Source organism: Accipiter gentilis, chromosome 17, assembly GCF_929443795.1.
Source record: "Accipiter gentilis chromosome 17, bAccGen1.1, whole genome shotgun sequence".
NCBI lineage: Eukaryota > Metazoa > Chordata > Aves > Accipitriformes > Accipitridae > Astur > Astur gentilis.
The window spans coordinates 19,683,841-19,952,810 of NC_064896.1; the positions used below are offsets into that span (position 1 = coordinate 19,683,841).

At 41.8% G+C, this 268,970-nt stretch overlaps 2 protein-coding genes across 4 annotated transcripts; both read left to right on the forward strand.

The window, feature by feature from the left end:
* Positions 1-16,477: 16,477 nt before the first annotated feature.
* On the forward strand, positions 16,478-125,805 carry TEAD1 (TEA domain transcription factor 1). Of its 3 annotated transcripts, XM_049819943.1 has the most exons (12): positions 16,478-16,726; positions 76,491-76,555; positions 79,312-79,374; positions 79,463-79,525; positions 89,221-89,355; positions 89,547-89,593; positions 90,512-90,573; positions 93,159-93,283; positions 105,531-105,704; positions 117,192-117,332; positions 118,814-118,966; positions 119,952-125,805. In XM_049819943.1, exons 1-12 carry the CDS (start codon positions 16,579-16,581, stop codon positions 120,063-120,065), a joined length of 1,290 nt encoding a protein of 429 aa, XP_049675900.1. In that variant the 5' UTR covers positions 16,478-16,578; the 3' UTR covers positions 120,066-125,805. The 3 variants fall into 3 exon arrangements, with proteins under 3 accessions (XP_049675900.1, XP_049675901.1, XP_049675902.1); XM_049819944.1 differs by lacking the exons at positions 79,312-79,374; positions 89,221-89,355; XM_049819945.1 differs by lacking the exons at positions 16,478-16,726; positions 76,491-76,555; positions 79,312-79,374; positions 79,463-79,525 and adding an exon at positions 88,005-88,027.
* Positions 125,806-171,049: 45,244 nt separating this feature from the next.
* On the forward strand, positions 171,050-172,751 carry RASSF10 (Ras association domain family member 10). The gene has a single exon (XM_049820147.1). The coding sequence runs from the start codon at positions 171,230-171,232 to the stop codon at positions 172,706-172,708; it is 1,479 nt and encodes a 492-aa protein (XP_049676104.1). The 5' UTR covers positions 171,050-171,229; the 3' UTR covers positions 172,709-172,751.
* The last annotated feature ends 96,219 nt before the right edge of the window (positions 172,752-268,970 follow it).

The window sequence follows — 268,970 nt, forward strand, 5'->3', positions numbered from 1 at the left end:
GACACCCTGCTCCAGTCATCTCAATGAGGTGAGAGCTGTGCTTGCCACCTAGGAAGCAAGGTTCAGCTGCGGTCTAGGAGATACAAGTGTCCTTGCTCACTTGGGCCCACTTCTGAAGCTAGAGCTGCAAGGGCCTCTCTGTACTGTAGGAGCCTATTCCCTAATGTTCGGGCTTTCCATGGGAGCTGGTCCCCCACATACTGTTGTTTTCTCCAGCTCAGCCCCCAGTGCTTTCCTGCCTGATGGCTGTTGAGGGGGCCCTCAGATGGCAGTGTGCAGTTCATACCCAGCTGCACAGAGCCTGGTGCCTCTTGTATGGGTCTGCAGACTGTGCCACCACAGCAAGGATGGGTGCAAAGTTTTAATGTGTGTAAAACAGATAAGGCCACAGTTTCCCGGTGAATAGCCAGTATAGTCCTTAGGTGGACAAACTTTATCAGTTACGGCTCCAAAATCCTTTTTTGTGGAGATCTGTAACAGTCACCTGTGATTTTTATGACCACCCAGGTAGATTAATTATGAAGTTGCATAGGCAGCTAATTTATGATGGACTCAGGAATGACGCCTAAAAATGTGAGGAAGTGCAAAATGCCATCAGATGCTTGTGCTGGGCTTTAAGTCCTTTTGTGAATAGACGCGGATTTAAATAGATGCTTACATGTAATTGTGAGTGTGACTTACTTGAACAAAGCTAAATTTCCCATTTGCTTCCTGCAAAATCTCCATATAGGTGGTCACCTGTAAAGCCCTGAATCTTCTGGGACCTGGTTATCTGTCTTGGAATTGGCCACGGTCACCACAGTGTGTAAGATTGACTAGGATATGCCTACAGCCTAGCCCATGGTACATGATTTAATGTGTAATTTTTTCTATCTGGTTAAGAATTGTTACCTGTGTTAAATTTCCTGATGAAAAGCAGAACAGCTCATAATGTTTACTCTCCATCTGTTGCCATTTATAATTAGACCGTAAACTCCTCAGAGCAAGAACTTGCTGTCCTTCTGTACACCTACAGTGCCAAACACACCAGGGTCTTGATATTAGTTGAGTTGCCATTAATAATAAATAGAGAGTAAAAGGAGAATGTGTAAACGCATTCAAACGTGTAGTGACGCTTTTAAGTATAATTGTTATCGCTGCAAATCTCTGCGTGGTTGGCAGCTGTGCTGCACTGGAAGTGCAGAGTCCCTGTAATTGAAATTTGCACATTTTACTGGTCTGTCAGAGCTTGCCTTTGACGGGTAGTGTCTAGAGTGTACCTATAAAGACAGACCCAGGGGCAGGGCTACTCGGAAGTATAGACAAGCCAGTCAGTTTGCCTTCAGCTCCCTTTCTGAGAGACTTAAGGATACCCAAGCTCATTACATTAGGATACGGCTCAAGGTTAAGTAACTTTTCGGTAATTAATACGTAAACACGAGGCTACAATTTCATCCTGGGCTCTGCCTTTTACAATCCCTGTGTAACACTATGGAGAGGAAGCTCCCTGCTGGATGGGGCACAGGGCTGAACAAGCCCGCAGAGTTCAAGCATGCCCTTATGCCTGCACCCAGGTGTCCTTCACATCTGTACCGCTGTGGAGAGGTCTTACAGGGGAAGGAGCCAAGAGCAGGCTCCCTCACTTTTCTCCATTATTTTACCTATTAATTTCATTTTGTCGATCCTCCGTGTTCGCTTGTTCTCTGCTTTGTTTTGATCTGGTTTTCATCATTTATTTGGATTGGTTTGTATCTTGGATCATATTTGTGCTACTAAGGTTTTCTGGTGCCAGTTTTAAGAGCAGCAATACTGATTTTGAGAGAGGGATATTTGGGGCTTGTGACTGTATTTATGTAACTCAAGCAATTACTGCTTATGGTGGTTAGTGCTGTAAATACCAGAGGTGGATAAATTCCATAGAATCTGTGGGACAGTTATTGGTGTGCTGTAGTGACTGCTGATGGTGGAATCTAAACTGAGAATTTTTTAACTTGCTAAATTTTGAACCTCTGGCCTTCAGGTTTGCGTTCCCCCTTATCCCCAGGTAAATTGTTCCCTTCAGTTCTGGGCATTGTATTCTTGCTGTGAGAGTTCTTTAATTTCACATTCCCAGAAAAATTGTGTTTTAGTTTGGATCAGCTGCAGGAAGAGGTAGAAAAGTGTGCAGTGAGAGTAAGAATCATTTAGTAGGCGCAGCTGTGAAACAGAAATAAATCAAGGTGGCAGAAAGGTGAGCTAGAGAGGGAAAGAAAATTGAAGAGTTTGTTACTCTAAACCCACATGGTTAGTAAATCCAACTATTGAATTGCAGCTGCAGTGTCAGAAAATTTGAATTACATTCCGTTTTAAAGAGAAAAGTGTCTTAGTAAACCAGGGTGTAATACAACTTCTTCCATCCATAGCAGAAATAAAACCCCTTTTGAGATCTGACTACGAATGTATTCATTGTAAAAGTAACACTCCTGTTGATCTAAAATCTCATACACTTATCTGCTATCATATCTATCTGTGATGCAGTGACATTGAGCCAGGAAATGCTGTTAAAAAAATAATTCAAATATGAAGAATAAATGTCCTTGGCTCTAAGTCATAATATTTCTCTGACAAGAGCCAAGCTTACTTCAATTGTAATGTTCGTCAGCATTTTTTTTTAATACTTTCAAATAAAATTTAAAAAATTTAATTTGAGGAAACTGCTAGTCTGAGGAAGACAGCCAAAATACTTTCTTTTTCTCAGGGTCATTTCCTGGCTCATTCCCTTTCTGGGTCATTCTTTTTTGCCTGGGCCACTCTCTCCTTCTTCTTCATATTCATTTAATAATAATAACAAAAAATACTCAGATGAAATACATTTGCCCAGGATTTCCAAGGATTTAACTGGCAGTAAGTAGAAAAAGGCCTGCTTGGTTTTGAAGGCACTGTATCACAGCCTGACTGAGCTTCTCAGCAAAGAGGATCTGGCAAATGGTAAAGCATAGGAAGGTTTAAAGAATCATATAGCAGGTCGATGGCTAAGTAGGAGAAGAATCAAGGACACTCTAATCCTTTTCTTGAAGTGTTAGATTCACTAGAAACACCACTAGATAGTTCAAGATTGATAGTCAGATCTCCCAGAGACTTGCCATTTTCACATTTGCTTACTGTGCAAGTCCAGAAATTGTTCTAGCTTAAAGAGAGGTAGACCCTTCAAGGACTGGAAAGCCTGCAACCTTGAATTTAAAAAGAAAAAAGTGCAGGGTTTTAATGGTGTTTTGTGGTGGTGAATGAAATTGTGAAATTTGAAGTCTCCTCTATCGACATGAAACCACTCAGCCTCTAATTTGAAACATATTGGAGAAGCCATGCTACAAGTGTTCAGTTTTCCCTACAACAAAAGCATCCATTGAGTTAAAGGAGCTTTTGTGTATAGACACCATTATGAAAAACAGAGGTGATTTTGAAGAGCAAATGTGATTTAACGTAATTTAAAAGTATAAATAATTGAGTCTATTTGCCTTTTTCTGAGCTTGACAAAATATTTTGGTTTAGGACTGTGTGCATGCATGAGCATTAACTGTTCTTCATAAACAGATGTTGATACTGTCTAACCTTCAGATACTAAAGAATGCTTGTGTTAGAGGCATTGTATTTATACCAGACAGTGCAGCTATCGGCTGGTTTTAGCGAGGTATTCTTGACTACTCTGGGCAGAGACGCTTTTCTTTTGTCATTGAAGACATTATTGGCATTTTATTGCATACTCTCCTTCCTCTGGGGGATCTGTAGAATTTAACATATTTTCCTGCTACTCCTGAAGTAGCTATCTCCTGAAGACCCCAATTAGGATGGTAAAACTCTATCAAAAACATTGAGAAACCACCTTCCATTTCCTTCAGAGACCTTGCAGTGTAAATAACAGCATTGTCCTGGGAAGGTATTTCTGCCCACGTTGGTCAGAGAACCGAGCTGGACGCTGCAGCGCTTGCTTGCGCCATTTCAGGAGCAGCATGTGCAATGTGTGTCCAGCACAGCCGCTTCAGGTCTTCTCGAACCCGATCGAAGCCTTATGGAGAAAACAGACAGCAAAATTTAGTTACAGTAGGCAGTTTATGTCACCCTGCTGACAGCACCGGCCCGCCAGCTTCGATGTGCCCGTGGATCCTCGGCCAGCACCTCGGCTGGTGGCTGCCTCTCCACACAGGAGCCGGTGCTGAGGGGAGCCGGGCGCGCTCTGGCCGCCGGAGCCTGACCGGGCACGTGGCCTTCATGGGTGACAGAGCCGCCCCGGGCCTGCAGTACACAGATGTCTGAGGGCCCAGCGGCAGGCCTGGCCCTGGAAAAAGGAGAAAACGTGACCCAACTGTTGGGGCGGTTGCCCATGCAGAGAGAAATAAAATGGGCCTCGCAAGGGTACGCTCCCCTTTGGTGTCCCTCCTGCCAAACGGAGGACGACTGACAGGCAGGGAGGAGGTGGAAGGTCCCGAGTGAAAAGCAGTAAGGGGCAGTGCACGTCCCTGCATTTCCCTTCTGTTTCTTTAATAGACTCTGTGGGTTTCTCTCATTGCTTTGGACAGGCTCCTTTCCGCAAGGCTTTCTGTTCATGCTCCTTTCCCACCTCCCTCTTTCACATGTGGCAGGGACAGATGTTAGTCCCAGGCATGAGTGAGCAAACAGCAGTGAAAATCCCCAGCACAGGCCTCTGTGTGGGGTTGGATGAGTCCGACACTCTGTTTCCAAGAGACGGCTCCAGCTGCAGTGCAGCAGAAGGGTGACTCAGGTTGGGGGAAAATGGCGGGGGTCTGCTAAGCTTAGGCATGGACCTGCTCCCGCACACCCAGCCCGCTCAGGGAGATGCCGGTGTTACGGTCTCCGCCTCGCCGGGAGGCATGCACACCTTGATCAGGGCGGCTCGTCGGAGGCGCTTGGGCCTACTGACGGAGCTGGAAGTAAGAAGCAAGGTCTTGGACAGACAAGACGTTCTTCGGGCAGAGTGAGAGGCAGGTGATGGTTGCCTGTGAAGCTGTGAATGGTGAGTGGAGGGGAGGAAGGGGTGCTGTGGCAGAAATGACAGTGTGCTGTGAAATCGGTATTTCTGTTAAATTCAAGATTTTCAAGTCCAGCAGAATTACGACGATTAGTTTCTAGGTTTGTACTTTTTGTTTGGGTTTTTATGTATGTTCTGTTTTCTGCTGCCTGGACCATGCAATCTCTTCTTAACTCCGCCAGCGTCCAGTGAATTCACAATTCTAATGGTTGCCAGCAAAGTTATTTTTGTGGAAAATTGATACTTCATGAAGCAGGATTAAGCTGCAGTGAAGGAGTTGAAGTAGACTGGAAACATAAGTCAGAGCTTAAGGCAGAAATTGCTTCCTCAACAGGTGATAACTACAAGAGAAGTGCAGAATAACTACATAACTATTATATTGAGTTTTGAAAATGCTCTAGCTAGTCATTGTAGGTTTTACTTATGTTTAGCAATTAAAGATTGCCACAGTTTGGGATTGTTTCAGTATCTCAGCAGGAGAGTGCTTTCTACTCCCTTGTAGAAGATGTAACTCCTGCTGCATAAAAGCATCCTTACTTCTCAGGAGAATCTCATTTGAGATGTCAGAAATAAATTTTCCATTATGGACAAAACGCAAACTATAGATCTGTCTTTATCTATATGAGAAGACAGTCAGACTGAAAAAGTAAAGCTGATGCCAATGCATTCACCACCTGTGGAAGGACAGGTGTTGGAGGCAAGTGTGAGATGGAAGAAACAAGTCGGAGTGTAGAAGTGCTGTATTAGTAATGCTCATTTCCTTACATAGGAGGCTTCCTTTGTACTACATAAACAAGTCAGACTTAAAATTTAATTTGGCAGGTAATTTGCTCATAACACTACTGTTAGCAGTTGGAAAACAAAATAAGTTAAAATATTTTTATTTGACAGCTACTGCACTTGCAAACAAAATTGTTGCTTTGATTTTTCTCTATACACAAAAACACAAGGTGGGGTTTCCAGTGTTGGCTTGCGATGAAGACAAGCCACTAGACATGTTGTGACTAGTCGACATGGACCCCAAGTCCTGTCTGATCTCACATGCTGGTTTCTGAAGTCTCTTTCTGTTTAGAGTCAGTGAGAACAAGGCCAGAAACCTGGGATTAAATCCCAGCTCTCCTGAGGGCCGTGGTGCTGTGATTTCACCCCTTCCTTTTTTTTTTTTTTTTTTCTGTCGTGCGATTCTGTGTCCTATCACCAGAAAACCACAGCCTTTCCCAAAGTGAGCCTCCTAGTATTATCACTCCTCTGTTTCCAGGCTCCTCCAGGGCTGATAGGCAGAGCCTTTTTCCAGCCAAAACAATTGCTAATGGAGATGTGAGGAGCTTCATTAAACTTGGAGTGATTATTCATATGTATAAAATGGCTCTGTGTTGGCAGAATCAGAGCCCGGGGCGGTAGCTCAAGTAGTAACGCCAAAGCAGAATAAAACTATTTTCTCCTGGTTTTGCCTGGTACGAAATCAGCACATTCAGGTGAGCACGAGGCATTCACAACCTTCTGTAGCAGCTTTAGAGCGATAGAGCTTATATATGGTGTTTGGCAGAGTTTCTTAACTTGTAAAATGAATTTTAGTGACAATTTAGCTCTTTCAAAAAATGTTTGAGAAAGTGTGTGTGTGTGTGTGTGTGTGTGTGTTTGCACTTACGTGAAGGAGTGTTTGTATAAAATCTGCAAAGCAGAGAACAAGTGGGCTTGAGGGATAAAAGGTGCCAGTGCTGGATTCCAGGGGTGGCTTTGGTCAATTGGATGTTGCAGTTGTTAGTCCAAAACTTGCTTTTCTTCTGCTTCATAAAAGAAGGGTCCCTCTTCAGCTTGTAATAGGGAAAGGGTTAATCTTGTGGCCATTTCTTGTTTAAACAAATGCACCTGAGTAAATGAATGAACCTTTTACTTTACTGTGCCTTTTTTTACCTTTTTAACAGAATACTTAAATCATTATATAAAATTTTTTTTATATAGATGAAAGTTTTATGTTACATATGAACCAGTCAGACGTTGGACCACCCTTCAAATAGCATTGGTTTTCCCTTTCCTGACCAAACTTATATAAAATTGTTCAAGCAGGTGGTTTTCTGTCCCTTTTCCCACCTCACTCAGAGCTGTTAGAGTGAACACTCATGTTTTTGCAGCCATTGTGGAAAAAACCCTTTCATCCTGAAAACAAGTTCTTAAAAAAAAAAAAAAAAAAGAGAGAGAGAAAAATCTAATATTGGAGTAGAAAATTAGTTAGTCATATGCCAGGAATAGAATAAGAGAGTTATGAATGTGAAGGATTGGATCTGGTTTTGCAAATGTCCGTGTGACATGGGAACCCCAAAAAAACTGGGGAGGCTCAAGGAATCAGGGGAACAAACTGTTTCAGGGCTACATCTAGACAGAATGACTTGCTGCCAGGTCCATCATATGTATGAGCAATAGATCATATGTGATCCCAGCAGGAAGCTAGTAACACACCAGAGATAAAGGGTGTACCTAATTCTAATATTTATAATACTTGGTACGTGGTATTAATAGTTCCATTTGGGCTCTTGGGGTACAAAATAACTGGCCATGCTCTGTGATGCTGTGGGAAGGTAGTTACAACAAACTACAGAGAAGAGATAGTCTGTTTGCACATATGAAAACCATTGAGTGTTTACATCATTCACATACTGCCAGGTAGATGGGACTGAAACAGTGGCAAAACCACCATTAGATGCACAGGATGGCTAGCTCCGAAGGTGTTCAGGGTGTTTGTGTCTGTATCCAGGTCCGGATGCCGAAGTTATGTGTAGGGAGGGATAGGGAGAGATGAGCACCACTGGAGCTGAAGGAGGGCCAGCGTCTGTTTTCTTTGGGCTTTTATACTATAATTCATAATTTGTGGAGTCACTGGGAAGGTACAGAGCCTCTGTGCAGACTGAACCCCTGCTTCAGCCTCCACTGGGTGACTGAACTTAAGGCATTCAGGGAACAGACACATGTTGCATGTAAGTAAGAACTGCAGCTATTTTTGGTTCCTTTTTCCAGTCTTGTACGTAAAAAAAGCCCATTGTCCTGATAGCTACATATACTAGTTTTTATTTTCTGTTTACATGTGTTGGCAGCAGAATGAATTATAGTGAACTGCCAAACACAATGGTCCATAAACACACCCTAAGCAAAGCAGTGGCTGCAGACCTTACCCTGAGGGACTACACTATGGCCTCTACTTACGGGTCTCAGGGCTGGGGAGAGTTTCTTAGGAGCTGCAGTGCAGTAGTTTGGGGACTGGTATTTTCAGTGCCAAAGAATTGTCCTCCAGCCAGCCCAAGCCATTTCACTTGCCCTAGGAGCAGAGGCCCCCCAGGTATGGGCAGACCCAACTCGGTCACAGAGCATTCTCCTAAAAGCTGAATAATTGGCAAATGGGTGAAGTATTAATAATCCCCACTTCACAATATAGCAGCTCTTGCCATAGAAAAGTCACAGCTGGAATACAGCTGCGGTAAGCATGCCACGGTGTAACACACGTAATAGATGTTGCTGTTGCCGTTCACAAGCCATCCCTGTTGGGTGACAGTAGGTGCATGATCAGCTCCCGCTGCAGAGCACAGCAGCTTGGTTGTTGCACAGTCGCCTCCTGCAGTTGCAGGAAGAATGGCTTTTCCTTCTGAGAGCTGGTAAATATTTTATCCTTTCCTTTGCTTCATGTTGGTAATTAGCAAAAGCAAGTCAGACACGATGCTCGCTATTCTTCATTCCACTGAGTGCCAAGTCATATTTAGAATAATCTTTGTTGGTTACCACCACAATGCAGTATTTGAGCTGGGTTAAATCCCAGGAACACCCTTAAAATTGAACCCAGCTGGGCGTAAATGAGTGCTAGCACCTAGGATGAATGTGACTGCTTCAGTATCACATGAGGAAGGAATTGTTTCTGAAACAGCTGTGATCGTAATGAGATAGGGTTTCACAGCGGGTATGTTAAGATTCACCTACACGGTGATAACCTGGTAATCAGTGCAGACCATGGACCACGAGTAATGTGTAGCCCCTTACAAAGCACTTTGCACGCTGGATTGCTGGGCACTAGCTAGATGTGGATGGTTTGAAGCTGTAGCTGCTTGCGGAACGCGTCTTGGTGAGCCAGCACAAAGCTGACAGAGCCCGTGAGTGTGGTGCAGTCACAGTCAGAATCCAGTTGTTTCCCCACTGAGAAGATGAACCATTTTATTAAGTGTATGAAATTAAAACTAATGGAAAAGAAAATTGGGTTGGAGTCAATGACTCAGCACCCTTACAACAATAATTATACATCAACAAAAGCAGCTTTTGGAAAAAAAAAAAAATTAGGCCCTCAGAGTGGTACGAAAGACTCTTCAGTTGCATAAAGAGCGCAGACAGATGAAAGCTGTTTGCAAAGAGAAGAATTCCCATGTATTAACATCAGCCCACTCTTTGCTGAGTAATCTGTTTCTATAAGCAAAAAGTGAGCAATTCAAGGAGAATGCATTGTTTCTTTTTAGAAATAGTTCATATAATCCTAAATTCACATTTAGGCCTATATGCTGCCTACTCTTGCAGATCTAAGTAATTCTTTGTTTGGTAAGTTTCCTCACAGTTTGTGAAAATACACATGTAAATCTCAGATGAGCGAGGTACGGAGTTATATTTGAAGGAAACCATCACTTTACTGATGTTAAATTAGATGTTTTTGGTATTTTACACACTGGCATGGCACTGTCTGTCTTCCTGCTACTTTTATGCATACCCTGAGTGCAGTAGTTGAGGGCAGGAAAACAATGCCTGGATTCACTCACTGCATAATGCACTCGCTTCAGAAGAAAGAGCGTGCTGCTTTTCACAGGTGCTCTGTAGCTGTAGATGAACTGATCATGTTATTCCTCCGCAGATCCCAAAGACAAATCTGAAGTAGGGAGCTTGCAGTTAGTAAATAGATTGCTTCCCAAGTGAGAAATGGTAACTTCAATCCTAGGAGAACAGAACTAGTTTATATGAATTATAGGAAGTACATGGAAGCATCGTTACATGCAACTATTTGATTGCCAAAAAAGCACAGCATCAGAATTTCTCCCTTAAGTGTTCATGCAGTCGGAGAAAAACTCTTTTTATTTCATTTCAATGGCAAAAGTGAGTGGCTGAATTAGTCTGGCTGAGTTTTAAAGGAATACTTTATCCTAGAAATGGGCTGCTTCTCTCTCCTGGTGCTCTTTCTTCTTAGAGGGAATAATTACTGATAAGTAGACCTTGTAACAAAAATACAATATAAAGTAATTTTAAGCTAATGATTTTGCAATTGGATGCTCTGTAAATGATTTAAATTTTTATTCTTTGTACTGTTTTATATCCTTTCCTCACAAAACTAAATTATATATAAAATGGCTTGATTATATATAAAGTTTTCCTGAAAGTAACGCCATTTGAGTGCCTCAAAGAATCAGAAAAATCCATACACACTTACACATCACAGCTACAAAATCCAGAATATGAATTTGCTTTTAAATAAAAAGTAATTATTATTTTTTTTTTAAGGCTTGAGCATATCACTTGACTTGTATAAACACTGCAAAGATACTTTTACTGGCAAAGTAGAAACATGAAATCCTAGCAAAATTCAAGCTTTCCACCAATTCCATATTTACTTTAATCAGTGCAGAAAGAGCTTGAGAAATCTGTATGTGATATGGGGGGGGGGGGTGCGTGTGGGCTGTTCAGCACATATCTGGAAGGAGAACAGGGTGGCTGGGGATGAGGCGGCCTCATCTCCCACAACTCCCACAGAGAGCACTGGTGGGAGAAGGAGCCCTCTTCTCCCCAGCCTGGGGGTTTGCGTTCCCTCCCCATCCTGCCTATCTCGATGAGCTACTTCACAGGTGGCTTTTGTCAGTGATGTTCCTGCAGCAGACTGCCCAGCAGCTGTGCAAGGAATCCATGCAGAGCGAAGGAGCATGTAGCTCCGCAGGCTTCGGTGGTAGGATGCCGGGTTTCCCCTGGATTTCTGCCCTGCAGCTGACAAAGCTATCTGGTCACAGGACGTCTGTGAGGTCTCTTGGGCATCTGGGTTGCCCCATGCCTGGTCAAGGATGTGCTCCCATGGCAGATTTCCCTCTGCTGGGGCATTTTACGTTCTGTCTTGGCTGCTGAGTCTCCTGGCATCATCTAGTTTGTTCCTTTACCTCAGTCAGGGCTACGCGTAGCTGCGTCGTTCCTCAGAAATGTTTGTGTCACCTGTTCTTAACAACCTCTCTGCCCCCAGCAGTTCCCCAGCACCCCAGACTGATCGCTTCTGATGTGTGACTGTTCGCAGGGTCAGAACTGTCTTCCAAATGCCCAACCTACTGGTTTCTTGCTGCAACTTAAGGTTTTTGCTTCTTGTTTTATCCGTGGTAGAAACGGCCAAGAGCTGCTTCTCTGCTTTGCTGTTACCTTTTCCTTATTTGAAAGTGGTTATCTTCTCACATCAGTCTTCTCTAAATTTAAACAAACCTAATTCCTTTCCTGGTAGGTCATGTTTTCTAGATCTGATAACTTTCTTCCTCTGGATTCTCTCCAGAGCCTTAGTGCTCCAGCTGTGGATTTGTACTGCTGAACAAAGCAGAAGGAAAATCCCATGGGCCTGTAAGTTTTCAAGCCTTGAGAGAAAATTTGCCATCTGCAAATTTAGAATTAGCTGGTTTTTACTCATCTGCTCATTATTGTCTTGATGTTTATAAAAAGCTTATTGGATTCCCTGGTCCCATTGTTTTTATATAACTGAAGCTAAGATGAAGTTATTCATGAACTAAAAATAAAGTATATTCTTAAAAGTGTAATTTACCACTTCAACACTCAAAATATTTACCTTTAGAATTAAGATTTTTCTGAAAGATCTGTTTTAGAAATATTGGGCTGGTTGTAAGAATTATTTGGTAGCCTTCTGCAGCCATTCATAGCCAGAAGATCAGTGTGGATAGCGGCACTGGTGCTTTTTCACCTGCAAATTCTTGCAGGTGCCATTGCAGATTATATTAAAAATACCTGCACTTGATCCCCTTCAAGCAGACACAATTTAGAAGACTGGGGAGTCGTAATCATTTTTTCTCAGACATCTCTCAGAATCAAGACATGTTTTTGGTCTTTCTCATGTTCCTGCACCAAAACCTGCAGAGTATTAATCCTCTTCCAGTGGTTATGTGATACCTCAGTAAAGGCACCATTCAGCACCTGTACACTGCAATTCAAGAAAGTAAATTAATTGGACAAACGGAGAAAATGGTTTAACTTTTGTAAGATGTTGTAAAATAAGATTTGGCTCTGATGACTTTTGAAAGACAATGTTTCCGTATTAGTTCATTGTGCAAGTATTGAAGGATATGAAACATATCAAGGCCTTAAATCTGCACTTGTCCTACACTCCTGTGAAGAGCTATTGATCTCAGTTGTTGGTCTGTGAGCAGCAATTTTCTGGGCAAGTCCAGGTTTGCATTGCTCGTAAAGTGAAGGCATAAGAAGAGTGTTTTATGCAAGCAAAGAAATCATTCCCTTGATAAGACGTTGCAGACTATCGTTTGGTTTTAGTTAAATTCATTGGTTTGATCAGCTCTGACAATAGCTGTCCTTGTTTCTCTGAGTTTTTAAAATAACTTTTCAAGTTACTCTGCTGAGTGAACATAATGAAAATAAGTCATAACTTGTACCTCACGGAGCTGTATTGACTGGATTGGCTGTAAAATGTATGTATAAAATCCAGTATTGTCCCTAATAGTTTCTCCATTGCTAAATGTAACATTGAGTTGTTTGAGGGGGGAACATACCTCCATCATGCATAGCAAAAGCGTCAAATAACTAGGTGAGAAAACCAGATATACTTAGAATTTACTTAACTGGGGAGAATAGAAAGCGGCTGCAAGAAAGATGCATTCAAGTTTGCAACTAAGAGAGCTTTATGCACAGGGGAATCTGTCTTGAAATATGTAAGAGAGAGAGAGACTGGTGTTAAAAGGGAAACTCTGAAGAGAGACCTCCTAAACTGCAAGCAGTGTGCTTTAAGCAATCTTAGAAAGTACCAAAAGGTTAGCCAAAATCTGCTTTTGGTTTTGGTTTTGGGGTTGGGCTTTTTTTGTTGTTGGTTTTGTGAGTAGTGTTGAGGTGTTTTAATTTTGTTAACAGAAAGTACAAGCACTAAATTGGTTCTCTAAAAGTTAACATGATAAAAAGCAAATACAGAACTCTTCAACTTGATCTGTCATGTGTGCAAGCTCTGCTTTTGGGGAGGGTGGGGGGTGGGGTTAATTGCCTCTAGGAGATTAACTCTTCCTGCACTGAAAGTTGGTATTGTAAGATTTGGAGTTTGCTGATAGAAGGAAGGCTTGCTTTTTTTTACTTTTGATTTTTTTTTATAAATTTAAATTGGACTGTAAATCTGCATTTTTCACATGAGATTTATAGCACATTAGAAACGTGCAACAAAGCTCATCTATTGACAGCTTGTATTATTTTTGATAATCACGTTGAACTCCAGCATAACAGGTCTGAAATTTTTCATCACAGTTGGGTCCTTAGAATTCAAGCTACGAAGGAGGTGGAATTGCCTTTTGATATGTAGAGCTGAGCTGGAAGTGATTAACTGAGTAGCTCGTTATTTTCCTGAAATAAGAGGGAGCCATTTAGTGGTTCTAATACAAGGTTTTTTGCTCCTTAGTCCTCTAGCTTGATCTGCAGTGTCAGCATTCACCAAAATGGAAATCACTAAGAGCAACCTTTAGTACGAGTGGGGTGGTTTTTTTCCAGCAGGTTGCTCCCCGCCCCTATTGTACAGATGTTCTGGAAGAAACTCTTGGTTGTCTTACATTTTACAGGCTGGAATAGTAGCTACTAATGCCTCAAGATGATATCCAAGTAGGTAAAAAGGAATGTGAAGGGAGATAGCACATTAGTGAAAATTCACCAGTAAACACAATGCAAGATCTAACATGAATATCAAGTACCATTAATTACTTTAGAGCCTCGCTGTTTTCCTTGTGTGCATTTTAATTATTATTTCAGCGTAATGTAATAACAAGGGCTGGCTTATAAAATGATAATAAGACTTGAGGCTATGACTGTGGCAGATTTTGTAAGCAGAGGGTGGTTGGGCTGAGCGAAAGATGCCCATGGCTGTGCTGTGCGTTGCGTGCTGTCATGCCAGGGATCGGGGAGGGGAAGGATTTCCTCCCTGAGTCACCTTTGAAGAACTGACCCAGTAAACAGCCCCACTCGGTGCTGTCTTCTAGTGAAATGCTAAACCTTGGTCTCGATCACGTGAGGCCAATAAAATCTCCAGTAGCCATTTTTCCCTGCACTGTGGCAGTAAAACTGCAGCCTCCCTAATTACCCCAGTCAACATTCAATTACCTCTCATTTACCTAGAATTCCCCCTGTATTTGAAGGCTTAAGTGGACATGGTTGGTTTTGTTAGTTCTTTCCCAGTATTGCTGTGTTTACGTTTTGGCTAAATCTTGCTACAAGGTTCAAATCTTGCAAGGGTTGAAATCAATGCTTCAGCCTTCTGAGAATTATGAAGGATGGCATTTCACTACTTTAGAAAGGTTGCCATCTCCCTTTTTGTGATGAGACTTTAAAAATTTTGTACATTTTGGATTTCCCAGGCAATGTGTGCTGTATTTAGCCAGACTTCCCACCCACTTATCATTTGTGTGTGGTTCCCTGTGATTCCATCTGCTCCCTCGTTATCAGTTATTAAAAGGAATTTGAGACACTGATTAGCCTTGAGATTACCGGTGGGTAGGCACTAACATTTTCACAAGCTGTGCTGCAATGTTCAAACTAATATGAAGTTAAGAAATGCCTCTTTGTAAAGACAGACATGCAAGTAAGGAAAATAAAGTTCTCGGGAGTCCATGTTGCATGTACTGATCCCTCTGAGCTCCTGTTAGAGCCTGGAGAAGTGGAAATACCCCATACTTTGGATGTCAAACTGGTAACGTTGGTTAGCGAGACTGAGACTACTCCCCGTTTCCCCAGTTTCAGCTCTGTTTTTTTGCAAGGCGCCGTAGCCTCCAAGGGACTGGACTATCAGGTTTTGGTTATCTCTAGTGATTGGTTAGTTTGGGTGAGCGCTGCTGTAAATATTTCTTCTTTCAGGGAGTTCTCCAGTCCAAAGGTGTTTCGTCAGAGCTGTCACAGCCTCCGAGGTACAGCCTCCCCTTCTTTCTCCGTGGGTGAATGCTGTGCTGCCACTTTTCACCTGTTCTTTTACAAAGTACTGAGCCCCCACTGAGAGGAGAGACGTATCAGTGTGAGGATGGAGGCGTGCAGAAGGGGAAGCCCCTCTCTTCTGCATGTGGAAAGGGCCTGCTTTTATCTGCCCCAGAAGAATAAAAATGGTATAGTTGAGGGTTTTTTGTGTGTTTAGCCAACTAACTGGATTTTTAAGTGCGTGTGCAGCTCATGCTTGCATGTTCGAACACTCCCATCTACTTAGATCAGTTAGAGTCACCAAACTTCTTCGTTTTTCAAAATAAAACTGCATTATGCCTAGACATGTTGAGCCAAATCTGTTCCTGGTGTTATTTCACTGACTTCCCGAAGAATTACACCAGAGGTGAATTTGGTCTGGTAGAGCAGCTTTTTTGCCTGGAGCAAGTCTTTATAGCAGAGTTGTATTTCTCTCAAAAATATAAAAGGAACACTGACAGATCTGCAGCTCTGGTGGTGTGAGCAGGTGCAGCTATATTAAATTATTTCTTATTAAATTGATTCAGCAACTTGAAGCTTGTAATTTTTGTTCTGCTATGGTTCTCTGACAGAGACCTTTTAAAGCAGGCAAAGTATACATCTTTTCTTGTAATTCCTTTCTCTACTGTTATCATTTTAAAGATTTCTGTTTGTATGCAGCTCAGGTTCTGATTGTATTATTTATTTGGGTAAGATCTGAAAATTGCAGCCTTTTCCAGTTAATCACGTTGAGCTGTGTCATCACTAGTGTAATTCCATTTACTCCACTGACATTTGGCTGAATGCGAACAATAGTTTTTGCTTTTGTTTTTAGGTTCGAGTGGTTTTAGGCTCTGGTGGTCGCTGTGGCGTAAATTGGTGTGCCTGCCTTCCAACCAGTGGAAGTATGCTGATTTACCCCCGCCTGAGGATCTGGCTCATTATTTTAAGGGTGCCAGTCTTCAGCCAGATGCAATGTGTCGTGTGCTGCAGAGTTTCCCCGAACTTTGACTATCTGTGAAAAATAACCTGATGCTCTGTGCCTTTATGTAACTGCACACAGAAAACGTGGTAAAAGATTTCCCCTTCTGACAACCTTATCGCTCCACCTCTGCTGATGTGAGGTAGAACGGCTATTAATTTTTTACTTTTCCTGGGTGCTTCCCATTCTAGTGTTATTGCCATTACTGCTCAGCTGCTGTTAACTTAGTATCAGAAGTAGAGAGAAACGCTTGCCTGAAGTTCCATGTCTTTAATGCCTTTTGGGGTTGTTTGTTTGTTTGTTTTGTAGGTTTATTTCCTTTAAGACTCCAGGCTTAGGCTTGGAGACCCCAGCCATCACCATTGAGCCCAGCAGCTGGAGCGGCAGCGAGAGTCCTGCCGAAGATATTGAAAGAATGAGTGATTCTGCAGATAAACCTATTGACAATGATGCAGAAGGTGTCTGGAGCCCTGACATTGAACAGAGCTTTCAGGAGGCTCTAGCTATCTATCCACCATGTGGGAGGAGGAAAATCATCTTATCAGATGAAGGCAAAATGTATGGTAAGTGGTACACATTCAGCCTTTGGAAATAATTGTCCTAATGAGAACTGTAAAGCCCAGCTTGTTTTTACACAAAATCCCTGGCTCTGATTTCGGTACTTTTGGAGTAAATCTTGAAGAAATGTGTGAAGCTGAGAGCGCTCAGCTGGGCTGCTGCGTTGCTCAGGACTGTCGGAACCCGCCCCTTCACCACTGGCACTAGGAAGCAATATTGGTGCAGAACTGTGTCTTTAATGAATGCTGTGCTGTGGCGGAATGGGAACGTTTAAAAGAACCTTTTAAACGTGTCACTCCTTGAGCATAAAAAAAAGTAAGCGTTTTTCTTTATTTTTCAATAAATGGTGAAGAAAGGGAAATGGGAAATACAGTCTGCGCGATCGGGCGGCAGAACGTGCAATATTACGTTGCAAAGCGGTAAAGTTCATTTTGCCTTCTCGATGGGAGAGGCGAGTTCGGGGTGCTTTTGTGCCTTTCTTTTCTTTCTTTTCTCCCCCCCCCCCCCCCCGCCCCGTTCCCCTTCCCTCCGTACAAACGGCCATAAATCAGATGATGTGCTGACAGCCTTCCGCAAATACACGCTCCGCGGAGGGATGCTGGCGTCCCGCACGCCCCGTCCGGGGCTCCGCAGCTTTCGACCCGCCCGCCCGAGCGCTCTCTCTTTCTCTCTCTCGCCGCCGCTTTTTCCTTTTCTCTTTCGCAAACTCCCGGTCGCGGCCGGTGGCTGCGCCCGGCGGGGGGAGCGCGCTTCCCGGCGACCTTGCCCCTACCTGGCCGGGCCGGCCCGGGGCCGGGGGAGGAGGGGGGCGGCCGCAGCCCCGAGCAGATGGTGCCGCAGCTGCCACCAGCTGTGCCCCCCCCCCTCCCCGCCCGGGGTCAGGGAAGGAGGGACCCCGCTGCCGCTGCCGGCGGGGCGGGCAGGAGCCGCCCCCCCCCCCCCCCCCCGGCCTCCCTTCGCAGCTGCCTCGGGAGCCGGGCGGCCGCCCGAAGCGGCGCGTCTGGAAAAGAGAGAGTCGCGATGAAGCATCTCAGCTGCCCTTGGCAGAAAGTTGCGGGCCCCGGCTTCCTGCTTGGGTGTTTGCTTTTTTCCTCTCTCTTCCCCCCGCCCCTTCTCTCCCTGCACGGGGGAATATCATTTCTCCCGTTTCTTCGCGCCCGTTTCGCCTGTTTTGACTGCGGTTCGGTGGCGGTATTTTTCCTTCGGAAAGGGGAGGCCGTTCGCTTAGTTAGAGGGTTGCGCTCTCTCTAGGAGGACGTAAGCACGCATATACAAACAAGCTTATTGTGTAGTTATGCTCAAAAGCTCTACGTAGGCTTGAGCAGCCTCATCGGCCAAAACCAGGGTGGCTGCGTTCGTTTAAATCGGGATCCCTACAACCACAGCAATCACCCCTGAAATCTGATTTTTCGTGTTTTGAAGCATTCTTCGTGGTGCCGTCGTGTAAATGAAGGAAATTAACATACTCATCCAGTCGTTTTAACAATCACTGATTTAATTTAATGGTTCTCTGATCCTGATTGTTAACGTTTGTTAAATTATATACGCATAAAACTATTTATGCGTGTCTAATTGCTGATTAATACTGCTAACTAGTAATACCGTAAGCATATATGCACATCTCATCTATTTATGCTCATCCTAAATTAAATATTTTTTATTTTCAGTCAAAAAAGGAGGTATGCACGTTTGATGCTGAAAGCTTGACTTAAAGCACTGCCCAGATTGAGAAGAAAAAAATGTGTTAGGAAGTGCAGGGTACTGTATGAGCAGAATTTACATCCTGTCTTTGCAGTGGATGAACTCATGTTTTCATTCTTCAAGCTGAGTAACTGCTTTGTAGTGTTTGAGGATTTATTGAAACCATGCTAGGTTTCTGAGGACTTTCTAATAGAGTCTTATGGCCCTGAGAGCATAATTGTTCTCCAAGGATTTTGAAATCAAAACAGTGTAAGTGTTTCAGATTCTGTGTGGCATAATGAAAATAATTTAATGCCTTTTAGTGGCATACCAAGTTTATTTCACTTACAAGAGAGACATTGCAATATCTCTAAGCTTCCATAGTGTTGGGGGATATTGTAATGTGTCAGTAATTCATGAACCATGTAAGACAAAAGGTCAAGAGAGCACCATTTCATTTTCTAACTGAAATTACCTTTAGATATAGGCACTAGAACAAATATGATCTTTATGGAGGCAAATATAATGATCATCTGTGTGGATTAAGTTAAGCAATCGTAGTTTTTTATCTTTGCAGAAAGACTTTGAGAAGAGCAGAGATTTTGCTTGAAGAAAGATTTTAGGTCTCTGCCTTTGGTTTAATGAGAGCTTTGCAACAGTCATGTAAGCAGAAGCCAGTTTCTTCACTGTTCTTTGTGGTGGTCTAAAATCGTCCTTAAAAGTGGCGTTTCTAAGAGCGCTGTGTACAGGTTCCTGGGCGGTCGGCTGGGGGGGACCTGGAGGATTGCTGGAGCAGGACTGGGGGGCTTGAAATCTGGGGGCTGGGGGGCGGTGGGGTGGTGCGGGCTGGGGGGCCGAGGGGTGCCTGCCCGCGGTGCCATCTGGGCAGCAGCAGCGTGGCTCGCACTGGCAGAGCCACCCCAGTGGTACCGAGGGACATCTGTGACCTCTCCGGGCAGCCTGAATCGCTTCAGCTGTTCCTCTACAGCTGTGATCTTGGATGGAGGAGGGAAGGGAAGGGGAAGGCGTTTTCCTCTCCCCTTGCCTTCCCAAAAAAGTAACTTGCGGCACCAGAGGATGAGGAGAACAAAAGACTTTTGATCCTACCCCCGCAGAAGAGGGTTGCAGGGCCCAGTAGCTGGGGAGGGGGAAGGGGATATCTTGACCTTTTTTTTTTTTTTTGGCCCTGGGGCATCCTCCGGCTGTAAGGACAAAGTTGAGACCTGTGCGAGACCAGGAGCAGTTCAGGCTGCTGCTGACCCTGCCACCAGCACGCTGTTATGGCTCCTTGAAGAAACCCTCAGAAAACAAAATAAAAACTTAAGGAGACTTGTTTTAAAATTTATAGGAAATGAGATTGGGTAAGAAGCAAAGACGCTTGTTTTGGTTCAGAGGGGTACATTCCAGGAACAGTAGTTTGGAAATTCTTGAGAGAAAGGGAGTGTGTTGTAAGGCCAAGGGACCAGTGATAAGGTTTCTGCAGGAAAGCACTATCCGTCACTCCTTTTCCTCCTTCCTGTGTGTGTGCGCTTGTGTGGTTGTGATGGTCTTACAGTTCTGGTTTTGCTCCTACTACGGTATTGACTAGTAGTAAATAAAATAGAAAAAAGGTGAGGAGGGAATAAATACAAAAGCTTGAAGAAGGATAGAGGAACACATCTATAAACTGATGCTCACACTCTTTGTGGAAGCAGTTGAGCGTAGCCCATGGAGGAAAGACTCGACTCAGAGCCATTTTCATTTCTCTTGCAAGGTATTGGTAAGAATTTTTTTCATCTGTACCGTTTCAAAAGAAATATTGATAAAACACAAATATCATCCACTGGTACGAAGTGGGACACCCTATAATTTGCCTTCCCTCTCAGAGAGCAATTCCAATGAATTTCTGTGTCCTTGTTTATCCAGCACATAGTAAAATTCTAGCCCATTAGAGGGCATTGGCTGTCCTGTGTTCGTACTGTGTTCCAATTGTTGGTCTTTTACTGCTGACAGTTTAGTTACTTGTAGCAATTCCTGTGAACTCACTTATTGGCAGGATATTTGCCTGTGCTTGTCTTTGGTCCTGGGAGAGTGTTTTGGAAAAGATTACAAGAACGAAAGCTGCTGTGAAACGCAGCCCTACTTTTATCCCTGGTGTAACACTGAAGTCACTGGAGTTACCACGGGAATGGATTTGGCCCTGTGTGCATGTTTTCATCTTTTTTTCTTTTTAAATTTAGCTATAGCAAGACATAGCTTTAGTGCAGCTTTAGGGACAATGCCAAAGTAACATAAGTTGCTAGCAAAGTGTAGTAACGCCTGCAGGCATGTTATCATCGGCATTGCTAACTTAGCCTCCAGGTAGCAAAGGTGGCGTTTGCCTTTAAGACAAGAAAATAGTTTAATCTTAATTTTCGAGACCTATAAACAGCTCTTCAATTACAAATGAAATTAGTCATTGTGGTTTACATTGGAGGTATTCATCTCTGCAACAAAACTACTTAAGAGTGTATTAATGATTATTTAAAAAGGAAGTTTTGTAGTGTGCTTAGTTGTTTTACAGAGAAGAATGAGTACTAATTAACGTGAGAAGGTGCATAGCAGCCTTTCAAAACTGTTGTATATGTTTATTAGGTCATGCATAAAATCTCTTGGCCTGCATTACCATGACAGTAAAGGGAAAATGATACTTCCATAAAAATTTCTGCTCAGATGATAGAATTTTTGCACAATGAGTAATAGTAGTCTTCATTTCCAAAGCACCTTGTATAAATTGAATATTAAAATTGAACTTTGAGCTAGTACATCGGCAAAAGAAATCCTATTCTGTAGCTTTGTGTGATTCTGTAGCTAATTGCTATTTTTAGGTGTCTTTCTGGGTTTCTATTAGGAAACTGCAAGGCAACTAGCTTTATGAAGAATACAGTAACATGTTACAAATTATTTTTACTATTGCTTTTAATTTTAAAAGTTCCATGCAAGTTACTGCCTCTATAAAGACATCACTACCTTATAAAGTTTCCACAGTATTAAATATATTTGAATGCGAATAAGGTATTTGGAGTGATGAAATACCAGATGTGAAGTATCAGGTTGCATGTTTATTCATCTGTTATTGCAATCATTGTACAAAGGTATGGTCTTGTATTTTTTTTATTTTTTTCTCTTTCTGGTCTCACAGCAACATACACAGTATTCACTGGAGATAGGACTCCTATTATGAAAGTTACTATTTGGGTTTCTTAGATTGTAAACAAATCTGTCTAGAAACAGTCTTGCAATCCTGTGATTGCTGACTGTATTACGTCATGGCACAGTGCACGCATGAAGGCAAGCTGCAAGCGTGTGCTGAGCAATCAGTTAAAAGTGAAGAGAACGAAGGTCCAAAGATACAGTGTCTGTTTGAAAAGTTACTACGTGAATTACTCAGATTATGAACAAATCTGCCCATAAACGTTTTTGCAATCTGGTGATGTTCTTGCAACATCAGCATGCTGTGCTTGCAAGAAGGCAATCTGGTTTTGTGAGCTGAGCAATAGGCACTGCTGTTATTAGAAACAGAGTGTATTCAGCTTACTTGTTGTCGAGGGTTTCTGAAATGGGGGGGGGAACAGGGTTTAATCTTTCTATTTGGGTTTTCAAGAGTAAATTTTCAATGGTTTGGGATAAAGTGGCAGACTCTTCACGAGATAGAAAATCTCCCCCCCCGCTGTAAGCTACCGTCCTCAAGAGAAAATCTAAGTGGGACTGTAAGAGTTGTGTATGATAAGGGTATCAGCTCCTACCTGGGGAGCAGGCAGAAGAGAGCAGGCTGTGGGCAGCACCACATGGGAAAGTGTGAGTAGTGTTGTGCAAGGTCACGCATGGCACAGCAATCAAGTACTTCATTTGGCTGTGTTGGGTCAGGAGGATGATGTATTCTAAATGAAATGGGAAGTTATACTAGAAAATTTTGCTGAAAAATTATGCATCAAAAAGAGCAGGACATCTTTTGGAAGTGCTTTTTAGCACTTTGGGTTTTGTCCTGTCTTCACCAAGTATGTTCTCTTCAGTCATCCATATAAAGAAGAACTCACAGACAGTTGTTAGTAGCCTGTTTGTGGGGAAACAATGTCAAGTAAACTGTATGGCTGCTGCCCAAGTCCTCAAGTGTTTGGTAGGCATACCTTGTATAGAGGAGTTACTAGCAACATTAGTTCTTGCCTGGAACTAAGTGGAAGCTACAATGGCAGGTTCAGATCAGGCATTTGGCTACTTAAGAGTCATTTAATGGCTAGTCCTATTCAAATGGCTATACTAAACAGAGTAAGAGGATGTTTTTCCTTTATGACATTGTTCCTTTAGTAAAACCCTTGTTTAGAAGTGACGCATGTTAGCATGAGAGCACTGAAGTGATGCAACCTCACTAGAAGAACATCCAGGATGGGTTTAGGTTATTGTCTAGTATGATTTATATTAGCTCAATTTTCTTCCAGCACTGATTTCACAAGATGAACTTGTGATCCTGTAATTGCAGAAGGCATAGTTTTGCAGCCTTAAGAAACAGAGTTGTCATGCTAGGAGGTAGTTAAAACAGCCTTGATTGGGCTGATGTAGTGTTAGTTTGTTGCATAGTGCTGAGAGCTCAAGATAATTGAAAATCCTGCAGGTAGATAGCAAAAGAGAAAATTTGCTCATTTATTTGATCTCATTCCTTGCAGAACTGGGATCCATCCTAGGAGCATGTAAGGTGAACACCTTCTGGTTCAGGCAACCTGGGGACAATTTGAGTTAGACAACTAAAGGCCAAAATGTTCTTGGGGGTTATGATGCGCTGTCAGGTTTGGATTCCTCTTCATGGGACTGGTATGAAATTATGGTAGAATTGTCTCCTTTGTTACCAGCTTCAAATACCAGCTGAATTATCTCAAACAATCATAGCAGCAGCCCATTGACCCACATCCCCAGTAAAGTGCTTATGGGGGGATGTGGAAGGTGAGTTATATTCACATTAGACACCCCTGTTCTGGGCATCCTTATGGAAGCAGAATAGGTTAAGAAAACATAGAAACTGTTGTTTTATAAAGAGAGAGACTTGGACAGTGCAGAGAGAGCATCTTACATGACCAGTGACAGAAAAAAAATCGATCAAAAGTTGACCCCTTCACCACCAGCAGCACCACCACCACCATCACCATGGCTTGCACCAGCATCTAAGGGCTGCTGGAATCGGAGACTCCTAGCCGGCTGTTCAAGCCAGGCGGAGCTGGGGCCAGTGAGATGAGTGGTGAAAGCCAGGCATCTGAACCACGTTGGGAGGGAAACTTCATCCTAATGTTCCCCCTCTCCCCTAGTGGATTTGCTCAATGTGGGTGCTGTCGCAGAACACTACAGGGAACAAAGAACAGTGGCAGCACAAACAACTTTTTACAGCATCTTTGGTTTTCTGGGGTGTCCTGGTTTCAGCTGGGATAGAGTTAATTGTCTTCCTAGTAGCTGGTACAGAGCTATGTTTTTGAGATAGGTATGAGAAGAATGTTGATAACACACTGATGTTTTCTGTTGTTGCTAAGTAATGTTTAGTCTAAAGTCAAGGATTTTTCAGCTTCTCATGCCCAGCCAGCGAGAAGGTTGGAGGGGCACAAGAAGTTGGGAGGGGACACAGCCAGGGCAGCTGACCCAAACTGGCCAAAGGGGAATTCCAGACCATGTGATGTCATGCCCAGTACTGGGGGGAGTGGGGGCAGGGAGGATTGCTGCTCAGGGAGTAACTGGGCATCGGTTGGCGGGTGGTGAGGAATTGCCTTGTGCATCACTTACATATTCCAATCCTTTTATTATAACTATTGTCATTTTATTAGTGTTACCATGATCATTATTAGTTTCTACTTTTCTGTTCTATTAAACCGTTCTTATCTCAACCCACGACTCTCACTTCTTTTCCTGATTCTCTTCCCCCATCCCACTGAGGGGGGTGGGGCAGTGAGTGAGCGGCTGCATGGTGCTTAGTTGCTGCTGGGGTTAAACCATGACATGGGGACATGCAGTCTCCTGAGGAGTAGGCTTATATCCCATCCCACACCTCAGAGGCATGAGCCCAGGCTAACTGTTGGAGAGTAAATGCTGCGGTGGTTGTGACATGAGTCTTACACAATTCCCTGAGGTCCATGCTATTCAAAATTATTATGTATCTTAACTGTGTCTTACAGGGATTTCCTCACAGATGCATTCAGCTTTTTTTTTGTGATGCCCTTGTAGTCGTACAATTGTATGAATATTTTCCTATCCTACAAACAATTTAAGATGGGACACTTGGTCTGGAACATCAGAGAGAAACACTTCAGAGTCTGAGCTTCCAGATGATTTTAGTTTGACCGTATAGTTGAAGGAATCGGACACTAATGGATTAATAGTTTCTAGACCTGCAGTAGAAGTGATGGTTTAGCTAATAGAAAAAGGCTCCTCTGAAGCTTTTCTGGTTTTGTTCTAGGCATACTAAAATTTTTACGTTGGATGATTAAAGGACATGTTTTTGTAAGCAAAAATAATACAAACTGGGGGAGGAGGAGAGAGATGAACATAAATGTGCTAATTCCATCTCGTGAATGCTCTTTTAAACATAGGGAAGTAGCATGGCTTGTTAGACCTATTGTAAAAGGGACAACAATGCATCCTAAATTCACAAGGAAATTGAAACCCTGAGAAAGCATTGCACACCATGGGAGTTGCTGGGATGTCAGTCAAACACCATTACAATTTTACCTACAGAGGACTCAAATAAGCACTGTTAATAGAAACTGTGGTCAACACACACATTCTCTGGTGTGAGAAGTCAGCGTCACTATCGCAACTGCTTAATTATAGCTTTCCTACAACAGCCATCTCCAACTAGGTCAAGCCTCCTGAGGATTTTCCTGGATGTAGGCAGATTTCGTGCTTTTACTGAGATCTCCTTTCTGTCTTGTTTAAAGGGAAAAAAAAAAAAAAAAAAAAAGAGAAATCCAGAGATGGGGCTGGTTTGCACCCACAAAATCTGATAGAATTTAGGAACTTGGCACAGAATTAAACTTAGCAAAAAATCTGGCCTGCCTTTGCAAGGGGGCAGTAAGCTTGCCAGAGGTTACCATGTGTATGAGCCACCAAAAAAGATCAGATCATCAACCCAATTCCTTGTTTCATTGCCCTCCTTGGAGAGGATAGACAGGGGACCCAACAAGCAGCGATGAATTTGGCTTGGGCTGAATCTTGGTTTGTCTGTAGGCAACAGTATCAGACTTGATGTCTGATAGTTTTGGGGACAGCAGCACAGAATATATGCCTGAGGGTGTTGGGGAGCATATTCCTGTAATCTGTGTGGAAGTACATGAGGTGGATTGAAATGCTTTTTCAGCATGTCTAATCATTGCCGCAAAACTCAAACATTTCAAGCTCATTTGCCTGAAGCTGCTTCACTTTTGCTTACTTGTACCTTAACATCAACTGGTGTTTGTTTAGCATGGAAAAGAAAAGCATTACTTAAATGGAAATCATAGTTTAAATTGCCTCTTGTGTCATGCTAGCAATGCAAGTGAGTAGGAAACACAGATGAAAAAAGCATCTTCAGCCACTTAGATTCAGCATCAGTTTTACCCTTAAACTAACAGATAACACTACTGTCTTAGACACTGGGAAAAAGAAAATGTTAACCCAAATGGTTCAAATTCCAGGTGGTCAGGGACAGCAGGCTTACTGTTGTTTATGGGTATTGTTGACAACTGTAGATAAGTAGTAAAATAATTTTCCATAGTGAAAGTCGTCTTTGAATCATATTAACAGATGCCTTCATGTGATCTGGTAACTTCAGCATTTAATTCTTTGAACAAGATTTGCATTTTCATTTATTTAGTTCTTCCTTGGATAGACTGTGAGCAATAAGCCTTTTAGTACAATTAATGGTGAAATAAGTGCTTACATATATGCACACACATATATATGCAAATATGTGTATGTGTGTGAATATGTGTTCCTTTACAGCCAATTAAAATGTATTTAAGAGACCTCAACAAGGAGGTCTACACACAACGAATTGGCTACCTCTTGGCTGGAAGCTTCCTTCTTTGCTTTGGCAACTGAAAGCAACCTAATGTGAGAGCTATCTGCAAAGAAATATTATGATTCATATTTGTAGTAGTTATTAGATAGATATGTAGGCATATATTTAGACAGGTGAGGTACACAGGCATATATTGTCTGTTACATATTTAGACTGCCCGGTGTATTTTTAGCTATAGGAAGTCTAATCAACAGAGGCTGTGAAAGTGCCGAAGAGAATTACTGTAAGGGATAGCGTATGGAGGAGCCACCCACAGAATTTTCCATCCTGCGAGGCAGTGAAGAAAGTCTATTGGATCTATATAGCTGGCTTGCCAGAGGAGTGTCATTAGCAGGTGGGACAATTCAGAAAACCCTTTGGCTTGGCCTGGCCACCTCAAAGGCTATTGATCTCTCCCAGCGCCCATTTGGTAGCAGTTGTCCCAGGTTACAGCCTCCCACTGACCTCTACGAGTGTGACACGCACAGAGCTGGTAGGCACAGCATGGACTCTGCGTATGAGGTTAGCAAAGTGGGAAATAATAGGAGAGATGCATTAGAACTGGAAATAGTGAGCAAAGATAAAAATGAGGTGAAATAGCTGTGGAAAAACCATTTCTATTAAAATTACAAGACAGGAAGTTTTGCAAGCTGCCTTTACCCAATGAAGAAAAAGAAGTCTAGAGAGATTAAATAACTTATCTGATGTCATCAAGAGTTTTATAGCAGAGTTCGTAATTGAGCCCTCTTCCCCCCAGTGCCATCTATGTTTTAATGCTGAAGGGGCCCCTTTCACAGTTTATCCAGTGACCCTTGGGGAGCTTAGGGCTACTGTGGCAAAACCGTGTTTCCTGCACCACATCCTGTGTGCTGGGAGAGCAGGCTGCATCTTCTGAAAAGTACAGTCTCTGCATAATGTGACTATAGGATGCCTTGCACCTCTAATAAGGGAGTTGGCTAAATGCCGTTTTATTATTATCAGACATTTGTTTAATATAGTAGTTCCTTGAAACCAAACAAGAAAAGGTCCTTGAGGTGCTATACACTGTGTACAAATAGTGGACAGCTATAAAGAGTCTAACATTCATATGGAGGAGAGAGAGGAGGTGGGTGGGAAAGTGAGGCAATATTTACTCCCATGTTGATGCTTCATGAGACGATGTGGTCCTTCCCCAAAGTAATATAGAGGCTGGTGAAAATAAGATGATTTAATTTGTTCATAACATCATTATTCAAGGAACAAAAAAGTATGTAAACTTATCCAAAGACATAATCTAAGAGGTCTTTACTCTGTGCCAAGCTAAAATTCTGCTATTTAATTACTGATTTAGAAAATATCTTGGGTTCAATTTCCTCCTCAGTTACATTGTTATAAATCTAATGGAGTTGTTAAAGATTTATGGCAGTGTAACTGAAGGCAGAATTGGGTCCCTTATGTTTAAAACTTAGTTTGCCACGTAAGTAATAATTTCTATTTTCTAGGCAAGAGTTTAAGAATCTTGCAGACCTCTGTTTCTGTAAAAGAAATATGAACTACAGTAGTGTGGGTGAGTGATTAATGCTGGAGGGGATGTCTAGGGGCAATCTGAATTAGCTGGTGTGGAAAATCCATGTGCAATTCAGATTTAGGATCTGTTTGCAGATGCCTCATAATTTAAAATGTCAAAAAAACCCCAAACCTTAGGCCTTCTTGTAGTAAATTAATATACTGCTTGTTCAGTGTGCAGCAAGCTTTGCTGAAGTAATACCCTCATATGAGGTGTGAACTCATCCCATTCCCCTTAGTAAGGACTTAACTTCAAAATTGATTGTGACCCTTTAAATCCTAACAGTATCTAAATCATTTTAAAAAAAATATCCCCGTTTAGTTTTTATTTAAATCACATATTTAATGACTTAAAAAGGAAAAATGTTGCCTTGTTTACCCAGACCTAAAGTATTCTTGTGTTAGCACAGATGTATTTTATCCATTGGCTTTTCATCTCTAATGGAAGGGGCTTTCTCATAAGGCTAACTGGCTCTTTATTGGTTTTCTCAGCTTTCACTTAGGAAAAGAGGTCAACTTTTGAAGTCTTCATCTCAAAAGTGAGTTAGGATCTGCCCGCATACAGTACGGAGGCGGCTGGTCTGGCCCGAGCACAACCTGTGCAGCTTTTGCGCACTGGCAAGGCTCATCAATTCTCGGCGAATGCCCTGGCCCATGGGTTTGCAGGGGACTGCTGTGTGTGCAGGCAGTTTCCCCAGTAACACATGGGGACACTAAAGCTGGAACTATGCTGCTCTGGGATTTATGTCACTTCTGAAAAATTCATGTTTTTTCTAGAGTACTGTAGGCCTACAGTGTGTTATAGAAATAGTAAACAATCATAATACATAGCTATCACAGAATATAAGCTCTTTAAAATAATGTAGTTCAATGTCCATTCAAAATAGCCTATTTTAATGTAAATACAGGATTTAGGTCCAAGGTGTATTTCTAAGAACTTTGTTTAGGAAGGAATTGAAGAATTAATTATTCTAAGCTTTCCAAGCATTGTAAGCTAATAGTTGTTGAGGTGCAAGAGAGAATAATAGATTAGGTACATTATATTGTCTTAGAAGTGATTTTTCGATGGCATTTTTATTAGCTGTGTGCCGGAGGGGTTGACCCTAGCTGGATGCCAGGTACCCACCAAAGCCGCTCAGTCGCTCCCCTCCTCAGATGGACAGGGGAAAGAAAGTATAACCAAGGGCTTGTGGGTTGAGATAAGGACAGGGAGAGATCACTCGCCAATTACTGTCATGGGCAAAAGAGACTCGACTTGGGGAAATTGGTTTAATTTATTACCAATCAAATCAGACTAGGATAATGAGAAAGAAAACCAAATCTTAAAACACCTTCCCCACCCCTCTCCTCTTCTCAGGCTCAGCTTCACTCCCGAATGCTCTACCTCCTCCCCACTGGTGGCACAGGGGGACAGGGAATGGGGGTTGGGGTCAGTTCATCCCACCTTGTCTCTGCCACTCCTTCCTCCTCAGGGGCAGGACTCCTCACACTCTTCCCCTGCTCCAGCGTGGGGTCCCTCCCACGGGAGACAGTCCTTCACAAACTGCTCCAGTGTGGGTCCCTCCCACGGGCTGCAGTCCTTCAGGCACAGCCTGCTCCAGCGTGGGTCCCCCGCGGGGTCACAGGTCCTGCCAGAAAACCTGCTCCAGCCTGGGCTCCTCTCTCCATGGGGCCGCAGGTCCTGCCAGGAGCCTGCTCCAGCGCGGGCTTCCCACCGGGTTACAGCTTCCTTTGGGCATCCCCCTGCTCCGGCGTGGGGTCCTCTGTTCCCGGGCTGCAGGTGGAGATCTGCTCCCCCGTGGACCTCCCTGGGCTGCAGGGGGACAGCCTGCCTCACCAGGGTCTTCACCACGGGCTGCAGGGGAATCTCTGCTCCGGCGCCTGGAGCACCTCCTGCCCTCCTTCTGCACTGACCTGGGGGTCTGCAGGGTTCTTTCTCTCACATATTCTCACTCCTCTGTCTGTCTGAAGTTGTGCATTTGTTTCCCCTGCACCCCCCCCTTCCCCCCGGCCCCCGGCCTTCTTAACTCTGTTCTCCCAGAGACGCTACCACCGTCGCTGATGGGCTCGGCCTTGGCCAGCGGCGGGTCCTTCTTGGAGCCGGCTGGCGTTGGCTCTGTCGGACATGGGGGAAGCTTCTAGCAGCTTCTCACAGAAGCCACCTCTGTAGCACCCCTGCTACCAAAACCTTGTCATGCAAACCCAATACATTGTGAAAGCAATAACTCTGAATGAGCATAAATAATTCTGATCTTTAATATATCAAAGTCCTGACTTGATGCATTAACTCATGATACCTGTGACTTCTAAGTATGGATTTTGTTTGTTTTTTAAATACTGATGGATCATTAATTACCTAAAATTTAGTTCAAATTTAAAGGAATAAACCACCCTGTTGTCATTTTATGAGGTATTTTGCAACCTAAGCAAAGGCTCAGGTATTCCAGATATGATAGATGTGCAGATTGCATAAGACGTTATGCATTGCTCACTCTAAGATACAGAGTCCTGTCTGCCCTTAAACCCTTTGTTCTCTTGGCTGAATGCAGTTAATTAGCAACCGTCTCCATAGCAACTGCCTCATAGTCCAAAAACATTGTCTCGTTTTTGCAGTTTAGCTTATCACACTGTTTACCTGAAGGGCTTTTCACTGCGTTGAGTCTCATTTGAGTTGGCTGCGTGCCTGCTCACGGAAGTGAATTGTCAAGATAGAAAAACACCATGGCAGCAAGATGCTGAACAGGGCCCTGCGTGTGAAAGCAAAAACACTAAAAAAAGTTCTGTGGAAACAAAAGTTGAAGTTTGTAATGATTTACATCCAGTTTTAAAGCATGTGACTTGCTAGGAATACTGTGCACTTTAAAATACTGCTTTGCTTCTGGGCCTTATTTTACAGCGTCTCACAGCCTACCCCACGCAGTGCTCCCTTGCCTGTAACACACGCTCAAGCCCGTGAGCCTTGCAGGCACAGACCTTCCTCCAGGTCTTTGAGGAAACTTGCCTCCCTCCAAACCTGGACTGTTTCAGGCAGCTCCAGCTTGTTCATTAAGAAGACATCTCTGTACACTAGTCAGCTGTGTTGAACATTGTAGTCCTATTTGTTTTCCTTTACATTAACAGCATTTCAAGGGAAATCTGTGAGTGTTGGTTCCATATGTGATAAATTAATTAGGAAGGGAAGGAGGAGAGCTATTGTGGTCACATAAATCAAAGTATGCTGGAGATTTAGGCTTATTTATATTAACCATTAAAGTGGTGTTAAAATATCTGCCATGTGCTCGTATGACTCAGTTACAGTAGGCATGGATTTGTCCTAGTACGACTTTGTTGGTGTAGGATGACATATTTAAATCATGTTTGAAATTTATACAGAGGTGTGTCCACATATGCACACACCTCTATAGAGTCTTACTTGAAGGTGTGAGAGTATCATTGAACTGACATTGAAATCTTACTGGTGTCTTGATCTGGCATTTATGTCTGGCCTGAAACCAGGATGCTCCCGGCATGAGAGGCTATGTGAGAGGTACCATTTTCTTGTTTGCTGGACATTTTCCTTATTAATGCTTGGTTTGTTGGGGGTTTGTTTTGATTTGGTTTTTCTTCTTAGCAGGCAGTACAATGGGTGAGAGGCTGATTTAGACTAAGGTAATTCTCATTTTATCCTAGGCGGACCAGAGGCTACAACTTGTCATTGAGCCATGCCGGCACGCAGTGGCGTCCCTTCCCTTTCCCAGTGACAGTTTCAGCTGGCAAAGGTCATTCTCCTTTTTAGCCCCAAATGGCATGTGGGGCTGCTGCATCTTGATAAAAAGGCTTAATTCAGAATGAATATGATGTGTTTGAAACAGTCTTTCCATAGATTTGGGAAGGTGGTTTTGGCTCTTTCAGCATAAAAAGCAGGATGCATGCAAACCCCGCCAGTATTGCTGGTGTACTCCATTATTCCTATAGAGCTTCTGGTTGATAGAGGGTTATTCTCTGTTCATGTTAATGTGTCTCTCATACTATTCCACATTCACTATCATTATTAGTAGTATTTGAATTATAGCAGTGCTGAAAGTCTGCAGGCAGGATAAAGGCTCCATTGTAGTAGGTCTTGTGCACGCAAGATGAGACAATCTGTGCTCTGGCTGTTTACAGTCTGTTTTAAGACCAGTAGCGTAAGTGGGTTTATCATATGAATAGCAGACAGGGAAAGAAAATGCTACAAATGATAGGAAATCCATGGTTACATGGAGTAACTGTTCACATAGGTATCTCTTGAGACTTTCGATGCTTGTTGCATTTGTAACTGCAGAGTAGAAGTTATACAAAATGCTTTTCTTTCTGCCTGTCTCCACAGCCAGCGTCACGGCTATAAGGTGCTGTGGGGTGGGAAGAGGCACTGGGTAGAGCAACTTGTGGAGATGCTGGACCAAAGGGTCGGCAAGTTTGGCAACATGAGGACCGCCGAAGGGGGGAACAATTCAATCTGATAAATAGCCTCACTGTTTATCAGGAGCAAGCTGTCTGCACCCTTCAGTCTACCATAGGTTTGTTTCCTGTGCTATCTGACTTAGCGACTGATGCAGTTGAAACAACCACTACTCGAAGGCAATACCCCAGTAACTCCAAGTGTGTAAGATTGTTTGCTCACATTCACAGATCTTACACAAACTCACTTTGCATAGAAACCACAGAGAGTGTCCAAACTGTCAGGATATTTTCTGACTTTTTAAAAGGTGTTCAGCATTGTCAACACTTTTAAATCTATGGCTCAGTTCTCCTGAAGCCAGACTTGCTAGGTACCTTTAGGGGTCCAGAAATGGAAAATTCTAATGGCCTGAAAACGCCTGCTAGAACTTGACATTATTTAATTAGCTTAAACTAGCGGTTGGCAGATGGCAAAACAGTGGAAAGGACCTCCCTTTTTAAAAATATGGGCCACATCCTCCGCTTGTATGAACTGGCAGACCTCCACTGAGAAAGATGTTCAGCTTCTCTCAATTAGTGGGGAAGAGAAAAACTTCTGAAAACAGGAAAAACAGTTATAAGGCCACATAAATTATCAGTGGGGTTCAGGTACAGAAATTGTTTTAACATTTGAAAGACTGATCAGTTTCCAAAGTAACTATCCTTTACAGTCTTGTTTTCATTGATGTGCAATTCAGTGAAAGAATTCTGCTTGCTTCCCTAGAGCTGCATTAAGTCTGCAATTTGCAGCAGTGAAATATACTCTATGCTGGTTTTTGCAAGTCATACACTTACGAAAGTAAGACATCAATAATTCATTCTAGTAAAGCCAGTCTCTAAAGTTGTGTAAATTCACCTATTATGTGATAACCTTAACGAACCTCAACCAAGTTTTTTAGAAATAGAGAGACCTTTGATTGAAAGTTGTAAGCTCACCTCAATCTTTTCCAGGGAAAATTCTTGCTCAGATGAAAGCTCCCGTATGTTTAAAAGCTGTTGCATTCTTACATTTTAATGTTTCCCATTAATTGCTTGGGGTTTTTTGTTTTTAATTGGAAACATGAAAACAAAGCCTGAACAACAAAGCTGACTGCTCACTTATCCCGTTGCATGGTACCAACCTGACAGATTCATTAAGTCTAGAAAAATATCGGATCAGAATTGGAAGTGAATTGAACTTGCTGAAAGCAATGCAGTGTTTACAAACTGTTTTCAGACTGGCTTTTCTGTACCTGCTCATTTTTCTTTGAATTAAACCATCTGTGTAATTTAAGAAGATACTACAGGTTAACCCCATACTATAGCATCTTGTAAGGCTTCAGAGTTCACTGGTTCCAAGCTGCTGATTAACTGCAGAAATAAAAGTAAGAAGTAAAGCTAACTTTAAATACAGCAGTAAGAGGGATTTGAGATATTGTTACAGGTTGCTAAACTTGGGCCATGCAAACAGTTGTGAAGTCACATTTCTAGGGCAGGCACTGTGCTATGCTCGGGCAGCCTGTCTCTGCGCCCACCCACTGGGGCATGCAGTGATTTAGCCAGTAGGTGAAGGAGGAGAAAGTGGGAGAGAAATTGGGTCTGGTGATGCAGGACAGCCAGCCACCACCACGTGGGTGCGGCCAGGCCAGACCACTCTCTGGTCTGCCGGAGCTGGGTGGCTACCTCTTTAATTTTTTATATTTATTTATGGGTTTTTTTATGTTCTTATATGATCACATGACATTTGAAAAATTCTCCACATTCCATAAATCATGTGATTTATGATCTGTTATGAATTATGTTATTTATGATGCTGCCACCTGCAGCATCATTGCTGCCAGGAGCCCTGGTCCTACCAGGGGCACCTGGGCACCCTGTCCCAGCAGCTGGAGTGAGGTGCCTCCTCCCCAGTTCCTGGCAGGAGCGGGGCCTCGCTGCCCTGCCATGGTGACTCATGCTCCAGCCATTCCTGCAATCGCTGCCCCCTCTCGCCTCGTGGACCACCTTTGCCCTCGGAAAGTTATTTTCTCAGGAGCGGACGTGCTCAAGATGTGCTGTGGCCAGTCCACTCATCAGGAGCTGGTGACAAGTGTCCTAACCCCCAGCAAAGGGTTGGAGTGGGCGGCCGCAGGTGGTAGCTTTCCAGCCTGTGCTGGCATTTGACTCCAGGATAGCCAAGCAAGGGGCCTTTCTCGTGCAGGACTGAGGGGGAAAGGCAGGACACTCCTCTCCTCGCCTGCTTGTAACAGAAGTCACCAGGAGCAGAGTCCAGCTCTGTGCCTCTAGCAGGCCAAGTTGACCCAGGTTTCTTCTGTCTTTCCCACTGTCGTGGTTTAACCCCAGCCAGCGACTAAGCACTCACTTCCCCCCTCCCCAAACCCCGTGGGATGGGGCAGAGAATCGGGAAAAGAAGTAAGACTCGTGGGTTGAGATAAGAACAGTTTAACACAACAGAAAAGAAGAAACTAATAATGATAATGGTAACACTAATAAAATGACAATAGTAATAATAAAAGGATTGGAATATGTAAGTGATGCACAAGGCAATCGCTCACCAGTCGCCAACCGACGCCCAGTTATTTCCCCGAGCAGCAATCCTCCCTGCCCCCACTCCCCCCAGTTTATATACTGGGCATGACATCACATGGTCTGGAATACCCCTTTGGCCAGTTTGGGTCAGCTGCCCTGGCTGTGTCCCCTCCCAACTTCTTGTGCCGCTCCAGCTTTCTCACTGGCTGGGCATGAGAAGCTGAAAAATCCTTGACTTTAGACTAAACATTACTTAGCAACAACAGAAAACATCAGTGTGTTATCAACATTCTTCTCATACCTATCTCAAAAACATAGCTCTGTACCAGCTACTAGGAAGACAATTAATTCTATCCCAGCTGAAACCAGGACACCCATCAAGGAAGATTCTTATAACCCCTATTAATAAATTACAAACCTTAGTAAATGACTTGAGAGCACTATTTAGTAGCTAGAGGGCTCTCCCATTTATGAAACCATCCATTAAAACCAACGCATTTTGCTTATATATTCCTGTGAATTAGGGAACATTCAATGAGAGTCTGAGAGTCGGCATGTGTGCAAGCTAGGAGACAGGCACATGACATTTTTGTGTTAAGACTAATATGACAGGTTAGCCTATAGTATGCCTGTTATCAAAACATCTAAATTACCTGAAAATTCATGGTTAAATGAGTAGACTTTGCAATGCTGTGTGTAATTCCAGGTCTCATTATTTTTGCAGCACTAGACTTCATAACATGCAGTGCGAAATACTCGCAATTGTCAAATTGCTTGTGAGAATTGGAAGTTGTACTGGACAATCGAATGAATTGATGGGCTGGCTACCACAGGCAAAACTTGATTTCTAAGCTTGTGTAGATTAAACTATAAAAGATAACCTAAGGTCATAGATATAAAGCCTAATAAGAGCTTTCTTTGAAGAAAATTGTCTTGCAGGTTGTTAAGAAGAATGATGCTAAAATACAGAACAAAATTCTCTGGACAAAAATGTGATAGCACATTACGCATAAAAAGCCAGATTCACCTGTGCAGCTCCACTGGAGTTCCTTCAGCACAGATGAGGTGAGATTCTGGCCTGAAAACCAGCTGCCCTGGGAAACTGCATCATGAAAAATCTGGCCCATAGCCACCACAGTTGGGAGAGTGCTGACAAGGATTTTTTTTGCATATAGTCTTACTGTTCCGTTTTGCCATGTCACAAGCCAGGATTTCATGTTGTACTGAAAATTGGCAGGGTGGTTATTTTATTTTGCATACGGAATGTAAGTAAAAGACTACTCTCGGTGAAACTGTGTGGCCGTGGAAGGTTGAACTGGGGCCATGGGTTATTTTTAATGACAGTCCCTCGAAATTAGGGTGGTGGATATGAGGGTGCTGCCTGCATGAGAAACCCAGCCCTCTCTGCACAATTTGCCCAGTGATCCTGTTGTCTGAGTAGCTGCTGCGCTGCCGGAGGTCCCCCCAGGCAGCTGGGGTTGAACACCTGTGCCATGCATGGTTTAGGCTGAATACCCCTGGAGAACCCATGCAGAATCAGTAACTTGTTGAAAATGGAGGCTCAAATTAATTTCTTGCCAAAGGAATAATTGTTTAATATACGAGTTAAAAGTTCGGTTCAGGGCTCTGATATACTACCTTAAATATAGAGCAACTATGCCTAATAAATAAGAGGGTGTGCACATGTGTATGCGCCTGACCACTTTGTGTGTGTTTTAACACAATGGGTTTTAGTAGGAGCTCTGGAGAAATCAGCAAGGAAGAGGCATGTGACTGAGAAGTTTATTTTACAGCATTGCCCTCTTGATTCATAATCTAAGATACCAAGACTATGGTGGAGGCTGAAGTGTGGTGGTTTGGTGAGACAAAAAGTGACTCCTCAGGTCTGTGAGCTTGGTGAGCCTGGGACAGGAGGGGCTGGTATCCAGGGGAAGAAACGAAAGCCCAAGGAGGGACGTAGTTTTTGTGCCTAGGTTTTCTGCACTGATGCTTTATTTAGATGGAAATGCAAGCTGATGTGTAGAAACAGAGCAAGGCTGTGTATCATTTAGTACAAGTCCAGCTAAAACTTGTAATACTGGTATCTGTTTAAGTACCGGAGTTCTCCACAGCATGTGCAGCTTCGCAGATTTCTGGGTCATCAGTGAGACTTTAGCTTCATGACAGTTTTCTGAAAGGGTGTTCAGAGGGAAGATTTTGCCCCTTCAGAACAACACTGTCCTCTTCAGCTTCCTGGCGTACCCATGACAGCGGGGAGGTCACCTCTTTCCATGGCGGGACATCCACAGGGGGCAGCTTGGAACATCAGCTCCTGCAGCAAGGTAACACAGGTGCCTGCAGAAAGCCCTGCGACAGCTGACGGGACACATCTCTCTCTTGTAACCGCTGAGGAGCAGTGAGGGCAAAGACTGGCGGAGTTTGGGTGGCAGGAAGCAGTCAGGGTAGGTTAAACAGGAATGGCTGCTTTGTTAGGTGTGGAACATAGGAACAAACTGAAAAAATCCACTGTAGAAATAAAGAAATGGGGAACCGGAGGAGGAAATTTCAGAACCTGAGGTGAATTTGGATTTTGGCTCTGTTTCGGTGCTGTAAGTAGAAGACAGGGAGTGAAATGGCCATAAGAGAAATGTAACGCATTTGGAGCTTAAGCAATGGAAATTTGGTGCTAGGGTTCTTGACTCTAGGTTGGTACTAGACAGACAGAGGGAAAGATGTCCATAACGCACAAAGTTACTAGGTAAGGAAACATAAGCATATTTGTAAACAGTGGAGTCCTTCATGTATAAAAACTAAGATATAAACAGATATTTTTATCCACTGTATTTCTTAACGCTTTAAGTCACAGTGAATATTTGTGATGACAGCCAGATTCAGACCCAAAAGGCAAAATATACAGAACTGATTGCTTAAATCTAGACCTCTAAATCCATAACCAGGCAAGAACTAAAAAGGACCTGCCTGGCAGAGATGCTTACAGCAAGTTGCTGTGCCACCTAAGTAACCAGAGCTTTACAAATAACTGCTATGTATAGGGTTGTAGCTGAGCACACTTCACATCCCAAAAGCCAGCCAGCAAACTTCCAGGCAGCTGATGCTAGACATGTTCTTGCATACTTTGCTGAACTGCAATCTATCAAAATTAAACACTGTTGGTAAGCTCCTGGTTTCATTGAAATCTGTGGACTTTGAAGGCAGTTTCTTGTGTATATGTACAAACTGAGTGATGTTTGGTGTGTGCTTGAAGCGTGACACAAGATGGGGTCTTGGTTTTGTAGCTGAGACTAGTGGAAACTCCTCAGTGTCTTCAGTGGGACGTGAGCTTCTCCGGCTCCTCCACTTGAATCAATGCAAAAACTTCCCTTGACTTCTGAGGGCGTAAGGGGTGGTCCTCATAGCAAGCTTTTGAAAACTTACAGTAATGTATTCTTCGCTCTTATTTGTATTAAGGTAGCATGTAAGAAATACCAAGTAGAGTAGAAAGCTCGAGAGAGTTTACCATCCAAGTCTATTAAGCTGAATGGTCTTCTAAATGACATCAGTGCGGCGGAGGCGTCAGGAGCCCGTGCTGCAGCCCTTGCTCGGACCAGACTCCCCTTTCATGGGAGCTGCAGAAGGACTGACGTGAACAAGGGAATTTTTGCTCATCTTGGGAAAAGAAAGCAAGCAACTTTATTAGAGCTGCAATGTTTGTTTTAAAGATAATAGGTTTATATAATTACTTTGTCACACAGGTGTTTGTTTTGTTTTGTTCTTTTTAAATCCCTCAACTGTAGTTTCTATAATTATGACTCTGAAGTTTAGTCAAGTTACTTTTGAATAGCTGGTCCCAAAGAAAATAAGTCTACTGCTGCTAGTGATGTTGACGAGGTAAAGTGTTCTATCACTTCGCACGTTTTTATTAAGCAGTGGGTTGAAAGGCAGCATAATTTGAAAGCCCTGTCATATCTTTGATAAATGCTTTCTAGCATTGCTGTGTTTTGCCCAGTTATGACAGAACCCATTAGAATGACATATATTTCAGCTGTCATCAGTTTGGATCTGCATACGCTCCAGGAAGAAAAAGTGTTTCCTCTCCTCAAGGAAAAGACCTGTGTTGCGGGAGGCGAAGACCCTTCGGTACAGGCTTTGGGTGGCAGGCCACCCATGACAGACCCTGACAGGATTTTCCTGCCTTGTTTTCAGGTGCGGGCTTTTTTGTTCTACAGCCGTGGCAGAAGTAGGAGGCAATTAGCCCTGCTGGCTCTGCCAATTGGACCTGCTGCAGTGTATTTATTCGTTTATTTATTCATTATTTTATCTAGCACAGTGAGGCTCTGCTCTTGGATTTGAAATGGAGGGTGCTACTCAATATAAATAATAATCAGATGGGTATGCAACAGGTTTCTTAATGATAACATTCAGTTTAATGCAGCATTTTTTATGAATCATTTCCACAGCTTCTCTACTAAGGAGAATTTTTGTACCAGGTTTCTTTTGGCAAATATAGAAACTGACTGAATTTAAATATAGACATTATTTGAAAGTATAGTGCCAGCTACAAGACCTTATGTTGCGTCTACTATTGTGTAAAAATTATAATGTGGTTAGAAGAACATTATTTTCCTCTCAAAATTATTAATTTCAAAATTCCTAATAATATTTATTTGTCACTTTTAGGGGAACACCGAGAGAAACCCCACTGTCTGCGTAGTCAATTTCTTATAGTAAAGAGCTTTTTACATAAGAAGAAACAAATTCAGATATACTTACAGATAAAACTAGGGCAACTTTAAAGTCTAAACCTAGTTATTAACAGAAACTGGATTTAATAAATGAAACTAGTTGGTTAAAAAATAAAATGGATTTTGCCCCTTTAATTATAAACAAAAAATACAGTGTGAAATGCCATCGTAACTAGAGTTGACAGTAAATTCAGCTCTGGATCAGATCTCACATCACTTGAAGTAAAACAGAGATATTACTCTGACTAATTTTGCATTGTAATAATTATTTAATGCTCACAATGAAGCCTTGTCCTTAGGGTTTTATGCTTTAGCTGTTTCTTACCCACGCCTTGTAGTTAAGTACAGACAAAGCTGCCATTTTTTCAAATGGCATAATGTATATTAGTGTGTGTCAATGAAAAACATAAAAAAATAGGCATTTTCAGGCATCATACTTTAACTGTATGAAATCTGGAACAGTTTTTCCATCTTTGGAAGTTTCTTAAAGTAGTGCATAAATAATAAATAGATTTCTTTAAGTGCCAATGGCTGTCATCTCAAAATTTGACAAATCTTAATTTTTAGAGAAGTAGAATTGCCCCGTTTGTGTTCTATCCTATGCTTTCAGTTAATTACAAGCTCATTCTTCTCGTATTTAGCACACTCATTTCAACCTATTGATCAGCAAGCGCTTTGGAACAATTGCCTTGTTTACTGAAATATACTGAAAATGCGTATATTTTGCATTTCATTACAGAAGAGTTTGCTTGCTGCTGTGATGTTTGGTTTTAGACACCTTTTACAAGTCTGCAGTGAAGGGCTTAATGCAGTATTGAAACTGAATTGTGGGTGGCTGGGGTGTTTTTTAATGTCAGGACTGCAGGATTAGACCTAAACACTGTGTATCCTGGTGATCGTGTAACAGGAGTAAATAGCAAGACTGGTCACAATAAATGTGTGAAAATTCAGAAGTCCTAACTCAAGTTAGACATTGATGGTACAACAGTAGTGCTTTGGCGCCTAGCTGGGGGCCTGAACATTTTACGGCCAAGGTAGTTTCAGTCTGAATAATTTCATTTGAAGTCGAGGTCAGAATCTTTCCTTCCTGAGGGTGAGAGAAGCCACGTGGGAGTTACCCAGTAATAATGCAGGGAAAATCATGTGCCCACATGAAATAACGTCATGGGCTTTTTCTTGCCCTTGGGCGGTTAGTCCTTACCCTTGGAAAAGAGCCAGATGCTCACATCATGTAAATCAGCATGATTTTCACTGGCATGCATGAGTGCGTGCTTGTTTACACCACATGAAGATGTAAGATCTTTTTTTCTCAAGCTCCTTCTAGTTGTGTTTCTTGACATATACTTAGATATCATCTAAGTGCCGACACTGTCAAATATTGTATTGAATATCAAAAGGCTTCTCCATCTCAGATGGCAACTGTGAGACTGAACAAGAGTAGTGTGAAATTGTCCTCAGGCTGTTGCGAGCCCTGTGTGTGGATGCAATTTGTACATGCAGAAGAAACACTTACAACCTTTTCTGTACTAACTTCTTGTAATTATGAAAGCTAGGTGACTCAGGAAGTTTAGCACTGTGTTTGGCCAATATTTAATAACTGAATTATAGATGATCAAGCAAAAGAAGCGCTGATTTGAGGAAAGTGTTCTTTTCACAAATATGTGCAATGTAGCACTAATATGCAAAAAACCCCAACCCATAGCCAGCCAGTGATTTATTTACTTTTGCGGCATCAGTATTAAAACTAGCTCAGTAAACTGGGCTGAAAGAGGAAAATCCACAGATGTTATTTAAAACCCCCAGTTCTAAGGACCTATAAGTTGCATGTTTTTACGAAGTTCACAATAGAAATCCATCCAGTGGCCTCTTTCCTGGGAGTTACCCATCTGCATGTTATGTTTAAAATGTTTCTGTGTACTCATATCACACTCACCGTTTTTAATGTAATATTACCATGTAGGTGAGTCCTTAATTTTAACTGTTCAGTTTTCACATCAGATTAGTTATCCTGAGCTAATTGTAAGGGCCCTGTACTACTTTTCTGCACAAGAGACTCCTAATAGGAATGGTTGCTCTGACAGATTGTCATTAATCTGTCAATAATGAGATTTTTCCATTTTATGCTTAGATGTAAGCTCTTTGGGGTAAGGATCATCTCTTTGCTCTGTATTTGTACAGCGCTTAGCACAGTGGGGTTTTGGTCCGCGATGGGGCCCCTCGGTCCCTCTGTCATACATACCATACCACTCCTATAAATAATTGCGTTTGATGTGCAGTAAGATGAGAAGAATTCTTTGTGAGAGGAAGATGGTTCTTTAAAAGATAAACGGCCAGCTGAAACGCTGGATTTTTCTCCCCCTTGAGGGGACCGGACTTTCCTCCTTAGAGCGTACAGCCGGGCAGGGCAGAGCCCCGCGACACCGCCCCGCTCTTTCGCAGGCACGCAGCAGCCGGACGCCAACCAGCAGCCCTGGGAGCGGGGTTATTTTCAGGGCCAGGGTGGCGTTGGTTGACCCTCCTTTCCGCAGCGTGCCAGAGAAGTTCATAACATTTATGCAGATTTTTCTGGCCGGCGGACGCCCGCCCAGAAAGGTGATCGCCCGGCACCAGGCAGCTGTTCCCCCCAACGCCCCCGCACGCTTTTCAGCGCTGCCGGCGTGGACCTGCTCCTGCGGCAACGTGCCGGAAAGCTGAGAATGGTGTGGCCTCCCACAGCCCCAGGAACTTGAACATGCCTATGAAAGAGCAACCGGCCGGGTGCGCTTAAACGAGGTAGAGCCCCTTTTCTGGCTCCAGGAAGACATGGGCTTCGCGAGGGGCTGGTTGTCCTACACAGAGCCGTGACTTTGGCCCAGCCGGGGAGCACAGAGAGGGTCTGAGAGCGCTTGTCGCAACGGGCAGAGCTGACAGTCAGCGTTAGGTAGCCATTAACAGCCAGCATTGTGTCGTGTCTGCGCTACTGCTGCCAGGAGAGGTTGCTGTTAGAAAATAACTTAAAAGTTCAGAAAAGTAAAAAAAAAAAAAAAAAAAATCACAAACAAAACCAAAAAAACCACAGAGAAAACCCCCAACAGTTGGCCTCATTTACAATCACAGAGAAAGATGTATTTGCTTTAAATTACTCAAAGATTAAAAGTGCTGATAATGGAAAAAATCTTACCTATGGCACTTTCAGTTAACTGAGAAAAGTTCATCCAGCTATTAAACTGCTGAGAGGAAGGAGAGCATGGATTGCATTTCAAAGGAAAATTCAAGCGATGCATTAACAATTATTAATGAGTGTTATTGTTAAAATAATCGTATTTATTATGGTCTAGCCTAGGGAGAACCAGCAAAAATGGAAGCCTTGTTCCAGAGACTGTAGAAACATGCACGCAGTAGGTGGTCCCTGGCCTGAAGAGCCTGCAGTCTAAATAGTCGTAGATGGAGTGGATAAAGCACCAGCCCAGTTAAGGAAAGAACTGCTAGAAACACTGTTGGTTTGCCTTTGCTTTGCAACGGCCTGGATAGGATCTGTTGCCTGGTTCTCCTTCCAGTGTTCACTACAGATATGTGAAGGCTTCTGTATGGTCCTGATTTAAAAACAAATACCCAGGTGTGAAGAGTAGAGAGTTATTGATTTATTGCTGGTGTTGCTCTCGTAGACATAGTGGAGGCCGAGGATGGGAGGCAGGATAACGTGATTGCCGTTGCACTTGTGAACCACAGGCTTGGTTCCCCACTGCTTTGCCTTAATAACAGAAGAATTTTACACCCACTTGCACAGATATAAACATCACCCATGATTAAAAGCAGCAGTTGTTTAGTTGCCACTCAGATATTTTTAATTGTGTTCTGCCTATTTTAATCAGCCTGTTCTGCTTGGACGCTTGTGTCCATGAATGCTCACTGTAGTAAAGGTTTACAAATCTCATGAGTAAGTAACACCAGTCTCCTAGGTGGAATAGTAAGTATCCTGTTTTGAAAAGCAACTGGACAAAACCAAACTGGTATAAGGGCAGTCTTCCCTGTGCATCCGTCCACGCCTGCCATTACAAGCAGCTGTTTTTTCCTTGTCTTACAGATTGACATTTCTAAGTACGTATTCCCCTTGTGCTGTTAGTTATGCAAGCACGATCAGTGACTCCTAATAAAGAACAAATTTGGTGGAAGGCGTTTTGAAAAGCTTGGGCTGGAGGTGTATCCCTGTGACTCTCTTAGGCTTGTGTATGCTAGGAGAGGTTGGCTGGTACAGCTGTGCTGATGAGCCCTCCACAGGGAAGGCAGGTTGTTCTGGCAAAAGAGGGCATTTGCTACGGCCTGATGCTTGTTCTTTAGAAAAGATCTATCTGCTGTAGGGCTTTTTTTCTGGACAGTTATGGCTTCACTAGATCCAACTTTGGGTCCAGTTTAGTTATGCAAAGTCAAGGTTTCTCCCTCCTGTCCCGCCCCAGCCCCTTCCCCAGCCGCCCTGGAACTGCTGCCGGGGCTTCACAGAGCTGGCCACGCTAACCTGGAAGCCAAGATGATGTGTCAGCATGGCACAAAAAATATAATATTTATAAGCAGGGAGATCTTTGCTCCAGGGTGTGCTCCTGTGGCAGCTCAGACTGTTTCGGTTGCTTTGTGAGCACGAGACCAAGCACACAGCTAGTGATGGTGCCCGACGCAGCTGTACAGAAAAAGTGCAGCACGGAGGTCTGGTCAGTCCTGAGTGAGGAATAAACACCAGTCACACACCCTGAGAGAGAGCTGTGGCTTAGGAAATCCTGTCCCTTTTGCTTTGGCGATGAGAAGCTGCCTTTACCTGCAGAGGGACAGAGCTGTACTGGCTGGGACATTGCGCAAGAAAATTAGGAGGCTCTTGCACCCTCCCCACCTGGAGAGGAGGGGAGGAAGAACAGCCCTATAGCTCCTGCTTTCTCCTTTGTGCTGCGATTGCACTATAGATAGCAGAGGCCCCTTATCCTGCCTCTGTCGTCTTCGACTTACAATTCAGCCAGCTCTAATTATTAAAAAATAAACAAGCCTGTAACTGCTTAAGAGCTTTAAATCCCCTAAATGACAGGGAAATAGCCCCTGAACACCACCAAAATAGTCTCTTCTATGTCTGCCTATCCTGGCAGCAGATACAAATCATCATTAGTGGGTCACTCTGACACAGATCCCTTAATGTAAGTGCTACGTTACATTAACAAGCAAGTCAACAATAATATTAGCAATAAATGAGAAATTAAATTCCTAGTCATTCATCCCTCTGGGTTTCCCAGTGTGTCTCTTGTATTTTTCTTGTTTTGATCCTAAGCATTTTGAAACAAGAAGTGTCTTTATTTTGTGTCTTGTGGCATGATCCCAGCCCATTAAAATGGATGACAGTACTGCTGTTGACTTCAGTTAGCAATTATTGTAGGAAAGAGCACATGGCGTGATTCAGAAATTAATAATAACCATATACACTAATTTTAAAGAGGGGATGTAAAATCGAACTTTCCTGCTGAACTGATTTTAATTAAAACTGTTTTTTCCAATGTTTTTTCCAGCAAAACAGATAAAAAACTAATTTGCATTAAATTGGAATACTTTTACTTTTCTGAACCAAGACTGGTAGTGGGGGAGTCACCACTGCTAAGCAACAATAAAAGATGATGTTTTGTACACACTAGGAAAACTCTGAATGTGAGTGCTCCAAAGCAGAACTGGAGGTTTTGGCTGCTAGTTTTAATGGAATAGACCCTCAAATGTCTTGACACACAAAATACTTAAATTGTTTTGCCTGTGTTTGCTGTTGATATATGTAGACTGGAACATTGTTTTGTTTGTTTTTTCAGATTACAGCAGTAGCTTAGTTCCAGTATGTGCTGGAAGATTGCTTATTGGACTCTCCTGATCAGAAATCACTTATTATGGGATATTATCTGTAGTGCTTTTATGATGAAGACTATTAAAGACTGAACTGAAACCACAACCTCATTCCTTTCAGAATTAATGCTCAGAGTAAACCTGTCTTGTTCCTGAAAGGTTAGTCTCCAGTGCACTAATTCTTTGTTCCTGTCTTGCCGAATGTATTCACTGAATTGCACTGGTGGCCTGAGTGTTTCTAATTTTACTGCCTCTACATCCAAAGTGAAACTGCAGTACCTTGTAGCTACAGCTGGTACAGATTGCATGTAATCAATTATGGAACATTAAGTATTGCAAATATAACAAGGCAAAAAAGGGGGAGACTCAATGCTGAGCTCTCTCCGGGCACATGCCTATGATTAAACACGCACAAACCTTCCTGAAAGGGGAGTGGGGTGCTCAGCCCTGCAGTGAAGGCTGGGGTCAGGCGTGCTGGTGGAGGCTCACAGCACTACTGGAGCATGGGCTGGGTGCTCCTGCTCTCTGCACCTCCGGATTTGGCTCGCTGGGAGCAGGAGGGCCACGGTTCCCTCCTCACCCACCTCTGTGTACGTCCAGGAGCTCATGAGGATGGTTCAGTCCCCCCAGTCCCCAACGACAATTCTGATGGTGGTGTTTAATTAATTGTCATTTGGGATGGCTACTTTGTTACTGGGTGTGTCTGTGTTCTCATTGACTTGATCCCTATTTATGGCTTGATGGTTGTCAGTGTGCTATAAAGCACCTGCAGTGGCGATGCTGTGTGGCTCCCTGGGTTGGGAAGTCTTGATAGTCTCCTTCCCGCTCCCTGCAGCGCTCTGGAGATGGACTAAAGGGTGTTCAGGCATGACTGAGCACCTTCACCCATTTTCTTTTCTTGTGCCTCTGGGACAGACGGAACAGAATAGCTCCATAGGAGTAATTCCATTGAACTTAATGTGTGAAGTTAAGTAAATGGGGGGGGGGGGGGGGGGGGATTGAGGGGGAAAAAAAAAGAAAAAAAAGGCAGGAATTCGTTTTAATTGCCACCAAGTTTGGATCTGTAGGTGCAAAATGGAATACCTGAGTCATTAATGAAAAAAAGTCACATGTGCACATAAGTATTTTGGGGGGAGTCTTTCAGACTTAGCTGCTGAACTGTAGAGCTGGAAGGAAGCAGATTTTCTTTAAAAAGGATCCAGTGGTAATCCTGGAAAATGCTGCTGCTTCTTGAGTACTATGACTGTAGCATGTGAGATACAAGGGAAGATCAGATATTTATGTGGATAGTAAGAACATGCAACTATGTTAGAGGAAATAAAACATTTTGTAAGGAATATAAACATATTCGTCATGTTACAAACTGGGAACAAGCTGTGGGCAAGTTATTCTGTCACGTTTTTGAACCTTATCTGGAAAATCTAAAGCTCGTAACTGACAGAAACAGGGTATTAAACTAGGTGAGCTACTGATTGAGGCAGAATAGGGGTTGTTATGTTTCCAAGGGACTACATGATACCAAATGCTAAAAACGTTGCCATATTCCTCTATTGTAGAGCTTTGGGGATTTTGTTTGGATTGTTTTCTTTCACCAGACTTTCTCTCCGTATAAATTTCTTCTTTGTGGCTTCCTTAGATCTACCGACAAGTCTAAATAACATAAAATAAATATTTATAATCTTTAGATATGTAGATTGTAAGTACCATATTTAGTCTCTGCAGCCTTTCTCCCAAGGAGCTGTTATCCCATGTATTTTTCCACAACATATGGACTCAATAATTTTATTTTCCACAACTCCAACCTTTGAGTATCATACTAGCTTTTCAACTAGTTGGATCCATCTAAACACTATTGCTAAAATACTGATAACTCTGTGTCTTCTAGGTTTTAGTGTTGCTGTTGCAGTGAGGTCAGCATAACATTTTCCCTGTAGGTCATAGTTTGCTGGACCAGTGTGGAAATTTATGAATTGCTAGTATTGTGATGTCAGTTAGTAATAAATTCAAGCAAATGTGAAATTTTCATTCTTTCAATCAGAATTTTTCCAGTTTATGATCTACAAAGTTAGGCTGCGCTAGTTAGAAGCAATAAAATGGTTAAATCCACAGGAATATATTGACTTTATCTCTTGTCCAGTGATTCTGTCTTCATGGGTCCTTTGCAACAGCAGCCTCAAGCCTTACGTTAGGGGCATCTCATGCAATTTCTCTCTCAGGTTTGTGGCGTTTTGTTTCAGTATAATTGCTGATCCACTCTGGTCTTGCTTAAATTTACTGACCATTTCTTACAGCTGTTCCAAGTTTTCAGTGAGTGATAAAAAATTGCACATAGGTCAGCTACTGTGAGAAAATAGTTGATGTTTGTTAGTATTTGCCCTAAAAGCGCATGCACGATGTCTCTCACAGGGTTTTGGCCATATTCTTTGTGCTGTGTCTGGGGGTTCGTGGCTAGTTCAGCTATGAACCCCGTGGTTCTTGGGTTTACCTCCATATTAAGACTCATCCTCGCAAGCAAGCGTTAATCCTTCTTGTGCCTCAGGTCCAAAACAGTGAACCACACTCGAGCATACACGTGTGAATTTATAGCATGGGAAATGAACATCAGATTATGTGTAAGTGGTTTTGAATACATACAGAAAATTCCTGAGCAGTTAGTCGTACCGTAGAGGGCAGTTTGAGTCAAACTTGTTTTGTCCCCTTAACTCCCGTTTGGCTGTTTGTTAAAGCACTGAACAGCAGTGTTACTCAGCATGTGGTCTGTGGATGTCTGGAGGTCCATAAAACATCAAAAGATGTTGCGAGAGGACTACACATTTCAAAAACTGAAACAATCCAGTCTCTGCTAACGTTCCCATACTTGCAAGTAAGCAAAAAAAAAGGCGCGAAAATAAAAGTGGCAAGTGATTATTTGATTTTTAGCCTTAAATTTTATTAGGTAATAGAAGTGAGAATCTTTGTGGCAGCACTGCACAAAGCGCTCCAGGATTTTTTTTTCAAGAAGTCTGGCTTTTCCTTGGTGCTGCAGGATTGGAGAAGGTTACTGTGTCTGGAAGCCAGGGCAGCCTTGCATACTCTGTGCACTTCAGTTCCTCCTCTGAAAAAAGGAAAGCAGCAGACCCGGATAAGGTTCAAAGAGGGTAACACGAAGGATCAAAGAATTTCTGTATGAACAGCTTCAGCACAAGCAGTGACTCAGTGGACTGCCACTCTTCAGTCCAGAAGAGGTGACTTAAGGGGGATAGGGTCGAAGTCTGTAAAATCGAGTTGCACAGAGAAGGTGAATGAGAAGCAGCTGCTCACTGCCTCTTCTGCAGCAACTTAAAGTTTAGGTGAGAAGGTCAAAACAAACAAAAGGTGGTAACTCTCAATACAAGATCTAGTTCAGCTATGAAAATCTTTGGAAGATGCAGTGGAAGATAAATGCTTATGTAGGGTCAGAAAGCAAACCGACAGGAGAGAAATCCCATGTTAATCCGGCCACTGCTTCTGGCTCAGGACACTGTTGAGCTGTAAGTTGTTTGAATTTGGGTGAACTCTCTTGAGCTGTCCCCACATTTGCCCTCCTTTACTCAGGGGTTTGACGCTGGCCTCACCAGGCTTCGGCCAGGCCCAGCACCCCATCTCACACATCTGGGACCATATTGCTCTTCTGTGTTTTTTTCTTGTACAACTGGTGGTCTCCTTGCTGTTCTGCTCCTGACCTGTTTTGTTTTTCCTTGGGATCCTTGCGCTTCTCAGTGCTTTTCTTCCAGCCCAGGCTTTCTCTGTTTGTTAGAGATTAGAGAGGGTGATGCTGGGGCACGTTCCCTGTCCTTGGAGGTTGTGGAGTGTTTTAGAGGAAATTCGTTTTTTCATAGAGAAGCAGCACACTGTATAGATGTCAATAGGGCTCTGGCAGCGTTTGAATTGCTTTGATTTGCCTGCCCCTACGTGTGCCAAAACTTATTTAAAAAGAGGAAAATACTGGTTACTTTATCTGGCACAGCTGTCAGGCTGTTCTTGCCTCTCTGCTGTGCCTTTCACCTGCCCATTACATCTACCTGTTGTCTCTGATTTTCTGTGCTAAGCAAGCTCTTTGAGAAACTGTGCTTTTAAACAGCCAGTACCATGGAATCAAGACCTCAAAGTAACTGCCAATATTGCAAATAATAAATAATATTATAGCTATGTAATTATAATGCAATACTAATTCCTTTTAGGAGTGCCTTTGTGTCAACCTGAGAGTGCGCTGTGATTACAGCAGCTCATTTGGCAACTGCTGTGTCATCAGGAGCTTTTAAGACGATGTTTACAATAAAAGGAAACACAACCATGAAAAAACCTGGCAATTATTGTATATGCTAATTTTTGCCTTCTATTTACAGTAGACTGACTGCAGTATTGATCTTAGCATTTGCAAACCATTTGTTTTGGGCTCAGTTTCGCCTTTCTTGCCCAGAGTACCGTCAAGACCATTCGTATGAATGACAGTATGTGCAACCTAAAGCAGAATTAACAGAGGCCTGTGAGGAGAGATGCCGTATATCGCATGGTCTGATGGCTTGTTAACCTAGCTGAAGCACTGAAAATATGATTGTCTTGCAGTACTCTAAGCTTTAATTTTCATTATGCTAACTACTGCACAGTCACAAGGAGGAGGTGGTCTCCATCCGAAAGAACTCACCATTGCAGAAAAGAGGATGGGTTGATATTACAGAAAAGATAAAGGAAGCCAGAAGGGTTTGATGATCCAGAGTCACAACACATCAGCCACCTTCCTGTTGTGAGGGGCGGGTTGTTCAGTGGAGATCCCACGGAGCTGGACTGACACTACAGCCTCCCCAGCTCAGCAGCTGAAGGGAACAGTGGCAAAGTCATGTTGCTGGAGCAAATGCCTGAAGAAAGACTTTACTTCAGTCTCTGCTGCAGGTCTGTTAGAGTAAGTGCAGCAATTGTGGTCTGGAGCAGGATCTCTTAGAAGCTATTTTGAGATTTCATCTATGTTTCTATATGTAGAAGTTCAGTTTTGCCCCCTAAATTCATAAATAGCCTTTTGAGGAGTGGCCTGCTGCATTCCTGGGGATAGAAAGGATGATGTCAAAAAAGGTATTGTTGCCTCCTCAAAAGGGTGGTTGCTGCTCAGCAGAGGCTCAGCAAGATAAAACCAGCCTTAGCAAATCAAAGATCTGCAGGGAACATCTCTGCAAACACAGTCATAAAATTTGCTGTAATGTAGTGCTTGGAAAACATGCTTGTCTGGTTTATCTTACTCTTCACCTGACGTTGGCTCTCACAGCAGCTGAGAGGTGGCAAAATTTCATCTGTCTTGAAAATTAGAATGTGCTTTGCTGTGACTTGCAATTGATCCGATTAGCTAAGTACGTTTAGGGTTTATAATTAAATTTGAAAAGCTGTGTTCTTCAGCGAATGATGTTGCACCTATAATTATGGATTTTTTCCCCCCAGGGATTTAACCTATGCAAAGTTCAGTTTAAGCAAGAAGTCACCTTTTCTGTATAAACATAAAATCTGCAGGAGTCCAAAAGTGATTGGATGTATTTCTGTGAATAAGACTAGTGAGACAACTTCATTGTCTTAGATAGACTTAGAATAGAGTTCGCTGCTTTACTGTGATCTAACATAAAAATATAGTGTTTATTACGCTAAGCCTAAGTCATGCAGGCTATGTGCATCTGTCTCACAGAACATCATCAACATGATGCAGCAATTCAACATCTTCATTAACATCATAGAATAATTTGCAACAATTTTTTTAAATCTGACACTGCTTTGTGAATAAAAGAAGTATTAACCAGCATTTGTATACTGAGTGTCTTTGTTCAGTGTATCTGCTTGAACAAAACTCAGAATCAATTATGCAGCAGCATGAGTAACTTCTCAACTGATTTTAAAACTACAGAGGTCTTCTTTTCTTTCTTTAAGCAGAGTTTAGGACGCACTAGGTTCCATTCTGACCTGGCATGCTAGATTTGAATTGTAAATAATCAAGATACATTTTTATGACTATTCTGATTAAATGTATGACATAAAATTGATCGCAAAGTGATTGTGTTTAGTTTCGTATTGTTATTTAGTTGCAATGATTTTCCTGTATCATGCTGGTATCAGAGGAGCTGAAAAGAAGTCTATCTGTAAGGCTGGTTGGCAAGTAAGGAGCAGTCTCCTTACGGGTGTTCTGAGTCATCGCAAAGTCACAGAGGCATAAATTGGGGGATGGGAGGAGAGTCAGACCTCAGGTATGTTAAAGATCACTGAATATTAAATACAAGTTAAGGCTAAGAGCATTAATAACACATCAGATTCAAGTTCTTGTACCAAGTGTATGGCTGACTGTATGGGTCATTATCTTCTGTTAGTGTAGTCCTTTGAATTCAGTGAACTTAAACCAATGTGAAATCAGATGCAATGTGTAAATATTTCCTCCTGTGATGTGATCCTCAAACCCTGCCTTTATTCCAGAAAGAATTCTTCCGAATTTAATCGTGTGCAAGAATTTGACTGAATTGAATCATGACATTGCTGGCAACTTCAGAAGTCACTCATTTGTGGGGCAGGGACAGCTGAGACCCTGAGGTGAAATCCTGTCATGAAGTCCATGCGGACGCCTGGCCAGATACTGCTTCTGGTTGGTTTTGTCAGAAAGCAGAGGGCATGACGTTTGTGGGCTCGCTAGTTTGTTACCATCTTTCTGATTTGCTGAGTTTTCTTAGCCAAGACCTGGAAATTAATTGCTAGCTTGACCAAAATCATAGCTCCTCTTTACCTGGTAGAGAACTGCTGGTTCCCCACAAACTTGTGTTTGTGGGGATTGTAAGTTATGTGTCTAAAATCTGTGGAATCTGATAAATACTTTAGAGCTGATTCTCCTCAGACAGACCCCATTTTTACATCAGTTTGAGTTTGTTGCCCTGTTTGGTCAAATTACTCTATATTTAAACCAGAATAACAATGACTATGCGGAAAGTGGCTTCGAATTATTTTCCTGCTGTATTTTTTTTCCTAGTTTTTCAGAGTTTTCAGTACAGTTTTTGATACAGAAAATAAGTATATATTCTAAATATTTTTTCATATTATTATCAGAAAATAACATTTCAAAGATATCATGAGCCTTGTGGTTTCAGACTTATTTTATATAGCTCGTTCTTAATTAATAGCTTGTTCTGTTATGTTTGAGATCCAAGCACATTGTTTGAATTCAGTTTGCAGAACGGACTCTGACATAAAATTTCTCCCTTTCATCATTAGTGGAATTGATTGATGCCTTTGCTTAGCAGAAAGATTGCCACATGAATACAAAGATAGCACGTTTCTTGCTCTGCTTAAAATGTACCTCATGCCGTTTTGCTTTTAAGCATATAGTTCAGAAGAATTGAAATGGTAGAGCCCTTACATCCGCATACCTTGGGCCAAGTACAGCAGAGGTATTCTCCTTACGTTTCTGTGGCAGACGACCCTCCTCTCACACCGCCAGGAACTTTCATATCTATCCAGTGTCAGAGTTTCCCTCCAGCCTGGTCAGTTTTACTGGGTCAGAACCAGAAAGTCTGTGAAATAAATCATGCTGTAAAAGAAATCAAATGGAGGTACTGAGTGGTACACCAGTTTCAGTCTGAAAAGATCGACTTTGTTTTCTCCAGTTTCTGTCCAACTGTGGAAACCCTAGTTCAAAGGCTGTTGCAGAGGAAGTTAAAAGAATATAATTTCTAGATGGAACAAAAATGCCACTTTGTGAAGACAAAATTCTGTTGCTGTGTGCCAGGAGAGGAGGTGTTCTGGCAGGTGTGTGAGCTGGTGGCGGAGGATGGACCAGCCCCTTTTCTATACTGTCTTGGTAACACCATAGATGGTAGAGAAAAATGTTAACAATAGCTGAACTTAAAGCTGGTTTGCTATTCTGCTGCCAATATATCCTACTGGTGGACACACAAGTACTGAAATTATGCATTCTTGGTCCCGTGGCGTCTGGCTGGAACAATTGCGGCGCTTGTTCTGTGATCAGCACGTTGTTAGACAGCAGAGTCTTTTAATGCAGTCAGCTGAGCTGTATGTCCACACTGTTCTTTATGCACTTTATTTTATAGTTGTGCATACAGAAGACGATTGAATCAATTAGGTCCTTGTCTTGTGAACAGGGCACAGCTTTCCAGAAGAGCTGCAAGGGTGTGTCTGAGAGAGAGACAAGCTGGAGATTTCTCTTGGGCAGTGCGTGGGCTGGTTTCAAGTTACTCCGTATTTTATTGTCTCCTGTTTGCTGAACCTTGGTTTCAAATGATTGTGCTTGTTCACTGTGCTTCTTAAAGCTGTAGGTTCTTTGAGCTCCCCCAGTCCAACAGAAGGAAGTACGTGTACGCTGTATCCTCCACAAAGCCAGCTAATCGTTTTCACCTGAGGGTGCGTACAGGGAGCCAAAAACGCACGATAGATAGAGGGGTTAGGCAAGAAAAATGTCTGTTGCCTGTGTATCTTGGATTAAAGGGCTTATCTTCCCTGCATTATTCTTCAAAGAATAACTATATCATTACTGTAATGAGTTCTTTCTCTTATTTTTTTGTAATTAATAGCAGCCAATTTAGTAGGAAGTACTGCAATGTTTTGCATTCCCATAGTTTCATCGTACTTGTTTTACACTGATAGCATATCTATGTACTTTGGACCCGATGCTCTGTGGTGTGGAGCGCCCTCCATATTGTGTTAAATGTACATCATGAAAAAGGTCTTCTTGGCAAACCTATTGTGCAATCAGACAAAGCTGCAGTGAGTTAGACGCTGATAATAGATTAGCTGGGCCAACCCTGAAATAGGGAAATCCAGTTTGATGATTTCTTTTTTTTTTAATTTCATTTGGCTCAGCACCTTTGTTTTCCAGTGGAAAGCCTGAGAAGAAGAAATATCCCCTACTTCCATCTGCAGCATTTAATGTAAAGCTTTAAAAGGGTTTTCAGTTTCTTGAGGTTCAAGTGCCCTTTATTATTTTGGCCTGTATCAGTGAAGGCTGCAACTATTACTTAAAAATAGCAGCTAGAGAGGTCCTGCTAGTAACTTTCTATAGCAGTGAATTCCCAGGTTGACCATATGCTGAGTGATCATTTGCTCTGGCGCTGAGTGTGCTCTGAGATCCTTTGCATGAAAGGCACTCCAGTCAGATAAACCATTTTTCCAATATTGTAATTATTGTTATCTTCACAATTGAAGAACAGCCAACAAAGAACCTTTAAAACAATATTTTTATCCCTGGCGGTTGTGAAAGGAGCTTCACCTACCTCTTCACTTGTCTGTGCCCATGAGTTGAAGTCCATACACTGAAGACAATACAAAGAACTTCTCTACCAGCCAAACATATAGAGAAATGTATTCATGTTTGAAGCATAGGTGCTTTCTTCAGGCACATGTCTTTCAAAACTGTGTTTTGGTGTGTTTCCTCTTTTTAATTAACCATTAGGGCTTTCTTTTTGATTTCCTAATAAAAATTGCTTCAGTTTTATAACATGAAAAATTATTCATGTTTTTGATCTGTTTGAAATAATGGTCTTAAAGAGCTGGGTATGCATCATGGAGATAGCTTTCCCTGTCATCACCTCGGTTTTTTTTCAGGTACAATAATCTTACTTGCCAGTTTTCTGCTTCCAAATCACAGAGATTTGGCTCTGTCCTGTCTAAGGTGTCATTTTAAGCGTATGTTTCCCTAATTCAGATTTAAGTGCATTATCCAAACCCTGATTGTCAGGGTTGCTGGAGACTTCTTTTTGTAAAACAATAATATTATGTAAGAGTACATTTGATACCTTTGAGTTAGAACCAAAGACTATGATGCCAATGCTTTAGGTCTTGCTATAGGCATCTTTAACTCCAGCAGTGATAAATGAAATCAATTTGTAAGGTCACTTTTTTCTTTCTTGTTTAATTGGTAAAGGATCACTTAATGATCCTAAGGTTCTTCTGTATGAAACAGAATAAACGTGAAGTTGTACCAAAGATGTCAACCTGCATTCCTGGTGAGACTTTCCAAAGCAATCAAGGTTTCTTCTGCTTCTTGCACTAATCATTAATAACTATGCTGTTGTCACAGCTCAAAAACTTTCCTATTGACACTTCAATCATTTTTAAAGATCTTGAACGTTCAACATGTATTAAAGTAACCTTTTGCACTCTATTAAAATTTAAGAACTACTAGATTTTTAGTGAATGCCCAAGCAACTGGATCATGAAAGCATTACCTTGTGCCAAGGGCATGATGCAGAGCACTGATTCCTTTTTAACAAATAATAAGAAGTTTGACTTTTCATTTACACATTCTGCCAATTACTAACAAGTTTCCATCTTGTTCAAACACTGGATTGATCCTAAGAAATTGAAAATATTGATTTAACCCTCTGCCTGATTTGTGCTGTGGGCACCTGCTAGTACAGTCTTAGCACATTACAATTGCTTGGCCGTAATTCCTCAGGGGACCACTAATAACTACCACATTTGTCTTTTCATCTTCTGAAATTATGCTAGCAGTTGTCCAAGTCAATTGTGATTCATTTGATACTGCTCTCCTTCAAGACATATTGCAACCAAATAGACTTGCTCACCAGTAATATATCTGATGACATAGTTAGTTCTAGTTAATTGACAGAATGATTCAGGCTTTTATGGATGGCATTAATTGGTCCCTGGTGTCCATGCAATAATTGACCAGACAGTGTAGGCTACATTAGCTTCTCATCCAGTCGGAACAGTGGTAAGATGAGGTAAATGTGGTACAAATGATAAAATGGCTATATTTTAAATCAAACATTTATAAACTATAGAAGTGGGAGATTGTGGCATCAAGAGGGTCTGAATAATGGGAATACATAAATGTCCACATTCGAGGGTTGTGTTTTCTTTTCCCCCCCCCACCCAATTAACACACGTGGTAAGTCACATTTAGATGCCTTAATGGACTCTGTTTGAATCGTGGTTTAATGTGTAAAGCAAAGTAGATGGAAGGGCTGCTCGTGGTGTTTCAGCTTCTGTGTGTTTATATGGTACAATTTTAAGCCTGGTGTTCAGCGTTAGAAGGAAGTTAAAGGTGGGACAGCCTCTTGTATTTGCAATAGGTCCTTGTATTATTTTATTTTTCCCTCAAAGAAAAGGAGTGTAAGTATTTTGGCATATTCCGGGTGTATAAGAAATGCAGAGTCTATGCTTAAATAAAAAGTGTATTTTGTTAGAAAAAGTGAGATAAAGAAGAAAATTGACGTCAATACAATACTAACTTGCTGCAACTGTTCTAGAAGAAGAATCATACGGTGATTTATCACTTTTCTTACTCTCTGTTTTGTGTAAGAAAACCAGAAAGATAAGCAAGGAGTGCCTTCTGGGTGTGGCTATTAAACTCTCAGGTTTAGAGGAATGTAACTGTAAAGAGTCATAGAATCATAGGATATCTGTAGTTTGAAGGGACCCATAAGGATCATCAAGTCCAACTCCCTGTTCTTCGCAGGACTACATAAAACTAAACCATATGATTTGAAGTAAATGACAGTACTGGTACCGTAGGGGTTTTGAGTTTGGGCTGGTTCGGGAATATTTGTGTTGCAGGCCTATCGCATGGTTATGGTGGGCCTATCGCCTAGGGCTCTGTTATAGGTGTAGATTTTTAGGTTATAGAGGAAGAAAATATTAAATATACCTCCACTGGAAAAAAAAAAAAAGACTTGGTGGAAGGTTCCTCCTCTTGGTATATTTTCTAATGCATTGCCCAATTTAGTTTTTAGTGCCTCAACATTGGACATTCTTTGGTGCTTGTTTTAAATCTGGAAGGTATTTTCTCGCTTAATATTTAAACTATGCTTTGTTTAGATCATCCCTCTGTGTACGTTCTCGCATATCAGGTCAACAAAAAATCTCTTTCTGCTTCTTTTCTGTCTTTATGCAGCTCGGATGTCCTCCTTCACGTTGCTTGTCTGTGCCCACAAAGCAGCCCCTGGCCCCCCGTGCCGCTCTCCCCACCTCGCGCTTATCAGCCCCTTCCACTCCCACCTGCCCTGGGTACATCCTGCTGAGCGCTCCCCTCCTGAGTGCAGGGTAGTGCCGGAGCTGGCTCGCAAACCTCTCCACGTACAATGCCCGCAGCCCTCTAGATTATGGCCTTCTGAAGCACGCGAGAAGCACTTTTACTGTGATTTGTAGGAAATGAGTATGTCAATAACAGGTAGGTTGAGCTGCTTTGGGAGTAGTCTCTACCCGTAATACAGAGATTGCTGTATTAACAGAGAATGCCAGCCATCGTCAGTTTTGATCACTTTATTCACTTGTTACACCCCTTTTCACTACCCTATCCCTTTGCTTAAGTCTTTCTAAATTGCAAAGTTGTCACAACGTAGATCATGCATTCCTTCAGCGTCTAGCTCTGACAGGGTACTGCCAAGAACAAACAATAAAACCAGTTGTTGCCCTGCTTTAATTTTATGAATTGTTGAATGTCCTGAGCTCCCACTGATTTCAGCCTGCTAGTGGGAATTGAGGGCATTCAGAGATTGCTGGGAGACTCGGCCTTTACACCATGTACATGCTGATTGCAATGTCTCCACTTTGTTGTAACTTCTTCACAAATCAATCTTTCCAATCTACTAGTAATTTACTGCTCTCCCAGATGCCTTCAGCATGCTGGTATTTTTTTTGGAACTGAAACCTGCATTTGTGTTGTAGGTTGAGTGGGTTGATAACGGAAAAATGGGAAAATCTTAACCAAAGAAAGCCTTCTGGAAATGTGTCCATTTCTTGTGAAATGGGCCCATTTCTCTGTTCTTACAGACTGAACTACATTTGGATGAGACTGTTCTTAGATGAAGTGGTGTAGTTTCTTTGTTCCTGAAAAAAATTGTTGGGTTTTTATGCTTGAGGCCTGTTCCTACATGGCTCAGTAGGTATTTCTGCCTTATTGGATGTAAGTATATACCATCCTTTGGTTTAGTGTAATCTTCTTGGGAATACAAGAGGCGTTATGTTTCCATAGGTCACTTTAAGATTATGATCCTTCAAAATACTGAATTTGTGCAAAGGGATGTTATTGCTAAGAACCCTGCCCACTGGTTAGGTCAAATTTAATGTAATCTGTTATTGGATATATTGGATTTCATGTTGTAGAAAGCAATGCTGAACTTTCCTGCCAATGATTTCTACTGACCCCAGTATTGAATGCTAGATGGTTTTATTTCCTGCATTTTAGGAAAAAGAAAAGGCATTTATATGAAAGAAAACAGGATATATTTTTTAAAGCGTATTTTATTTTATGCCAGCAATTAAAAAACCCCTGTATTTAAAATCAAGCTCTTCATTATATACACACTTTAAGATGCCACTGACAACAACTTCAATGAAACCTTTCAAATTCCAAGGAACATGACTGACCTTAAGGGTGCTTAAGCACGGGGATTAAGTTTGCCTAATTTATGTAATTTACACTGGTTTTAAGCTTCTCAAATTAGAATAAATTACAACAATTAATATAACAGTGTGATTTACTCATTCCTAAAACCAGGTAAACATTTATTTAACGTTACAAGGTCAACAGTTTTACTATCTCAATCTCTTCACCCATAAACATCTTGGCATTGTAAAATATTAATAATTTCTACTTAATCCTAAACTATTTTAAATCCAACTTTAGTAAGAAGTATGTATTGAGTATGTGAACCATCAGCTATATAAAGACCAGATGTAGGAACTGGGACTGAATTTGTTATTTTTGTCCACTAATGTCCCTGGCATAAAGAGCTTTATCCCAGGTTTCTGTTACCTTCTCTCAAGCACAGCCATGACACTACAAGTTTAGAAGAGAAAATCTTTTTGAAGAGGAAAAATGCTTGATCCACTTTGGTCTCTGTTGTTCTTTCCTGTGATCTTTACCACTTACTACAAGGATAGGCGATATAGATGGCCAAGATGAGTTTTCTCCACCCAGTTTGCAATCATGTTCAAATGCCATGAGCACCTGAGCTTTAAATTCAAATTTCAATACAACAGTGAAACAGGACTCTCTCTCTTGAACTTTTCTTTTTTCCACAGCTCCAAAGCAGTCCACAAATATCTGCCTCTCAATTCTCCCCAGTCACATTCGCAAATCGTTTGCTCAGTGTTAACCAGACTGGAGAGGTGATGCTCTTTAGGAAACGTCTTTAGAAGGTCCTTGAAAACAGGGAAGTGGGTAGATGGGAGAGATACCCTATGAGCATCTTGCTGGGGAAAGGCTGAGTGTAGCCCTTGGCAGGCGAGGCAACAGGTTCCTTGCAAAAGCTCATTGTCGGGACCCAGAGCCATAGGAAACGAGGCCTCCTTGGTTCTGTTGCTCGGAGAAGTACTTGTTCAAACCTACTGTTGGCAGCAACGGAAGGACAACTCTTAATTTAAGAGCTGAGCTGGCAGGATGGACTATGGGCAGAGAATAACAGTCAGCAGCTCTTCAGCAAAGGCAGAGACAAAGATTCTTTAAGGCATTTTCAAGTGGGAGACCTTGATCCTGCCACAGCAAGTGCACGTACATCACCAAGCGCCTGCCTGGTAGATGTAGATGGGTCTGACTGCATTCTCTCTTATGCAAATACCTGGATATTTACACCTCTCTCTTGACAGGGAGGCAGAAGCCCTTGGGGGTCTTGCCTGGGAAGGTACAGAAAGAAGACAGACTGAGATCTGATTTCTGTGGATATTCACTTTCTCAGACACACAAGTCAAAGTATTTCCTGTGCTCAGAGAATCAGCAAATAATTCAGGCATAAAAAATTGTGAACTAATTTTTAGAGCTGCTGAGGCTGTTTAGTTCATATTCACCCTTGAAAGACCTTACTTATGCACATAGAAATGACTGACATCTTCACTTTTTTTTTTATCTGGAGAATAAAAAAGAGCCCTTTGTCCAGGTAAGAATGGGAAAAGATGCAAACAAAAGCCTGCTGTAATGGCAGATGTTACAATAGAAAATAAGTACTAGGATAGAAAGATCTGAGTTACTGAATTTAAAAAACTTTTATAAATTGGCTTACATTTTAATTGAAGTCTTTAATTAATCTAGCGGAAATGAAAAGATGAAGGAGAAGCCAGAGTGATTGTTTTAAAAGCACTGTAATGACACTTTTGTTTTCAATGTATTAACTTGAGTTTTTAGCAAGACTGGAGTATCAAGCACTGACAGGTGTGGTAGGCACTCTGGATGAGTTTCTTTAGCTAGAAGTGTGTGCCGTGAAGACTCAGGCAGTTCATCTTCAATCATGATACTACAGCAAGGCAATGATTTGCCCTGTATAGATTTGAAAAGGGGTTTGTCCTTATTGACCGGTCTTAAGTTTATGGAAATAATTGTGTTGGTTGTTTCCTGTTTCATCAAACGTGCACGCTCTGCACTTGAGTCTTCAGTTATTTGCTGTGGTTGCTGTAGCAGAGATTCAGTTGTTCTCTTCTGAAGCATTAATATGGAGCACGAGAGTTTCTGAGGGACCATTTTTGTTTACTCAGATCTATGTTTCTTTCAGAAAATGCTATAGCATAACTGCAAGCCAAGTGTCGGATGTGATTAAGAAAACATAGTTTCAGAGATTTGCTTTAGTGCTTCAAAGTGTGTCCTTTTGACATCTGAGGCTTATGTTGTATATACCCTCTTTTGGAAGGACCATGAGAAAGATTTGAAGACATGGAAACTGTTTCTTGAGATAATGGACAAAAGCTTATGTGATAAAACTGGCATACAATCATTTTGGTTGGCATTGGCATGGTGCTCTCGTCAGCCTTCATTCTGCTAAGCGTACCTCAGAAACGGGTGCCACTGTGCCCGTGGCCCTGTAGAAATGGGGAAGTTCTCCAGCTGGAGTGCGGGGTGCTGGCACGTCCCTGTGTCTTTAATAGACTTTCTGTTTCATTCTGGGTTTTGAGCAAAACTGTTTTTCTTGCTCCCACTCAAGATCTTGTTGCTGGTGTGCTTCCAGATGTGAGACAGAAGGGACAGCTCTGCTTTGGACTCAGCATGTCCCATTTAGTTTTCATCTTCAGCAAAAGATTCAAGTTAACAGCATTTAACAAAACTGCTTTCAGACTGTGGCTTTCACTGTAAATAAAAAAATCAGTGGGGACTATACAGCATCAGCCTTCTGGTGGTTCCATCTCTATCATCTTTTCAGCACTATTTTGTGCTGGACCTTTGCATAAGTTCTGTGTTTCCTTTTTTTTAAAACAAACGCAGTTGGGAACAAAAGTTTGCTTATAAGATTTTCTAGCTTTAATTCTCCTACCATTCTCCTAGTGAGACCTGGAAAGGTAGTTAATTGCAAGGCATGCTTTTGCACCCATTTCCACTTGAAAGCCTCACGCCTGAGTGTACAGCAATCCCAGACATTCATAAGAGAGATCGTTCTGCTTCAGGCTTGCAGAAGCTGTCCTGGCGGTGGTCTTTGCCTTCGAATGCCCTTATGGCATGGGGTTGCCATCTCTGCGAGCACACTGCCAGATGTGAGGGTGATCTCCTGCGCAGGAAACTGTCCCTGCTGCTCACTGGTGTCCATACAGCGGGACAGGTCCCTCAGCTGTCTGCTGGTGCCACAAGTTGTGTTCACTGGTACAGGAGAAACTTGAACATGATTTTCCTTTTATCTTCTGTGTTTCTTTGAAATCTCTGTTTTCACATTCATAGCTGTTCTGAGAAATGCCATGGCAGTGATTCTTCCACTCCTTTGACTGACTTTCTACAATGAAACGTTACTGTTTGGCAGAGCCATGTTTTCTCACTGACAGGGTGCAGTGTGCAGTGGGGATGCAGCCCGAAGTATTACTGTCGACAGCAGTATGATCAGTATTAGGCCCTTGGGGAGTGCTGCAGCACAGTCTCCCATCTGGCTTAAAAAGAAAGGAAAGGAAAAGAGAAAAACCAAATCTCTTAAGTCCAAGCAAGGGGGCCACACATGTTTTAATGACAGATACTTTTTTAAAGCTTGTTTTCGTTTGGGTGATAATGTACTTTAGTATAGTAGGGGAAATGAGAAACTTCACACATGGCATCTGGAAATCCTTGTGGCTCACTACCTTCCTTGACAGCAATAATATGGCTATAAATTTCCCCCAACAGAAAACATGTAACTGCATCAGCCATACCCGAAACAACCTTTCATTTTCTTTTAAATGAATGTGTTGTTTTAAATCTCAGCTTTTTAATAGCTTCATATAAACATTTGTTAGCCTCTGAGGTAAGTATATTTTTACTTCTTGTTCTTATGTCATAGAATCGTTTAGGTTGGAAAAGATCCTTAAGATCATCGAGTCCAACTGTTAGCCTAACACTACCAAGTCCACCAGTCCTTATAGAAAATCAGCATTGCTTAATTTATTGTCTGGAGGGGTGAATACTGATATATTCATATGCATCTCATGAAAGATGAAAGGGACGTCACTCTTGCGAGCACTCTTGATAAGTCTCTGCAGCACTAATTTAATCTCTTCGTGCATATGTTATAGTTATGCCTTAGAATTTCTTTGGCCGACCCAATGACCATTTCTCTATGTCTTTTAATAGCAAAAACCTAGCGTGTGCTAAAAAGTTGATACTGGTGCGATTGCCAGGTTCAGGGTGGATTTGCCAGTTGCCTCAGTGAAAATGCCTTCATGACCAATACATATACTATAAAAAGATCAAAATTTAGTAGAGTGCTTGGAGGTTTGTAAAACTAAGAAATTTGCTGCCAGGTGGACTTGGCAGAAGTTTAGGTACAGTATAGTACTCTGTATACTGCCTGTGTTTTAGCAAAGCACTGGATGACTGTTTCTGTGCTTGCATAGACAGAAACTTGTGAATTAGGAAGGGGGACACCGATCGCATTGCCACTGATCTGAAATAACCTTTTACCAAGGGACTCATCTGAATTCATACCAGTCTCAGAAGGTTGAAACCAACTATACAGTATTTAACACTTTAAAACCCTTTTTCATTTGTCGGTCTCAGCTGCGCACCAGTGAAGCTCAGGACCGCTCCCTCACTCGATACCGCAGTTCTCCCTGTATCAAGATGCATCCGTCCGGCCACTGGCCAAGGTAGAAGTAAGATGCAGGAGTCTCGTTCGGGGCTTTGCCCATTAAGAAGTAACGCCTGCAAAATAACCTCCCGTGGATTGTGATAGTGTGTGTGTTCATTAGGGTCGAGTCTGTATGGTATGAGCTGGGCAGAAGGGCAGTGATCTTTAAAGCTGAACCAATATGGGATGGAGGATTATCCTGGAAACAACTGAGGAAGGGGAAGAATTGGTATTACTTGTCCTTACTGTTGGCGGGGGCGACAGGGGAGAGGAGGGGAGAGGGAGAGAGCACGCACATTGAAAGAAGGGAGAGAAAAGTGCATAAAGAGCCATCGTTCAAAAGAAAAATGAAATAATTTTATGCGCCGGAGACAACAGATTACCATATCAGCAGGTTAGACTGAACAGATGATAAAGTCACATGAGCAAACTGCGAGCTTGGTAGGGGTAGAAATCTCTAAGTGACATTAATAAATGTTGAATGCAATTCCACATCTGTGTGTATTTAAACTTTCCTTCTTTGCTGCATGAGGCTGCCACGCTCACAGCTCCTGCCAGTGCACCCCTCGTGGGTCTAGTGATGTTAGCGATGGGGACTGCGCTGGGACATGTGTCCCCCCCCATCCTTGTCCTAATGCCAGCCCTGGGCCCGCAGCCCCCAGCGGGGCATGCTGGACCTGAGAAGCAAAGTCCTTCTGCTCCTTGTGAAATGTCCGTTGTTGCTGTCAGGACTAGAAGCCACTGGCAGCTGAGGCTGTTCAGTACGATAAATGTGCTGGCATGGACGTGGGTAGGGGGGAGGTGCATCAGGTAGAAAGTGGGATTGTTCTTTCAGACACCTTTTTCACCATGATTTTTAGAGAACTAACTTCTATAACAGGCAAAAACTGTGGAGAGAGTATAGGGACTCAACAACGAAACACCACAGAGCTGCGGCTGGAAGCCTGGTCTTCTCTCCCAGTCCCACGTCAACAGTACTCAGCCACAAAACAACCTGACTGTAAAGTTTCTCTCCTACTGCATCAGGCCTAAAGAAAGTGGGATTAAGAATTATGCATGAAACCGTGTCTGTACTCCATTACTCATTTATCCAAAACAAACAAAGAAAAGGTTTCCAAATGTATGCTTTTTGGATGAATGTTATGTAAAATAAAGGCATGAACTGGGAAGCAAGAGAAAGTAGTGATTTACTATAGAAACAAATAAATGGTAAAAAGATTATAAATAACTGTAATTTTTTTTTTGATTCTCTGGCATGTCCTACCCCTTAAAAATTATTTTTAAAGGAGCCCTCCCATCATTAAAAGCAACTACTTTAAGTGAAATAATTTATAACGAAAATTACAAATGTTAGGACTCTAATGCATTTGGTGGATGCACGAAGCAGAATTTTCTTATGATTCTCCAAGATAATCCTGCAGACTTTGAAAGGCACAGATGGATGTTTTCAATGATAATGAAATCAGCAACATGGTATTTACACTGCTTGGGATGTACTGTGGCTGCTGGAGTTGCTGGAGGCCGTGGAGTCTGAGGCAGAGGGACAGGAAGAGTCATGCAGGCATTTTTCACTTTGATGAATGAGTAGGTTATGAGGAACACTTCCAAATTTAAACAAAATACATTATGCTACAGTATTATTTAATTACTCAGCTCTTAATTGCTGTCTCTTGTAGCTGAGCTTCAGAATAAGTAGCGCTACCTTCCATTCTTTAACAGCCTGTTGTGTTCTCATACCTGACTTCAGGATGACATTAAGTTTTCTTTTTTTCCCCTTGGGCTGGTGTCCTGGGGATCCTTCAAAACTGCAGGGATATTGTTCTCCTCCGCTTTAGCTCAAACATCAGTGACCCAGGTGGGATCAGCAGAGAGGCAGGACTGGGCAACTGATCTGGACAGGTTCGTATTACATCTGGAAGCATGGACAGGTCTTTCTTTAGGCTAAAAAAAGGAGTTAAAGGAGCCCCAATTTTAAGTGTGTTTTGAGACTGGGTTTGCAAGAAATAACTTACCCTGTAGCTCAAGTATGTTGTGGGTCTCTCTTGTGGGTTCATAATTGGAGCAAAATATTTATTGTACTGTAGCTAGAATGACATTGTTAGCTATAAAATCTCCACAAAATGTTACTTTGTGCTTGTGAAATAACTTGGAAACCAAGGTTAGTGTTGGATGTATCCCAGGCTCTTTCATATGCCGGTCAAACGTTTCTCCACTTGGCCCATCTGCTGTCAGAAGCTGTCATCTAACACAAACTGAGTCCAAATACCCTGGACATAATGCAAATTTAAATACCTCTTTGCACCTGCTGTGAAAATAAAGCATCTTAACTGCATGGGACACAGACACCAAATAATTCGTAAGCTAAATAAACAGTTTTTGCAAAGAGCTGCATGAATGCCAGTGCAGGGTCTGTGGAGCTGAAAATGAAGGCAGCTCATGGGGTCCTCCCTCGCCTGCAGATGAACGCCCCCTCCCTGGGAGCCATATGGTGGGACCCCATCCCCGGCTGCGGGCTCTGCCGTTCACTTGTTTTAGACAGCCTCTGGATCTGGCCAGAACCCCCATCACTGAGCGAGAGAAGTGACCTGCTCTCTTAAAATCTCATTATAGTAAATGCTGAGTTGAGAAATCATGTCACAGCTTTTCCCATTTGTAATGTCATCAGTGGAAGAAATTTACCTCCTTAATGCCTCAGCTTTGCTTTCTGTTAATGCTGCTATAGGGCACAGTGAAATATATCACCAGTCCGACAGCAGTCCACCGTTAAAACAGGCAAGGATTTCAAAAACATATTTGGCAGTACACAGGCATGTTTTTCTAAAATGTGCTGGATTTTCTGCAGGCTGCTTGCTGTCTGCAAATTGGACATGTGAGCCTTGCGAAGAGGGGGACCTCCATTACTTTTACAACTCTTGTTTGACAGACAAATCTCGGTTGCTCTCTGCAGCAGTGAGGGGAGGCGGTCCATGGATGTTTCTGGAGTTTCTACATCTGTTCGCCTACTTGTGTGCACTGACTTGTTCATACAGATTTCTTTCAAAGTTATACTGTATAAACGATATAATGCTATTCCGTAAGGCGAGTCTTTCGTTATGTTACTTTGTGCAGCTATTTCTGAGTCTTTTAAGTACCATCACTGTATGCAATATGAATCTAGTCAAAAGAAACATGCAGTATTTCAGGCATCTGCCTCTTAGGGTTTTTGAGTCACAGGCTCATACGCAGAACCTTAGTGAAGCATCAATACACAATTTAAAGTAATTTTTTGGTCTTTTTGATCATGTCTCTCTGAACTCAAAACACTTTTTTGGATATATGCAGCTCAGAAACATGTACGCATTAGATATACATACAGTTTAAAGCAGTTAGAACATTGTAGTTGTTGTGTAATGTTTTAATATTAAACATGGGGGAAAAAGGATACTGTTGTAGTGATAAAGTGGATTTCTTAAAGAATAAACAATAGAAAGCAAGCTGGCATCCAAAATTTCTCCTCTGCAATTGAGCATTACTTAAACAATCACAATTCCTTTAAAAATGAACTTCATTTTGCCTAAGAGAACAAACAGAACTGAAGCCACCTACTGAGAAATTCTATTTTGCTAATTTTTATCTATTCTAATGCAAATAGTGGTTTTAATCCCCTTAACTCATCCATCATGCATGACAGGTCAGCCAGCCCATTGTCTGTGTATTTGAAGGATTCCTGTCCAAATCAGACTTTCTGTCAGTAGTGCTGGGTGAGAGTCTTCTTTCTGAACTGCTCATGTCGCGAAAAATTGCAACTACCTTGGAAAACAACACAGCAATTACATACACACGTGGAAGCCGCACGGGGTCTTTGCAGATAGGTTACTAAGAGTTCCTATCATAGCAGGGAAAAAAAAAAAAGAATGTCAGATTAAGGACATCTAGGTTTTTGTATAATCTACTAAACATCTGTAGCTGATCCAAAGAGATGGCAAAGGTCAAGTTTGGGGATTTTTTTCCTGTGGGGATTTCTTTGTATATTCTGAAGCCTAAAAATTGCTGTTTGTTTTCAAATGCGTTTTTGGTTGCAGTAAAATACAGTTTATAGTAAGTAGAAAATAATGTAATTACAAGGGAGCAAAAAAATTCCATGTATTTTTGTTACATAAATTTTAATTAAATGCAGCTTATAGTAAATTGTAAAACCTTCTTTTGTTGAGACAACTGACACTGACAAAATATTAATTAATGAATATTCAGAGAGATCTCTGGTTCATTCCTCTCTCTTTGAAATATGTTCTGTCTGTGTTTTTAAAAACTCAGAAGAAGAAAATTAATAAACATTGCTTATGTGGAGTATTTCCCAGTGTGAAGACCTGCCAAACAGAATCTAATGCATTACATTAGTGTCAGTGAAGACTTTTGAACCAGATGTGTCTATGGGTCTTTTTCATTGTTTTCTTTAAAACTGAAGCTGGGATAAAAACCCAATATGTTAAGACTTGACATGAGGAGAATATCTTTCCGTGCTACTATTAGGTCACTTCCCTTTTGCTGTATAAATTAAATTGTGGTATTGCTTCAATCTGGGATCATTTTATTATTGTTGTTTTTAATACAATACACAAAAAGTTCTTTTCTTTAGAAGTATCATTATGATATAACTTCAATGAGTCATTGTAATTGTTCGCTCATTAGCATCTGAAGGGATTATTTTGGTTATTTTCTTTCTTGGATCTTTTCTTTTCCCTGTCCTCTTGGGCAACCCAGTTACAGTACACTTTGCAAGCAGTTAATTTGTGTATAATAATACTTAAGTGGCTTATTGTAATCTTGCATGTGTGTGTCTGCATACACACACACCCCACTCGGGCAGCCTTTATAACCCATTTTAGCAGCCCTGAGGTCTTTGTCTCCTCCTGGTCCTGTCCTGGATGGCCACTTTTGTGCGTGGTCCCTACCTAAATTCAGAGCCAGAGCCTCGGCTCTTGAAGGACTCGGTGCAGAGTTAAGCAACAAGCTCCAGCAGGTCTAAGACACTCGATTATTTTTTTTTGCCCGCACCCCATTCCCTGGGGGACTGTGGGGACCTGCCTTCGTCCTTGGCTGTGGGTGAGCTGGGTGGCCCCGGCCCTCCGACAAGTGCCCATGCAGGGAGATGGAAATCCTGTGCTTGATGCAGGTTATGCTGGTTATTTTCACTACAAAGCAAGTGAAAAGCAGCTCCCATTCTCTTCCACAGGGCCGGAGAAGCTATCTCCTGCCTTATCTTCCCATTATTAAAGGCTGACTAAACTGAGCGGTCCCACAGATTTGCGGATTTGGGATAGGGAATAGTAAATTCCCTAGATAGGGTCTCCCCTCTTTAAGGCATTACATATACTGCCGTTTAAAGAGGAAAAAAAGAAAAAGACAAGAAAAGTGGAGGGGGATCAAGGGAGTATTTGCATTGGCTCACTTGGCAATTAAAAATACATAAGTGAAAGAATTGTCTTGAACTTGCCCAAAGGGCTATAATAAATAACATCCTGCATAACTAATACATAAAGTGTGCTCTATGGTTTTGAATGAAATGACTGTGTTTGTTTTTAGGGTTGTTGGTTGGGGTTTTTTTCAGAATCGTAACAGTTGGAATACAAATAGGCTTATGTTTCTGTAATTGTGGTAAACATATTATAAAAATCACTGTTTGATCAACTGTAAATATTACCAGTTCAGAGGTTAAATGCTGTTGTTGAAGTCATTCAGGGAAATCCAGCAGAAGTGTAAATATGGCAGAAAAAGCTAAACAATATGGCAAAGGAATATTTGCTGACTTAAGAGTGCAGGATCAACACCAATATTTTTCCAGTGATGCTAAACCTCTTGTAACTGCTAAATTGGATTTGTAGTTGAATGAAGTATCAGCTGCTGTTGGACAAGCCCATAAAGGCCGGACGGCTGGCCTTTTGTAGGCAGGGCTTAAAGGACGATTGATATGTTTTAGCACTTTTGGGATTATTGTGATTAGGAGGAAGCCATTCTGAATGATAGAGAAAAGGGTGTAAAAAACACAGTCCACAGCTGGTAAGCAGCATGTGTTTGCTATAAGGAGAGGTCACGACTAGTTGATCCTGCTGGTTCTGGCATTGATTGACAGTCAAGAAAACTTGATATTATGAAGCAGCCCCTTCTTTTCCCTCTCTCCGCCCCCCCTTTTTATTCTTAAAGAAATTATGCTTCTGTTGTGTAAAGCCAAAGTATTTTCAAAATCTGGAACACTCACCAGTTGCAAGCTAAACGTTCAGAGACACAGCTGCAAATTTGGAGTTGTTAAAACATCATCTAGAAATTAGTATTCTACCCATATCTGTGAGAACAGTAAATAGGAGTTACAAAATTAACTCTGGTGTTTCTGTGTTTGCCTTTTTCATATGTGTTAATCTTAACTAAAACCCTCTTTGCCATACAGTAGAAAATTTATGCTAAGTATGTGGAAATTTCAAGTTTGCTGAACTTGTTAACTATTATGCCTCTGGTATATCTGAAATATTTAGCAAAGAATAATATGTGTAAAAAATATTTTACCGTCTGGAAAACAGTTTTATCATTTTATTTCTATTAAGCACCTGCCCCAGAAATCATGCAGGCTATTTCATCTTATCTCCACTACCCACTTGGAAATGTATCGCTGCTTTTTTTTTTTTCTTTTTTCTTTTTTTTTTTTTTTTTTTTTTGTGAGCAGCCATCCGAAAGCTCACAAATGCACATTTAAATAGTTGGATCTCTGACTCTTTTTAGTGGGGCTGTACCTCTTTCAAAATTTGAGTTTAGCATACCACACAGGAAAGAACACAAGCTTGCCAACTCCCGCTGAGCGTTTTTTCAAGCCTGTGAAAAGAATGAATTATTCAGCAGTAAGCATGCTTACAGCTGGCCATTTGGGAGCTTTGATGTGCGAATCAGGCGGTTGCATGAATGCCCTTATTGTCATGTTATGTGTACACAGTGTGTGAATTATTGAAAATAGTGAGGCCTGAGCCTCATCTGGTAGAGATTACAGTGCAGGCATGCTGGGTGAAGGTCTGTAATTGAAAATCCCCAGATGCTGTTTATTTGGCCTATGTCACGTGGCCTTCTGCAGAAAGCTTGTCTGAACAAAATGCTGCCCGCCTGGGAAGTGCCGCCCAGCCCCCTCCGAAGCTCTCGCAAAACCCAGTGTGCGGACGACTTAAACACCTGCCCATAATATTTTTAAAAGCTTAAATTAGATTTGCCTATAACGTTTAAATAGAGGATGCCTTACTTAGGGGTTTAAACTGCTTAGCCAGTTGTTGACTTGCAGAGCTCTTTTATCTACAAGAGGCTTTTTGTTAGCCAATTTAGCTTTAAAGCGTCTTCAGAAAGCGGCACCGGCAAATTTTAGGCGAGCTCTCCCAACGCCAGGTATTCTGCCGGCAAAACGGAGCAGAAAACCGCCGGGGCCGAGCGCCACGGTGGAACGCCTCTTCCTCCACAGGCTGCGAGCCCAGCCACCCAAGGGCCCCACGGCCACCTTCTGGTGGAGGAAAGCATTCAAACCAGCCTGTCCCTGCTGACGATGTCCACGCACAGACCCCCGTGACGTCGGGTGGGATCCCGATCCGGCCCGTACTCGGCAGCGAGACAAAGGGGTTGGTGCCGCTCACAGGGGCTGTCCCAGGAGAGCGCTCGCCTTGAGGTACAGCGAGCTCGTCAGCAGGCTCCTCATCAAGCAAAATTCTGGCTAGCTCTCCAAATTTGGCCCCTGGGTCCACATGCAGCGCTTTGCGATCACCAGGCCGTCGTAGCGGCTTCAAGCAGAGGTGACCAGAAATGGAGTTTACCAAAACCAGCTGAAAAGCTTTGCCATGGTGAAAATACGGCCATGAGCATGACTTTGGAGATAAAATGGTTGTGCAGTCGGTCCCCACACTTTGCACTCAGGATGTGGAATACCTCTTTTGAGCCACAGCCTCACAGAATTTGGAGAAATTCATAATACTCCATTATCCGAAAAGAATAGGCTTTTCTACTTGGTCATTACTCGAATTATTTTGCTGAGTATGAAAACTTTAAAATTAGCTGTTCATTTTCAAATTGTTAACCAGCTTGATTTCCCACACTTGCCTATTTTTATCACATTCGGATGGTGCCTATTAGTGGGAGCTTGGAGGGCGGAGGGTTAATTTGTGTCATTAATGTTCTAAATAAAGACGCCCGCCTGCCACGCAGCGGCTCACCAGGGACGTGATGCACCAGCTCGCTGCCCCTTTGCTGGCGGGGACCGGGTTTGAGCAGCGATGCCTGTGGCTGGGACCCGGGGAAAGGGACCCGTCGTGGCTGGGGGCTTGTCCACAGCTACATAGAGCTGCCTGTGGAGGCCTGGTGGCTCCTGTGCAGAGGCGGTGGTGCCGTTTTTGGCCCATGAAGGGGTTGCCGGTTATGCCCTCCTCACCCAAGGGGTGACTTTCACCTTCGGGTGGGTGCCTATGCTGGGTGAGTGGGGCCAAACCCACCCTCAGCACCAAGGGTGGCACCCGGGAGCCTTGTGGAGACCTTTGTGGGGGCTGACAGTCGGCCGCTTTAAGCTGGTTTTGGAACTAACTTTAGTGGGGGAGGCTTCCCCGCACAAGGGCCCTCTGTTAGAGCAACAACTGCCTCCCCTGGGGAGAGGCGGGTGGGAGCCTCCCCAGTTTGCAGCTGCTTCTACTTATTTTGAACAAGAAGAGCAGAAATGTCAGTCGTCTGTGCTGGCTGTGAGGTGTCCGGGATCACCGCACACTCCTTTGTTTAGGCTGAGGCTCCTCAAGGATGGGGCAGTAGTTTGGGAAGGTGGAGGGACCCTGTGTCCTACTGGTTGGCAGGAGCAGGGCTGTCCTGGGGGCCCGGCTGTTCCCCCGGAGGGGTCACAGTGAGGTCTTGGCACCCCACGAAGCCTCACAAGTTTTCTAGTATCTGCACTGTTTTCTAGCTGAACCCCCTTTTTACTTTCTGCCACGATTAAAAAAGATGTTCTGTTGTGTAAAATGCCTCTTCCTCAGCATCAGTCCAGGGAGGCTTACAGTTTGCAATTGCACTGACGGTACAGAAGGGCATGACAGATAAAGCCTGAACTTAAAAGGGAAAAAAAAACACAAGAGAAACCTATATAAAATATTTGTTGTGGTCCTCTCCTGATATTTTCAAGATCCTTGGAAAAGATTCCTGTGCTGTGAAGATGTTTTATCTGACCGGGCACCTCCCCACGCCTCTCTTTGATACCTGAACCAAAATATTCGAAGTAGGAGACTGTCATAGCGGATGACAAGAAGAAGGAGCTGAACATTTACAGTTCATAAACCTGACCTCTTCTCTTCTGCCAGGCAATTTCCCAGATATATATGACAGGGAGAGAGAAGGAGGGCGTGTATGGAAAGTATTTCCACAGCTGAGCTCTTCTTAGAGAAAAAACAGATCTATTTATTAATGAGCATTTTTCACCCTAAGGTTTCTAATGGCCAGTTAAAGAAGTTCCTTGAGCCTCCTTTTGTTTCAGACTCTTCCCATTCCCAAGAACGGGAAAAGGTGTTTTTAGGATTATTAAGACTTCCTTTTTTTAAAATACTCTCTGGGCCTTAGCTGATTGGGAGATAAGATCTTTTCTGGTAGTATCTGTCAGAGTTGGTAAAGAAGAGCACCAATGTTTGGTAGATAACATAAAGGCTGTAAACTTTTAATTGGGGATGTCTATCTTGTATATGTCAGGCAGTGCTTATGTTTCTGTTTATGGCTTTTTGGTAGTCCGAGAAAAGAATTTATGTCTTTTCAGATCACTGTGGCTGGGCAGAAGGCATTTAGTGAGCCTCATGAGGCTACAGTATCTTCTGCTCCGGCTAATCCCCATGCACGTTTCTTTGCTGTGTTGAAAACCTGGCCCTAAGGAAAACCTAAGGCTGTTGCCTCAGCCTCTTTGCATGGTTCTTTGTAGAGTTCTTCCTCCCTGTAAGTTAAGTCAAATTATTCCACCCTGTTGACTCTTCTCGAGCTAGGCTCCAGCTAGACTTCACCTTAAGGGGAAACAATCACTTTGCAAACCCACAATCTTGTTAGTCGTACCCCTGCCAGGCTAGATAGCAGCTAGAGAAACCCCACCTTGATTCAAGCTAAAGCACTTCATGGGTGGACTGGGGCTCAACTGGAGACAGCACTTGACTGGTATTTTGAACAATACAGTCTAGACTTTCAGTGCTTGGTGTTTTTTATAAAGCTGCTTTTCCTGTCAAGTGGCTGCCTGAGAATCTGAGCTTTCCTTTAAAAATGGTTTTTTAGCTCTCTTGACTGGGAAGAAAACTGTGAAACTGTAAGAAGGTTTAACTCTTCCTTCCTCAGCTACGGCAGAGGGTTGCATAGGTCTGCCTTAATGGGCAAGGGATGGCTGGAGTGGCCTGCCCCGTGACCATGTATCGGAAACACCTTCAGTACAGACAGAGGGACAAGAGATGGCAACGCATCCTTTACATCACCTTATAGAGTCGTTGACCGTGCAGACTCACCGGCTGCTGATAAGGACAACCTGACAATGCTTTTTGCACCAAAAAACTATTCTGGGTGCTTAATGTATGCACATATTTAAAGATATGCAAAGAAGGTACTTTCTGGAGGGGGGACATTCCCCAATTAAATCAAAATGTGCATTTAGAAATATGAAAATGTTCATACCACCTATCATACTGGTGATTGCAGAAATATGGTGATCTCTGATTCTCACCGGATTGCAGAGGGCTGCTCTTGCAGGCCAGCACCCCTTTGGGCTCCCCAGTGGCAGGTGCTGAAATGCATCTTGCTGTTTTGCTTTTAATTTTTGTGAACCTCTCTACTGTCTGCTAGCCTAGTACTCATTAAAGGGACACTGCAGAGGCATGTAAAGTACCAAGCAAGAAGGTTTTGAGCAACTCTTGTCCAAAGCACATTTAGTATGATGTGCCATCATTGTATACCTTTTCCTCTCCCTTCTCATTGCTGTGGCCTCAGGCTCTCAACCTCTCTGTCGGTTCCTTTTCCCAAACTGTATGATACTTTTCCACTGTAGAACTTTTCCATCTAATATTAATGAAGAGCAGAGCAGCTCCATTTCTGTCCATGCTCAACACCTGCAAGTGAATTTGCAGTCCTATCACTATGAAGTAGCTGCTGTTACAGCATAAGGACATAGGGGGACAGCCACCGCTATGAAAACTAATTCTCCATATTTGAAGTGAAATGTTTGGATTATGAGAAAGAACATGAGAATAGAGAGATACAAAGTCTGAGCGTTCCCTGGTTCACCCCATGAACACAAAGGCTCTTGTTCACTGCAAATGGCAAGTACCTTGTGGGCACAACAGGCTGCAGAACTTCTGTCCAGCCAAAAGACAAGGTCTTTGCATGAAATTAGGTAGCTAGCTGCTCTGTTTGCATACAGAAATCCGTCATTTGTGTGCAGAAATATTTGCAGAAAAGTTTGTCCTGAAGAGACCTGCTGAAGAGTTACAAACCTCACGTCGCTGTTACAGTGGCACGTTGAGGGAAACCTGGTACACAGTCTAGGCCAAAACAAAAAGGGAATTGGAGAAAACACAGCTCGACTCTGAAGTACATTGATATTTCATATTCTAGCACCCATTTAGCAAACAATCCATGGAAGAGACAGGAACCATGAGACATTTGATGCAAAGGGTGTAAATAAGGCTCAGAGGGGGAGACAGAAGTAAAAAGGAAAATTAAGGTCTAGTTTGACTGTGTTCAATCTTCCAGTCAGCAAATGCCCTTCAGACATAGGCAGGCTACTTCAAAACTTCCCCATCTCTCCCCCACAATGTCAAACTGAAAGACTTTGAGTCCCTGGCTGATAGAATAACTTTCTGCACTCCCCAGATATGTACTTATCCACTTTAAAATAACTTGGTGGGTGACAAGTTATTTTCTTAACCTCCCCATTTTCAGCTTGATGCTAAATCAGTTTTCTCATTTTCTACACACAGGCTGCTTATCCCCTGTGCTGAATGCAAATAAGTCCATAACTTAGGACTTGTTGAACGAGTATATTTAAGTTATTACAACTCATGGAGAAGTAACATAATACACAGTGAAAATAAGCAGGGCACCACATAAAACTGTGTTATCTTCCATGTCAGCAATATTTAGGAAGGAAATTATTTAGAAAGAAAATGTTAGTTTGTATTAGGTAGCATAATGTGTGACTGAAGAAGAGTCAAATAGCCGTTTTAGAAACTTGGAAATACTATACATTTCCAAGAGAAATAGAGCTCTGAATAACAAACCACCGTGTTGATCGGTCCCACTGCAGCAGGAACTTAGGCAGCGCAGGGTGACCACTCTTGTGCATAGAGTTAGGGGTATGATTGATAACCTGCTGAACTGAGACAGTGATTTCCATCAGTGGAGGAGGCAGAGTGCTTCCTGGCAGGAAGGATAGATTTTGCTGTCCTCCTCGTAGAGTTAAAACTTGGAGAAAAGCTGATGCGAAACCATAACATCTGGGTCACTGGCACTTCGGCTCGGGTGGCACACGACCTTCACAAGAGCAGCTGCTTCTCCCAGGAGGGGTCCAGGGGGGGCAAACACCACCCGGCGCAGTCAGAAGCAAAGCCAGAGGAGCCCAGACCTTGTGTCAGGCGCCAGCGTTCTCCAGGGAGAGATCACCCTGGGCACCGCCACTGACCAAGGAGGTGCCTCTCTGCCTGCAAACAGCTCCAGGACTTCAGCGGGAAAACATTGAACCTGTAGCCCTCTGCGTAGTTCGTGTGGCACATACGATGTCTGTTAAAGAGAGGGAAGAGAAATACCAATGAACAATGAGAAATACTGATTTCTCGTTTGCAAAGTTTGCAAAGGAAAAGTGGAGTAGGTGTAAGAAAACATAAGCCTCATACGCATGGAGCTCATATGTTTAAATGTGGTATTTTGATGGTGTTTATGGATGTGATGCTGCTTGTCCCTTATGATGATTTTTTCTTTGTTTCAGGTAGGAATGAATTGATAGCCAGATACATCAAACTTAGAACAGGGAAGACACGGACCAGGAAGCAGGTAAAATAACCCAGTGGGGAAGTATGCATGTCAGTGAATGACAAAACATGGCATTTTGGCTGCAGTGGCTGTCTGTGCTTCAGCTCTGATGAGATGATGTATTGACTTCACTGTTCAGATTAAATACAAGCTGTTTAGAAAATATTTAAAACTCTGTTTTTTTTATGCTGTGCATCATTTCAGTGGTGGTTTGAGGATGTATTTTTTGTTAACCTATGTGTACATGAAGCTGTTATCCTCCATATTTGGAGAAAAAATAATTCCAAAAGTTGAAGCAGAAGCATAAAGTATTGTGCCTTATTTCTCTATAAGGACAATTACAGAATATAATGATTATTTTGAGATGATAAATAATGGAACTTCTAAAAGTCCAGCTAATTTGCCTATGTAATAGAGGTTATGATCATTGGATATGAGAGGTAAATAAATAAAAACTATCTAGCGGGACTGATCGTAATCATGCTCTCAGCTCACGGGCAGTACTTGCTACAGGATGAAAAAATAATAAAAACTTCCCCTAAGAGCCTTCAGGCTCCTGGTCTGTGGCCATGGTAAGATTTCATTCATCAAAGGGTCAGAATAAACCTCTAACCAGTCTTAAGTTTTTTTCAGATGATTATCACATAACCATTAACTTATCTCATATGACTAAATCCTTTAATTGATAATATCCACGGTGATGAGCAGCCTCACAGAAGGCACACGCTCTGTATAGTTTATGCAGTGGTTACTAAACCCTTGCACTTTTTCAAAATGCTTTGCAAATCGCAGACTGCCCTCGCTTTCTCTAACGTCAGCTGTGTGATTCCCCTTCTCCCCATCCACGTGCGTGACGAAGGGGAAGGCAGAGACTTGTACACTTGCATGCTACGCGTGTTTTGTAGTGCTGGGAAAGGTGACACTGAGTCAGCACACACAAAGATGGCCTGCTGCCAGCGCTCAGATTTAAAGCACTTTGAACTGGGTGATATTTTGCGCTGGGTTGTGTCCTTTGTCAGTTAAGAAAAAAGCATATGTACCAGGGATGAAAAAAGACATGAGAAAGGAGAGAAACTGCAGCACATGGAGAAGGAACAAACAAAAGATTGGCAAAGAAATCTGAAACAAAAGACAAAGTCCCAAGTTCTGCCCTGCTATACCCATGCAAGCTCCAAGAATCGTGGGTAACGATGGGATCTTAAAATTGCATCAGGAGTCAAAATGCAGACCTTGGGGCTAGATCCTTGGCCAGCATGTGCTGGTAGAGCTGTGGTGAAACCAAGAGGGCTGTGATGGCTTACATATGGCAGTGTTCTGCCTCCATACTTGTACACCCCTCTATAGCGATTCATAAATCACTTTAGGCCTTGTGTTTAGAAAAGTTTGATTGTCGTTACTTTTGAGTTTCAGCTGGAGCAATTAAACATTACGATCGCGCTTCTTGTATAACCTTTAACACCACTAATATCCCACTGAAAGCAAAACAAATGAACACATGTGAAAACTTGGTCTACGTGTTTGACTGCAAAATTGCTTAGTAAGCAATAGTATAACTCTCAATTACTGCAAACTGGTTCCTGAGCTGCAGTCTGAGGAAGTCTCTGAAGGTGGCTTTCAGGGCCTGTGCTCATTTATGTATTACTGTTTGCCTCCCTACTAAAAAGACAGGCTTTTTGGTACTATTGTCATGAAACAGTCTTATAGAGGGAGGAAATCAAGCTTTGTTAATTGTAACTAACTTAGGAAAAATGTACAACACCTGATATGGTATGCCCTGGGTCAAACAAGAATAAGACATTTCTCTTTAGCAGTTTTTACCATTGCTGCAGGTTTGCAACCTTCACACAGAGACCTATAGGATGCTGAGCACTACCAAGCGATGCTGGGCAGCATCATTAAACCCTCATCATCAATAGCATGGATTTAAGTGTGTGCCTGAGTAAACAGCAATGTGAATCTGGGCCCAGACCCTTCACTGCACAGGCAACAACTTCTGACCAATACCTGATCTAGTGCAAGACTGGATTTACACAAATTTCTAACCAAAATGTAATCACGATGGGCCAAACCTGGACATGACTCAAGCTGAAGTCAAGTTACTGGTCCCCACTTACATGAATGTTTTGTGGGCAGACTTGAAGCTGAGATTACTGAAGAAGCCAGCACACGTTCAGGGAGCTGTGTTGTGCCAGTATTTTATTGTTTGTGCCAGAATTTAAAGCATTTCAATGGGGTCAAAATGCAGTATGAGGCTCCTCATTGGAGCTGCAGAACACAATAAATAATGGATAAAACTTCTTGGTGCCAAGTTATGTCTCGAGCCTAGTGGCAAATGGTCAGAGTGGGCATCTGCCTCCCCAGCAGATGGGGTAGAAATCCTGTCGGCTCCCTGGGCAAGAGCACAGGGCCTGGCCACAGATGGGATCATACCAAAGCACGTGGGCTGCATCCAACTGCGAACTGTGTCTTCTATCTTGTAGCTGAATGTACAACCTGGTGGGTTACACTTCTTTTTTTTCTTTTTTTTTTTTTTTCCTTAATCAAGTCACTGCAGTGATGACCTGTATTGTTAAGCCTCAGTGCTAAGAGCTTGGTATCTGGCTGGGAATGTGGTAACTTTAACAGCAGAGCTTACTGAAGATGCAAATAACTTCCTCCCCTCAGAAAAGTTTTTTTTTTTTTCTTTTAAGAAAAAAATAGACATTTTAAATTTGATTTGCTTTTTGTTTTTCTTTTGTTTGTTGTTTTTTTTCCCCCTATAAACCTGAACAATGTAGGTGTCTAGTCACATACAGGTCTTAGCAAGAAAGAAAGTTCGAGAAATTCAAGCCGCCATTAAGGTACGTTTGGCTTGCCCAGTTGTAGGGGGCTTTTCATCTCCATGGTTACAGGCTTTTCCTTTGTTTCCTCCCTTCCCCTACCCTGCAGGTGTCTAGTCACATTCAGGTTCTTGCCAGAAGGAAATCTCGTGATTTTCATTCCAAGCTGAAGGTATGCGCTTTTCTGCTTTTGGGCTTGTGGTTGCTATGCCTGTCCCTTCCTCCTCCCCGCGGTGATGGGCGAGCGCCTGGTGCTGCCGTGCCTGTAACCTCGTTTTCCTGCATGTGGTAGCTGTCTGCGTCTCTTTGTGTTTAATCTCCGGTTTCTGCACTAGCATCCACATTAAAAACATCGTTTTAACACTGTCCAAATGCAAAGTGAACTACTCTTTGTAACAGCTCGGCACCTAAACCTTATTTTTAACCCGTTAGTCTATTTTATTATTATTTTTTTTTTAACGTTTGAGTGCTAGGAGTGTATTTAAATACACTGGGTTTTTGTGCAGTTGTGTAGATGCTTTTTCTTTTTTTGCTTTTTCCAGAGGGGTAATTGGGGTAATTGTTTTCCATTCCCAAATGTTTTTTGTCTGTGCTTTTGAAATGCTATCAAGAATACTTAAAACAGATCATTTATTCCAAGTGCAGAGAGCACAGCTTATCAAGATTGCTTTAACTATAAGGTGTTTCTAGAGTACAGTCTAGTATCACCTCAAGTTACGTACTATTTACAAGATTCCCTGAAATTTTATTTTTTAAAGTAAAATATTGACATTTAATCTTTGGAGAGCGTCAGTCAGAGTCCTGTTCAGGGAATATTAAGTATGTTTGCTTAATCTGACGTGATGAATTGTACATGTCCCTGTTTTCCCTGCTTTCCATAAAATATATTCTAAGGCTAAAAAGAAACTCTTGGAAATGCTTAATAGGGGTTTCTTAGATTGCTTGTTTTTTCGAGTTTTCCAGCAGAGATCTTGGGACCCTTTTTGTTTTGTTGTCACATTACTTAAAAGTGGAAGAGGGGGTTTTGCAGTTTTTGCTGTTGATTTTTTTCTTTTTAATAAAACGCGGAGGAACTTGTAAATCTTTTACTTCCCTCCTTTTTTCTTTTTGTCAATTTTTTTTTTTTTTCTCCAGATGAGAACAAATCACGTTTTTGTTCTAGCTGAAAAGCAAATTGTTTCAGAAAGTAATTTCACAATACTAAGCGGTGAGCACTGCGGATGCTTACCACGATCCTGGAACTGCAGCGTATAAATAACAGCCTGGCTTTGTAACAGGCCTCCTTGACAGAAGCACTGGGTTTTTCGTCCGCAGTGGGCAGCATGCTGGCAAGCTTGTATGGCTGTTGGTGGCTGGCTTTTTAGCTGCACTGGCTGAGCAGTTGGGGTTCATAAAGAACAACTAAGACAACTTAAACATACTGCTTTTTAACCGAGGGTGCAATAATACAGAGATATGTAGCATTTTAAGCTTAAATTGTCGATCCTTGATGCCTAAAATTAAGTATGTAAATAGGTGGCCTTACTTTCAGAGGTGCTCAGCACCAGCAGCTCTCGAGGTTTATAGGACTGATGAACACTCAGGGCTACAAAAAACTGGAAGCCCACTTAGATACCAAAACACAGGCCTAGGAGCCTAACAAAAATATTGGATTTACTGTTCTAAAATATTTCCCTTTCCAAATGCCCAAATTAGCTTAAAATATGAAGACACTTACAGAGCAAAAAATATTTTTAAGTACTGCACCTGCTGTCTGATTTTTACTGAAGCTTTCCAAAGAAAAAAGAAGCTAGCTAAACCCTAATAATAATTGAGACCTCTAGCCTAGATGCCATTTGCAGTAAATAGAGATCCAGAGGGATTTTTCATTTTAAGGAGTCGTTGGAAGGAGGAAAGATCTGTTAGGGCAACAAAATATTTTGTAAGGGCTTCAGGCCTTGCTGCCCCTTCCCACCCGTCAGTGGGTTGCAGCTCCCCCAGCGCTGAGTAGAAGGTGGGGGACCTGCCATTTCGGTGCAAGGAATCGATCGCTTCAGGAAGAGTCCCCCACCTCCACGCCCCCGACGCTCCGCAGGGACATTTTCTTCGACTCTCTACAGCTCTGTGGCGAGGACAGAGTGCACGCTGGTGACAAAGGTGACAAGGCCCCCGGCCTTGCTGCCCTCCGGGCACCACTGACAGCAGGAACTGCCCCAGCCCTTCCCCAGCGGGTCTTGCTGGCCAGTGGGTCCCAGTCTGCTACTCCTGCCCCCAGGATTAGCTCCCCCAGGAGCCCCGACACAGCCCCGGTGGCTGGGCCCTGGCCCGAGGGGTGCCCAGGAAGGTCGGAGGAGCCGGGCTCTCCCTGTCTCCCTCCTCTTTTTCTTGCCATTCTTGGTGTCAGCGAGCGAGATGCCACAGCACGACATCTGCCCCCTCGCACAGGCCCCTTCTGGAGAACTTGCAGCCTCCCACAGACCTTTTTCTCCCGACACGGAAGAGATGAAACTGTGATGCAAGAAGGTGCTGAAAGGGAGCAGCCTGTATGAGAAAGAGCGTCCTCGCTTTTCCTGCCGGGGAGCTGCATTTGCTCCCTGGAAGTGGGAGAAGACCCAAGATGGAACCTTGCTCCTCCAGACATTTTGTTAGTGCTACTGCTCGTTTTTCTTATTCCTGTGCTGAACCTTCTGTACGGTCTAGTGTCCTTTGAAAACTGCCTGAAAAGGACATCACTGATGTGAAAGGAAGACAAGGCGAATACATTTTGGCATCTACTCGTGCCCGTTGTTTCAACAGGGGCTATTTTGGCAGCAGCCTGGACTGCCCCATCAGCCTCCTCGGGCCGTTGTTCTCCTGGAGCGGGTGCTGCCCGCGTTTCCTGGTGAACGGGTGACCATGAAGAAGATGACGGCCAAGGGAGGCACTGCTTCTGCCCCAGGACAATCTCACCCTTTTAACAATGAGCTGGCGCTTTCAATTGGTCTGTAAAACCTGTGATTGGTGGTATCCAGGGGAGCAGTTACTACTTAAAAACCCCACATGCATCTGATGTCAAGTTTCCTACCTACAGCATGAGGGGAAAGCACTCCGTGGATTAATGCAGAGATCCCTCATGCCAGTCTGCAGCTACAAGTTCAGTCAGCTCTGACCCAAGGCCATCTCCATCTCCCGTGTTTCTTTCTCTTTGCCACCAGAAATCCTCTCTGCCTGCCTCCCACGTGTACACGGGGCAGGGCATTGCAGAGAAGCTGGTCTTTCCCTGTGTGCCAGCACTGCTTTAGCTGAAATTATCACAGGCAGGCTCTTGAAGATTGCAGGGGCATGGCGCGGAGGCTCTTGTCCCCCAGCTGACATTCATTGCTAGCGGTTTTCTTTGTAACGCCTTTTCTTATCAATCTTTTGGGATGTGGCCGATCGGTCCTGTTGAACTCAGTTCCTGGTCTCTTACTTTGACAAAGGGTATAACAAATAACTCTTGTTCCCTAAGTACCTGCTGAGTTTGTTTTATACCAAAAGATCTTTCTTTCTCACCTTGGTCTGAATCCTGCTCATGGTGAGGAGAGGACTTGGGTGAATCTTCTTGTGTTTGTCTTCTGCAAAAATCCAAATGGATGGAAGGATTTCAGAGCTATCTGCATCCATGGCATTGGATAGAGTATTACTGAAGCTTACCTAAGAGACTGAAATCTCACCTGTGTGCCATAAAGTCTGCCTGGTCCAGCAAAGTCCCTTTTCTTTGATGATAAGTCCCTACAGTCGCTCTGGATGGATGGGTCCTTAGCCAGCAAGAAAGAGAAGTTTTGCCCATAAATGCTATTGCTGCATTTCAAGACCAACAGTAGACAATGTCTCATCAGCCCTTCCAGGGATGTTGTACATTTTAATTCTTGTTACAGCAGGAAAATACTCCTATTTTAGAGCTTTTAATCTTAATTTTCTGAGGTTATGAAAATCTTCCTGAAGTTAGAGAAATTTCATCTCATGAAAATGGAAAGAGAGGCTGAGCTAAAGCTGTTCTTGGAGACAGATCTGAAAGGCGCCTGCTCTTCATGACGTTTCCTCTCAGGCAAAGACTGGAGGAGGCAAAGCAGAAGTTTTACGCTCTAATGTTGTATTTCTGTGTCAAATACACCAGTCCATAGTGTTAGGTTGCAGCATTTCCCACCTTTGCACTGACAGGGAACCAAAGTCACTTCTGTCCATTCAGGAGAAAAGATGGATTGGAAGTTTTGCCTAAATAGAGAATAAAGGTCTTCACAGCAGGATATACATCTGTCTTAGACTTTCATTTCAGATATTTTTTCATAGTGCAAGATTAATTAGACAGAGACAAAAAGAAACATTAAAATGCCTACAGTTCACATGTATGACATGTTTTAAAATCCATTATTCTACATTCCGCATTGAGGGATAAAAAGAAAATATTGTTGTCAATTATAAAATGCTAAAGATAGCTCTATACTTTTTAAATGAACAATGATAAAAGCCTTGAAAAATTTCCTTTGATGTGAATGGAGTCTTCAGCATTTTGAAATACAATAAGATGGATTAATTGCTACTCATTAGGCAGCAAGTTGGGACAGCTTTGAATGCGCATTCTCTTCTTGGCATTAGCTATTGCCTGGCTGAAATAGCCAGCTTTTGTATTTACTCCTGTCTTCTCTAATAATAAGCAAATTGGAGATCAGGGCTAGAAACAGTGAAGTGCTCTCTATCTTTTGTCCAGAACAATTGTATATTTTCATGATTTGTTTATCTTTTTTGAGCTACAGCTAATTATTGCAAAGGTTATTTGAATCAATACAAGATCTGAACAGAAATAACATCTGCAAAATTGCTTATTAGGAATCTATTTTATGTTAGTGTTACTGTCATATCCATTTTGTCAGCAAATTGTTGTTTCTTCTCTTATGTCATTTTTTTTTCCCTTTACAAGAAAAGTTTTGTATTTTAAAATATTGGTACAGGTATAGGGCTTCTTGAATTAATACTGTGTTCTGTTGTGCTTACTTTTCCTCATACTGTCTTAGATTTTTTTCTCCCAAAGTCATAGATAACATGGTATTCAAAGGCCCATTTATCATTCTAGGATAACAGTTTTTATTTTTTGCTGTAGAACTTGTTTGAACTGATTGATTGAATTATTCTTCAGTTTATGTTGGATTAAAAGAAAGTCAAACACAAATCCTTTTGTGCTTGTCATGTTGAACTCCTGTTTCATGTGGGACTTTTATAGATATTAAGTTTTATAATTGGATGATACTGGGGAATTATTATTATCTAATTTAACTATGTATTTTGCATTCCAAAACTAATGGGTGAAAAGTAAACCTCAAGGGCCTGATTCATTAAAAGTTATATAGTCTCCTTGCATTAGATTCTTAGTGCATACACCTTCCAAAAACAAAGTGTTTGCAACTGCAGCCAGAAGCAGTCAGCTAAACCATGAGGTAGATCCTGATCTCCATTACAGTGATGATATTTTAGGGTTTTAGTGGAACTAGACCAAATTTCCCCTGATTGTACTCTAAATCCACCTCATTATTAATTACGTACCACAGCACAGAAGACTTTTATGAAGGGAGGGGAAGGCAGAAGTCATAAGAGTGCAGTCTGTTACTTACTACAGTGTCATTCCTGGGCAGCAGCAATCCCATCAGAGCTCATAAATTAAGTAGGGTCAAGCCAGGTCAGGGCCAGATGGGACCTATCCAACAAATACCTTAAGCTCCAGCAGGATTTAATGATTCAGTAGGAGATACTGTCTCCCCAAGCCTCTGCCGAACCTCAGCACGGGACTGCAGCACGCTGGGACAAACTTTTACTTTACGTACATCAGCGTAAACCTCATTGACCCAAAAGGATTTCTTCTAGTTTTACGCGGCAGCACAAGTGAGAGCAAAACCAAACCCTTTCTCCCTTGGATAAGATAGGAAATCAAAGTCTTAACTATTTGCAGTCATTAAAAATCCCACAACGTTCCTGTTTAGAGTAGGGGTGTTAACCCATTTGTCCTGGCCAAATTCCAACCTGGGTAATTACTGTAATCTGCCTGTTTAAATTACCCCTGCCGTTTTAATTGGATATATTACTTCTCTTGCTGCCTAAACTGTGATGTAATACCATTGTGTGTTATTAATCAGTTACCAAGTTTCATCCCAGAAGTGGCTGCGTTGCAGTGATAGGTAGAAAGACTCATTCCCTCCTGGTTACGAGCACTCTCCATTACGGTGGAAAACCACCCCAACAGATACTTGGTTTTTTAAGTTGCAGGCAAGCTAATATTTCAATTTAAATAAATGGCTTTAAAATGTGCTTTTCTGATTTGTTTTTGGAGACTATAGAGTCTGCCTGCTTATAGAAGCATAGGCCACCACCTTCAGCTCTCCAAAACGTTCCTGGAGCTGAAGGTGTTCTTTTGCCAGTGGAAGTCAGGACCTCTTATGTATTTGTATTTGATTTTGAAATTGATTTCTTTCATGTTTGAATGTGAAGTTAGTTACTTCGAGAGGAACTGATCTTCCAGTTATGCAGAGGTTCCTACGCCTACAACAGGTGAAACTTCCCGTTGATGTGTGTTGGCCTGAGTCTGTTGATGTCCATTGGAGCTGGCAGATTTGTCGCCATTGGGAAATTTTGTAGGAGTCGTTGAAACTCCTCAAGACTAGCCCTATTGCAAGTGTATTTCTGAGCTGTTGTCCAAAACATTTTTGCTTTCTCTCTATCCTCCTGAAAATGTAATTGGTCAAAGAGGATAAGATGAATAGCCACCACAAAATGCAGAACATTCGAGGGTAAAAGGCAGCAATTGGCAAGAAGGAAGGCACATCCCTTCTCATGTCACAAAACAAAAGATGCTTTCTCCCTCCAAAAATCCCTGTCACTGTTCCTAAAATTCAGGATCATCAGACTCACTGCTAGCGGTGGCTAAGAGCACTACAAGACAATCGAGATATCCCTCCTTCTGTGAACAGAAGGTCTTGAAGGAAGTGTAAATCTTCGAAAATTTTTTTTAGTTCATCTGTTGTGGTGGGATTTACCTGCCGTAACTTTTGCCATGTAGAAGTTGGGTGTCCAGGTTCCTATTCTAGTCCTTGGACAGCAATAACATAGAAATACATTGTCTCCTGTAGGTGCTTACTGCACTAACAGTAGCAGGGGGTTAGCCAGCTGCCTTAGACTGGAGACTTTAGATGGCTAAAGCAAGGCAAGAGGAACTATGTCATAGATATATAATTTACCCTGGGCTCATGCAACTCCCAGGTATGGACTTTCATATCCCTAACAAAGCTTTTACTTTTAAATTCTCCCTTGGTTTAGATCTACCTAAGAGTGAGGCCTTTATAGCAGCAGAACAGTAGCGAGTTTGGGAACTTGGCAGGAGCACCGGCACTGGCTGCACCTTCACGCGGTGGCACTGGCACGGCTGGTTGCAGCCAGGAGGCAGTGCAGGAGAGGAGGCTGTAGTGCCGCCGCAGCAGTTCTGGAGAATAACGAGGTAGTCACAAAGGCAGCACTTGCGTAGTTTTGGAGGTTACTAGGACCCAGAGGCACACACGTCTCTTGAACCATGCATTTCACACACAGGGTATCAATCCCCTGTATGTTTGTTTTTGTTATGATTCAGCAGACTGCATGTGAGACTTGCATGGTTTGGCATTTCCAAGCCAGCTCAGCTAACAAAAAATGAGGGGAAAAGAAACAGAAAAGTGTGGTGGTGCTAGCATCTCCATATTGCTTAAAGACATCTCATCGTCATGTTTTTGTGATGGAGGGTCCTTCTTACTGCACAGGATGGTAGAGGGGTCGGCTTTCTGGAGAGCTGTGTGAATCTCAGAATACTGCCACCTCCTAACACCCACCAAAGCATTTTTTAGCCCAGTGGTCTGCAGACATCCAAAGGCAGCCAGCAAAACATGCCATGCACAAACCTCCGGTGCACACCCTCCTACTCTGGGGCAGGCAGAGGTGAGTGCCAGCAGCCGGGAGAGCCAGAGCTGACTTCCAGCTCTTACCCAGTGAATTGGTTGTGGTTATACGGGAAAGCTACAAATTGGAGAAACGGCCAAGTTTTGTTCACACGATGGATACCACGTCCCCCGCCTCCCACCCACCGTGCAGCAACGGGACCGAACCTGCTCTGTGGGTGCACCGCAAGGCAGTCCCGAGGCTTAGACAGGTCAGAGAGCAGCGTCCAGTGCTGCTGTGCGGGAGGCAGGGCAGGTGAGCGCGCAGGTGTTAATGCTGCTGCAGGCAGCACCGCAGCAGGCTGCGCTTCGGGCTCGCATCCTGCAAGGTGCAGAAGGGGGGACGCTGCCGGAGCAGCTACTCCCCTGCTCCACCTGCCGCTCTCCTGCGCTGCATCCCACAGAGGCACCCGCAGGGGCTCCATGTGCAGCTCAGGGAAACAAGCTCAGCAACAATCCCCTTCATTCAGTATCTGCAGCTTTCATACAGGGAGGTGGGGGTTATTTCCCCCCAGTGTTTTGTTGTTAGGTTTTTATCCTTTTTTTTCTCCTTTTAATGAATCAGTCCCTAGGTGAAAATAATGCATTTGTTTAAAGCTGATATTTAACGTTGAGCAAACTGCTCTTCCTTTGTCTCTTACTATTTTGTTCGTATTTTGCTAAGAATCTGCTATTCTTCACAAGCATTTTAATAAACTGTTTGTTGTTGTATCCAGGTAACAAGCATGGTAAGTATTTTAACTAAACTGAGTATTATGTACCTTAGCTGTGCTTGGCAGAATTTTTGGCTAGCTTTTCCTGTACTTTCAGCCTGTGCTGTTTCTAAAGGAGCTATTCAAAGGAAGAAACTGCTCACCTATAGTTCTACTACATACAAGCTTTAGAGGGAGCATATGTGCAAAGTCATATATCATGTATAAGAGCATGCATCTCTTGCCAGCATGCTTGCTACTTTGCTTGTAAAATAAACCAGGAAAAAGCCCCCCAAATCCTTGCCTAATACTGCTTGTGTTCCTTCATTCTAAGTCACGTACCTAAATATCAGCACTTATTAATACAGTACTTTTGGATGAGGAACCCCACTTTACCAGATAGTAACGGTCTGTTGTTTACCTATTTTACCTGACCTAAGGTATCCACTTAATTAACTCTGTTGCATTAAGAGGCTTTCCATTTCTACTCTGTGATCATACGTGATTGGCAGTGACTAGGACTCCAAGCGCTGCTCTAATACAAGTAATCGATAACAACCCATCCTTTCCTAAACTTGTTCCTGTATGCTTGAAAACAGCAGAAATTTTATAGCTGATTGTTTTCTTTGGGAACACTGTAAATCTGTAAAATACCACAATTGGAAGTTTAAAATGTTATTTACATTTTTGTGATCTAACTTTGAAAATACTTATCGTAAAAGAAAATCCCAAATTTTCTAAACCTGTAAGCATGAAGAAAAATCTGTCATTGTTTGCAAGTCAGTTGCAGTTCTGTGTTCTCATTTTACAGTGCAATACGAAAGGCAAACTTCTCTTAGATCTAAATGATAGAGCTCAAATCTCAGTGCTCACTGTCCTGCAGGCAGAGCCTTAGCAGCAGACCGTGTTTAGTCCAGCCTGACTTAAAATCAGCAGAATTTGCCCAGATAAACAAGTGGGCAGTAGTTTGCTCTCCCAGAGCTTCCTGCGTCTTGGCAGAGCAGACTGTGAGAATTCAGGTCTACCATGCATGTCTGAGAGGAGGTTTTGCCTTGAGGTAGTTTGAGTGTTAGCCTCCGTGCTGTATTTTTTTTTTCCTGCATGGTTTGCTATTTTTGCATTTTCTGTGTGGCTTTTTAAGTTTTTAGTTATGTGCTTGTAGCTGCAGTTATTTAACATCATTTGTTGTGCCAAATGTTTTAAGACTCCATGTAATTGTCATATTAAAGGATCAGACAGCAAAGGACAAAGCACTCCAGCACATGGCAGCAATGTCATCAGCTCAGATAGTCTCAGCTACTGCTATTCACAACAAGCTGGGCCTGCCAGGAATTCCCCGTCCTACATTTCCTGGGGCACCTGGGGTAAGTTGTTAGCCGAGTCCCAAAAAAATCCCTGTATTCTCTAACAATGTTCAGTAGAAAACTAAGGCTGAATGAATGGATTAATGCTTTCACTCGTGTTTGCAAAAGGAATCATGCTTGTTCAGAAATATCCAAAACCTTTCAACAAAGAAAACAATTGTGGGTCTGTTTGTTTGTTTTCCTTCTTTCAGTTTTGGCCGGGCATGATTCAAACGGGGCAGCCTGGATCCTCACAAGAGTAAGTCTGAAAATTAAAATAGGCTTCTATATGCAGTGTTGGGCTGGCTTGTGCACTTTGCTGCCAGAGGGTATCAATGAGGCAAGAACTTGATTTTTTTTCTAAAAAGGAGGAAAAAATAGTTGTAGAGAAAGGAATAGCCTTTACAGTGATATGAACTCACATTCGAAAAGTTATAAGGGATCCCAGACCTCAAAGCTGAGGCTGAATACCTAATAGGCACACTCCTTATTCTCCCATTGTGTGGTGAGATGCAATGATAATGCCAGGGAAGCAGCTGTTAAGGTTTTGCCTGTGAGTAAGTTTCCAGCACGAATACTCCCATCCTCTTTTAACTATATGAGCAATACTGGAGGCAAGGGGGACGTATTTTCCTGCAGAGCAGGAGATGACTGCATGAGGCCCATTAGCGGTCAGTAGGGTTACTGCCCTTCGGCACCATGGTAGCAGCAGCACCATACGGAGAAGGAAGCCTTTGCCCCTCTGTCAGGTGTTACATTTTCAGCCCTGCGGTGGTCTCTGGAGCAATGTTTCCCAGCCTTATTCTTCAGCTTCTTCCCACCTTATTCCCTTGAAGTCCATGGGAGTCTTTGTGCTCCTGTAGTTCAGCATCCACTAGATTTACTGGGAGTCAAAGCGATCACCATCCATGTCTGCTGTGACGCTTGCAACAGGCAGGTCAGGTTTCCTGCTCTGTGACTGAGCGTGGATGAGATCCTCGCTTTAAGATGTTGGGTGTAATTCTCAACCCTCTCTCTCTCTCTATTACCTCTTTACTGTCTGTCTGTTAAGTATTCTATGCAAGGAAGAGATATGTTTGTGGGTAAAGATCATTAGCCATCTATTTTCTTATACTATGTGACTGGAATTTACTGTGGATGGCCTGCTGTATGATTTTTGTGTAATTCTTTATTCCAGCGTAAAGCCATTCGTTCAGCAGGCCTATCCTATACAGCCATCGGTCACAGCTCCCATTTCAGGTAATTCTTCCATTTATATTCTCCTTTAAAAACACTTGAATTGTGTACTGATTATGATGTATTAATTCCTGAGATGGACAGAGCCACTACTCCATATCTAACACTCCCTGTAGCCAAACCAAACACCAGTCCCAATGTCCTATTAACTGATTACATATGAAGGAATATCACTGGGTTTGGGGTTTTGGGGGGATTGTTTCACATTTTAGGTAGGAAACACAAATACATATGCAAGCAGCTGTGATATGTGATCTCCAGTCAGCATTCGATATTGTAGGAAAATGCTTTGTAAAAAAATGAGTAACAGGATGCATGTTTCTTTTTTAACAGCAAAATCTTGCTTCCATCTGTAATGAGAATAAGGCTTAATTTATTTTAAACTGAGGCTAAAAACTCTTCCAAAACCATATATAGCCTTAAGTGTAGAACATCTCTGTGTACCTGGTTGTTGATAAATCTTTCCCCTCCTGAAGATCCTGCTCTGGCTCGTACCACTTTGATAAGTACCTAAAGTTTATTCTGACTGCTGTTGCTCAAACTGATCAAGCCCTTCCCATGGCTACTTCCCTACTCCTTTCCCCAAGTTGGTTTCATGGCTAATTTCAGGAAAGATCACTATTTCTTTGCAGATGGTAACTAATTTTACGTCTCCCTTGGCAAAAGACACCATGCTTCTGACTCTGTTTGAACTGCAGTTTTCTGACTCTTACCCAGTTTTTTATGATTTTTCTAACTTGCTGCTATTTAATGCTTAAAACTAAGGTTCTCTTTCTGCATCTCTGTTTATTTCCTTTTCCCTGATATTCCTAATTTATAACATTGTTTTCTAAGGTAGGCATTTTGAATTGTCTTCTTTTATTCTTCCATGTTTTCTCTCGGAGTGAGATTATTGGTATTTCTAAATCAGTCAAAACTCATGCATGAGTTTTTACTTCTGTTGTGGTTTAACCCCAGCAGCAACTAAACACCATGCAGCTGCTCACTCACTCCCCCCCACCCAGTGGGATGGGGGAGAGAATTGGAAAAAAGAAGTAAAACTCGGGGTTGAGATAAGAACAGTTTAACAGAACAGAAAAGAAGAAACTAATAATGATAATGGTAACACTAATAAAATGACAATAGTAATACTAAAAGGATTGGAATATGCAAGTGATGCACAATGCAATTGCTCATCACCCACCAACCAACACCCAGTTACTCCCCGAGCAGCGATGCCCCCAGCCCTACTCCCCCCAGTTTATATACTGGGCATGACATCACATGGTATGGAATACCCCTTTGTCCAGTTTGGGTCAGGTGCCCTGGCTGTGTCCCCTCCCAACTTCTTGTGCCCCTCCTGCCCTCTTGCTGGCTGGACATGAGAAGCTGAAAAATCCTTGACTTTAGACTAAATATTACTTAGCAACAACTGAAAACATCAGTGTGTTATCAACATTCTTCTCATACCTAACTCAAAACATAGCACTGTACCAGCTACTAGGAAGAAAATTAACTCTATCCCAGCTGAAACCAGCACAACTTCATTAGAATTCCATTCATGTCTAACCAGTCACGTTTGTAATTCCCTATTTCATACAAGCCTCACACCTTCATTGCCTAACTTTGAGGGCTGGAGTCAGGTTCCATACTCCCATTACGGGATATGGACACATGCTACCTGTGACCTCTTCCTGGTTCTCAGCCTAGTTCAGGATTATCTTTGTTGTCTAACCTTTGGTGCCTCTCCCCTGCTTTCCTTGCACCTGCATCTCTCCCAAGATCAGTTTTGTCTTCGAGTTGCTGCCTTTCCCTCCTTCCTTTACTGTTTTGTTTCCTTCTCATCTAATTTTCCATGATGAGGAGCAAGAGATAGCATTTGTTCCTTTTCTTGAGGTGAGTTAGAGATGGTGGTTAACATCCCTTCTCTCTCTAGATCATGTCATTCCCTCTTTATTATCAATTTAGAACCTTCTTTTTCTTTTTAGGGTATGATTCAGCCCTCTACAGTAATTATTTATTATATCTGTAATATAATGCTGCCTAAAAGCTCCAAAAGAAGTCAAAGACCCAATGTACAAATACATAGTAAGAGACAGTCCCTGCCTTGGAAGCCTTATACACTAAATAGGAGAGGGGAATTGAGAGTGGCAGAAGAAAAAGGCAAAAAGAGAGGTGATTTACTTGTAACATGTGGCACATTAGGAGCCAGAAATGGAGGCCAGTTCTCTTGACTCCCAAGGCAGTAATACCTCCTGTGTCTTGCTGCCAGTTTCCAATGAAGGGTCAGCTGTAAGTCTATGTGAAGTCTTTATAAATCTCTATAATCTAGTATATAATTTAAACAAAAATTCTACAGTGAGTTACAGCCCCAAGGAAACAAAGAAGTAGCTCTTTTATTTACACCATTATTAGCTTGCTGGGTTGGGACCTCTTTTTCTACATATTGTTCTGTGTTTTTCAAATTTTAACTCATTCTGAATTCGTTATTTGCTGAAATTAATATAAACATCCAAGGGCTACATGCATAATTCCTGATTATATTTAATTCAGAAAACATAAACTGAGAAACTGTCAACTTCTTCATGAAAACGGTTCCTTTCTTTTAGGCTTTGAGCCTACGTCAGCTCCAGCTCCCTCAGTCCCTGCGTGGCAGGGCCGATCGATTGGTACGACCAAGCTCAGGCTGGTGGAGTTTTCGGCTTTCCTTGAACAGCAGAGGGATCCCGAATCAGTAAGTGTTGCCCTCAAGCCTGCTAATCTTCAGCTTTTCTCCATTGCTCCCCACCCTTTGAGGATGCTTTCTAGGGTTAAACCTGATGGAATACACTTGGTGTTTCTGCATTCGTTACTGCTCAGTGTAATATTCCTTTCACTGTAGTACTATATTTTTCTTTCATGCCCTCTTTTTCCCCATTTGCAGAAGTGAGAGGCCTCTCTAAAAGCAGGCGTGGTTTACTATGGCGCCTGTCTCACTGTTGACCTAATTTAGCAGTTGTACCAAATTGCGTCGTGTTTTTGGCAATAATTCAGTACTTAAAGCCTAATCTATTTCCTAACAGAAACAAAATTAAGGACTTGCATAGAAACTATGCATATTATCTTAAATATCTGACATTTGGGAGAGCATCTGAGCATCAGGATTGTTTCTTTTGGTTCCAGCCTGCCAAGCATGTACTTTTTAACTGTATCACTTTTTTTTTCCTTTTTAATTGAGGTTACCTATCTGAATGTCCAATCATTCAGTCTTCCTTGATCTTTCATTGTGTCTATGGTCCAATCCGAGGTTTTCGGTTTTCTTTTTCTTTTTTTTTTTTTCCCCAGGAAGTTTTTTGTTTTGTTTTGATTTTTGGTTTGTATACTATACCTGCAAGGGTAGTCTGTGAAGTTGGCTGTAATGTTTCATTTACTCCAGTAAGCCCTGAACCTTGATATTAATCATCATATATTTACCAAGAACATTTGTTAGTAGCCTAGCACTGTTTCTACTGCATCGCAAATAAATCAAAAGAGCTTCTTTCAGCTCGAACCTGAGAATTTTTACTGAGATAATTTCTGAAAAGCAAATACTGTCATGAATGGTTGATATAGATGGGCCATTCTTGTTCAGATTCCTGGTAAAATACAGTAGCTTGGAACAGAGAGAAGCTATCACTTGTTCTTTATAATTCAGCAATGGAAACCATAGCATTTATGGGCTCTGGCCAGGGGTGTTATCCAGGGAGTGTTTACCCTGCGTGATGGAGATTGGAGACATAGCCCAGAAACCTTACAACAGAGGAATGCTCCTGGCGGAGAAACATTGCAGTGAAAATATACCATATCTCAGCTATTCATATACTAAATATGTGGCAGTGTGTTGGTTTGCTAAATGTCATGGTTTGCCAGGTTGAATTAACTTTGAGGGAGGAAATGTTTGGCAGCAGGTACGGTTATCTCAGCACTTACCCGACTATTAGGTACTGCATGGTTTCCCTGGAATCCCTCTGTCTTCCCGTGGCCCTGATTCCTACGCTCTCCCAGCAGTCCTGGTTCTGGTGGACTAAAGCTTCATCTTAGTGTCCTCCAGACTAATCCACAGCTGGAACGCCTTCTCCATCCCCAGCCCCGGGTTCATCCAGACGGCGGTTTGTATTTCCGATGCAGAAACACAACATCCAGGTTTTCTCATCAGGCAGCCTTATCAATGCGCAGCTTTCAGAGTCCTTGGCTCGCTGACCCCGTGTAACATGTCCTGCTGATTTATGGGCTCTGCCATATCCAGATTGCTGCGCACCAGGATGTTATGTGTGTGCCTCGAGGTTATCGGGAAAACAGGATGTGGCCATGTAACGCTCAGCGTTACTGTGCTGTATGTGAATGAAATGGCATTTCAGTGTGTTTTGATTTACTGTTTTGCTAGTATACCACCTAATTATCCTTTTTCCATAGATTTTTATAACGCAAAACTATTTGCAAAACCCATGGGCTTATACGGTGTAGAGCTTTGGTGTTATCTGCATGGCTTTATGTAAAAGAGAGTGAATGAGAGTTCAACAACTAAGTAACTCTTACGTCTTTCCCCCTAAGAAAAATCTCCCTCAAACCAAGTATGCTCTTAACAGATAACATGTGGTTGCTCATCACACTACTAGTGTCTGTGACATGAAACCAGCTGAGTGACATGAATATATTTGCAACACGACTGACAGACCAAAAATGAGAAGATGCTGCTTTGGCAGGGGAAAGAGCCGCGGGCCCCACTCTGCCATGGTGGCACAGCTCGGAGCCAGTTGTGCTCACACACGTTGTGTGGGCCGGTGGCTTGGGGACGTGTCGGGGCTCTCATTTTTCAGGCAGGTGCAGGCTCTGGGGATTGCAACACATCCACTTGCATTGCAGAGAGAGAGTGGAGGCCTGAATAGAAACACGGTTACCCAGGATGGCCCCGTAAATACTGTAAAGCCTTTTTTGGAGTAAACTAGTATTATTTGGAATTCCTGAGGGTGCAGCACGGCCCACCGGAACTTGTCCCAGCTTGTGAGCATACTGTTGAGAAACCCACCTTATAAATGCAGAGCATTTATGCAGGAGGTTTACTAGAGAAGCAAGAGCATCAAACTACCCAGACTTGTTTTAAAAAAAACCCAATTACTCACGTGCCGTAACATTGCAGAAATGAGACATGAAGAAAAGTCAATTCCCAGTCATGCATTAGTCCCAATTTAGATCATTCCTTACATCCACGCTGCAAGCGCAGTGGGGCAGCGCTGTGCGAGGGCTGCGTGGGGACAGCCTGGACCAGCTGGGCAGGCGCTGTGGGGAGCCGAGGGATGAGCCCCCGTGGGCAAGCATGTCACCACCCCTGCCCAGCAAAGGGGAGTTGGGAGAAGGGGAGGCATTGTTTAGATCAGATTAAGTAAATTTGATTATTTGGATCTTAAGCAAGGGCGTAGAAAAAAAACCCAAGGCAGTGTGACCAGTTCCCAGGGCAAATGCAGAAGGACATTTGCTGGCGAGGCACTGGTGCACGCCTGTCTGCAGGGACAACTCTGAGGGCCCCTGCCTCCTGCCAGCCTTCCCTGTCTCCAGTGCACAGACTTTTCCAGCAAGCACCAAAAGTCCTCCCTGGAGATGGGAGCCAGCCTCCAGCCTCATTTAGTGCTGTTGAAGAAAATGTGAATTCTGCCTGTGGTTTTGTACATCTTTCTTTGTGTTGCTGCAATATTTTATTGCAGATATGGTTTGAGCAGCATAGAAAAGGTGGGGGTTTATTACTTTTTAAGTAACAAAATCAGCAAGCCAGGGAAGATGTGTGTTGTGCACAATTTGCATATGAAGTCGGGTAGGCATGTGCTGTGGTTGCAGCATCTCCTCTATGCCTTTGTGCCTTTGCTGACCTCAGAGATGAATATATGTATATACTGGTACATGAGAGCCATTTAAGAGTTCTCGTGTTTCTTCTGAAAAAAGATAGTTCTATGTTCATTACACTTCTGACTATTTACAGAAAATGACATGAAGTATTATTTTGATCAAATGTGTTTCCAACATTTTATTAAAAAAAAGATGTCCCTTCCTCCCTCTCTCCCCCAACCTAAAACCAGGTCAGAAAGCCTCATAGTAGTGGGGGCAAATAGACCAATTCCACCTTAAAATGTAACCTGGAAGTTTATTGAAAAAGGCTTATTTGACATGGCACCTGGGCCCGGGACTTGATGATCTCGGGAGGCCCCTTGCAGTCTATATTCCTGCACAGCAATTAGAAATTGAGGTCTGCCTGCCCATGGTGACTTCCAGCGACTTCAATGGGGCTGTGCATGGGCATAAAGGTCCACCCACAGGGAATTCATTGTAGGAGTGGGGCCTTAAACATTTCTGGGGTTCTTCCAATGGCAATTGGTGTTTAAAAGTACAAAAGCCCCTCAATGTCAGGCAGTTATGTTAATTTAGAGTGGGCATTCTGGTGGGTCGAAAATGTGCTCCTTAGAGTCCTGTCACTTGTGGAGGGCTGTTGACTTTTTTTCCCTTGCCTAACCACAAAATTGTTCCATTAACTAAAGAAAAAATATAGAAAGGAAACAATAAGCAACCCTCACTGTAACTCTGCATGGCAGAAGATAGTCTGGGAGACATAAGATGGCACAGTTGCAAAATCTTGGAATACTGACTCTGCAGTTAAGGATGGGTAAAATTACTTCTCCTTTTACATGAAAATCAATTCAGTTTACAAATGTCAAGCTGTATTTTCCTTTTGTGGCATTTTGTGCTCAAGTACAATTCCTAAATGGTGCATAGAAGCTGCCTGGGTAGGTCCAAGCACCAGCATTTTAGTTACCTTTAATTGTTGCCTACCATATATAACTATATTCTCAACAGATTAACAAGTGTATGTACCCATCTGTTGCTTTCAGACAGGTTTTCCTTAGTGGGGGCTTTCCATTTTTACTGTAGTGGTTCTGTGAAAGCTCAGGACAAATGCTTAAACCAAGTAATTCCAAGTTCTCGAACAGATATAAACTGAGTATGCAAGCAGATTAGAAGGGATCTAAGCAATTGACTGTTACACAAGTAGCTATAAAATACAAAGGCTATAACACTGAAATGATAATAATTCCAAGTATTTTATTTTTTATTTATATATATATAAAAGCTTGCTTTCCAATCAGGAAAAAAACCCTGCCACCACCCAACAAAAAAAAAAAAAGCCCTTTCTTCTTTTCCTCTCCGAGTTTTCTCACTCTTGCTGCCCCATTCATTTCTACTGCGAGCCCTTCAGACAGCTTTACATCTAAAATATCTATATAGGGCTATAAAGAACATGACTGATCGGCATTTTCAGTATTAATCCAACTAACCAAACTGTCAGATTGTGTTAGGTCCAAATTTCAAAATGTATTTTAAAGAGTGGTAAAGAAATAAAATATTCTTTATGTTTTAATTCAGATTTTATTGTTGTTGTAAAAGGGCTTTGTGAGCCCAGGGAGAATTGTGCCTGAGAACCAGAAAGTGAAAGCAATTGCTCAAGGGCCATAAAAAGAGCCTGCTGTCATTAGCCAAATGCAGTAAAATTCACCAAAGTTAATCAAACCACCTAAGTGATGAAAAATAAATGAGATCTTTTCAAAAGAAGCCCTCCATCTTTGAACAATATCCATTGTTACAAGCATTGCTTACCCTTTCCATGTTTGCTGTGAACAGTGTAACAAGCAGTTCGGCATTTCAGTCTAAGTCCGTCCTTCGTTTAGGGTCTTTGTCATGTGAAAGGACGAGGAAGCAAACCCACATTGGGATGAAAGTCTTGGAGTGGCAGACTCAGGTTTCGAGGTCGTTTTAATCTGAAATCGGACAAAGTTTAACTAATTGCGAGGGTCGTTTATTTTGCAGTGCTGGAGAGCTCTGCTTTGGCGCTGGGAAGCAAATGTCGTACTCTGTAAAATGTTCGTATTCAGGTGTCTGTAGTTCAAAGTGCCAAGAAACCACTTCAAGGGGGTCCGGTATTGACACGGGCTCCAATCCTGAAAGCGTGGCGTCACAGCAGACCTCCCGGCTGGCAGCGTTCCCAAAAACCCCATGGCGATGTGGCAGGAGGCCTGGGCCAGCTCCCCCAGCCCCGTCGCAGGGTCAGGACACGGGCTCTGCAAGAGAGGGCCCTGGGGTGAAAACGCGGCAGAGCGGGTAGAGACCGAGCGCAACTTGTTCCTCAAAGTCGGCCCACGCTAAGCGCCGAGGACGGGTGGAAAGACTGCGGGGGCCTGACTGTGCTCTCGCTGCTGCCTTCCCGCACGCTCTCTCCTTTTTCCCAAACCCCACCGCTGCTGCCGGGAATTTCCCAGCGAAATTAAAAGTGCTGGTTTTGCATAACCGAAGGGGGCCGGCGGCGGCGATGGCAGCTCCCTCTGCCAGGCCCTGCGCCGCGGCCGGTGCCCCAGGCCTGCCGTGTCACGAAGCCCCGGCGCTGAAGACCCCCAGAAGACCCCCAGGGTAGGGGTAGCTACCTGACGTTCGCCAGGGCACCGGGCCTGACCAGGGAAATGCGGCACCACGGAGGAGGGAAGGAGCGAGTGGGTGAGGTTGTGGCGTAGCTGGAGCAGAGCCCGCGCACCCAGCCCCTGCAATGAGCCCGGGAGAGCCGTAAAACCGGGGCGGGGGGGGGGTCCTGTCATCACAGTGGGGGGCCCTCTGCCTCCCACGGCCTTGCCCAGCGCTGTGCTGTTCCCACGGGGAGGAGGAGGAGGAGGAGGAGTGGGGGGACGCGTGGGTTGGGCAGGCACCGGCAGCGCGGTGGGTCTCCCCCGCACCGCCTGCCCTGCCTGCCCGCCGAACCCTCGCACTCGCCCCGAGGGGTCGTGCTCCTGGCTGCGCTGCTGCTCCCCGTTTTCCCATCTCGTTCCGCTGCAGCTTCCCCCGCCCCTACACCCACCCCAAAATTGTTTAGCTGGGCTGCAAAGTCAAGCTCTCAGATGTTGGGAAACGTCCTCGTGCGTCTGCTCTACAATGCAGCAGTTAATTACGTGCTTACGTGTTTGTTCCTGCTTCGTTCAGTGTAGATGGAGATGGCCTTTCTTCGATCAGTAACTATTCAGTAGTTTGTTTTCTTCTGTTGCTGAAACGCGTGGCCCCGTGCCCTGCTCGCTGTGCACTGTCTAACCTCTCTTCCAAACGGAATTAATAACTCCTCCCATTTGCATTTTGCAGATGTATTGGTGCAGTCGTTTTTTAGATGAAGGAGCATTATTACTCACATCTGACAAACCAAGAACTTCAGGTGCAAAAGAATGAATGGGCCGCTGATTTTGAGGGTCCCCTTTGATTTGTCATGAGCCTGATTTTGCAGAGTACTTGGCATTATTGAGAGCTTCCTATATTCAGGCATAATTTTCCCATCTGAGCACTCAGCACTTCTGGAATTGGGACCGCAGGGTCTCAAATCAGACAGGCCAGAACTGAAGGACGCATCTTCACTGTTGCAGAAAAGCCACTGGAATTGTTGTGTGAGCAGCCTTGCCCAACCAGCAAGTCCCAGTTTCACACTGGAACTCCTCTGGCAGTAGCTGGGAAGTGCTGGGCAACATTAAGGTGTCGGGGCTGGAAACTGCCCTCGCTTGTCACCTACCTCCCCATTTCCGCAACCGTAAAGTAGCAAAAGATCTCCTTCTGCTTCACATTCCTGCCTGATTCAGTCCCTCGGCAGACCCAGGCAGGAGTCTGAAATGGGTGGAGGTCCTTGAAAGACGAGGTTGACCATGCAGTTGTATTGTAGCATACAAACCCAGAAAGTTTGATTAACATTTCACATGAAAGTGTTAAAAACCTTAGTAACAGGAGTCAGTACAGACTCCAGTTATAGCATTAAATGCTATAAATATAACTCCCAATCTGCTTCAGTGGAGGACAACAGCAACAGGAATGAAATGTGCAGTTACTAGTGTTTTGGTAAAAATAAGAAAAATTGTTGGCAGACCAAGTGATTTTCTTACATCAGCAGGAAATTAAAGAGTGTCAGATTTACAAGATACAGAGAGACGGCAGAGCTGAGGCTGGGTAGGGTACAGGTTAGAGCTGCGTGCAGACTGCTGATATACTAGTGATTGGTTTTTAATCAGTCCACCCCAGCTGGCTCCTTTTTCCTCCAAAAGGGCAGTTGCTGCACAGGCAGCGGTACATTTTTAAAAGATGGGTTGGACTGGTCTGTGGAGGTACAGAGGGAATCACTGCATGGTGCCAGCCGCTGGAGCAGTGCTGTTTTCTCTCATTTCAGCGAAAGCTCAGGCTGTCCCACCTGCCTTCCACTCACCCGTCCCTCTGAGCTGCGGCAGTAGTCCTTGTGACCTCCCGTACAGAATATATTCAGTCCAAAGAGAGCCAAGAGGCTGTCCCTCTGTGTCAGGGAGAGAGAAGACCTGCAGCACACAAGACTACAATCCGTCCGAGTTGCCAGCCTCTCCCCATGGTATTTTATCGTAAGGATTTGTCGCTGCAGGTAGCGATATCGATGGCCTCACCCTCGTGGTTGTTGCGCTTGAAATTTGCAGGAACCTACAGATCTCATGAAGCAGCCCAGCTGGCAAGGTGCTGTTATTAGGCCATGCAGGGCAGACGAGGCGGCGGGGTGCTGCCCCCTCCCCGTCCTGCTCAACCGTCCCACAAGTGCGCGAGGTCCGCTGCGGGGCCAGGGGTGTTTGCAGATCTTGGGGGGACGTGGGGGGGCTGTTAAATCACGGCCGTGCAGGTCATCCCTGCAGAAGGAGCTGCTGCAGGCCCTCTCTCAGCCCACCTGCCTTCCACCTTGCTCCGCGTCCATGTCACCCAGCCTCGGCAGGGCCCGGGGACCCACTCAGCCCCCGCGTTCTGCTCACTAGGGTTATGTAGGGCCTTGCAGCCCCGACAGACAGGAGCGGCGATGCAGCGGGTACCCCGCAGCTCTGCACGGCCAGCTCGTCTGCGCCAGGAGCGTGAGAGGGTTGGCTTCACTGCCATCTGCGTCTTGGCCACCACTGTTTAATAAAAAACTTTGTCCTATACAGGCTTGCCAAGGCTTGGCGTAGGCTCCACAGGTGTGGGGAACACAGAGATGTGGCAGAGAGAGCAAACCTGCATTTCATGGATTGGAAAGACTGTTGCCTTAGAATATAAGTGCAAAATTGGTGAGGAGCTGTGACAAATATATATGCTGGCTGATAAAACAAATGTAGGTGGTTTGTCTTTGTTCTGCACCAGCTTAAATGCTTGCATCCCCTGCCATTGGCAATTTGTCTTGGTTCTTTTAAATTCCTAAGTGGATTATAATTTTTCTCGTGGTATTATTTGACAACAGTCATATTTCATGGCTTTACTGCATTCTTTGGATAGTTAGAATTTTTTTAAGGAAAGGAGCTCAGTAAGAGGCGGCCATCTCCAGGGCATGTTGTGTAATGCAGACGCTGAAGACGTAGCTGAAATTGTTCTTTGTATTTTTATGTAGCTTTTATCCTCTGAAAATACAGGATTTGCCCTATGATAGTTTACAGCATCTAAAGCACGTTAGTACCCCAATGTCAGATGCAAATCCTTCAAATGCTGTAGCATGAGTAAATTCCTCAGCACCTAATGTATTTCAGTGACTCTGGAATACTCAGTCTAAAATAACTGTGAATTCTCAGTATAACAAGGATGTTTTTAAGCTTTTCAGACACTAATGGGTTCAAAAATATAGACATAAAACTTAGCTTCTTTGCTTTTATCTATGCATAAATTCCTGTCATGGAGTATGTTTGTATAAAAACGATAGGGATCATTTCAGAATCCACTTACCCTGCTCCGAATATTATATTATCGTTTGTTAGTTCGTAGAAATATGCCATATCTAATTAGGTTAGTAATGATTGTACTTAGCATAGGAATTGCGGCAACATAAGGAGAAAATAATCACACATTGCAATATCAAAATAAACATTTCTGTCCTAAGAATGTTGTCAGGTGATGTCATACCATCTGTCCTACTGTACCCACTCGGAAATTTTGCTGCAGCAGCATCTGGTACTTTGGCGAGCTCTGCAGACAACTGTGGTAGCTTTACAGCTGCCTTTAACTTTGCTTTTATATTTAAACAGTATTAAGACTTCATGCTTCACGTTCCTATAAATATGTTTGCTTTTACTGAAGTTGGATACTGAGCAATTTGTATGTTTTCCTGGTTTGCAGAATAAGGTACAGTGTGTGAATTGTCTCAGGAATTTGCAGTTGCCTTACTGTAAAATACAGCTTTCCCCTCCTCCTTCACTCCACAGCCACCTTTGGGCCTGGGAGAGAGACACTCTTAGGGAGGACACTTTCCTGGGCACAGGAGAACCTGAGCCCTCAGTTCTGTTCCTATAAAAATGAGGTTATTTGTACAACCTGGAACAACTCCAGCAGAGAAGACTGAGAGGAAACAATCCCAAAATAAATAATAACCTGGTCACTAATGATGGGGATGGTTTTTCAAGCCCTTACGCTGCACGAGTGAGAGCAGAGAGATGCTTTGGGGCTCCTCACATCCCCAGGGAGAGCACAACTGCTGGGCACTCCTAAGCAGGCTACAGGGGTGCTGGGGGAAGAGAAATGTTTTGGTTTAATTTTTCAGAGAAGGCTGAAGTGCTTACCTCTACCGGAGAATTCTCATCATTCTCCTTGAGAAATGGAGATGTTTGCCTGATAGCAGACAAGCTTCCGTCGATAGCCACGTTCCATGACCCAGCCCATGCTCTGTCCTCCTGTACTTCACCCCTGGTAGCTTAGGAAAGCAACAGGAGCAGGTTTCTGGATTCTCTTTCTTGCATTCCTGGCAGTTCCCAGGTATATGGGGCACTGATACATTTTACCGAGATCTAAGTTTTTCAGTAGGCAGCAAGATACATAAGAAATGTTCAGCATGACTTTTAGTTATTTACTCACAGTACTGCAAACTAAATAAGTGACAAGTGTCAAAACCCCAAAAGTTGGAGCCATGGTGCTTTCTCATATTACTCTGTATTTGTTTGTTTTGTTTGTTTTGTCATGTGAAAATACCTCCTTAGTCCACTTTTACCACTACTGGGTAAAGAAACATGCTAAATCTGACCATGGACGCTGTTATGGTAGGCACTCATGGTTGCTAACCAGTACAGTGATTTCCTGTATCGTGTGCAAGTGATCAGCGTGCAAGCTAAACCAGTGCTGGGTGAGGGCTAGCTGGCACACGTTTGTGGGCACACTCACTCCTGCACGCATGCATTCAGCTCCCCACCGCCTGTTTATTTCTCTGCCATGCTTGTTTTCTTCTTCAGGGTAGAAACAGCTTCTCTGGATCAGCTGTGCCCCTTTTGGGCTCCACATGCACTAGCTAAAGGCTGGGTAAGTTCTCCACTTGTGCACAGAAGGAGCTGGGATGGCATTATTTTGAAAGAGGGCTGCAAGGAAAATCCATATAACCCGTGCTCTCAGACTGGGACTTGCTTGTGCAAATACCTTAATAAAGTGTTACGCTTTCCTTTTTTCCTTCCACAAAATTACGAAAGAAATACAACCCTGTAAAAAGCATGGACCATATCTCATTTTTGGCCTCATACACGGATGAGTGTTCTCTGATTCTAAATTCAGATTTCACTGTGCTAGATGATTTTTAAATAGATTTCACTGTTATTTCCTAAGTGCAGAAATCTAGCCAGTCCATTTCCTTTTCCCCAGAGTTTTGGACATCTGCTGGGGAAGATGCTGCATACACCAAAGGAAGGCTCTGAGTGGATGTCCAATTAATTTAGATTTGTCATTTCAATTTTTTCATTCGGCAGGTATATAGTAAACAAAATAGCTTAAATGAAGTCTGCTTTGGGGTTTTAAATATTTTATTTGTGCTTAGCTTTTGGGAATTGCCCCTTATATACAGCATCTGTTCAATACGACAGGGTTTTCTAGTGTTTGTTGACTGCATATCAGCTCTCCTTTAATTGAGTTAGCAAAATGATTTGTGATCTGCATGGTTAAAACCCCCAGTGTTTAATCCTGCAACTCTTGAGCTCCTTCACTCTGCTCACATGACACTATGAGCTGCTGATTGACTGGCAGAGGGTCTTGGGGGCTCGTCCTTCCGCTTTCATTTCAGGTGCTGAAAGGTGCTCTCGTCTTGGCGAAATGGCAGCCCCTAAAAGACCATATTGGACTCAGTGGGGGGCTGCTGTGGACTTCACTGGGCCAAGGATTTCCCCCAGGCAGGAAAGGGGTTGCTGAGGTGTTTCCCGTGATTATAATGAGGTGCGATGGGATGAAGTTAAGCAATAGGAAATTGAAGCTGAAAGTGTTTTGGCAGAGATGGTCATCTGTAGAGCTAGCTCCCAAAGGAAGTGGTAAAAGTTTGGCTCTTTAATATTACATGGGTCAAAATACTGGAGGACAGACAGTGAGCACCAGTTCTATAGTAACAGCAACACAGAGTAACTGGCCTTCTCATTATTGTCATTCAGGAGTTAGTTAAAAGAAAATCCCTTCCATCTCTTTTAGTTAAGTGGCATTAGCATATGCTATAGATAGAGGTTTGGGATTTTTTAAATAGACAAACAGGAGGTGTCTATGTGTGGGCTCTGTGGCACTAGCAGAAATTCAGTCTCTGAGGTTATGGGACATTAAAAGGCATGGTTTAAAGAAGCAGAAATGGGCTTTCCTCATGATCATGTTCATCTTATTATGCTCTGCTAAGGGCTCTTTTATTACTGTGCTGCCGCTGGGTCTTTCAGTGTAAATTACTCCCTTGAAGATGACCATGTTTTGTGGTTTGCAGCAGGGACACAGGTTTTTTGATGTTGACCCTTGCTCACAAGAGGCTATGACACAATCACTAAAGTTGTTCATGGAAATCATACTGCAGAAAATCATAGTCCCAGGAGTAATGTGCGAGTCATTTAATCCATCAAAGCGCGCTACCCTCCGCAGGAACACATGCAGACCCGTGCCATAAGGAACCTCTGTTCTTTTTGTACAGCACTGATTTTCCTGTTTCTTTCTTGCAGTACAATAAGCACCTCTTCGTACACATTGGACACGCTAACCATTCTTACAGTGACCCGTTGCTTGAATCGGTGGACATTCGTCAGATTTATGACAAATTCCCTGAAAAGAAGGGCGGTCTAAAGGAACTGTTTGGGAAGGGGCCCCAAAACGCTTTCTTCCTCGTAAAATTCTGGGTGAGTAAGACACGACGTGAAGAACTCTCTTGTCGATAAGGCCTGTGTTTAGTGTTTAGCACCCTTTGGGGTGCTTGTGGAAATTTCTCCTCTCGTCATTTAAAAGTGCAAAGCTGTATATCCTTCGGGTAGGACGCTGGCCCAGAGCCCCTCTAGTTGTCAGCTCCACCAGAAGCCTGTGTTGCAGATGCGCGCCTCGACTGTGCTTGACACAGCTGCTGGGCAGGAGCAAACAGGTAACGAGAGCCCTCGTTTGTAAATGGGGAACTGCCATCTAGTGGTCCGAGGAAAAACGGGGAAGCGGCAGAAATGGAGACTGCTTTTTAAGTGTTTCAAATGCTGAACTCTTGCCAAACGCAAATAGCACAAGTCTCAGTCCCGCAATCGGGACTGATCCGATTGATCCGCACTTATGCAGATAGGACCAAGTAGGATTTGAACTGAGTGTGCGGCAGGACAACTGTGAGCCTGGGAGGGTTCCAGGCTTTTTCTTAAACGGTTTTTTGGTTCCTAGAGCACATCTGCTTTCCTCTTGCCTTTTTGTTAGTCAGCCATGGGACTCTGCTCCAAAAGCTGTATCTGTTCATATCAGTTGTGAGCAAGAGTGAAAAAAGAATTTGAATGGCAGGCTGAGATGTGGTATATTGATCTAGTTGTGAGAAATTTAATTGATACATCAGATTTTTCTTATTGTATTTACAAAATCTCATGTTAGTAGTGCTAAAGGTTCATACAAAAGGATCATCAAATCTCCAGGCTGGACCTTATGCTTATACTAAAGCTTTTTCTACTCATTACTTTGTTGGGATGTTTTTTGTGGTTATACTCCTTTTCATAGCAACAGTTATCATCTAAACATTTTAAATTTGTCTTTTAAAACCTCAGTGGAAGGGGCATATTCAGGGTTTAATTACAGGGTGGACAGGTTAAGGCTGAAAGCAGAAAAGGTTGATCTGGAATCACTGCTTATGATCAGATTTCCTGGTGTTTATTGCTTTAAGTTTATCTGTGATGCGACCTGAAATATTCTCCACCTTGTACATACCCCAGACTTCCTATCTTGCCAAGACTTTCTGTAGCACCACACTTGGAACTGGAAACTGGGAATGAGGGAGACTCTTTTCTCAAATCTGGGTGTAGAAGGGATAAATCACTGAGCAGGAGCTATGCTGGACTGCAGAAGAAATCCGTTGAGAAATTCATGGTGCTTAAAACAGGGAATGGGAGCTGTAGACCAAGCATTTGAGGGCTGGCTGAGCAAAGAGGCCAGGAACAGGAGGCAGCAGAGAACTGGGAGCTGAAACACAGCAGCCACCAGGAGCCTCGAAAAGGCAGGTGAAAAGGTAGGGTCAAAAAGCGGGAGGCAGTGGGAAGAGGGAGCATTTGAAATAAGGAGCCTGTGGGGAAACATAGGGATGAAGGCATACAGCAGAAATAGGTATGTGAGAGGTGAGAACAGGACAAGTGTAAGGGCAGAAGAAATCTGGCTGCAGAGGAATCGTGCTTGGAGATTAAGGATCTGTGACCACTAAATACATTTCCTTGCAAAACTTGGGCTTGAACTGAGGACCATCATCTCACCAATCCACTTTGCATAATAAATACTTGTGAAACCCACTGGCAAAAATGAAGGTCACCTCACTTGCCTGTTCTCAGTTCCCATAGACAATTACAAGCCTCAGACTTAATATTAGACATGAAAGCAGCAGAAATTTGTGATACAGTCATTGATGTATTGTATGTTCTGCTTTTTCTTAATGTGGAAACCAATTTTCAGGTGTTCTGAATGCTCAGAGATACATCTAAAGCCAGTAGAGATCTTTGGATCACTAAGGTCTGTGTTGCACTCACAACTTTGAAAATTCAAGTGCCAGCCTTCTCTGCTTGATCTCCTACAAGCACTGCACACCTTTAACACTCTTGCCTCAGTTCCCCATCTGTAATGTGGGGGTGATAACATCCCTTCACCTCAGATGGTCACTGAGAAATCAAACTCATGGCTCTTTATAAAGCATCGAGATAATGTCATGAAGAAAACCTTTATAAAACTAATAACTCTGTTCAGCACAGGTTTTGAGTAGTGTGCAGGAAATAGGGACAGGGCCACACTGAATGGTGAAGACAAAGAAATATTGTATAGTTGCTCAGAGGGCGAGTGTGCAGTCATGTAGCTAAAGACTGTAGCATGATGCAGTTCAGCAGTCAGGACGTGCAGGCAACTTCAATCCAACATTTCCTAACCTTACTGTGCCTTCCAACTTAATGGTCTTTTAATACAATTTTGTGTTGTATTAACTTAAGAGATTAAAAAACATACAGTGCTAACATCCTTCTGAATTATAAGTTAAAAATGTGGTGAGAATGCCTTCCTAAGACACGACCTTAAAATAGGCCAGTGGATTTTCTCTCTCATCGAGTGAGTGAGGCCGAGGGAAGGTGCCAGGGGCAGTGTTTGGGCGTAGCGAGAGTCATGATGAATGCCCTTCTAGGAATAAACTTCACACCAGTGCTCCCCATCTAGAAATATGTATAGGAAAAACACAAGGTGGATGTGTAATTAATCATGAGAATTAGATCCTAAACTGTCAGCTCACTGTCCTTAATTTCTTGCCCCCCAACAGGACATTTCTTCAGAAAAAAAGGATGCTGTTCCCATTTTCATGGGGAGTGTTGAGAAACTGTTCTAAACAGTCATACATTACCATTGTAAAGCTGGCAAAGGTTGCTGACAATCCTTTTGGCCCTATTAGTAACTTCAAGTTTATTAAGATGAAAATAGATTAATTCCTGTATTCTTGTTCTTTTCTTTTACATTAAAAGTATCCACTTCTGAATCAGTATCCACTCTCTCCTTATCATCCGCTACCTCCTTCTACCCTGAAAGTTCAACTTCTCCCAGGTTCTGTTCATGTTGCGTGGTTATTGCTTACTCACAATACTCTCTCTCACCCTTTATTTAACCATTTCCCTTTTCCCATCCTTTTGTTGTCTTCTCCCTTCATTATCATTTAACCATCGACAGTTTGCTCAGCGCTGTAAGCTAGTGCATCCTAGCATCAGTGTCCAGTGAAAGTCCACGTTTTGTTGGAATTTGATTCTAACGTGAGTAAAAGAGGAATATGAATTTATGTTGGGCAAATAAGTACAGGTGAGAAAGCGCTGTAAGGAGAATCAACAAAAGAAAACCAGGGACTATGAGTGAAAGAAGTCAAGGGACACCAGAGAAGGAAAGCAGGCAGATGTCATGGCATGTGGAAGCTTGAAAGTGAAGGTGAGGATTTGATGCCAGAAGGGATGGTGAGCCTGTAAATGGATTTAAAGTGACGTCGGCACATTGCTGGAGGCAGCACAAAGGGTATTTTGTTTAGACATTAGGTCTAGTGTGGAAAGGAAAGATGGGAAACGGGAAGACCAGAGACGAGCACTTGCATTGAGGATGACTAAGGCGGAAAGTGGCTTAGCTCTGGTAGCCAGAAAGATTACTGCTCTTGCTCTTTACCATTTAGTTCTGCTTGAGGCTTCCAGCAGCATAGTTTTCCCTGTGATAAAGGTAATAAGGTTTGATTACAAAAAAGTGGGAGGGAAAGGTCTGAGATCTTGCAAGAAGACATTTGGCAATTGTGGAGTTGACTGCAAAGCATCACAGGTATGGAGTACAAAGCAAAGTGTTGCTTTGCTTTGCAGAGATTTCTTGGTTCATACAGATTTTATCTCCTGTGAAATACAGCCTGATGCTGGGAATGGATGAGCTTCTGGCCTCAGTCCTGGTGACACATCTGGACGTCACGCTTTTGGGCCTCTTCCTACCTAACAGTGCAGGAGGTATAAAAGGAAGAGACTTCTCCTTTTACACCACCTCAACCAACCAACCTTGCAGCCCTGCAAAGCAATTTCCTGGTCCGTTTCTTGCACTTTGAATGCAGTGACTCTTTTCTTCTGTTTATCCCAGGTGGTCACTGGGAACCAGAGAGTTCAGGGAAGTCACCCCAGAGACAGGCTTTTACAGTAATAGATAGAAGGAGCTTTACTTGGTATGTTGTGCACTCAGTACAATGAGTAAATAAGGACCAACATACTAAGAATATGGCACAGGAAATTTGTGTGACAGTGATATGAAACCGGAGATTACAGGGATATAAAATGAAAACAAAAATAAATGCTCTTAAATAAAGGTAAAAGTTATTTCCTAGAACACTGACGCGGAATTCAGACAAGGCTGCAGAATATCTGCAAATGAAACCTTTCCCTGGGTGCAGGTTGAGTGCACGGTCCTGCTTCTGTTGCCTTAGTCACTCGCAAAATAAGCCCAATCTATGTAAAACAATCAGGTATGATTCATGCCATCTAATCTTAATCTCAGCAAGGTCAACATGCGGGTTGGTTAGTTTGTACTTAAACTGTTTTTGTGACTTGAGAAAAGCCCTGAAGTTTTCTGGTCTTTGAAGTTCTGATTAGCCTATCTAAGAGCAAAGCGAACACACGTTACCTCTATTGGTTTCTTTTGTTGGTTGACGTTCCACTCCTATTGATATCTGATGGTATCCCCACTGATCGCTCACTACTATTCTTAAATTATCTAATACTAAATAACACACTAAGGCCTCCTGAAAGAGTTCAAACTAAATGATAGATTGCACCTCCAGCTTTTCCCCGAAATGTCTGCCTAAAACATTACCGCTGGCCTAGCCTTCTTGGCCCGCCGTGCTGATTGCCCAGTGCTCTGCCTCCCCTGGCTCTCTGCTTTCTCCTGCAGGAGGCTGGTGGTACATCTGCCCCCCTCACACCACCTCCCTTTTGAATCCAGCCTCTCCCAGGCACGTCTCCCAAGTAACACCTTCATTTGGACTCTGCTGTTATGATCCCATACATCTCCGTTGACTCTGGCATGGGAATTGCTCTAGGAAGGCACAACTCTGTGTCTCCCTTTATGCCCCTGCCAGCTTTGCTAGCTCTGTAACTTGCCCCTCTCTAGCGCTAGTTCATCCTGGAAACACTTTTCACTACTAGGAGCACTTTTAACTTCAATTCAGCGGTGCGTATCTGTCCACTGCAGCCCAGGTTAAATTCCTCAGGTTTAGGTAGTTATTCCTCTCTCATATTTTGCCTCAACGCCCGATTGCAAATGCTGAGGCAGGGATTCTCTTTTCGTATGACTTTTCCAAGTAACCTACAGTATCGTGCAGTGGGTCCGTGCCTCCGCTGGGATCCTTAGTGCTGGTGTAAGCACACCTTGCAATAATGCGGCCGTGGATTTTGTGTTTCTGACACTGCCACACGATCTGTGCCAACCTGATCTCTGACTTCTGCAGCTACAGCAACAGATATGGGAAGCAAATACATCTGAAAGGAGGAGGGATGTTTTCTCACTAGTGCCATGGGGAAAAAACAGCTGATAGAAATTAATATTGGGCTGTCGGGCTTTCTACTGATCTGATCACTGGCTTAATTTTAAATGTTTGCAGTAGCTTGAACTGTTCTTCAAACTGAGGAAAGCTTAGTCAGAACTCAGTGCAACTCTGAAATAAAGACCCAAACTCATCTGAAGATGCACGGATGATATTAATTAATGTTTAAAATGAATGCCTCTATTTGCAGGAATCTGCAATGCAAACTAGGAGTTTTAGAAAGTAATGCATATTATAATTAGGGCAAGCTTTTAAAGATGCTTTGAAGTCCTAAACATTTTTGAAATTCAAATGTGGGATGGAAATAAAGGAATCTACACAATAAAGGGGCATTAAATTATGTCCCCCAAAATTTCACTGTTTTATAAATGTAAATATATGCCATAATTAGTGGTAAGTAACATGAGGAGGATAGTTAAGTTTATTCCTATTCTTATTCAAAACAGCTGTGGCATGAAAAATAATGCTCCTTCTCTTTGTGATACACTGAAACAAAACAATTTACGCATGTAATCAGTGTTCAGAAATGGCTTGCGCCTGTGGTCTCCTCCCACCCCCTCCTGAATTTATCCCCATGTGCCTCCAGCCGTCTTAAAAGGTGCAGAGATTCTTTGTGCCCTTCATTCACGCACGCACAATTGTGGCTACTGCCTTTTTTTTTTTTATTTTTACGTGTAATTTATATGGCATAATCTAGAATCTTGGATTTCCCTCCACACACACAGACACACATGCACACTCGCCAGCTTTGACTGGCAAATGATCTGCAACTCACAAATGGGATCCGTAATGTGAATGGGTCTATGGCCAGCATGCAAATGTATGCAAAACAAATTAGATATGGAAGAAAGCAGACATCCATTTTCTTTTCCCCATCGCAACCCTCTCGGCGCAGGGGGCTCCCGTGGCGCTTGCGGAGGACCCCTTCACAAATTGATGCGAGGGCATTAGCGCTTGAGGCTGGATAATGAGTGGAAGGGGCCGAGCAGCTGGGAAGCCGGAGCAGCTTGGCCTGTCCGTCACAAGCCCAACCATGTGGCAGACCTGGACGCAATTCCTGAGCTGCAGTGCAACGCGCGGCGAAACATGCCAGCAACCCAGATGCTCCCGTTGGAAAAAATTGCTTCACAATTTGGAATCTCTGCTCTTTGATCACTCTTTGGAGAGGAGGAGGGGAGGCATGATGCGGTCATATGAGTAACACACCTCCCCGCAGTCAGCAGTTGTTAAAACCTATATGTTGTTAATAAGTGACCTTATGCGCTTAATGTTAACGACCGAATGCCAGTGTAAATTGGTCTGGCCCTCCCCAAATCCCACTGTTTCCAGTAGGTGCTGTTTTCCTTCTACTCAGCAGGAAGGATTTAGACACTTCTCAGCACTTTTTGCTGGAGTTGCTTTTTTGTTAGCCAAAGCTGTTATTGTTACACAAGCGCCTTACCCTCTGTCCCCCACCTTGAACACAGACCCTGAGAGCTCTTCTGAAGTGAATGTGAAGATTTTTTAAAAATTTATTTTTATTCTTTATTTTGGTTGCAGCCAGCTCTGGTTTGGTGCTTGCTCTGGCACACTGGCAGAGGGTTCTCCATGCAGCATGTTGAACACTTGGTGCTCTTAATACATGATATTTCTGGTGCTACCCATTGACAAGCTATGCTTTATTAATGAATTAATCATGCTCTTACACAACCACTGTAGATAGGGTGCCAGAAAACTGAGTGCCTCTCCCGCCTCCAAATGCATTCAGCTAATATAAATCTCAGTTCTCAGCAATAAATCAAAATTAGAGTTTTACTCTGGGAAGCAAAAAAAAAAAATACTCCATTTGTGTTTTTAAGTTGTTGGGGGTTTTTTTCCTAAATTGTATTGATCTTGTATTTTAAAACTGAATGAGTAAATGGACTCCTGTTCATCACATGTGGTCATACCATAATATTTGAAATACCATAATATTTGAAATCAAGCCAATATATTTGAAATCACCATTCAAAAGGTTATTTATCCGTATATGCTACCACAGTGCTTATCAGCCCTAATTCCTGGAGCCATGGGTCAGAGCATAGTTGCATGAGAAGCTGTACAGAAGGGAAAGCTGGTTTATAGCCCAGATAGACTTGCAATCTGAGTCTGAAATGCAAGAGAACAGCTACCGACAGAGTACCAAGGAAATAATGAGACCGAGCTGGTTGCAGCATGAGAGGCTGCAAGCACAGCGCTCCAGAAGCTTGACTGGTGTCATGTTTTTCACAGGGATCATTGAAAAAGGAAATTATAAGGAGAGGGTTAATTGAGGTTAATAAGATAAATTCCTATATTTCAATTTTGCTATTATTAGATTTAGCTAGTCTTGCCTCTTCTGTAATATAGGCAGTGAACCTCACTAAGTAATGTCTGCCTCTGGACAATAAGCCTACTTGAACTAGAGCATCACTGTTCATTAGTTAGATACTTAGCTTGGTTAAAAAAGACCCCAAGTAATGGTGATTCCACCACATTTGAAAATTATGCCAGCATTTCATTGCCATCAAGGTTACCAGCCTCTGCCTTGTTTCTCATTTAGCTTTTGCATAGCTTTAGCTTTCTGACTTTTAATGTCCTTTTCTGCAAGATTTAATCTATCAATCAGAAGACTCTTCCCCATGTAGCAACTTGTAGGCTATGACAGAGTCGTGGAAAAACTTTCCTTGGAAAAAGTAAGTAGATGGAGTTTCATTAGTCATTCACTACAAAGGATGTTTTCCAGACCTGAAATCATTCTTGTAACTCTTTTCTGAACACTTTCCAGTTTTCCAACATCCTTTCTAAAATGTAGACGCAAAACCTGGAATCAATACTGTAGTAAGGAACCTGCAAAAACTGAATACCGGGGTAACACATCACCTTATTCCTGCTCAAAGCTACAGCTACAACTCTCATAGCCAGATCAGTGCCTTTTTTTTTTTTTTTTTTTTTTTTTTTTTTTTTTTTTTCTTGTAGCCTTATAACCTTTTTTGGGGGAAAAAACCCCACCAAAACCAACCCAACCCTGAATTTTAATTGTGACCCACTTTCGTCAGTTCAAGAAATACAATTTTGCTTTCAGGTATATGTGTTTAGACAAACCCCTTACTATGTAAGCCATAACAATATAATTACCAAGTCCTTCACCATCATTTTTGAACCAAAGATTTGTATTTTACCAGCAGTGATAGTCCTTCCTGCTTTTCTAAAGATATTCAGCATGGAACAAAACTTTCAATACCTGGTTCAGAATACTTCCTTGATGTGACAATCCCCTCTTCGCAATGATATGCACTCCTCCCTAGTGTTCATGTACTCGGCTTCTAATGCAAAAGTTTGAACCCAGACTGAGGGGAAGGACTTGTTTTAGTATGCGAGAACAGACAAAATTCTTTCAGTATTAGAAGAGGCTTTGGTGAAGCCTTCATTTAAGAGTATCTGCCATTGCCAACTCTTGGGATTTTTATGTTGGTGTTACACTTTTTGGAGAAGTCTTAAAGCTTCAGTTCTCAGCAGTCTGTAATTAGTTGAACATGAAAACTGTTGTTTAAAAGGAAAATTCTGTCCTTCCTTGAAAACACCTTTATTGTGTGCTAGACTCAAAAAAATCAAGGAGCAAGTAAAGGTAATTCATGTCTGTATTATCACCACGGGACTTTTGCAACAACGTTGTGATTGCATAAGAGTAAATCATGACATTTGAGTGATAATTTCAAGTGTTCCTCATTCAAACATCAGGGCCCCAGCCTGTATTTTTTGTGTACACAGGACTCCTGGTGATTTCAGCAAGAGTTGGAAGAGCTGTGGGAGTGATCAACAGGGTGCCAGATGGCCACATGTGTTACTTTTCCAGGTTAAATGTCAGCATGTAAATACAACAATTAGGTATTTTCTTCAGTGGGCTTCAGAATCAGAAGGCAGCAGATAAAAAGTTATTCTTTCTTTTAACTATAAACGGTTGTTATTGCAGCTTGAAATGTAAGGTCTATGTGGTTGACTCTTTTGACAACATGAAATGGTGAGGAGCATTTTAGTTAAGATTTCTTAAATATTTTGCCCATATCTGAAAAGAAAAAGAAAAAAAGAAAATGTTTTGATAGTAAAATTGTAATTGTGGTAGCAGCAGGAATAACCACTTTTTAAGAGATTGCTATTCTTGTTATTGTTGTTGTTATTATTATTAACAACATCATTACTAGCAACATTGTTATTAACATTATTAACAGCAATGCAAGTGTTTTCTCAGAAATCCCTATTCTTCAGAAATTCCAATGGAGCAGCTGTGGCATGGCTGATGGCTGCTACAGTTTGTCATGTTTAGATGTTTGTTCATGTTTCAGTTGCAAGCCAGCTGTGATGGCAAATTGCTTATCTACTATTAGCTCGGAACAGTTTCTTAAAGCTCACTGTGAACACGCTGCTTTAGATGTACATTAAACATTAACTGCTGACCTCATGCAAAGCATGTGCAAGAAACAAGGTGTAATAGCGATAGGATTTCTTTCTGTTATGCAAAATACGTGACTATAGGGCTGTTTGTGTTACTGTGTGTAAACCTCGGGAGACTCTCCACTGATTAATTTACCAAAGCCAGCCTGAAGTAATCTCAGACCTATGTCTTCTCCGTACCACAAGCTAGCTCGCTATGTGCTATTATCAGCATATTGCCTCAGAATGTTGTACCACAAATAAGGGCTGTAGACACTGAGTAGAATTAATGAGGTGTTGCCTAGTTAAAAATTAAATAGCAGTTACAAATGGCCTGAACTATAGTGAAGGCAGGATTATAAATGTTCCACACTAACTAGTAAATAAACATACCTGTAAACTGGGTTTTTAAAAAGTCTCAAGGTAGGCACAAAGGTATATGTCAAAATTTTTGTGTTACACTTCTGTATTGGCAATAAAAACAAGCAGAGCTAGACTTGCAAGTGAAACAGCTTCAAAAGTGCATTTCCCTGCTAAAATGCTTGTCTCACAGCAAGTTAAAAATTCAAGCGATTCTTAGATGTTACGCTGCAGTAGCTGATCAGCTATTTCCACATAAAAAGAAAACCCTGCCCACTCTGGGCACCAAAGATGGTAGCAGAGCTAATGCCTGAATCAACAAATCCAGCTGCGGATATCCCTAGACTCTGCCTGTATCCATATTAGTGCTCTTTTAAGTTGAGGGCTTTTGAAAATGGATTCATGATGACAAAGAGCACAGTGGCAGAACAGCTTCAGTGCTGCTGCAGGCCTGGGGAGGCTGGATTCAGCATGTGACCTGTGCTCTTGCTTTGTAGCCAAATTAATCATGCTGTGCACAGGACTTGGATTTGGATATAAATAATTAAAGGTAGCACTGTTCCTCGTTTGATCCCGCAAGTCTCAATCTCTGTTGCTAGATATCAAAGGCAGCCGGATAGTTATTCAGGCTGCACAGAAATACTAAAAGAAATCAAATACTTCCAGGAATATTTTATTGGTGCTGTAGGCACAGCTCAGTGCGCACACAGCTCACGTGAAGCCTGTGAGTTGTGCCATATAGCTCCGCGCAGTCAAGTCTTTTGCTGAATCGGGGCCATATGGCTTGACAGACTCTTATCAGATACCGATTCCCGTGTTGTGCAGCTGTCTCCCTTTGCCGTGAGGATTTCATTGCTTTCAGAAAGGAGAAGGAGAAAGTGAACTGTGGCCCCTCAGGAGCGGGATGGCTTGGTTGAATTCGAGGCCGCAGGGCAGGTTCCCTCCCGAGGAATGAGCTCTGGAGCCAGGCTCCTTGCAGGTGATCGTTCCCTTTGCTCCAGAGACTGCATCAGCTGTCTGCCAGACGAGAACACCACCTGTAGCCCAGAGAAATACTGGGTTGTCTTTTGTTGTTTAAAATTTTAAGAAATTGCTGCTTCCCTAATGTTTTTACTGCAACAATTAATTAGGCAGGTACTTCCTGACAGACTTTTTCCACTGTCACTCTTGTCACTATAAAACTCCCCCCGCTCTCCCCTATTTCTGAAAAGAATGGTGAGCTAATTACAGCTTATGCTACTGACACTGTCAAATGAAATTAAGATCTTCAACATCTATTACTTTTTCCCAACAGGCTGACTTAAACTGCAACATTCAAGATGATACAGGAGCATTTTACGGAGTCACTAGTCAGTACGAGAGCTCAGAAAACATGACAATCACCTGTTCCACCAAAGTCTGCTCGTTTGGAAAGCAAGTAGTAGAAAAAGTAGAGGTGGGTGTTGCGATGGTATATGTGGGATGATTCTTTGGTTCTCTTTCATTTTCTTAGGCTTTCGCTCTCTTGTCTTCACTTTGCTCTTATCTGGCTTTTCCTTCCTTCCTTCCTCTAATCCTTTCTGAAAGAGTATTTTTCTTCCCAGCAGTGTTTGGGTTCATTTTAAATCACCACGTGACTGGTGACACTACAGTCAGTCACCTGTTGCTTTGGAGACCCTCCTCCCCCCTGCCTGTGGCACCCTTCCGTGGGGAACCTGCAGCTGACGTCAGTGCTGCCTCCTCCATCACCTGGCAGAAAAAGAAAAGAGCTCAAGCAAATGCTTGTGCTCCCATTTCCAAACACTCGGCCAGCCACGTAGCCTGTTTGGAACCATACTACAGTGACGAGCTAGCATCTCGATTTTTTAAAACATTTTAAAGCCGATGATGGTGTCCTATGTTTCGTCTATACCCATGCTTATTTTATCTTAAATTACACGCAGAAAGGCATGCTTTCCCTGGTCACCAGCAGCTTTTGAATACAAAAAGTTGCATATTTTCTTAACATGCAAGGACCTTTATTTTCTACCCTTTCTTTTCTAAGCATAGAACTCCATGGTGTGGTCAGGTAGCTAGTTGATTTATTGTACAATGGTACTGCAGCTATTTAACTTGTCTTCTGTGTACTAAGCCCCACACCCACATCTGTTATCTGCAATACAGGTTTCGTACGAGACTTTTAGCCGAGAGCTGCAGGTTGAGCATTTATAGATATCCTGGTCACTTCATGTCCTTCTTATACTACATGTTTTCTGTGCATGGCAACCATAAAAAAGTTTTCCGTCATTTCCATTATTCCAAGCTTAGAGAAAGCCAAAAAAAACCCCATGAGCCGCTGAGTAGCTCATTCGAGCAATTGGTAGCTGGGTAGCAGGAGTCCAAGAGTCACAGCCTTACCCTCCTTCAGCCCCTTGTGAGCTCCTGCAATCTAAATCAGTCTGGTTTTCTTCTGACTGCAGTCTTGTGTCTTTCTTTTGCACAAGACAATAGTCTTTGAATATTAAATCATGCAAATATATAGCTATGTTTATATGTGTATATTTATGCATAAATATATAAGGTTGTTTTTGCTGTTCCCTTTGCAGACAGTTGCCTTGAAACTACTGTAAAATCATCTTACCACAAAGTTTTCTGCTTAATTCATTTTTACTTGGCTTGGACTTACCTTTGTGTAATCATCATCTGCTCAGTCTTTTAATTCACAGGTTAGAGAACAAGTAGTGATATTACAACTTTTAATAATGAAGGGCCCTTGAATTTTTAGCAAGGCACTGTATAGCTCAGGCAGGGAGTTAGCAAGTAGGTGTGTGTGTGTCCAAGAGCCACTTTCTCTTTTTTCTGTCTACACAAAGAAAGAAAAAAAACAGATTTAGTATTCATTTTTTTGCTGTTTCTGAATTATTTTATTCTAAATGCTCCCCCCTTTTTTTTTTTTAGACTGAATATGCAAGGTTTGAGAATGGCCGATTTGTGTACAGAATAAATCGCTCTCCAATGTGTGAATATATGATCAACTTCATACACAAGCTGAAGCATTTACCAGAGAAATACATGATGAACAGTGTGTTGGAAAATTTTACAATTTTATTGGTATGGACTCGCTTTTTATTTTTTTCCATTTCTAAAATACTCTCAGGCTTTGTGTGGCTTGCTTAACTCGTAATATTTAGAACCAGTTTCCGAATCCCTTAGTCATGTTGCTTATTAAACAAATCATCCCACTGACTTCAGAGTAATGCTCTTGGAATTGTGCGCTATAGACGCTAAGGATGAAAAGGCTAAGCTGGCTGAGAACATGAACAAACGTCTTTGTTACCTTCCAAAAATTCAGCTTGCTTCTTTTTTTCGTACAAGTCTCTATTTGGTGTTTGTAGGAGCCTGAGGCAGTAACTTTGAACCATCCCATTAATCTAATGTGTTCTTACTGAGATGTCAGTTATAATACTGCAAATGTCAGTGGCGTTAATTAGTTCTTGGGCCAGGAAAGCATGCAGTAATGGGTACACCCAACAGGTGACCTAAAGCACGAAGAATGGGCCACAGAGTGGCCTTTCAGCCAGTTTCGTCCAGTTACCCAGCTCACTTTCACCGTGCCTTTGCAGTGGCACCTCAGCCAAGCATTTAGAGCCACACACTGCTGCTGCTACCGTAGGATTCGGGCAGGACCAAGGGCTGGCCGTACAGGGAAGAGGTAAGGCTGCGAGCACAGAGCCACGTGCTCCCCGTTCAGCTGCCTTTTGGCAAGTGAACGCAAGGCGACAAGGGCGCGCCCGCTTCCCTTGGCTGACACGGGGCTCAGGTTGAGGGAAGCTGAGCCAAGACCACACGATGGCGGCTCATGGTCCAGCAGCCAGGGTGGGATGAATCTCAGTGCCATCCGCCGGGAGCGACAGCCCCCGAGCACAGTGTGTGAGCATAGTCACGGAGTTCAGTTTAAATTGCCAAAGAGGAGCAAGAGGACACACGTTTCAGTCACATCTAAAGATTGTCTAAATTAAGCCAGTCATTTCTTGTTTTGGCTTCAGTGTTTCCTAGTTAGTAATATATTGTCTACCTCTTCCTTCCCCTCAAACAGGTTGTAACAAACAGGGATACACAAGAAACCCTGCTCTGCATGGCTTGTGTATTTGAAGTGTCGAACAGCGAACATGGAGCACAGCATCATATCTACAGGCTTGTAAAGGACTGAGCAGTTATTTATATATACACTTCATTTCACTTCTTTATCAAAACACAGACTGTAAACCTCAACACTAAGTGGCAGTGCCTCTGGCCCAACTTTCACCCACATTTTTCTAAATCCTGTTTTAGTGAAGTCATTTTTAATGTGTTCATATATAATTGTAGCTGTGAAATTCTGGTACAGTTGTAAAAATTATTTCTAAAACTAAGTGTTCTTCAAATTTGTAAACCGCAGTTCTTTGGGAAGACTGTATTTAAGAACCTAATGCCTCTGTCTGTGGAGGCCTATTTTTAATTCTGATAGAAAAATGTATGACAGAGCATTTGCCATGGGGAAAAACTGACAGCATTTATAAGAATTTATTTTGGGTTTTTTTCCAACATGAAATACTTGTTTTACAATGCAAGTGAAATTGAAATGAATCTTTAGCTATAACTGTAAATGAGTACACAAAGTTAATAATCTTTATAGAATTATCTTTGTAACTAATTAGGGTGGAAGATATGGACGAATGTAATTCACTAAATTATTTTTTAAAATGAAACATTTTTCTGTTTGAAACCAAATGAAAAATATAGCCTTAAGAAATGCCTGATAGAAACAGAGAGGTCCTAAAATTAGGCAAATTTTGTATTTTTTTCTCAACGCTAAAACTAATCTTCTAATCCATTAAACTTTCAAACAGGTATTGCAGAGAAAGAAAACATCATCCCTTATCCCTAACATATCTAGTGTATTTTAAGAGTATAAAGTTGTATTGTACTAATATGAAAATTTGATTATTTAATGAAAAAGATGGCTCATTTTGCAATAAGTAGGTAAATACTGAAGATTTAGACTTGCATTATATGTAGTCTTGTGTGTGCAGTTATATTTTATATGGACAACTATGTTTTCTAATAAGTTGAGCGCAAAACTTACAACTCTGAAATTAACAGATGAATGGAAACAACTGACATTGCAACAGCATCGAGTAATTCGTAAACTGAGAGAAAAACACTAATGTGTTTGAAAGAAGAATACGTACAACCTCTGAAAGGCTCAACAGCTTTAATATCTATGGGATGCTAGAAAATCACAACCAACATCAGGCAAAGAAGATTGGAAACTGGAGATGTTTTTTTTCTCCTTTTCCTCTTTATCATGGTGCTCTTACACCTCTCCCACTTGTCTCTCCAGTTCCGACTGGCAAAGACCCTATACGGAACAAATGCGTACGTACCACGCGGGGCCCGATGTCCTTTTGCATCTGGATGTGGTAGTATTCATCCTTCTGATACGTTCAGGGAAGACTCCAGGAAGTGAAGTACAGCTGGAGATCTTTTAATACTATAAGGGTTCGAACCATGGATGTGGGCGTGAGTGGTTGTCTGAGGTACACACTTGTGAGAGAAGTAGTCTCGTTCCTCCTGGCCAAACCAGAGAGTGTTGCTCAGTGTCTTTTCTTCTGCTGCACAGCCAGCGCTGCCCCTCGGTCGCCCGAGCAGCAGTTGTTCCAGCAGGTGCCGGGCCAGTAGTGGGTTCTCACGTGAAACCTGTGTCTGAAAGGCTGAGGGCTGCCCAGCCGAGCACAAGCCGCCTTAAAGATCAGTCATGAGGTATCGGCAAAGAGTGCTCTTGGGAAGGTCTTCTGCAATCCTGAAGCAAAGAAGTTAACGCATGTCAGGTCCCTTCTCCCTGCCCTTTACCAACACGCACCCGTGCACAATTTAAGTCTAGACTTTACTCCCAGGCACAGTGCTGTAGCCTTCAAAAAAGCCGGTCTTATTTTTTTAATATGATATTTCCGCATAGTACTTGCTGTTAGAATTGCCCATTGTTGAATTACCTAGACCAGAATATGGCCTGGACGAAGTAGCGGGTTGCTGTACGCCTGCGTCAGACCGTGTTCATAGTTAACGCTGGTGAGGACGCAGGTTAGAGGACGATACAAACGTTACCGAGGGAAAGGGCAACTGCATAAATTCCTTAGCCTGCCTCCGATCTAACTCTAGTAGGTGGGTGATTGCTGTGATGTCTAGCTGTTCCCTGCTTGTGGATATTAGGGCTGGTGATCTTTCGGTTTATATTCCGTGAACTGAACAGAGAAACGTGTCCATGGTAAGGTCTCTTTTAACACTCATTTTTAACACTAACAATCACATCAGGAAAAGCACTGCATTGTAACAGCCTAATGGTAGCCCTTTATTCTAAGCACTTGGTGTTACAAGTCAAAAACTACTTTTTTGTTTTATTTTGTTCTAAAGTTGTCTTTTATTTAGGGTTTGAATTGTGGTTTTGGTGATTTATTTTTTTTTAAATAACAAGCAAATTCTTTGAGGCATATAAAGTATGTAAGTCAATTTGCAAAACCAGGTACAGTTTTTTAATAGAATCTGGCACACTACATATGCCATTTACTATAGGGTTTAAAAAGTCACAATGTTTATTGGTGTTCACATATGTAATATTAGGGAAACTACTTCCATCGTCTTTTCTTTACACTTCTGTAAATGACCCATACCCTGTATATGTTAATTCTTAAAAGCCTTAATCTTTCAACTGTTCAGTGTGGGGTGTGTAGTCTAACAGGCTGCCTGTAAACTGTGAGCTCTTTTGTAAGCTGGAAGTACTTATCTTGTTACTGTTATTTTTTGTAGGAACCTTTTAATTGAGAGCTGCCAAAGCATTACAATATGCAGTGCCTTAGCATTATATTAGAAGTACCTTTAGCCTCTTAACATAAATTTTATATGTTGTTTTATTAATTGGTTCCATTTTTAAAAATATCTGTATTTTTTCCCACAGAAACGCTCCTTCACTGCTTGGTCTAAACCAACCTTCTGTACAAGTCAGTCCCATTACTACGCAGTTAAACGCCTATACCAAAAGGAAAGGTTACAGATTCTTAGTTCTCCGTGAAAAGTGAATTGTATTAATAAATGCTGCCTTTTTAAATTTCATGACCAAATAATTAATTGTGACTCTTCTGCACTCTAGCATGAAAGTGCCTTTGGTTTGAAATTCCAGCTTAGAAAAGTGCTGCCATAATGACAATTTGTAGAGAGACCAAAAATATTTAGTTATCACCGTAATGCCTTTGGTTTATTGGAATAAGTTGAATCTACAGGCCTCCATTCACAAAAGAGCACCATTTATAGCAAAGTAATTTTGCTAATGATCAACCTGCTGAAGAATAATCTACTGTTTGCCATTTCTGACAGCATTGCAAACCAGCAACTGATTTGTCTGTGATATAAAAATGAAAATTATTTGCATTTATATTCTCTTCATCCAGTCATGCATCTGCATAATGAGAGATCCATATACTGCAGAATTTCAGACAGTGGACAAATGTGACTTTATTGTTCTCCTAATAATATTTCGGTATCTGTGAAGACTTTTTGTTTAGACAGAAGATTTTGTTTACAAAGTTGTGCATGCTGAAAGTCTGATGCATAAAAAAAGACGAAAACAGAGAACGGAGAATAGCTAGGGTAAATGCAATTGTGTGGTTTTAAGCATTGAAACGTTGAGTGTGAGCGTTGTGGATGAAGGTGCTGTTAGAGAAACTCTGGCCAGCACTATTCAAAACACAGGGTTGTTTTGGTTTTTTTTCCTCCCACATGATGTCTTGGAAAAAAAAAATTAGCTCCTCTTAATCAAGTGTCTTTATTTGATACCTTCTGTGAACGGGGGCCATACTGTACACTACAACTACAATTGATGGGAAGAGGAGCAAGATTTTAAGAAAATTATGTTAGAAAGAACAAATATCAGCAAAACCAAAAGCTGTCAGAGGGATTATATAGTTGTGTATACAATTTTAACTTGATTTTTAAAGTATTTGATGAAAACTAAGATTAACTTTTTATATAGAGAAATATTGTGACACTGTGTGGTAAATATTGTGATAATTCAAGTTCCCTGTCTCTAAAATATTATTTTTGTTATTCCTTCAAGGTCTAAATCTCACTTACCTCTATAAGACAAGTAACCCCGTTGAACTCAATGAGACTGAGGTAGGGCAAAGACACTTTCGCCCCACGAGTAGAGCATATATTTTCAGTTATTACCAAACGTTTCAGCTGTACTAGCCAATATTTGTGACAAACTACACTTCTGTCTCATTAAAAATATTAAAATAAGCCTAACGGTACCATTTGGGGCTGTTAAAAAATAACTGCTAACAAATGTAGTTTTACTTACTTGAATTCCAAAACAATTTTATTTAGGTACTGCACCACTATTTTGAAGGAATTGCAGATATAATGCCTGTTTCTCACTTTCCCTTTCTACCACAGCTACGGCTCATTAAGTTTGGCAGTAGCTTCTTCCGTTAAAACCTCCACGGTATAGGCTATTGGAAATAATGAAGGGTGTACATTAATGTTGAATGTAAGTAACTGGCCAGTTCCAGGCAGATACAACATTTGACGTACTAATCCATATCTATTTATTTTTCCACTGCAAGTCCTAGGGCATACTTGCTTTCTGAAGCAGTTCCCCGTATAGTTTTCCTGAATCACTCAGTCGGTCATACTGAAACCTTTTGTCTACTCTTTACTTGACCCTACTGATACACGTACCCGGTCACACAGCAGCTGTGTATAATAGAGTCCAGTTTTGTACTTTTCTCAGGATGATCTCTTTTCCCCCCTCTTATCTTTCATAACGAGATATTTAGCCCCCTATAAAGATTGAGGCTGGATAAGTCAAAGTACAAAAAATACTTTGGACATCTTTATCTTTTAACTTTTCAGGTCATTCTTGCCAAGATCATGTAATTAGTGTTAGTGTATAAATTAAATCTTAAATGCACTCGGTTGACTAAAAGGAGATGGATCCCTGTTACCTCCTTACAGAATAAGTGTTTTTGTTTTTGTTTTGTTTTATGGGCCTCTGATTCAGGCTCATGACTGCAGACAAAAAATACAATATGTGCCTGAAAAAAAAAAAAAAGACAAAAGAATTTTATAACATTGAAAACCTGAATAGCCTTTAATTCTTCAGTACATTTTATGTAAAACAGGTTGGGTTTTTGTTTTGTTTTGGGGTTTTTTTGCCATGTGCATTTGTTCACATTTGTAAATGACTTAATGGAATTCTCACTTTATGTTTATTTGTGTAATGTGTATAAAATGGGTTTGTGACTTAAGCATATTCATATATGGTCAGTGGTTACTTTAATATTGTACTGCTGCTGGTAACTTTTGATGTAGAACTTACCTTTTGATGATAAAGTACCTCTAGGTTAGACAGTGAGGGAAGGCTCTTTGAAAAAAAGTGAATGTTCTCCAATGTTTTCTTAACATATTTGCAGAAGCTTTCAAAAGGAGTTTCAGTCAAACCTCTTGGCAGTACAGTATTCTTGTATTTGTTATTGTCTGTGTGTAGGTACTGGTACCTTTTTTTGTTTAAAATGTTTTAAGTGTTGGCTTTAAAGTGAATTTATCTTTAGTATGATAGTAATATGAAAATTATAGGTTTTGTGTGCAGAGAATTTTTTTATAAAGTGCTTTGTAAAGAAAAAAAAATGTATTCTAGCTTTCGCGGTACATATGTGTGATAACTTTAATATCCATGACAGTTAAGTGCAATTATTTCATCACTCTAAAAATGCTATTTTTGTGTCGGTTACTGCAGGTGTTTTCATGTCTTTGCAAAGTGACACATTTTGATGCCTTCTTGATAAAGTGGTAGAATTTTTGTAGCTTTCTAGAAACTTTGTATTCATACAGTATCGATTGAAAATAAAGAAAATGAAAGTGTTTTGTGCATTTATCTTAATCTCTTACATCTATCTCTTTTTAATGTTGACTGCAACTTTCAAAAGCGGTTTCCAAAGTAGCACAAGGCCAGATTTGCAGCAATATCTGTGTACCTACTTAAACATGCAATGGACATCCAGCAGGATTTACAAAAACCTGTAGGGATGGCACTCAAGGCTGGCACGTCCGGAAGCCGTGTTCAACAACAAGTCCATACGCGTTCTGGCATTTTATCTGCAAGAAAGGTGACTACCTCTAGCCTGTGTGTCTTCCTAAGAAACGGTGGTGGATTTTTTTTGAAATATCATTTAAACCACACTTTTAATGGTAAAAGCTACCCATCCCCCTTTATTCCAGAAGCAGGGATGAACTATTCAAAATCTTACATAATAAATGGTATCGAATACATGACTAACTTGGTAACTAGAACTGACTGAGGAACGCAGTAGTAGTTATCGGAGGTTGAGGTGTTTCTTCCAGGACACTGAGCTCTGTGGGAACTGAGGTCCTAAAAATGTGACATTTTTCAAGAGACTTATTTCTTGTTTTTCTTAAACCACTTGCCCCTCAGCTAGCAGCTATACCTGGTACGATGAGAGAATGAAACAGGATCAACTTGCCTGCCGCATTCATACAGTGAAACCACCTAGCTAGGGGAAAAAAAAAAAAAAAAAGACAAAGAAAAGAAAAGAAAAAGAATAAGAGCGATATCTGGGATCAACTGAAATCAATGGGAACAGGAGCAGGACTTGGCAGAGAAAAAAAAATACATCTGGCTCATCTTCTGCTTCAAAAGGGGAGCAGTAGCTTTTGAATAAACCACATGCCCCTCCCACACACCCCAATTCTCCTTTTGGGTGGCAGATGTTCCACTGCCATTTTTAAAATGCCAGCAGAGCACCCCCCATGTGCAAGATGAATGGGTTGAGAACAACGCACAGATATGGTCTGTTTTGACCCTGTTTTCTTTTCTTTGTTCCCCATTAAGTATACGGCTTCAGCCCTTTGAAGTGGGTTAGCTGTTTCAGAAGCAACCTGCTTCTTAATTAAGGTTCTGGTGCTTAATTAATTTAAGTTAAAACCCATAAATCTTCCACCTTTGGGAAAAACATCATGCAGCATTTCAGGTTGGGAGTCCCCATGTAATGTCACACCATTAGTTTATTTTACCGAGCTGCCTTCAGCAGAAGCAATGGCCTCTCCCTGACTAAGCACAGTCTGGTTTATGCGAACACGGCAGCATGGGCAGGGAACAAAGAAGACAGACCAGTTACTCCGTGCCATTTTATGAAGCATAGAATGGTGAGCTCTAAGTGGGCCATGGACTTTTCTGTGGATTTTTTTTTTTTTTTTTTAAAAGATGCAGCCTATTTGACACTACAAATACAGAACACATTTAATGCTCACAAACCCAAGGGTAAAAGGAGGGTTCAGAGCTAAGCAGTATGTTAGCAGATGTCTGTAGTTCCCCCACACAGCTCTAGCTGTTCATCCCAACCCTGACCTTTTGCAGCCTTACTATTGTTGTCTCGAACCCTTTGAGCAGAAACAGCTGAACAATCTGTTACACCAAACAGCGGTAGCTTAGCAATGTTCATAAATAATTACCTACCTTGTAGAGACGTGTGACACTTAATTGGTTAATGGCTGTAAATTGTTATATGATTGCTGGTTTTTGGGAGAGCTAGAGCTGTGCTGGAGACACTAGAAACCTGGTGAAGGTGGGAAGGGCAGAAGGGAGTTGGTAGAGAGACTGTGCTAGGAGTGGAGGGAAAAGGAAAATCGTAGAAACCCAGAGTGCAAGTGACTGTGAAAAAATGAGTAGCAGGGTATTGCTTTTCAAAGAAAATGAAAAGCTGAGGACAGGAGAAAATAGGAAGAAAGGAGAAGGAACATCTGAAGACCAACAAGAACTAAGTCCATCAGAAGAATGAGGGAGAACTAAGACTAAGAAAAAGGCTACAACAAAACAAACAAGATAGACAAATAACACCTTCTAGGTCACTGAATACAATTGGCTCCTTTTTTTTTTTTTTTTTTTTTTTTTTTCTTTCCCCTCCTGTATTGCTTCTTATTGGCCCTTTCCAGTTTTGGGACAGATCCTCTTTAAACTTAAGGGAAAGGGCTGCTGCAGACCTCCATTCTTGTGTGCCTCACTGTGGAGAATCGATAAAGCCCCAAAATCTCAGCAGCAAGGCACCCTGTAGTCTCCCTGACAGATGAAGAGCTGTCACCTTGGTTTTGGTTGGAAAACAGAGGGCAAGCAAGAGGGAGTGAGCATGAGCAATAGCCAGAAGAGTATCTGAAACAATCAGCTGAGCAGACGCTTGAGTGCAAGTGACTGGTCTCAATTTATCCAGCACTGGTAGCTTCCTTCCACATATGTGTGGGTTTCGGTGCATGCACAGAGTCCACTACAGGTTTAGGCTGATGAATTTAAAAAATGTTGCTTTCCATGCCCCTCGCTCTATCCTAGAGGTGAGAGCATAAACAGGTTACCTCGATGTTACTAAATTGGAGTGGAAAGCAAAAAAAAAAAAAAAAGGTTTTTTTCATGTCTGCTTCCAAATATCTTTATCAGCTGTTAGAGCTGTCCACATGCAGGGAGCAGTTTTGGAGCCTTAGGCATTATAGATTTCCCTAACTCTAGTAAAGTCAACGTCCCACTAAGGATGGTGGTTGGGGCCATCAGAGCAAATGGTACAGGAGCCATGATTAATATGTGCATGACCCTTTTCATTTCTCTTACTTACAGCGTTCCAAGAGGGGATTAGTTCACTACTCATGCTTACCTTGCAATGCACCTTAATACTTTGCTTTCTGAACCCTCAGCAAAGACAGAATATGGCAGCAGCTTTCAGACTTACTCTCTGTTTGAACAGAGCACTGACCTGTATGTGCAGCTGACTTTGCCAGTGGATTAACAAACTACAAACTGATTTTTTTTTTCCTGCCCCAAGCATGTAAGTTTATTAGCCATATTTAAAGATCCTTCTCAATTTTTTTCATTGGCAGAGCCACAAGAATAAGGTTTTTTTCCAGACTTCTAAAAACTCCTTTCTGCTAAGATCATATGCTCTCTACAGTGTTATCAGAGAATTTATTTTCCAAGATACTTGCTGTTTCTTATCCTTTCACCTGTGATGTTGAACTTCCTAGTGAGCATCATACTTGGCAAAATGTACAAGAACAGCATTCAGGTTATAACTGTTCCCTTCAGTACACTATGAGAACACTTCCTTTTTGATGCAGCTCTGCATTAAATGAAGGGGATGGAGGTGGGGAATACCTGTGTCTTCATGATGTTTGGCCTTTCCATTAGTTTTAAACTGAACCCATATATGACAAACTCAGGCAATGAAGTACTAGATTCAACCACATTGCACACATATTACACCATTCCACAGCACAGAAAATTTGACGGCTTCATTGTAAAATATAAGTATTGGTTTTACTATTACTATATTGTATTTTTAATAGGGTTTAGTCTAAGCTTTATCATCAGAACATCATGATGGGTGGAAACTCAACAGTGCAGTTCACCTCCAGAGTTTACAGCAATAATGTGGGAGACAGAACACTAGTCTCAGCAGGGTTCACGCTCCCCTATCTCCTCCAATGATCTCCTCTTTTGAGGGAGGTGGTGGTGAGTAATGTTTGGGAGGTGCCCCAAGACTCTCCAGCGATAGGCTCTGGATAAGCGTGAAGGAGCGGGTAGATGTGGTGCAGTAACAAGCAAACTCCAAACCTTTTGGCTTTCCTGCCCTCTTTCACCCATCTCCCAGCCAACAAAAGGACACAATGTCATGTGGGCAGTGAACTAACACATGAACAGGGGTTCTCTAGATCTGAGACCCCCCATTTTTGCAGGATTTTTCTCCAACTGCTCCCTTCTCTGAAAGGCTATTACTTGAGACTAGGATCACCAGGCTCACAATTCCTCTCTACTCTGGGTGAGGCACTGCAGGGCATGCAGAGCACTCAGACGCAACTATGGCATCAGCTTAGCATTTTTTTCCACGCAAACAAAACGTCTTCCCATTAAGAACATCAGTGCTGGAAGTGATACAAAGGTAACGGCCACTCCAAGAGAGCAAGTCTAAGGGCTCAAGAGCCACTAAGAGGAGACAAACAGGGTGGCCACAGGCGGTCAGGCAGGCTCTCTCCATGTGCCCTGCTCTAGGCCAGTGTGGTTTCTCAGCTCGGGAGGAGGTGGGAAGAGAACTGTCTACCCCTGCAAACTGTAGCACCAAGGGAATAGGTACGAGCACAGTGGAGAATGTTAGTTTGAAGGTACCTGAATACTAACGGAAGGGAAGCATCGGCCATGATTTGAAGATGAAGCTGATGAAGCAGGAGATAGGGTAAAGACCGTTTCAGAGAACTGCAGAGGAGAAGGCTTTTCCACTACCTCTGGTCAGATACATAAAAGAGCAGAGACAAAAGTCAGTGTTAATCAACTGGAGGCAGCTGGAAAAGTATAAAAGAAAAGAGAAATTAACCCAGAGAACCAGACTGAGGAAAGCATACAGTGTGCTCATCGATATGAATTAATAAGAATATGGCCAATAACCTGGTAGGAAACCACTGAGTGGTGGAAGGGGAGAAGAACATCAGACAGTCCCTAAAATACTGAAATAACAGGTGCAGAGCTCTGCGTGTTCAACTGGTGGATAGCTGCGAGTGACCATTGCCAACTTCAGAAGTTACTGCACAAATTAGGCTTTCTCGGGTGTGCCTGTGAAATGCATGGGAAAGCTGTGGATGCAGCAGTAGACAGATTTACAGATAAGAAAGATCTGGGAGGGGGTGGAGAGTTCAGGATCAGGGCTGCCCACAGGTTCCCTGCGAGGGAGGCAGATGGGAGGTCGAGGGGACCAAGGAGATAAAAGCTATGGAGATAGAGCTGCACAGTATAGACCTGTGAAGTGGTCTGTCAGCTCCAGCAACCAGCTCTTCCTTGCTAGAAGAGCGTGTGGTGGAAGGAGGCAGCATGGTGTGCTTGTGTCTGCAAAACAGAGGGAACAGGGAAGTGGGAAGACTAACAGCTCTCCAAACACACGCTCATGGCTGAAAAAAAACAACTCGTCATCTGGAGCTCATTTTCGGCTGCCTGTTAACAAGACAGACAAGTATTTATGCGTAAGAGATGGTCACGATTACAAAGGAGATCTATGGACGCTGATACCTGCACAATATAATTTAGAGATTTGTGCGGTGTGGATGGTTTGTTACCCTTGTAGTCCCCAGACAACAGACATGTACTCATGTAATGGGGGGGCGGGGGGAGGAGGTGGTGTGTCCAGTTTCTTTAACAAGCAGAAAAAGAGGAATTATGTATAATGTTTAAACACCCTGTTCAAAGGTTAAACACAAATACCGTTCAGCCATTAGAAAAGTACCTGATGAGAAGCTGGGACTCTGGGCTCAGAGTATGTGCTGCTCAGCTCTGCCGACAACTAGGAAACAGCCTCAGTACTGAGAGTGTGCACAGCCCCACATCGTATAGGAAATGCCAGCCATACAGAGAGGCCATGGTAAGAGGCAAAAGAGTAGAAACTTCTCTGCCAGCAAGTGAACAAAAAAGCTTGAAAGTCTGACCAAGATACAGCCCAAGATACAACCCCAAATATCTTTAAAACAAACATTTGTTCTTACTCCTTCTCATTTCAAGATTGTATCAATCCCTACAGTAACTGGATTTGAGCCTCCACATGATAACAAAGTTGGGGTTTGTGCTTATACGAAGTATCACTTTGTGATCCGAACATCTGAAAAAGTCCCTCAGCCAGGAGCCCAGGAGGCTCATGCATGTCCCAGATTTTGCCCTCAGACCCTTCGCTGAAGTGGCCCAGATCTTTGGGGATGCCCAAGAGAAGGATATGGCCCTAAGACAACAACTAGACCTTGAAGGATTCTGGTGCTTGCTGCTGCAATGCAATCTAATGTAGAGCATGGGGTGGCAGGGAGTCTCATCAGGCTTTGCTGTTGTCATTTCATGACTGCATGTCTCAATCCGTTTACCTGCAAGTACTAGGTATAACCAGGTTAGATAAGACCATTACCACAGTACGTAACCTTTGGACTTTGGCTTGAGGCTTCTACTTTCCCTTCTGGAGAGAGCATGTCATATTTCACTGTCTATTTTATTTCTTTCTCCTTTATTACAGTTGTGCTCTGTACCCTACACAGATTGATTTTCCTGGAGGCACAAACAAGCAGATAGAATCTAAAGGATGTTTAAATAAAGGGAATCATTGTAAATGGTCTTTGAATTAATATATATAATGATAAATAAGAAACATAGAGATATATAGGACATATAAGTATTGCAAACAAATCAGGACCCATCTGCCCAGTGTGCTCTGTTTATGTGTGCACTCAATGTAGGACATCCTGGAAAGCCACAGGCCTCTGTTCTTCATCTTTCTGGATGCGCTTCTGATCCCAGCTGGGACACAGGAAATTTTCCACTATCTCAAGTGAGTGAAGGATGGATCCCTAGATAATATATTGTGCCTAATGAGAAGAGTTTACCCTAAAAGAATACCTAAAAGGCACAGTCTACCTTCTTGACTAACTGAATTTAAGCTGACAGAATATACCCTTCCACTGTAGCCCCTACTAATTAGCACAAGAGAAAAGAACTACCAATTTAAAGATGCTGGTGACCTGCAGGCAGAGGGGGTCACTTGTTTCTTTACAGAAACTTCTCACCTTTCTTCCCCCCTCCCGTATTCCTGCCAGCCACTGACCTTCCTCTGATCTGCTGTAAATCTTGAAGGTTGTCTCCCTTCTACTTTCTGGATCTGTGTTCAAAAAGAACAGCTGCAGCATTCATCATGAATAACTACAAACAGCAACTCCTTCTGAGTCTCCTTTGGAGATGTGCTGATCCCTTCATGCCTAATTAACAGAATATTGAGTGGGACCCTCAGCACAAGGTGAGCAGGATTTGGTAAGATATTTGGTTTTCTCAGTCTTCTCTAGCGCACAGTCTGAATGCATAATGTAGAAAATTATCCATCAACATAAATTAGGCACCAAGGCTGGAAAGATTTGACCCACCTCAACAATTACCACAAAAAAATACACGTTCGTCCTCCTCCCCTTTCTCTCTATGGTCTGGTTCAGCAGCACAGTTCGGTACTTGGAAATAGCTTGTATCTACTACCTCAGTCTATATGTATTTTTAGGGAACTACTAATGTATAAGCAACTGTAATGCATTGTCTTTTCCATTCTCTTCCAAAGCTCTCCCTGTACCAGCAGCACCCTACCTGTCACTTTCAGTTGCTAAAGCAACTAAACATTCAGCTCTGCTGAAAAGAAAGAAAACTGTACCAGTTACCATAATATATTGGCTTCTTGGCTTCTGCTGAGACAGCAAAGTTAACATTTAAAAAAAAAAAAACCCTCTAATTTTTAGTTCTATTTCAGGTCAATTGCTTATTTCTCTGTATTTCTTTGCATCACTGCCAATAGAGTAAGCCATATATTCTCTTGGCTTGGATCTGAATTCTCTGTCGCCTGGCCTATATGATATCCTATATCACATGGCACATAAAATAACAGAGCCCCCTGTCTATACTGGAGACCTCTAGGTACTTCTAGAGTAGTACAAATGGAAATTTAAAGCACCGATTTACTTCCAGCCTTGCTTCCAACTACTGTTGAACATAGGTCACTGGAGGAGACCGAATTGGATTTTAGTCAGTCAGACTATCCTTGTATCCCTCCGAAGAAGATCAAGGCCAAATGTGGCAGCTACTGGCCTTGCAAGAGATGTTCGGTGACTTTGCCAGTCCAGGAATACAGCTGTGCTGTGATACATTGGCATGAGATGGTTTAAAAGCTGAGGCACCTCAACTGAATTACACAGTTCAAGGGAAACTAAGACTACTAAGCATATAGAAAACATCTGACTCTCCACAGAAAAGCTATTAGTCAAAAGGCTTTTGTGCTTACCAAATAATCTGATCTCTGGTTACTGCAAAATGGGTTTCCTTCTCTCTTTGAACTGAATTTCAATGTGTCCTTGCATGAAGAACATAATGAAGTACAAGCCTACGGCAAGTGCTGTTTAAAGCACTGTCCTTTATTCCTAGAGACATTTCCAGGAAATGCGAAGCTGCAGTATAAAGCACCTCTGGCCTTATCACAGACTCCCTCTTCTGCGTCACTCTTTGCTCAGGGTAGGACACTTGGCTAGACAGGATTTAGCACAGACACAACCCAGCAGATCTCCCCCTCTCTCAGGCAGGCAGGTGAGAGTCGTGCCTCACTGGAAGGCAGACATGATGGGGCCTGTAACCCGAAGGCAGCGCACAGTACTTCAGACCTGTGAGGCACAAATCCAAATATCAACTCTTTCACATCCCAAAGGCGTGCCTTTGAACAGGCAAAGGTAAACACCAAAAAGACAGATCCCGCTGTTGGTGTCAATGCTGTAGAAATATAACTGTCCAAGTTGTACCACAAAAACTGATGGGGATTTGTGTTCCTGTTTAAAAATCCCACCCCCAGGGAAGTGGGACGTTTGAAAGTGACTATAAGGCACACAGCCACTCTCGGGGTGGCTGGCAACTCACCCTGGACGTTTCTTGTGCAGCCTGAACATAGTCTTAGAAGCGAAATATAAAGTGGCATTTTATCTCTCTCTGAAGTGCTGCCCAAGGAGGGCCCCTCCTGTTACACACCTTCCAAATTACTGACTGGTGAGATAGATACAGAAAGCTTTCAGGCCCAGTGGTACCAGGCCACTCAAGACAGGGTGGCAGCAGCGTGGGGCAGCTTGCGTAAGGGGCCAGACTCTCATTAACATCTCTTAGTCACGCGTGTGAGATCTCTCTGCCGCTCCACCCTGAGGCCCAGGGAGGCATCACTATTTTTTCCAGCTCTGCCTTTACTGAATAACTCAGCTAATAGCGTCAGATGAAGTAGTGATTTTCTGATGTTTGGCCAAGCTGTTAACATTGTCATTCTAGCACATTTTAACAAGTACAGACAGGTCTGGACATTAATCATATTTCTACAGGCAGGTTTTTTTTCTTTGTCTCTTTTTTTCCTTGTCTATCTTATCCATTTCACCGGGCTTCAAAGCCCTTGGTGGAAACAGATGTGTGAATGTTACAAAATTACACTGCTAAATCAGGGCTTTTTTCTGACTTTATACAAGTTGTATGTCAAAAGACACTACAGGCAAGAGGGCCAACCGCTTTGCATCGAGAAAAGCTACAATAAGGAATTACAGTCTGGGAACCAAGCACCTAGTCTTAGGGCATGCCTAAATTAAAACTGCCCTCCCAGCCCTAATTTAGGTTCCACATATATACACATTATTCTAGAGAGTACAATCTCCAAACGGATACTGGTGGGTTTGGTGCTACATCTGAAAGCACAAGCTTTTCAATACTTTATCACATCTTCACTGGTCAACGGGTGGCCTAGCATCATTAACTGTATCCCGCAGAAGGCCTTTATGGTATGTGAATACTTCAGAAGCATGTATTTATTTTCCTGGGGCTCCTCTGAGCAAAAGTTCAGCCTGCAATCCATAGCAAGGCTGTGGCACTGAAAGATTTGTTTCAGTGAAGTTCACAGCATGAAAGCCTTATAGGTCTCCTAGACTTGAATTCAAAGGTGGTACACAAAGAGTTTCTGAAGAAACTCTTGCAATGAGCTCTGTTTCTTTGCAAAGCATCGGGCCACTATTCCACCTTGCCTGTATCAGCTGTTTGTATAAGAAGCGCTTCGAGTAACGCAAGAAAGTATCCCGTTTCTTCCCTTTGTGCAACTCAGACCGAGTTGCGGTCTGGGATGTGCTTGTTATGCACTAAGCAAATACAAGTAAAAATCATTAAGGGACGGGAATGATTAGTTATGGACAATAGAGCTGAGAAGCTTGTTACCAGCACCCGTCACTCCTGCTACGTGACTGATTCTTGCCAAGCGGCCCAGACACCGTACAGGGGCTGTAGAGCTCTGAGACGGCAGCTGAGCAGAGCGCGTCCCTGCCCGCAGCCCGCCTGCTCCTTTGTAGCCCAACAGGCTGCAGCAAACGTGACAGCAGGGCTTGCACTCGGCAGAGCAACAGATTGCAAAGCATCCGGCGATACCAGGGCCACGCTTATGTGGCAAAATGTGGCTACGATAGGAAAAGGCGAGCTGCCTGCTGCACTACGGCAGAGCAGATTGCATAGCATTAGCGCTGGTGACAACAGGGCACTCATTGTGTGGGACAACAAGTCACACAGAGAATGTGCAAATGCGATTGGTTGGGCCCACTTAACATATGCACAGCAGAGTGACATATGGCAATTGGTGACTTTCCTGCCACAGATGCTGAGAGGCTTTGTTTCGGTACAGTGCGTGGTGCAGATCCAGTACAGCATTCTCCCTTTGCTGGGGAGCAGTCTGGTGCCAGAAGCGCTCTCCCCCACCTCCGGGCGCCGAGGATTCCTGGTGCCGTGAGTGCTTCTAGCTGTGCTGAGCAGACTTTCTGTTACTGAAACCCTACCCATCAGCCAAAGCCTGGGGCATGCAGAGAAATATGTTTAATTTAAAAACATGACGGAGATGGACTCCCATTTCAACTCCTTGCGCCCTTTGCATTTGGGTTTCTATTCACGTATATTTAATGCCACAGCCAGAAACAAACTATTTCTAAAACTGTTTACTTTTCCATTAGAACCTTTGCTTTCCATAGTTATAATAGACAAAAACAGATAACTAGATTATGATAAATAGTGACAAATAGACTATTTTTTCAACTCTGTTAAGCAAAAGTTTAAATGGGGGTTAAAAAGGTACAAAGCAAAATTATGTTTTCCTGGCCATGGGACGGAGACAAAATGGAAAAGAGGTTCTATCAGCTTGCTTATGCAGGAAAAATATGGAGAAAGATTTTGAAATCCTGGCACAGGTTGTAGCCGTGCTCACCTGTGCAGAGCCATGAGACGAGCAGAGTCTGGTAGCTACAGCACCGCACTAGGGCTAAGATACAGAGATCTACTCTCGTCTCTGCCACTGACCACCTGTGTGACCGCTGGCAAATCACTTCTGCTCTACGTGCCTCAGAAATAAAGAGATGATACCGATCCCAGCGTACTGCCTTGCAACTGCCTGCTGGCTGCAGAGTGGAAGACGAAGTCGGAGCTGACCTTACAGCACTGAATCATTTCACGTGGGCCACAGAAAACCCATCAAACAGTAACAGCATCCACCAAACTGAGGACACGGGGGTCAAAATCTTTGCATCTTATTCCCTACTGCTGGCATTATCAGTCTTTGCTCACTTGACATTTTACGCGTTTCCATGGCGAAGAGGAATCCAAATCCACATAGATTAAAAACATTTTGTATACAGGCACGCAGTTGGGGGCCAAGCAACCAAAGCCAGATGAAAACTAAGCGCTACCTCCTGCCATAAGGTGGGAGTTGATACACACTCTGTCCTGCCCAGATTTCTGCTTGATCAGACCACAAGATGCAAAACCAGACTAGGACATGGAGTTGGCAGCCACCGCCACCTCCCCTAAGAGAGCAGCTTGAGAGCTGCCCAGCTGAGAGTGGTTTTCTTCGCTTTACGCTCCTTTTGTTTTTTAAAAGCTAGTGAAGGGAACACATTGCTTCAAACTGGGGCTGTAGAGTAGCCATACTCTAAGTCAAGGGACATAAGTTGCTACTACCGTGTTGCAGGAGCAAAAGGCGAAGCAACAACCGTGAGCGGGGAGAGCACTTTGAGTACAACTGGCTTTACAGCTGCAAATCTCCGCTGTACGCGGGCTGCCCAGAGATCACCAAAGGGCTGAGCTATACTAGCTCTATGATCCTCAAACTAATTTGTCACCGTGGTCCTCAGCGGATCCCTGAGTTGCCGTATTTCCGTGCAGAAATATGAGCATGTGTGGTAAGTCTGACCAGTTCTGACTGCATCATATTTACTCTGCAAGCACTCACCATCTGTGCAGCAGCTGTCCAATACATCCTAGGCTGCATCAGACCCTCTAGACCTGTACTGTGGTGTTGGTGCACACATTTGCAGTGCTCAGCCAATACCTCTGGCTGACCGGCTCATCACTCAAAACTACTGTTTCACCCACTCTGTTGTAATGAAATCCCAGACAAACAGCCTCAATCCTCAAACTTGGCCTGGAAAACAGTCACGTTGGGGAACAACACAAGCTATATTCAGGAGAAACTGGATTTTCAGCAGTCCTGTCTCTGCGGCATTAACAACCTGAAGGGATCACAGCAACTGGGAGGGAAAGGGCATACGGAGGAGACTAGCTCCCTCTGCAGCCCGATTTTCACCACCAAGAACCCGGCACGTCTTGTTAGACAAACATTTGTTTAACTGCTACTTGCATCCGGAAAAACCTTCTGGGAACGAATGCAGTCAGCCTGGGAAGCCTGTGCTCCCCATCCTCATCAGGTTATTAGCTTGTCTCACGCTTCCCCGTATCGAAGGGGCGGTGGAGAACTACCGCGCCAGCGATTCGGACTGAAAAGCGGTCGGACTTTCCATTTAAAATTATGTCACTGGGAGAAACGTCACATCAAAAGCTTCTGACAAGGTGGTAGACAAAGAGGTAGTTTCTGAATTTCCCGTTAAAACGGAGAGCAGAACCTGCTCCGCCCCCAACCGGACCACGCAAACTCTCCGCAGCTCTTCGCAATAGTTCCCTGTGGCTCGTAACGCCGGCTCCCGACAGGTACTGCCCCCCTGGGCTGGCGGGGGGCTTCAGCGTGGCTGCCGACCGCCCCGCGGGAGCCGAGCCGAGCCGAGCCGAGCCGAGCCGAGCCGAGCCGAGCCGAGCCGCCCGGCGCCCGCAGCTCCGCGGCCCCGCAGCGACACCCAGCGGCCCCGGGCCGGCGGCGGCTGCCGGGGGCCGCCCGGCGGCTCCCCGCACTGCTTCGGGGCCGGGCGTGCACCAAAGCTCGTCACGCACAGCCCGGGGGTCCTGCGGCGGGGGCTGCTCGGCGGGAGGGCCGGTCACCCCCGGCTCCCTCCTTCGGCGCTGCCCCACGCCTGCCCCCCGGCGGACGGCCGTGTGTCGGGGCCTGCGAGGGAGGGCGCTGCCGGCGCTGGAGACGTTTAAATTGCAGTCGGGCACCTCTCTGATAAACGTCTTCGCGTTGACGTAGAGGGTGAGCACGAAGCAGGAATTAAGCCAGGGAAATTCCACAGTTTATATTATACAGGAAATCGGATTAGATTAGCCCTGTGGATCCTTCAGGGCTCAAACCTGTGCATCTGCTGGCAGGTTAATAGCTTCTCTGTCTCCCCTCATGAGAGTAAAAACCTCCCTGCGTGGCTGAAAGACCTGTTTTTAAGCGCTCGCTATCTTTATTACACAAGACACCATACCCGCTGGCCACCTTTCTCGGCTCTCGTCCTCCTGGCACCTGGTACAAATTACACTGCCACGAGAGGCAGTTAACAAACTCCCTGGAAGCGCGGTTGTGCTTCATCAGCCAGGTCAACTGGCGGGAGGCATCTCCCCGCGTTAGTGCTTTTCTGCCCCAAAAGCCACTGCATCCGGTAGCATCACTTTTGTTGAGCATGAGCGGCAGTTGATGTATGATCGGGTTAGCGCGAGCCGTTTCCCAAGCCAGTGAGCAGAACGCACCATCAAGTAACATTGTGCTGCTAAATCTGTGACGCATCAGCGCGTAATGGAGCTCAGAGCTGCAGGCATTGCCAAGGCAGACTCCGACTTGACCGCGGTTTCACTGAAAACAGATGAATGCAGTATTGTTAACTTCAGGCAGCAAGAAACCATGTCACGCACCCAGAAATCATGTGAGAGAATTTTTAAAAAGAACAATCTCAAGGAATTTTGCTTTTACCTTCTGGTGTTTCCAATCCGCTGTACTCAAGAGAATGGAAAACACCCCTTTTCATATTTATAATCATAAGACCTCTACACATCTCACACGATGCCCCAGGTCTGGCTCCTAGGCCAGCGCTAAATATTGAGCCGTATCATAAAACTGTGGGAATTGTCAGCACCGAATAGAGCGCGCATTTACAGAGACAAATAACCCCATGCAGGCAGACACAAATAACCCCCCTTCACTGGACAGCGGCCAGTTTATTGGTGAGTGCGTCTTCCAAGCTCTAGACTCGGTGCTGAGAGCAAGCATCAGCCAGAGCAATAGTCAAAGTCAATGCAACCAATACGGCTGGAGCATTTAAAAGGAGACAGCCCATTTACTTGACCGTGTGAAGAGTTCACAATACTTGCAAAGTTCAGGGTTCATACATGCATACAGTATAGAGAACTTATTTTGTTTCCTCTCTTCAGGATTTGTGCCTGGCTATTGCACTGGCAACAGCCACTCCTGGAGGCCGGAGGGATGGATTGTTATATAGAGAAACATTTCGCTAGCTAAGAGTCAGAAAAAAACCCGAGTCATTGCTCTGAATGTTCAAAACACAGGCCACCTCGTGAAAAGGCTGCATCATGTCTCCCACAAAAGGAGAAACTACCTGGTAGTGTAAATTGCTTGTTTGCTGTGGAAAAATAAAATCCAAACTGGTCTAACACAAAGACTAGTCCTGAACAAGTCATCTCTTTATCTGCCAGCTATCAGTATTGTAAATTGGCTTAAGCAACCACTCATTCTCTCTCACAGATCTCCTCTCATCTGTGTTTCATCTGTAGATGCACTTACTAAACTTACGTGAAAACACACCTTTTTAGTGCCTCCCACTAGAGTAGAAGCTCATTAACAACACTGTGACAATAACAGTTTGCACTGACTACCTTTTCCAGGCACAGAGGAAGGCTGACAAAAAGCTAAGGCAAATAGTTATCCTGGAGTAATCCCTGGCTAGAGACCAAGCTGAACTTGGCCACCAAGCTGCAAATTGGTACAAGCAAACTCAGTGTAGTCTGTTCAAGTTTGGCAGTTAAAAACTGCAAATGGACAGTTAGGAGATTCCAGTATAGGCTTCCTATGCTGCAATTCCTTGCCAGAAGATCCCTTTCTCCTATAGTCCACCCTCAAAGGACAGCTGGAAGGAGGCCTGACCATCTGGAGAAATTGTTCATGATGTTATGTGACATCAAAAAGCAAAGAAACAGCCTGGCAAAATATTAGCCTGCTATCATGCTAATTCCCATTTGTTTTCCCTTTTGTCTCTCATGGAGCTACACATAAGCCTCCAAAAACTCAGGGATAAAGCTTCAAGTTTGGCTCCTCCAGACAGGCCTTCCCTAGCTACAGGTGGCCAGCTGGGGATTCTCAGCCACCTGGCTTCATTGCTTGATTTACTCCAAGGACAAGCCCATCTGCTGGCTTTAGTGGCCAGCCTTCTCCTGACACAACCGCCCCATCCCTAGCACACAGAAAACACGCACCTGGGCTGGCAGCGCATTTGTAAATCTTCAGACAGTGCACTAACATGCAGCTCTGCCATATGGCAGGAGGCATGTAACTGACATTTGTGGATATGGTGCAAAGCAGCAATTACACTTCTTGGACCTCCACATACGGTTTATGTATGGGGCCGAGATGTTGGGCAGTCCAGGCTTAATTGCTTATCTTTGACAATAATAACTATCCACAGCCATTATTAACAGCCTTAGCCTCTCCCACAGACTGCACATGGGAAAACACCTGCAATGCTCCTAGCACTCACTTCCAGCTTCCCATTCCTATTCCTGCTACCATTTTTCTTTTCTCCCAGCTATCACCATTCTATGCAACACAAAATAGGAGACTAATACATCACAAACCTAAATGCATTGCAGGCCAGACTGAAAGGTGTTGCTAGAAGCTTGAACAGAACGTTTGCAAGCAATTTAAATATGGAAGGGCACAATCTAACATTCTGAAAGCGTAACCCACCATTTTAATGCTTTTGCAAGATTTCCATGGAATTATGGTATCATCTCAGGTAAGGGTCTTACCATGTAAATGGCAGAACTCAAACCAGCTTATGCTAAAAGATCGGTTTTCAAAGAAAGCGTTCTGTTCATGATATGCTTCAAGTCAATTGCAGACTTATGTCCCTCTTTGTTCACAGGTGAGCATATGATTACATTTCTGTTAGTAGCCAGCTGAACCTGTTAATACTTTGGAGTGCATCCATAAAAATAGAAAAAGAATTATATCCACAAGACACAGTGACCAAAGTTTTCAGGTCCCTTGTTATTTTCCTTGTTTCCTTCTTCTCTATTATCTCATCCTCATTCTTTGAAGTTTATGATTCCTCCATTGCTTGTGAACCTTTTGAAAGGATCCTTCTGTTCTGCAGTTTATCCTCATGCAGACAGAGCAACAGACCACTTTCAACAACGTATTTATGCTTATTCTTCTAAACATATCAGTAATTATTTTGCTATTTTAATACAGAGATAGATTGAAATGAAATCATTAGGTTTTTTGGACTTTGAATCTGCATCACAGCTCCACTGTTCTCAAGAGTGGGCTAAATCCAGACATGGATACAAACATCCAAATAATCTTACATTTGGGTCTGAAGTTCGCTATCTCAATTTCAGGTGTGTTTTGATTTGGAGCTTTGATGTACTTCAAAATAAAACCAAACTGCCGCCTGAAAAATACTCTAAACCAAAACAGAAGACTAAATAATCCCCTGAATAAACTTAATGAGTGAATCCTAAGTGTATTTTTAGGAAATGCTCTGCTGCTTGCAGCCATGCCCTCCAGTGTACCACAACCAAGTATGATCACAATGATTTTTTCCCCCCATAATCTGACATAAGAATGTGCTACAAAACAGGCAAAGGATTCAGCAAGTATGACGTTAGACTGCTACTACCCGAGATGCAAATTTATATTTCCAAATCAGTTATGTTTCCTGCCAGGTCCTACTAAATCAAAATACAGCTGACCGAGTAGAGCAGTGGTAAACAGAAAAGACACTCAGCACTTGAATGAAAAATGCAAAGGAGCTTCAAAAGAAAAAGGAAGGAACAATGGGGCATCCATCTCTTGCCTTTTCCCAAGGTTTCTTTGCATGTCCTTGTTTTATTGACACTATCATCTCTCTCTGTATTCTTAAAGCTCAGCTGTGGTGCAAGGCAGGTTCAGCAGTAATGTCAATCCAGCAAACTAAACTAAGCAGTTCTAGCAGGATTGGCCTGGGGCCACTGATTTCAATGGGAGCTGCTGGATGCTCAGCATGACTGACAGTTAGGCTCTTTGTGGATCAAAAATCAGAATAATTTTGTTCCATCTGGCATTTTTCATGATCCCCACTGTGCCCAATATTGCAGCCACAACACCTTGCTTTTTAAAAATCACCCCTCACCTAAAGGCATAAAAATTTAACAAGCACTGGAACAAGTAAAATAGTAGCAACAACCAAATTCTTGCATATTACACTTCTTTGGTAATCAGATAGAGACTCCTTAAACAAAACTTCTTTTTCAGGGAGTGAATACTCCAAGTGCTCTTTGAGATAATTCATTCTTAGAGCCCCGGATCACTGATAACTAGAAAAATGTAGATGGGTGTCAAGCTGCTAAACTCTTTTCTAGGTCTCAAGGTAAAAGATCTGCCGGAGGTCAAACAAATTAATTTCTGAAGATGACTTAAAGAAAGTAGAAAATAGCAGAGGTAGTAAAGGCAGCAAAAAGTATGGCTTGGTGGATGGAAAAACTGAAGAGTGATAGAAACTGCAGGAACAAAAGAGAAAAGAAGCTAAGTTGAAGGAAACAAAGTTTTAGACTAGAAACATAACAATAGCTGAACTTCACAGCAGGATACAGCCCAGTATTCTGTCTCCACAGTGCTGAATGGCAGATGGAAGAGTAAGAGAATGGAAGAAGCGTATAGCACTTTTTCCCTGACAAACTCTTTCAGCTTTCAAAGATACACAGGGTAATAATTTCCAGAACCGGAGATGGTACCTTTTATGTTTAATAGCTTTTGGTGGGGTTTACTCCTGTGAACAGGTCTAGTCTGAATCCAGGTGAATTTTGGCATTAACAACACCTTCTGGCAGTAAGGCTCATAGTGTACCTACATTGTGTTTGGAGAAGTATCTCTTAATTTCTTTCAGATTTGCCACCTATTTTTTGAACTATGAGAAATGGTAAATTATTCTTTCCTAGTCACATTCTCTAGTCCATGCATGATTTTTATACTTTTCTATCTCATCCCCACTCAGTTGTCTTTTTCTAAGCTAAAAACCTCATGTAATGCTCAACAAAACCTCATGTCACGCTCAACACAGAAGGTGCTCCGTATGTTTTACTACCCTATCTGCCCTTCTCCTTTCTAGCTCTACTGTTTTTCTTTGGAGGTGTAATCATGTCAATGACACAGAAGTAGAAGTAGAGGAACCTGGATTTATTTCTGCAAATTCCTTTGAATGCTTCTGAAAGCAAATCCTTGAAAGCCAAGTGGTAAAAGATTTAGCAAATCTCTGCTCTGTTTCTAGAAGTGTTTTCGGAAGCAGGATGACCTCCTCCCCATACCACATACTAACTGAGAGAGCCTAGTATAAGCATCAGGTCCCAAGCATGTATAAACAAAAGCATGGATGTTAACACAGGAATGATCTTATTGTGGGCTCTGTGTCTTACTGCATATGAGTATTGTACAATACACTGAGCACTGTGGTGTGCTCATTGCACAAACACCGTGCTGTCATATGTGTGAAGTTAGCCTTTTTATTAGCTCTAAACTATCTGGGGCAAACAACAAGCCCTGTCAAGGTAAGTGTGTGGTTAAAAAAAAAGTGCAAATTAAAGATATTTCCAAGTTACAAGGAAAATACTGAAAATTCAGAAATAGACAAAAATGGGAAGAGTCTGGAAAAAGAAAATGATCTCCAGATGGAGGACAGGGGAATGCCAAAAGTCTTGAAGACGTTTTATTTTAATCCCAATTCCCTAAACATTGGATGTTGTTTATAACACAAAATTGCTTGTATTGTTTGTATGTTACTGCTTGATTTCTAAAGCGATGAAACAAGCTGTGGAAGCCACAGCAGGGTTCCCTTTTAAACATTAAATCAATGCACTACATCTGTTGAAATCCTGGAGAGCCCAAGGCAGCAATGCCAAATTCCAGAGTCTGTACTCAGCAGGAGCCATGTGGTAAACGTCTGCATTTAGGTTCAAAGTTTGGCTTATTAGCTGTCATCCTCTGAAAACCTTTCGGAGGCTCTTCTGTCGAAGTGCTGGAGCTGAGAGTTCTCCCCGTCCACCTCCAGCAACATTTCTGATACAGTAGAGGCCATGAAAAGCCTTGAACCATACAGGGAAGGACAGTGAGGGGAACTCAGCTGAGCCCTGTGGCTACTTCAGGACTCAGTGAAGGCACTGTCCCAAGATGGTGTTTTAATGTTTTTTCAGAGAAAAGTTTTCCACCTTTTTCTCTGTGCTGAAAGACGGGAAGTTCTCTGAGCTGGCCAAAATGTACTGACACAGAAAACTTCAATGGCATTAAGAAGTTATGAAAAGCTCCCAACACCCGCACACAGATACGCCTAATGTTCAAACAAACAAAACCAAAAAGTTTAGAATTTACTTTATTAAACTCTCCAAATGCCTGAGGTCTGTCCTCCCACTGTTTATGCACACAGGAATCAATCAAGTTGGGAACAGAAAGCCTACTAAAACACCATCAAAGCTCCACACAACACTGTGTTCAGTCCAGTGTGACTCTGGGGCTACTCCTGCTACTGCCTGCTCAGACCTCTCCAGCAACACACTTCAGCATACTCATTTCATATGTCTGCTTAGGTGCAATTAAATCCTCAGATTTGGACCTCATGGTAAAATACCCTGTCCCCTCTGCAAATTGTCAGGGGGGAGCACATAGAGAGAATGGTTAAAAAGGACGTTCCTGGTTTCTAACCCTGAGGTGCTGTGGTTTTTCAGTGGGCGACATCCTTTGACATGCTGCAGCCTGCATATCTACTTCAGTGTCTTTGTTTCTAAAATTGAAATGATTCCTGCTTGTCGAGTGGGGACGTTGAAAGAATGTATTAGCTAGTCATTGCTCTGTTCCTGGAATTAATAGTAAAAGACATGTCAGAAAGAGTTCTTGCTTAATGACTGTGATGCAGTGCTATATTTTTCTGAGGTAGCAATGATGACAGTCAATAGCACAAAGCAGTGAGCATGGCATGCATGCTCCTACACGCTGGACCCTCCGTTTAAAATGACTGTATGGTCGGTCCACAGTATGGTTTGCTGGACATCTCATACGATATTGCATTTTCTTACTCGACTGTGAAATCCTAAATCTGACCCGAAATGTCAAACAGAACACATGGTTCTTTCATTTTCGTAGCAACCGTCTGCTTTTCTAGATACTTAGTTTCCTGGCTTGGGAGGCACCTGGCAAAGTGGCCACTGCAAACACACATATGCCTGGATAAAGTGCACAGACAGACTGGTCAGATGATGTCTGTCTTGGGCTTTTGGCTCATCTGAACAGCTCTGCACAGGTGACCTGTTCATGAGCAATTTGCCAGCCTGGAACTGAAGAGGCACTGCACCCGGAGCTTCCAAATACTTTACAGTCAGCATGCCTGAGGTATTGCAGAGAAAAAGTTGGCTCATGGTTAAATCTAACTTAATATTAGCTGTTGGAACATGGTCGTACTACCCGAGACTTTTACTGGTTGAGTCCAAGTGTTACAGACGGAAGACTTCATTCTAAGAAGCAGTGAAAATAGCTTGGTGTGTGATGGACAATTAGTTAAAGACAAGCTGTTACAGTGGGGCAAAAGAGTGAATGCAATGCCTGGATGTTGAGGTGGAGGAACCTTGCCTAGAAGTATATTACTACTACATTTGGTATTACCACAGCAACTATATGGCACCTAGTTCCAGTGCTAAGAAGTGAAGAAAATTCAGCAGATATACTGAAGAAAAGACAGTGGAGAGCTGTGAGAATGATTAAAAGGGCTGAGAAAAAATTCTTTAGTTTCTCATATGAAGATAACAAGAAATATAAAGAGATCTAATGATGAGAACCAAAACTCTATGATATTCACACTAGAAATATGTTACATTTTTCAAAAGAAAGTAGAAACCTTTGGAAAAGCATACCAAGATTTATGATGGACTTTTCCTCATTACAAATTTTAAATTCAAAATTGGTTTCATTTTCTAAAAGAGATGCTCTTGTTCAAATAAATTAAGATATTGAACTCCCATTATCTGCTTAAATGGGAAGCTGAAATCTATGGTTAGAATTGTCTCTTCTGGTCTGATCTACGAACACAGCCATTTTTGTAATTGGGTTGGTTTTGAACCCTCCCTTCCTAATTCTGCTATGTTTTTCAGATGTGAACATAGTGAAGGTCTGAATTTGCAGCTGAAACCATTGAGATTTTGCTTAACCTCCCCCCTCCCAAAAAATCCCACAGAAAACAAAAACCCCACAAACCACTAATTTCTGCCAATATTCACCTCCTAAGGAAGAAAATTACATTTCAAAATAGTGCAGAGATTACTAGCAGTATCTCTGACAAAAAAAACCCAGTACTCGCTTCTGGAGAGGGTATGCTTTAATCCCCCCATCAGCCTCATTCAATAACTCAGCTAGCTAATCTCCTCCCTAATTTACTCAGGACTGCTCAGCTGGATCGATCCCACTGGTTTGATTTCTCACTTGGACTGCAACAGGATAGAAGATTGTACCACAAGGAGATCAGGTCTCTATCAGGTTGTCTGTATCTCAAGAGAAGGGGAAAAAAAGGTGAAAAAGGTGATTTGCCCAGATAAACCGGAATGTCCTATCAGCTGAGCAGCAAATTCTGGCAGGAAAGAGAGAGATCTGGTAAGAAGCTGAATGGTGGTGAGGCAGCTGGTGGGAGAGCGGAGCAGAGGCTGCTCATGCAAAGGGCGAAGGTGTGCCCTCACTCTGAGGCCCCCACCCATACCTTGAAGGCAGCAGCTACATTAAAAGAGTTCCAAACTCCAGAGCAGGTTTAGTAACTGCCCACTTCTGCTGTTGTCGCTACCTAAGTTACTTCTGAAGGGTCCTGATGATGCTGAAACCTGGACAGCCTCTTCAGCATCTTTTGCTGGCTGGATAGTTTTGAATGAAGAGATAAAAGGATCATGTCCCTCATGGCTTTTCACACCTACATATGGGAAACTGCTGAAGGAACAACTGAAATTCCTTCTTCTCTTGCAGAGGGCTCTCAGCCTTAGCCTTGCTCTGGATGTTACGGGGACGCTGAGTGCTGCCCCTCAGGAGGACATAGTTAAAGCACAACTGCCACTGCTGTGTTTGACTCCTTTCTAGTGGGAAAAGCCACACTCCAGCCACTGCTGGGTTTTGCAACAAGAATTACCTGAAGACCAGTTGTATTGGTTTTGTGTGGCAAGGTTTTGGTAGTGGGGGGGGTTACAGGGGTGGCTTCTGTAAGAAGCTGCCGGAAGCTTCCCCTGTGTTCGAGAGCGAGCCCATACCAGCTGGCTCTAAGACAGACCCACCGCTGGCCAAGGCCGAGCCAATCAGTGATAGTGGTAACGCTTCTGTGTTAACATTTTTAAGAAGGAAAAAAAAGTTGGGATGGGGAGAAAAACAGCCGCTGGAGAGAGGAGTGAGAACATGTAAGAGAAACAAGCCTGCGGACACCAAGGTCAGTGAAGAAGGAGGGGGAGGAGATGCTCCAGGTGCCAGAGCAGAGATTCCCCTGCAGCCCGTGGTGAAGACCCTGGTGAGGCAGGCTGTCCCCCTGCAGCCCAGGGAGGTCCACGGGGGAGCAGATCTCCACCTGCAGCCTGGGGAGGACCCCACGCCAGAGCAGATATCCACCTGCAGCCTGGGGAGGACCCCACGCCAGAGCAGGTGGGTTCCCAAAGGAGGCCGTGACCCCGTGGGAACCCCACGCTGGAGCAGGCTCTTGGCAGGACCTGCGGATCTGTGGAGAGAGGAGCCCACAGAGCAGGTTTTCTGGCAGGACTTGTGACCCCGTGGGAGACCTGCGCTGGAGCAGTGTGCTCCTGAAGGACTGCACACTGTGGAAAGGACCCATGCTGGAGCAGTTCGTGAAGAACTGCAGCCCGTGGGAATGGCCCACGTTGGAGAAGTTCATGGAGGACTGTCTCCCGTGGGTGGAACCCCACGCTGGAGCAGGGGAAGAGTGTGATGAACCCTCGCCCTGAGGAGGTAAAGCGGCAGAAAATAACATGTGATGACCGTAAACCCCATCCCTGTCCCCCTTGTGCCGCTGGGGGGACTTGGTGAAGGAATCCAGGAGTGAAGTTGTGCCCAGGAAGAAGGGAGGGGTGGAGGAGGGAAGGTGTTCTGAGATTTGGTTTTATTTCTCATTACCTTGCTCTGGTTGATTTGTAATAAATTGAGCTAATTTTCCCCAAGCTGAGTCTGTTTTGCCCGTGACGGTAATTGGTGAATGATCTCTCCTGTCCTTATCTTGACCCGCAAGGTTTTTGTTATATTTTTCTCTCCCCTGTCCAGCTGAGGATGGGGGAGTGATAGAACGGCTTTGGTGGGCACCTGGCGTCCAGCCAGGGTCAACCCATCACACCAGTTAACCACCACTCACTGCTGTCCTGAAGGTTTAAATGACATAAAATCACCCTACTGTCAAACATTTACTTAACATATTGGCACTGCACAGCAGGTGAGGGAGGAGGCTGTCTTATTTCAGTCTTGACACTGAGTTATCTCTGGCCTTGCACAATACAGGTGATAACCGTAGCACAGCAGCCAGCTGCTCACATTTTAAACACCCAAATGCTTCCTCACATACAGGAAGTGTCACGCAAAAATATCACTGCACTACTGGGCTTGAAATTGGGATTTTCAAAGGGTTTTTAGGCAGAGCTGGTTAAGAATGTTTTATTTTAAGGCAAATGTTGGCACTGTGAAAAAGTTAGCTTGTTTGACCTTGGTGAGAAAACAAAAAAGAATTCTGAAATATTCCAATTAGGAAACATTTCCATCACATCTCATAGCAATGGTCCTCCTACTCTCTTCCCTAACTTGCACTGCCCAGGTGCCTGCTCAAAATGCACAGAAGCAGTTGCATCACAGGCATCCCTAGTTATGACATACTGCTGTTGATGTCATCTTACAGAGCGAGTGGGAAACAGGAATCCCCAGCTCCAGCTCTGATAAAGTGAAATGTCAGAACAAACACATAGGAAATATTTTTCCTTTAGGATAGTTAGCTCTTTTATGACAAAACTGATTTTTTTTTTTTAAAGAAAGGAGAAGTTATTGTTATGCAAGTTTAATTTAGCAATGCCAAATTTCTACTTAAAAAAAACAGAACAGGGAATTCTACATTGATGTGCAGCAGTATCAATTCAGCCACAATGAAGCTGCATCTGCCTTAAGACACAACCTGAGCCATTCATTTGCATGGAATTATGATTGCCTGCATGAAGGCGGAATTTGTCTCTCAAGTTAACATTTCACTGCATTAAGATTTTTTATGTAAAATAAAGCTTAATCTAATTCTACCTTCTATGGTGTAATTTACTCAGTGTGATCAAATACATGTTGCATAATAAAAATACATACACTGCATAGCACTATTCAGTTCTTAGTATCCTGCTATGTTCTATATGCTGGTATTGTTACCTAGTGTGATGTCTGTATTTAATGAGAGCCTGTGAACAAGCACTATACTGACACCAAAGACGCCCAGCTGGTACCTGGAGGCCACACCATCGGTCGGTTATCCTCCTCCTGCTGGTCAAATTCCCACTCGCTGTTATCTGAATTGAAAGCAAAGATGTGATTGTTTCTAAGGGGGAAGCTCTGCCTTTGTAATACCTAATGCAGGGAACTGAAGAGATAACGCATGTGTGTACTTCATACAGGTGTATTTGATATGGGGATAAAGTATCAAAGTCTTCCCAAAACAAACACCCTGATCAACCAGATCATTCAATCTAACAGAAGATTATCAGTCTTTTACAAGATGCCTCCATGTACGTTCTTGACCGATATATTTTTCAACATTTTAAAATACACACATTCTTAATGGCAGCTGTAACTTCCAAAACTCATGCTGAAATCTTTTGCTTTTTTGTCATTAAAGAGAGAGAACCAGCTTCCAGGGGCTGTGCTTATTAGACTTTTCTCTAGTGACACTAAGCCAACTTATTCTCAGTCTTGTAACCTTTGTGCCTTGAATACCAAGAAAAGGGCAGGTGGCTTTTTTGGGAGAGCAGATTGGTAAACCTGTGATGCAATTATTTTGACTGCTTAGTCACTCCAGCTCCAACTGTAGTGAAGGGTCTAGAGATTGATCTGTGTGTCTTGATGGGTGGAGGGAAGCAGGGGTTGGAAAGAGGAAAAAAAAATAATTGCTTACCAGTAATAGGAATTAATTAGTTAAAGTTAATAAGGTGCTTCAAGATGAAAAGCAGTACATGAGCCTAAATACTGTTAAATAATTGAAGCTCTCAGAGTGGGGGGATCATGGAATAACAGCAGGGATTTTTGTTGCCTATGTGTCTCGCTATTAAGTTTGGTTTGGTTCTACCCAACCATTTGTAAAATAGTAACGAAAAAACACCCAACAGAGTAACCAACAAAACCAGTGAATCAGAACTGCTGATAAGACCGTGGGCACAACAGTGTGGGAGTTCTGCCTCAAATACAAAGCTCTTTCAGGTCAAATATACTGTAAAATATATGGGAAATAAATACTTATGCACCAGGGGATGAAATTCTGACCTCACGTTAACATCAGTTCCTAAAAACTCCACCAGCCCTGAAGTACATTGCTGTGAATCTCATCGGAATATTCACTAAAGAAATTACTGGCACTGCAGTACATGCCACAGAGGAATAAAGCAAGTACAGCACCACTAGTCCTCGCAATTACTTCAGACACCTGTAAAATATCAACAATACCTAGAGCCAAAATTTACAAATCTAGCAAAGACTGCAGATCTGAGCAATAAACAATGTGCACTTGCAAAGAAATCCTGTTGCACAAACTTCACATCTACTGGATTGCAAAATTAGTAGATGCAAAGAGTACGATGGGGTTTTGCTTTGGGGATTTTATTAAGGCATTTGTTACAGCAGCTCCCTGTTGTACTTGGTTCAAACTGCCTCAGACATAAGCAGTCACAGGATGGAAAATTGGCAGAAGCTCTATAAACAAAGGATAATGATCAGCAGCAATGTGTTAGAGGAGGTGACAGAGTCTGATGGCGCACCACAGGGACTGCTAGTGCCTGTCCCATTTAGAAAATCTAAATAAAATCAACAGAAGTACAAGGCAGTAAAAGGGCCAGTTAAAGAAAGGAGTGCTCCCTGACCATGTGGAGTACTACACCTAAATCGTTACTACAAAATTTGCTCAGTTCTGTGTTTCTCTACAACAACATATGAAATATGAGAAGCAAATTTTATTTGACAGTGAGTCCACTGGCAATTGTTATATACTGCCACAAAATAAGATGGATTTGGAGGTAGATGAAAGTCTATGTGCCTGAAGGAAATAATCTACACCATTGATAATGAATGTGAGAAAAAAATTCCAGTATTTGGGAGGGGTACTAGAGTACAAGTCATTGATTGCAGACAGTAACCCACTTGATACATCTTTGCAGGTCTCAATAGATGTTGCTTTCTGAGCTAAGACCCTAAATAAGGGTATTTAGAAAGTTGCATTTGATTTGAAGGAGGATGGTGGAAAACCTTACCTGCTCTGTAACAACAACAAAAAAGATTTTTCTAATGTTTCTCTATTAAATACTTCTAAGAAGCATCCTAACAGCACTTTGCTACACCCAGCTTTAACACAAATATACTGTATGAGGGAGAAATCTTAAAACTTCTTTTGAATCCCATTATATAGAACTCCTTAGGGACACTGAACTTGGAGCTACATAAAAATGATTGCCCCTATAATAGATATCAGACAGGCTAAGAAGTATGAATAACAGCATTCTTTGACATTCTGATGTTAGAGCTGTTGATTACTACTGCAGCTAAAGTTCACCTCTGGCCTTAATAAGCTACCATGGTCAATTTTTAAGAATCATGGAATCATCGAATCATTTAGGTTGGAAAAGACCTTTAACATCATTGAGTCCAACCGTTAACCTCACACTGCCAAGTCCATCACTAAACCATGTCCCTAAGTGCCAGATCTACACATCTTCTAAATTCCTCCAGGGATGGTGACTCAACCACTTCCCTGGGCAGCCTATTCCAATGCTTAATAACCCTTTCAGTGAAGAATTTTTTCCAAATATCCAATCTAAACCTCCCCTGGTGCAACTTGAAGCCATTTCCTCTTGCCCTATCACTTGTTACTTAGGAAAAGACACCAACCCCTACCTTGCTACAACCTCCTTTGAGGTAGTTGTAGAGAGGGATATGGTCTCCCCTCAGCCTCCTTTTCTTCAGACTAAACAACCCCAGTTCCCCCAATTGCTCCTCATAATACTTGTGCTCTAGACCCTTCATCAGCTTTGTTGCTCTTCTTCGGACACACTCTAGCCCCTCAATGTCTTTCTTGTAGTGAGGGGCCCAAAACTGAACACGGTATTTGAGGTCCAGCTGCAGATGGAGGCAAGAAAACCAAACAGTTGGAGGCTGGTTGTGCAAAATCCACTAAGTGCAAATATTACTGTGAAAGACACTTTATGACCCCTTTGCCCATCCCATATAAATGCCTCTTTAGTCACTCCTCCTTTCCAAAACTTGAGTTTTGACTGCAAGATGACTCTTATCATCCAGCTCCCAGCACAAATGTGTTCGAAGGCTAATGCAGGGAAATGATCACAACACCTTCAGAAGTAAGAGATTTGATTAGGAGAGTAAAATCTCTTCCTTAGATCATCATGAGCTAGAAGAAGCATAGAGTTCAGTTTCAACACATAGAAAATGCCCACTGATGCTGAACAGAAAACCATAAAAATTAGCTTCCTGTCAAAATATTTGATCACATCCTTAATTTTAAATATGTAATTCACTAATTTCAAGAGCCTACTTTGATTTAAAGGTGACACCTTGCTAAACGAGAATCAGCTTGCCATCAAAGCAGTCTGCAACTGAACTTACCCTCACAAAACACAACACAAATTACTGTAAATCAGAAATAAATTTGCCTCACTACTTTCATGAATGAATTCTCTCTTGCAATCATATTTACCACACTTAATTAGTTTTCCCTTTTTTACATTCCATTTAATTTAATTTAATTTCATTACCAGTAAAATTTGTGCAAATCTATCCACTGCCAGTGTGTGTTATGTGCTGATTTGCTGCTTATGGTTGGACCCTGATGCTGAGATCTGGCAGAGCTGGGCTCCAGTGCTGTAATGACCTTTCCTTGTTACATGCAGCCCTGTAGCCAGTTACCCATCTTTACAAGGTCTCAGAATAAACTTCTGTGCTGTTTTTGGCTGGGAGAGTGTTAACTTTCTTCACAGTAGCTAGTATGAGGCTATGGTTTGGATTTGTGCTGAAAACAGTTGTCCTGGTTTCAGCTGGGATAGAGTTAATTTTCTTTCTAGTAGCTGGTATAGTGTTATAGTTTGGGTTCAGTATGAGAAGAATGTTGATAACACACTGATGTTTTCAGTTGTTCCTAAGTAGTGTTTAGACTAAGTCCAGGATTTTTCAGCTTCTCATGCCCAGCCAGCAAGAAGGCTGGAGGGGCACAAGAAGTTGGGAGGGGACACAGCCAGAGCAGCTGACCCAAGCTGGCCAAAGGGGTATTCCATACCATGTGATGTCATACCCAGTATAAAAACTGGGGGGAGTTGGCCTGGGTCGATCACTGCTCGGGAACTAATTGGGCATCGGTCAGCGAGTGGTGAGCAACTGCATTGTGCATCACTTGTTTTGTGTATTCCAACCCTTTTTACTATTATTGTCATGTTATTATTATTTTCTTTCTTTCTGTTCTATTAAACTGTTCTTATCTCAACCCACAAATTTTACTTCTTTTTTCCCAATTCCCTCTCCCATCCCACTGGGTTGGGGGGTGGGGGGGGGCAGGCGGAGTGAGCTAGCGGCTACATGGTGCTTAGTTGCTGGCTGGGGTTAAACCACAACAACAATGTTGGTAATACAGGGATGTTTTTGTTATTGCTGAGCAGTGCTTACATAGAGCTGAGGCCTTTTCTGCCTCTCACCCCAGCCCACCAGCAAGCAGGCTGGGGGGGGCACAAGGAGTTGGGAGGGGACACAGCTGGGACAGCTGACCCTGACTGATCCAAGGGATATTCCAGACCATAGGGTGTCATGCTCAGCATATAAAGCTGGGGGAAGAAGGAGGAACAGGGAGATGTTTGGAGTGATGGTGTTTGTCTTCCCAAGTAACAGTTAAGCGTGCTGGAGCCCTGCTTTCCTGGAGATGGCTGAACACCTGCCTGCCGATGGGAAGTGGTGAATTAATTCCTTGTTTTGCTTTGCTTGCGCACACAGCTTTTGCTTCACCTATTAAACTGTCTTTATCTCAACCCACAAGTTTTCTCACTTTTACCCTTCCCATTCTCTCCCCCCATCATCACCAGTGTGCGAGTGAGCGAGTGGCTGTGTGGGGCTTAGTTGCTGGCTAGGGTTAAACCACAACAAATCTTTGGTAAAGAGGTAAGAGTTCAGATCAAAATGTGCAGACTATGCTTTTTTAGTTAACTCTTGTGCTAGCTTACCAAACTATTATCTGACGCCAGAAAATGATGTGGTTTGTACTAAAGGTTTCTTTTCAGGAAAGTGAAGATACACTGAAGACAAAACATAGCTTTTGACTAGCATAGCTTTTTCCAGGCTGGGTTACAGAGGAAAACTCTACCGTAAGAAAGAGCCTCCCAAGCCAGCATGATCCCTGTTAGGGCCCTGTGACTGGCTCTGGAACTCTTCCACAACCTCACAGCACAAGCAGGAGCCATTCTTGTCAAGTCTTCTCTTTCCTTGGTTATTGGCCGAATTCTCTGCCTTTCTCAGCCCCTGAAAATGAAGTCAAGGGCCCAGCATCCCAAGAAGATTTGGGGAATCTGCTAGAAAAAAACCATTCTGCTGGGAAAACGTCACATCAGGAAACCATTTTTCCTGTTGTTCTTGCACAGCCTGTAATTGCTGTAAAGATTCAGATTTATGCAGGCTCAGCTGCACGCAAAGCGGGCAGCCTGTGCTCTGGCCGCGCAGAAGTAGGCAAGACGCACACTAAGGTAAACCATAGCATCCCGGGCAAGGGTGTAGATACGCAGGAGGCTTTTCTGCCGGGCAGTCTGAAACGGCGTACCCACAATAAGGAGGAGACCGACCGCCCTTTAGCCCAGTGAGAGCGAGCGCCACGCAGAAGCAGTGGTGAGGGCCAAGGCGCCTTCGCACTGGGGCCGCCGAGGCCTTCCCGGCTGCCGCCCGAATCCCGACCGCGGCAAAACCGCTCCCGCCGGCCGCTTCAGCCACGCCACGGTTCCTTCGGGAAAGCCCGAGGCGGGCCAAGCCCGGGGCAAGCCAAGCCCGGGGCAAGCCAAGCCCGGACCGCGGCCGCCCCGCTGCCCGCCCGTCCGGCGGCGACCCTCGCGCCCAGCCCTGAGGTGACCGGCGCGCGCCCCCGCCCGCCCGGCCCAACGGCTCCCCAACGGCTCCCCAACGGCCGCCGCCGCGCGCCGGCAGGGGGCGGCAGAGACCGGCGAGCGCCGGCGCAAGGAGCCGGGGCGCCGGCAGCGCCTTCGGCTCGCTCGGCCCGGGGCCCGCCGCCGCGGCTTGCGGGCTGCCCCACGCACGGCCCCGGCCCCGGCCCCGGCCCCGGGCCCGGCCGCAGGCCGGCAGGAGCGGGAAGGCGCCGGGAGCCGCCCCAGGCGGTGGGCGAGCGACGCGGCAGGCAGTGAGGGAGCCCCGCCGCGGCGCGGCGGGTCCGGCGGTCCGCACGCAGCAGCCGAGCTGCTGAGGAGATCCGTAGCATCAAAAGGACGGTGACCGAGTTAAAGCTTTGTGGGGCACCACGTCCCGCACCTCCTGGGAGGGCAGCTCCCGTACACCTCTGCACCGAATGCGTTTCACCAAGTTGGCGCGGTCCCCTCCGAGTAGAAAGTCAGAAGTACCGGTTGGCGAGCGGTGGAGGACAGCGGCTGGAGAACAGCAGCGACTGGAGACGGTGCCCACCGCCACGGGGAGCAGACGTGCTGATGCCACCCACGCTGGTGTGGTGTTAGGAGGTCCCCCGAGGCCCGGCTGGGAGACAACTGGGAAATTCGTGGGAGTAAGGCACATCTGGAGCCATTCCAGTACAGCCTGGGACACACAATTCAAAACATTTCATGGACTTTGAAACGCAGACCTCAGCATTTATGTGTTAATTCCATAGCGGCAGGAGGGTTATCGAGGAGACCTAGCCACCACCAGACCCCCAGTGACGGCACTGGGCTTTGGAGCAGGCTCAGCAGGAGGTCAATATCACTCAGAAGTCATGGAGTGACATCATTTTCTCCAACACTGCGTGAACTTGTTTTGACACCTGAAGTCAAAGAGGAGCTGAACAATGCAGAGCAGAGTAAGGGGGGATGCAGGTGCCAGGTCAAACAGAGTGGAAGGGAGGAAGGGGGAAATCCTTCCCTCCAGTGTCTGTTAGGAAGGAGATCCTATTACTTCACTGTAGGCCTAAATCTTAGCCCAACCAGTGTGAGCAGCTGTTCAAATTAGAAGGAGCTCTGATGATGGAAAACACTTGCAGAAAGATGACTTCTACACAAAACAGGGTGGTTGCAGAGGTACTGATGGAATGTGAAATAAGAAAATCAGCAGTGGGCTTTTCTTTCCAGCAGGGAGGAGTGGTAAGTTACATTGCCACATTTTATCGCTAGAGATGTAATAGGGCAAATCCAACTGGAAGGGTCAAATAAGTCATGCAAAAGCATACACCCCACTTAGCAAAAGATCATAGTCTGAATTCCCAAGGAGTAATGTTATTAGCAACATCCCTTTCTCGCCCAGGTTTTGGTTTTTTTTTTTTTTTCTTTTTCTTTGTGGGCCCTTCACTTTTCTCTTACAATTATACCAAAATCACAGAAACAGCATCACATTGTGCTGAGCAGACAGCAAACTGTTTGTTCCCTGAATGGCCGTCTCTTTCACACACGCAACTCCTCTAAGCTCTGCCATACTGCTCTTGATACAGCCAAATATCTGACCTCAGCCTTTCCTGCTATATCATGAGACAAAACCAGAGTGGAGCATGCTGCTAAGTACCAACAGGTAAAGGAAGCAGAGAGAGTTTCTCAGAACAGAAGAACGAGGCAGAACAGCAAACACACTCTGTGCCCCACTTGATCACGGTTGCTCCCTGCTACTGTATCTCTAGAGAGGTTTCCACCAGCTTAAGGAAATTAAAGAGGACTCAAAATTGCAGTGCTTTAAGATTGGCCATAGTCCTGCAGATTTATACTATACAGAACAAATGAGATCCTGCTAAGTACCTGTCATGGTTTAACCCCAGCTGGCAACTAAGCCCCACACAGCCGCTCGCTCACTCCCCCCACAGTGGGATGGGAAGAGAATCAGAAGGGTAAAAGTGAGAAAACTTGTGGGTTGAGATAAAGACAGTTTAATAGGTGAAGCAAAAGCTGTGTGCGCAAGCAAAGCAAAACAAGGAATTAATTCACCACTTCCCATCGGCAGGCAGGTGTTCAGCCATCTCCAGGAAAGCAGGGCTCCATCACGCTTAACTGTTATTTGGGAAGACAAACACCATCACTCCAAACATCTCCCTGTTCCTCCTTCTTCCCCCAGCTTTATATGCTGAGCATGACACCCTATGGTCTGGAATATCCCTTGGATCAGTCAGGGTCAGCTGTCCCAGCTGTGTCCCCTCCCAACTCCTTGTGCCCCCCCCAGCCTGCTTGCTGGTGGGCTGGGGTGAGAGGCAGAAAAGGCCTCAGCTCTGTGTAAGCACTGCTCAGCAATAACAAAAACATCTTTGTGTTATCAACACTGTTTTCAGCACAAATCCAAATCATAGCCCCATACCAGCTACTATGAAGACAATTAACTCTGTCCCAGCCAAAACCAGCACAGTACCAAGTATCAGTAAAATCTTAGCTAAAAGCTACGACTACCTAAGAAGTTCTCAGGCACTTGATGCCCAAAAATGCACTGAGTACAGAAGTCCAGGGTTTCATATACCAGGCTGGAGATATTTGGTCTACAATGGATATCAGCTCAAGACACTGACTCTTGAGACTGCAGAGCAGAGCAGCAGAGTCATCATAAAAAAGGTATTTTTGCTCAATTACTCCTGATGGGAAGTAACGATAAATGAAACCAAATAATGAGATGTTTTATCCCAGTGGTCTGCTAGTGGGCCATACTTTTTATGGATACAAATAAGGCTGCTGCTTCACGACTGTCCCATCACATATCCTCCACTCTCCACCACTTACGATTTTTGCTCTCTGTGCACTACCTTCCCATGTTTTTTCAATATTTACCTCATGCTGCATACCCAGATCCTTGTGCTTCTCATTTCACCTAACATTCCAAGCCAGGAATCCTTTCCTCCTGAAATTCATACTGCCTGCATTACTCCCAGCCTGTTTTGCTCTTTCCTTTCCCAAATACCCTGGCCCACTCATGCCCTGCATTCCCACCTGGAAATGCAGGTCCTAGTGTCATCTTGGACACTGCAGACCATGAAAGTTGTGAACTGCTGCTTTGCATGGGAACAAATCAGTGCCTATCAGCTGCTCTTCAGTAACAGGAGGTGGCTAACCTTTTGGCGAAAGAGGTACAACCTTGGGTTTGTTGCAACACACCGCATGGATAGAAACGATTGCACAGCTTGTCTTAACAGTTTGTCATAGCTGCAATTTTGTCTATTTTCAGTTTATTTAAAATGTTGAAGAAATCTCATTTCTTAGCAAAACTGAAATTGTAAGAAGCAACATCATACATGCATACTTATGGTACACTTTTCACCTTGACTACAGCCCATCAGAACTGTCTGTGGGACTTAATTACCTCAGCGTCCTCCAGCCCACTGGGAAATGGGAGTGTTCACCAGCCCAAATACATGGTTACAGGATCAGATCTTTTGACAGGAAAATGCTGCAATCATGTGGACAGGCTCTCTTAAAGAGTTCTCCCTTCAAATAGTGGGGATCTTCTCTCTCAAGGAGTGAAACATTGATGAAGTGGAAATGATTGAGGAGGTTCCTGGCTTTGAGATTTGCTTCTTGCCTCCACTGCATCCCTCAGTCCTATGAAGACCGTCCCTAAATCTGCATCAATTTTCCAGTTCCTGTAGTCTATAAATCAGCAAGAACTCCCCTTGACCTTGGTGGGAGGTTTGCATGATTAAAGCCAGCAGAAGAGAGACAGGAATGAAAAATCACATACCAGAGCCTTTCTTTTCTTTTCTTTTAAAGAAAAGAAGTTTTTCTAGCAATGAGAAATCTTTTCTGCTCCTAAGGGCAAACTTTGAAAGCGAAGTAACTGTTACACGCGTATATCCTATTATTTGTTAACAGGTTTCACACAAGTAACTTGCTCAAATCACTTTGAAAACATTTCCTTTAATATAGGAACACAGAAGACAGATTAAAAGCCTGCAAGTCTCCTGCTGAATGCCAGAGGCTCTGGAACACTGAACTCAGCACTTTGTAAAATTATCTCCCTTCAAAAGAATTTTCTACTGTACTGATTGAAAAGGAAAAGAGAGGCATGAGCCAAATAATGCTAGAGAGAACTCAAGTCAATTCCATTACACATCCATATTCATCCTGCATCCTGCTCACACCACCCCCCACGCATCAAACAAACTCAGATTTCAAACACAGCCAGCCACACCTGGCTGCGGGCTGGACAACTGTGGCGCATCAGCTATGGAAGATGCTACAGCATCATGGAAATAGGGCACTAAAGGGCAATCGGACCCAAAGGAATAATTGTGGGAGTCACTGCCTCATCATTACCTGGCTTGTACCAGCTTCTCATGGCTGGTGGTGGTGCAGTGATGGCAGCAGTAGGGCAGGTGATGGCACCTCTGGCTTCAGGGCACAAAGTCGAGCCCCTGTGCCCTGGGCTGGGACTGCCAGCTCAACACCTCCCAAACTCAGGCAAGTCCACCACTGAAAAGCTGGCTTTCAAACACACATGTGAGACTTAGAAATCCAGAGCTAGTACATTTTCAAACTTGTCTGGTCTATTTCCGCACCCTTGTTCTCTCTCTGTAAAACAGAAGTGTAGTTGCTCTCTTCCCCCAGCATAACTTTTGCTAGTCCCACTCCTCAAGGGTATACATCTCTAACTATGTGCCTATGCAGTTAACCAGCCTGACTGGACCCTGGCCCTGGCTGTGGACCTTTCTAGAGCTCTGTTCACCTGAAGGCCTCCAACCTGCCATTTGGAAACCACCATTAGCCCTATGAATAAAGAAAACTATATGTAAGAGACAGTTTGGGGAAATTACTCAACAAATTCTGCACTCAGGTTTCATTTCAATTCTTGGATTATAAGTTTTCATACAAATCCACTCTCATTAAAGATGCTGAGAACTTTGTGGATATCTAAACATTTATATCACACCAATCATTGTGTTACACAAGGGCACTGAGCTGCAGGTAGGCTCCACTGCACAGGATTTAGTCTGGTGTATTTTAAGAGTCTCACTATCAAACACCCTGATACAGGATCTCAGCTTTCTTTCAACTTTTAGCCAAAAGGCTTCATACCACTAACTTGGGCTGCAGTATGAGTAAGCATATATTCTAACAAGGGAAAGATGAGACCTGAACTTCTCCTAGGCTATGAAGGTCGAAAGATTGTGCCATATAGCTCTGAGCATCTCCAGCTTTCCTTGAAGCCTGCAGCAGCAACCCAAGATCTCTCTCTGGATGAAGCCTTCACTCACTCAGAAGGTAATTCTCCTGGGATTTTCAATAAGGTCTATTTTTCAGTCCTGACACTGCTTCTATGCTACTAATCTTAGGGTTTCTGCCAAATACGTGAGGCTTCCCTTCTTGTCTTCTTCTCCTCCTTTTTTTCTTTTAAAAAAACCCAACCCACAGTGATGGGTTCAGTTTTCCTTTTTTTTTAATTGATTGATTTGCTTTGTTATTTTTATATAGCACCTTCTATAGTCCAGAGTAGGAGTGGTTCAGTGGAGCTAGATCACGCATAGCAGTGGCCAAGAAGCATGTTAGGAGAGTGGATACCCAAGACATGGAGCTATAAGCAGTAAGCAACTTGACAAGTCTGAGGCTGTGTCTATGAGTAGTATGCTAAATACTGACAAGTTGCTCAGGAAAAATAGACCTCAAGCTGTCAAGAGTGCTAAAAGTCCATGGAGAAAAGTCACTTAACTTTTCATGTTCAAAGATTGTCTTTCCTTCCTCATATCTGTGTTGAGAAACACTGACAAAACCAGTGATTGATGCTGGTACAAGCAGGACAGAAATGAAATGGAGGAATAAAATACTGAAAAGAATAGAGGACTTGTCATAACAATGTGGGATTTGAAATATGTAGTTAAATTTTTTTTCAGTTCAAATAGTATCAGTTTCTACAGTGTTTTCTACCTAAAAACAAGTAGCTGACAAAGTTTTAGAGTTAAAAGTGCATTTTATCTTGATAAATGAAATCAAGTTAAGTTTCCTTGCTAAAACAAAGTACATAGGATTCAAAGGTTGCTATGAATTACAACAAGAAACTGTAGGTAACACAGCTTCAAAAAGCTGTCTGGACCAAGTCTTAGGCTGACGTAAGTCATCATAGCTTTAAGAAGTTAATTGACTTTAAGCTACTAAAAATCTGATTTATGATGAATATTCCTAGTAGAAGTAACAGACTAATTTGTTTTCTGCATATAAAAACCACCTAAATTAACTTTATTTATTATTATATGTACTAATTAGTGATACATAAGTCTCAAGCCCTCACTAGATGTAAAATATATATGCTCCATTACAATAGCAGCCTTTTCAGTTGGTAAATATTAAATCATTAAAAAATTATGACTCTTCAGTCATTAATGGCCAGTCAACAGGAAACACTGTAAACATGGCCTGCTGGTGTTACTTTTCCCACTGAATAGTCAGCTTTTGACAACTGACTTTACAAGCGCTCAGTAGAAATGCATGCAAGGCATCCAGAGTCATCAGCTGCAGCAGAATCTACACCCACCTCAGAAGCCCCATGAGACTCCCTGAGTATTGTTTATAAAGTAAAGGATAAGACTGGAGGCTCTTTACAATAAGGATTACAATGCAGTGGCCCACTGCAGGACAGGGAGCTGATGATGGATGGAGTATCATTCTTTCCTGAGTGACAAGTAAATGAGGCAGATACAATCTCACTCTTAATACAGTTGTCAATTTGTAAGCTAACCTGAAAAATCTCTTGTGCGAAAAGCACAGCATTATACAGAAGGGCAGACACACTAATAATCAGCCTTTTCATTTGTTGCATGTAATACCTGCGTGGTTTTGCAAGGATTTAGGCCTTCTAAAAACTTGGTTGCCACTACACAGACACAGGCTCTAGATACAGTCCCCATTTCTGCCAGGATCATTCACTATATTTTAGAGTGCTGTGTCAATTCTTGTTTTTTATCAGCGTTGCTGTCACTTCCTTTAAAACAAAACTCTAGAAACTGCCAGATCTGACTGATTTTCTTGACATCCCCCAAATTTTTCTTTTCTTATTTTCCTTGCACTGCACTTGCTGTCATCTCTCCATTGCTTTTATTACAATTTAAAACTTATGGCTTAGCTAGGGATCATGCTATTTTATTAAGCTGTGGAAAAGGATAAAGCAAAAACTTTTTTTTTTTTTTAATAGCAACATGACAAGTGCTAAACATTTCAGGTATCTCCTACAATGTTATTTTTCAGGCCTGTGCTGGGCCATCCTGAGGGAAACTGAGCATTTCCTTAGATCACACCATCTTCCTGGGACTCTCAGGAAAGCCATGCTTCAAAGAGTAACACACCCTATTTCCCTAGTACATGCACCCAACTCCAGGGCTTTTTCCACATCACTTTAACCTAGGTTCCTTTCTCACATTGCCTATTACCACTCAAATTTTTCCACCAGCTTAAGTTGCATGTCATTTTATTTTCTGTCCATGGAACCCATCCAGGACGTGTTTGCTCAAGGGAAAGAACAGCATCATTGAAATCGTCTTGCTTTCTGAAGAGACTTCTGGCCTCTGGACCTAATCCAGCTGCCACTGTTAATGTCAGAATGGGGTCGGAGGCCACGTGAATATACACAGTCTATATCCAGCTTCATATTCTCTTTAAGTCCTTTTGCATTACCTTTTGTTGAAAACATTTGTAAAGCATCCTTATTTATTCATCTATGAATTTTATTTACTCACTTGAACTACTCACAAAGGCTTGATTTGAGTTAGGCTAGTATTATGATGATCTACCAAGAATACAAAAGAAAAATGTTTAGAAATGGGTCAAAGATACAAATGTCTTGAGGTAATAATACAGAAGTTCAGAAGTAAGGCTTTGGGAATGTTTTCTGCAGAGTTAGAAAGGTCACAACTGGACAGAATGAGGCTGGAGAATGTAATAATCTCACAGTCTTAATTCAGTAAGGATTTCATTATACTTGAAAAGTAAATTACACTTCTTACACATGGATTCACAGCTACATATTTAAACCCTTATCTGAACATAAGTCTGTGCTATAAAAGCTGAAATCAACTGTTGATCCTACAAATAGAAGAGGTAAAACGGATTGCCTGTTAAGTACTTTTATAGGGCAGACTTCAAACTCAAACAATTTCATGGCAATACTGGAAATACTAAACGTTCTGTTCATTCCAACACTGAGAATTCCATTGTCCTCATTCTAACCAGCCAAAACACCTTACTGCAATAATACATCCTGATTTTACCATCTCTCATTTCAGGGTGCTTTCTGACACTTTTAGAAAGCTCCCTGCAATGTATTTCACTGGAGAAAAGGCTGTGACTAAATCTAAACAGTTTTGAGATCTATACACAATATCTAGACAATGCTTATGCTTGCACACAAAACTTCTGATTCTTACAAATTTCTGAGTTAATGTGTTTGTAGGGTAGTAGAATGAGAATACACACTTCATAGTCACAGACAGGAAAGTACGTCACTAACCGTTCTTCAGCTCAAATAATATATAATTAAATTCAAACCCTCTCTTTGTACCTTCAAGAATTGCCTTACAGAAATGTAGTGCATACAGCATACCTGTGAGCACATGTGAGTTGGACACACTTGCCAAAATGCAACGCCAAGGTTGATCTAGGGCCTCTTTCTTCACGGCAGTTATGTTGAGGAACCACGTTACTCATGTTGCCAGCATGAAAACAGATGTTTCCTTCATGCCTAACTAATGTTTCCAGCTATCAGCACTCTAGGGCCAGCTCCCAGTGAAACCTGTCAAGAGTTTTGTCATTCATCCCAGCAGACAGAGAGCAGGTCCTCTACCTGGCCTGTGCAGAACAAGCAACAGAAGAACTTCTCACTAACCATGACCCCCATTAAGGCCAGAAAGCTCAAGTCCCTTCCACATACAAAACTGGCCTGCAAAAGAGGCCATCTGAGTGCCTATATGGGAAACTCTGCATCACCTGTGTTACTGAGGCCACAGTGCTTGCTTACTCAGGAAGAAGAGAATATATATTCTAATCAATATTCACAAGTTAGTAGGGAAAAAAAATCAGCAAGAATATTTTGGCCCTAAAGTAGTTAAAAGCCTTCCTTATAAATCTCAATAGGATAATGAATGATCTAGTACATCTGTTTTGAGCTTAATGGTCAAAACGGAAGAAACAATCACCATGAGAGCCTCAGACATTTTCTCAAGGGATAAGAGGACTGTTTAATGTAAAAGCAAAGAAGCTACAAGTGCCAAGTAATTAAAATTGTCATATTTGCACTGAGGATGTCTGCTGAGGAAAGGAATGTCGCTATACCTAATTCTTGATTCCTTTTTTGATCAATGAAGACTGAGTATTCAAGCTAAGAGTAAGCTATTAGAGTAGTATTAAACCATTTTCAAATACATTTAACGTATTTTGGAGAAGGAAGATTATAGCTGTCATTTGAGTCTGATCTTTCTCATATTTTCACCCAAAGCATACTAGTGCATCTCCACTGACTTAGAATCAAAGCTTTGTATATCTAGTACGCACATTATCAGGAAAAAAGTTTTCTGCTCTGTTCAATTATTTTTGTTCTTCATTTACGCTAAAAAAGCATTTGGTAAGGAAGGAAAACCTGAAACATAAGGTATAAAGGAAGAGGGATTCTTTTCCATCCTAAGAGTTGTAGGCACATAACAAACAAACAAAATGAAGTTGTTAAAAAGTCTGTTCAAAATGAGAAGTTGGAAATTAGTATTCTAAGCACTGATCTTTGCTGTGCCCCTAACACGCTGCATGACATTGGTTAAGCCTTCGAGGCAGGGATAGTCTCTTCCCATGCATTTACATTACATCTAGAACATCAAGACTTCCAGGCTGTACTGTAATATGAATATACGTCATCATAATTTTCTTTAATGGTAGTCTATAGCCATACCTGCATTTTCAAAGCACTGCAGAGGGATTTACCCATGCAGCCCCCACTGATTTCACTGGAAGACAGTTTCCTCCTGACACACCTGTTTGTAGTTTGGGTGTGTGCACATGAAAAAAGATGAAGTTGGATAAAGTAGTCAAAGCAGTATAACCCAGCATCAGCAGCTATTATTCAAACAGACCACACCACAGTCTTCCCAAGTGGATCACACAAGCACATATCACCTGTGATGTGAAGCAAAGAATTACTCCAGATTGTATGTGTCAGCTGTATTGGTTGCACAGGGGGCATTCAGAAGCAAGACAGTACACATCAGATGCAAGTAACTGAAGGAAGTGGATCAAGAGTTTGTTACTCTTCTTACACGTCACCTTTATCAAAAGCACCAGTTCCTTCAGTGGCTTCAACAGAAAACCTGAAAGTAAGAAGCTTTATGTCATGTCTACAGCTGTTCAGATTCAAACTGAACAACTTTATTTCAAATGAAAGTCTACGTCTACAAACTGTTTTGACTAAAGTCTGAATATTTCTGCTAATAGAGAGGTAGTTTTTCAAGCGCTTCATTCTATGTGTGCTAACTAGGGATGATTTGGTTATTCACAACATGATTTGGTTATTCAGCTTTATACTTTCAGGAAAAACTAGGTACAAAAGAAAAAAGCATCCGTGAGAGAGTGACCTGTAAGCTCAGGTAGCCCCTTCCACTATTCATATATCTGTAAAAGTAAGCAAGCATTGCAGAAGTCTGTAATGTTAACAGTCAAGTTATGTCCTAGGGCTTCATCGCTGTTTGCTGAGGCAAATGTTAGATAGCAACAAGTAGAAGGGACCAACAGCTAAACCTCACAAAATAAGATTAACAGAAACACAGGAAGAGGAGCCGGGAAAAGAGCGTTGCTGTTCAGCATCACAGCAAAGAATAACTTCTCCAGACAGTGATGGCTCAATAGATTACCAGTTGCAGCCTGCCTTTACTCATCTCACTTAGACTGTATTCTTTTGAACTGTAACCTCAGGAAAAATAAGTAAATTGTCCTGAGAGTGATCTAAAAAGTAAAAGCAACTTCACTGTGGAAAAAAAGAAAAACAGCCTGAATCCATATCCTTACACTTTTTCCATTCAAATGCTTTTGAAATAAATTAATTTTGTGTCTCAAATACAGTTTTCTGAGACTTCCTCCACTTTCCTGCTGTACAAACTATGGAAGCAGGAAATACATTTTTATTTATTTGTTTTAGATTCAAAGTATTTAAGATAAAGTCCTGCATCATTTTATTTATCAAAAATATCAAGGCTGCAGTTTCATTCTGGTAGCTCAGCTCAAGAAAAAAAAAAAAAAGAATAAAAAAAGAGACAGACACCTCAGTATCCAACCCTATAAAGGGAAATGCTGTTCTTATCACAAAAGACTTGGTAATTTACTTGCATACCTCAACAAAAAGGAAGGAAGAGAAAGAACTTCATGTGAAATACCAGAATACAGCTGATTTCCCATCACTTGGCCTTGTAATTCTTCTGCATCAGGTAAAAATAAACTAGTCTATACCTGGGCTTGGACTTTTCAGTACAGCCTAAAATGTTAAGCTCATAAATCTCCCTTTGGAGGTTAGGCGGCCGTTAAAAGTATCATCAACTTTGAATTTTTGCAATTAATAAAACAAATCAAAGAAATACATGCCACGCAGTGGTGTTCTGGATAGCACTCTGTCAAGAAGTCTGCGCTTCAGAAGCAGAGCCCGCTGACGTCTGTGCATTGATACAACAGTATAGAAACAGCCTCTGGATTACAGAAGATCATGTTTATGACATTTTGAGCTTTAAATTGTGCGATATGCTTGTTTCAGAAATTATAGACGACCTCATATATCACTGCTCAGTGGGGAAGGGACTGAAGAGAGGAACAACTGTCCTTCCCTCCAATTTGATATTTTAATGACACAGCCTCTCAGCATGTCACTGGTGAGGCTCGCAGTTTGCAGGCAGTCAACTGAAGGAGATCTGCCTTCACCACGCAGGAGATGTCTGAAGTAGGCTGTAATGCCACTGCCTCCTATTGTCTCATTGGAGATAGAGAATATATCATCTGCTGAGCCTGCACTTTCATTTTATCACCACCTGTAGTTGTTGAACTTATGCACACTTCCTCATCTCCCTTTCTCATGGAATAATTAAAAGAAGGAGAGGAAGGAGGCAGAGCAGTAGGCAGTTAAGTTCAGTGACTAATGGCACTGGAGTGAAGGAACCTGATTTGCTTTGTGACATTGCTGCTGCCTTGCTATATAACCTTAGGCGAGGCACTTGACTCCTTTATGCCACAGCATTCTTATCTGTAAAAATGAGATAACAACACTACCCTCCTCTGCAGGATACTTTAAGATCCTTGGAGGAAAGGCAAAGGGCTGCATGCATTCAGTTGCCTTTTGGGCTTCAGCACAGCAAGGCCCAAACTTTGCTTCAGATAGATGTTTATGTGCTTAAGCACTCGAACTTTTGAAGCTTTGGTGGCAGTTTCCTGAGTCTGCAGACAGCCTGAAACAAAATTCCTGAGGGCTAAACTTGAGACCTAACAATGTAAATTTCTAATGCCAGCTTTTTAACCACAGAATACATACTCATGTGATAGGCTTATCCTACCGAAGTCAAGTGTTTGTCTCCTTAATCTCCAACAAAACGGCCAACATCTTCATTCTCTGTCTGGCAATGCTGCCTTGGGGAAAGATAGAACGATCACCTTCCAATTGCATCGCACAAAGCCAGGCTTGGATGCTGGATAGATACAGGCAGTCAGACAAGTTGGAGCAGCTTGACCTGTGGGGAGCATAAGATGTCTCTTCACATCACACCCTGCTCTTCCTGTATTGTTCTTTGCCAGAACAAAGTAGGTACAGACATTCCCATAGGAAATACATGTAAAATGAGATCAAAACTAAATGGGAAAGGCAAGGAACCACCAGTAAAGGAGTCAGACATTTCTCACTGCCTCATTAATCCTTCTGCTGCACCTGATTCTGCAGAAGACAACAAGGAATTTCCAAGTTTCTGCCAGCCTGATGAAAGCAACAAGGCTTTTCTTTTCCTACTCTCCTGGAGTTTTTTCATCTTGGGCCTTTCAGTGGCAAAGCTGAATCGCACATCCCATTCCTGTTCAACACCCCATCATTCTGGGGCAGCGTGAGTTGTTGGGTTTGTCCCAGAGTGCTTACGACCCCCTTTGTCACAGCCATTTTGTTCTCTTACAGGACTGCCATTGCTGGGTCCACCTTCCTCTGCCCTAGCATGAATGATGCTTTTAGGCATAATCGACACGCTGAACAAAAAGACTGCATACCTCAGGAATAACATTCCATCAGCAAACACTTCCTTCTATACAAAGAAAGCATAGTGATCGAGCGCTTCTGACACATCAGGAGAGCAAAATGACTTGAGCAGTGACAGACTTTACCGTTGGATGGGGATATGCCACTTTAACGTAAGGCGGCTGGGGTCAGGAAGCAAAATTCAGCCCTGTTACCAACACCCCTCTATCGCGTGCCCTTATTGCAACATGCAGCGGCCACCTCGGTTTGGAATCGTTTAACCTGCAATAATACAGGAAAAGGACGTTAGCAGATAATACAGGAAAAGGACGTTAGCAGCAGGCACGCGATCCCTGTGATCTTCAGCTCCAGGAATGCTGGCATTTGGTGGTCCCTCAGTCCACTTCCTCGCGGGACAGGAGGCTGCGTGGCAGAAACCACCATCGTAATTAGCTGCCTTACGCAGCCAGAGCAGAAGGCAGGCTTTCTTCCCCAGGACTAGTCCTTCCACACAAACACGAGAGAAGACAGGGCAGCAGCTGCCCACGCCGAGCCCGCGTACTTTAGGGGAAAAGAGGACGTCAGGCTGCATAATTGTTAACTCGCTATTTTACGTGCCCCAACTTTGCTGTTTCAAACAGCGGAGTTACGGCAGTTAGGCTGCAACACCGTAGCCCCGTTCTGTTCCACTGACTGGAACGCAAACCTTATTCAGGCAAAAATCCTCTCCGCACAGCACACCGATTTTATTGGCTCTAAAAATCTCCCAGAAGGTACAGACCAGCCTTCAGGTTTCAGAGAGTTTCCCCCCTCTACCCGCCACAACGCTTGTTAGCCGCGTAGAAAAGCACAGGTCCGCGAACCCTGCGACGCAATCGCACCGTGCAAATCAGCGCCGCAACCCTGCGTTTTATTACCACTTTTTACATCTCCTCATTTTAATCCGCACTCGGAGCCGGCTCCCGTTCCCATCAAAGTGCGCAGCAAGCTCCCATTAAAATCTGGCCCAGCTAGTATTTTAATAACACCCAGACGTTCCCGTCCTTTGCATATTTCACCTGCGAAGTGCTTTACAAACATGAGTTCCCTAATTACAGGCGGATGAGTTACTAAAACTGGAAATTCCTCACTAGTTCTGGCTTTCGCTTTGAAGCTCCAGGATTCGCTCCTGTCCCTCGGCACTTTGGAAGATCCCCCGACGCCGCTCCTCCGCGGCGGAGGCAGGGCAGCGAGGGAGGCGCGCAGCCGACGGCGGCCCGCCTCGAAGCCTCCGCGCCGGCGGACTTCGGCGCGGAGTGCCGGGGCGGCGCTGCCCGCGGGCCGCCGGCCGCCGCCGGGGCGTGAGCCGCGGGGGGCGCCCACGTGGTGGCAGAGGAAAACCGGGCGGCGGCGGCGGCGGCGGCCGGCAGAGCGCGGGCGGCGGCGGCGGCGGCGGCGGCGGGCCGCGGGCTCCGCGCCGCACCGGGCAGGAAGGGGTGGAGCGGCCGGCGGAGCGCACGGGCGGGGTGCTGCGGGCGGGGAGGCATCCCGGCCATGCTGAAGCCGGGCGGGCGGGCGGCGCCGCGCCTCCCCGGAGCGCTCCCCATGGAGCGGCTGCCCGGCCAGCCCTGAGCCCGCGGCCCCGGCCGCCCGCCCGCAGCCGCCCCCGATGGAGCCCGAGGAGCGGAAGATCTCGGTGTGGATCTGCCAGGAGGAGAAGCTGATCTCCGGGCTCTCCCGGCGGACCACCTGCTCGGACGTGGTGCGGGTGCTGCTGGAGGACAGCCACCACCGGCGGCAGCGGCCGGCGCCGCCCGAGCCCGGCGGCGGGATGCTGTCGGGGCCGCCGCACTCCTACTGCATCGTGGAGAAGTGGCGCGGCTTCGAGCGGATCCTGCCCAACAAGACGAAGATCCTGCGGCTCTGGGTGGCGTGGGGCGACGAGCAGGAGAACGTGCGCTTCGTGCTGGTGCGCAGCGAGGCCTCGCTGCCCAACGCGGGGCCGCGCAGCGCCGAGGCGCGGGTGGTGCTCAGCAAGGAGCGCCCCGGCCACGGCCTGGGGGCGGCCCGCGCCAGCCTGGCGCTCACGCAGGAGCGGCAGCGGCGGGTGGTGAGGAAAGCCTTCCGCAAGCTGGCCAAGATCAACAAGAAGCGGCAGCAGCCGCTGGCCCGGGAGGCCTCGTCGGCGGAGAGGATGGAGACGCTGGTGCACCTGGTGCTCTCGCAGGACCACACCATCCGGCAGCAGATCCAGCGGCTCCGCGAGCTGGACCGCGAGATCGACCGCTACGAGGCCAAGATCCACCTGGACCGCATGAAGCGGCACGGCGTCAACTACGTGCAGGACACCTACCTGGTGGGGGCCGCCGCCGGGGAGCGGGAGCCCGAGCCGGGCCGGGAGCCGGGCCGGGAGCCGGGCCGGGAGCCGGGCCGGGAGCCGGGCCGGGAGCCGGGCCGGGAGCCGGGCCGGGAGCCGGGCCGGGAGCCGGGCCGGGAGCCGGGCGGCGCCGCCGGCCGCCCCGAGGAGGACTACGCCAGGAAGTGCGAGGAGGTGCTGCGGCTGCAGGAGCAGCGGGCGCAGCAGGAGGAGCTGCTGGAGCACCTGGCCGCCGAGATCCAGGAGGAGCTCAACGAGCGCTGGATGAAGCGGCGGCGGGAGGAGCTGGAGCTGGCGCTGGCGGCGGCGGCGCCCGGCCTGGCCGAGACGGACTGCGACACCACGGAGCTCAGCGGCGGCGGCGAGGGCGAGCTGCACCTGGAGCACGAGCGGGTGAAGACCCAGCTCAGCACCAGCCTCTACATCGGCCTCAAGCTGAGCACGGACCTGGAGGCCGTCAAAACCGACCTGGACTACACGCAGCGGGCGTGGGAGGACAAGGAGCGGGAGCTCCAGCGCCTGCTGGAGACGCTGGGCACCCTGGACGTGGCGGAGGCGCCGGCCGAGCCGCGCGGGGCGGCGGGCGGGGGGCGCCCGGCCCCGGCCCCGGCCCCGGCCCCGGCGGGGGGGAGCGGCGCGGCCGGCTGGGTGGAGCAGGCGCGGGCGCTGCGCAAGGACCGCGCCGACAACGACGAGGACTCGGACACGGGGCTGAGCTCCATGCACAGCCAGGACTCGGACTCGGTGCCCGTCTGCGAGTCCCTCGTCTAGCGCCCGCCCGCCCGGCCGAGCCCCGCAGCGCCAGGGATAAGGGGACGGGCTCCGGCCCGGCTCTCGCCGCGAAACCGGGCGCGGTGACGGGCGGCGCGGTCCCCGCTCCCCGCTCGGCGTCCCCGGGTCGAGCCGGCCGCCGGTGCGGGGCTCGGCGGCAGCCGGGCGGGCGGAGCGAGGCCGCCGGGGCGGGCGGGGGGGAGTGGGGGGGGGGGGGGGGCGCGAACGCGCCCGGTGCGGGAGGCAGCCGCACGGAGGAAGCCTGTTAAATTTTCGCTCCCGAGCTTAAACTTGTTCTAACTAGCCGTCCGCGGGCAGCGTTTAGGCTGGCTCGCCGGTACTTCCAGCTGAGGAAGAGAAACCCACGGCGTGTTTGCGTTTCGTGCACGTCGGGGAGTGCTCGCTCCTTAAATCCCGCCGCCCGCTTCCCCCCGAAGGTTTTCCCGCTCGGCCTTTTAAGCCCGCGGGTCCCCCCCCGCTCTCCCCAGCGCAGCGGCCGCTACTCCGGCTGATCTCTTGGCCAGGAGGCACGCTCCGCAGGCCGGTCGGTTATCTCCTTCGCAGTCTCTCGGCATTGCAAAGTCAGAGGGTGGGTTATACTGGCTGTCATTTACAAATACACCCGGCTCCTTTCCAGGCAAAAAGTCACCGAGACTGAAGCTGCCGGTCATTTAAACGCTACGGAGGAAAAGAGGTGTCAATACTACTGAAACTGACGCTGGGAGCTCCCAGGGCACAAGCTTCTGGAAGGTAGTGCAGTTCCTTTCAGCAACGAAAAGGGGTGATAAATCACTTAAAAAAAAAAAAAAACAAAAAAAAACAAACAAAAAAAAACCCGCAAAAAACCCCCCACCAAACTAAATCAACATACAGATTAAGGTGTTGTATTAACTCTGCTCTGCGTAGTGCTTTTCCTTATGCATAGATAAGAGTGCTTTGTTTAAAGGCATACTAAGAAATCTATTAGTATCAACGTTCATTTGACAGTCATTGAAAGTAATTAGCAGTGCCTGTATGTACACAGCCTTCAACTACATTTTTTTCCACTAGGCTAGCTGATATTTGGCTGAGCTTGGTTGTAGATAAACAAAGTACAGAATCGGCTTGAGCTACTGTTTTTAATAATATAGTTCATCTCAGGCCAAGAGATACAATGATAAAAGCATGACTCAAGCCCTACCTGCACTACAGCTTAATCTTTCCAGTTATTCCAATAAAAAAAAATACGGCATCAGCTGTAACATGCATTTCACTTCACTGCCAAATCTTCCTCTGCAGCTTAACTCTTACTGAAAGTATACGATCTGCTCTTACAATAAGAGATGTTAAGGATTCTTGTATTCCAGAATAATTGCGGAAACAGTTAAAGCAGTGAGAGACCAGAGAATGTTGAGTCAGGTCCAACCGATGGTGTGAACTTTTTAAAATTTCTCAGTTTATTATTTATGTAAGGCTATTTATGAAAGTTTTCATTTAACAATAAGAAAGTATAAAAAAGGGGTACACCAATAGACCAGTTCGTTATTTTCGATAAAAACTTCACAGCTTCCTCACCCAAAGACAGGGTTCTGCTCTTTTGCAGTGTTCTTGCTGGTAGAAGTTCTCTTGGACAACAGACAACTGGACTCTGCAACTGGTCAGTTTGAAAGCAGTCAGAGAAATACCGGCTGTGGGTTTGTTGAGGCTGTACAAGTCCCTACATGCTGTCATTCTTGATAAACGTTACTCCGCTGAACGGGTCTCAGTTACAACAAACTGTGGTTTATTTTAAACACTGATTATATAATTGTTTTTCATATTTTAGTCAACCTTGGAAAATATTTAAGAACCTATTTTTAGAGCTAATAAAACTCTTAATAAGACTAAATAAGCGTTCCCAATTGAATGTGATTAAAAATACATATACGTCAGGTCTGGGATTTTGTTGTGTTGTCTTGTGGTGCCATTTACCCTCTTGCAAAGCGAGTAGAAAGACACACCAAGTCAGACCTCTCCAGTCTGTCTCACAGCAGCATCGTCCCCTCACCTTCTGACGGCACAAGGGTCTCCCTCAGGTACCGGTAACAGGGTGTGCTTTCCTCAGATTTAGTCACTGCAGGGGTAGTGTAGTGGCATTTAGAAGTGTTGGCACGTGTCCAGAGTGAGGCATTTCACCCTGCTCTGCAATTAAAAGTAGTTATATGGAAGCAGAGCTGAAGAATAAGTTGGGGGGTGGGGGAGTCGTGTTGTTGCCCCCCATCATATTAACCAGTGCTGGTGTAACGGGTGGGTGATGCAAGTATCTGTTGATAGCTTCTCCAGTGACTGATGTAAGCAATAAACCTGAAATTGCTTTACGTAAGTTCTCCCATTAGCCACACCAAGCAAATAAAAAGCAAGCACATTCTAGAAATAAGCTGCAACAGGCCGTACATCATTATGCTATTGATATAGGCTTCAGGTATTTTGTGAAGCACGAGGTGAAGGAAGCCAGGAAATTCCAAGTTGCAAAGCAAAGTCTGCCTACTCACCCTCAGCTAGGAAAAGCCTTAAAATCAGGACAAAAATGCTTTTGCTCTGGGTCGCTGAGGGACACGCTTGTAGGGCACCATGCAGTGCTTGCTCTTAGCCTCTCGGTACCCCAAATATGATGTGGTAGATCATGACCCTGGTGAGCTTCTGGCCCCTGTCCCATGAGGACAAGGGTGAGAACACTGCAGGTGGCACTATAGTCTCAAGGTTTTGGTGGGAGCTGCAGTGACTTCCTACCAAGCACATACTTGAATATTTTCCTATATTGTGCAGGTAAAAGTGGGTATATTTATTTGATATTTAAACAGTTACAAATGCAGTTGCAACAGGCTCAGGTTTTTTTCATGCACACAGACTGAATTCGAGCATCTTCACAAATCCCTCTCAAACCATTATTAAAACATTAGCGTACAAGAATAAATCACTGTTTGCATTGGACCAGGTACTTCTCCCCATCTTCTTCCGGACCTGTATATTCCTCACTTAGATAATAGAGACAAGCCACAGGATGCTTGGCTTTGACGGGGAATTTGGCTCTGAGGTTTTGCTGGGCACATAGCCAAGGGTTAGGAGAGCCAATTCGGAATCACAGGTAGAAGGGCAGGGTTTTTATCTCCTTTCCAGTTCTGAAAGAATGGAAGAGAGAGAGAGCAGCACTAAAAAACCCGACCAACATTATGACAGAAGTTTGCCTTCCGGCACTGCCAAGAGAGAGGTGAAAGCTCCAACCAACACCTGCTTTTTTTTTTTTTTTTTTTTTTAATCATTCTCTTCTGTCTTCCAGAGTCAAGTCCAGTCTAATCTTTCTCTCATCCTAAGACCAGACAAGCAGACATAGGTAGCTGTGAATTAAATAAAAAACCAACAGCATTATGAAGTATTTAAGATAAATCTGTGTATAGTATCGCATTGCCCTATTTATTCAACACCCTATCTGCTTCTCAAAGGAATCCTCAAGGACCAAGGCTGCCAGGCCTTTCTCGGACACAATACCTACAGAAATCAAAGAGAGTTTTGTCCAGGAGACATAATCAGGTAGAATCAGGCCTTAGTTTCAGGCACCCTTTAAACAAGCATTATCAAGCACTACTACACAAGTCTGTTTGCTACTCTTGGCCACATTTTTTCTGACCCTACATGGCACTTTCTTTTGTGCCTATACAAGAGTTTGTAGGACCAGATAGTGAACCAGATCAGAAAAAAAAAATTGTTGAGCTTTAATTTAGGTCACTCCCTGATGAGGCTTAATGTATAGTCACACAAATGCTTCTGCCAATGACAAGGTACGGTGGTAAAAGTGAGAAATTGAAGGCACTTGGAAAGGTCGAACTGCTTCTTTCAGCAATGGGCACTGTCTCATGCTGACTTGCATGTTGGCAAAAGCTTAGTTCAGGCTGTAAATATCCCCCCACTCACAGTCTAAAGAGAAGGTTTCTGGTGGAAGGCTAAGGCTGGAGCTGAAGCTTCACTGCCATCGATTACACTCACCTGTATTAAACCCAAAATGAGTCAAGTAGTCCAGCTTTAGCCTTGACTTTGTTTCAGAAACCCGCTATCAAGCAATATTATCAGAATGAAGAGACTGTGTCAAATTCAATACATTTCTAGTCCTTAACACATGTAAGAGATCTGCCAGTTCGAATAAGCACTTCGTAGGGATATCATTTGATGCCTTAAATGGGGAGGGAAGAGGAGAGGCAAATACTTTTACTGTAATGAACATCACTGACATGCAAAATGAATGACCTATTAATTATTGCCATTCATTCTAAAGCAGCATGTAGCCAGCCAAATAAGAGTCTGGTTGATTTACAGTGACAGATCCTTTTCCAAAGAACCTACAGTCTTGGTTTCAGTCAAGATACAGTCAAAGGAGGGAAGCAAGTGCATGTGAGAGAAGGAAAACATGTCATCGAGCTTTATTATTGACTGCTTGTGTGAAAATTATTTTCCAGGTTTACTTTAAAAATAGTCTGTTTGCCTATGTCTGGAGAGACATGCACACAGACCTCCTCCCCTCCCAGATTCTACACGACTTTGGGCTTTTTCCTCCCTCCACCTTTCATTTGCACTGAGCTGGGACTGTAGCTCAATGCATGAAAAGAGCAGCACAGGCCTTGAAATAAAATAACAGGTCTGGTGAGCTATGCTGGTTACAGAGTTGAAATACAAGCCATTGAAGATTGTTGGAGGCAGTTGTCCTTTGAAGTCACTTGATATTATTGCTCCTGAGCTGGCATACAGAGTTTAAAGGAATGAGCATCGCAAAGTGCAGGGAGTCTACACGGATGTTACTTCTTTTATACAAACTCACATTGTTAAATGAACTTGGAAGCTTAACAGAAAGGGAAAATTTAATAAACTCAAAGCAAAATTTTACTCTATATGCAAATTAGCCAAACATCTTCAAGCAGAATTGTCAAATAGTATTTAAAAAAATGCTGCTTGCATAATTTAATACATTACTTGTGTAAATGCATCAGAGCAGAACCTTCCATGCAGGGTGGATTGTCACACCCTTTCACATGCTGAATAACACTACTGAGCTGGCCATTGATTTCTTAGAGTGTGCAGTACTAACTCTACCAGGGCATTAAAATATACCCTTAAAATAAAACTTCTGCAGGCTTTACACACTACCTACATATCAGTTTGTTTACACTTCAGGCTTTATTTGGGAAGTTTTATCAAAATCCCCTTCCCTCAGTTTTGAAAATGTTCCAGAAACCCATTGATGTTCCATGAAAAAAGTTTCCCTCCCAATAAATTTTTTCCTCCTTCCTGCCAACCTGCTCCTCCCCTACTCATCAGCATCTGCTCTGAATTTCATGAATAGTCTCGTTCAAATTGGTGGGACTCCGTGGATTCAGTATTAGGATCCTACTTGGTAGGAAACCTGAAGAAAGAAAGTTTATTTCTACCTCTTGGCAAAAACTCATTATTTGTGTAGTATGTGGCAATCTCAGCAGTATTTTTGTAGTTCTTTATGTAATAATTTGTCATATGGATTAAGGACATACTCCCTCCAGCTGTTTCGTGCCACTGTTGCTCAACTCCCTTGTGTCCCCCCCCTCCCCCCCCCCCCTTATTTTTTTTCTTTAAACATGTTTCCAAGTTACCTTCTGAATTTTCCTCTTCTCCTAATTTGAGGGAAGTACTTCTCACACAAGGAGGGAGCACATCTCCTCAGATGATATTCTGGGGGGCACGTTACTATGGAGCATTGGGGTAGGGGGATACAGTTTCTATTCCTGGTTTGAAGACTAACTTGAGTAATGAGTGGTATCTTATTTCCCTCGGAGCGTAAGCTTTTGGTGAAGATATTTACTGTGTGATTGTACACCATCTGGCTGAAGGAGGCCTAATGTATTCAAGGCCTTCTAGGTACCATTATAATGAAAATGTTAAACAATTTCACTCTTCTGTGCCTCAGTTCCCCTAACATTGAAGTGTGTGTGCTTCCCTTTTCTGAATGGTTTCAAATCATCTTTCCTATTTAATCACTCAGTGAAACCAGTGCAGAGTGATCTCAGAACACAATCCTGCAAAGTCAGTCTTGGCATTTTACAGTTTACTAGACAAAAAAAAACCCCAACCAACAAAAACCAAAAAACCTGACTCATAGAAAGAGCTCTTACATATCTGAAACATACTATCATCAGCTTACTAGCACTACACTTCACATGGCTTAATTATGTGATTATTTAGCCTATTATCTCCAAAAGAAATACTTTTCATCAGTCAAATTGTGCTCATAAGCAGGTCTTTGGAAAATGTGTTAAAAGCCTTTAGGAAAAATATTTAATCCCTGTTTCAATTTAATGTAATCCCCTTGTTTTAATCTCTTACAGTGTATTTTTTTTTCCAGATGTAATCAGGCTATTAGTTTATGCATTTAATTATCAGTGTAGCCTAATATATTTTTTTTCCTGCTTTCCACTGAATCTCCACTTGATAGACATATCTTAAGAACAGACAAAAAGTGACTTTAGAAATTGAGAGGCATGGATCACCTTTTGAAAACAATGGTGCTTATTCTTCCTACCACTAACACAGAGCAAATTATTTGCTTTCAGCTGCAAACTTCTAGCTTTTTTATGTTTCCCTTTCTTTCACAGTTGCTCTTCACTGTCTCACAGTCAGATCTGTCCATAATTCTACTACAGGTTTCCTTTTTGAGTGACCAGATGACTCATGAATCACCAGTAGGTTAAAAGCTTAAAGCCAGGATTGTCATCTTTTTTATAATCCTGTCCCTGCACATTTTCTGTGTCTCCTACTTTCTCTTCTTGGTCTCAAAAAATATTACCCTGACCAGATAACAGAGGGTCAGGCACTCAAATTTTGCCATCCTTCAAAGGAAGATATAGCACACACAGCTCCAGGTGTCCTGTGTCTGTAACATACAGAACAGTACATACACCACCTACAGAAATGAGCTGATTAGAAACGTCTTTCCTAGACTAATGCAGGAAGAGGCAGGTTTGAAGCCAGTATATTGTAAATTACTTATTCTTAGCCCTGATGGGGTAGCCAATGATCTTCAGCAGGCGATTCCAATGTGAAACAGAATAACCTGATCGTCTGACTATTTTGAATTAATTTTTACGTATTTACTGACTTCAGGGTGTGGATTTTTAAAAACAGTATCCCCTGCTCCCTACCTGTCAGGTGTACAGTTAGGTAAGAAAACAGCATTCTGGCTTAGAGAGATTTGTCAGCCAGTCAGGGTAGTAACAAGCATGGATGTTGCTGCTTTCTGTTCTGGTGGGAAAGGAAAACTTCCCTGCCTCTGCACTGCCTAAAGGAGCTGGGGATGGACAGGGACAAGACTGCGGAGAGTGAAACCGTGTCAGAAGAGAACAGAACCGAGCCCAAGACACACAAACTGGAGAGGAGGTAGCTGAAGGGAATGAACACGAAAGGACAAAAACCAGCAAGAGGCCTGGACAATAGGAAAGTAGCAGGCAGCACAAATCAACTCCTGCATTGTAACAAGGGAGAAAACGGAGTCTGCGATAACCACCGCGCATCTTGTGCTTTAAGGTGTTTCACTACAACCCCATCTAACAAACAGCAGCCTGGGAGGGACGGGAATCCATGCCGCAGTATCTTCACAGGGTATCAACACTGTCACCAGGTGAACAGGAGGAAGGAGAGATCAGTGAAAATCTTGTGATTTTCCTGAGGTTTTGTTAACTCAGCTGTGAAGGCCAGCAACTGCAGAATTTGCAATAGGCTAGAGCGCTGAGAATTTGAGGATGAAATGTCACTCTCAAGTTGGTTTTTTCCTTCACTTTTAACTTACACTTGGTAAATATGGAGGAACAAGTGTTTCCCTAGATGATACATAGTTTGTATCATCAGAGTTTCTCCACAGTACATTCCTTTCCTAGAACATTAAGCCTTCCTGTTGTTTTATGATCCAGGATGTTGTCATGTTGCTCTAAGTGTTTACCTACATGATTTGCCAAAAACAGTGGCACAAAGTAAACCCAGTATTTACCTCAATTTAATAGGCAAGCTTAAGGTAAAAGCAAATCCAGACCTATTACTCCAGTTTACACAAGCCAGCTTGCAAAGCATGTGCAATGGCATTTCTGAGTAAGTTTTGCAAACTAGTTTGTTTAAAACAAGCCAACTGAGCCAGATTTAAATTTCAGTTGTTTAAAGTCTCTCATCATGTGTCACTGAAGTGATTCACAAGTAGATCACTTAATCTAGTTAATGAACACAATTACCATGTTTTGACAATATTAATTGGACCCATACTTACACTCCTTTCTGCATTTTACCTTCATAACCACCTCCATAATTATCAAGTCCTATGGCTTTAGTATGCCTAAAGGAATAGTTTACCTTTATAGAACATATATTTCATTATTAACTTCTCTCTCATTGCCCCTCCCTCCAATATTTTTCCCCACAGAATTTCCAAGCCTTTTTCTTTTCCTCCAGTCATTAGCAATTGGGCTTCATCTTTACAAATAACAAGGGTGAGAGATATCTGCCTGTTCAGAAGTCATCTGCCACACACTTTCAACTCAAGGCTTATAACTGCTAAGTCGTAGTAGTTCCAGACGAGTTGCTTTCACACAGGTATTTTGGGATTTCTTTTATTTGTAAAACTGAAGAATGGATGTTTTCCTGGTTTAAAGATGGGTAACCAAACCACCAGCTTCTGCCAAAGGGCACAAGCTCCGCTGTTTTGCCCAGAATATCAGAATCTGCTTGTAAAAGGAGACAAGTTAGAAACCCTGAAGATGTACCCAGTGAACCCAGTGATTAATTTATACATTTTCAGTTAGAGCTAAGTAATACCATTCTTATTAGGATTTGTATAGCAATAGGACCACACAAGACAGGAAGTTATTAGACTCTGTATTTTTAAAAGACACTGGACAGGGCAGCCCTTCCTCTGATGAGATCACAGTACAGACGGACAAGCCAGACATCAACTGAGATGAGAGGCACAGAAGCTGCAGTGACTTGAATTGGGTGTGCAGCAGGTTAGTAACAAAGGCGGGAACAGAAGCCAACTCTCCCAATTCCCAATCCATTTTCCTCTCTGCTAGACCCACACTTCCAGCCTGTGATGTGGTACAGACAACAGACGAGGTATAAAGTCATCTCCACCCCTTACTGCCACGGGAGCCGTATAACCAGGTAACGTGTGGAGACTTATTCAAGCTATTGAAGAAATACAGGATGTCAAAGAGTATTAGGAAAGCATTGTACTAGACTACTACATTTCATAACCATGTTTCTTAATAGTCTCAAGCTTACAGTTTTATACTCGAAGAATTTATGGTTTGAGGAAGATTTTTGATTCATTTACATGTTAGTGGCATAAATACCTGCTATTTCTATAAACATTGTTTCATTCTCCATCTCTTGGATATCTGCATGTATTTCTCAACAAGGAGAGCCACACATACTGTAAAGATCTGTCCATGAGTAAAATTTTCCAACTAATTTTTTTCAATATTGTTAGCTATGTATACTTAGCAAATCTATAGTTTTGGGACTCAGCAAAAAAATGATGCTTCTGTTTCACTTAGGGCCTCAGCTCCATCATTTGTCTTTTTTTCTATGTACTACCATTGCATATTTATATTATACACTACTCAAAATCATGAGTCTGAAGAGTTATTTCCAATTTGTCGATCATAGTAGTCCAACCTTTGTCATTAGTTCAAATGACACCAACAAGTGTTCAGTAGCTCCATGGAAACACAAACAGGAGTTTGGCCTAATGTTCCAGATACCTATCACAGGATATCAGAAACTGGGATACTTGCATTGTTCATCAAAACAGCCAAGTCAGTGCACTAAAACATGCCTCAATGAAAAGCAAATTAATTTTCACATCCTCTGTGGAGAACAGAGTTGGTTGGGAAAGTTGGGACAAGGCTGTTATATTTTAATTTGCCAATCTAGCAAAAGCAAAACACTTTGTGAAGACCAGCCCTGACAAACGTGGTTCACCCAGTGGGCAAGTATCACTCTGAAGCCTGCCCAGCTTCCTCTCAGTCGAGCTCTCTAGCTATTGCGGTTCTGCCTGTGACATGGCAGCCAAGCGGAAATTTTCTCCTTTTCCATCGCCCATACCTGGCAATTTCAGGTGAAGAGGAGTATCAGTATCAGTGGCTGCAGCATCTAAGACAAAATTATTTCCTTCAGACAGACCTCAGTCCTGAGGTTCTCATATTTACTTAAAAAACCCGCAAACATATAAATGGAATATTTTTAAGTTACTGAAGGGCACTGCTTTGGAGATCTGTATTGCCACAAAAAGACTTTATTACTCCAAAATTCAATACAAAGAAAGATTGCATCTTTCACTAGTGCTCAAAAGGAACAACTCCAAACGTTTTATCGTGTATCTTTTGGTCTGTCTAGATGAAAGCCCTAGTTATTATATAATACAAGGGAACATTGTGGCTGGTTCTGTTGTCTAGGAACCCACTGTGAATAGTGCTCTACAAGTTCCAAACAGTTTGGACCCTCACCAAAAGCTTGCATGTGGGAAGGTAGCCATGACACATAGTATATAATTAACCTGAGAAATTTCCATTTTTATTCAAATTGCTGATGAACAAAATAATATTAAACACAAGAATGGAAAGTACCAAACCTATTGTCTAAGTCAGCAAGTATTTTAGATATTGAATTATGAGCTTTAATAAGAGCAGGCCCTAAATCGTTAATTAGGAGATGGAAAAAAACAAATAATGGAAGTCATGGGAAAATGGTGCAACTGGAACTTGCTTTCAACATTTCATATGGCTTTATAGATATTTAGTATATGATATGCATATGTCCTTTTCCTACTGCCTTGTGTTTCTGATTGTGCCTCCTCTTATGGCAGAGACACTAGCTAAAACAGATTAGTCTTGCAAAATCTTTCTTAAAAATTAACTGCAAATACAATAAATGTATTTGAATGTTGATTAACTGAACATGCTCATTAATAGAACTATACGTATTAATCATGATACAGTCAATTATCGAACAAAATAACTAAAATCCTGCTCAATCATGAGAAGATGAGATCACTTAATAAAAAGTCTTATTTCTTTCCTTCGCTTTGAAGTTGACAGGTAGTCAAGACTTCTTTAGAAGTAAAGAAATTCTTTGCATATTAACATACAGTTCAAATTGAAGAGGCTCCAGAAGTACCTCACAATTCCCAACAAATTCTTCCAATAGCATAATGCTTGCAGAAATTCAGAACTCATTTTCATAAGCTACTCAGTTAAACACAAGATGACTAAGGTTGATTTAATTTTTTCTTCCTGATCCCATATTTAAAGTATGAATATCATTTAGACATCAGTAGATAAAAAGTATGTCAATGAAGGACAAGTACAAATTCAAATTACTAAGGAGAAAAATTAGGTTAATTTCAGTGTGGAATGTTTGTAAGCAGTGTGTAATCAGTCTTCAGTTTAAATAACTCTTAATTAAATAATCTATTATTACGTTCACTGACAAATCAAGTCTAAACATGTACAAGTGCCAAATCTGAAAGATCCAACTACATTCAGCATTCAAATATAAAGAACTTCTAGTACATTAGCATTGGCCAAAAATGTGTTTTTGCCTGTGTGGGGTTTTTTTGTTTGGTTTGGTTTTAGTTGGGGGGAAGGGGAGGGGGGGAGTTGTTGCTGTTGTTTTGTTTGGGTTTTTTAAAATCCTTAAGGATATGAAATGCAGCTGAACAATCCATTGCCTGTTTCACTAGGAGTAATAAGGGTCAAATTCCAGCTCACAGCACAAACGTTAAAATTTCCATGACATTCATGAGTGTCATACATTCACATCTGCGTGCAGTCTATCCATAAACAAATATAAGCCTACAATGAGATGATCTCCAATGCTGTTTGAGAAGTCTGTTGCTCACTTGTCACTTGGGCACTCCCATGCCTAATTTTCTTTTTGGCAAATAGCATTATCCTCTATACCCCTCCACTCTGAAGCAATTACTCATTTCAAAAAACAATAGAACAGTAGTCCCCAAGCGACTGCGTTCAACCATCTTTCTTGATTCTAAGCAAACATCACGCCATTTGGAATATCATGCCTAAGCTTGGCCCTGTTTCTGAAAAAGGATTAGCGCAAGCCAACCAGTCTGGCAGGACTGACAGTCACTGACTTCAAATCAAACATCATCTCCACCCCAGACTATGCCCACAGGAGCTTCCTTAGCAAGGTGTGCTGAGGGGAGAGAGGGTGTGGATAAGACACTGAAAGCCACCCCTCGACTTTGGAACCCAAGTCCCGCTTTCCGAAGAGGTACAGGTTTAAGTGTCTTTGACTTCCAGTGAGACCTGTCCTCCAAGAGGTTGTTGCTTTTGAAAAATCACATGTGAAAACAGTCCAAAAATCACTTAAACTCTTTTTGAAAACTGTAGACCTGCTACATACATTCAAACATTACGCCTTTGATGCTTAAAGTTGCAAACTAATAAGAAGGGAAGCATATTGGTTTAGACCAGGAGAAAAAGCTTTTGTATTGACAATTTTTGCAATTTCATACATTGAAACCTGTCTAGAGTTACCACTGGTGACCTTCTTGCAATTCTGAAGAATTGTGTCCAGTTCTTATTAAAATACAGACTGAGGACAAACATGAGAACATTTAGGATCTTTCCTAAGACCAACTTTTCTAGGTCATAGTAATATATGGGAAGGAAGTGAATTAAGTCAGCACTGTCCCACTGAACTGTTTTTTAAAAGCTCTCATTCATAACACTGTAGTAGTCTCCTTGCTGAGCATACACATCTCAGTGCTAGATCTGAGCAGGTCCACAGAGTAACTAAGCAAGACAATCACAAACATTTATTGTGAAAGCCTAGATTTCCACAAATCCAACTGCCTGACCTAGCTGATGCTCAGCTCATGTCAAATTTGCGGACAGAAAAAATACCCAATTGTCACAGCTCCTGACCTCTTTCTAGGAAGTGCTCCCACATCCAATTACTTTCACAGAACAAAACACAAGTCAAGAGCTGTCACTACTAAAGGCACAAGCTTAGCTCTACTACTCCACCAGGATGCTAAGAATATGAGACATATCCAAAGGCAGCTGGAAGAAACAACACTGCACCTGAACGCACCTGGTGCCTAGCTTTGGAAACCTATCAATGCCTTTGATCAAGGAAAAAACCTCAGCACTGCAATCTTGCATTCAGGATTGCAAGGGTTTTGACCTACTGTAATTAACATTACAGAATGCCAGTGCTGATAACAGAATTGCTTCAGCCAGCGTAGGCAGATCCATCCACCTTGAACAAGTAAAAATCTGTAACAGAGCCCCACAACAGCCCCGCTTTGCTGACAGGGGGGAAGAACATGCAAGCAGGGCTACCACCCACATTCATATGCTCCTGACACTAACTCACAGATCCACTGCTAGAGGACCCAAGAATACAGGCTAATTCAACAGGCTAATACAGGTCTTTGTTCTGCTGTCCGGCCCAGTCTTTTCCTACTGGCAGAAACTAATCTGGTATGGTTTCACTGAATAAAAATAATCCATCGGTAACTGTAATACAAGCTAGACCAAATTCATATCTGAGGTTCATACTTCAAATATTGGCCGAGGGGGGTGAATAATTATTATGTATTTAGTATTTTGTGCTATAAGGCTACCCAGCAAAAGAGCTAGAAGCCATAACTCCATTGATTTCAAGGGGTTTAATATTCATGACTGTGAGAAAAGATGCATCCACACAAAGAGTGAATTTGAACAGTAATCTGACTTTGCAGAATCATGCCATGTAGTGTGCCATTTTTCCTCTGTCATCATTCTTGTCCTGTTTTTACTACACTGCATAAAAGTGGGAAGGAGAGATGCACATTCAGATCCCCGAGATGTGCTACATTGATAGTTTTGAGATGTTTATGGAGCAAGATTGCATGAAAACAGATGCTTACAGAAAGCCTTAACATTAATCTTACACCGGTAGAGCAATCTAGAGGGGAGAAATCCACTTATACACAAATGTAAGGCACTGATATAAATATTCCTTTCTTCTATCATTTGGCAAAGGGAAGAAAAGAATCTTAGTCATTACTGTTGGTGTTCTAGCCAAAACTGATTGTTAGAAACATTAAAAAACCCCACCCTCTTAGCCCAGTAAATACTTCACAGAAGAAAAAACTGCCAAAAATTTATGTCAGCAAGTTAAAAGAGGCAAGACCATATCACCACATATTCGTATACAAAAGTCTAGTCAATTTTGTATATACAGAAAATTCATACATCCTCATCTTCGGCATAGGCAGCAAACACTTATAGCCTGAAAACAAACATTCAGGCAGTGTCCAGACTAGCCTTTCTAAACAGCAAACAATTAACTCAGGGTGAAACTATACAGCAGACATGCCCAAATCCAGACTGTGTTTCATTCCCTCTGGCTGAGAGGAGAACTGAGGTTGAGTGTAGAAATAACTTTTTTTCTGGGAAGCAAGCAGAAGAAAAGGGTTTGAATAGCAGCAAAGCAAGAAGTAGCCAACAGCTGACTGTGGCATTTACTGCTCTCACCCTGTGCAACTGCACGACAGCGTTCAAGGAAAGAAACGTGGAAAAGCAGCACTACAGAGTGGGATTTGCAGTAGCAGTTCTAACGTGTTTCAAAATATTCCTTCCTTATTAGGCACCTCATCAGCTAATTGTTCCAGTGCTTGAAAAAAGTCCTGGTTTTTCTGACAAAAGAGAGCTGCTGCTAAATAGTGTCCAACACAGCTCGCCCAAGGACTTTGCCTCCTCCCTTCCCAGCATGGAGCAGCTGAACAGGCCAACCATTCCATCACAAGCATGTCACAGTGACAGTTACCCTCCTCCCCATCTTGTTCCTGTAGGGAAGCCAAAGCAAGACACAGAGGAGCTGCAGTGTCTTGGCAAGGGCCCTTATTAGGCAAACAAAATATATTAATCTTTTCTATAAATCATCCACTGTGTTGCAGGCAATTTTGACACGTTTTAGGAATCGTGAGAATTGCTACAAGATATAATCTATACTTAACAACTCAATCCGCTCACCCAGTATCCATGCCAGCAGCGATAACATCTGCTGTCTTCACGTGGCTGCATCTTCTCTACACAATTGCGTTCATCTGCATTCTCTCTCCTTGCTACGCATATTCCCTTTCTCCCTTTGCCCCTGCTTTTTCAGGCCTCAGTACAAGGCATCAGTCCCCTCAGCATTTTGTTCAGACTCCAGTGGGTGCCAGTGACCTCAGGGGACTGGGAGCAGGGGGGAAGGAGGCAGGCAGCCAGCTCCTGGGGGAAGGCGAGCGGTAGGAGGGGGAACTCCTTTGACCAAAACACGGGATTTCTTCAGTCATTCAAGGCCTTGGAACGGCACAGTGCAAGCCCCATAGCAATATTTCTTCTTCTGAATAGAGACTCTCCCCTTAGGAGATTCCACGTTTATGGGAGTATGTTAGTTATTCAGTCAGATGCTTTGTAGCTCCGCTTTGCTACTGTTAAACCAGAAACAGAACCGCATAACTGAACGATTTACCAGGCACTTAATTGAGCTATAGACCTGGAGTAGTGCTGTCTGCAACTTAGTCTCACAACTTCATTCCTACAAGGGTTGAGAAAGAAACCACAGGAAACTACAAGGATGATATATTATGTCTTGGTGAGAATTTCTCAAATACACCACCTTGGGAAAAGCAAGGCTTAGGAGAATTATTAAATCCTCTAATTATTCTAGATGTTCAGATTATGGTATTAGCCAAAAACATTTTTATTTTTTTTTCCTCCTGCACTGTAAAGTTATGAACCTTTTTTTCACATGATGAACAATGCTGGCTTACTACAACACGATACAAAGGTGGCAGCTCTTAAAACAATCGCAAAGATTCACCAAAAAAGAACTTAGCAGCAAAGTGCTGTTTCTGGCACTACTCCCAATCAATTTCTAGGATATATCCGAGGTAGAATTTATGGTCCATAAAACTAATCTATAATTCTAACCTGGTTTGATTTCAACACAGTAACTTAAAATTAAATATTTATGTAGCTTAAACAAAAGTGGCTAGTGGCTGGATATACCCTGGACTCTGGAACTGGCTTCCTTCTTTCACCTAATACAGGTCAAACTGGCATCTTCAGGGTGCACTATTTTGCGACCCATGAAAAGCACAGAGCTGAAAAAAAACCAAACAGGTGGACATGCAAGCCAGTTGTGTTGGTTACAATCTTTTCACAGCAGTCTAGCCCAATATATTTTTAGCAATTAATTTCAAGAAACCTTTACAGCCCTTTCTCACACTTGAGAGTATCAATAAACTCAGCTCTAAGGAAAAAGTAAGGTGGCAAAGCCTCTTCCTTCCCGACACAGTTTTCTATAAAAACAAGGCCTGCCTTCCCCCTCCCTGACCACATGCAGGGAATCAGTCTTTGGCCATTAGGCGAGATGGATGTGACAGTAACTTTGCATACCAGCTACTTTAGTTGCTGTACATCAGACACACTTTGATCTTATGATCAAAACATATTTTCATTTTGAACATTTGCATCCATGCTCTGCCTATGAGCTCTAGTCATGAAAACAGGCTGTACTTATAGGACTATGCAAAACATCACTGAGTTTTATACAGTAGTTTCTAGGAGTTGAGAGAAGTAACAGCAAGAAGAGCTCAAGAAGGCATAACAACTCTTTTTATTAAGCAATTTATTGTGTTACTCTGCACGCCCACAACCTTGGGGAAGAGGCTGAGATTCACGTTCATAGGCCCAGTAGCGAATTAGATGCAATTTGTATGAAAAAATACGTGGCCTTTGCCAATACAAATCAGACAGACTATTCCACAATTAACTGCTAACTTCTGATTTTAAGAGGATGGTTGTGAAGGAAGAAAAGCCTTTTCCCTAACTATGTATTTCTTTGTATATTTAATTCTTTCAATACGAACAAAAATAGAACTTTGCTAGGGTATCATTAACGTTAGATGTCCAAACTACTTGCTAGAAAAAAAATCTACTTTATTGCTTTCATTTCTTAAAAAGCTGCAATTTGAAATTTCTCAGGACATAGGAAAGTTCAAATAAATTACTGTTTGTATAGCACTCAGATAACCAGATGAAAAGCTTAATAAGTGCATACTATCAGTCAGAACAGCTGTAATACATTATGTATAAATGCCAAGTTAAATGTCATGGTTTAGCAAGTTGTACTGGCATAAATTTTCATCCAGTGTCCCATCCAAAGCATTCAGTATTAAGACCTACATTAACTCTGTGATCAGAACAACAAAGCCCTAGATGCCTTTTCGTTCTCATACTGGCATTAATTAGCTTTAGATTGTAGGGTTCCACTTGAAATTGAAGGAACGCGCAGTAATCAAAACCACATCCGTATACGTATAAATATGCCAAAAAACTTTGCATAGATGCTTCCCAAAGAACATTTAATCTTTTGAAACCTTGGGGGGGGGGAACGGGGGGGACTTCCATTTGTTTCACATCTTTTTCGGTCCACAAAAGATGCTTGAAGGACCACCTCCAATATCGTGCTGCTACCGAACAGGTTTTTTCCCCCAAGGCGGATGTGCCCAGCTGCCACGTTCCATCTCCTCACAGGTCGGCACACGGCTGGCTCTGGCCAGCTTTGGCCACCACCTCCATCACAGCAGGCTGCGGTCGGCCTACAGCAAGGAGCGGCTACACGGGGCAGCTTCTGGTACTCGCTGAAGGTACGGGAGGAGGGAACGGTCCGGATGCTTTTGCGAGGACCTCGCGTGGGCACGGCTTCAGCAGAAGGGTGGAGAGAACTGCCACCCAAGAGCGGCCGGTAGCACAAAGATTAAGGAGCTCCAAAAGGAGGTGGGAGCAGTGGGTTTGGATCCCCTGGGGCAAAGGAGGGACCTAAACCTGGGTAACCTGCTTTCTGGATGAGACTTCAAAGCTGGGACTGCTCCTCCTCTCCCACTCACACGCCCTGAGGTGTGGTTTTACACACACCCCTGGCGCGGTGCTTCCCAATGGCTCTCTCGAGGGCCGAGCGCGCCCGTGGGCCCGTGGCTTCCTTCGCCCAGCTCCGCGTCCCCTCGCACGCTCCGCGCGAGGGGCTGCCCTCGGGGTTCTGCAACGCGCCCCGTCGGCCCCTTCTTCGCGCCTCCCTTCCCCCTCCGTTGAAAGGAAACGGCACCTCACTAAAGGAGGTTTTCTGAAGATAAAATACCTGAAAACCGAAAGCTGTCGGAGCACGAAAACCGACAGCATTTGCAAGACCGGTAGACGGAGAGACGCAGCGCCCGGGTGCCCCGTACGCCGGCGCTGAAGCACAGCCTGGCTCTGAGCAGGGGTGCCAGGAGAGGTTTGCCCACATGGTAAAGCAGCCTTGGAGCTCCCAGCCCCAGAGGGCCCTGAGCCCACAGAGTTAATTGCATTAAGTCTTATGTAGGTCCTGTAGGGGGAAAAGAAAAGCATCTCTCGGGTTACTTAGAGGTTGCTGGGAGCACCTCCGAGGGCACCGAGTTGCACAGGCTGATTATTCTCTGTGCTAATAAGCTTTGCTGAATGTAAAATTAAGACAGCTAATTAGTATAAGTTCAGCGTTGCATTAGCCGTAATCTATTTAAGTGATATGACTACAGTGAGGAAGGCCACAAACTGCTCAGAACAAGAAAGTGTTCTGCTTGCTTAAAACAGAAAAGCCTTCGTTTGGATATATTGCGTTTCTTTTCTCCCATTTGTTTTGAAAAATTCTGGTGAAGGATTAAGTACCGCTAATGGACTCGGTGCTTATTCTTTAGCTCTGCTTAACAGCCATAATGAAATACACGTATTCTGAGATATATTTCTGAAGTTTTTGAAAGCTTAAATTAAAAAAATAGTAATATTTCACTCACTGAACTTCTTTTAGTTTAGTAACACCATGAAGTCTACATAACTGCTCTAATAGTTACTGGCGCTAATATGTTCCCACTGAAGTCAATGGCAAAAATATCATTGTTCTTGCTGAGTACACGTTCAGGCCCATAAAGATACAAAAAAAAAAAAAAAAAATAGATCACATTTTGAATAAGATAAATCTCATTCTCAGTATAACCAAATCTCTTGCAATAGCTTCAGTGCTTTTCCTTTGAAGGATTTGTATTCTAGAAATTAGAAAGGTTTGGTGGGGGTTTTTTTCCTACTTTTTAGTACTTTTTTTTTTAAATGTCCAAACCCAAATGTGTTAACAGGCTCAAAAGATTTATTAGTCAGTCTTAGAATGACACGGTCAGTAGCTGAACACTCTAGCAAGCTTCTTTCTTGCTATACTTAAAAGATGAGCAACAAAGGAGAAAACAGAAAATGTGAATTGCAAGAGCTTAGTGCGTTCCACCAGTTGACAAAAGAAAGGGGATTAATTGCTTTGCTCCCACCCAGGGAACAGATATTTCATTGTTCCTCTGTTTGGTGACTGTCCGCAACTTGTCTGAATACTTTTCATTTGATAATGGCCGGGAACTGTAATCTTACCATCTGACATGGCAGAAGGACAAGATGATTCTGAATAGAGGAGCACTGGAAAGGATTTTAAACAGAGAACCGTCCTTTCAACTACTACAATAAACCAGGTACAGAGACACAGAAATGTCTTGCACGGGACACTAAGTTGACATTCAAGTCCTAGAACAATCTGTATAATAAAGGAGCAGTATAATGAAGATCAACTTCCAGTAGTTAGCATTCAAAAACAGAGTAGTTCAAACCTGCTTGAAAAAAAGTACTTCTAAAAGAGATCCGAAGCATTAACAGAAAACTCCAACTCTCCCCTGCGCACCCCCCACCCCCCCACCATTTTAAAAGCTGACGAAACTAGGAGCATCAAATAACTCTCATCTGGAAATCAACGTTTGGTCATAATGTGCTTGATTTAATCTTGCTGTCAAACTGCTTTGATTAATTATATCATTAAGCATTAATTACAAAGCGTTTTAGATATTATGCATCCAGATTTAGCATACCTACTTTTCCAAAACACAGCAAATTGTATGTGAGGGTTTCCAAAATATAAAGCCAATGTTTCAAAACAGCCCTAAGCACCAAGCTCCCTTTCAGAAGGGGAGAAGGGTTTGCCTCCACGTACAGATGCACTGCAGCCTGCGTGCATACAGTCATCCGTGCTCCTTGTTGCACCATTCCTTGTTTTTGTAAGCCTTGCTGTATAAACACCAAGTAACCAAAATGTCAGGGGAAAAGGTGCAGGATATCCTGAAGGGACAAGAGCAAAGCATTCTACATATAAGCTCTCCTCTGAACCCAAAGGATGTATTTATTTGCATTTACATCATTGTCACAAAAACGCTTATTTGTAACGCCTCAGAAGTCATCAACACAAACACACTGATGTGCAGTATTTTAAATCCATTCACATCGGATCACTTTCAAACAATATCTCCTGCTTATAATCATGTTTTTCATCTATTTAAGATGCTCGCAGGGAAAAGACAAACCTTGAAAAAAGTAAAGGATGCAAGAAATTAATAGAATCCAATCATAATGTAGTTTCTTGAAAGAGCAGGGAGCTGTCAATAGGGAGGACAGAAAGAAGAACAGAGATGGGGGTCTGCCAAGATAATTTAAGACCAGCAGACTGTCCCAGATTCCTTAGTGGATCCATAGGTTTCCCCTAATTACTCAGTCTTTCTATGGTCATAGAACACCACCACCTCAAATTTCTGCTTTGTACTGAATGAACCCCTTCACACCCAGGAACTGGATATCTTCCCACAAAAACATTTCTAGGCCAGTTAAAAAACAAAACAAAACAAACCACCTGTATTCTAGGTGTTTACATCTGCAGCACTAGCAGGTATGTGAAATCAATGTTCTCCCAATTAAAGCACTTTGATTAAGAAAAAAAACATCCTTGCAAACAGAAAGTTAGCTTCGCTAGTATAATTTATAGTTTCTCCTAGAAAAATGCTGCAAGCAAGCTAATAGTCTGGTATAATAGAACAGTGTTCAAACTGTGTGACTGGAGGGAAAGAGTCAAACAAGTCCCCAACAATTTAAAGTGGGGAGAGGGAAGAAAAGTTTCATCATTTAAGGAAAAACATCGGACACGTTATACGCTTTCAGACACACACAAAAAAAACCAACAACAAAAAAAATCCCCAAAACCCTCTTACGATGTGTTGTTTGTCAGCCTCCAAAAAGAAGTAATGAAAAAGGCAGCTGACCAGAACCTAAGGAAACATTCTCCAAAAGCATCCCCAAATTTTAGCTCAAGAGTCCAAAAATCTTCCAAGACTGATTCATCAGCACTGCAGTCTGCCCCCGAGGCATGCTCAGAGCACCAGGAGAACACTCAACCCTATACCCTTTCAACTGAAGCATTGTAACTCTACAGCATCCAGCAGAAGGCAAAAAACTTCTTTTCACCTTGAGTGAAGAAAAGAAAAAATGGATATATAGGAATAAATGCTTGTACAATACATGGCCATTAGGAAAAAGTGATGGATAACATTTTGGCCTAGAATTTCTGCAGATTCTGGAAATAAACACATGACAAATAGCTGTAACTAATGAAGGAAACTGGGAAAAACAAAAGGAATGAATAAGAGAACGCCAGATTACACGCAAGAAACAAAAAGCCTGTTATATGCAAAGTATTAATGCAAATTCTGAAACATTCATTCTGCTAATTTTGCCAAGTTTGATAAAAATATTCTATTTAAAAAACAGCTTGACAAAGCGTTTGGGTTTGTTTGTTTGTTTGTTTTGGTTTTATTTTTAAGATCTTCCACAATAAAATATATCTATAAGAAATTTCTTGTTAAAATTATTATTTATTATTGGGGTAGAAAACAGCTACTTTTAACCCTTTGGGCATAGTGAAAATTACAACGTTACAGTCCAATGAAAGGAGTCTTTGTAAGACCACAGTACGTATATTGTTCTTCTGCTGTCCTAATTATTATAAAAGATCTACTTTACATCAAGTGCCTCTAGGCATACCAGGAACGTGACACTAGGGGACTTGATGGTCGCAAGAATCACATAGATAAAGTCTGCTTTAGCTATTCCGTTATGACAAATGTCCCAAATTCTTGGCTGAGGTTAAATGGAAATAGTGATGGAGATGTCACAGTCGGAGATGTCATGAGGGTCATGACTGTGTGAAATGAAGTAGGAAATCATTTAATTAGGTTATGACTCATTTTAATTGCTGTGAGATGTTTTCACAAACCGGTCCCAAGCATTTTGCTCAAATACTCAAAGAATGAATATTTTCTATAGATATGAGTATTCTTTGAATTTCAACAACTGTAGAGAAGATTGAGGATCAATAAAAAAAATGAAAGGTTTAACTCCTGAGAAACAATAATAAAACCAGAAATAGTGGCTGATTTTGATATTTGAATCTTACTGGTTCTATAATGAAATAAACCCTATGAATCTGGAGAAGCACAGAAAAAGGCAATAAGCAAGAACACCAGGAAACATGTGCTAACACCTCAAGAACTGAAAATGAAATAAGACAGACTTCTTTCATTACTATTGCTCTGAAATCTTTCTTCCACGTTTGCCAAGTCTGGTGTTCTCTTAGGTATCACTTGAATACAAATGGCAAGAGGTGTAATCTAGCAGTTGAAAGCATCACGTACAACTGTTAACAAAAACAAGCCAGGAAATGCCTGGTTTCAGTGAACTGTGAATAGGATCTGGATGCTACTGCTGAATGATTTGTATTATTGGATGATTCTGGTATTTTCACATTGTTCAACAGAGCATTAAATAGCACACATGAATACAGAGATGTATCAAAAGGTCAGTGTGAAACAGGAAACTGATTTTTAGACACTAACAACATTAACTGTATAATTTATGCATCCTTAGTAATAACTACAGTTATTTTTACATATTAAAGAACCTTCTTTAACATAAGTAAGAGAAGCTAGGAGATAAGTCTGGTGTTTGCAGCAACTTCACTAACAGGTTAAGAGTTTGTTAGCGTATTTGCAAAAATTGATATATTTGTTGGTGGCTCTGAGACTATGAATTGATCACATCATTTACTGCAGTTGGTGCACCATTGTTTAGCAGTCATATACAAGGGATGGCCACACAAACAGGAGTGAAAGCCCTCCACTGTCAGGCCAGCCATGACTAACTGAAGAAAATGAATGGCACATTTGTTGTAGACCAGTGAGGATTTAATAAACAGTAGTATGAAGTATTTGTTGACTCTACCTAAGGAAGGTCACAATGTGTCACAACTGATCGTCTGCAAGCAAACATTAGTTTAAAAAACATGCTTCGGATCCTAATCAACATTTCTGTAGCTGAATAACACACTCATTTCTCCTCTGCAGGTAACTAGGGAGTTAGTTTCACATTGTATAATTTGGGGAATCAAGCACTGAAGGGAAGTTGTTTCACATCTTTGCATGCAGATCAATAATGAATTGGCATGGACACTTTCAATTACAACAAAGGGTTACTGGCTGTAGCCTTCATAACTTATCAGCAGGGATTGGAAGCGATTAAAAAAAAAAAAATCTCTCCTGCAAATACTTCAAAGTCAGACACAGAAAAAACACGAACTAATAGCAAGATAAAGCAATAGGTGCTATTGTACTTAGGTTTTCCTCATGTAGCCTACGGAAGAGAATGTTTGAAGCTCAATATACCAGTGTTAAAACCAGTCATTATGAATGACACATCAGAATGAAGATAAACTGATAAAACCCCACGCAGGTCTTTTAAGCCTTTCATATTTTAGACAGTTTTCATGGTAACACTGCAAAGAGCAGCTATGCAAGTAAGTATGTTCCTGCTTACAGCTCTACAGTAGCTGAGGGCCTACAGCCCTGTCGCTGAAGGCAACGCCAAGGAAATGAACTGAGCTTCAGAGGAGCAGAGTTTTACAGTGGAAAGAATAGAGCTGCACTTCCCCCCCCCCCCCCCCAGTCTATCTACTCACAACCTGCCTTCTGTCCAACATTGCTAACCTATGAAGGCAATCCCCACCTCACCCCACCTACGCTTGTTTGCGGAGGAAGAACAGCAGCAGATACAGCATCATCTGCTCCCCTACCGCATGGAAGAAAAAGCCGACATCAACCACACACCCAGGTGGAAGAAAGGGAGTTAATTTCTGATTTATTCCTCTGTGCACTCACATACCTAGAGGATGACAGTTACCTCAACGGTACTGCTGTGAGATTTCAGAATATATTATGGTATGTTAGTATCCATAACATCACGTGGATATACTGCTCCAAGACACTCCTCGGTACATCTTGGGTCCTCTGTTCGCAGGTGAACATCAAATGCATTCCTGCCCAAAGGTCATTAAAATAATGACTAACGATTCTTCTCCGTTCCTCTCAGCACAACATCACGGCAAATTCTGCCAGTGTCAGACACTTCCTCCCTTTTTAGTTGCTGGAAGCAGTGGGACAGGGAGGTACCTAGCACTATTCTTGAGAGTCCTTTACCCAGCATCTCAGGCTGCACTGACTGCAGATGCTCCAGAAGGAGCCCATTTACCTCCCGAGAAGAAGGTGACTGCGTGGAAACCCAGCTGAAGAATTGGAAGAGACCAAAAATGGGTTTCCTTTGGTGACCCCTCCCCCTCAGATGCATGTACTTACAGTAACTTCTAACGAGCTGCACGACAAAACACTCTGAAGGCAGTATGTAGGAGTGAGGATGGGTTAGCTTTTATCGTTCTAACAGTACACGAATACCACAGTGGTGACGAACTAACAACTCTACCTGAAGAGATTGCTTTTAAGATATACGTAGTCTCTATCTGACACTCCTAGTACAACGAACGCCACTCAGCTAACAAGCACAGCACCTTTCCATAAAGGAGAAACAAGAAGTGCAGGTGTATTTGTTTGCTAGGTCCTGCCTGGTTTGCCATGACTATACCAATTCCTGCTGATAACAAAGATGTCTTGATGCTACATTGCACGTGTACTGCCAGACAATAAACAACAGTCCCAAGCCAAGCTTTACAGTGAGTTATGGAGCCTTTTTAAAACTAGGGCAGATTTAAATTACAGTAATAAATAGAGTTTTAAAAAAGTGAACTAGGTTAAAATTGACTCGTACCTCTTAGAATGTCAAAGATATATTAATTTATTTCATCTGACTAAAACAGAGAAAGATTGTCTAATTCATGAAGTTTTTCAGGTCATACTGTTTTCTCCACTGTGACTTTAAAAAAAATCCAAAGTGGTAACAGAGGTCACACATCAGCTCTCTAATCACATACGAATCACAGCATAAGGATTTCTGTTCTTAACTTAATTCAAAGAGGTGAAGAATGGGAATGCTTTGGACAGAGAGGACTTCTCTACTCAGGTATAAAGAGATGGAGTTTTCATAGACACACTCCATAATTACTGTTCATGTAAACTATACACATTAAATGCAGTCATGAATACATGTTTTCTTCCTCTTTAGAGCCAAGGCCAGGGTCTGGTCTTCCATTCTTAGTTTAAAAACATCCCCAAAATGATTACATTATCTTCACTAGAATTAACTCAAAGCACTTAAATCAAAATAATCACTACCTATCTAACACTAATTTCTATCTTTTTGCATGAAACTGTTCTATAAATAAATTTTTTGCACTTGGAGAAGTATAAAAAATAACATTTCATATCAAAGACCTCAGTTTCTGGAAAGATACTTAAACAGATGAACCAATGCACATAAGCTTTGTATGCAAGTAGGAATTTTTTATTTTTTTTTTTTTTTTATAGCCATGCTCTGAACACTGATGAAAATTATACAGTCCTCATACAAAACTGCCTCTGAAATCTTGAGCTCGAAATGCAGGATCTGGCCACAGACATGTTTTCCACAAGTCCACAAAACAATCCTTACATTTATTTTTCTATGCGAAAGAGAACAAACTGAAGTTGGTAACTCTTTCCTGAAATTAATGGCAATTATTTTCCAAGACACAGGAGCAAACGGGTGATGAAAATTACATTCCGACTTTTCTTACTCAAAACACGTTATTCTGTGAATAGAATCAAATCAGAACATTAGCCGTATAATAAAGTTCTCAATATTTTCTGATATCATTAACATGGGCTTATTAAAATGAAAATACTTAAAAAGACCCTCCATTTTCCATACTCTTAACTGCTTGCTTTTGTACTTCATTTAGTTTAGACAACGAGACAAGAATTTTCATTTGCTCCCATCTACTAGGCCAAAGGTACAAAGCTCTAGCTTTTGTTAGATACTTTACAGACACCAAAACTTTTCTACCTTTATTAGAAACTTATGAAAAATACTATCAACATTAAGGCGGGGGGGGGGGGGGGGGGGTGGAATATAACAACACCCACCCACCCACAAATATGCAAAATACCTTTAATTCTAAAGCCTAGAATATGGTTTTAAAGACATGTAGATAATATTTATAGTTTGGGGTGGGTTGTTTTGTTTTAAAAACTTAATTAAAATAGTTTCAACAGTGCCAAAGCCTAGCATCCAACACACCCATACGTGCACACACCTATCTGCAGGGAGGATGGCAATTGGTTTTTCCGGGCTGACATTTCTGGTGTTTTCCCTCTCCATCCCCTTGGCTGCTCGGAGTTCAGGTCCCTCTGGGAGGGCAGCAGCCCGGCCACCAGCCACCGCTTTGGGAGGGGACGGACGCCTTTGTTTGCCTGTCCTTGGGAAGCTGCGAAGCTACAAGAGATCATTAGGGACGCACTGAGGAGGCTTTCAAACATTCTTTTGCCTTTCGTTTCCTTAAAAGTCGAGTAATAAGATAACAAAGCCTGCACAGTCGCAGGGGCAGAAGCCGAGTGACATTCTTTTCTAAGGGGTATCTAATGCTTAAATGGAGGGCACAGAGCAACACCCCACTGTGTGACCAGCTGCAAAGCTTTTCTCTTCTGAATCAGGGTTTTAAAGTGTCACACACACTTCTGCTTTTAGCACGTTTTAAGACCACAAAAGTCGGTACTTGATAATCCTTCTTCAGTTTACTTCTTTCAATATACATTCAACTAAAAGTAAACTTTGAGCAGACATATTTATTATTCCGCCTTTACTACTTGCTACTCCTTAGGAATTAAAGCATTGAAAGAATTCCTATTCATAAGACATGCATTGATGACTAGGTAAGTTACAGTTCTGCACAGGTGGCATGCTCCAAGCTTACTCTCAAATCATTATGAAATACAGCTCAGCTGTAATACCTGAGCCATAAAAAATGCCCACAGTCATTCAGGAGAAAAAAATACAGGCTTTGCTCTTAGCCTCCAACTGCTCAGACCTATAGTCTTCAAAAGTAATGGAGGAAGAAGGAACCTGCATTTGTAACTAGATCTGTTGAAGCAATTCATCCTTAGAGTTCAACCACAATAGATTTTTGCTTCTTTTCCTTTTAAGGATGATCTTCACAGCCTTCCAAGTCAATCCAGTCAGATTTAAAGGACTGACAGCTCTTCAAGGCCTCCAGCAGAGCCAACTCAACCCGTCAGACTTAAGGGCATCTGAATCAGCTCTTGCAACATTCTCCAAGTATTTCTGAGACATTTAAACGATACCACATACCACTTCATAATCTGGACTTTCAAGCAGCTATTTAAAAGAAAAGTTGTTTTGATTCAGTTTGGTCCTGCAAGCCTGGCTTTAACAGCAGAAACCAGAATCATGCCAACAATAATTCATTCCCTTTTCATAGAGTCAAAATTACACTGCAAAGGTATGTGTAAAAGCCTAGTTTTAGTCAGATGGAAAACACCAGCTGCTTAATTCCTTCTAAAATAGAAAGAGAATGGAAAGAAACTAGGACATCTGCCAAGTTTTTTCCACAGTCCTCTAGCAGCTTATTTGTTCACAGCAATATAGCTCAACATCATCGATTTGATACATCATTGACTCAAGGAAAGGATGCTAGGGAAACCAATTGAAACTTCATTTTAAAATTCAGATGTCTGGTTTCTGATAACAAGGAAAGGTCAGCAAACCGACCCATTTTGTCTCTTGGAGGCAAAGCACCCTCTTCTTGAAGCTTATGAAACATCTTTTGCAGCTTCTAGTTGAAGCACACTCAAATAATTTAAACCATACAGTCTTGTAAGAGGGATCCCTGTATATGGTGGAAATATAAAAATGAAAGCAGCATGATTTCACTTAACATCAGAGCACTGCCCAACAGCCTTTGAAGATCAAGTGTCAGATGCTGTGGAAGCACAGTGAACAAAGAAATACAGAAAATTAATAATCTGCATTTCTGCAGGCAGCTTCAAAATATTAAGACAACTGAAGCAGCGGTGCGACTGAACAAGTGCACTGTGCAGTTTGCTTTTTTGGAGGTGGATTCTTTTTTTTTATTTTTTTAAAAAAACCTCTGACATCCCTTACAGGTTTCAATATTCCTGGCTTGGTCCTGATGGCTCTGTTGCTGAAGTTCGCATTGCCTTTCTAGGAGCACATTATGCATTATCCCAGAATCCTTAAGGAAGCGTAAAGCCTTGCTGCTTGTGTCTGGAAACAGTTTGCGCCTTTCAAATCAGAATGTTGCATCCATCTTTGCTTTTTACTTGCTGCAGTAATAATTATAAAGTTTGATATCAGATGTGAGGAAACACCTCAGATCTTTAGTATTCTCTGTTTTAATTCTTAGCTACACAAGTCAGAGGACCTGAGGTCTGTAAATGCCTTTTTACAAGACTTAAAGTGGGCATATTAATATACAAGCGTTAAGTCTGGAATATCTTCACACAGAAGGATACTAGTAATTTCTGTGTTTTTTCTGTAGTACTTGAGCTTGTCCTTCCCTTCATTGAAAACAAGTGCTGACAAAGATGTGCTAGTGAGAAGCATCTCTGTTGTGGACCATAGCAGGTACGTATTAGAACCAGAAGTCATCAAGCCCAACAGAGATGCTTAGACCTAGGAACCAAGTCCTTCAACTTATATCCATACCAATTCTGTTTGGGCGCAGAATGAGCAAAAGATGAAAAAAACCTCAAGACACATGACTTAACGGAATATGTGTGCCTGCTGGGATCCAAACACAGGAGGCAGCCTGGCTGGAGGGGTGGCTGCAGGGACCACGGCTTGGGGGCAGATAGACATTGGGGTGGCCACAGTCTTGTCCTGCTGTGACAGCAGTGACCCCACCATGAGTTGTACCTGAAGGACTTGCTGCTACTAACAGTTGAGGGCACTATGTGAAGCTTAGCTGTAGGTTGATTGTAGAGCCTGTAGGCTGATTTCTTGGATTTCCCACCCCTGCCCCCCAGTCTTACGAACTACCAACTTTCATACTCAAAGCTTGCTTAGGCTGTTAGGTAACGTAGCTCCTAAGCACCCTATTAGAAAGGAGAGTCACACCTCTTCTCAGGGTAAGCATGCATGAGATTCTCCTTATAAAAATCCGATCTTTCAAATAGGGTGCATATGTTCTGCAGTAGGGGCCTCAGCAACCAACACTTTCCACCAATCCAGCAGTTTGCCTACAAAGCCTGCAAATATTTCATTTTCTTTCAGATACCTTTGAAAAAAGCGATACGCTTCTCCAGATATACTCCACCCTCATCAGTGGCGAAGCAAAACATTCTGGCGAGAAGGGCAATGTTCAAAATCTGGAGATGTCAGCACTGGAGACTATCAAATAAAACACCCTAGGGCTCCAAGAAAAATAAAATTCCTTCCCACTCAGAAGATGAGTTTTGTCATCTCCCCCCAACACCAACTCCATTACTTAACAAAGTGTATAAGTTATTTACATGTAAACAATTGGAACAAGAACAACTTCAGCTTCAGGCAACACGGGAAGACTCAGCTGGCAGCACTGGCCGTGAGAAGAAAGGGCAGGGTGGAGCAGAACTGCCCCTCCACTCCAAGGAGCCAGGGCTGTACACGCTGCCTCTGCAAGCGCTGCCCCCTGAAAATCACCGGTTTAGAGACATTCAGCACACAACCCGTTACTGCAAGCAGTGGAATATACATGCGCAAGAACACTCAGAGACAGAATCCTTGTAAAGAAAACCAACTTGAGACACGCTAGAGGGGAAGCTATTACTCTATCAAAAGAGAACTCTAGTTATCTCGGGAAAGGAAGGGGCACAGCCTACAGATAATCGCAGCGTCTAACATATCCATGCGTTGTAGAAGGGCAGAATTAGTGCAATGTGTTACATTACCAGATATGCAATAGATTAAGAGTTTAGGAAAGTTTGCTCCAAGTAAATAATCAACTACTGTTTTTCTGCTCTTCAAAAACAAAGTCATGACTGTCACAGTTATGTATTAGCTGAACAAGAACACCACCACAGTCATTGCTTAGTCAACAACTAAAGGAAACTCCAACCCTCGCATTCATCCACTCGCCCTCTGCCACGAAATAATCTTATAGATCATTATTTTCTAAACAGCATTCAGTATTTGTCTTATACATAAAATAACAACTGTATGCAAAATAATTTGTTACATGTACAGAGGTACCTGTTCTCTGCACTCACTGCAGCCTGTCACGTAGTCCAGCTAAACAGCAGCAATAAAACCCACCAACATATCACGAGCTAGCATTGCTTGCTTGCGCTTGCAGTGTCCTCTAAGACGTGGTAACTAGACGACAATAAGAATCTGATTCCTATACACTTTTAATAAAGTTTTGAGATTAAATGACCTGGCTTTGAAAGGCTGCTTCCTCCCCCTGCTCCAGAGAACAACAATATGAATCACTAGATAAGAACAGAATGGGCCTTCATTTATGGGTTAAATTATGCTTTTAAATACAGCCTCAGCAAGGAGTACATTTCTTTCTGCTCGAAGACAAAGTCACGTACAGAAGGGAATACTAGCCCTGTTAGCTGAGCCGTGAGAGAGTCACAGCTTTGCTCCTCTGCCCCAGTTTGCTCAGGGACTGGGGGAAGCACATACCAATGGGTCTGATGCAGTTATGCAAGAGCGAGAGAAGCACTTTATTCTTCCTTTTCCCTGTGCTTCTCAGCCACACTCAGAAAGACATCAGCCTGTTTGCACAAGTTCAGTCCTGCCACTTTTTACAGTGAGTTGAAAACCTGAAAAGGGTGGTAGGGGAAAAAAAAAATAATCAAATTTAGGATGCTATTTCTCAGCTATTTTATACTATCAGTTCTGCAGGTCACTCAGCTAAAGCGGAGGTGAGTTCTGTGGTGGGTGCTTTTATCTAGCCACTGGGATTTTGAAAATCTTCAGATAAATTGGATGCATTACTGTGATGAGTTGTGAAAGGTCAAAATGCATACTTCACAGAAATATTCCTGACAGAAAAGATGTTGCATTTCCAGCCTAAGAAACAGTAAGACATACTTACACCCTAGAGCCTACAAATGGTAAAACCATGACTAATAAAACTTGGTCTGAAACCCAAAAGTTTCTTGTTTTAATTTCTATCAGGTATCAAAGCCCTTTCTAAAATATATTTATTTAAATGGAATAATTTTCAGACATTGTTTGGGTAGCCAGTACAGTCAAATTGAAGATTTTGTAAACAAGATGGAATGTGTTTTGGGGAAGAGCGGTGGTGGTGCACGTTTGGTTTTTGTCTGTTGTGGAGTGGGTTTTTTTTGTTGTTGGTTGGTTGGGGTTTTTTTTCCAAACAGGTATCAAATCAGGGCTAGTGGTTTTAATACCAGAAGAGAAGCCCTGGGAACCTAGCCTTCAATTTTGGTTATAGAGTAAATGCTGTACAAGGCCATTAGCAAACCACCTGAATTGTCTACCTCAGTTTCCCTGTATTTAAAAGAGAAATAATTATAATGTTTCTGAATGATACTGCAAGAATCACTTAATGAAGCTTAATTTAGCTGATGAATTCATCGAGAATCACTTAATGAAGCATAATTGATGGTTAAGTAACTTCTTGATATTTGAAAATGTCTTTGCTAGCATGAAGTATTGTTATTGTAATTGTTAATGATAATTTCTCTGGGGCAGTTTGGTAAAAAACTATTCAGCCAAATTAACTACTATTGTTGAAAAATGACCAGTATTTCTGCAGTGTACACTATCTGGTGTGTTACCTCAGTGGTTATTTAAACTGCACAGTGGTGCACTCTAGAACAGATATTCTAGCATGGTTTAATATTGTATTTGAATTACACCTGCCTGGAATCTCAAGTTAGCTCTTAGCACCGAAAAGATACTAATAATTGTAAAAAACAAAAACAAAACCCAACTTTGGCTAGGTGCCTTCATTGCTGAGGGAAAGAAGGGGAAAAAAAAAAAAAAAAAAAAAAAGAGGACTGAATGGTGGTGCTTTTCAAGCTGTCATGCTGTCCTTCCTCAGTATGATAAGAATATCTGCCCACCCCCATCTAGTGCTGTGTTTCACTTAAAATACTAGGCAGGGAAAGGGAGCTTTGTTTGTGTCACAGAAAACTATTTTGGAATATTCCCCGCCACCACCAGTGCCTACTTTTGCAGGGGAAAACCATGTCGTTCTAATGCCCCAACCATCAAAAGCACAGAGGAGATGGGACATACAACATCCAAATTACACTACCAATGTCAGGGCTCTAAGCAGGGTAAGAGAAAGCCCACCAGAGATGCAGAAAAAGTGGTATAACAGAGATCCCAGCCTCAGAGATTTTGCTTCAGAGCTCTGCCAAGCCCCACCTCTCGTAAAGGATGTTACCTCTTACAGCAGTCATTAGCAGCACACAATCCTCTCTCAGTATAAGGTAATGTCCTCGGGGGGGTAAACTATTACTTCACCAGCATAGCTATGACTTTTGTGGCTTCAGACTTGCTTATTCTCAAAAGTGTTTCTTTTATCCAGTTCCTTCCTGCTGCTCTCCATGTACATATTCATAAAATGTGCTTATTCACTCATCCAAAATTTTGCTTGAATAGGTCACCTCTAAAACCTGTGACCAGAACCATCATGTTTTGTATATAACCCCCACCCCCTGAAAAAAATAAAGTCAGTAAAATACTTGCTTTGAAAGTTACATTCCTAGATCTAGAAGTTTTTGCTGGCCAAATGAAAAAAAAAGATAAAAGTAAATCAAATATCATGTCTTTCAACTTTGGGTTTGGGGTTTTTTTTTCCCCCATTAGAAATTAACCACACAGGAAATGACATAAGGCTCCTGTGTTTTGCACCCTTTAATAGGCCTCAATCAAGTATGCAAGGTTTCTTCATTGATTTTTCCCCTGCTTGGCTTTTCTTTGGCTTTCCATACTGGAAATTGAGGCTGCCATGGCACCGTACCAAGTGTAACCGCAGGACGCCATGGCCCCACACAGCTTTACAGCGTCCTGTAATCTAGTGGGAGAACATACCCAATTCAATCACAAGCAAGAATACTCTCAGGCCTAGATCTCTAGCCCCACGCAAGTGTCCCTTTCTGTTACGAGACCATAAACTGCAGATATTACTCAGTTCTACCAAAGTTTCAATGGTGATAACAAAGAAGATTAAATTCAACTTTTAAAATACGTATTAGATATAACAGAAGTAAAGGGATAAGAGGAACAAAAAAACCCCACTCAAAAATCTTCAAATCCTGTGATGAAAATGAAAATGGAAACAGTCCACTGGTTTCAAAATATTTTGAAACTATAACTTAAGCATGATTTAAGCAATTAAGTTTTATCTCTTGCTGAAGAGCTGCATACCAGTTGCATTTCCACTTTTGCTAGAAGTGGGAACTTCTGGCCTTACATAGCAGTCCATTACAGTTTCAATTAGCAAAATTAAAGCTGACCTTATTCGTACAAGTATTTCATTTTATATCTCAACCCAAGCTTCTAATTAATCATTTAAATCCTAGGAAATGGCATCATCCTAAGCTTCCTAACAATTGACATAAGGCAACAAAATATTACCTTATGTAACCTGAATGAAAGCAGTTCAAATGTCTGCTTTCTTCAAGTCATATCTATGCACTTTTTTTTTTTTTTTTTTTTTTTAAGAAGTCAATATGTATCAGCATGCTTGCAGGTAATTATTAGGGGATAAGCAGTTCTTTGAAACAATGGCTATAGAATAATCTATAATTCATAGCCTGGATTATAGAGAAGCTTGGGAGAATACAGTAGGGACCCAATGACAAACTGGTTCATGTAACTCCACCTAGAAACCTGACACACAACTAGAGAAAAATTTTTGGCTTCATGTTAAACACAGTTTCTTAGCAGTTGCCTTTCACTGGCACAAAACATCATCCATCCAGTTTTTCAGATTTTGGCCTTCCTTGTATTCTTTTTCTACAAAGATCTTTGCTCAAGTTTCTTGGTTTGAACTCACAGCATGTGAAAACATCTCAAAAGCTTCCCACTGTTTAAGTAGCTCTTTGAATTACATACCTTTTCCAGGATGATCTAGATGATACAGAAGGGATGAAATTCCAGTTTAAAGCTACTACTTATTTGACTGTATTTGTTCAAATACCTGGAAATTTACACTTGAGATCTCAAAAAAAAACTTCCTTTCCCTGTCCACAGGAATTAGACACAAAACTATCCACTCGAAATGTAGTAAATCTTAGTTATCTGGAACACGTTTCACTGTATTAAGAAAATCCCAACTTTAGATTTGATTTTGATTCACTTCCAACTCTCCCTGGAAGGAGACAAATATCACGCCCTAGCAAAGCTGTGACTGTCAATGAACTGGAGCCATGGAGGAGCCCCTTAGCAAGTTCTTAGATGTAACAGAACCTACAAATGAACGTACCATAATGAACTGAGCCATGTATTAAATGCATCCAGCTTGTAAAAGGCAGAGTCAGTACTTTTATAAGTTGTCCAAGGCATGTAGTTATTCCATTCTTCAAAAGAGCCTATGTTACTGAATGGGAGCATCAAAATTTCATTGCCTTCTGGCAGCACACGCAGAATTCTCACTTTATGTCCCACTAAAATCACAAATCTTTGGGCTAAGGATGCACAATGGATAATAAAGAGAACTCAAAAGCCGGGTTTTCATATGTGTATATGAATGATACACAGAATCACAGAAAACAGGGCTGAAAGAGGTTTAAGATTTCAACTGGGCTGCACCACCACCCACCCACCCCCCCCCCCCCTTTCTTTTCAGGTGCAGCCAACTCACACCTCATTAATGAAGATCTAACAAGTTCCTGAAGATCTCTCATGGAAGCTCCACAACCCAGCAACCGTTCTGGTACCACACTGCTGTTAGAGGTAACAAAACCTTTCCTAAGGTTTAAACCACTACTGTTTTAGCCACTGAAGGCTAATAACAGAAGACAGTAGTTCAGATGAAACTATAAGAGCATTTAATGGAGTGGAAGACTACTTTACATTTGCTACAAATGATACATCTATTCAAACATCCCATTTGTCATTTTTACAATAAATCATGTTGACCACTATTTGCATCACAATCCACTAGAAATCCTAACAATTTTTAATGCATTTTTTCCCTATAGAATGACCACCTAACTATTCTTTAAGTGCATAATTTGACACTTTTTCTTCATTTTCTTATATTTTCTCAATATTATTTTAATACATAGCTTTCAAAGCTATTCCTATTTTTCAAATTGGTTGTAGCGTAGTGTTACCTGCCAATGCAATATGTACCCTTTCTATTTTACCATCCCTATCAGCAAGGAAAACATGTAAATTGTACTCCATCCAAAAGTGTAAATCCTGCGTAAATGCCATTAAACCAACTTTCTCATCTGATAGAGGATCACTGACAGCAATTTCTTGAATATGTTTTACCAGCCAACTAGTATATGCATTTCAGAACCATCTCAGCAAGTCCATAAAACAAATGAGATGCTGCTTGATAAGCATGCAAGGTGGTATGAAAAACTTTACATGGCATTGCCCAGATCTCTGTTATCCGTGCCATCTGCTACATTTTCCCAGAGAAAGTCAAGCTGGTTTAAAATTATTCATTTTGGACAAGTCTGTCTGGATAATCACAGATCTTCTTACCCTATGGCTGCTGTCAGATCTTTTGAGGAACTGATACTAGTCTAGCTAATTTAGACAGGGCAATGCAAAAGACCCTGCCATCTATGTCAGGCAACAAGAGCTCATGAAACGCTCACCTCTCTCAACACTTGCTTTTCCTGACATCCCTGCTCTCATCTTCCTCCTCTTGCCCTGGTCCGGAACTCCTGAACATCAGTAGAATGACTGCCCTTGAAAAGATAAAGCAAAACAGAAAATAAAATAAATTTATTCTTGCAAACACATCTGCATTTTATATCAACCTATGCCTGAAGCACCTTATCTTGCCCATGGCTTGTCACTCCATCTTTCAGATTTAAGTTCCTCAAGACAAAACATAGTACGCTTCATTGCAAGTAAACACAGGATAATGTACTATGCCTCCTATGGTGGCCTGACCACTAATTGAAGCTGTAGGTTCCTGTTGTCACACAGGTAATGGAGTGCAATTCTTCTAACTCCAAGTTGCTTTCAATTGCTACACATGGTGCAAACATAGATATTACAAATGGTAACCCGTACAGAAGCTGTGAATTTTAAACTGTAATGATTTAGAGCCCAATTTTGTAAGACAACCAGCAATACACCTTTCTCATTAACTAGCAGCAGCAATCATGGAGAATACATGTTTTACAATCATATTTTAATAATCTGTATCAGCAACCCTTTCCCCATGCACGCAACGTTTGTATTTAGCAAAGACGAAATATATTTCATCCACTCTCTGCTGATGTAATGACTTTGCCTTCCTCTTATTTTATGCTTTGACCAAAGTAATGTCTAAATAACCATTTAGTTAAATGTATTTTTTTCCACTTCAGCAGAATAGTTCATGGAGAAAAAGAAATAGCCTACCTACTCTGACATTTTTTTTATTTTGGAGATCCCCAAATCCTAATCTTCCTAGTAGGCCCGTTGCATTGCATTAACTATCCTTCCTTAAATTATGCCTCAAGTTTGATTCATCACTTCAGCAATGGTTTCAGGTGCAGAAAGACAGTATTCCAATTCAAATCTCTCTGAATACAAAGCCTCAAAAGAACATTTCCTGCATGCCCCCTGCCACCTTCTTCTGTCAGTCCATGCTGCTTCTGACAAACTATGTCCTGATTTTTTGGTTAGTGCTCCCAAGATGAACAAAAAGATAGAAAATTATTACACATAATTAAGTAACAAATATTTTGCCTGAGGGAAATGAAGTAAAATCCATACCACACCTCAAAAAGCTCATGAACAGCAATGAGTTGGATTTAGACTTACTTTGTAATAAACCAACCGTGAACTGACAAAAAATACTCAATATTATCCTAAATATAGTTAATAATGATATACACTGTACAGATGTGACTTGGTTTTTCATTTTTTAAAACTGCAAATTAAACACTACTCTGGCCTTTGAAAGCCAAAACCACCTACTCTTGACACTGCGAGAGAATGCAGTATCTTTCACTGCGTAACTGTGCTGAGATATTAGCAAAACTTCATAGTCCAGGTGAGTAATTATGTGTATTTTTTTAATTTCCATAGCATTTCTTCTCCAAGAATCTCAAGCAAATCAAATGTCTGCTAATTAAGGTTCTTGGCCCATTCTGAAATCAGCATTTTATCCAGTATGAATGGGCAAAATGAACAGCAGAGGTTTTGTGGTTTGCCCGAGATCGCACAGAGGGAGTTAATGGCAGAGCTGGTGCAGAGTCAGAGTTCCTGTCCTACTTGTATTCTCCTGTTCTAACCACAGGACCACACACCCACATCGCTCCATAAACCTGCTGCACTCAGAGCAGAGAAACATGACTTTAATAAAAACATTTTTTTAGGATAATCTTATGTCTCCTCTATACGACTAATATGACAGCCCAGAACAACTGCAGAACTCCACTAAATTTTTGCTTTCAGATTTAGAGTCATCACTAGGATGTTTAACCTCTCTGCATTGCTGTTAAAGATGTAATAACTGAAAACTGGCATTTCCACCTAGATTTTTCATGATCAACTATATGAATATGCAATCAGTGATAGAGGCATCAAAGCAAGTGAGCTGGAGCAGGGTTTTGTTGGTGTTTTTTTTGGTTTTGTTTGTTTGGTTTGTTTTTGGGGGTTTTGTTTGTTTTGTTTTTGTTTGGGGGGGGGTTTGTGTTTTTTTTGTTTGTTTTTTGGTTTTTTTTTTGTTTGGTTGGTTTTTTTTACACAAGTTACTTTGTACAACCTTGATTTCAGCATTTCTTCCACAGTGTTTTTTAACTTACTTTGCCTTTTGCTTGCATGTGTTTCACAAGCAGCGATCAAAAAAAAAAAAAAAAAAAAAAAAAAAAAAAAAAGCAGAGAACAAAAGCCCTCCAAACTTATTTTAAAATGAAATAAAACATTTTAAAATGAAATAGGGAGCTATCGGCAGTAGTCAGAGGACATATGGAGCCAGTAATCTCCATTGTTTAAGACCCTAAGCTAGGTCACTTAACCATTTGAGTTTCTTCTTTTTTTTTTTGATGAAGCGGAAACTATTTACTCAAAGAATATGCAGTTAGGATTGCACAAAATAGGAGTTCAGGGCCACTGATAGACTAATGTTACATATTGCTTGATGAAATTGCAAAATACTACGTTTCTAGTAACCTATAGGGTCATTTTTAACCCTCTCTACAAAGGGCCTGTACTAGACATCATTTAACTCCTACTTAAGACATTAAAACAGGATTTAAGTGGGGTTTTAAAAATGAATAAATCTTATGTAGGTCTTTTAAACCAGGATAAATTTAATCTGTAGTTCCTAGCAGCACATCAGAACAAGCCCACCACAATTTTTCTATACTTGCCCTATGAGTACAGAATACAAAATGCACAGTGAGCGAAAGCATCTGTGATTTCCACAACTGTTACTTCAGTCACTGTCCAGACAACTAGGCAAACTGGTTATTTCCAGTCTGCTTCAGCACATTTGTCAAATAAAGGAAAAAAAACCAAGCCAAAAAGCACCAGGAACCCAGCTTCAAACTACAGTGCCCTAACAGAACAAGCTGCAACATCAGCAATTATTTTAAAGGTAAATACATTCAATCCCTAATATAATTTATGCCTATTAAAACTGGGTTTGTGTCCAAAAAAAGGTGGAGGCACTCACAACGCTATGGTTTTCGTGCTCATTCACCCAAGCCCTATGCTTCTGGTATCTATTCATTATTTTCTATAAAGTAAAGGTTACCAGAGAGCAACAAAAATCCTACTGGGTGAGATTTGTACGCAGCCAGTAGTAAGTACAGTCAATTATAATGGCATTTTAATTAATTGAACAATGAAACACGGTCATTAAGTGAGTTTCTATCTTAAGGTAATACTTATGGAAAAAGCACACAGCTGCTCTTCCTCCTCGTTTTACTGCTCATACATTAGAGCGCTAAGTGCAAAAAGGCAGATACAACTGGCAGTAATTTCCGTCTCATGTTGACTCAGGAAACATGGAGCCCAAACTCTTACAAAATTAATTGAGAATAAATTTAACTTGTCTAAAGTCATCGCTTCTTAGGCATTCTTGCCATGACTGAGGGTCAGTTTTGTTTTTGATTTAACTACCCAACCTTGCTACATAATAAATCTTACATAAGCAAACCCAGACAGTAGGATTAAAGGATAAACATAACTAATGCTCAGATCCAGAGTCTGTGATGAAAGAGGGAAAAAACACCAAACAAAAACCCCCAAGATGCACCATGCACACACATTGCCTTTAATTTTCCAACCTGTCCAAAATTTATCCTTTTTTTTCTTTTTTTTTTTTCCCTAAAAATTGGCCTGTCTCTAAATACACTTCAGCTGATTCTGAACTTGTTGGTTGTTTTTTTCCCCATTATCACCTACTAGGACAGTTTTTTCAAAATACAGCTGTCCAGAAGAAGTATATTAACAGTAAATGGATTGCTATGAGAGTTCATGATTTTATAGCTGCTGCGATCAAGACTGTCTGCAGGGAAAAGTCATTCTGATGTTTGCCAAGAACAATGAAAGGACCAATTTCATTGCAAGGCACTTGGAAAACACATATAAGGTGTTTTATATCATTCCAATATAGACAATAATATTTTAGATTGATTACAGCAGTCAGTTTGGGAAAACCACCTAATATTTAGAAATGCTAAACAGAGAAAATAGTGAGAGATTCTAAAACCAGGAAAGTACACAGAGGAAGAATACGATGTGAGCAACACAATAATCTTGATTGCTTTCAAACCATTGATATGGGAATCATCACGGAAAAAAATTATCTTTCTTAAAGAACACATTAGTAATTCATACATCTCACTTTCACAAATGAAATAACCTAAATATAAAAAACATGGAAAGACTTTCTGATAAGTTATTCATAAATCTGAACAGAAATGATTGACTTAAGTTTATACTTTACAATCAATTGTATTTGCAATTCATTGCATTTGACTGTCATATCGATTATCTTATTACCAAAAGTTTGTGCTTGTTTATGCTGATGGGAGGTGCTTTTGTCACTGAAGTCCCATTTGAATCTTCTTTCAAGTCCCTACTTGATCTTTCTTCTCAAGGGAAAGTACTTACGTTACAGAACTGACAAGTTTCACAAGGGAAGTTAAGTCGTTCATTCTCCACTTTCCAAAATCAAAGATGGGGTAAAATTTTCTCAATTTTCTGTTTATGGATCCCATATTTTCCCCACACACCAACAAACACCAGAAAGCATGATCTGAATGTTAATATGGGTATAATTTACTATTTGAGAAGAACTAAAATATTTTTCTGAGAAACTACCTAGACCGTGTGACCTCCAGGGAAAAAGATGATGGTGAACATTAGTTCACTAACCTTAAAAAATACATAGAGTAGATTAAAATATGTCCACATACAAGAAATAGAAAAACATTCCTGGGAACCAGCCAAAGCCCTAGCTCATGGAGCTCTTCCAACCAGGACAGTACCAGCTTCCACAGATTGCCTTCCAACATTTCACAAAAGAAAATCTGCAAATTCAAAGGAATTTTTTTTATTCCCTAAACTCTGAGAATAAATTTTGAAATATGAAGTGACTTTTTACCGACCAAAAGAAAATTTAATGCCTATTCCAGATTTGATCTCATGCATTAACTCTGGGAAAGCATTTTCTCAAAAGATTAATAAATAGAAAAGACTTGCAGCAAGAGGACAGTGACTTTAGAGAGGGAATCACAGATGCAATCTGAACCGTTGCACCTGTAGACTCACATTATCATTCCCTTCTTTTTGCTTTAAATCTCTTTTGATATTTAGTCCAGCACAAAGAAATTGGGAGCAGGCTTTTTTTCACATCACTTTTTTGGAACACCAGATCCACGATCAGAACGCACGCACATTTATTGAAATTACTGCATTGAAGATACCCAAAACCTACATGGCCCAGTGCATAAGAATGGGTCTGCAGGGACAGCTCTCCCATGACTCCATACCTCATACACACTGGGAAGTCACCAGTTACTCAGAAGCAAGTGAAGTTATAGAGCACTACTTAACACCACCTATCTTTAAATGTATGCCATTGGTTTGAATATGTCTCATTCACTTGATGCAAGAAAAGCAGCTCTGTTGCCAAAAATTCACAGTTGCTTCAGACACGCAAGCCATACATTTGTCTGTTGGAGAATAACCATCCAAAGGGCATAGCATGAATATAGCTGGGAATACAAGAAAAATGAATTCAAAATCACCCTCTAAAATAAAAATACATATGTTGTAGTAGTTACTACCATACTAAAAGACCCTTTCAGAGCTGTAAAAACCGCTTTCTCTCTCTCTGCTCAAGTGACAGTGTCCAAGTTTGCTGAAATGGAATTATCAGATAGAAGAGCACTCTTCTACTTGCTGTTAACTACTTTTCACCTCCTTAAAACACAAGGTTTTGGAAGTGTTCAATGAACAGCAGATGGTTTTGTTTATATTCACTTTGCTTCTATAAATCAAATTACATGGTTCATTTTAACATCAGACAGAAATACTGTCGTCCATGGGATACAAACAATAAGATAGGGCAAGTAGCACGTCATCTTGTTGTACTTGTTATATTTATTTTTTAATAGTAAGTGTAGCCAGTGATTTAATCCTTCTATACCTTGTATACATCCTCACCCTGAAAGAAAACACTTCTTTTTCTCCAATGTAAGCATTATGACATAAATACCTGACTTGCATAGCATGAAGCTGTTGACATTTGTCTCAAATGACTGGGTACAATCATGCTTCTGTATACCTCCCTCTTTCCCCCCATACTTTTAAGATATTTTTCGCCCTGGCCTTCAAGGCAATGCTGAATCACACTGAGCACTTTAGTGAATATGCTCTTTGAAGAGCTGGGGTTTTTTTCTGTGGTTCTTGTTACGTATAGTTCATGTGACAACAAAAAAGAAACCCCCCAAGAGATTGCCTTGCATGGTTTCTTATACAGTATATTGCTTAAAAGTGCAAGAACCCATATTGATTTCACCTTACCAAGCACTAATGAAATGGCATGCATTGAAATTCTTAAATACTGTACAGAGGCAAGGTTATTGACCTGAAACTAGAATTCTCAGGGAACATTATATGTACAGTTCAGCACAATTGCAGCTACACATTGTGTGGCTCAACCCAAACCAGTTGAAATCTAAGCAGGGTAACATGTTTTAATTGTACTCATCTAAATGATAAGGGTAATTTTTTTTTTTAATTCAGTAGATACTGAGCACACTTTAACCTGTTCCTCCTTTTCCTCAACCACCTGCCCTTTACAAAACATGCAAGATAAGCAGGAACAAAAAGTGAGACTAGATCCATGAAAGGAAGCTACTGTTTTAACTCAAATCAGAGAATGGTAACCTGGCATTTACAGTCCATGGCTGTCTAAAGATAATTCCACAACTCATCAAGAAGAGGGACTTGTACTTGTAGAAAAGGCAAACCTACTTTGCTACTAAAAGACATTGACTGAACTCTGCCTTCAGAATGTATAATTCAAAGAAAAAAAATCTATTATAAAAATTGTTTCTTATACCTTTTTCATTTACTTACATGGTTTTGTTCCCTCAAAAAATAAAAATAAAAATACATAAAAAATTCAAAGGTGTTTTTAGAAATTAAGCTTTTCATATCCAAATTTTGCATGTTGCAGGGAGAAAAATAATTGTCAATGATACAGATGTAATGGAAATTCTGAAATAATTTCAGCTTTGTGACTGTGACGAAAGGAGTATCATCATCTATTTCTGAGATTCTGGAAAGTAAGGCCTGATATTCTGCCTTAAGACTGATGTGGGTATTTGTGTGTGATGTGATACGGGCACACAGACACTTCCTTGAATAAGTCAAAATAGCAACCCATGTTTTGCTCAAAATGAAACTAAGATCACCCACATGGAAAATAATTTTACTGGGGGAGGAAATTAAGTAGTTCTTTTTTTAAAAGAAAAATCTGCAAGAAAGTACATGTCATCCCTCCAACAAATCCTAAAAAAAAAATACAGTAATAAGAAAAGTTTCTTCAAAACACCCATGATAAAAATGAACGGAAAAACAACTCCAGCCAACAGACAGTTACAAGTTGAAGCCACTTCCCCATCAGTGTTCACTTACATGTGCTCCAAACCACCGGGGACATCTGAAACACGGCATTTTTATTAATTCTAGCCGTTTTTTTCCCCAATAGTCAAGGGAATAAAACATATGCTTTATTTTCTACTCTAATGACCCTTTAACAGCCACATAAAGATACTGAGTAAGTGTTTGTGGGAGCAGGGAGAAAGAGCAATAAATAACTTTAATTAAATTCATTTAGTCACAAGTGTGAAATTATCTCAGTATTCAATTTCTCACAGACAACTCTCTCATATACGTATAAACAGCCCCAGAACTGAGGACAAGCTAAAACATCTACTTTCCCTCTTCTAATTTTCTCTCCCTTTAACAACCTTTCAGACAAGGTCTCCCCACATTTACACAATAGCCACCTGGATCTGCTTTCCTTCCAACAAGTTTCTACTGGTAAAGCTTTCACAGGTGAGCAACTTTGTCAAGACCTGAAAGGAGCTGGAAGCCTTTCTCAAAAGGCCTTATAACTCCACCAAGGTCTTGTCCCATACCACTTGTTTAACCTCTGCTGTGCACACAAATGGGCCTGGTATCGCTATAGCCATAAACACCACCATCAAAATCAACATTCTTTGCAAAAAGACGGCAGTGAGGCTCTAGTATCCACCTCTGTTAGCATTTGGCTTGTAAACAGCAGCCAATCCAAATGCAAAACTAACACTGGCACATTTCTGAAACCAGCAAGCTCTCAGCACGCTCTGAGCTTATGAGAAATGAGAGCAAATTAAGGATGAGATCAAACCCAATAATACTTCCAAAGAGAAATGAATCACTGAAAAACCTCATAGTAGGAAAAAAATAGAGCAACAGTTTTTCATAAGAGCGAATAACTGAGGGAAGTTTTAATAGTGTTACCAACTTCTGTAGCAAGAAATGCTAACTCTTATTAGGAGAGCTCACTGAATAAGTAACCATATGTTGAAGCAGCGAGGATACTTGTCTAAAGACAAAAAAAGATGATCTGAAAGAGGAGGATGAGTATGATTGCCAAGAAAAATACTGTTAAGATCTACTATTGAAAAATAACCAAATTTGGGGTTTGTACCCCCTCCAGCATCCTTCTGTAATATTTAGTAACAAATGGCAGCAGCAGTGTTTTGCACTACACAAAATGTTGGGTTAGTGCCGTTTTATTGTAAGAGTGTGGAGGATTTTTTGGTTTTCAGTTCCTCACAGACCTGACTTGTTCTTTTCCTTGTGTATAGATAGATGCATATAAACAGATTTGTTTCCTGAAAAGTCTTCAGAAGGCAGGCTAATTGAGAAGAGCTTGCGTAAGTCCAAGGGAAACTACAGGCAATGACAGGAAATTGTAGCCGGTCATTCGGTCCGTAACAAAAATGGATATTAAACCAGTCAGCCCAAACCAATTATTACCCCTCTTATTGAAATATCCTGCAACAAAGCCTATGAAATAATATCAGGTGGAGATATCCTTCCTGGTGGCAGTACTGTAGGATGCCATCTATAGACCAAGGAGGTGGTACAGTGTATTTCATCATGCTGGTGTTGACTGCGCGCTCTGGAGAACGAGGTACGAGGCTGCTCACCCCACCAGCAGAACTCCTCTGCGTGGCACTGAAGAGAAGGAAAGGCAGAAGAACTGTTCCCACGCACTGGCTGCGTCACCCTGGGCTGAACTGAAAGCTCGCTCAGTTCTCCTGCTCAATCATTCAGTTCCTACAGCTCTCAGCTATGTTATTTACACCATGTAATGTCAGCTGTGAAGTAATTGCTGCCTCTAAGGAAGCGGAAAGGTCAGTAACTCATTTCACATAAACCACTGAGCAACCAACACATAAACAGAGTCATCTCAGGGCTTCTGTGCAGCAGAAGCAAGCCTGCATGAGAATATGGGACCAGGGCCAGCCCGGGGACCTGGCAGGAACGGGAAGAGGGAAGGGAATCGAGAGCAACCGTGAGGCAGCTGAAGAGGTACATGGATTGGAAGGGGTGGGCACCAAGCATGGCTTTTGGGGTGGCTCTGCCTCCCCAGCAGTCGCTGCCTCTGCCTGTATGCTGGCCTCCTCGCTGGAGCCAGCTTTCCAAGGCCCTGGGACAGGCGAAGCAGCAGGACCGCAACGCTTGTGCTATGGCAAAGTGGTTTCCTTCCCTACACAGCTGTTTTGCTTAAGCGGAGGAAGCCCTTTCACATCAGAAACACATCAAGATATCACAAAAGAAAACTAGATTAGAGATGTCCCCATCTCCCGAACTGATCTTCTGGTCCTTGTGACTTGAGTGGTATGCTCTGTATCCTTAAAGCACATTTTAGAACTTTTAATATTATTATTTTGCAAGAAATAGATCCTCTGATAGAAATCAGCCCTTATTTTCTGGGAATTCCACATTACTCTAGCAACACTTCTAGTACACGAAGTTAGAAATAGAGGAGTGACAAGTGAAAAGAAGAGTTGAGGGAGAAAGAATTGGGCTGAAAGTTGGAGGAAACACATTAAAAATGAAGAAACAACAGAGGAAAAAAGGCACTGAAAATGAAGAAAGAAAAAAAAGCAAATACACAGTTCAAAGGACAGTACAAATTAGAAAATGCATTGTGCTACGAGCAACCCTAGCTAGTCTGTGAAAATGAAAGTTGTAAGTGCCCATGTCATCTCAATGACAAAATTGACTGACTTCCCTAAGCTACTAAAGAAAGTAAAACATCATTATTTTCCTTTTCTTCCAAATTTTGACTAGTTTCCATCACTCTCAGATTTCTGTAACAGCACCTTTACACCCTGTTTATAAATAGATACAATTTTCTGTGGAGTTCAGTATGTAAATCAACTACATTGAACTGTTGGTAAGCTACTAAAACTGTATTTGTTACTTACAATAGCAGTGTATTTACTGGCTTTAAATGTGGGTATTTCCAGCCTTTCAGGACTATAAGGTATGAAGCAGGCAGGATTGACAAGTACATATGTAGAAATATATTTGTATATATTACCCCTGCTTAAAACCAGTGTCCTAAGAGAGGGACAGATTAGTTAATTGTTTCTGGGATTCTTAAAACAGTTGGAGGGCTTCATGCCAGATACAGCATCTACCTGTATGCTGGTAGGTCATTTTAAGAAAGGTGTTGAATAGGTTAAAAGTAAGCGTTATCACCAGCTCCATAAAAACAGAGCTAGCCCTTCCTTGAAACCAAAAGACACTTATCCACTTATCTTTTCCTCACAAGGCACGTGAGCCAATATTTTATGTCAACAAATGCAATCATTGGACCAATGACATACAGAGCTATCGCCAACCTGGTACACAAAATAAAACTCATTACACAGGCATAGAATAGGTGAAGTAGGAGTTTACACAGGACTTAACAGAACATTTATAATCATATGCCTGCCAACTACTAAGAATTTACCTTGAAAACTTTTCCCTTCACTGTTTAAAGAAAAAAAACCAACCTCACCCCCCAAAACCCCACAAAACCCCCAACCAAACCAAAAGCAAAATAAATCCCACAAACCCTGCTCTTTTTAAGTAGTACTAACATTATCATCTACTACGTTAGTGTGAGATTGCCCAATAGGTAACAACTACAAAATAATGTAACGGAAGTAAATGAAAGCTATGCACAAAACAAGACTTAAGTACAGTGACTAAAAACTGTGAGCTGTGTAATTAAAATGTTGACAGAGACCTGAATCCCACTAGCACTTTTTTCTTTTCCCATATCACTGCTCGTCAAGACAAAACATTTCTTCTAATCATCAAAGAGCCTTCAGTGTTAAGACTTCAGCTGTCATTTTAAAAGTTAAGCCTTTTCGACTTACTTCATAATGTCAGTCGTATTCCAACATAAACATAAGATGCAATAAATGGTAAGTGTAATCCCTTCACAAAACACACAGACTAATCCTTGTTCCTACAATTGTTTTACTGCCAAATAAAAAACATTTATGAAGAGTACAAGTGAATTAAATTAACTGAAAGGTCCCCATTGAAGTTAATACTGAAGTACCAGATATCACATATCCAGCTACTTAAGAAAATTGAATTTGCAGCCTCAAAACTTTATTTGAAAGGTGAGGCCCCTCCTCTCTTAGCTTAAAAGCTAGCTTTTTGTGCCATGGAAATGTTTATATTATCAAAAAGGCAAAAAATTCTACTGTTATGTACAACAAATAATACTTAATTTTGGCAAATATACAACAAATATACCTCACTTTCACACATCTTTAAGGCTTAGTTTCCTCTACACAGATTCTGCTGCAAAGGCAGTTAGAGAGAAAAACTGTAGGAAACTTATTACCACCTCTAAGGCCGGCTCATTGAAGAGCTCCCAAGCCCTTCATGCAAAAGCTTCCTGACTGATCTCGCATGTCTGATTTTCAGTACCTGGTTCTAAAATCCAGAACACAGTAATTTCTTCCAGTTCTTACTGTCCACAGTGCGTGCAGTGGAGCACCAGCCTTGCCTGAAAAACCCAGAAGCAGGAGGGACTTAAGCGAAGAGGCCTGATCCAGCATCCACTGCGCCCAATGCACCAGTCTTTGAATCAGATCTGCGTTCCTTCAAACATTTTTGTTGAATACACGTCAACCTGGTAAGCTCAGGCTTTCTAAAGCAGAACATTTCTACATACCCACTTCAGCCTAAGATTGTTCCTTACAGTATTGCAGTTTGCCCAAAGGTTTAGATGAAGCTTTATGAAATAATCTCTGTACTACCAGGCACGCTGCACTTACTGTAGGAGTGGGTTACTGTCACCAAAAAGTCTCAATAGCTTTGTCATGATGGGAAGCAGAGCTCTGCTGCATAGAGCTCTGGGAGGTGAATGAGACCGAGAAACAAGTGTCCACCACCAAACCCCAAAATACCATTTATACAGTAGAAAATATACAAGATACAGGGAAGAGCAGATTTAAAACGGAATGCGTTAGCTACCAGAGCACACTAGCTCCTGTATAATGGGTATAATTTTCTCTTGTCAACTAATGCTGGCTCTAGTTAATTATCAGATAAGCTATTCTGATTTAGTGCAGGTCTGAGTAGCATTACAACAATGTGCTAGAATACTTTTGGAAATACTGTGTAAACCAGGAGTTACTCAGTTTGCAGCTGAGTAGTAACTGTGTACACACAGTAGTTCCTGAACATTAAGGGAAAAAAACCAGTCCCTGCTCTGAAAAGAAACTGGTTCCAGCATATACAGGTGATGAATGTGGTGAAGCCACCCAGTCCTTAGCTTTTACGCTGGACTTGCCATGCAGCCAGACCCCAGTTTTGCAGGCACCATCCACAAAGCAAATTTCACAGTGGTACCTGAACTGCTTAGGGAGAAAGTGCTACTTAGTGCCACATTTGCAGAATCACACTTTGGAGTATAGATAGCCCAAGTATGCATATATTAAGAGACTCCCTCTTCTTAAGAGGAGGATTATTTTCCAGACACCGAAGGATGGTTTATGGTTTCAGCTTTTTGTATTACAACATTAGCACAAACTAGCAAAAATGTGAATCGCCTCTGATTAGGGATACAGAAACTGTGTTGTCTACAAAATTATAGAAAACTGCTGCTGTTGTCCACTTATCTTTTGTGGCCCAAATACGTCATTTATTTTATTATTCCCAAAAGGTATCATACTTGGCACACGAACATACTAGAGTAGAAATTTCCCGACATACTAGATTGTATCAACGCAATATCTCATTGAGCAATAATTCTTTGCATACAAATTTCTGGATAGACTCCAATAAAAACCTGTGTAAAATGTTAAACTACAAACACTTTAATCTTGCAGACTGATGTGGAATGTTTGACTCCTGGCCTAGGCCTTCCTCTTCAGCACGCGCATTGTAACCAGTTTTCCTGTTAGCTTGTCACGTTTACCATCATTGTTGTAAAGATAAAGAAAGCCCCACAAACAAAAGCTTTTATTAAAATCTGTTTACCTACAAGGAATTAGAAAACACCCCAAAACAACAAACCAAACAAAACACCAAACCAGGAATACTACTTCAAGTTTTCATGGCCATAGTCCTAAATATATGGCATATCCACAGCTGTTGAATTTATTCTAGTAGTCTCCCCAGCTGAACATGTGTTTCCAATCTGAATTTTAAACATTTTCTTTTTCTTTACAGCTGTAAAACAGTATTTTCTAATCAGAAGATGGTAGTAGACAAGATATTCTATTTTTAAGTCTGCAGGCACTCTGGAAAAGTAAATTGGCTCAATCACCTGAGAGAACTTCCAGTGGTGCAATCCAAGATGATAACCTCAGTGTCAAAGGGTAAAACATATAGCTAATAATCTCATTTATACCACGATCTCAAAATTTTTCCATCTTTTTTAGACACCAGAACGTCAACTGTGACAACTAATTATTTACAAAACATTAAAATCAAAACATTTAAAACTCCATAAATGTGGGAACATCATCAAGAAAAAAATTTTTAGATAATATAGAATTACTGCATTGATTGCTTTATTTACCACTGCATCTTCTCATTAAGATCCTTCACATGAAACTACTGCATAGTTGGCTTCATCTGAAGCCCTGAAAATCTGTAATTCCTTGCCTGTGAACTGAGGATTGACTCACTGGGGAGTCTTTCTACAGCAGCTTTTAAACAATGATGTTAACTTCATGGACATTGAATTATAGCAACATCAAAGCTGAGCGGAGGTGCGTTCTGCTATATCTGGAACTGACTCGTGTTAACATAAACAAAGTTTAATTTTGTAACTCAAACTAGAGGTGGCAAAATTCAGTGTTGCACTACCAGCAGCTGGAAGCAGAGCGGACATGGGCAGTGTCACTGGAACGGAGAAATGTTGTGAAACAGTAAGTGACTCTCACCAGGCTTTTGGAGATCTGTGAGAAAGAAAAGAGGTGGAAGTTGTAACTGAACATTTCTTGTGCATGAGAGCAAGGACAGGCATGACTGAAGATCCTAGTATGTACGTGGGTGGGGAAGGCATCCCAGTAAAAGTGGGAGAAGGCTCCTAACAGGAAGAATTCGGAAAGAAGAGCTGGGAGGTGGTTGGCAGAGGCAGTGTCAGACAGGGAGGGGAGAAAATCTCTTTTCCTCTAGCCTACTGTTTTTTGGGATACTCTTATAAAGTGGGTGGGGGTGGGGGGGGGAGGAGACTGTATGAAACTATTAAATGCTTCCACAAGATATTCACTTTCTTATACCACTTAAACGTGTATATTCATCAGCCAGAAGTTAGATATCAGATTCGTTAATATTCAAACTAGCGGACATTTACAGTATTCACTACAGAGAGGATGAACATTTATCACAACTAACAACTAGTTTTAAAAAATACCCGAAGAGTATGTTTAAACTGTGGGGCTTTTTCCTCTCATGTTCATCACATCATCTCATGCAGAAGCCCAAAACCTTCCCCAAAAGAAAGTAAAACCCCCCACAAAGTCAATTCTCTTGCTTTAGTTGAGAGCTTCCCAAGATAAAATACATACTACCTTTTCCCTTAATACATACATACAAATTCCATTTTCTCCTCCCAGAAAAAACAAGATTCAAGTAAACATTATTCCATGCTGGCATTCATCCACCCCTTGCTATACCCTCTCTGAGCTGCGCAAACATTCCCGGCAGTGCCAAACCCCAAAATGGCTGCGTGACAGATGGTGTGTCTGGCAGTTTACATGTCCCCAAGTCTGGCAGGCAAAAATATCAGATTAAGAACAGCATTTTGCGTTTTGGGAATATTTTTATTATGGATTTCCAGGGGCTGGGAAGTTTCTGGAAGGTTGTGTTTCGGGGTTTTTTTTTAGTTGTTTTTTTCCTTTTCTTTTTTAAACCTATATGTATTTAAGTATAAGCTCTAAATTGCTTGCTTCACACCCCCCTCCCCCCCTTTTTCAGTATGTCTCTAGAGGCAACAAGCCAAAGAAAAATGATCGTTAACTGTGCAACAGTGTCATGCCTTAACATGCTTCTCAGTATTTTACAGTTTAACTAGTAGTCCTCTAGCCTATATTTTAAAATCAGCCTTTCCTGTGCCAAACCAAAAAGAAAGAAAAAAATGGTACATTTTAAATTTTTTTTTCTTAAATTTTAAAATTTGAACTCATATTTTTAATATCTACTGCTCAGGAATTTTGATAGATTCCATTTTATCAAAGAAAATTATTACAGGAACCTAGGTACTTTTAAGTACTTCTCTTAAGTAATCATGTAGGGCAAAATTTATAAAAATACTTTGCTCCTATTTTCAAATGAACAGTCACAGGGGCAATAAAGGAAAAATAACGACTACCTTCTTTGTCACTTTAGTTTAAAAGAAAGAAGAGCTATTCTGAACACAACTCAATAAGAATCTGAGCAGCAACACTCAATGTGCTATCATGGCCAGATTCAGAATTAAATATTCCAGAATTCTGTCCATAATAATCTTCTCCATTAATTTGCATTTCTTGCATTAAAATAAACATAATTTCCCTGTAGGGAATCTTCAGTATTTTGTTTGAGGATGGATCATTGAAGAGGAGACAACCTCTTATGCTATCATGTCACTTAGTTTTACCCACCTAGTATAAATTAATTACCGAGGGTCTCTCCAGGGCTCCTTCACAGACCATCAAGCAAGCTGCCCAGGCAAAGAGAACGCTAAACAAAAATCAGTTTTCCTGCACTGCAGCCTTGCAGGCCTCTGAGACTGGAAAGCTCCCAAAGCTGGCAGAAGACACCGCTTACACGCTGACAAAATATGCCTTAATAATTGAATGGACTTGACAGCCAGCTGATGGCAAGTGAAACTCTGCTGCGTGACCCTCTTAGGGAAGCTTGGTGACAGTATGAGATGGCCAGAGATGGTCATGCAGCTTAGTAGAAAAGACTTGATTTTGCTAAAATACTAATGCAGTGAAGTCCTCAAGATATCATGAATTCATAACTCCCCCCACCAAGGTTTATATATAAAGATTACTGTAAATGGTTCCTATCAGTCACACTGCCATTTCCAAAGGAATTTAATAAGTAACAGGACACTCAAACTAAAAAAAAACCCCACCAAACACAGAAAGCTTTACCTTTTGCAGAAAACCCTAACAAAACGCAAACAAAACCCCAAGAAAAAGCCCAAACAAAACAACAACAAAAAACCTGTCATGTTTTAGCTACCTACACTTCTCATGGCAAACAGTCAACTCTGTTTAGTCACAGCAAGCCACCCTAAGACAAGGTAATGGCTCTCAAAGCTGTTTCATGACAACAAAATTATGTTTACACACATAATTAAGGGAGATGAAATAATGTTTCAAATAGTCCTAACACAGAGAAAAGGAAGCTTCTAGCATGGCAAGATACAAATAGCTCATAAGAAAGCAGCTATTTGAACTGTCTTCTCCTTACTGATACATTTGAAACAAATACAAGCATCCATCAGACTTAAGCAAGCAAAGCAAGAATAAAACTGCTTGTGACTTATTTCTCTAAAAAAGCATTTTGCTTGAAGCCTTGAATACAAGGCTTCTTTTGGGTTTACAGGCATCACGTCATGATTTCACCAACACGGTCTGTTTCTGGTGATGTCAATGTCTTTATAAGTGCTTATTAAGCAGGTTTTATCAATGGATTAAGAAACAGCTCAGCTGCCAAGAAGAGCAAAATAAATTTTAGATCAAAGCATATAATCAACAGACATAACAGGTGACTAAGTACCATCTGTCAGCATATTGTTCTATGACACAGAAGGGGTACGTATATAAAAAAAACAAGTGCAGAAGATCATCCCCCCCCCCCCTTTTTTTTTTTTTTTTTTTCCTTGAGTAATATGATCACCTAGTGTCAGAGTTGAGTACGTGCCAGACAAATTAAACCAGCCAGGGGCTAAGACACGATACAGGCCAAGTTTTGCAGAATTTTCTTTTAAAAGACTTGCATTCATGAATTGGCATAATTTCTCTCATTACATGGTAATGCTGACTTTTTCTTTTTTTTTAAATCTCCTGGTTTTGGCTTGTGCCGAATGAATTGCTATTCCACCCTAAGTCAGTCTGTTTGATTATTACAAATGCCAATTTGTTCTCCTTTATTTAAACTAGTAAGAGAAGAGCACTTCACTATGTTTTCCAAAATAAGTAACATGAAAAATACGTGCAGAATTCCAGGCTTAAGTAGGTGATAAAGATCTATCACTCAACATGCTGACAACTGACCAAAAAAATATAATCCTAGAGTTGCATAAAATATTCATCTTATCTTGCAGATTTGAAAAGAAAATATCTTTAAAATAATAAACAATAACTGTCTAAGTGTGAATTTGGATCTTGTCAGAAGCATGAACTGTTTGCTCATTCTCTTACAGCAGGGCATCCACATATGGGAACATTTTTCCTGTGACATGATTTTCAGCAATATCAGCCCTTAAACTCCACAATGCACCATCAGGTCTCTGGACTGGGCAAGACTCCAATGCAGTTCCATCTCTGAAAGTCCTCAACCTTATCCCAAAGCAGAGCACAGTGCTCGTCCAGCTCCAGATATGTTTTGACCTACAGCCTCCTCCTGAGCCAAGCCCCCATCCCTGCTCTCCAGGCAGAGGAGGATTCCACTGGAAATCCTGCTCAGAAGACTTCGTCTCCCTAACCCTGAACTGAAGCACAGAAATGCGAGTCCAGCTGCAAGAATACACCGAGCAGCAGACCCATCCTGAGCTCAGCCCACATCGTAACTTACCTGGCTGAGCAGAGGTGCAGAGGAATTCCAGCTCTGAAGACACTCACTTCTCTAACCCTCTCGTAAGTGTGAAATTCTTAAATTCATAATGGTTTGCGTTCATTTCCACTGGCCTACAGCCACACATTAGGACACATACGTACTTCAGAGGCAACGAATCTGTGTAACTACATTGGTTTTGTTCTACGCTTTCCAGGAGTACATTGCAATTCTTGATCTGGATGTGCAACCTAACTGTGTTGCAAGTCAGCATAAGGCAGACATGCGATACACATCAGCTCCTCCTTTCCCATGCTCTGCCTTGCAGACGCAGGTACCTGTGTCCTAACCCCATGCAAGAGACTTGGAATGTTCTAAGCAGAAACACCCCGAAAAATTAAACCGGCTTCTAAAGCACGTCATGGCATATATCTAAAGGTAAGTCTAGACTCAGACAACAGTAACAAAAATCCTGTTAACTTCACCCAAGATCACACTTGAGAGAGATGCTCAAACAAGAAAATTTAAGTCCAAGTTTAACACATCAAAACGTTAAACTCCAAATGACAGCCTACCAATAGGAAAATGAAACAAGAAAAAGCAATATTAGATTATATTTTACAGTAATATCCTTCATTCCTCCAGGATCCTGTTTAGCTTAAGCTCTCAGCTGTCTAGGTCGACACATGAGGATTCCTCTGAACCAATTAACCTCTCAGTCCTTTTGTGCAAGATGAACCTCTTCTTCCTCATCCCCCTCTCCAGTTGTATTGGTTTTGTGTGGCAAGGTTTTGGTAGCGGGGGTGGGGGTTACAGGGGTGGCTTCTGTAAGAAGCTGCTGGAAGCTTCCCCTGTGTTCGAGAGAGAGCGAGCCCATATTAGCCGGCTCTGAGACGGACCCGCCGCTGGCCAAGGCCGAGCCAATCAGTGATAGTGGTAACGCCTCTGTGATAACATTTTTAAGAAGGAAAAAAAAGTTGGGACGCGAGAAAACAGCCGCCGGAGTGAGGAGTGAGAACCTGTAAGAGAAACAAGCCTGCGGACACCGAGGTCAGTGCAGAAGGAGGGGGAGGAGATGCTCCAGGTGCCGGAGCGAAGATTCCCCTGCAGCCCGTGGTGAAGACCCTGGTGAGGCAGGCTGTCCCCCTGCAGTCCAGGGAGGTCCACGGGGGAGCAGATCTCCACCTGCAGCCCGTGGAGGACCCCATGCCGGAGCAGGTGGGTTCTCGAAGGAGGCTGTGACCCCGTGGGAACCCCGCACTGGAGCAGGTTCCTGGCAGGACCTGCGGATCTGTGGAGAGAGGAGCCCACGGAGCAGGTTTTCTGGCAGGACTTGTGACCCCGTGGGAGACCCGCGCTGGAGCAGTGTGCTCCTGAAGGACTGCTCCTGAATGGACCCGTGCTGGAGCAGTTCGTGAAGAACTGCAGCCCGTGGGAATGGCCCACGTTGGAGGAGTTCGTGGAGGACTGTCTCCCGTGGGTGGAACCCCACGCTGGAGCAGGGGAAGAGTGTGATCAGCCCTCGTCCTGAGGAGGTGAAGCGGCAGAAAATAACGTGTGATGACCATAAACCCCATCCCTGTCCCCCTGTGCTGCTGGGGGGGCTTGGTGGTGAAATCCGGGAGTGTAGTTGTGCCCGGGAAGAGGGGAGGGGTGGAGGAGGGAAGGTGTTCTGAGGTTTGGTTTTATTTCTCATTACCTTGCTCTGGTTGATTTGTAATAAATTGAGCGAATTTTCCCCAAGCTGAGTCTGTTTTGCCCGTGACAGTAATAGTGAATGATCTCTCCTGTCCTTATCTCAACCCGCAAGCTTTTTGTTATATTTTTTCTCTCCCCTGTCCAGCTGAGGATGGGGGAGTGATAGAACGGCTTTGGTGGGCACCTGGTGTTCAGCCAGGGTCAACCCGTCACACCAGCTTAACATTCAAAGCTAGTATCCTGTTTTGTCGGTATTCTTGTTACTTTATTTGTTTGGAACATAGTTTGATGACACAGAGATTTTCACTGGAAGTGGCTGCGATGATCACACTTCCATCTCCATTCCCATCTCCCACACCCTTCCACATTATCTGAAGTTTACTGCCTTCCCCGTACCCCTTCCAACATACCAAAGTTGTCAGTGCCTCATGCAATGATACATCCATGGCTGTCTGATGAAGAGATGTTTAAAACATTTTCAAGTCTGTTGCAGTACTTTGTCATACAGGTTGAGAAGTATTCATACTAGAAACATGCTATCATGCCCCTAATCTGAGATCACACAGTAAGCAGTAATAAAACAGAGTACAGACGCGTCAGCTCAAGTGTTTTCTCCAAACTACCTTTCCTCAATTTTCTGTTGTCGTTAGAGGCTCTTGGCATTAAAGGCAACAAGCGGGCATAATTTCATCAAGGCGCATGAAGGAGAGTTTTACAAAAGGGTATGTTCATGTCGAAAAAGACATCTGAAGTTTGTGTGGGGAGTCAAAGATCGAGAGACTTTGAGCCTGCAGGGGAAAGCAGTCAGAGGATTTAGTTCCCTCTGCTTACAAGATGGCTGTTTCTTGATAGCTTCACTTTCTGCCTTTGTGGGGAGGAAGGGGGACGGTGAAAAGAGCGAAGGCAGCAGTAAGCATTTCATTGTTTTAAGACAGCAAGTAATCACAGAAAAGTCGAAGAGCCTCTTACAAACACCGGCAAGGATTGAGAACAGAATATTCCCATCAAAATGCAAAGCTGTAACAGGAAGACTGGGGGAAGCTTCCCGCTCAAAATGTGAAAAATCTCACTATAATTTTCAAAGCTCAGACCAATCAAATAAAAACCTATCATCTTCTCCATGTGACTGGTCACTTACTCTGGTTGATGTGATAATATGCTTTATTATCTCAATGAGCATTTTTTATTAAAGCCAAAAAATCTTATTGTAATTTTATTTCTGGAAAAATTAAAATGTCTGCACAAATTGGCATGAAGTTTACCAATACACTTGCAGGTTAGTTTCCAAGATTTAATCTATAATGAGCAGAATATCCTGCTCATTATAGATATTACCCCTCTCTCCAGAAGTTCCTTAAAAAAAAAAAAAAAAAAAAAAAAAAAAGACAAACATATTTTTCAAGCTAAAATAGGGTACAACTTAAATTTCTTTTGGTGTTCTTTTAAAGTTTTTCAGATTTACTGTTGGTCTACTTAGAAATCTTGATTATCAGAAGCTGGAGAGCTCAAACGCCTTGCTGCAGCAATAAATATAGCAAGTCAAGTAATTTATATTTCTTACAGTCTATATTAATCTAAGATGATCTATGGTATTTTTCACTTAATATTCACCCAGGCTACTGATCTATTACAGAAGATTAAGATCTAAAAGTCCAGACTGCAAAGTCAGAAAGCAGATTTCATATCCATAAATTAACTCCCACTCTTACAAATCAGCTATCTACCCCATTCATGAGCACTTTAAACTGGTCCCTCCTCAGGCATGGAGGATATTTTAAACTTCAAAGTTAATCCTCTCTTGATCTGGATTAATTGCTGTAGGAGCTTGCAAGTCTTTCTGAACACTCTTGGCCAGCTGTTAAGACCCAACAATTTCCTTTATATATTCCTTAAAATTAAAAATGCATTCCTGTCATGAATTAACCCTTTCCCTACTAAAACACATAAATTATTGGGTGTGAGCTTTCACTACTGCATTATAGTCTACATTCTGGTTGTATGCTTCGTATAGGTATTGCTAAGGGGACAAGTAGGTGTGGGCACACGGTCATGATGGGGGACACACTACATCAAATTAACTGTAAACTGAGGTTTATCTGTATGCAAACTAGAAATTTTAGATGGAAAAAGGCCTTAGTAACAAATAAAATTAAGCGTCAAATCTAGGAAACAGTCATATTGCAACTGGTTGAAACACTGAATAAAGTCAGGATCTCTAACATTACCCATCTGTTTTTAAATCAACATTACACCATAGAAGAACTCAGAGCTTTTTTCTGAAGAAGTTTTCGTGATTATTTGGGACTACTTAAACTTAATATGTCAGGAGGCCTCATTTGCCCAGTTGATGAAAAGCTAAACACATATGACTAGCCTATAGTCTCAGGCTGCAAGCACATGTCCTCTCTCAGCTCCAGACCCCTCCTGGAAAGATCTTTGCCCATTAGGTTGTCCCTCACCATTCCCCACTCTTTTAATTAAGATTATGCCGCCTTCTCCCATCAGTATAAGTTACTTAATAAAAAAAGAAGCATTAAAAACCCCAAACTGTTAGATGAATTTAAAGGATACATTGGTTTTCTTCCATCACACTGAGGCTCCTTCTGGGTAACAGAATCTCAGTGATGTTAGATGAAAGCCAACTTGTTCAATTCATATCTGTACTTGGTTCAAATCTTTTTGAAAATATTATCTATATGATAAGAGGTGTCAGCAAGTTGGGGGATGGGCACAGATAGTTACAGAGCAACTGCACTGTAGCTTGATCACTGCTACTCTTAACAAACACATGGTTTAAGCAAGACTTTCAGGAAGAAAAACTGCTCACATATATGTATTAACTTCCCATCTATTCTGAAAGGTGACATATCACCTTAATGTAGCCATAAAACAGGAATTGTGGTTTGGGGTTTTCTTTTTTAAAAAAAAAACCAAACATGTCAATTTCTGTCTGTAGGTCTCAAGCAGTGCTTTTACTTTTATGCATATCTAATCTCAAAGGACTAAGTTTCCCTCCTTTAAATATTATCCCAGTTAAACATCAACTTAAAGTGGACAGCAGGATGCCCAGCTATCTTAAGAGTATTAGGAGAGCTTCTGGCAAAGAATTAGCACTTCCATCACCATGCAATTGAGAAATCACTCCCTTAAAATTACCAAAGTCTCAGAAATTATGGTTTTTATAGCCTTTTCTTCTATTGTAGTCTTGCATATTTTTTTCTACTTGGCCAAGAACATTTAAGAAGTTTCACTGTCAGTTCATCTTCCCTTTGGTTTGCTGGAAAAAATTATTTCATCTGCCTACCTACGTAGGCATATTGCCTGGCCTCCTGCAGCATCCTGACTCCTTGCCAGTATGCATACGTAACTGCAAAATAGCATTTTAATTTAATTTTAGGAGCACACAGAGATGCAAACATTTGCAAAGCAAACCAAGAACAGCTACAAAGAAAATTTCAAAGAGTTGAACTTATCTGTTCCATTCTAATCAAAGAGAATTCAGTAGCTACAAACAAATTCTTCACACAAAAGCAAGAACTATTAATGAGAATCAGATATCCTTGCTATAATTTAAAATTTTCTGGAGGCACTGTGGGCATCTCTCTGCTCTCACAAGCAATCCATTTGTACCAGGTGCCAACCACAAGAGAATCTGCAGTTTTCGTGCTATTTAGGGTGAAGACATACAAGTGCTCTTGTGACCATTTTTCTCAGCTTTTCATTTCTTGGGAACATGCCTATTTTACAACATGGAGCAGTCAACAACAGGGTAAGCAAGTACAGATCTGCAACTGATTTTTTTTTACAAAAACCCTTCCTGCAGACACTTTAATATGCTAGTAGATAGGTTTGCCTGGAGAAAATATGTTAAAAATACCCCAAACTTCCCCTATTGTTATTTTTTAAAATTAAATCTACTATTTATTAGACTATCATGCCCTACTATGTTTCAAATTCTTAAGAAATAATACCTTAGCAGTAACTAATAAAGGGGAGATTATAATCTTCTAAAAGATTCACCTGTGTGGTTTCTCAGCAGAAGCTTTCTCAGAGTAGCCAAAATAAGATTTTTAGAAATCTGTGTTCAAAAAGGTTAAACTACCTTCTGTCTACACAAAGATTCAGCCTAGATGTTTACACATTTCTGTTTCGACAATAATACCTCATTCATTTGTCTGTCACTCACATCTTCCATCATGAACTGAAAAGCAGACAAATTAGCTAAACTTTATACTTAAAAAAATAAATAAAATTAAGATTATGCTACTCTGTTCTGCCTTGGACCAGACTTGGAGTTATCTATCAGAGTATCTCAGAAGCTTATAGGCATAAATACTTTTTATTTTTTTAAATAACAGCCATTAACAAAAGCCAAACACACTTCCCTTGGCTTATAATCTGGGAAAATCAAATACTTGGCAGAGATCCCTATTTTTCAGGGTTTCTACATGAACATAACAATTCTCCCACCATTTTCAAGATTATTTTTTTTTTACCATTACAAGTAAAATTGAAATTAATTTTTATCCATGAATAGGTCAGGATAAACACTCCTTAGTGTTTGCAAGTGTTATAACTTAAAAGACAGCAGTCCTTTCTCTTAGTTTACGTGACTTCAGAAATAAAAAACCTAGCACCTATTATCTTGATTAACAAATATGGACAGAAGACAAATATGAACTTTTTTTTCTTCTCTTCTATAACAATCAAAGTAACACAAAAGTATTCGGTAGGTACGCCATTTTCAAATGAAAATCTTCTTTCAATTCTCAGAGCACTTCTAACTTCCAATAATCAAAATAAAAAGCAAATCTTGTACAAGAAAAATTGCAAATAACCCTGCATGAAGAGATATACTAGAAAGGAACATTTTAACCCCAAACAACTGTGCTTCAATATAACTGCAAAGCAAAACCAGCTGATTCTGTTTATTAAAAAACATCCCAGACATCTTAGAATATAGAATAATTGCAAGGCACTTTCAGGGCTTTCTAGTGATGTAAATATAACTTTAAAAAATACAGCACTTTTAAAAAGATAAATAGGATTATTAATTATAGAAATTAATGATCTCCAAATGCCATGTTAAACAAGTGCTCATCTCTGTTGGATTTTCAGAGCTTGTATTGCAAAGTGTTACTTACCTCTAACACCAGATAGTTTATTTGTAAGATTAGTTTGCCTGGATGGTACAGTGCCTGCAGCTACTGTGTCATGGAACTGTTTCTTTAAACAAGAAATATGCAAGATCTCATATGGCCTTTTTGATCTTGCAAATGTCAGACTTCAGGGCTGTTTGTTTTATCATCCTATGATTATAATTTATTTGAGGTTTTCTTATTACTTATCAGTTATACAACAGAAAACCGATCATAATTATGTTCTCAGCAATACTACCTAGACATTGTGTTGCTCTAACTACCACTTTCATTGTCTGTAAAACCGCAATTCTTCCAAAAATTTGTAACATCATTTGCCAGCTTCCTTAACTGGAAAACAACAAACGTACCAGCTCCAAGTATTTTCAATTCCTGCTTCAGTTAAAGCCAGGGAGCATTCTAAGTACATCTGCATGGCCTTAATTTAGCCAAGAAATGGACATTGCGTCAACAATAATTATAAAAATGTAAAGCTTTAAAATGAAATTTTAAGCAGACAACTTTATTCCAAGAGGTGAAAAAGGAGAAGAAGAAAGAAGAGTACTTTTTTTTAAAACAAAGTCAGTATACTTTGTTATTTAGCCTGCAAGTTGAATTTCATATATGCCCATTTCAGAATACTTTAACTTTCCATTCTGATTTAGCCCTATAGTGAATGCTAGTCCATAAATCAGAAGGTACTGTCCAAAAGAAGCACAATAGAGAACAGCATATCCTGTGTTCTTGGCAGCGTTGACCCCCCGAGGATACGCTTTCTCTGCAGTTACCCTGGGCTCCTATTTGGCTGCTGCCCTTTCTCACCCACAAATAAAAAAATTCTTCCTTTCATATTTAAAAGGACTGTAAGCCTAAGGCTAAACATTGTTGTTACTTGACCTCCCACATAATTTCCCCAATGAACTTACAAGGAGACAAACTTTCCCCACGATTCATTGTGAAAAAAACCATCAGGTAGCTTTAGTGGTTTTTTCCTGTGCAAAAAGAAAAGAGCTACATTTCCAGAAGCACCAACAATACACCCAGGATCACCACTGACGACACAATAACTCAAACAAATCTCGGCAACGTGATGATTGAGACAGAGGATGAGGCTATCCCGGCAATTAATTCTACAAGGTACAGCTCCACACACCTCCCCGCAGGTGGAGGAGCCGCCTTAGAGCGCTCCGGTGTCTCCCATCACTTTTTGCACCACGATTCCAGCTGCGGTTCTCCACTCCCTCCCAGGGCACCACAGCTTGCACGTGTCAGACGATAGTTATTACACTAGTTCGGCTTACAAGGCAGCCTCAGAAAACAGGTAGAGAACAGACGGGGACACAAAGAGCAATGCGTTTGTGGGAATAAGCAAAAAAATTTTAATCGGCCCTTGCCACCAAAAAAACCCCCGACTCCCAACTTATGGCGGGCCATATCTCAAATCAAGTTTGCAGCGTAAACATCCTGTCAGATACTGACAGTAGCAGTAACACAAAATCTGTCTCCCTGTTTTTGCAAGCTTTTAAGTGCTTTTCAGTTGAAAAGTCAGACAAAGCACCAATGAGAAATAAGAAGCAACAGGTTTATAAAAATCAACAGCATGATGGATGACAAACTTTATACAGGAAAGCTTCCTCCAGCCTCAAGAGCTGACTGAGGCATACTGCTCCCACGGGCAGCAGTAAAGGGAAAGGGCTGCGTTCAGGTCCTGTGAGCCAGAATCTGTACTTTCTTTTATATTCAATGGGCTCAATTCCTTTATTGCTATTCACACTGAGCACTACTCTTGTTCTTCCAGGGATTATTCGTAAACCAAGGACAGAGGAATCAGGGAGTCACTGGATCACAGAGATACAAAAGCTACATTTCAAAAACGTGAATTGTCTACGAGTTGATAAAGTCAAACACAAGGATTTTTGCCTCAAAGACAGTCCAGACAATAGCTTTGGTAATTATTAATTGCATCTTTCATGTGGAAGTGAACTCTGAAAACTAAACAGCCATTTAAATGTAAAAATTAAGTATTCCACTCTAGATAAGATCTTACTACGGGAATGGGGGGGGGGGGGGGGTTGGTTGACTTCGCACTATAAATTTTTTTTCTGTTTAACTAAGCCAGCCAAAACCCTCTTAGTGTTTCCACTGTTGCATTTTATAAAAATAAAACAGTCTTATCAGCACAGCAATGCTCCCAAAACAAATCACACCACTAATCATCTTAGTTATGCCAGGAAAACTTCCTGCTGTAGACATACAATTAATCAGATCAGAAGTTCAACCCAATCTGCAATGAAAGGTATTTCATGTGTGGTTACTCCGTGCAGTGCAGCCCTGGCACATACCCACAGGGCAGTGTCAAACGAGGTAGTGCTAAAACTAGAAGCATCTGCCTTAACATGGTGCTCTGCCCCAAATAACCAGCCCTACTGAAACCATCTCCCTCTACAGGACGTTCACACTAGGAAACACTTCTCAGAGTGAGTAGGGGAATTGACAGGGTTTAAAACCCCTGCTATGAAATGGGTCTCACATAAACAGCAGGGTCAGGGGAGGATAAATGAAAAGAAAAAAATAATCCTGTTTTCCTTTATAGCTTGTTGGGGATTATTTCCTTCCACAGTAAAATAAGACTTAATTTACTACACAGAATATTTTCTAACAATACAAGTGACTGGGTTGTTTTGGGGTTCTTTTTTTGCCTTAATATCTTTGATCTTGGAATAATATTCAGCACTACAGAAGTCTATAAATTTTCAAAAGGTGAAGAGTGTCTGAGGAAACTTCATTTTCTTTGCCGAGTGATCCCAAATGGTAAAAAACCATGCTGTTTCGCCAAAGTAGATCTGCTCTCTGGCACTTAAAAAGGAGTAATTGTTCAGGTTCTTCAATTCCAGTCAAGGAACAAATCATAAAGAATGCAGAAAGTCCAAAATAAATACACATTCTAAGAGCTAAGTACACACACTAACTTCTCAACATGCCTCGCAAGCACCCTAACAATTCTTATTTTCTACTGTTGGCAGAATACATAGTGAACTTTCTGCATGACTGTTGTAACTTGCTCCGTAATTTTGTGCCAAAACCAGAAACATGGTAATGACATTGAATGGGTAATTAGTAACTATTAAAACAGTATACAAACTAGGGCGTAGTCAAGGTGCTAGCATCTGTCTAAGCCACCTGGAGGGATTTGGCTTCCTAACAAAGCATCAAAAATGGTGGTGCCTCTGTAAAAGTTTTTATAAATCACTCAAACGGGCTATCAAAGGGTAAAACAAACCAGAATTTCATGTTAAATCCTATCACATGAAAAACTTGAAGTAGGAGAAAAATTTTATAGCTTCACTGCCCCTTAAAAAAACACCAACAAAGCCACACAGAACAAAACATAACACAGTTCATTACTGATGGAGTTTCAAGGAAAACGGGCTTGGGGTCTTGTGTTGGTTTTTTAAATGTCAGGCATTTGAGATACTCTGCAAAATTCTCCATTTTCAAGTGAAATGGGAGGACTAGGTAAATGTAGTATTTGTGTGTCCCCTGTGGAATACACAAAGCTTTGCTTTCCTGGGAAACAGCAGCCAGCCCAGCCCCAGAGCCACCACCTTTTTTTCACTCCCTGCTACCAGCAGCTGCTGCAAGATCAAGAGCAGGAATTCCACTTTTTTCCTCCTCCTCAATAGCTAATGGCAATTTTCTTTGCACCAACCCTACTCGAACAGGGATGAGGAGGAGGAAGAGAAGATAAACCCTCATGAACATACTCAACATTTGTGTGATGTTAAAAGTGATAATTGTCACGTTCCAAGAGGATTAGTAGAACATTGGTAATTTGGTAAAGTCACTCAAGTCTTGTACCAAACATTACTGGAAAAAAATTTCCCAGAGCTTGTTCATACTGGAGAATCTTTCTGGGCTTCAAAGAAGTTTGGGGACATAATATTGCTCAAGGATTAATAATGAATCAAAATACTGTGATTGTTTCAGTCAGATGAAGACAAACCCACACAGCCCTCAGAGTTTCAACCTTTCCCCTTTCCTTCCCCTTCCACAAAACTAGATGCCAGTTACAGATCACACAACCTAGATTTGAGTCACAGGCATATCACTGCAGTTTTTCCACCAGCATAACCCCTGCACTACATTAGAACAAGATCAAGTAAACCAGCAATTCAGGCCTTCCCAGTTGTAAGTAGGTCTCTAAATCCAAAGTACACAAAAAATTGAGTAGAGAGCTTTATGTGGTACAAGGGGAGGTCAGCCCTCCAGAAAACACCGCTGTTTTCAAAGCCTAGCAGTAAGGCTATTGGTTACGAAGCAAAACTGTAACACCAACACAAACAGGTCCCCAGATTCTAGCTACCACTGCAAAGAGAAACATCAAAAATGATAACAGTAAGTTAAAAAATCTTTTTCCACTTCTAGAAAGCTGAAAAGATTGAAAGGGTATAACAATCTAAGCAGTTAAAGTCTCCAGAGATTTATGTTTCAATAACACATGAACAAAACCCTACAGAAATCTCTGAAATAAAGTCAGGACTCATTACTCTGCATAAACTTTTTAGCACTACTATTTCCTGCACAGCAGCTTTTAGAGTTTGTTTTGAACTCATTAGAGCCCAGAGGTTGTTCTAAAATGTACCTGAACAATCACAGGTCTGCTACAGCTCAGTTACCAGTCAGTTACTAACAGTTTCATTTTCTGGCCAATTCCTTATTTTAACATAATACAAATAATTATTCCAAAGAGCATCTAATACAGGTAGACCTGAAGAGACCAATCTATCCATTAACAGTTAACACAGCAGCATGTCTGTGCTTGTGCTTAAGCTACCACAGTCTATAGCAACAAGAAGGCTATTTTAATAGAGCCGAGTGAAATACACCAACACAAACATTAAGGACTAGCTCTAAAATGGCTCAGCACTTCCCAGAGGTATTGAACACCTTCAGGCCTTCTCAAGGGCAAACAGAACTAAGAACATTAAACAACCCTGAAGAATTGCATATATGTACTTAAGGTACAAAATGTATCTGCTTATCAAGTCATAAAAAGTACAATCTTACCACTTCTAGTCATTTCCAGCTGCGTTCTCTACCTAGTAACTAAAGAAGAGGGCAAGAGCACAGTCAATCCATCCTTACCTAAAGACCTCTGCTCTGATCTTGTCTCTGTAAAGTCCAACGAATGTCTATATTTCTAGTACAGCTAACACTAGAGATCAACCACTGCATAGAAAATCACCAACCCAAATTTCCACCTGGGCTGAAAGAGGAGAAGCTTCCCCTAAGTGCCCACCTGCTTTGCATTGAGTATCAGCTGTAATTATCAGCCTCAGCTGCCAGAGCAAGAGAGGGGCTTTCCCTGACCTCTGCCAGGGAGTCATAAGGGCCCAGAGCTGGAAGGGAAGGTTAGAAAGAACAGTAGAAATTGTGCTGCTGAGTTGTTTGGTTACTGGATTGTTGGCAGTAAAGATAAGTTCTTTGGTAACAGTAGTGTTAAAGCCTGTGCAGTGTGAGGTGCCTGTTTTAAGAGGGACTTCTGCTTCTCATTCATCCTCCTTGCTGCAAGTGTTCTTACCCCTCTCTGCCACATAATACTCTATGCCAGAATAATCAAGGTAGCTATCGGGGATGTAATGTATGATAAAAACATGAAAATGTATTGATACCATTGCCAAGACTACAACTACTGTAAATCTGCTACAGTGGTTAAATGGTTAATGAATATCTTTTACACTAGGTTTCCTGATAAAAATGGAACATAATTAGTGACAGTAAAATTGGTGGAAAAGCAAATAAGGCAGGTCTTGGGTACTTGCGGGATTATATACTGAAGGGAAACAGCCTCAGCTATATCAGAACTGAAAACACAGGCGAAAAATAGATGCAAAATTTTCTCTTGTAAGTTAGTAAAATAAATCAACTTCTGATTTTCAAATAACAGTACCCCCTGGTACAGATTATGTACTTATTAAACATGATACATGGAAAAGAGGCAGAGCAATGTCAGTTTGACAAGAAAACTTCAGCAATATTGAGACTGAAACTAGTAGCTACATCCAGCCTGCATCCTACTCATCATAGGTATGTCTAATTCTACCAAAACAAACTGCTTCTGAAGATCAGTCTGCATGAGGTACTACAATGCTGGATAACCCCTTAAGCTGCTTGTGGCACCTATTACAAAACCTTAGTTACCTCTAATGGGTGGAGGGAGTTTTACAGAAATATCTTAAATTGTCAGAAAAAAGTGCCTCTCAGAACAATACCAACAATTTCTAGTTCACTCTTCTTCATGCAAGTACCTTCTTCAGTCCAGCTGAGAGAAAAACAAGCAACGCAAACCAGGCTTGGGTGTGCAGTAAGGCTAAGGGATAGTCTGACTTGAGAAGGTAGCCTAATGCTTTTATTCTGTGCCAAATCCTCAAGGGCTTCTTTAAAATTCATCAACAGACAATAAGCTACAAAAAGAAGGGTGACATGAGTTCACACTAAAATAAACTCTCTCCCCTATCTCCATAGAGATATTTTCTTCTCGCTGCCAAATAGGTTATCACTCAAGATAAGCACACAGCATTAAGTGCACCATAACACGACAGCAAGAAGCAAGTGTGATTTGCTCCACAGACAACTCCTTTGGCATCTTTCATTTGGGTTGCAGAGCTTAATGAGCTACAAAGAGATTATCATCAGTGCTAGATGAAAAATCTCAAAGCCTTGAACTGCAGTCTAAATACTAACTAGTATAAAGAATTCTCTGCTCTCTGCAAATATCTGTGGGAAAGCATTGCCTTTTGATGGAAGTAGGACTGTTAAAATGGTTATTGGAGAGGCCGCTTAGAAGGCAGTGACCAAAGTTTTGTTTCGCCCTCTGCTAGTTTACAGAGCTCGGCGATACTGACTGACTGCAAAAGCAGGCTGAGGATCACAGTCAACTTTTTTGTTAATTTTGATAGGAACTAAAGGATAAGCAGGAATATGATCAAGATTCCCTTCTTCCCTCATCATAAGCGAGGCTCACTTTATTTTAAAGTTTCAAAGATGCAGCTGAATATTCCTACAAGAGCATTAATTGTTTTAGTTCATAGGTAGCTTTTCATCACAGCATGTTTTAAACAAAGACACATAGCTTTTTTTCCACCAGAAAATGACAAACCGGTACAAAATGGTACTGATTACACAATGTAAGAAGCCAGTAGGCCAGACAGCTTAAGCCATTTTCCAGGTTTGGACAAAACACCATTGGAGTCAGGATCAGATCATGAGTCCTGTTCCTGTTTCCTGCCCTATCTGCAAAGTTTGCTGCCTACCATATTAATAAGAAATGCCAGTTAGAAAACACATTATCCTCTTTGGCAGAAGGCAGATGTACAGGGATCCATCCTTCTCTAACCAGCTGTGATGTAAAGAGTAGGTCTATTTGAAACATTCCTGGTGTTGTTTCAAATGGGCATTGTACTTCAACAGTCCAGAAAAGTTTGGGGAAATATTATACTTGATTTCTGAGCACACTGACAGGTATAAAATGAGCTGTATCAATAGCCTGTTGATGTGTAAGACTTATGGGTATTTTCCAAAGTCATGGTAACTGGCATCCCATGTGGCACAGCCTACATAAGACACAAAAGCTTCTGCCAAAATACACTGATCTAATGAAATGCCAGCAGCTAAGCTACGTCACCTATTACAAACCTGTGAGGAAAATAAACTGTGATGCTATTTTTTCCTAACTGTTTTTAGACCATGGAGTGATGCTCTCTGCTAGAAAAAGCAATCCATGCCAATTCAACTAACAGTCAGAACCTCTCCTCATACATTAAGATTGTAATACCAGGTTTTATGTTATTTCCCATGCGCCAGAGCCATGACACATGGAAAGCAAATGATTTAGCATACACTAGGGATAACATGCTTAGACAGTCACAAGTAATGTCACGAGCTCTCCTTCTTCTAATGTGGCTCTGAGTAAAGCCCAGCAGATTTTTCTCTCCTCTTCTTCAAAAGGAAAATGTCTTCTTACTTGCTGCTGCCCACACATTAAGGATTGGAATTACCAGGAGTGGAGGGATTCAGGAGACTTAAGGCCCCTGTTGGTGTTGACTCATTCTGTGTGTACAAAAAATCATCTGCTAGGGAATACCTGTACCCTGCTCTGCCTTTCTCCTGCCCTCTCCTTTCAGAAGGTTCTTCCTACCCCTACTCATTTTCTGTTAGGCATATTTTAAAATGGAAAATTTGTCATTCTTAGTTAAACTAATAAGGCTAAAATGTAGTCAGAGAAGTGTTTCTATAAAAACAGTACATTCCCACCATAAACTCTTGCTCTCTGTGCATTTAGTCTTTTCTATTTACATGGCTCCTTTCCTCACATTATCATTAACAAAACTGTTAGTTAGTGTCCCAAGTGTGCAAGCAGTGTGAAGCAATTTCTGTGACTGGTACCTACATTCTGTCTGATCTGTCTTTACTACTGAAGGTTGCACAACCTTGACTCCAAGTAACCAGAACAAGTTTGCAGAGCTCGTAGTTAAAGAACTTTTACGTGAAAACTGTAGTCTGAAATCAACGTGCCACATTGATAGAGGCCCTTTTAAAAAGTAGCTTTTCTAAAGTAGAATCTGGCCTACCACACATTTACAAAATGAAGAGGAATGGTTCACTCAGACCTTATCCTAGAAGAAGGCCATGAGTCACAAAAGTGCTGCAAAAAGTATAGGCTTGCAAGTAAGCCACAACATATCAGCTACCTGCTGTTTTTATTGCATGGCCTGCATAACAATAATTATACCCAAGAGCACAAATTAAGGTTTTTTCATAGGTGTTTGTAGAACTACTTTACTTGCCATCTCTTTTGAAGTATTTCAAACTTAATGTAAACTTATGACCAGAATTATCATCTTTGCCTCAACATTTAGAGGAACACATAGCAGTTTTACTGGTTACACATGCTTTTTCAGAAAGTCAAGAATGCATAGCAACAGCTATTCTGTAATCTATTCATATCTTCTTTAAAAGGTAATTGATTCATACCTTAGAAAACATTTACAGACTATAAAGTATATGACAGTTAGAAGTTATTAAACATCAGACTAGATGTGTCCTCAAGACATAGGACTGCAGATTAGGTCTCACTTGTTTTTCTGTGACTAACACAAAGAAAGAGTCTCACAGCTGAACAGTGCATGATATAAATACAAAGCATACAACCGCTCCTATCCACATCAGCAGATGATTTATGGTTGACTGAAAGGGAACACAATCCAGGTCATATTGATGTTACATGAACAATGTGCTGTCCCAAAATAATGTTTCATATTGGTTTGAAATTTCTCATCTTTCAACTCAATAATTTAAGATTAGGAAGCACAAGTCAATGTGATCAATGAAAGAAGGAAAGAAAAAGGGCAGTTGGATATGGCATATTGGCCAGACATTATTTAGAGGAGAAAGAAATCAGGGAGATTGGTTGGCAATGGACAAGGAACTAGTAGCAAGAATATGTTCCTGATGATGGACATAGAGACAGGTGACAAGACAGAAAGAAGGGAGCAGAAGAGGGATCAGTGGGGCATGGAAACAGAAAAGCAAGTGAAAAAGTGTGAGAAAATCAATGCAGCCTTGTGACTCAAGCCAAGAGTGGGAGTGAAATGTGGCAAATAGGTGATAAAGGACCATACAAGTCAGCACAAAAGCAGTGCATGAATGTGAAGCAGGAGCTGTACTGGGACTCGAAGCTGGGAAGAAGCCTAGAGCTGAAGGCCTAGCAGGACAGTTAGTCAAAGAGTCACAGTCAGGAGAGTTAAGACTGAAATCACTAGACTAATCAGCAGAAAAGCTGAGCAACAGAAAAACCATCTGATACCGATAGTGTGGAAGTGGTAAAGGATTTAGAGAAGAGGTAGTGAGTGTGCAGTGCTGATGGGAGTCAGGACAGCTACCCAGACTCTAGAGAAGCAATGCTTCACTAAACTAGGGGTGAAAAGAGACTTCTATGCATAATGAAAAAGGAGATTCTCTGTGTTGGTTGACCAAATGCAAAAGTACAACTGGAGTCATTAATAAGACAAATCAAAACAAAGGCAAAAAATTGGAAAGAAGACAAATAATGCTTTGTTTAGAGACATGTAAGATAAGATACAGGCTCTTTCTGTTAAGCATGGGCTTCTGTTTTCCTTTTCCTGAGACTGACAAACACCAATGTAATAGCTAAACTAGACCCTGCTGTACCTCTGGTGTGTCTTGTGAAGTGAATCTATGCTACCACGTTACTCCATTTAAGGTTAAACAGAGCAAAATGAAACATCCAGTAAAATAAAGTGACCTTTACTATTGGTCTGGCTAATTATTGCAGGCTCCAGTGTTTAATAATAAAATGTGGTCAGAACTAAGTACCTAAGGGTAGAACCACAGTATCAATCACAGAAATATTTCACAAACAATTTGAAATTAATATAGGCATTTCCTCAAAGCAATATGTACATTCATAAACATGCATGTGTCTACATTGTTACTTTGCTTCTCTAACAGCTACAAACAGCAGCATAGTTCAAAAATTCACTTTTCTGGCATGCAAACAAAAGTTCATGTTTCAACATGTAGAATTCCAACTTTCAGAAAATAAATTTATGATTAATCTGAAAATACATGCACAAGATACACATCTGTATTAAATCAGCTATGCTTATATTAGAAAGATTTACCTTAACAATTTAATTAAAATGCTGATTTATATGGAATTTCCCCAAAAATCAGTCAGTAAGAATGAAAAACATCCAAAGTAGTAGTTTCCGTTCACTTAGACTTCTGAGATCATTGCACTAAGGCAGCACAGAAGGGGAATGGCTACTCTCTACATCAAATTTAAGTTTTTCTAGATAACCTATGGTAGAACATACCTTTAGCTTTATGCTTTTCTTTTCTATGTGTGCTGGTTTTGGCTGGGAGAGAGTTAATTTTCTTCATAGTAGCTGGTATGGGGCTATGTTTTGGATTTGTGCTGAAAACAGTGTTGATAACACAGGGATGTTTTCTTTATTGCTCCTACACAGAGCTGAGGCCTTTTCTGCCTCTCACCCCACCCCACCAGCGAGCAGGCTGGGGGGGGCACAAGAATTTGGGAGGGGACACAGCTGGGACAGCTGACCCCAACTGATCCAAGGGATATTCCAGACCATAGGACATCATGCCCAATATATGAAGCTAGGGGAAGAGGGAGAGGGGGACCATTCGGAGTGATGACGTTCATCTTCCCAAGTAATGGTTAGGTGTGATGGAGCCCTGCTTTCCTGGAGATGGCTGAACACCAGCCTGCCGATGGGAAGTGGTGAATGAATTCCTTGTTTTGCTTTGCTTGTGTGTACAGCTTTTGCTCTACCTGTCTTTATCTCAGCCCACGACTTTTCTCACTTTTACCCTTCCGATTGTCTCCCCCATCCCACTGCAGGGGGAGTGAGCGAGCGGCTGTGTGGGGCTAGATGCCGGCTGGGGTTAAACCAGGACGCTATGTCTACCTGTATTTCAGATGGGGTTCTACTTAAATTACAAAAACACCCAGGCCCATCTAACTCTTTGTGTATTTGTCAGTTTGTTTACAAAAATGCAGAAGACTGTGACTGTCTCTTCCTCCGTGATTAGAAAGAAGTAGAATATGTTGAGCCTTATTGCCCTCCCTAAGCAGCATATAGAACAACAGGCAAACTAGCATGCTACCTCAACAAACAAGGTGGATTAAAGATATAAGCAGTCAGAAAGGTTTCTAGTATTTTCTCAGCGCCAAAACAAACACTGCCTGATGATCTCGCATTTCCAGTTGTCCTTGCTCCACAAGGGAAGGCAAGCCAGGCTCGGAGGGTGACAGCAGGACTGGCAGGGCCGCGACCTTGCCGACGCCGTACACCATCCTGCGCCGCTCAAACGAGAACGGCAAAGGAGGTCAGAGACGGTAACGGGGCCGGGCAAGGGTCCAGATGGTAGGCAAGTCCGCGGCGGCAGGGCAGGTGCCAGGCCAAGCCGGGGAGCCAAGGCCCTGAGGTGAAATGGAGCTCCTGAGGCAGTGGGCAGAGGGGGGAGGCTGGAGGCTCCGGGTGAGGCCTCTCACACACAGCTCTTTCTCACCATTTAGTCGTTTCCACTTCTCGCAGCTCTTTCTCACCATTTAGTCCTTTCCACTTCTCGCAGCTCTTTCTCACAACTTGGCTGTTTCACGGCAGTCTGACAAAAGGTTACAGGGCCATGCCGCGCCAGAGCTGACCTCAAACACAGGCATCTAAATGCTTGCGATGGTGAAAGGAGGTCGCAAAACAAAATTACAGATAGAGGGTTACTGGCTGGTCAGGGCAATCAGAGTCCATCAGTAACCTGACAGCGTGCAACTGAATAACCACTCTCGGAGTATAACCTGAGGGACACGAGAACTTGGAAGGGCCGTGCCCAACATCTTAAGAGTTGTATATCCCGTTCAGACAAATCTCCATGAGATGAACGGCAGTCTGGGGGACAGAAACAGAAGAGACAAAAATTTAAGATCCACTATACTTTGTTTTTCTTCTGTGATAGACACCAAAAAATGAAACCAAAATACAATCGCTACCCTGGATTTCATTTACCCCGGGCCCCAAATACCACACTACTGTACTTGTAGCTCTTAAGTCCTGCACTCTAGTCCGTAACACAGTCAAGGATAATGCCCCATCTCTGTACATAAAGAGCAGTTTGTACCCTGACAGAAGCATTTTCTCCCTGAGGCATGTCTTACTCCTCTTTTTTGCTCTTGGATTAGCTTTCAAAACCAAGGTATAGTAATACTTTGTACTTAATCTTCAAAGCTTCTCAAAAACTTCAATTCTAAAAATCTTTCCAGCACGGTATTATTCCCATTCCACTGATCAAGAAGCTGAACAAGGAAGTCCACAGATTTTATGTTCACTGAGCAGCAGAAAAAAAACCCTGATCTTGGTCTTCTGCTTAAATTCTAAATCAATTCAGAATTGATTTAGATCAAACTTCTCAAAAATGTAAAAGAAAAGAATATAGCACAAAATTCCTAATCATTGTCAGTTATGTCACTGAATGTCATCATGGAACTTCCACTTCCAATGCTAGTTTTAATGAAACTGTAATTAGGCATTTAGTTTCATTAAAAATTCATTTAGTGTTATCTTTAATAATTTTTAAAGGAATTAGGAAGTCGTTAATATAGCCCCAAGCAGGATTCAAATTACTGCATGTCAAATTTTTCAGTTATTTTGCAAGCAGAGTGCTGTCGTGGACCTCCTTCAGTGTCTTTCAGATGCTTACTACAGCACTGCATATTGGCACAGTGCAATAAATTGTATTCTATTTTTAATTCCATCATGGCAATCTGTTAGTCTTTGCTAACACCAACTTCAGTGATAGCAAGGAAATAGAGTTGTTTGAAATTGAATTAAGATGCATGTAACATTCATGTAAGGATTTTCCTGCTAGTTCATTGACATGATTGCAGCTTTTCCCCAAATCAGACTTGTAATCCCAGTATATTCCTATAGAATCAAGAGCTTCTAAAATATGTGCGTCTCTCACATTTATTACAGTATAAAAATTTTGCAATGGTGTAGTATATAAACTGAGGATGAAATTATATTTTCTTCTCTCTTCAAATATCTTGGCAAAAGTATCTTGAACAGATAGGGAATGTTAAACAGTGAATTGATATCTATTCCAGAAAAAGAGTGTTAGAGCAAAATTATATATAGTATTTGACAAAAAAGAACATAAAATATCACAACAAAAAACTGCAAAGAAGTTCAAAATTATTCTTTGTGATAAAGATTTCAATTGTTAAAAGGTATTTTAGGTTTTTAATGATTTAATGATTCAGCCAGCCACCTACAGTAGGTTGGACTTTAAGCCATTCTTTATGATTGCTTGTTTTGGAAAGGAAAAATAGTCTTCATAATAATGGGACAAATCTAAAAAAAAAAAAAAAAAAAGACATTAATATGCAGAATTGTAAGGCTTAGGAAAAAAAAAGATCTACGTGAGTGAAAAGGAGTAAGGAGGGAAGACATAAAGAGCATCAAAATATTGATGGTTTTGAATACACATACTCTCTCTTGATTTACATTGAGAGAAATTACCATACTTTATTTATTTAAAATATATTTGAAAAGATCAACAGAAAGAAAGAGATACCAATATTTTTACTTAATGTTTCTACAATGCAGGAAGTAGTTACAAATGCAGAAATTTAGTTACAAAAAGTAACTAAAATTAAAATTTTGATGGTAGCTTTTCTTCTTAAATGTTTGCCCTATTTTACCAATAATCTTTTCTGTGTTTAAAGTACTTCTTTTCAGTTTTAAAATTAGCTCTAGCCAGTCCTACTACAAACTTGCTATGGAAGTTCCAGTTGAAATAAACAATTGTCAAGTAAAATACACTTTAAAAGTGCAGGACTATGAAGAAATACTTTCACTACTTGTAGATATCTTACATCGCAAAAATGTTCTAAGGAAGGTATTGAGTATACTTTATTCTAAACAAGGTACAACTCAGTACATTTTTATGAACTGTAATATGATCACACATTTGGCAGATATTGCATAAGATTTCCTAAGCTAATACAATGTTTCCAGCTCTTGATAGCCAGGATAATTTTATTATTCTGTTGGTTCAACCTGCTGTGTGTCAAAAAATGTTTGCTGGTTATTTCTAGACTACTTCAAGGTGTTCAAAAAGACAGCATAGCAAACAATATTATTATTAAATATTTTAATATTACAAATATGTCACACTTGTTGGTAGGACACCTGAAACTAGTTTGGAGCCCAATGAAAGGAGAAGCTATCAGGGTCTAAAAGACACAAACCCCCTGCAGCTTTGCACTTTCTCTAAACTTCTTCTTAGGTGACAAACGTAAGTAAAAATGAAGAAGCCCATATTCTTATCTTCTATTCCTCTTTCCAAAATAATTTATATTTTCTTCATATACAGTTCTAAAGCACTGTTTCTCCCAACAGACAAAACTTTCTGCTACTTTCTGTTTAACTCTTATTTCATCCAATACTTACTCTACATCTTAATAACCATTGCATAAAGTGCATTTGTATCATTAAATGTATTGAACATAATAGCTTTACAAATATTCAAAAAAAGGATTAAAAACTTACTGAGCTTTATAACAGGGGTTTTTTGAAACATCTGCAACAGATTATACACAGAAAGCCTCTCACCAGGGAACCCAGAAGAGGCCCTGTGGTGTCTCCACACCCAGTCAATTAAAGGATTACTACTATTAAAAAACAAGTCTTTCTTTGGGACTATAGATTTAAGCGCATTATCTGAAATTGGTAGGGATCATCTTTGCTTGTAAAATGCCAGTAGGCTTACTGACATCAAATTTTGAGCTAGGCATCTTTCAGACCAACGCAAAAAATCTGAGAGGCTTCTATAAGACAGACCAGACCTTAAATCAGTTTCTCTTAGTGCAGAAATTTAGTTCCTATTTTTCGAATTCTCTTTTGATAGGACCAGTTATCAGCAAATCCCTTCCATTGTCTCTTCAATGGCTAAGAACTTGTGTCCAAACTGAAAAATATGTCTCACTTGTGGTGTCTAAGACAATTGTTCCTAAAGAAAAGGATTTGTTGGGCTATGAAAAAATACGTATGCACAGCACAAAATACTTTTTTTTTTTTTTTTCAGTTTTAGTTCTACATAGATCCAATACTGACAGTAATTAAATGCCAGCAAAGTGTCCACTGTTTTTATATTATGGAATCCACTAAGTGCTTTGGTAGATGGAGGCCAATAGGTTGATATAAAATAAATCAGGCATGTTAAGAATAGAACAAATACGGTGCGCGTTACACAGTGTGTATTAAGGCCTGTATATAAGTTCTGATCATCACTGAGGACTGGAAGAAGGCTGAAAATAGGTGAATATATTAGGGCAGACTTTTAGGTAGAAAAAACGTAAAAAGACAAAGAACAGAGATTCATGCATACACATACTTCAGGTCCAGCCTCTGACCTTAGTGACATTAACCTAATCCACAATAATTCTTTTGGATTCAGTTTGAATACTGTGGCTCATAGATCGGCCAACCACAAACCAAAATTGCTATGAAAGATGGTGCAATTTCTTTATACAGCCACCTCTGGATTAAGTGTTGTTTTAGGGATCTTGCAAACTTAATTTACTTAAGCAGTATTGCAAAAGGTAACAAATATGGTTGGTATTTGGCCTTTAACAGTCTACCATTCATTATTTCCTCACAAAGGTTAGAACTGAGGTTTTATACCTAAAAATAGCTTCAAGCAAAACATTTTGGGAGGAGGAGGGGGGGGATCTTCAGAGACTAGTTCTGCAAGCTTTATCTGAATGAATGAGTCTCCTGCACTGCCTCTTGATTTCACTAACTGGAGCAGAGACACTCTGCAACAGGTTGTCCTACAGTTATTCCCATGGTATCGAGACAGTAAGAGAAACTCAAACCAAAACAAACCATACTAAAATAAAGAGATACACTTTGGCCAATGAAATCAAGTGTTATTCATGCAACATACCTCTCTCTCTATTAAACATGAACAACAGCTGACAGGATCAAAAGTAGCCGTGGTCTGGATGTGCCTGCATTTTGAAAATAAAAGAAAAACAAAAAAGAGCAGATGGATGAAACAAAGTACTTAAGCAGCTTACTTTACAGTAATACTGAATTTTTTCACTTGACCAGCAAATACTGGATTAGTTATGATGGCAGGTGGCACCATGGTAGTTTTGAGTATCATAGGAAACATATTTAACTATACCTAAAAAGCTTAGATAAAATAAAGAAGCCAATTACAAAGACTGGGACATATTTAGAGCCACCCTTGAAATAATATTACCAATACAGAAATACAAACATTGTGATATATGTAGGCTTAACATTATTAAAAAGCAGAATGATGTGATCAGAAGGGTGCTGATTTTGTATACAGAGACTAAACGTATATCTCAATGTTTATTATCATACTTAAGTTCTCCATAGAATATATTTTATCTTCCTGTAACCCATGACAGGGTCCTTCTACTTGTTCAAGTCCTTTTATCTTAAGTAGAGAGTATGTAACTACACAGCAAGCTCTTCACTACAGAAATACACAATATTAATGTAAGCTAAGCAGCTAAAGATCTTTAGTAAAGCTTACTGAAGGGAAGGGGATATAAGGCAAGTAAGAGGTGGGATTTAAAATTCTTCAATCACACACATAGTCCTAATACCTTTAATTTTTCCGATCACCTCCAGACAGACAAGACCTAAATAACATTTCAGGATAGTTACTGGTCCTGATCATGCTGAACACAGCTGCTCATGCAAAATACACAAAGTCAAAATTTCTGTGTAGACCTTTCTCCACTATTTAGGGGTTTAATTTGTATTTAAAGAATGTTTTGACTTTGAAGCATACTTGCTAGGTATTAGATAGCTGGGTATTGAATAAATTTGGTCTACATTGAAGTAGATCAATGATTCTTTGATAGGTACTGTAATAAGAAAATCTCCTACCTTTACTAATAGTACAATTTTGGAAGTTTTTAATCTACAAATCAAACTCCCAGTTACATAATTTACCAGTCTGTACAGGCGAAGTTCAGCAGTTGAGAAAGCACCTACAATACCATACTATTACCTTCATCTAATCTAGGCTAAGCTCTAAGCAAATGTCTCAGTTTTTGTCAGCAACCTCATTTCTGTAGACAGAGCAACAAAGCAGGTCATGACAATGTGCTGTTGTACTGTTATTCTAACCTTGACCAGGCCACGTGAAGCATGTTAATCACCACTCAACCTTGCTTCGTAATTCATTCTCTATGAAGTTATACAGACACAATCTTTTTTTCTTAGTCAAGGAATTTGATTACAAGAACCTGAAAACTTACCTGTAAAAAAATTAACAAAACAGATTTTATCTTCCTCCATTAGTACAAAATCCACCAAGACTCTGTTTCTTAGTGGAAAACAGTCTTCAGTTAAGCTATACAAAAGCTACCTCTGCTCCATCACATGAAACTCATTATCCCATGCACACTAATATAATCTCTGGGACAAAATGAAGTTTAGTGCATATGGTCACTGCTGGCTTTTAGAAATCAGGTAAGATGTCTCAGGGTAAGAAAAACATTTCCCACAACATTGCTTCAAGCATTTTCAGAAACAAGGTGGAATGCAATGTCACCATCTAGAAAGAAAGAATGTGTTTACAACCTTGTGTTTAAATGACCTACAAGCATCGTTTCCACTGCTTTTATCCAATTTGCTCATGTCCCTGGCTTCAATCTAAAATGATTTCTAACTTCTCTATTTCATCCCCTGCAAAGTATACTACCTACTTTATCTGAAAAATTAGCTTACCATTAGATCTGTGGCAAATTCCCACACAGATGGTCTTTCTTTATCTTTTCAATGCCTTAATTGGATTCTTATTTTGCAGTGATCAAGCTTAATAAAGGTCCATTTCACAAGACATCCCTCTTGCATTTATCACATTGTCTACAAATCTAGTTTTCAATCCCAAATATTCCTTAAGGAATGTTTCTTTAAATATGCTAAATTTATACCTAAACACTTTCTAATGCAGTTTTGCATAGTCTCAGAATACAATAAAAACTTGGCAGACTATTCATAGACTGCATTTGTTAATGATTACAGACATGGGAATGTTTATAGGCAGCCTTTATCTCACCATTTTTTATTGCCATGTTTTCCTTAATCTCTACTTTTCATACCATCCTACACCAATTCTTTGTCCAATACTTATCTGCATATTTAAATTTCAGGTGACTTTCTTGTAGGCCTTTTCACAATTAAAAGTTATCAGAAATCACTGACATATAGTACATTTGCAAATTAAACACATTAAAACTTGCTGACTTAAAAATTCTACTTCATCTTCCCCTCTGCCACAGTAGTGATTAACCATGATATTCTAAACTTAGTTTCTATGATTATCTTGTCCAGGCTAAACAGAAATCTCCACTAAATTGCTTGAAAGAAATTCAATACAATTCACTCTTCAAAATTAAATCAGAAGTGAAAGCTAAGATTTACGGCATCTGGGAAATGGTTTCTTGGATCATGCTATCACTGATTAGAAAGATAAATAAGTACTTATGAAGTTGCCATTGCCCTATTTGGGAAATTTACTTACAGTAGTTCAATACCTTACTATTTTGTGGTAGCTTATAGTACATTTGCTTCTAATGAAAATACTGTTGTTTTCTGTTATAATGTAATCTCCTTCATGATCGCTAAGAGTCTTCACTCATGGTTTCCTTCTCCCAGCTTGCAACAAAGTTAGTAAGAAACTTTTCTTAGCAATCTAAGGCTACAAACTGCTTCCTTCCAGAAGCCTCCCATATTATCACTTCCAAAGCTGTGTAACATACTAAATACTAATAGGATTAACGTGGTATCAACTGTAACATGAACTAATGAACATGTAATGAAGTAGTTCAAAGCCACTGTCATACATAAGTAGATAGCTGTAGATAAGTTTCCCTTCCACTTGCTCATCACCCAAATATTTTGCCTCTTACAAAATTGTGGGATTTCACAGGCAGAGAGAAACAGGGGAGAGGACCTAGAAAACGGTGAAATTAGCAAATTATGTAAAAAATCTGCTTATACTTCTTGGGAAATAATATTAGTTGACTATCTTCTTCGTTAGACACCTCTCAATCCTTGTAAATATGACCCTAATTCTCATTCTCAGAAGCGATTCATGCCAGAATGCTCAAAAGGGCTTCAGCATTGTTCCATTCAACACTGCAATGCCTAATTGTAAGTGTCCTGCAACGTAATGGAAATCAGCACGCTGGGACAGGCACCCAGGACCTGTACAAAATGCCAGGGCAAAGCAAAGCACCTTACAAAGCGACCATCAAGGACAGAAAGTAAAGTGAAGAAGCTACCTCTACCAGTCATTAGAAAAAATATAGGAAAAGATAACTTGGTGGTTCATATCCAGCTCCATGCCTAGTTTGCCTGTGTCTGAAATGAAAATCCTCTCTTGGCACCAGGAACCTAAGCCAAGCCAACCTTTTCCTCACAGTTACAAAACTCAGAGCAAAGCCCAACGAGAGCAAGCAGAGCATGCAGCACGTCAGCCTCAAAAGTCACCAGCCATCGTGCCAGCAGAGAGAACTCTGCCAGGAGGGAGGAAGACAGGCGAACGCTGTGTTAAAACCCATAAGGGGCGTAGCTGCCAAGCTGCATGTCAGCACAGTGCACAGGAGCTGATTGCGCATGGCGAACTTTTGTGGCTAACTTGGTATCCAAAAGGATAGACAATATTCAGGGAATTCGGGTGCCTGTTGTTTTTAAGCTGCTGGTAAGCAGCAGTTTTGAGGATCCCAGAGAAATCTAATGTTAGCCTGAGGTATCTTAATAGCAATTAGATGCTTATGCTATACTGGCACGCATAAGGAAAAATACCATAGCCATATCTGAAAAAACATACTTGTTATTCTTAACACACACACAAAAAATACCAAATACATTCCTACTATCAACTTACTGTCAAGAAAAGTACATTAGATGGACTGATATGGATGAGACACTCAGTTGCAACGTTCTCCTGGTAAGCTTTAGTACAAGTAATATTGTAATGGATAAGTTGTACTTAAGGCATATGACAACAGCGTATTTAATAAGAGTCATGTTGACTTCAGTATTTGTCGAATTTAGTCCCAGAGCTTCATTTGGTAGTAGCCAGGAATTCCCACATGCTTTGTAAAGTATTATGATAGGTTACTACTATTATTATATAGTCAAAATGCGGTAGAATTTAGATGTCCCAGTTAGGAAGGAATGAAAGGACAATGAAATAGCCCTGAAGATTTTTAGTTAATGGCATGCATTGAATAGCAGAGGGGGAAACGTAAAGATACTTGTTAGAAACACTTAAAAGGCTAATAAAGGCTGGCATTGCAGATGTCATACAGATAGCAGTTCAAGCGTATAAGAGATGGTAAGGTGCGGTCTAAAAAGTTAAAGTAAATAATCCCACAGTACAAGAGAGGGAACAATGAAACATCAAAATAACAAGAAGAAAAATGTTTTAAAAGATACACATGTTGCAAGCCAGTATTTGTTAAGACTAGAATGAAGATGACTGGAGTTGTCAAGACATGAAATGATAAGGGCCTGAGTGAGAGTTCTGGTCATGTGAATGGAGAACAAAGGCTGAATCAGACTGAGATTCAGTAGGAAGAAGTAAATCCACCATGCTAGGAACAGGAAAAAAAAAAAAAGTAAAAGGCAATGAAGTGAAGTCTAGCATGGAATAATGTGTATGATGTGTACATACTGCCCTGACAGCATGGCATTTAAGGTAACAACATTTTAGACTGGGTTCCCATTTTGCTGGTACTTTCAGCTTCCTAACTAGATACCTTTGGCAAAGCCAAGCTGAGAATACAAAATGACGTGCTGGAAGGAGGCTATGCAGCTGGTGGTGCAGACACAAGACATACATCCTCAGGTGCTTCCTAAGAAAGTACTTTGATGTCACAGTCCTCCTGGTAGAAATATAGTCTTCATATTTTCCTTTTCTTTCTTGAAGTCCTTCTTGTGTTGCTGACAAAAACACATTCAAAAATGCTAGCACACGAGATTCCTGCCATGATATGCACGAAATCTTTTCAATCAATTTTAAGAAAAAAAAAAGGTAAGCTTTTTTCCTTCAGCAAGTAGAGTTTCATATTCTATGCAACTCAAAAAGCTTAATCTTTTATTTAAAAACAATTAAAACATTAGTAGGAAACAATTAACCTGCATTTAATTTTCAAGTCTATTCTATATCCTTTTCTGACCAGAAAGCAGTGCGCAATTCAAAAAAAGTACCTTAATTCTTGACCTAGCCTTAAAGTGACTCAGCATTGTCCCATCGATTAACTGTATCAAAAGAACATGTTAAAAATGGGAGGAATTAAAACATGAATGTTAAAAAAAAAAAAAGTCACTCCAAAGACTACACTATTCTTCTGAAAGGAGTGATATTTGGCATTTTCCATAAATAAAACCATCACAGTTCAGAGGCATTTGTAAAATCTGACTGAGGCTGAATGAATTAGAGTCAACTTTTCACCAGACTCTCCTGCATTAGGAAATGTGAAGGTAAGTCCATATTCTTTTTGCATCTTTACCGAGCACGGCCCCAAACTCAAGTTTTGGGATGACTTTCCCATATAACATCGTTACAGAAACTATGCAAAGATTATATTGAGTAATGTGATAATGTGCTGGTCTTTGAAAGATTGGTGGGATAAGTTTGGCAACCATGAAGCATAATGTTAATGAGAAAGTAGAGGTTGTGAAATTTTAGAAAAGGTGAGGAGCCCCAAACTCTTATTCATCAGCTACACCAGCTGGACAGTCAGCAGTGAGATAAATTTTTTAAGTAAAAAAGCAGGCTGCAGCACATTCTGAGTCAAGAATTTCTGGAACAGTTGCCCAATTCAGTTATGCAGTAAACAATCATGAGAAAACACACGCATAAATCCACTTCAGCAGAAACCGACTAGTTCTTTAATTTTGTTATGTTGAAACATTTTCTTCCTGAAATTAATAGCTCCACATATGAAAAAGTCATGCACAAAAGTGAAAGGAAAAAGGCACAACTTAATCGAACTAGTCAAGATTATTTTACGCCAATTTATCTAATTTAAAAAAAAATCTAGACTGTACCCACTCCTCAAAATTTTGAACGAAAATGAAACCAAAATTTCAAACTGCCAAACACAGCGGCAGTGGGAATTTAGAAGTGGCAGCATGAAAGAGAGCTGCCAGCAGTAGCTACCATCGATAACATACATCGGTGTTACACTAGCGGACTAAGCTATTTTTTTCATGATGAAACACAATGGAATTAACATCATGTTGAACACGCAAAATCCCCGGTACGTTCATGGCGTCGCTGGGAGACGAGCTCCCAAGGACCGCAGCGGTTTTCAGTAGCTGCCTCTCCCTGACAGGAACAAGGGTGTAAATTGAGAAGTGGGTCTGATACAATTCAGATACTCTGTATGAGAACAGGCATTTACTTTAATCTGCAGACAATCACTGGTAAAGCTGCTTTGTGTGCTGGGTTTAATTCCTGGGCTGTGAAGTCATGAAATGGTGCTCAGCAGAGCAGAAAGGTGAACGGCGTCCCGTTAAGTGAAAGCAAAGAGGCCATTTTATGTGTGGCTCCCTAAGCTGGCTAAAGCGGGGCTGTGTCTCGGACAAAGAACACTGCTTCACAGCCACATTCCCACCCAACTGACCGAAATCACAAGCTGTAAAGTAACTTGACACGAACAATGGTTAAGCCTCTGACTTGTGGCTTGAAGCAAATTTTTTGTCAGACTCTATCTGCGGACATAATTAGTTGCTTGCCAGAGAATTGCTCGGCACAGCTGATAGCCTAACGTTTTTAAAAGCAGCGTGTATTTCTACCCATTGGGAAAGGGGTTCCGAAAGAGTTTATTGGCAGAAGCCATTAAATTAAGGATATAATCAATTGGAGAGAAGACCTTGCTTGAAGGTATCAGGAACCCACCGGATACCTGCCGTTTCTGGGATGCTCACAAGGGAGTTACTTCTGGGGGGAAAAAAAAAGAAAAAAGAAAAAAAAAAAAAAGAGGAAATAGAACTGTTAACTATTTACATGTACATAACATACCATTTATCAAGATTGCTCTAAGCCCTAAACTTGCATAATGATGTGGTGGCACCGAGCCATGCCTGGTACCTGGAAAGCCCTGGTGACTTTTCTTAGCTTCCAGAAAACAGGAAAAGGAAAAAGGGCCCCTCGATCGCAACAAATACCTTTGGAAGGGAAGCACAAGTCAAGCAGTGCTTTTTAATCTCAGGCTTGTGTGCACACATAACCCGAGAATGCGGCAGCACACACTGCAACCATTGCGAGGACGTCAGCGATCGAAGCTGTGGGCAGCAGCCGGGCAGGGCAGAGGGGAGTTTTGCCAGGGCGGACGCTGCGGTGGGTGCACGCCATCGGCCGGGGCAGGACGGCACATCTGGGCGGCTCTCGTTTTTGTGACTGTTAGCCGGCTGAGACAAACTTCCCGTGGAGGTCACCTAAAAATCTACCAGTTCTTGTCATGTAAGACCACACCACAAACCCCGGGCTAGCAGCAGAGCCTGCATTTGTCTTTAGAATCGTGTACCTAATAATCACAGGTGTAAACTACAATGAAACTGATGATACTGCACAGGTGTTCTGCTTGCTAAACAGGACATCTCCTTCTGATGCCAGCTATACCCGTGTGATACAGAAAAATTCAGAAACCATATTAGTAGCTGATCAAATATACTCAAATGAAAAATGGGGGAAAAAATTGGAAATACCAAAGACAGTAAACCGAGGAGGAAAATAAGATATGAACAGATTTCAAGCATATGATATATACAAATAATTATTACGGCAAAACCTAGATGATTTTATTATGACTCGTATTTAACTTTCTGTAAAAAAAAAAATAATCCGGAATAATATCTTTCTAGTGAAATTTTAAAAATAATTTCAAATAAGTATTTTTCAGTAGATATTACTAATCAGGAATATGTGTGCCAATATTCAAGATCTGACTAATCCTCTTTCCCTGACACTAAAGCATTATATTTCATAGTAATGATACTACTAAGTCTTAGACTTAGCAAATTTGCTGCCTTTAAAAGGACTGCACCTGGTGGTAAAGTCAGATGGAAAGGCCAACTACAAAACTTCTGATTTTACAAAACCAATGAAGAAGCTGCGATTCATATTTCTTGGGATAAAATAAAAAAAAAATATACATGCAAACATAGACCCTTCAGCATAACAAAGTTTCATTTAAACGCATACATTCAGAAACTATTAACAGCAATTGAAGATTTCCCTCCAACCGTCAGACTAGAAAGAACTTGACCATTCCCAAAGAGTTGGAAAAAATCAAATTATTCTGATTATCACGGACTCCAATCTTTGAAGATCAAATATAAAAATTGCAACATAAATAATACTTGATTAATCAACTATTAAAAATAAAAATTATCAAAAAGCAAAGGCAAGATTATTAATTTTCAAGACATATTTGAATGAGTAAAACTGGAGACAATGAAACATCTTCAGCAGTCTGGAGTCCAGCATCCATATGACACACAATCCATACTGAAAACAGTGATTACATTTGGCTTTTTAAAAGTAGATGTCAATTGGAATAAAAATGCCAGACTGCCCAGATAAAAATTTAATCATAAAAAACTAATGGAATTATTTATCTTTATAAAAACATTAAATTCAGAAAAGCTATTTCCCATTTATAGGATAAACGGTTTATCTATTAAATAGTGTATATACTATATAATTGAGTTCCAGTTTTACTTTTCTTCAGAGCCTTCAATAGTATGCTTAGACATTACAGTAAACATGAACTGTATGATTCACAGGGAATCACCTAACTAACTAAAAAATATTATATAACTCTTTGTAAGGTTTGGCAATCCCCAATCAGATGATAACACAATATGATTCTATCATTTTACTCTTAGTTTGAATGACTGTACTTTCAAAGATTAAGAATTGCCTCAATGAATTTATCTTAAAATACAGAGAAGGACAACTTGAGGGCAGTTATATCAAACTATTAATTCTTCAAATACTCGTGGGTGGGATTTTCAGGACAAATTGAGTCACTTGCTAGCAAAAATCTCCACCATTAATGAGGTAAGTTAGATTTGAAGGATAGAAAATTTCTACACAATTTCATACAATTCTACAATACTATTTCATACAACTTAGATGTGAAATAAACTCTAACCTCCTGTCTCTGTGAAAATACAGACATCACATTTTATTTCAGTTTTTCAGTCTGAAGACAGATTCTACCATCAAGACAGTGAAGCTGGACAAGATTCTAAGTACTATCATTTTTTCCCAGTAAAGGCAGTGTGTACATACACACACACACACACACAAGTCCAGGGGTAGTTTGGATCAAAAAGAAAGAAACCAGAAAAAGTTCATCGCTGTAATTTAACAGCACAAAAATGAGAAGACCAAAAGGAAATGAAGAGGGAAAAAAATTATTCAGTGCTGAAGAAATTAATATGCAATGCTGTAATGCCAACTATGGATAGATTTTAGCATTGCTACATAGCGTTTGAAAACAAAAGTAACTAGCCAGTATTCAAGTGGACAGAGGCCAAAATAAGACATACTGATAGTAAACAGCTAGCATAAATATTAATCACAGAAACAACTAGCTTAAACCCCAAAAGAGTTAGCATCTGTCTGTTGCTTACAAAAAGAACAACAGTTCATGGTGTTCAAAAATTGAAACCAACACTTCATTTACAGTTATTTAGATACTGTTCCAAATTGAGAATGTTAACCAGATTGCAAAGTCATAAGTTACTTCTTCAGTGAATAAACAGGGTTAGACAAACTGCCAATCCTTTTCCCTAAAGCAGGAATATCTCGTATAAGGCAACATTCTCCTCGTAAGCTTTCATTTATCTCACGCAAGGTTCATTTTGGCATTATCCATTTTGTTATCCGGCTTCATGCAGTATCCCCAACGCACTGAAGCAACAGCAGAAGAAAGAAAGTCAAAGTAGAATTCACCAACATAAGTTTCACCTTGTTTTCCAACAAATCATAGGAAGTGCAGAATTGGTCCATTTTAGGTTGACATCTCCCCCTATCCACAAGCTCTAGCACAGCAGAAACTGATGGACTTGCCCAGAAATGGAGAAATACGACAAAACAGAGACGGAGAGTGCACATGCAAACGATGAAAGAGGGGGAGGCAGCAAGAATGGAGAAAGCTGAAGCAAAAGCTAAATGAGGAAGGAAGAAGAGTGAACTGCCTTCCTATGTCTCTGCAGACTAACAGAATTCTCTATCGCGGACGTCACCTCCTTAATGCAAATTAACCTGCAGACTACCCAAAACCTCTTTGCTTTTTTTTCAGATGGTAAAGTTTTGCTAGCTGGGCACTATCCTTTCCTTGTGTTTTGTAATAAACATCACAGTATCATTTCCCTACAAAAGCTTTATACTTGTTCCTGAACAATCTCTAGCAGTAGGACATCTCTTCTATTACTTTTCAAGATACAAGAATAAAGAGTGCTATAACAGAAACACTCTCATCTTCCAAAAGAAGAAAATAATCAACATTTTTGTATGACAAAGGACTAGCCCAGCTACTGTCTATTGTTCGCATCTTTAAATCAACTCTTGACAAGTCACTGATGGAAATTTAAGAAGAAAAATCCACTCTAAGTATTGCTCGTATTAGGTTTGATGCAGTTTACAGCGAAATCACTGTATTTGAGAATAAACCCTGCAATTTCCACTCATTCAAGCAGCATTTCCAGGTTAAGTTAATTTGAAGAAGTGACTGAAAATTGGCTAGGGAATTGATAGTGTCTAGTAATGACGTTTTTACCCTGGTGGAGAGACCAATGAATTATACAATTCACTGTAGTACAAATCTTGGGAATTGTGAAAGAAACAGGGTCTCAGCAAGCTAATTTCTCTGAAGTTCATTAGGTTATATAGCAATTTATCTGGCAGAGAAGGAGAACATGAGAGGAAATACCTGAGGCAGTTTATAAGGTTTTAAAACTCCAAAAAGGTAATATGAAATATGCCAGATTACAGGTGAAAGTAAATTGAATAAATCAACCATAATTATTCATGGCTTCAAACATTATTCATTCATTAACAATTTGTATTAGAAGAACATTTTGAATTAGAAGTCATGTACCAAAAAAAATATTTACATAGGGATATCTTTACTTACTTATTATGCTACTAAAATTATATGCAGACTGGAGGAGGCAAACTAAAAAGCGACGAGAAACTCGTACCTTGTGATTTTCTCACTAAGGAAAGAAAAACTGCTTCTGCTGAAGCAGGATATGAATCATGACCATCTAGTCTGAAATAATGACAACTTGTCACTGTCACCGAATTTTTGAGACTCACTAACGAGGTAAGCAAGGTAGTTATGGAAAAAGTACTTTCGTCATTCTGAGGCTACGTGAGGCCCAGTAAGAGCAGAAATGATCTTGTTTCTCTGAAGAAGCCAAAGCTCCTAGGGAGCCACCGATTCCTCCAGCACTACTAAAGGTTTGCTCAACTCTGCTCACCTTCTTACTATCATTCTGATAACATTGACCACATCTATCATGAGATAAGATCGACTAATAACTATATAGTCAATTAAGAAGTTTGTGGCACCTCATATGCAAGGAGTTTCAGATTCTGAAAGCAGATAAATCTGAGCAGAAATCATTACTCAATAATTTTTCTATATACAATAACTGATACGAAACCACCAGTTTTGTAAATTCATGTACTGTTTCACTATATAGATGACTTGCAAAATAAGCCATGATTTTAGCTGAGGGGGGAAACGCAAGCCTTCATAATTGCCAGTTATGGTATATTTTACTTTCTTTCGTGCAAGCGCACATGACAAAAACAGGAACCACATTACTCTAGTATTAAAAGCATCCAGTGAATGTGACTGAAAAATAAGCATTCACTTTTGGGGTTTGATAACATTAATTTCAGCAATTTTTTTACTTCAAAAAGCTTAATAACGCACTTTGTATCTAAACCTGTTAAGATCCTTGCAATGAATAAACAAACAAAAAAAGCAAATACTGTCCTAGGTCTGTAGGCTTTAAAAAATAAAATCAGATTTAATGCCCAGAATAATGTTTTCAGAGAATTACAGCCTTGGCTTCATTTGTTCATCTGAATCACCCAGCAAGTTTACACTGATGAGTAAAGCTTATGTTTATTTGCATTTCAAGCAACTAAAAATTAGCTCAAGATGCTATATTTATTTGGATCCCTGTATACAGATTTTAGTACAGTGCCATTTTGGCCTTCAGAATACAACTCCCTGTTGAAAACGTTGAACAGGTAGTTGGAAGTTTTGACAGGTGAATTTGCCAGAGAACAGAGTTAATATTAGAATCATTTTTAAACCTTAGCTGCATGCTTTCGCTAATGTGATTTGAACTGAAAATGAATGCGGGCACAGGAATTGTCAGGTTTGGGTTGCCAAGTTCACAGGCTGCGAACCAAAGGAGGATGTCCTTTCAAAACGTTTGGCTCGCAAACGCAGGAACAGGAATTGCATCAGCTGACACTCAGTTCAGATTTTCAAGATTTGTCCTCCCGCACAATAACACTGTTAAAATGACCAGTTGGATCCTGATGCACGGTTCTACGGGAAAACGTGCATTCTGTGCCTGCAATATACAAGGGATCCTAATCGTTTCACATCAGATGGGTGCTGGGTTTATATCTCACAGATACAGAGGTACTGTAATGGGGTTGGTATCAAAATACCACACAACTATAGGAGTTTATCGTATGAATTTCAAGAACAGGGGTCACACAACCCGTAAAAAGTCATTTGCTATTAGAAGGATATAAGTCACAATGCTAGCAATATTTTTATTGCTCATGAAAAAAAAGTAACTTTAAAGATTTATGGCAGTCATATCATTCCAAATTAGTAGACAGTACAGCAATGAGGTCAAAATTGCTCATACTGATGACATAATACTGGTCCAATAAGCCCAGACACAAGGATCCGAACTGGCAACACTTTTGGAACAGAGATTCTGGTAGACCAAACTTTCTTCCACCTTGCTGAAGAGACAGCTGTTAGGTTTAGACAGCCCCCATATGATCTCCAAAGCGTGTTTCATATCAAAGATTGCATTCCTGATCCACAATTTTAAACAAAACCCGAATCATTCTCTCTTAGTTTAGACAGAGGTCAATATCAACCATTTATAATTCCTAAAATAGCACTTCTGCAACATAGCGTGATATTAGTATTATTTGCCTCCAAAAGATTGGTTTGCTTTTACTGTGAGTGATTTAAATATCTCCAGAATCCTGCCTACTCTACCTCCAGACTGTGAAGATGATGACACCATTTTAGCCATTTCATTTTGATAATACATTAAGACAACTACGTTATACTCTGGAGAGCTCAAGAACTTGCTGAAGCACACTCCTGCCAGTTTTTTTAAATAAAGTCACCAAAAGGCTCAAAACCAGTACTTGCAGCTTTCTTGTAAAATAAGATTTACTACAGCAGAAGCTACTTACCATTAGCATGAATAATTTCTATTGGAGCACAAATTTTAGCATTCTTTGATTATATGTTTCAATCTAATTCCCAGGAAGAAAAGCAGCAGACCCTATTGCTAGAAAGAGCCTACAATAATAAAGAAAAAACTGTATCAAAGCAAACAGTGAATCTCACTGTCTCCCCGGTTGTCCTCTATCCACCCCTTCCCCTCCGCCCCAAGACCTGCTCTGTGACTGTTGTCCCTCCTCTTTACTGAAGTTGCAAACTGTTTGGGAGGAAGCTCAGCCTTTGCTCTGAAAGAACACTGTATCAACAGCCCAGTTTACCCAAAGTGCACTGTTTGATTTAAATTACTGTGAGTGAACGGCCTTTAAATCAGGTTCTCTACAGAAAATAAAAATAACTGTTGCATTCCATTCCATTAAAGTTTTCAAGAGAAATACTGATTTTAATCTGCTTTATAGCTGATGTGGCTAATATTTTACTATATATTAAAAATAGGCACTTTGGTTTTTGGCACTTTTACTCTAAGCCTGAAAAGGCAAAAAAAAAAGTACCAAACTAACTGCTTCAGAAACCATAAGAGAAACCAGACTACAGTTAAAAGCAAAAAAAAATCAAGCAAAAATAAACTAGATTCACAGTAACCTTCAATAGTGAAAATGACAACTCTGTTTCAAGTGTACACTGAATAATCCAGTTAAATGCTTGAGTTCCCCTAGCAGTGCTATTAAACCCCAGAAAGCATTTCCTTCAGAAACGCTCGCTGATAGCACAGCAGCAATGAAAGACCTACGTAGAAAATACATATACGTAGTTTCTGAATATCTGAGTAATTGATTTTAGGTGACCATTAAGCTATAATTATCAGCAAATCTTTTTCATAGATCAGTTTTCCACTATTTTCATTGAACCACACAATATAGATGCCTGTAAGCCACATGCAGGCGATTACACTTAATGCAGTTCTGCCCCCTCCTGGTCTGTTCAACATATGCAAGAGACTTTACGACCACACCGAACAAGTAACTTGGAACACAGCAGCAGCAAACCAGCCAGACTGACCACAGGCTAATTTGCTGGAGGTTACAGGGCACTGAACTGTCTTACAATCACTTCTCTGGATTCTGATCTATCACTCATTAAGTGTTTATGGATAGAAAAGGATCTTGCTAAACACAAGAGAAGCGCAATCATATATTTATGCAACAAAAGTAAACTGCAATTCTGGTTTTGCTATTGCTTTATTTGCGGAAAGATCTTCAATAATGCTTTGTTTTATATTCACTAAATATTTTTTTTCTCTTAATCTGATCTAAGTTTCTCTGTGTAACCTCGATAAACACTTAGCTGATGAGAGAGAGTTTTGAGAGACAACCACATGCTCAGATATCCGAGTGGCATCTCCTGCTTCACTAAGTTAAAAATCTGAAATTTCACTTCATCCGCTATTCTCTTTTATCCCAGCACTACGATACTGCCTTCCCATGTCTCTTCCTTTACGATGCTTCTTGTACATATTCGACGAACTCTAGGCTTGTTGCCCAAAAGAAAAGGGTAAACCTATAAATATAAAAATGTCCCTCATGAGTCAGGAACCTTAATAAAATTTGTTAAAACCTCCCTCCTGGTTTCCACGATGGCCTTTTCACATTTAACACCAGAACTAGACTGCATGAACAAGGAAGTATTGCAGATTGCTTTGCACAACTGGGTCGTAGCAAGCTCAAAACCTGCTTTAGCAAAGAATGAAACTCTAGGATAAGCACTGCTAAGGTATACAAGCAACACAGAAAGTCACCTGCTTTAAGTGTGGGGGGGTTTATCACTTTTTTTTTAAGTGAACAATGATAATGGAAACTTGTAAAAATATTGCAGAATAACAAGAAATCTCTTGCTTTTTAAATTTTTCTAAAACAAAAAAGATTTCCTTATCTTCCATTCCTGGTCCCCTGAAAACAACCCTGCAAAAGGATCATCTTTGGGTCTTGGCCTTTCATGGCAATCAGAAGGTTGCAGCCAAGTTTAGAACCTTAATAAGATTTCATAATAAAATAAACAGCTAAACCCCCGAAAGTTTGCTTTCCAAACAGTGAGAAAAGTTGGACAAGTGAGGACAGGTGAGAATGAACAAATGTTCTTGTGGGCCCCAAAGAACAAAATTTTTCCAATCTGAAATGTAAATATTCTAGTAAAAGGCTTATAAGCAATTCAACAGCTATTCACGTAGTCATATTTACAGTATAGGCAGGAATTATGCCGAAGAGGGCAAACTGTGAGCGGAGTCAGAAACTCCAAGTCACCACTCTATCGTCTGAAGCACTCACAGAAGGATGCGCTCTAACCTCCCAACCCTAAGAACAATATATAACTTTGCTTTTAAAGAAAACGGTCTTTGTCTTATCTTTGTCAGGACTTTTGCTAGCATAGGCTGTGATGGAAGTAAAGAGGGGTATTGCCTCTTTCATCTCCTGGAAAATTATGCTTTTAGAAAATGCTTTTTCCCACATACAGGGGCCAAGCATGTTTTCCAGGCAAATAGCAAAGCTACCGCTCCGAACAGGAAAATTTAAACATACAGATTCACAGGCTACTTATAAGTTCTACTGCAGTCAGATGTAGGACCGAACAATATTAAAAATTTGAGAAGCTCTTCACACTGATGTAATGAGATATTAGAAACTACTAGAATATTTTAATCAAACATTAGCATATTCTGATTTCCTGCATAGTAAGTTTAGAATTAATTCATTTCCAAGACCCATTTAAATTCCAAAGAGATATAATTTTTCCACTGTGGAGACAGAAGAATTGGTTTGACCATGCTCTACTATAATTTATCGTGCCGATTTACAGGATTCCAGAATGATTCCATGCTAACTAATTGCACATCTACCAAATACTTTCCTTTTCTAACTGTTTTATCTAGGCAATTACTGACTGGAACATTCTGAGTATCTTGCACTGCTGTTCTTACAGATATACCCACAAGAAGTTTGAACCAGATTGCTCCGATTTCAATAAAAATACAGTCACAGAAAAGTGGGGGAACATTTTCATCTCTCTGTAAGTGCACTACTAGGAGAGAACTCCACGATGAAGCGAGTAGTAGCCACCAACTTTAAGAAATTTAACCCTTACATAAAAAACCACCCAAACATTTCTTGGGAGCGAGCTAATACATCCACAGCTGTAAGAACTTTGACCCTGGCAGAGAGAAAACTCCGAGATCCAAGAGACGCCATTTCTTGGCATCCGATTCAGCAGAACTGGCTGTTAAGGTCACGGGTGGATCTGAAACAGGCTGTTAAAAAGTCACGTCAGCAAACTCTGGTTTTTGCCGCTCTTATGCTCCCTTTCCAGGTGCTTGGTGGCACTTGTGGCATCCTGCCACAACCTCGTCAGTCAGGTTCTCATCCACGGATCCCGCTCCCTGGGCTCACACCTGAACCACTGTCAGAGAGGAAGCACGGTCCTGACGTTTGCTATACATAATTATTGTTGTCCCACACGTAAGAAATTGTCACTGCCACCTAAAACATCGAAGACATGCACACATTAGCTGACAATCTAACGTCTGAAGTATGTAAGAGTCTCACGCTTGACCAGTGGGGAGTAGCCAGCACAATTGTCACTCTAGAGTTCTATTGTTCCATTTTTCAGTAATTGTTCATATGTGTACTTGGACTGTGTTTCTGCTCCCAACTGTTTAGATACATTGTATGATACGACACTTATCATCTCTCATACATTATATCTGCATATAACCAGCGTTCCCATGCACTCCACTGGGATTCTGAACTTCATTAACATTCATAATACACTTTGAGGATAAAGAATGTTGTGTCATTACTATTGTCTATCTTTCAAATGAACAGACAGCATATGATACGTGCTTTCTGGTCCATTTCCCCCATTAATATACTTCTCCAATGGCTGTACTATTTAAACAACTAGTTATTTTACAGTGTTACTAGTTATTTTACCATAGAAGCAGCTTATGCCTCTACTGATTTGGCGATTCAGCAATTTTAATTTCTCCAGCTAAAAACATAACCACCAAAAAGAATGGAAAAGGGGGAGTTTTCTCCTCTTCTATTAGGAAGATTCTAGTGCTTTTGCCGTATGCATTGATACAATAGCTCTATACAGGTGATGACAGAGAGTCTCATTCTTTTTCCCTGGCAGAGCTTTGTTCCACTGTTTAGCAGGGTCACTTTCTGCAGTTCCAGTCAATGCTTCTATCACTGTACAAAACCTTTTTAGTACATAAGATTTTCTCTTCCTATTAAAGACTTTTCTCTGGTTTTCTTTTATCACTCCCTCTCACCCCTCCGCCCTCAGCAACTCACTACTTGTTCCATCCAGGGAAGATCCAGAAAACTCTCCTTGATTCAGAGCTCTTCATTGCAAGAGACTATAACAAATCACAGCTACGTAAGTCTCTTCTTTATCAAAATCCTCAAACCTGCTACTGCTTTAATCTTATCTAAAGAAAGCTTCCCAGAAAAACACTGCTCCTTCCAGCTGCCTTCTCCTATTAAGGGTCTATAAGGTCTCTTACCCACTCACAGAAGGTGTAATTCTCTGGACTTAATTTACTGGGAAGAATCTAGGCTTTGACCAGAGGTGAGATCTGAAAAATCAGAAAGGGCTTCCTGTCAGTCTTTTGTTAGAAAGAAATACAGCACTTTGAGATCTGAAATTCTTAGGCTGGTTTGGATGTGTCTACATCTGTGTTCTTTGGCAAGTTAGCATGCTTCTTACCTCCATTTTTTTCTATCTTTAAAAACAAACGATAGTATACATACTAATAATTAATTTTCGTTGGTAATTATTTAATTATAGGATAGGTCTGAACCCGCATTGTTTGCTCTAAATCCACTGTGTTCAAAATCTTTTGCAAATTTCGATCAAAATTAAAAGGGAAAGAAAAAAAGATCCTCCAGGTTTTTTTAACAGAAACTCTTCTTTACAAAAAATGTTACATAGCCATAATGGTGGCAAAAGACTCTAACGCTTTTTGAGTGAATGAAAATTAACTTTAGAAGTTTTTATTGTAACGTTAAAAACAATCTTTCATA

Coding starts and splice junctions, on each gene's coding strand:
- TEAD1 (XM_049819943.1), top strand. CDS start 16,579: ATGAGTGATTCTGCAGATAAACCTATTGACAATGATGCAGAAGGTGTC. Junction 89,594..90,511: donor CAGCCTGGATCCTCACAAGA/GTAAGTCTGAAA, acceptor TCTTTATTCCAG/CGTAAAGCCATTCGTTCAGC. Junction 90,574..93,158: donor GGTCACAGCTCCCATTTCAG/GTAATTCTTCCA, acceptor CCTTTCTTTTAG/GCTTTGAGCCTACGTCAGCT.
- RASSF10 (XM_049820147.1), top strand. CDS start 171,230: ATGGAGCCCGAGGAGCGGAAGATCTCGGTGTGGATCTGCCAGGAGGAG.